The 268,685-nt window shown below is 46.0% G+C and overlaps 11 protein-coding genes, 1 long non-coding RNA gene and 108 other non-coding genes across 134 annotated transcripts in view; 113 read left to right on the top strand and 7 right to left on the bottom strand.

The window, feature by feature from the left end:
* dbn1 (drebrin 1) overlaps positions 1-71,354 on the bottom strand; it is an 87,416-nt gene extending 16,062 nt beyond the window's left edge. Inside the window, exons 1-5 of one of the 2 annotated variants that reach the window (XM_086227302.1) lie at positions 71,288-71,354; positions 71,100-71,180; positions 65,672-65,785; positions 3,911-3,966; positions 37-149 (exon numbers count right to left, since the gene is read on the bottom strand). In XM_086227302.1, coding sequence (XP_086083428.1) covers positions 37-149; positions 3,911-3,966; positions 65,672-65,785; positions 71,100-71,137 — 321 coding nt within the window. In that variant the 5' untranslated portion in view covers positions 71,138-71,180; positions 71,288-71,354. Of the gene's footprint in view, positions 1-36; positions 150-3,910; positions 3,967-65,671; positions 65,786-71,099; positions 71,181-71,266 lie in introns of both variants that reach the window. The other variant, XM_086227301.1, reaches the window with a different exon arrangement.
* A 5,502-nt stretch (positions 71,355-76,856) lies between these two features.
* Positions 76,857-104,520, bottom strand: LOC147248335 (uncharacterized). Of its 2 annotated transcripts, none has more exons than XM_086227298.1 (12): positions 104,183-104,520; positions 93,060-93,212; positions 89,899-90,006; positions 86,060-86,258; positions 85,073-85,303; positions 83,762-83,868; positions 83,404-83,551; positions 82,222-82,274; positions 79,816-79,913; positions 79,544-79,721; positions 79,169-79,369; positions 76,857-78,323 (listed from the first exon to the last, which is right to left on the bottom strand). In XM_086227298.1, exons 1-12 carry the CDS (start codon positions 104,201-104,203, stop codon positions 76,869-76,871), a joined length of 2,952 nt encoding a protein of 983 aa, XP_086083424.1. In that variant the 5' UTR covers positions 104,204-104,520; the 3' UTR covers positions 76,857-76,868. The 2 variants fall into 2 exon arrangements, with proteins under 2 accessions (XP_086083424.1, XP_086083426.1); XM_086227300.1 differs by having other exon boundaries at positions 79,169-79,366; positions 104,183-104,517.
* Positions 104,521-109,023: 4,503 nt separating this feature from the next.
* Positions 109,024-121,392, bottom strand: LOC147248334 (hexokinase-2-like). Its single transcript, XM_086225707.1, has 11 exons — positions 121,079-121,392; positions 118,933-119,049; positions 114,168-114,330; positions 113,899-114,047; positions 113,191-113,310; positions 112,853-112,948; positions 112,496-112,595; positions 110,959-111,142; positions 110,503-110,658; positions 109,990-110,223; positions 109,024-109,314 (listed from the first exon to the last, which is right to left on the bottom strand). The coding sequence occupies exons 2-11, from the start codon at positions 119,047-119,049 to the stop codon at positions 109,110-109,112; spliced, it is 1,524 nt and encodes a 507-aa protein (XP_086081833.1). The 5' UTR covers positions 121,079-121,392; the 3' UTR covers positions 109,024-109,109.
* A 1,823-nt stretch (positions 121,393-123,215) lies between these two features.
* Positions 123,216-136,884, bottom strand: uimc1 (ubiquitin interaction motif containing 1). Of its 3 annotated transcripts, none has more exons than XM_086179335.1 (23): positions 136,673-136,884; positions 136,329-136,418; positions 135,497-135,620; positions 135,250-135,334; positions 134,965-135,083; positions 134,362-134,542; positions 134,046-134,194; positions 133,032-133,787; positions 132,246-132,300; positions 132,014-132,120; positions 131,509-131,624; positions 130,505-130,742; positions 129,790-129,894; positions 129,181-129,236; positions 128,926-129,101; positions 128,653-128,714; positions 128,417-128,516; positions 128,003-128,314; positions 127,408-127,480; positions 127,216-127,315; positions 127,077-127,125; positions 125,816-125,849; positions 123,216-125,460 (listed from the first exon to the last, which is right to left on the bottom strand). In XM_086179335.1, exons 3-23 carry the CDS (start codon positions 135,596-135,598, stop codon positions 125,286-125,288), a joined length of 3,150 nt encoding a protein of 1,049 aa, XP_086035461.1. In that variant the 5' UTR covers positions 135,599-135,620; positions 136,329-136,418; positions 136,673-136,884; the 3' UTR covers positions 123,216-125,285. The 3 variants fall into 3 exon arrangements, with proteins under 3 accessions (XP_086035461.1, XP_086035460.1, XP_086035459.1); XM_086179334.1 differs by having other exon boundaries at positions 123,217-125,460; positions 128,003-128,320; positions 131,509-131,621; XM_086179333.1 differs by having other exon boundaries at positions 123,217-125,460; positions 128,003-128,320; positions 136,673-136,883.
* On the top strand, positions 136,822-215,219 carry LOC147248223 (rap1 GTPase-activating protein 2-like). Of its 7 annotated transcripts, XM_086179338.1 has the most exons (26): positions 136,822-136,880; positions 187,723-188,035; positions 193,924-193,959; positions 201,606-201,690; positions 202,567-202,602; positions 203,566-203,613; positions 204,442-204,474; positions 204,594-204,824; positions 205,138-205,241; positions 205,724-205,802; positions 205,916-205,969; positions 206,056-206,139; positions 206,298-206,398; positions 207,011-207,140; positions 207,386-207,541; positions 208,089-208,160; positions 208,628-208,714; positions 208,837-208,983; positions 209,306-209,410; positions 209,785-209,876; positions 210,033-210,137; positions 210,242-210,329; positions 211,163-211,187; positions 211,325-211,395; positions 211,478-211,511; positions 211,646-215,219. In XM_086179338.1, exons 2-25 carry the CDS (start codon positions 187,992-187,994, stop codon positions 211,487-211,489), a joined length of 2,025 nt encoding a protein of 674 aa, XP_086035464.1. In that variant the 5' UTR covers positions 136,822-136,880; positions 187,723-187,991; the 3' UTR covers positions 211,490-211,511; positions 211,646-215,219. The 7 variants fall into 7 exon arrangements, with proteins under 7 accessions (XP_086035464.1, XP_086035465.1, XP_086035469.1 ...); XM_086179339.1 differs by lacking the exon at positions 203,566-203,613 and having other exon boundaries at positions 211,163-211,229; XM_086179343.1 differs by lacking the exon at positions 187,723-188,035 and having other exon boundaries at positions 136,830-136,880; positions 211,163-211,229.
* Positions 137,523-137,610, top strand: trnay-gua (transfer RNA tyrosine (anticodon GUA)). The gene is given in 2 exon segments: positions 137,523-137,559; positions 137,575-137,610. It is a non-coding gene; the product is annotated as a tRNA-Tyr (tRNA).
* Positions 137,919-138,006, top strand: trnay-gua (transfer RNA tyrosine (anticodon GUA)). Its single transcript is given in 2 exon segments — positions 137,919-137,955; positions 137,971-138,006. It is a non-coding gene; the product is annotated as a tRNA-Tyr (tRNA).
* Positions 138,314-138,399, top strand: trnay-gua (transfer RNA tyrosine (anticodon GUA)). Its single transcript is given in 2 exon segments — positions 138,314-138,350; positions 138,366-138,399. It is a non-coding gene; the product is annotated as a tRNA-Tyr (tRNA).
* trnay-gua (transfer RNA tyrosine (anticodon GUA)) lies at positions 138,706-138,793 on the top strand. Its single transcript is given in 2 exon segments — positions 138,706-138,742; positions 138,758-138,793. It is a non-coding gene; the product is annotated as a tRNA-Tyr (tRNA).
* Positions 139,101-139,188, top strand: trnay-gua (transfer RNA tyrosine (anticodon GUA)). Its single transcript is given in 2 exon segments — positions 139,101-139,137; positions 139,153-139,188. It is a non-coding gene; the product is annotated as a tRNA-Tyr (tRNA).
* On the top strand, positions 139,891-139,978 carry trnay-gua (transfer RNA tyrosine (anticodon GUA)). The gene is given in 2 exon segments: positions 139,891-139,927; positions 139,943-139,978. It is a non-coding gene; the product is annotated as a tRNA-Tyr (tRNA).
* On the top strand, positions 140,287-140,374 carry trnay-gua (transfer RNA tyrosine (anticodon GUA)). Its single transcript is given in 2 exon segments — positions 140,287-140,323; positions 140,339-140,374. It is a non-coding gene; the product is annotated as a tRNA-Tyr (tRNA).
* On the top strand, positions 140,683-140,770 carry trnay-gua (transfer RNA tyrosine (anticodon GUA)). The gene is given in 2 exon segments: positions 140,683-140,719; positions 140,735-140,770. It is a non-coding gene; the product is annotated as a tRNA-Tyr (tRNA).
* Positions 141,078-141,165, top strand: trnay-gua (transfer RNA tyrosine (anticodon GUA)). Its single transcript is given in 2 exon segments — positions 141,078-141,114; positions 141,130-141,165. It is a non-coding gene; the product is annotated as a tRNA-Tyr (tRNA).
* Positions 141,473-141,560, top strand: trnay-gua (transfer RNA tyrosine (anticodon GUA)). The gene is given in 2 exon segments: positions 141,473-141,509; positions 141,525-141,560. It is a non-coding gene; the product is annotated as a tRNA-Tyr (tRNA).
* trnay-gua (transfer RNA tyrosine (anticodon GUA)) lies at positions 142,265-142,352 on the top strand. Its single transcript is given in 2 exon segments — positions 142,265-142,301; positions 142,317-142,352. It is a non-coding gene; the product is annotated as a tRNA-Tyr (tRNA).
* trnay-gua (transfer RNA tyrosine (anticodon GUA)) lies at positions 142,661-142,748 on the top strand. The gene is given in 2 exon segments: positions 142,661-142,697; positions 142,713-142,748. It is a non-coding gene; the product is annotated as a tRNA-Tyr (tRNA).
* On the top strand, positions 143,056-143,143 carry trnay-gua (transfer RNA tyrosine (anticodon GUA)). The gene is given in 2 exon segments: positions 143,056-143,092; positions 143,108-143,143. It is a non-coding gene; the product is annotated as a tRNA-Tyr (tRNA).
* On the top strand, positions 143,452-143,539 carry trnay-gua (transfer RNA tyrosine (anticodon GUA)). The gene is given in 2 exon segments: positions 143,452-143,488; positions 143,504-143,539. It is a non-coding gene; the product is annotated as a tRNA-Tyr (tRNA).
* On the top strand, positions 143,847-143,934 carry trnay-gua (transfer RNA tyrosine (anticodon GUA)). The gene is given in 2 exon segments: positions 143,847-143,883; positions 143,899-143,934. It is a non-coding gene; the product is annotated as a tRNA-Tyr (tRNA).
* On the top strand, positions 144,241-144,328 carry trnay-gua (transfer RNA tyrosine (anticodon GUA)). Its single transcript is given in 2 exon segments — positions 144,241-144,277; positions 144,293-144,328. It is a non-coding gene; the product is annotated as a tRNA-Tyr (tRNA).
* On the top strand, positions 144,636-144,723 carry trnay-gua (transfer RNA tyrosine (anticodon GUA)). Its single transcript is given in 2 exon segments — positions 144,636-144,672; positions 144,688-144,723. It is a non-coding gene; the product is annotated as a tRNA-Tyr (tRNA).
* On the top strand, positions 145,031-145,118 carry trnay-gua (transfer RNA tyrosine (anticodon GUA)). The gene is given in 2 exon segments: positions 145,031-145,067; positions 145,083-145,118. It is a non-coding gene; the product is annotated as a tRNA-Tyr (tRNA).
* trnay-gua (transfer RNA tyrosine (anticodon GUA)) lies at positions 145,425-145,512 on the top strand. Its single transcript is given in 2 exon segments — positions 145,425-145,461; positions 145,477-145,512. It is a non-coding gene; the product is annotated as a tRNA-Tyr (tRNA).
* Positions 145,820-145,907, top strand: trnay-gua (transfer RNA tyrosine (anticodon GUA)). Its single transcript is given in 2 exon segments — positions 145,820-145,856; positions 145,872-145,907. It is a non-coding gene; the product is annotated as a tRNA-Tyr (tRNA).
* On the top strand, positions 146,215-146,302 carry trnay-gua (transfer RNA tyrosine (anticodon GUA)). The gene is given in 2 exon segments: positions 146,215-146,251; positions 146,267-146,302. It is a non-coding gene; the product is annotated as a tRNA-Tyr (tRNA).
* trnay-gua (transfer RNA tyrosine (anticodon GUA)) lies at positions 146,610-146,697 on the top strand. Its single transcript is given in 2 exon segments — positions 146,610-146,646; positions 146,662-146,697. It is a non-coding gene; the product is annotated as a tRNA-Tyr (tRNA).
* Positions 147,006-147,093, top strand: trnay-gua (transfer RNA tyrosine (anticodon GUA)). The gene is given in 2 exon segments: positions 147,006-147,042; positions 147,058-147,093. It is a non-coding gene; the product is annotated as a tRNA-Tyr (tRNA).
* Positions 147,399-147,486, top strand: trnay-gua (transfer RNA tyrosine (anticodon GUA)). Its single transcript is given in 2 exon segments — positions 147,399-147,435; positions 147,451-147,486. It is a non-coding gene; the product is annotated as a tRNA-Tyr (tRNA).
* On the top strand, positions 148,189-148,276 carry trnay-gua (transfer RNA tyrosine (anticodon GUA)). Its single transcript is given in 2 exon segments — positions 148,189-148,225; positions 148,241-148,276. It is a non-coding gene; the product is annotated as a tRNA-Tyr (tRNA).
* trnay-gua (transfer RNA tyrosine (anticodon GUA)) lies at positions 148,584-148,671 on the top strand. Its single transcript is given in 2 exon segments — positions 148,584-148,620; positions 148,636-148,671. It is a non-coding gene; the product is annotated as a tRNA-Tyr (tRNA).
* Positions 148,979-149,066, top strand: trnay-gua (transfer RNA tyrosine (anticodon GUA)). The gene is given in 2 exon segments: positions 148,979-149,015; positions 149,031-149,066. It is a non-coding gene; the product is annotated as a tRNA-Tyr (tRNA).
* Positions 149,374-149,461, top strand: trnay-gua (transfer RNA tyrosine (anticodon GUA)). Its single transcript is given in 2 exon segments — positions 149,374-149,410; positions 149,426-149,461. It is a non-coding gene; the product is annotated as a tRNA-Tyr (tRNA).
* On the top strand, positions 149,769-149,856 carry trnay-gua (transfer RNA tyrosine (anticodon GUA)). The gene is given in 2 exon segments: positions 149,769-149,805; positions 149,821-149,856. It is a non-coding gene; the product is annotated as a tRNA-Tyr (tRNA).
* trnay-gua (transfer RNA tyrosine (anticodon GUA)) lies at positions 150,164-150,251 on the top strand. The gene is given in 2 exon segments: positions 150,164-150,200; positions 150,216-150,251. It is a non-coding gene; the product is annotated as a tRNA-Tyr (tRNA).
* trnay-gua (transfer RNA tyrosine (anticodon GUA)) lies at positions 150,559-150,646 on the top strand. The gene is given in 2 exon segments: positions 150,559-150,595; positions 150,611-150,646. It is a non-coding gene; the product is annotated as a tRNA-Tyr (tRNA).
* Positions 150,955-151,042, top strand: trnay-gua (transfer RNA tyrosine (anticodon GUA)). Its single transcript is given in 2 exon segments — positions 150,955-150,991; positions 151,007-151,042. It is a non-coding gene; the product is annotated as a tRNA-Tyr (tRNA).
* trnay-gua (transfer RNA tyrosine (anticodon GUA)) lies at positions 151,350-151,437 on the top strand. Its single transcript is given in 2 exon segments — positions 151,350-151,386; positions 151,402-151,437. It is a non-coding gene; the product is annotated as a tRNA-Tyr (tRNA).
* Positions 151,745-151,832, top strand: trnay-gua (transfer RNA tyrosine (anticodon GUA)). The gene is given in 2 exon segments: positions 151,745-151,781; positions 151,797-151,832. It is a non-coding gene; the product is annotated as a tRNA-Tyr (tRNA).
* trnay-gua (transfer RNA tyrosine (anticodon GUA)) lies at positions 152,141-152,228 on the top strand. The gene is given in 2 exon segments: positions 152,141-152,177; positions 152,193-152,228. It is a non-coding gene; the product is annotated as a tRNA-Tyr (tRNA).
* Positions 152,534-152,621, top strand: trnay-gua (transfer RNA tyrosine (anticodon GUA)). The gene is given in 2 exon segments: positions 152,534-152,570; positions 152,586-152,621. It is a non-coding gene; the product is annotated as a tRNA-Tyr (tRNA).
* On the top strand, positions 152,929-153,016 carry trnay-gua (transfer RNA tyrosine (anticodon GUA)). The gene is given in 2 exon segments: positions 152,929-152,965; positions 152,981-153,016. It is a non-coding gene; the product is annotated as a tRNA-Tyr (tRNA).
* trnay-gua (transfer RNA tyrosine (anticodon GUA)) lies at positions 153,324-153,411 on the top strand. The gene is given in 2 exon segments: positions 153,324-153,360; positions 153,376-153,411. It is a non-coding gene; the product is annotated as a tRNA-Tyr (tRNA).
* trnay-gua (transfer RNA tyrosine (anticodon GUA)) lies at positions 153,719-153,806 on the top strand. Its single transcript is given in 2 exon segments — positions 153,719-153,755; positions 153,771-153,806. It is a non-coding gene; the product is annotated as a tRNA-Tyr (tRNA).
* On the top strand, positions 154,509-154,596 carry trnay-gua (transfer RNA tyrosine (anticodon GUA)). Its single transcript is given in 2 exon segments — positions 154,509-154,545; positions 154,561-154,596. It is a non-coding gene; the product is annotated as a tRNA-Tyr (tRNA).
* Positions 154,905-154,992, top strand: trnay-gua (transfer RNA tyrosine (anticodon GUA)). The gene is given in 2 exon segments: positions 154,905-154,941; positions 154,957-154,992. It is a non-coding gene; the product is annotated as a tRNA-Tyr (tRNA).
* trnay-gua (transfer RNA tyrosine (anticodon GUA)) lies at positions 155,301-155,388 on the top strand. The gene is given in 2 exon segments: positions 155,301-155,337; positions 155,353-155,388. It is a non-coding gene; the product is annotated as a tRNA-Tyr (tRNA).
* trnay-gua (transfer RNA tyrosine (anticodon GUA)) lies at positions 155,697-155,784 on the top strand. Its single transcript is given in 2 exon segments — positions 155,697-155,733; positions 155,749-155,784. It is a non-coding gene; the product is annotated as a tRNA-Tyr (tRNA).
* On the top strand, positions 156,092-156,179 carry trnay-gua (transfer RNA tyrosine (anticodon GUA)). Its single transcript is given in 2 exon segments — positions 156,092-156,128; positions 156,144-156,179. It is a non-coding gene; the product is annotated as a tRNA-Tyr (tRNA).
* On the top strand, positions 156,488-156,575 carry trnay-gua (transfer RNA tyrosine (anticodon GUA)). Its single transcript is given in 2 exon segments — positions 156,488-156,524; positions 156,540-156,575. It is a non-coding gene; the product is annotated as a tRNA-Tyr (tRNA).
* trnay-gua (transfer RNA tyrosine (anticodon GUA)) lies at positions 156,883-156,970 on the top strand. Its single transcript is given in 2 exon segments — positions 156,883-156,919; positions 156,935-156,970. It is a non-coding gene; the product is annotated as a tRNA-Tyr (tRNA).
* trnay-gua (transfer RNA tyrosine (anticodon GUA)) lies at positions 157,674-157,761 on the top strand. Its single transcript is given in 2 exon segments — positions 157,674-157,710; positions 157,726-157,761. It is a non-coding gene; the product is annotated as a tRNA-Tyr (tRNA).
* Positions 158,070-158,157, top strand: trnay-gua (transfer RNA tyrosine (anticodon GUA)). Its single transcript is given in 2 exon segments — positions 158,070-158,106; positions 158,122-158,157. It is a non-coding gene; the product is annotated as a tRNA-Tyr (tRNA).
* On the top strand, positions 158,465-158,552 carry trnay-gua (transfer RNA tyrosine (anticodon GUA)). The gene is given in 2 exon segments: positions 158,465-158,501; positions 158,517-158,552. It is a non-coding gene; the product is annotated as a tRNA-Tyr (tRNA).
* trnay-gua (transfer RNA tyrosine (anticodon GUA)) lies at positions 159,256-159,343 on the top strand. The gene is given in 2 exon segments: positions 159,256-159,292; positions 159,308-159,343. It is a non-coding gene; the product is annotated as a tRNA-Tyr (tRNA).
* Positions 159,652-159,739, top strand: trnay-gua (transfer RNA tyrosine (anticodon GUA)). The gene is given in 2 exon segments: positions 159,652-159,688; positions 159,704-159,739. It is a non-coding gene; the product is annotated as a tRNA-Tyr (tRNA).
* On the top strand, positions 160,048-160,135 carry trnay-gua (transfer RNA tyrosine (anticodon GUA)). Its single transcript is given in 2 exon segments — positions 160,048-160,084; positions 160,100-160,135. It is a non-coding gene; the product is annotated as a tRNA-Tyr (tRNA).
* trnay-gua (transfer RNA tyrosine (anticodon GUA)) lies at positions 160,444-160,531 on the top strand. The gene is given in 2 exon segments: positions 160,444-160,480; positions 160,496-160,531. It is a non-coding gene; the product is annotated as a tRNA-Tyr (tRNA).
* On the top strand, positions 160,839-160,926 carry trnay-gua (transfer RNA tyrosine (anticodon GUA)). Its single transcript is given in 2 exon segments — positions 160,839-160,875; positions 160,891-160,926. It is a non-coding gene; the product is annotated as a tRNA-Tyr (tRNA).
* On the top strand, positions 161,235-161,322 carry trnay-gua (transfer RNA tyrosine (anticodon GUA)). The gene is given in 2 exon segments: positions 161,235-161,271; positions 161,287-161,322. It is a non-coding gene; the product is annotated as a tRNA-Tyr (tRNA).
* trnay-gua (transfer RNA tyrosine (anticodon GUA)) lies at positions 161,628-161,715 on the top strand. Its single transcript is given in 2 exon segments — positions 161,628-161,664; positions 161,680-161,715. It is a non-coding gene; the product is annotated as a tRNA-Tyr (tRNA).
* trnay-gua (transfer RNA tyrosine (anticodon GUA)) lies at positions 162,023-162,110 on the top strand. Its single transcript is given in 2 exon segments — positions 162,023-162,059; positions 162,075-162,110. It is a non-coding gene; the product is annotated as a tRNA-Tyr (tRNA).
* Positions 162,418-162,505, top strand: trnay-gua (transfer RNA tyrosine (anticodon GUA)). Its single transcript is given in 2 exon segments — positions 162,418-162,454; positions 162,470-162,505. It is a non-coding gene; the product is annotated as a tRNA-Tyr (tRNA).
* trnay-gua (transfer RNA tyrosine (anticodon GUA)) lies at positions 163,208-163,295 on the top strand. The gene is given in 2 exon segments: positions 163,208-163,244; positions 163,260-163,295. It is a non-coding gene; the product is annotated as a tRNA-Tyr (tRNA).
* Positions 163,604-163,691, top strand: trnay-gua (transfer RNA tyrosine (anticodon GUA)). The gene is given in 2 exon segments: positions 163,604-163,640; positions 163,656-163,691. It is a non-coding gene; the product is annotated as a tRNA-Tyr (tRNA).
* trnay-gua (transfer RNA tyrosine (anticodon GUA)) lies at positions 163,997-164,084 on the top strand. The gene is given in 2 exon segments: positions 163,997-164,033; positions 164,049-164,084. It is a non-coding gene; the product is annotated as a tRNA-Tyr (tRNA).
* Positions 164,392-164,479, top strand: trnay-gua (transfer RNA tyrosine (anticodon GUA)). Its single transcript is given in 2 exon segments — positions 164,392-164,428; positions 164,444-164,479. It is a non-coding gene; the product is annotated as a tRNA-Tyr (tRNA).
* trnay-gua (transfer RNA tyrosine (anticodon GUA)) lies at positions 165,183-165,270 on the top strand. Its single transcript is given in 2 exon segments — positions 165,183-165,219; positions 165,235-165,270. It is a non-coding gene; the product is annotated as a tRNA-Tyr (tRNA).
* Positions 165,579-165,666, top strand: trnay-gua (transfer RNA tyrosine (anticodon GUA)). Its single transcript is given in 2 exon segments — positions 165,579-165,615; positions 165,631-165,666. It is a non-coding gene; the product is annotated as a tRNA-Tyr (tRNA).
* Positions 165,975-166,062, top strand: trnay-gua (transfer RNA tyrosine (anticodon GUA)). Its single transcript is given in 2 exon segments — positions 165,975-166,011; positions 166,027-166,062. It is a non-coding gene; the product is annotated as a tRNA-Tyr (tRNA).
* trnay-gua (transfer RNA tyrosine (anticodon GUA)) lies at positions 166,371-166,458 on the top strand. The gene is given in 2 exon segments: positions 166,371-166,407; positions 166,423-166,458. It is a non-coding gene; the product is annotated as a tRNA-Tyr (tRNA).
* trnay-gua (transfer RNA tyrosine (anticodon GUA)) lies at positions 166,766-166,853 on the top strand. Its single transcript is given in 2 exon segments — positions 166,766-166,802; positions 166,818-166,853. It is a non-coding gene; the product is annotated as a tRNA-Tyr (tRNA).
* trnay-gua (transfer RNA tyrosine (anticodon GUA)) lies at positions 167,162-167,249 on the top strand. The gene is given in 2 exon segments: positions 167,162-167,198; positions 167,214-167,249. It is a non-coding gene; the product is annotated as a tRNA-Tyr (tRNA).
* trnay-gua (transfer RNA tyrosine (anticodon GUA)) lies at positions 167,557-167,644 on the top strand. The gene is given in 2 exon segments: positions 167,557-167,593; positions 167,609-167,644. It is a non-coding gene; the product is annotated as a tRNA-Tyr (tRNA).
* trnay-gua (transfer RNA tyrosine (anticodon GUA)) lies at positions 168,348-168,435 on the top strand. The gene is given in 2 exon segments: positions 168,348-168,384; positions 168,400-168,435. It is a non-coding gene; the product is annotated as a tRNA-Tyr (tRNA).
* On the top strand, positions 168,744-168,831 carry trnay-gua (transfer RNA tyrosine (anticodon GUA)). The gene is given in 2 exon segments: positions 168,744-168,780; positions 168,796-168,831. It is a non-coding gene; the product is annotated as a tRNA-Tyr (tRNA).
* trnay-gua (transfer RNA tyrosine (anticodon GUA)) lies at positions 169,139-169,226 on the top strand. The gene is given in 2 exon segments: positions 169,139-169,175; positions 169,191-169,226. It is a non-coding gene; the product is annotated as a tRNA-Tyr (tRNA).
* Positions 169,535-169,622, top strand: trnay-gua (transfer RNA tyrosine (anticodon GUA)). Its single transcript is given in 2 exon segments — positions 169,535-169,571; positions 169,587-169,622. It is a non-coding gene; the product is annotated as a tRNA-Tyr (tRNA).
* trnay-gua (transfer RNA tyrosine (anticodon GUA)) lies at positions 169,928-170,015 on the top strand. The gene is given in 2 exon segments: positions 169,928-169,964; positions 169,980-170,015. It is a non-coding gene; the product is annotated as a tRNA-Tyr (tRNA).
* trnay-gua (transfer RNA tyrosine (anticodon GUA)) lies at positions 170,323-170,410 on the top strand. The gene is given in 2 exon segments: positions 170,323-170,359; positions 170,375-170,410. It is a non-coding gene; the product is annotated as a tRNA-Tyr (tRNA).
* trnay-gua (transfer RNA tyrosine (anticodon GUA)) lies at positions 170,718-170,805 on the top strand. Its single transcript is given in 2 exon segments — positions 170,718-170,754; positions 170,770-170,805. It is a non-coding gene; the product is annotated as a tRNA-Tyr (tRNA).
* Positions 171,113-171,200, top strand: trnay-gua (transfer RNA tyrosine (anticodon GUA)). Its single transcript is given in 2 exon segments — positions 171,113-171,149; positions 171,165-171,200. It is a non-coding gene; the product is annotated as a tRNA-Tyr (tRNA).
* On the top strand, positions 171,904-171,991 carry trnay-gua (transfer RNA tyrosine (anticodon GUA)). The gene is given in 2 exon segments: positions 171,904-171,940; positions 171,956-171,991. It is a non-coding gene; the product is annotated as a tRNA-Tyr (tRNA).
* On the top strand, positions 172,300-172,387 carry trnay-gua (transfer RNA tyrosine (anticodon GUA)). The gene is given in 2 exon segments: positions 172,300-172,336; positions 172,352-172,387. It is a non-coding gene; the product is annotated as a tRNA-Tyr (tRNA).
* Positions 172,696-172,783, top strand: trnay-gua (transfer RNA tyrosine (anticodon GUA)). Its single transcript is given in 2 exon segments — positions 172,696-172,732; positions 172,748-172,783. It is a non-coding gene; the product is annotated as a tRNA-Tyr (tRNA).
* On the top strand, positions 173,092-173,179 carry trnay-gua (transfer RNA tyrosine (anticodon GUA)). Its single transcript is given in 2 exon segments — positions 173,092-173,128; positions 173,144-173,179. It is a non-coding gene; the product is annotated as a tRNA-Tyr (tRNA).
* trnay-gua (transfer RNA tyrosine (anticodon GUA)) lies at positions 173,487-173,574 on the top strand. The gene is given in 2 exon segments: positions 173,487-173,523; positions 173,539-173,574. It is a non-coding gene; the product is annotated as a tRNA-Tyr (tRNA).
* trnay-gua (transfer RNA tyrosine (anticodon GUA)) lies at positions 173,883-173,970 on the top strand. Its single transcript is given in 2 exon segments — positions 173,883-173,919; positions 173,935-173,970. It is a non-coding gene; the product is annotated as a tRNA-Tyr (tRNA).
* trnay-gua (transfer RNA tyrosine (anticodon GUA)) lies at positions 174,278-174,365 on the top strand. Its single transcript is given in 2 exon segments — positions 174,278-174,314; positions 174,330-174,365. It is a non-coding gene; the product is annotated as a tRNA-Tyr (tRNA).
* Positions 174,673-174,760, top strand: trnay-gua (transfer RNA tyrosine (anticodon GUA)). Its single transcript is given in 2 exon segments — positions 174,673-174,709; positions 174,725-174,760. It is a non-coding gene; the product is annotated as a tRNA-Tyr (tRNA).
* trnay-gua (transfer RNA tyrosine (anticodon GUA)) lies at positions 175,069-175,156 on the top strand. Its single transcript is given in 2 exon segments — positions 175,069-175,105; positions 175,121-175,156. It is a non-coding gene; the product is annotated as a tRNA-Tyr (tRNA).
* On the top strand, positions 175,465-175,552 carry trnay-gua (transfer RNA tyrosine (anticodon GUA)). The gene is given in 2 exon segments: positions 175,465-175,501; positions 175,517-175,552. It is a non-coding gene; the product is annotated as a tRNA-Tyr (tRNA).
* trnay-gua (transfer RNA tyrosine (anticodon GUA)) lies at positions 175,861-175,948 on the top strand. Its single transcript is given in 2 exon segments — positions 175,861-175,897; positions 175,913-175,948. It is a non-coding gene; the product is annotated as a tRNA-Tyr (tRNA).
* On the top strand, positions 176,257-176,344 carry trnay-gua (transfer RNA tyrosine (anticodon GUA)). The gene is given in 2 exon segments: positions 176,257-176,293; positions 176,309-176,344. It is a non-coding gene; the product is annotated as a tRNA-Tyr (tRNA).
* trnay-gua (transfer RNA tyrosine (anticodon GUA)) lies at positions 176,653-176,740 on the top strand. Its single transcript is given in 2 exon segments — positions 176,653-176,689; positions 176,705-176,740. It is a non-coding gene; the product is annotated as a tRNA-Tyr (tRNA).
* trnay-gua (transfer RNA tyrosine (anticodon GUA)) lies at positions 177,048-177,135 on the top strand. The gene is given in 2 exon segments: positions 177,048-177,084; positions 177,100-177,135. It is a non-coding gene; the product is annotated as a tRNA-Tyr (tRNA).
* Positions 177,443-177,530, top strand: trnay-gua (transfer RNA tyrosine (anticodon GUA)). Its single transcript is given in 2 exon segments — positions 177,443-177,479; positions 177,495-177,530. It is a non-coding gene; the product is annotated as a tRNA-Tyr (tRNA).
* On the top strand, positions 177,838-177,925 carry trnay-gua (transfer RNA tyrosine (anticodon GUA)). Its single transcript is given in 2 exon segments — positions 177,838-177,874; positions 177,890-177,925. It is a non-coding gene; the product is annotated as a tRNA-Tyr (tRNA).
* trnay-gua (transfer RNA tyrosine (anticodon GUA)) lies at positions 178,233-178,320 on the top strand. The gene is given in 2 exon segments: positions 178,233-178,269; positions 178,285-178,320. It is a non-coding gene; the product is annotated as a tRNA-Tyr (tRNA).
* On the top strand, positions 178,628-178,715 carry trnay-gua (transfer RNA tyrosine (anticodon GUA)). Its single transcript is given in 2 exon segments — positions 178,628-178,664; positions 178,680-178,715. It is a non-coding gene; the product is annotated as a tRNA-Tyr (tRNA).
* trnay-gua (transfer RNA tyrosine (anticodon GUA)) lies at positions 179,023-179,110 on the top strand. The gene is given in 2 exon segments: positions 179,023-179,059; positions 179,075-179,110. It is a non-coding gene; the product is annotated as a tRNA-Tyr (tRNA).
* Positions 179,418-179,505, top strand: trnay-gua (transfer RNA tyrosine (anticodon GUA)). Its single transcript is given in 2 exon segments — positions 179,418-179,454; positions 179,470-179,505. It is a non-coding gene; the product is annotated as a tRNA-Tyr (tRNA).
* Positions 179,814-179,901, top strand: trnay-gua (transfer RNA tyrosine (anticodon GUA)). Its single transcript is given in 2 exon segments — positions 179,814-179,850; positions 179,866-179,901. It is a non-coding gene; the product is annotated as a tRNA-Tyr (tRNA).
* trnay-gua (transfer RNA tyrosine (anticodon GUA)) lies at positions 180,209-180,296 on the top strand. Its single transcript is given in 2 exon segments — positions 180,209-180,245; positions 180,261-180,296. It is a non-coding gene; the product is annotated as a tRNA-Tyr (tRNA).
* Positions 180,604-180,691, top strand: trnay-gua (transfer RNA tyrosine (anticodon GUA)). The gene is given in 2 exon segments: positions 180,604-180,640; positions 180,656-180,691. It is a non-coding gene; the product is annotated as a tRNA-Tyr (tRNA).
* trnay-gua (transfer RNA tyrosine (anticodon GUA)) lies at positions 180,999-181,084 on the top strand. Its single transcript is given in 2 exon segments — positions 180,999-181,035; positions 181,051-181,084. It is a non-coding gene; the product is annotated as a tRNA-Tyr (tRNA).
* trnay-gua (transfer RNA tyrosine (anticodon GUA)) lies at positions 181,392-181,479 on the top strand. The gene is given in 2 exon segments: positions 181,392-181,428; positions 181,444-181,479. It is a non-coding gene; the product is annotated as a tRNA-Tyr (tRNA).
* trnay-gua (transfer RNA tyrosine (anticodon GUA)) lies at positions 181,788-181,875 on the top strand. Its single transcript is given in 2 exon segments — positions 181,788-181,824; positions 181,840-181,875. It is a non-coding gene; the product is annotated as a tRNA-Tyr (tRNA).
* On the top strand, positions 182,183-182,270 carry trnay-gua (transfer RNA tyrosine (anticodon GUA)). The gene is given in 2 exon segments: positions 182,183-182,219; positions 182,235-182,270. It is a non-coding gene; the product is annotated as a tRNA-Tyr (tRNA).
* On the top strand, positions 182,578-182,665 carry trnay-gua (transfer RNA tyrosine (anticodon GUA)). Its single transcript is given in 2 exon segments — positions 182,578-182,614; positions 182,630-182,665. It is a non-coding gene; the product is annotated as a tRNA-Tyr (tRNA).
* trnay-gua (transfer RNA tyrosine (anticodon GUA)) lies at positions 182,973-183,060 on the top strand. The gene is given in 2 exon segments: positions 182,973-183,009; positions 183,025-183,060. It is a non-coding gene; the product is annotated as a tRNA-Tyr (tRNA).
* trnay-gua (transfer RNA tyrosine (anticodon GUA)) lies at positions 183,369-183,456 on the top strand. Its single transcript is given in 2 exon segments — positions 183,369-183,405; positions 183,421-183,456. It is a non-coding gene; the product is annotated as a tRNA-Tyr (tRNA).
* trnac-gca (transfer RNA cysteine (anticodon GCA)) lies at positions 183,765-183,852 on the top strand. Its single transcript is given in 2 exon segments — positions 183,765-183,801; positions 183,817-183,852. It is a non-coding gene; the product is annotated as a tRNA-Cys (tRNA).
* On the top strand, positions 188,703-189,837 carry LOC147248224 (uncharacterized). Its single transcript, XR_015109277.1, has 3 exons — positions 188,703-189,129; positions 189,305-189,415; positions 189,491-189,837. It is a non-coding gene; the product is annotated as an uncharacterized LOC147248224 (long non-coding RNA).
* Positions 215,220-216,664: 1,445 nt separating the features above from the next.
* On the top strand, positions 216,665-225,268 carry ncbp3 (nuclear cap binding subunit 3). The gene is made up of 13 exons (XM_086179344.1): positions 216,665-216,898; positions 217,840-217,905; positions 218,093-218,198; positions 218,281-218,406; positions 218,713-218,841; positions 218,911-219,065; positions 219,173-219,281; positions 219,683-219,782; positions 220,145-220,254; positions 220,910-221,222; positions 221,640-221,788; positions 221,869-222,051; positions 222,598-225,268. Exons 1-13 carry the CDS (start codon positions 216,716-216,718, stop codon positions 222,924-222,926), a joined length of 2,058 nt encoding a protein of 685 aa, XP_086035470.1. The 5' UTR covers positions 216,665-216,715; the 3' UTR covers positions 222,927-225,268.
* Positions 225,269-225,890: 622 nt separating this feature from the next.
* Positions 225,891-239,424, top strand: pcf11 (PCF11 cleavage and polyadenylation factor subunit). 3 transcript variants are annotated; one of them, XM_086179324.1, is made up of 18 exons: positions 225,891-226,543; positions 228,807-228,932; positions 229,238-229,420; positions 230,749-230,976; positions 231,664-232,676; positions 233,170-233,341; positions 233,567-233,939; positions 234,067-234,210; positions 234,313-234,378; positions 234,667-235,967; positions 236,300-236,363; positions 236,494-236,619; positions 236,729-236,843; positions 237,062-237,245; positions 237,829-237,984; positions 238,412-238,504; positions 238,632-238,667; positions 238,747-239,424. In XM_086179324.1, exons 1-18 carry the CDS (start codon positions 226,301-226,303, stop codon positions 238,969-238,971), a joined length of 4,848 nt encoding a protein of 1,615 aa, XP_086035450.1. In that variant the 5' UTR covers positions 225,891-226,300; the 3' UTR covers positions 238,972-239,424. The 3 variants fall into 3 exon arrangements, with proteins under 3 accessions (XP_086035450.1, XP_086035452.1, XP_086035451.1); XM_086179326.1 differs by lacking the exon at positions 230,749-230,976; XM_086179325.1 differs by lacking the exon at positions 234,313-234,378 and having other exon boundaries at positions 238,747-239,423.
* Positions 239,362-243,264, bottom strand: ccdc90b (coiled-coil domain containing 90B). The gene is made up of 10 exons (XM_086179330.1): positions 242,830-243,264; positions 242,220-242,283; positions 241,805-241,924; positions 241,545-241,648; positions 241,373-241,474; positions 241,249-241,290; positions 241,107-241,178; positions 240,974-241,027; positions 240,524-240,638; positions 239,362-240,416 (listed from the first exon to the last, which is right to left on the bottom strand). Exons 1-10 carry the CDS (start codon positions 242,962-242,964, stop codon positions 240,361-240,363), a joined length of 864 nt encoding a protein of 287 aa, XP_086035456.1. The 5' UTR covers positions 242,965-243,264; the 3' UTR covers positions 239,362-240,360.
* A 68-nt stretch (positions 243,265-243,332) lies between these two features.
* On the top strand, positions 243,333-249,032 carry alg8 (ALG8 alpha-1,3-glucosyltransferase). The gene is made up of 13 exons (XM_086179327.1): positions 243,333-243,379; positions 243,647-243,725; positions 244,018-244,211; positions 244,447-244,556; positions 244,857-244,924; positions 245,167-245,293; positions 245,590-245,693; positions 245,778-245,898; positions 246,116-246,255; positions 246,442-246,581; positions 246,689-246,786; positions 247,044-247,116; positions 247,406-249,032. The coding sequence occupies exons 3-13, from the start codon at positions 244,108-244,110 to the stop codon at positions 247,629-247,631; spliced, it is 1,311 nt and encodes a 436-aa protein (XP_086035453.1). The 5' UTR covers positions 243,333-243,379; positions 243,647-243,725; positions 244,018-244,107; the 3' UTR covers positions 247,632-249,032.
* Positions 248,444-258,438, bottom strand: guca1d (guanylate cyclase activator 1d). Of its 2 annotated transcripts, XM_086179331.1 has the most exons (5): positions 258,350-258,438; positions 257,495-258,213; positions 253,318-253,467; positions 252,042-252,129; positions 248,444-250,725 (listed from the first exon to the last, which is right to left on the bottom strand). In XM_086179331.1, exons 2-5 carry the CDS (start codon positions 257,687-257,689, stop codon positions 250,601-250,603), a joined length of 558 nt encoding a protein of 185 aa, XP_086035457.1. In that variant the 5' UTR covers positions 257,690-258,213; positions 258,350-258,438; the 3' UTR covers positions 248,444-250,600. The 2 variants fall into 2 exon arrangements, with proteins under 2 accessions (XP_086035457.1, XP_086035458.1); XM_086179332.1 differs by lacking the exon at positions 258,350-258,438 and having other exon boundaries at positions 257,495-258,260.
* A 2,179-nt stretch (positions 258,439-260,617) lies between these two features.
* Positions 260,618-268,227, bottom strand: dub (duboraya). Of its 2 annotated transcripts, XM_086179328.1 has the most exons (7): positions 268,126-268,227; positions 264,639-264,728; positions 264,402-264,470; positions 264,225-264,293; positions 263,901-264,146; positions 263,041-263,463; positions 260,618-262,411 (listed from the first exon to the last, which is right to left on the bottom strand). In XM_086179328.1, the coding sequence occupies exons 1-7, from the start codon at positions 268,129-268,131 to the stop codon at positions 262,406-262,408; spliced, it is 909 nt and encodes a 302-aa protein (XP_086035454.1). In that variant the 5' UTR covers positions 268,132-268,227; the 3' UTR covers positions 260,618-262,405. The 2 variants fall into 2 exon arrangements, with proteins under 2 accessions (XP_086035454.1, XP_086035455.1); XM_086179329.1 differs by lacking the exons at positions 264,639-264,728; positions 268,126-268,227 and adding an exon at positions 264,557-264,622.
* Positions 268,228-268,685: the final 458 nt, after the last annotated feature.

Here is a 268,685-nt window from a genome sequence, read left to right as displayed (position 1 = left end):
CTGCCCTCTCGCCGCCACCCTCCCCTGGCTACTCACCCAGTTGATGAGGATGTATCGTGGCAGAGCGGCGGTGGCATCCTTCAGGCTGCAGAAGCCGTACATCACCCTTCCGCTGTCAAAGGTCAGCGTGATCTCGGCCAGGCCGCCCCCTGCAGCACACAGCAAGGCACCTGAGTATTACAGCGGCTCAGCCACGTCTGGCTTCTACGCGAAGGACGTGGTCAGTGTGTCAGGAACACACAGGCGTGCTTTAGGTCCACTGGCTGAATGAGACCCTGTTATTTCCCTGTAGCTGCAACACCCCATCAACAAGTATCCAAGTCTCCACATCCTCTCTACCCCACCCCTGCTGGTAATAGAGGACAAACAGCTCCTCTGGCTTATGGAGTCCAAACACATCGTGATGACACTGATGATACCAAGTTCATCATTGCAACTCTTCCTTCCTTGATGGCTGGTCCAGAACGCTGCTTGTTGACTAGACCTGGTAGCAGAGACCATGTCTCTCCTGGACGGGCTTCTCTGCATGGCTCCCTGTCAAATTCAGAATAGAATTTAAAATTCTCCCTCTACCATCAAAGTCCTCAACATTTAGGCTCCTTCATCCCTGACAGAGCTCCTCGTCCCTACTATCCTGCTGGAACCCTTCACACCCAGGATGCAGGGTTCCTGCTGGTTCCTAGAGTTCTAACAGTAGAATGGGAGCCAGAGCCTTCGGCTATCAGGCTCCCCTCCTGTGGAACCGTCTCCCAGTTTCAGTCCAGGACCCAGACCCCCTCTCTACCTTTAAGAGCAGACTAAAGACCTTCCTTGTTGATCAGGCTTATAGTCAGGACTGCTTAGGCTGGCCCTTAGATCTGCTGCTACCAGTGCATCATGGGATCTCCCATGATGCACTGGGCTTCTCTCTCCTCCTCCTGTCCTCAGACGTGTTACTAACTCCTCTTCTTCTCCCCTCATCCCAGATCCTGGTGCTGCTGGAGGAGGCTCCAGACCTGAAGAGGCTCCAGCTGCCACCTGTAGCTCCACCTGTTCACGTCCCCATCTGTCCATCAGTCTCTCCTCCTGTCTCTCCTTCTTTATCTCTGTCCCTCTCTTTCCTTCTGTCTCTCTGTCTTCCTCCATTCTCTGTCTTTGTCTCTGTCCATCAGTCTCTCCTCCTGTCTCTCCCTCTTTATCTCTGTCCCTCTCTTTCCTTCTGTCTCTCTGTCTTCCTCCATTCTCTGTCTTTGTCTCTGTCCATCAGTCTCTCCTCCTTTCTCTCCCTCTTTATCTCTGTCCCTCTCTTTCCTTCTGTCTCTCTGTCTTCCTCCATTCTCTGTCTCTGTCCTGCTCTCCTGCTCTCTCTCCGTCCCCACTGATCCTGGATCTGCTCCACCTTCCTGCCTGGTAAAGGAAAGTTCTGGTGGCTGCAGTTGCAGGATGTGCTTGCTGATGGAGAATTGTTGGGTGAAGGTTCATTGAAGGAGGGAGGTGCTGGACCTGCTCTACTTGGACAGAGTCAGGACAGAACTTCGGTTGGGATTTGGTGCCACACAAATAAAACTGACTTGACTTGACTTGATGGTGCTGATGAATCAGTGACAAACACAAATCAGAGGCCACTGAAACTCTGGCCTGGCAATATTTTGCTGCATGTCATATTTTAATAATATGTTAAGTAAATGCTTTTAATCTAATTCTGGATTTGATAATTGATTTGAGAGACAATCTCCAAAAATACCTGCAACCCTCCTGAGAGTCATGGAACTTTAACGACTGGGGATCACTGGGTTTTGACCATTTGAAGCTGTTAATCTGGTTCCTCAGGACTGCAGGAGGTTCCTGAATCCATCGTCAGCTGTGTTAGCAGTTAAGAGATGCTCCTGTCTGCAAATCCGCCCGTCAAGCATGAAAGTTACTTTAGAGAGGAATTCACAGGCAGAAGGGAGGGAAAAACAGCTTGCCTTTGGTTTCAGATGCCTCACATGTTTTGGGTATCAGAGAATTTGTACCTCCGCCAAGGTGACCTCATCCAAATCGAATGTTTAAAAAAAAAAAAAGCAATCCGCCCCAAAATTTGCAGGGTTCTTCACTGGCCCGTGTGACTCACCACCAAGCGGCGTCTAAGTCTCACAAAATGGTGGAGTTTGTATCCGCGGAGGCATTCAGTTCCCCCTAAAGTTTATAATCTGGATTAAAGTTTATTTCCTCTCTGTCGCTGCTGAAATATTCATATTTCTCTCAGGAAATGCCGCTGACGTCAAGAAAAATAAGACCACTTCACCGCGCGCGTCTTCTGCGTCCGTGATGCAGGCACACTTCAGTGGAGGAGCTCTCCTCATCTCATGTGCCCATTTTTACACTCGGCACTTCGGCGTCGATGATTACATTAGACTCACAGAATATCCCACAGTTCTCATCAAAAGCAAATCAAAGGAAAAACCTGGAGCTTCTTGAGGGCTTCATTATTCAAGATTAGATTTCACACATTCTTGACCAATCCGACGGCCTCAAAAGTCTCCATCTGTCTCGGTCTCTCCAAACTCACTGGACCCCAAATCTGTACATCTCTCTGGTTGTAGAAAATCAGAAAACAGATGGGAAATGGTGTGTTGGGCCTATTTCTAGAGGCGGAACAATACACCTGTCACTCAGCGCAACAATGCGGCTCATTGGTCATTAAGAACAGACAACACTTGGAGAAAACACCTGCAATTCTCTTCTCTTCTTCTATCTGATATGATTTATAGACAGTGGTTTAAAATCAGGACTGACATGAGGTCCCTCGAGTGGCTCCATGACCAGCAGGGGGCGGTGTTGTCTTGAGGCCAGTCTCAATGCCACAGAGCCTAGACTTTGCCGGCTGAGGCCGCCTTCTTCGTTTTTAAACCAGTGCTCAGCTACAAATAAACCAATATGATTGAAATTTGGCTGCATTGTGCCGTTACCAAGTTTCAGAACTCATGCTTGTGTGAAGCATCTCAATTTAAAACCCACACTCGGTGCTAAAGTCCTCAAGAGTGAGTGATTCAGTTTGGATGAGTGACCCAGTGAGAGGGAGAGAGAGCAGAGAACAATCGCAGCGAGAAAGTTTGAAAATCCTAAAGTAAAATCATCCGTGACAATTTGTGGGAGATGGAGACAAAATCTGGAAACAATTTGTGAACATTTCTCTCAAGTATTTTCACGAGATCGAATACGACCGAATATAGAAACGTCCCATAAATCCAACAGCACCTCATTTGGGCGCAAGAATCATACAAACAAAACACAACACACCTTCAAATGTGACCGGATTCGCCGGCGCTAGGAAGCTCAAAGTGCAGGTATAAAAGTGGGTGAGAGGAAGAAGGCCACTGTCTCAACGGGCGCAACGGATTCACTGCTTTCTGAGGTTTAAGGGGCTCTCGCAGACCCCAGGCCAGTGGAGGAATGCTGGGAAACACAACAGTGTGCCTCTGTACTGCATCGCTCTTACCTACTACATGATAAACATGATAAATGTGGCTGAAAGGAGGGTTGTGTCCCTGTGTGTGTTGCTAATTTATGTGCTCATACACACAATACCCACCACAAGACAAAGATATGATTGCGAGCTGGAGGAAAAAGGCTGCATGTGCGGGTCTGAATCCCACACGGAGGAGTCTCATTAAACTGCGATACAGCGCATCATTAACTGGAGTAATGATGAACGCGGCTCTCGTAAGGCTCAGCAACAATCAGGAGACAAAGAACACCGTCAACCCCCTCCAAAAAAAAAAAAAAAAGCAGCAGAAGAACCTGCAGAGCTCATCAGAATGACAACCGCACGTGAACATGACAATAGGCAGTCGAGTGAAAACTGAACCGCAGGACGCCACAATCAGGAGATGCACAGCAGAGATAAAGTTGTTGGGCGGAGAGAAAAGAGAGAAAAGCATGAACTTACCTCCTGAGGACGCCAGCGTCAAGTCATTACTCTCATCTTCGTATGTGTACAAGGCCCTGGCGGCGAGAGAGAGACAGAGAGAGAGTCAGTCAGCTCTTAACATCTTTCTTACAGGCCGGCACGATGGATTTATGACAGCAGGAAAACTGAGGCTGCGAGAAAAGTCACTTGAACACATTCCTCATCTTTCAGGAGGCTGAGAGCACGAGTCCAGTAACCATGTGAATCAATGGGAGATGTCTCAAACGCCAAACACGCCGATCAAACACGCCGATCAAACATGACAAGCTCCAGCTTCTCCGCTGTAGGAACCACAGCTGCTTCTGAGTTCAATACAACGCTTCTCAGCTGTCGGGCAAATCTAAGTCCATCCGTCCAACCCCGTTCTTGTTAGCGCGATGTCAAACCTTGAGCTAATTTTGTCAAATCTGCCCCAAATGTCCACCGGCACACACAAGAGTTTGGTGGTCAAAGGTCACGGTGGCAAGCACACGCCACCAAGGCACAGAGCCATGAGGTGGTATTGCTAGTTTCAGGACATTCTGATATTTATAGACATCGTTTGTAAAACTCTGCTGACAAAAATCATTGGACAGCACGTGAAGGTTTAGTTTATTAGTTTAGTTGATGGCGTAACATAATCGGAACCCTCACGGCCGCAGGAAGAAGACGAAGAAGAAGTCAGAACTGAACAAAACTAAACTCACGACTCGCATAAAAGACTCTGAAAACACATAATTCCTTTGGTTACCACACACACACACACATACACACACACACACACACACACACACACACACACACACGAGGCAAAAATTGGCGTCCTTTAATTCAGCTCTCCAGACGTATCCGTCCTCAGTACAAACCCTGATTCAGGATCTGGAAACGCCTTTTTTCCTGCGCTGATCTTAATTTAACGTAACAGCGAGACCAACGAGATAAAAGGCGAAACAATAAAAGCGGCGCCCCGATGTTAGAAACTGATCTCAGCGACCCGAGACTCTCGATTCGTCACAGTGGCGAAGCTGACGGATGATTTCACCCCGTATTTCTCCTGAAGGGGGAGGACGGGTCACAATCCCCAAATAATAATCTGACACAGCGCAAAAGAAAATATGAGCAAGAAGAGTTTCATCTGGACACACACACACACACACACACACATACACACACACACAAACACAGCATTAACGCATTATATAAATTTAATGACTTCCTCCCCTCTGACCCGTGAGGTTAAATCAAGGTGACAGAGATTACAGGACATTCCACATCTCAAGATTAAATCTGTCTGTCCTCCTTGGACGGCCCGGCAGTCGAGGGAATAAATTCAGCCTGGAGGTCTGCAGCCCAGTCAGGCTTTCATCCTGCAGCCCAGTCAGGCTTTCATCCTGCTCCATGCAAACTGAACTTTCCCACCCGTAAGCGACAGCAAACAAGATGAAGAAGACGCAAAGCCCGTTTACAGCTTCACGACACTTCAAACAATAGCGAAGCACTGCGGTGAGACGGGACGTGAGAAAGAGCAATGCCACGGCACATAAATTCTATTTTTGTACGAAACACGAGCTTAATTAGTTTCTATCCTCATACTTCCAGTGACCAGTACCGCTGCTCCAACACATGTAGCATCAAGTACAAGTACTACAGAGGAGTATTTGGGTCCAGGAACTGACGTCCTGGCCCTCGCTTGGACACTAAAACATTTATTTTGCTAAATTTTTTTGACAAGTGGTGGATTTTGTTCGTGTTCTTTCAACGACATTGAATCTATCTGGGGATGAATTTAAGGTCTTGGTGGTGTTTGTTCTCTCCTCTGATCAGCAGTTGCTGCAATGCATGATGGGATTGAGGTTGGAGAAATTACCCTTTAATCTATCAGGGTTTATACGGCAGATTATAAATGGGGGGTAACGCATTGTAGATTATTGAAGATTATCCACAAAAAAAGGAGCCTCACACAACTCTCATCACAGGTGAGTTCACACTCACGCACACATGCGAATGTGACACGTGTGTGTGTCTCTGCATGAGCTGCTCACGCCTCCAGGAGTCCACCCCCCCCCCCCCTTGCCAGGTAAACTCCAGGACTGCAGAAACGTCTGACGTCCCGAGGAGAACGCGGCGTTCTGCGTCCTGCTTAATGTGAGAAATTGAAATTTCCTGGATGAGAAAAGGACACATTCAAGTTTCCTAAATGACTTCACGCCTGCAGCTGCACGGACCGCTGCAGACCGTGTGCTTCTGTGTGTGTGTGTGTGTGTGTGTGTGTGTGTGTGTGTGTGTGTGTGTGTGTGTGTGTGTGGTGGAGTGGCGGTGGGGGGGATTACCAGTCTGTCCAGATGACCTCATACTGTTGCAGCCTGAAGCTTTTGTCTGGCCTCCATCTGACTTTCTGCAGACGTCATCTCTCCTCCCTCCATCCAGTCTGTTTCTGCAGAGTCACTCCATCTAAAATCTCTCTCCTTCTCTCTCCCTGCCAGATTATTTCTCTGATCCCAACATCAGCAGCATCTCTATCACTCCTCTTTATTCTATTGTCTTTATTCTTTGTGTTTCATCCTTCTACTTCCTGCCTTCATATCCAGTCTAGTTTTCTGCAGAGATGCAAACTGACTTCTGTCATTTCTTGATTTGGTCATTAAACTCCAATAAATATTGGAATAAAATCCGTCTGTGGTGAGAGGCGGACGCGTGTGTCAACATCAGAGCAGGAAATTCTGATCTCGGTCCAACTTACAATAACAGGATAAAACAGTACGTTCACTTTGGTCTTGTATTCCTCATAGTAATGCATATTTAATATTTCAGCATTGCACTTCCATGACATCATCAGACTCAGGATGGACTGTAAAAAAACAACAAAATAAAACGCCATTTTTATTCCTCAAGCATCGTTATTTAAGTGTGGTTTTCAAGGGTTTTCAAGGGTGACAGAGGATGTACAACACGTGTGACGAGTGAAGCATAAAAATCAACACACGCCAGGGGTCCTCACTGTCGCCTCACAGCAAGAAGGTTGTGGGTTCGAGCCCCAGCTGCAGCACAGGGTCTTTCTGTGTGAGTCTCCATGTTCTCCCTGTTCCTGCTGGGTTCTCTCTGGTACTCCAGCTTCCTCCACAGTCCAAAGACATCAAGAGGGACCAGGTTAATCCAGACTCTAAATTGACCGTAGGCGTGGCTGGGAGAGCCAATGGTTGTCTGTCTCTATGTGTTGGCCCTGCCATGGACTGGTGACCTGTCCAGGGGGAAGGCTGCTGGGATAGGCTCCACCCTCACCACCCTCAACAGGAGAAGAGGGAGAACATGGAGGGATGGATGGAACAGAGACTCAAACGCGCAACTGAATGAGCTCAAACTGTTCGTGACATCATCACGCTGACGCGCAGGAATCGTGCAGTAAAACGCTGAGTGGCGCAACCAAAAAAATGAATAAACAAATTAGCGGGCGGCAGCGGTCGTTGTGACTTGTTCATCATTTGTTACTAGCAGCGTGGGTCAGGTTTGTTCGGGCTGTAATTTCACTGCGTGCTGCTCTGTCCTCTAGGGGGCGTGCTGGCTTCATGGTTGTCGTGCGTTTCGGCCAATGACCCTGCTCACCTCAGGATGAACTGACACTTTGCTTTATCAGTAAAGCGGCGGGCAGGACGCCAGCACTCAGCTTGAAGACAAATACTAGACACACGCTGCACTGCTACGTTTAACGCTACTGCTAACTATACATCTCACACACACACACACACACACACACACTGCAGGCTGAGTTACTCCTTAAAGGAGTTCACTTCTGATAAACCACATTTGTGTTCAATAAACACGCAAAAAAATAATTACACGAGAGTCACGTGGGCCGCTAGGCTGCGATGGACTGCTGGAGATCCACTTGAATTACAAACAGAAGGAGAAACGTTCATTCATCACTGGCACTGATCTCACACAGCAGCCCACCTTCAAGAGATATCCTTCCAGAAGCCCCTGCCTCTCAGTCCTCACACACCAATCAGAGTACTACATCTACTACTACTACTGCTGCTTCCACTGTAATAATAGGAGCAGTATCACCAGAAACTAATACAAAGGCTGGTTCCTGGAGGCAGAAATGAGGCAGAGTGATTATAGACGACAAGACAAAGGTGGTACAAAAAAAAGGATGGGATGAGAGGGGATGAGAGATAAAGAGAGGAAGCATTTAGTATCGAGAGAGAGAAAGAGGGGGGGCTCTGCACTCTATAAATAATTCTCTTTAAAGCAGACAGCTGTTTATTATTCATATGAAGCCCTCGTGACCTAGAAACTGCTCAGTGTGTGAGAGCACAGCTGAGCGAGTGAGGGGGGGTGGGAGGAAGAGGAGAAGAGAGGAGAAGATGAAGATGATGTGTGTTGAAGAGGACTGAAACAAGTGTCAACACAGACAGGGCAAATGGAGACGCCAGACGGTGAAAGACAGAAAAGGTACTTGAAGCGGAAAAAGATGAAGAGACAGGAGAGGAGACGGAGAGACAGAAATGAGGAAGATGCGTCTCCTTGTTCGCATAAATGATCAGCAGACTCATCAGGTGAAGGTTCCACTGGGTTCCTTCAACGGTCACGTGCTGCGCTGAGCTCTCATTTCTGGTTCCTCTGTTTGCACTGATGTCAAACAACAGAGTGACCAGCCGGCCGAGTGACCAGCCGGCCGAGTGGCCGCGCTGCTCTCGGATCCTGTAACCCGGCAGCAGAGCCGAGCCACTGAGACGGCGAGCTCAACACCAGGATGAAGAAACTCTCTTGTCTCCGTCCCGACAACAGAGTTACCCGCCACATCACTTCACTTATGGGGTGTCACAGATCGGAACCAGACTGGACTCTGGAGTAGGACTGGGAAACAAAATTCATTCCAAAGTGGGAGTGAATTGATACCCAGACGTGGCGTTAGGTCGTGAAACACGTCGTTCTCACTGGTTATAACGACAAACTGCACCGCAAGAGAAAATTGAGGAGCGTCACATTACAGGTAAACATAGGATTTAGTTAGCAAACGATCAGTTAACAACACACACACACACACACACACACACACACACAAAATTAAATTTACTCTCTCACCTAAACGTTACTCTCATCGACATACTTGTTCAATCATTTTGGATTCAAAACGGAGAATGGATAAGAATCAGAATCAATAAGCAGAACTGGCATCAAGGTTCTGTTTTTGCTCACAAAGAAAAACAATGAACTCTCACTGAAACGCAAAAATGTTGTTTAATCTGTTTGCAAGCTAACACGCGCTAACTAGCAAACAGTAGCTAAGCGTGCTAAAGCCCCAGGCGCGCTGACTTCACACATCACCGGCCGACGTCTTGTGATGCAGCAACGTTATCATCACCACCCTGGTGTGTGTATCGCTTCTAGTTTCTAAGTCTGGTTCCTTTTCTTTCATTGCTCCTCACCTGTTTGCTGTCTCAGTTCTGTTTGTTTAGTCTGTTTTGGTTTTAAATGTAGTTTTTGTGTGTTTTTTTGCGTTAATAAACAGAGTTCCCCCGCGCTCTCCTCTCTATTTGGGTCCTCCTTCCTCCTCCTGGTGTGACACTTTGCCTATTTATGTCTAAGTCACGACTAGATCACAATAAGAAAAATTCAGGGTAAAAATCCTGCATGTGACTTGGTGTTTAAAGATGATTTTCACCTGCCAGTTTTAGATTTGTGTCCATAAAGGACTTGAAACTGTCGTCAGACAAAAATCCAACTGGTGAAGTCCTTCCTTGAAGCGGGGGGGGGGGGCTACCATGGCCAGTGTGCCAAGGATGTTCACCTTCTCAGAGCATTTGATCTAACCGCCATCTCCATAATGGCAACCAAATTAAAACCCTGAGAAATGTATTTGGATTATTTCTTCTAAAACAAGAAGAAAAACACTCTTTCCAGGAGGAAATCGGCTCTTATGGATGTTTCAGTCTGGCTGCACGTGGGAGAGATTCACAGCAACGCTGCAATTTAAAGTTCAATCAGGTTCGACGGAAAGGAGGCGGATCAGCAGACAACAGGCGGTCGTTGAAGTCAGCGGGGCGACAAGACGACTTCCAAAGCCTGAAACAAGCCGAGTATCAAGAAATGGATCCAAACTAAGAGGACAATCCCGCTCTGTCCCGTCTATCGACCAACCAAAGCTCCTGAGCCACCAGCCTGGTTGCTCTACTAACCTAATTCAAGGCAACGCAGCCTTCAGTAACTCAGACTCACCCGCAAATGTTCAAATTAAAGTGCAACAACAGAAGGGAGAGCGACAGGTCATCGTGGCTCCAAATCCACCTCAACCTTTGAATCATTATTTTGCTTCTCTGCCTTTGGCTCCGTCCTCCCGCTGTTTCCTCCCTCGGCCTTCAGGCCCTCTGAAGTCTCCCCTTCTCTCAGCAAACATCTTCCACACTGCTGCACTCGGTGACACGGCACAAAAACCCACATGAAACACACTTCGTCGTTTCATGCCGCCGCCTTTAAAGCAACAGCAGTGTCAACAGACAGTTATTTGAAGGTGGAGGCGGAGCATCGTTCTGGAAGGTTTGAAATCTCATGACTAAGACACAACAAAGAGATTCAAACATTGACGATTAACTTTTTTTTTAAATTCAATGAATGTGGAGCAAAAAAAGAGCACCACTGCTCAAATATCCCCGAAACCCCAGCTGAAAACGCCACAGAAATACTACTACTGCTACAACTACTACTACTACTACTACTAATAATGATTCTGTCAGATATGCACATGTTAAAAAGCAAAAATAAATTCATGGTTAAAAAAAAGATAGATAGTAAGAGAGTAAAAGACAAACGTGTGTCACAAGTTGGGAGCAAGGAGAAGTTCCAGCCCCAGAACCTTCAGATTTCTCTTGTTCTACCCTTCACCCCCCCCCCCCCCCCCATCTTTAGGATGAGCTTTGGTTAAAAAAAAAAAAAAGAGGAAAAAAAGAGGTTGGTCCCCATAGGCAGTGTCACCATGGCAACCGGGCCGCATCCCAGTCGTTATCGCTGCAACAGCAGTTTGTGGCCTGAGGGGAGCGATGATAGCAGCGGTGGAGAGCAGGAGGATGTAGGAGAGCTGAAGGGCAAAACACACACCAGGCGGACAGGAAATGCTACGTGTGTGTGTGTGTGTGTGTGTGTGTGTGTGTGTGTGTGTGTGTGTGTGTGTGTGTGTGTGTGTGTGTGTGTGAGAGAGAGTGTGTGTGTGTGTGTGCCTGTGCGTGTGTGATGTGCTGGGATTGTTCACTCAGTAAACAGCAGGGGTGTAAAGATACAAGGCACCGTCGTCATATTTCAAAACACATAAAAACACTGTCCCATGCTGAATGCAACGCTGCAACTTCTCATCAACAAGGGTTTGTTACGCTGGAGGCCTGACAGTTTTCAATAACTGCAAAAACCCAGTGGAAGAGCTGCACCGTTTCCTGGAGAGCAGGATGCACCTTCACCTCATTCTGAGTCGCCCGGTGAATATAAACACCACCCGGCTCATGTTTCTGGAGGCTCCACACAGTCTCCAGATGCTGCTGCTGTCAGCCAAGCCAGGGTTGGAGACCAGATATTTTCTGCTCTCTTGCCTTAATCGTACTGTTCAAGACACAATTCTTCCATGCCACAAAACAAATTACATTGGTAATTATCGATTCATCTTTTCATCTTCAGTGGAAGAGCAGTCGGTCGGCTTCAAGCTGAGTTCAGCTTGTTGGCACGTTGTGCATTCTGGAGTTACAAAGAAGCGATCCTGTCGTGAAGCACCCGGACTTTTTTTTTTAAAGTATTTTCAGGAGCTCAAGTATAGCCAATCTTTCTGGTGCAGTCTGAAATGGAACTGCTAAGAATAAAGAGGTAATAACACCATTATTCCCTGAGCCGCATGTGTCAATTTGTCAGGATAAATGCTACAAATCCATACGATCCAAGTCAAGTTCCTGTGTTTTGCTTGTCACCTGCTGATTAAAGAGGAGAGGATTAGCCCCCCAGCTAGCGACAACTATGTAATGGCATTAAATCTGCATAAAAGTTTCAGTAATTTCTGTGAACATTAAAAGACTTTTACATTCAACAGCTCTGAGCACGCAGGAATTGCATCAGTTGCCCTGACAACCTCATAAAAAGTGGCCTAATTTACCAAATGGCAGAGCTTAGAGAAGTACGTAAAGTACCACAGTGTCTGGAAAGAGAAAAGGCAGTAAGACTGGTGAGTAAGAGGTTGTGACCCCCCACCCCCACCCCCACCCCCACCCCCGAGGGCTCCAGCCTGGTGATAAAACATGGAAAACACCAACTCTACTTCCAGGCCTCTTGGAACCCGCGTCATCAGTCGGCTGATGCCATGAAGGCTGAAAGAAATCCTGCTCTGAGCCGCTGTCAGTCCTCCGACTGACTCGGGAGGATCAGGAGGGGCCAACCACCGAGGCTCATTTAGGGAAAAAAAAACAGGAGACAGGATCGAGCCAACAGCCAGCCATGAATCCACCAGAGCCAAAGAGACATGAGCAGATCCTGCAGGAATGAAAGAGAGGAGAAGAAAGGAGGATGTGAAGACATCATGAGGTCCCCTCGTCGGCCATCTTGTCTCCATCTGTCATGCGAGTAAATCACATTTTTTGTTAAAAATGCATTTTTGCCCCCCCTCATGCGGTTATAGAAGACCAGTGAAATGTTGTGTCATGAAACCAAAAAAGTGTGGTAAACTAAATAAGAGCATAAAATGAGGACAAAGCTTGTGTTCAAATATAGAAAGCTGTGAGATCAGCGCCGCTTTAAGAGTTCAAGAAGAAACCCGTGCGTTGCTCCTCAACCAGAATCCAATATTTATCCACTGGGTTCAAGAGTTTGGGCTCCAATGGCCGGAGAGGGAAAAGAACAGTGTGTGTGGTTAAAGAGCCACACAGGGACTGAAGATAAAGCCGACGAGCTGTGAGGACAGAGAGCATTGTGGGAGAACTGGGAGGTGACTGAGGATACTGGAAATGACTGGTATTCCTGCGGTCAGATCACGTCACGTGATTTACTGAGCATGAAACCTACGTGGTGACTTAATCCAAAAGAAATGAGGCAGACAAACACGAGGAAGCGGAGTTATGTTTCTGGGGGAGTGGCGGACCGCGAAGCAGCCGCGGCTCCCGCGGTGAAGTTAACAGACGAGTAAAACACGAGGGTGAGCGGTGACAAAAACCCAGGATGTGAAAACACCGGCGCCACCTTGAGGCTGTTGTGCTCGTCTCACCAGAAACTTGTGTGGACAACGTAGCGAACTGTGTGGCGTAGCCCGACCGGCCATTAGCAGCCCTGGATGCTTGGTTGAATCGTGGTTGTGACATAAAGAGACCACAAGGAGGAGGTCAGAACCTCTGATGACGTGTATTTGATGGGCTGGTGTTGATATTTTCTTGATTCTCACTCATGCCAACAGAAACCTCGATGCTCTTACACTGATACAGGAACCAAGTGTTCCGACCTCACCTGCAGATGTCGATGGCGTCAGCCTGCTGTAGGCTGCAGGGGGACGCCGTCCTGCCTGCTGCCCACCTGTATTACAGTCTAGCTAACTGATTATGGTCAGCAGAATATTGTAAATATGAAATCATCAGATCGTTTCCTAGAATAAAGGTTGTATCAAACCCCCAGTGTCCTCTACTGCAAACACGTCGCACGACAAAATACTAACAGAAAGAACGAAAAGATACGACTGAAGAGCAAACAAAGGAAAATGGAGCTGAACTGGTGAACGTCTTCGTAGTGGAATCCTGCACTGTTGGTTGCTCAGTTTCAGGGGGGCGGTACTGATTGTTTGCCCCGTCATCTTCTGCTGTGCTCTGATTGCTTCCATCACCTCTTTTCTGTCTGATCCATACTTCCTGCTTTAACTGGTTCAGGAGCTACAGTCTGGTACCTCCCAGAGACTAGCGGGAGGCTTCTCCCTGGGTTCGAGTCAACTGTTGCTGTGTCACAGTCTTAATCTGGATATCATTACCTCTCAAGCATCCTCCTCTCCTGCAGCAAGGCAGCATTCAGCGTCCTTTATCACAGCTTACTGGCATCTCAGACGTCACCTCTGTTGCAGATGTCACCCACGCGCCGCTCCTACACGCGCGCCACCAATAATCCATTCACCAGATGGGAAGTGCAGCTCTCTTGGCAAAGCAGCTGCTGCTGAGGCGAGCAAAACGCTGAGGAAGAGTTTCCATCAACACTCAAGAATTTGGTGAGCAAACCAGCCCTGACTGGCTCCATGTTTGGCAGTGGTTAGCCTGCAGTGTTGCGATCAGGGAAAAAAAAGCTGACTTGCATGTGATTGTCTGTCTGGAACAGCAATCAAGTGTTGCTGTTTTTTTTTTGTTTTTTTTGAAAAGGGCCAAGAGAACCTGAATAAACTGGTGATATCCTGGTCGAGGAGACGGCACATAAATGTCAAAGTAACTTATGGAGCACATTTAATGCAACAAACTCAAAATGTTCTAATGGGCAAATTTGTCCTTGCAGGCTGGAGGACTTGTTAAGCCCTCAATTTGGTCTTCCAGACAGTAAGATCCTTGTTCCTGACATATAATGTGCTCACTCAAAGATTGACTTCAGTTTAATATGACGTACACACAAAATTTCAGCAGCGAGCACCACCAGGCTTTGCTTCCTGTCTGGAAGACTAAACTGAGGGCAAAAAAAAATAAAAAATTTAGTGTTTCAGAACACATTTGTGCTTGAGAAAAAGGAGGCCAAATGCGCTTCAGGAGTAGAGTTGTGGATTCTGACCTGATACTGATCAACTCTGGGTTCTCTACTTGGCAACAGGAACATGATCACAACTAAAGTTGAAACTGAGAGGAGTCGTGACCTGCTAGCTGCCTGAACATTTTCAAACAACAGAGACGCTGACATGAAATCAGCAGCAATCAAACCCAAGTTACACACCACTAACGTACATAAAGTGCCAGTGGGGAAAAGGAAATTATCCTTGGTCCCTAAACAATAGGTTTCATTTCTGTTTTGGGCCCCAGGGTGAAAACAAGAGTTCCTAAAAGTGTCCTACTTTGACTTCCAAGAGACAGCAGAGACAGTACATTACAGAACATTAAAGGGGCAGCATAAAATTGATCGTCTATTTTGCTTTCACATGGAAAACATATTTACTCCTGTACTGGTGGCACAGTGACTCAGTAACTCCTCGGTGACTCCTGAACTTTAAACCTGAGAACGTACGATCGTCATCTACGTGCCAGCATCGGGCCGGAAATCTCTAAAAATGCTTCACAAAATAAATCTGGTTCTCAAAAAAAAAAAAAAAAAAAAAAAAAAAAAACAGAAAAGTCCAGACACAAGGATGTTTTGTTTGTCCTAGAAGTGCTGCCGAGGCCTCAGCGCCGGCTGCAGGTCTGTCACAGCAACTTAGTCAGCAGAATGAGGTTTGTGATCGGAGCCCCGAGGCCTTCCAGGGTTCCTGTGCACTCGCCCTAATCAGCTCTCAGGGGACAAGGGTGAGGCTTTAGGATGGAGTGGGTCGCTCTCTCAGGATGAGCGACAGCAGAGCTCTCTCTCTCTCTCTCTCCCTCTCTCTCTCTCACACACACACAGCAAGTGACAGAGGCATTGTTTCAGGGTTTCATAGCGTTCGCCCTCCTCATTCTCTTCTCGAAAACAAAAACTGAAAAACAGAGAGGAGCCTCGGGGAGGAGTAAAGATACCAGTCCATCATTCCAGAAATACCCCAGCGAGTTCAAATCTCCCCGTTTGAGGTTCTACTCAAGGTTGAGCACAGAGAGCGCTTCAATAAAATGGATTCAACATGTGCAGCAGTTTACAGGTCACACTGCTGAAAAGATGTTTGAGGTGAAGTCAAGTTGTTGACACTGGATAGAAATGAATGAAAAAACAGGTTTGAAGGATAAAACACATGAAGGAAAGATAATTCTCCTGCTGCAAATAAAAATATTTCATTTCCACAAACATCGACCTGCCTTGAAAGACGCCCCCGATAAAAGATTCTTCTGCTAAAAAACATGAAGTAAAAAAAACACTTTGTCCATAAATTATACAGCCTGATTACTGCGGACGGACCTTGTGAGTGTGGCGCTCCTCGTGGAGAATCATCGCTACACTCGTGAAAGTAGGCCAGTTCAGTAAAGTAGTAAAGTTATTGCCTTCTCAGACATGTAAAACTTCTCGTATGTTTCCCACCTCACAGTGGACGCGACGCCTCAGGGACACACCGAGGGAATTCCTTCAGACTTGACACAACGTTCCACTGGGACGCAAGGATGAAGACATTTTGGTGGTCAAAGGTCAAGGCCACTGTTACAGGGACATACAGTTGCACTGTGGTATGCTTGAGTATATTTTCCTTCTTTTGTATCAAACGTGGCAGATCACATGACCGTAACGTGAAGGAGTCCCTCACAGACGCTTTTGGATTCCTACGTGACTCTTGAGGTCACTTGGGGATCCATCTTGCCAGGCTACAAGCTTTTCCTTGGGGCTGGAATGCGGGCGTTTGGATCAATCTGTGCCCTCAGAGGAGCCAGCGGCAGTTCCCCGTGACAGCTACGGGCGTCGTTTACCACAAGAAGCAAAAGACAACAAAGAGGTTAGCATGGATGTTGCTAACGGCAGCATTTCTTCACTTAAAGATGAGCAGGGAACACCACTGATGGATTTTCTCTCTTTTTCGACTCGTTTGGCCTGACACCTTGCGACAGACAGATGGTCCATCCAACCACCTGCCAAGTATTTCTGAACAGGCCTGACTAAGGACGTCTTCCCTGATGGGTCCGTGTAACAACCCTCTGGCACGTCAAGTTCAGAATTATCAGCTCCCGTCAGCTTTGCGGAGCTTTTCCTCGTCTTTCAGCTGCTCCCTCTGTTCATGTCAATCCTCTCCCTCCGAACCTCGACAGAGAATATTTCATGCCACATTAACAGGCGTTCTCTTATCATCACAATGAGCGCAGTAAAACTCCTTGAATGTTTTCGATGGTGATGTTATCATTTGGCACTCGCGGGTCATTCCTGGTGTGACTCCTCGGGGAGGCCACAGCGGCTTTCAGGGCCTTTATTTGTGTGGCCGTTGGTGCACAATGGACTTCCTGTGGCTGTGAAACCGCCATCTTTCTCCTCTGCATCAATCAGATCTCAGCGCTGACCAACACGGCGTCCAGCACAATGTTGGGCAGTTGCCATGTGAGCAGTAGGGGAGTGTAAACAGGAGAGAAAATAGGGAATGTTTGGACGGGCGAGGGGATGTTTGACTGGGCCCTGATGGTCTGCACAGATAGTCCAAGCCTCGCAAAGCAAACTTGAAGCTTTTTCTATTCAGAGATGTTTTCTCTCTGCTGACAAATGAGCCTGAACCAAGTGGTTCTGCGTGCGCATTCCTGACCAACGTATGACGCCTGAGTTACAGCCTCATATTTCAAAGATGACATCACACATTCATTAGAGGAAGCGAGAGGTGGCAAAACCTCTTTGGACCTCCTCTGTTGCCTGCCTTCCCTATGACAATAAAAGTGGATCCCGATGGTGAGCCCACGGTCCGACCGCTCCTGATCCGCACTGCTGCAGCACAAGGTCAAAAATCATTCCTGACATTGCGGCTGAGATCTTTCGGACCTCCCTCTGTTCCATTGACATCACACATCACCCTCATATTAAAAACATCACACTGAGCAAACAACAACATTCACGTGGAACTGGTCGGATCAAATACCAGCAGCACCATTAACCACCCTCAGTGGTAAAACAGGCTGCAATGTGGCTGCCTTTAAGAGGTCAAAGTCTGGGGGGCGGAAAAAAATCAGTGTTTGGGTCAAAATGAGAGGGAGTTATTGGGATTGTTCCAGTATCGATTGAGCTATTTCACATGTGATGCACATCTACTTCTGTCCCTGCCTCCCACCCTCATGAACGCCCTGATGGGGGAGAGGGGGGATGCCACCACAGCTACGGTGTCGCTGGCACTCTCGGTCCAACCAGGCCGACCAGGATTTCCTTGTAGTCAGACGCTGATAATAACAACCTGCTGGAGTCCACCCGTGGAAGCAACCAGGTTCTTTAGTGGACAACAGACTCACGCTTGGTGGTCACGGCCTTGTTGCTCAACATCAGAAGAACTTCCAAACACACAGGAAAGCAGGACGCGAAAGTTGAGACCTTAAAGTGTCCTCGAAGGTCAAGGCAGTGGGATTTAGAGGCGGCGCGGCTGACTTTATCTGATCAATATGAGAACCTGACGGCCGGAGTCCGCAGGCTGGAAAATTCCAGTAAATTCCAGAAAAAAAAAACAGTTTGTTATGAATGCATTGTTGGACTTTTCAACAAAGCAAAATAGTTTGACAGCGGACTGAGAGTCTTTCTGATTTCCAGAGCCTTGCAGGCGACTGTTCTGATGCATTTCAGAATCAACATCCGGGTATTTTTTGCAGGCTAAATTATTTTATTTGGTTTGCACGCTGTAGACGGTGGATTTGGAACTGCTGGTGTAGTCGACCCCTGTGTTCATTCAGATGTGGGCCGGCTGTGGAGTCAAACACAGACGTCTTGTGTGTGCGTCTTCGAGGCCGGACTTACAACAAAACAAGAGCATTTCAAAGTTCTCCACACACAGAGACCCCTTGTGAGCCAGGATCCAGAAGTGTCTGATGGTGGGTCGGTGTAGGCGACCGGCCAGAGAAGCTTCTCACCACCTCACCCTCCTCCCTCGTCCCTCTCACTTCACAAACATCTCCACATCATTCCCTCCCTCTCCTTCTATCTCTCTCCATCTAATTTCCGGTGTGAATGGGAGGACGTATGGCCACATTCCAAAGTGACTCATACATCACACATGCACATAACACACACACACACACACACACACACACACACTCTCAGGCTGATGTTGAATTAGGACAGATGACATGAGGTTGACCACATGCACTGAAGTACAGAAAGAGTTTTAATACGTTGGAATCAGCGTATTTAACTCAACGATGTACCCAGAAAAACTGGATCAAGAGACTGGGAAATAACAGTTGGGACATTTCACTCTCCAGAATTTCCCCCCAAAATACAATTTCACCGAGTTAAACCGCTGAAACACATGGTTGTTGATGATGTGATGCTTCCTGGTTAACGCAGCAAACTTCTGGACTTTCCAACCTGAAAATGTGACCCATGTGAATCATTTAAATCTGCAAAAAAGGATATTTTGTTGGTATGAGCTGTGAAATGGAGAGGACCGGGGGGGTGATAGCATCAGCTCATGCTAGCTTTTACTGAGAAAGTCTCCATTTGTCCATCGTCCCCAGAGTCAGACAGGAGGACAGAGACCCACGCTACTTAGCTTAGCACAATGAATGGTGGTGGGTGGGAATTGTTAGCATACTTAGTTAAAATTCAGCCAAAAAACCCCACATTTTTCTGTGATGGTAAACACAAATGTTGCTCTGGTGCCTCATACTGCCTGAGATAAACGGGACATTCATGACATTGTTTTTTGTGTCGTGTTCATTTAGTTGGAATTTCTGTCTTCTTCTTTTTTATTCCCACAGGAGCAAAAAACGCGGCACTGACACGCCGTCGCGCTTTGTTTTCCGCGGGTGAGGAAATCACACAAATGGAGAAAAGAAACCAAATGCAAACTGACGCGATCATCAAGTCAGCACTTGAGTAATTATCCGTTCATCTGACTTGAGAACAACAAAACTGCTGCCCACTAGCGGATGAAATACCAGGTTAAAAATATAAGAAGTTTTACGATATCCGCCTTTGCTGAGTTGGTCGTGTTAACACTCTGAGAGCTCACAGGGACGTTTTTCCGTCGTAATTCCAGTTGTGGTCGTTACGTCTGCGACACGGCTGCTAACGTTCTCACAAGATCTCTGCACAATAATGAGGGTTTGACAAACTGCCTCCTCCTTCTGTAAAACCACCCAGTGCAATGAGGTCATGCTCCAGGGAGCAATTGGCAATTGCAACACACACACACACACACACACACACACACACGCACGCACACACACACACACACGCACACACACACACACACAGAGCGGGGACTTGCAGGCTGAAAAGACTCACTTACACACACACACACTTTCATAACCTACTGTAGACGTGATCTCAGCCCCAAACACAAAAGGCTGACACAAATCTTCTTTCTGGAGAGGAATATTGTGCAATTCTTCTCTGGAGACATTTTTCTGGCTGCGCTATCAATTTCTTAAGAGTTGTTATTGTTCCTCGTTGTTGACTTTGCCCACAACGTCAGTATGAATTCAGGTGACCACCACTCGGTTTGAGGTTCAGGCTGGCAACCCTGTGAGGACCAACTTGAGGTCAGTTTAAGAGAAGCGTCGGTGTCGGGTGCTGGTCTCAGATGTTTAGGGGCAGGGAATGCAGGGTTAGTCTTCAGGAAATTAATGAAAGTCTGTGTAAATACCCTAAAAGTTTGTGTGTATGTGTGTGTGTGTGTGTGTGTGTGTGTGTGTGTGTGTGTGTGTGTGTGTGTGTGTGTGTGTGTGTGTGCATTCCTGCTAGACTGACAGATTTGTGATATTCGCTGGAATGAAATGTCTGGTATTCTGTGGGAAATGTTGTGCGGGGAGTGACAAATGGAAATTTAAGAGCAAACAACTAAACGTTCTCCTGAGTGTGAGAGAGCGAAGACTTTGTCCAGACAAAGAAAAGCCCAAGTAAACACAAGCCTAGGAGTGTGTATTTTAGCAGGGCTGGTGTTTAAAGGGAGATCTGGGTTTTGTGTGTGTGTGTGTGTGTGTGTGTGTGTGTGTGTGTGTACGTACTCTAGTCCGTATTTAACCAGCAAAGTGAGGACATTTTAGCCAGTCCTCACAACTTCAAAGGGCCGTTTGCAGGTCAAGACTTGGTTTTAGGGTCGAGGTTAGAACCAGGTTCTGGTTAGGTTTAGGGTCTTGGTTAGAACCAGGTTCTGGTTAGGTTTAGGGTCTTGGTTAGAACCAGGTTCTGGTTAGGTTTAGGGTCTTGGTTAGAACCAGGTTCTGGTTAGGTTTAGGGTTGAGGTTAGGGTCAGGCAGTCAGTTGAGATGGTTAGGGTTAGGGTGAGGGGCTAGGGAATGTATTACATCCGTGAAAGTCCTCACAAAGATACAAGTAGAAGGGTGTGTGTGTGTGTGTGTGTGTGTGTGTGTGTGTGTGTGTGTGTGTGTGTGTGTGTGGTGCTAGCCATTAAATTTCACTTAAGGAAGTTGCTGAGGTCTGGAAACGCAGTAGTGTCATTAAAAAAAAGTTCCACAGTACAAATAGAGGTGGTCAGAGAGGTTGGACACAGTCGCGAACATTTTTAGTTGTTAAGACGACGTTCGACAACGTCAGTGTGTTATCACAGTCGGACTGAACGGGAAACGTGTTATTCTGACTGAAATTGTTCTGGGTTGATCTGTCCAAGACCGGCCCACATACCTGGACAATGCAGTTGGGGCTCTTTACCATTTTCTGCACGAGTCAGCAGAACAAGTAAGTCGATGGCAGCGTGTGGCACCAGCCTGCTGCTTCAAACTGAATTTTCCAGAGATGAATATCCGAACCCTTGACATCCTGAGATCTTGGCAGTCTACACATGTGGGTCTGGCCGTGTGTGTGAAGCTAGGGGCGTGGAATTCACCACCATACATGCATCTGTGTCTTGGAAATTTACCATCCCGGTCTATAATCCTTGCCACTTTTCACTGATGAGTGGAAATATTCTCCTCTAACGTCGGTGGTCTGTGAAACTCCCTAACGACCACCCCTGAAACTCCCTGACACCTCACGACGACTGTCGTTTGGAGAGGCCAGGTGAGTCTCGGGAGGGTCGTTTCCACCACAATAGCACTGACCACTCCCACATAGGTTTATAAGCTGGAGTTTCCACACTCTTCACTAGAACTGAAGAAGCCTCTCGGATGAGAGGTGAAACGTCTTCAAGATAAACTTACGTCCAGTTGACCAGATTTTACTTCGCTTCGATCTACGATGACCTGGATGAATGAGAACCTACACAGACATTCTCCTCTAACGAATTACACCGCAACTCCCTTTGCTCATGTCTCCTGCAGAGTCACAAGCATGAATAGCTGACGTGAGATTTGGCGTGATTCAAGATCTCTGCAACCACAGAATTCCTTTAAATAGTATGAAACATAGGTAGAACATTATGACTTATTAAAAAAAAATGTACATAGACCAGTCTGACCAGTCTGACCAGCTGCAGACTATTCAAAGTCCCCTGCGGCTCCATGGGCTGGCAGCTAGCATTCAGATCATTTATATATTTAGAGGTCTGTACATCATTTAAGTGCTACACTCTGCCTTTAAGACAAGTGCGGCGTCATACACCCATTCCTCTTGAATAGTCTGTACATTTTAGTCCACCGCTCGACTGCATCCACACATCGTGGTCAGCCGAGATCCGGATGAAATATCACCAAGGATTTTTCACGCGTTTCCTTCGCATAAATCAAGTTTTCCTCTTGTAACTGTGAGCAAGTGGACTGTAATCAGAGAGCAGCACTTTTCTGTGAGAGGCTCAGAAATCAGCAGCAGCAGCCGTCTAAAGTGAAGCTACATATGTGAGTCTGGAGAAGAAATGCAGCTGCTCTGCATGAGTGCATGGAAGATGAGTGTGTGTGTGTGTGTGTGTGTGTGTGTGTGTGTGTGTGTGTGTGTGTGTGGGAGGCAGCTACATATAGAAAAAGAGGAGGTGGAATGGGGGGGGGGGTTCTCATGGATAACAGTCTCACCTGTGATTTAACTTTTCCTCTTTTATGCATTCTGGAAGGTCTCAGACTTTCAGGATGAATGTGGCCTTTACTGTTCTAACTGTTAGCAAACCAGGCTATCTGAAGTGACCTTGGTCGTTGGTTGACCATGAAGCAATTCGGCGTTGTCTTCAAATGTTGAATCGGTCGACCGTCACTCATCCCGAACGTGTAAACACTCCCCCGGACTTTACTGCAGCATCCCAGCAGGGAGAATGAGGGATGCTGCAGGATCTGGAACTCTTTGGAATGTTTGGTTTGTGGTGTCATGAGCTGCCCTGAAGGTCTGTTTAGACTTGTCCAAAAAAGGTCAGTTCATCTGGGTTGCATTCCCTCCTCCACCTCTCATGTAGGACTGAAGGCAAACTACAGGCTAGAGTGACTCAGTAGTGCCTCTTGAGGTAAAAAGTGGCGTTGAGAGGCAGGACGGACGGGGGCTAGCCTGCTCGCATGCCAACCTAGCATGATTCATGAGATCACATGAGAAAAAGAGCCAAGAAAGCCACTGAAGGCTTTTCATGATTGAAGATCATCGAAGGGCTTTGGCATGAGTTCCTGTATGATCGATAGATGCATCATCTGATAAAAACTTATTAATTAATAAATACTTTTGATGTGCCACTTCTTTGGTTTTAGCTTCTCAAGCTTGTGAAACTGCTGGAAGTTTGAGTAACACATCCGTTTCTGGCTGCAGGTTCTCTCTGCTGCCTGGAAATTCCTCTCATTCACTTGGCCGTTCACAGTGCCGCTTACTGATGAAAACGGCACTTTTCGTACGAAGCTTCAAAACACTCTTGTATGTCTGTACAGAAAGGTCAAAGTCAAAACTGACCTTGTATGTTTGTACAGCCATACTGTACATTTCAAATGCGCAGGTTCAGTGAGACGCCAGGACCAGAAACAGTCACGCTACCAGTCTGCCTCTGCCCCTGCCTGTCCTGGCGAGACAGCAGACCAGCGGTAGCCCGTCAGCTCGCTGGGTTGGGTGACGTAAAGGCTGAAGAGCTGTGATTAACGGCCGGAGAACCGAGGCAGCGTGACATTCAGCCACACACTCTGTCAAGGAGACGTCCAGGGCCACCTGCTGCACCCACTCTCTAATTACCAAACTCAGCTGGGGGTTTGTCCATTCTGCCTAAAGGTGTCAATTTGTCCAATCATAATTCTATACAAAGTACATTTTCAGCCAAAAAAAACACTGACGTGAGCACTAATCATAGTGTTCATGTTGCAGAAATCGTCCACCGCTTCAAAAACGTCAATAATGACAATTTACAACCTTAAAAGTGTGAGACCAGACTTGTGTAACTGGCGATCCTCCCAGTGCCGTGTCCCTCCCAGAGGAGCCATCTGTGGTTTGTGATGCCATCCGGAAGCTTCCTGGAGAGTCTGAATCACCTATGCTGCAGGATCCAACTCCCAGCCTTCAGTAACTGCCTGTCCATTCATTACAAACCGATCAAACTGGGACAAAGTTCAAGAATAAACTGGTGTGACGTTGGATTCTGTCTTCTCGCTCACATGAACACAGTCATTATAAAAATACTATCATCTCACTGTATGTGGGGGACGTTGTTGCCGATCGGCAGAACCGGGACCAATCCTGGCTGAATTGATGGCTAAAATACCACATACTATAATAATAATAATATAATAATAATTAGTACATCGTTATTCTCATTTTCATTAAAAAACCCATTAAAATGATTATGCTGGGACTTCTGCAGGGATCTGTGTCACAGTTTTGGTGGAATCTGGCGTGAAGGCGGGATACTTGCAGCGATATTCATTCTAAGTGGTGCGTTTCCAGCCTTTAGGAAATACTGGGACTTCTTGCCACTGAAAATGGCAGGAGGTTGTGATTCAAAGTTTGATGAATTGTGCAGTTCTAATGCAGAGCTGTCTTACGCCGCGTCTCACAACATGAGCAGGTTGCTACCCAAACACAGCTAGCATAGCCTTAAAGAAAAAAAAAAAACAGTCATTCTCAAACAGACGGTGTAGGATCATCATCTTGTTCAGGATGATTCTAGCTTGCTTCGTTTTGCTGCTGACATCGTCCTGGCAACCAGCTGGTGAAAGCTGGAGGACAGCCTGTTTCAATTTATAGACAGACAGGAAAGCTTTTGCTCATGTGAAGAGAAAAACTGTGTTAGCGGAAGCTAAAAATGATATTTTATGTTCCATAAGCTTTGATATAAATCATTGAAGGATTCCTGCTGCATCCTCTGCCACAGTCCAAGCTTATTGATAGTAAAACGCTGCATGAGACAGCGAGAATGAGGGCTACCAAAGTGAAAGCATCCAGAGTAAACAGACACTTTCCAGGCAGACACTGAACCAACTGCTGAATTTTGTGTAAAATATGGCAGCAGCTTCTTCTGCATGAGAATACGAGCCAAAGGAAACACGGGCCCATAAGTAAAGGATGTTATCTTTTGATCTTTTTGCGAAACTATTAGGTTTGGATCAATGTAGCGATAGCGCTCTGGCAGTGTATGCCAGCTAATCCCAGCATGCAACAGTCTGAATCAAAACACAGCCATATTGGCAAGCTTCTGGTTGCTTGTTGCATTCGTAGAAGCTGACCGTGCTTGGTAGCTGTTGTGCACCCAGATGTCAGAGCAGAGGAGGAAATGCAAAGGGGAGAGAACTTCATGATGTTTTCCAAAAGATGCTGAAAGACAACAGAACTGGATTCCTGCCATAAAACCTGCTCAAAGTGAGCAGAAGGAAAAGGAGTGTCAGGAATCCACAGGAACTTCACATCAGGGTCAGAAATAAATGCTCCCTAACCTCAATAGCTTACATGACGCTGCCCGTTACGCTCACCAACCTGAAGGGACACTCCCCCTTCCAGTGCCATTTTGAGCCAGTCGTCTCAGAGCAAAGCCAGACTGCTTACATTTGTAGTCCTCCAAGCCTCTGTGCTAACCCTAGCATCCTGCTTTAAAAAGTTATAGGGAACTGAGCTGTAACGCAGATGAAAGTCCAGTCTGGAGTAAATACCACCCTCTCAGAATCTCCACATCCCAGCCCGGAACTTCAATGACTTGCCTGAGTCTTTAGTCAGTAAATCCATCATGATAGCCTTTGCCATTTATTCCAAATGAGTCGAGAGCAAAGGACATCGCTCATAAACTGAGGGGAGTGAATCGTTACGGGCCTGAAGAAGCCGCTGAGCTAGTAGCATCCCGCTGCTTCACTCAGACGGCTAGCACGCTAATGTCAGCTTTGTTTTTGCTCGCGCCGCGTCCACGGTCTCAGACCAACGGCTCGGATGGTCATAAAACTGATGATTGTCGCATTTATCGACTAAATTTCTGGTTTATTATGTGAAACGTTACCACGGCAAGCGTAAACCCCAGGGCCATGACGAGGGTCAGCAATGTTTAACTGATCAAGGATTTTAATATCGTTTTTAATATCTGTTGATGCTGATGTCAACACCCCCTGCCAACATGGCGGTGGGGTGGCGTGCTCCTGTGGTCAACGCTTTCAGCTGGAGGTCACAGGCTTTCAGCTGGAGGTCACAGACCTTCTAAAGCTGGACAACTTTCCCATGATGCTCTGCTTTCTTTTGCCTGCTCACTCATGGTACCTGCCTCCCACCTTTCTCCTGCATGCTCGCACCTCACACGGAGCCTGACGCATGAACACAGCAAGCAGCACATGAGCATCAGCAGCAAAAGCTTGAGAATGTGTGTGTTTGCCAATTTCCATGTTTCTATTTTGAACATTTGATGGCGCAGAACAGCAGACTTGGCACATTTCTGTCTGAGGATGTCAGGTCTGAATCGAGGGCTCCGGTTACCAAATCAGTGTCGAGATCATTCTAATAATGTGATTCCTCCTTTCCTCCGATGCACCACAGCGTTTCCGTGTCATTCTTGCACATTTGATTCGAACTGTTAGTTTCCATGAAGTGCTCAATACAAACCAGCCATTATTTCGATATTTTTCCATTATTTTGATGTGTTTATTGAAATAATTGATCAAAATCTAGGTTAAAAGGAACCAGACACAGCTCTGCTCTAACGTTATGGACCCAGACCATAATGGCGGTTGGTTTTTCTGATTGGATTTCCATGGCAACAAGGAAGCGATATGATTAGAGAGGAGTTAAAAAAAACAACTTCCCTTTCCTTCCTCAGATTATTTTTTTGTGAAGGATAAGACTCACTAATCGTCTCGTCTGTCACGCTCGGCTGAGGACGTCACCTCTGGAAACCTCCCTCTGTAATGTTTAGCAAACAGACCGATACATGTTAGTATTTTTAGCAGCAAATTAATCAGTTTTTAGTGGTCTAGTGTGTGTGTGTGTGTGTGTGTGTTGGGGCTGATGAAAGAACATGTCACCCATTGCAACGGGGACGCTCACTGGTGCGTTTAAATACTTTATAAATAATTAGAGTTTTGGGTGTTTTTGCTGTTGTTAACCATAAAATTTGAAGAAAAAACAAACCAAAAACACGAGACTTTACACAGCTCACGGTTGATTGAGGTATTTTTGAGGTCTTAACAAGGGTTCTTCTCGTGCGTCTCAGGATGGATGCGCGCCGGATGACGCTGTTGTGTCTTCTGACTGATTATTTGTGAGGACACAGACGGAAGCCGCTCTCCTCGCCGTCTTGAACAGTTGCAGTCGGCACAACGTAATTCCTCTCGTCAAGTGTAGGTCGGGTTCCACGCTCCTGTTCCCCCGCGATTGATTGGTTCTGTCAACACAGGCCTGCCTTTTAACTGGGTTAACTTTGTTCTCAGCTGGACGTAAACTGCTGCCGCCGCTGAGCGGAGGAGGAGGAACGGCAGCCGAGGACTTCCTGTCCACATCACCGGACGGAGACGCGCGGATTGGGGTGTGTTCAACTAATTCTGTTTCATTGAACACAGCAGGGTTCGTGATGAATACACTGTAAAAGACTGCTTTGCCTGCAACTTGACAAATTTATTCTATTGGGAAAGCTTGAAACTGTTTTCTGGTGATATTCTGTACTGAAACATTTATTCAGTGGCAGGAAGTTGATATGCATGGTATATTTGTTCACCTGTAATCAAACCCCTGAGACAGGAACACACCGAGGCCCCCCGTGGTTCCGCATTTATGTGGCACTGTTGTGGTCTAGCTGGACTTTGGGCACGTCGGTCCTCTCACACACACCACAGGCAGCGGTGAGGGTTGGCTGCCTGACACATTAGCAGTTGCTAATACACTTGAGTACACTTTGCACCCTGTCTGATAGTCAAAAGGCCTCTTAAGTCAAATGTTGTACTTTCACCAAATGTTCCTTTGAGGGAACATTCTTCAACCGGACCTGAAAGTGCAGAACTATCCTTGTCTTGCGCCTTCATTTTCTTTATGTGTACTGTCTGAATATCACTCCCTTTAAGAGCAGGAAAAGTACTGCACCACTGACTTTGGACTTGATTGTTGTTGGGAATTAATCGGGTTTACAAAGAGGAGCTGTAAGAAGATGATTCAATTATTCCGACTTCTCCTGTGTGAGGATTAGTTGTGTTTTTATATCATTGTTAATTTCCTATTTGGGCTTTACTTTTCGGCTCTGTGTAATTCAAGAGTGATGAATGGAATGAAAGCACTGGTCTGAACAGTTTGTTGGGTTCAATCAGTTTCTCCTCCACATCAGTCAGACGCCTCCAGCTGCACTTTACTGTGACATTCAGAGGCTCGCCGTCTCTGAGACATTGATTTTATAAAATGCGTCTCCCAGTGCTCCCAGCAGGGCTGGAGACTGGACCTTTAAGTACCAGCCCTGACAGGGATAACAGACGCTCCTGCTGCTCTGAAAACCACAGAACCTGAAAACGTCTTCAGGTCGATAGCGGCGAGCGGAGTTGCAGATGAATAAGCGAGCGCGGCGGGAGGGACGAGCACCGGAGCGTAGAGCGGCACGGCGATATCACAGACCATTAGTAACCAGAGTTCTACACCTCTGTGGATTAGAAGGTCAACCACTGGTCACACGTCACTCACAAACATCCCAGCATGCAACGGCAGCACTGATGTTAACAGACGAAGACACAAATTTCGACTGTGATGCAGATATCCTGCTGTAGAGACCTACAGGGGCGCCGCGCGGGGGGGGTGATTATACTTGTGTATTATCAATGATTGTGTGTATTTTCTTCTGATGAGTCCTGAACCTGCACGTTCAGCCGCCCAGCACAGACTCAGGCTGGTCCTCTTCTTGTGTTTGTCAGACCGGTTTAATTTGAGCGTCTCTAAACAAGCTGGTGGAGACCATCCCTTCGCCGCTGCCATGGTCGTACTGTTTACACCAGAAAGCAGCCGGCTGTCATGGCGCTCACAACAACACAGATCTCCAGCTGTGTTTTGAGCCATTATGAAATAACAACGTGATTTTCCTTTGGAGATCAGTGAGGGATTCTGATTCTAAACGGCTGCTGCTGCTGCTGGCTTGGAATGAAAGAATCCGGCGCCAACATGTAACCTGATTCATTAAAATGTGCTTCAATCTTCTTCATTTTTCTTTCTTTGAACTGAATCTTGGGCGGATTTGATTTCCTGAACTACAGAAAAGATTCACGCTGTTGACTACCGTGAGTTTGAGGTTGTGACAGGGAGGTGGTGGAGTGAGACCCGCTGGTCCTGAGCTCAAAGACGACTCATTCATCAACCAAAAGTTGGGCGTTTGTTTCAACCCTCTGACGCGACACATTTAGAACTTGTTCTGTTTTCGACGCAGAACCACACCTTGGAACGGGTGATGAACTGAGCGCAACCGAGGGCTGTTTCAGTGAGCGTGCGGACCGACAGTCATCACCTGAACACGCTAAATCTACAGCTGCAGTGGCATGAACGGTATCCAGGTGTCAGTCGCTGCCTCCACCTCTGCACACACATTTATCTCCTCCTTTTCCCCCAATCATTTTATTTTTCAGTGATGCATAAATACACACAAAACAGGACAGAGCACCAACACCAGACTGAAACATCGGCTGACACTTAAGACGACTGACGAGCAGAACAAAAACAAAACAACCACGACAAAGGCGGGACCCCCGGAGACACCACGACCGCTCCGAGGTGAGGCTTTACTTACATCTCACCTTTGCGAAACCTCTGAATACAGCGGGGCTCCGCACGCACACAGGAACCCGCTCATGTCCCCTCGGACAACACGCGAGTCTACCCGGTGGGAGAAGTTCCAGAAAACTATCGGCCTCGAAGCAGGTGGTGTGACATGGTCTAACCCAGGGGTGAGCAACCATGTGCCATGGAGGGCCGTGTGCATGCAGGTTTTCCTTCCAACCAAACACTTTAACAGGTGACTCCACTGATTAACACTCTAATCAGTGGAGTCACCTGTTAAAGTGTTTGGTTGGAAGGAAAACCTGCATGCACACGGCCCTCCATGGCACATGGTTGCTCACCCCTGGTCTAACCACTGCAGTAGTACACAGAACCGTGAGCAGTACCACAATACATGCAGGAGATCCTTATGTCTGTTTAATGCAGCTTGTAAAACACAGCAGATTCAACATGGGCCATAATTACTACAGCCACTAGATGGCATCTGTCCAACATGGATATCCACTCGCACTTAGGATTTATCCTCTTATTACTGTGTGTGTGTGTGTGTGTGTGTGTGTGTGTGTGTGTGAGTGAGAGTGGGAGTGTGTAGGTGGGTGGGTGTGTGGGGGGCATGCTGGAGGAAGCAGACTGGAACACTGATCTCCACCACCCACAGGCCAGTCAGACCAGTTTCATTTGACAGCTCAGACGCCATGAAAGATGTGAAATATTTGACACACAGGAAACTGGAATAAGAGCATAAAATGTAATTTGCGCAACTTTTGACATTAAACGGATTTAACTGACAAGATCAAGTCTGACATCACTATCGTCCAATCAGAAGCAGCAGCCTGAACCAGAACCATTAAGACCTCAAGAGATCAGAGCGCCTGAACATTCCTGAACATCTCCACACCCTCGTCTTTCACTGGAATTCAGAGAACTTCAAAGACTTCAAAGATGTAATTTTCATCTGAGAGCTGTAAAGCTCAGCTCAGCTCCACCCGGACGCACGCACGCACGCACACGCGCGCACACACACACACACACACACACACACACACACTGCAACCACTGTGGATTTTGTTGCGTTGCAATTAAGACAAAAATGTTTTTCTTACCTGATACGATCACACGGCAGAGAGGGAACATGGAAGAGAAGAGAAAGACAGATCGGTCAGTTTGATTCGTCCACACAAAAATTAAATAACGTTGTGACGTATTTAAGCGAGACAACAACAAAAAACCAGCGACTGACTCAACAAAATGTCTCAGATTTGAAGACTCGAGCTTTGCTTGACTAACTTTGTTAGAGACTTGACTTTGACTCGGTGTTAATGGCTTTAGACTTCAGAGAGATCATTTAAAAAGGGCTTCAGTGTCTCCCATTTATTTGTGCCCGCCACAGTACAACCCTCAACTAATTGATTTTCTAATTTTGGAGCTGCAAACACAACACACACTGGCTGTCCGTGTGTGTTTCAGGCCTCGGTGTCTGAAGTCAGGGCCTGAGGATACTCCATCGAAAAGTGATTTAATGAACATCAGCGAGTCATCAAACAGCATGTTTTTCAGACGTTGTGTTAAACTGTCCTGAATGATCTGGAGCTGCAGAACAAAGGAGGGATTGCGCTGCCACGCTGAGGTGGAAACACTCATCCTAGCGCCTCTGATTCGCCTTCCTTCTGTCCAGCAGCCAGGAAGCTTTATTGAGCTCCTCAGAATTAAAGCAGCAGCACCGACACTCCCCAGAAGGAAGTCTGGTAATGAGATGCGGCGAGGAAATGTAGGTGGATGGTTTAGTAACAGAGAGTTCTGCTGAGTGGGAGGATCTCAGAGACTACAATCCATGAGCCTTTTGATCGTTTGGTTTTGTTTCATAGACAATAACCCACATCGACCTGAGAGATGCTGAGAACCACGATCAGAAACTGTCTGCAGGACGACGTCCTCTGAAGGCTCTCTTCCTCAGGGGCCGCGGGGGCCTCCAGTCCCACCCCGGTGCAGCTCATCAGAAGATTCATCGACCCCTCGCATTTCGCCACGCCAACGACTTTCGTTACATCATCAAGGAGCACTAACGAACCACGTGGTACCATCCAACAACCCCACCAAGACATAATACCTGGGACCCTCCAGCTGCTGTCAATCAAACTTTGACACGCCCCCTCCAGCCAGCCCAGAGCGTTTTTTTTTTTAAAGGAGAAATTTAGCCCAAGCCTGAAAATACAGTGAGTTTTTCAGCTTCAGGATGAGTGGCTGACAACTGCTCCTTCATTGTTGGGTGAATTATTCCTTCAATATCACACCACCATCAACAGAACTGTTACCATAGTGTTCGGGGCTAAATGGGATTTAGCCAGATGAAAAGTACTGCGTCCTCAAAATGCATATCTGAAAAAGGCCATTCTGTATCCAGAGTACTTCAATATTAAAGTATTCTTCACACAACTGAGATAAAGGAGTATACGCTTGTATTTCTGACTCCGAATATTCCAGAATGTCCCCGGTGGAAGAGAGGAACAGGTTGTTCAAATCTCCCTTCAACCAGACTGTTTTTGTCATGACTGCAGTCCTCTGAATTAATTCTTGTCCAGGAGGACAAACATGCTCAGTTTCATGCTGCTCCTCATTAACAGCCTCGTCCTTTCACACCTCTGAGCTGCCATACGTGGACCGAATGTGCCAAAACAGACCGACTTGTTGCCAAGAGCCTTCAAAACAGCCCGTCGGAGCATTGTTACGCTGAGACCTGACGGGATTCATGGAGTTTCAGCAGAGATTCCTCTCATAGCAGGCCAAGTCCGCCACATCGGGTGGCGCTGATCAGGACTCCAGGCGTTGGAGACAAATTAACCTGTGCTGAAGGAAGGAAAGCCGGATTGCTTCCCCGGCGGGGATGGAGTACAGCAGCTCAGAGAGTCGGTGACCAGGAGAGAGGGAAGTGTGTCAAGATGTTTTTAGCTGGAGCACCGAGGCTGAGTCAGACAAACCTCGGCCCGCTGGGACGTCACGTCTGCATCTACCAGGACGGAGACACGAGGACAGCTTCGTCTCCTCCTGTTTTCTTATACTGTAGCTCTTATCGTCAACATCCAATGGCATAATAAGCGTACTAGAGGGTGTTATCAGACGGCGTGGCGCTGATCCATGCCAGGGCGCCACATGGGTTCCCAACATGCTGTTTTCCCTGCAGACAGACGGCCCGCTCTGTTCCCTCCAGAAGGCCAGATCCTGTTTGTTTTCTGTCTTTACGTCTGTAATTGTTGACAGTGAGGAAGAGGAAGTGCAGCAGCTGGCTGGAGTCCAGCCTGGTGAGCTTCAGCGCTGCCGTTTCATGCTCTGCTTGTTTGTAAGAGCTCACTAGGAGTCGATGGACACATGCACGCGCACGCACACACACACACACACACACTGAGAAATGCGTTGAACTGTAACCGACTTAGCCGTCTCCCACACTCGGTTAGGTGCTTGAGGCTGCTCTGCACGCTGACAGGAAGGTAGCCAGAAAAAATCATTCCAACATTCAAAGACAAGCTCTTTTTTTTGGACACATTATAGTTCAGATGTGATTACGTAACTTAGTAAATCAAAGAAAGTCTAAAATTCTCCGCTAAAGTCTGTCTTTCTATGCTAAAGAAGCTAAGCTAATGCAATAATAACTGACTACATACCACAAAACAACCAATGACACGTTTACTGTATATTTTCATGCATTTTGCATTCAAAATGTATATTTTTTTCTTTCTCAGATAACATGAGTTTGAATGATACTTGGAAAAATCCTTACATCCAATAATGTTGTTACGCAACACAAGCTTTATTATAGCAGCAACGCCCCGTAGTTACTGCCTAGCAACAGGAGACGACAGTTAACAACACTGCAAAAAGTATATGATTTCACACGATGATCAGTAACAGTCACCAGTTCTTCTGCTAGAGAGGAACCGAGAGACGACACAATCACATTTCCTCCCTCCCAGTCTTCCAGGAAGTGAACTGCCACTGACGTTTCTCCGAACAAACACGACATCCAAAGGTGCTCTTCAGTCCTCTCTCAACGTCGTGGCCGAAAAATGAAACACGTCAGCTCTGCCTCGAGAGCGATGGAAACGAGACAAGTACTCACAGAGACGCCGCCGACAAAGCGGTGACCTCTGCCGTCACACAGACGTCGGCATGGTGACCGTACAAAGCCAGTAAAGGAAGAGCCTCGCTGCCTGAATGATTCTGAATATACCATGTTTACATTACCAGGAGCTTAAATCTGAACGGCCTGCTGACCTTCATTTGGAAACTGAGGACAGATTACCTCACTTCCACTCAGGAAGTGAGGATATGTGAAGCACTGGGAGCACAATAGTGGGTACGGTGCTGTTTATGCATGGCTGTGGACCCGTGTACTGTTTTAAATCGGTCTCAGCAGTAACTGTAGTAAAAGTAACAGCAGGAGTACTCGTAACAGCAGTAGAAATGGCAGCAGTGGGTTTGACAGAAAGAAAGAAAGGAGGAACAATATTTTTTTGTTTCTTTTGCTGGATTATTCTGGGTCGGTACCTCAACAAGTTAAAAAAAAAATTTCTTTTCGAAAAGCAGCAGTCGTTTAAGTGGTAGAACTGGAAGCTGTGTTGTAGTGTTAGTACTTCAGTATTAGTGTCATCATCACAGCCTGCTGCAGGATGACGTTATAAACATTTTAGCGCCTCGTCATCATGACCATTAACTTTCTGCGTAGACGTCTGGTGACGGCTGGACTCAAGGCGTAAATAAAGAAGAAGCATAAAAGCGCCTCATCGCTGAGGCACATTTACACCATCGAGCAGCATCGCTCGCTTCCATGATCCACAGCTGGAGTGTTCAAAAGGGTTTGTGGAGGCGACGCCGTGCGAGGCACCGGTTAGTGAACAAGCATTCAAGGCTGTGTCTTTACACTCTGGACTGATTACAGAGGCCGCGGCAGACGACGTGACAATAAAAGTTCCCGAATCGCCGGGAATCGAAGACGTGAACTGAAAGGGGAGGTTTCCTCAAGAGGAGAATTAGTGGTGATACACAAACAGCTGGTTTGTGTAAGTTAATTTAAACAGTGCGCCTGATGTCACGCTGCAGAAACCAGGACATGACAGCCAAGCAGATGGAGGAGACAGACTCACCAGGGAGACAGTTCCTCCTGCAGACACTCAGATTTAAAAGTGGAGCGAGATTGATCACTTTTGGATGGCGAGTTTATCACTTTCCTGGTGTTTGATCCAGGAAAGAAGTGGGATCAAAGATTGAAGCAGACAAGATGGAAGTAATTCAAAACGTCATGTTCATGATTAAGTTTCTCTTTTAAAGCTTCACTATTGACGGCTCCAAATCAAACCCCGACACCAGATATTTCCGGCACGTCTGAAATAAATCTGCTCTTTGGATATTGAGCATCCCTAATTATTGTTCATGATTTGGTCCGGCCCTAAAACAACAAAGACACGCTCCTACACAAACCCAGCAGTCGTCATCACCAGCAGCTCAAAGGTGGATTCATGTTCTTGTAGTCAAACCAAAGCTATTAATAGCTGTGTGTGACCATCGCTGGGAGTTTAGCTCAGCCAGAACTGGAGTGGTTTTTAGGGGAAATAAAGAAACAACTGCATATTTCTTGCATTTGTTGAAGCTGAAAATAGTTGAGTTCAGCTCCTGTCTTATTTCCCTGATGTGTTTCGATGTGTTACATGTGATTACAGCGCGTAAGAGAGATAACATGATGACCCTTCCTCGCCCCACGGGAGGGAATTACCATCTCTTCAATGGTTTCATGAACGTATTAATAAGTAGAGCCACCCAGGACTGTCAAATGTAGTACAGTGAAACTCTGAATCATCGCGTTCTGTTCCTTCTCCGGTCGAGACCTAAGTAGAGTAACACTATGAAACCCGGTTGGCTCGTGTCTCCTTCACGTGTACAGAACATGTTCCATGTTCCAGCACACAGGACAACATGTGTCTCTATGGGGGTTGAGTGTGATGAGAGCGCGCGTTCATTGAGTCAGTGTGACACATTTGTGAATAACAGGCTTGAAATCAGAGCGGCTGTGTGGAACCGTCGAGGTCAAACTGATCTGAGACACGGATTTTTTTTAAGATAAATCACAACCGAGCGGTTGAGCGGGTCGACTGTCACCGCGACACCAAGACAACACAAGAAAAGAAGCCAGAGTTGAACTCTGACAGCAAGAGCAGCGGCGGCGGCGGCGGCGCATGACCACACCTTATCGCCGGGACCCTGGAGTGTCTTTGATGCTCACTGCTGCATAAACTCTACCACGTGCTTGTGTGTCTGCTACAGACCAGCAACGCTATGTAGGCCGCAAGAAGCCCTGAGGGGGAGCAACGGTCGCTATGACGTCACACCTCGCACACCTGATGTAAACAGCGCTGTCAGAGAAGGGAAGATGTGTGTTTTGAGACTTAAAACCGTCTTGGTGTGTTGTGACATCCGAGCCAGCTAGCAAGCAGCAACCTGAACGCTCAAAGTCCCGCTCACAACAAGAAACAATGACCCCTGAGCTAACGAGCTAGATGAGCTAACGAGCTAGAAGACCACGGCAAGTTTCCGCAGAGGTTCTGCTGACACTTCTTTCAGCGGTTAACTGGTACGTTCAGTGTGTTTATGGCGTTTGCTATCAAACAGGGTCGTTCTTGCACATTTGCCCTCCTGCTTTAGAACAAAAAAGATCAATGTACCAAACACGGTCTTTCATGGTTTCCCTTCATTTGGATCAGCGCCAGCCACGAAGCACAGGAGCGTCACGTAGCAGCCGGACGTCTCTCCTGCGCTGAAATGGCACGACAGACGGATGAACGTCTAGAATACCCGCACAACTGACGCCGGGCCTTTAATTACCATGAGCGCCATATCACAACGTATGTTAGCAACAACTAGCTTGCTAGCTGATAAAATAGCATCCACTGCAAGAAAACTACTGACTCCTTTTACTTTCGCACAGAAAAGAAAAGAGCTTTTGTAAAAGTTAGGGGGAAGATAGAATTTCCATCGCATCATCCACAGTCATAACTTGAAAAGTGAATGGTCGCGACGCGCCAGCTGACCGAGTTACTTGTGGTGTTCTGCAACTGTCCAGCAGAACCATCAGAGTTGGTGTTGCGTCAGCAGAAAAGCTACTGAGCAACAGTAAAGTGCAACAATTATCCTCTCTACCTCCAGTCCTCTCACATCAGATCGATAACTTTCACCGAACAGAGCGAACGTTATTAATGCCCGAGGCAACGCTGGAGCCGTTACAAAATCAAATGAAAGCATGGAGATAAACAATAAAGGGCAGCGGCAACGTCCTTGAAACAGAATCAGCTGGACGGAACAGGGACTGAAACATGTGGATCGTCTGTGCTGACTGGAAGGAAAATGTCCCCCCACAAATTAAGAAACCGCCAGACGAGTGAGATTACCAGACATCTTCAAAATAAACTGCGTTATCAGAGGTCCCCTGTCTGATAATCCCTCCGATCTGTGATTCCACTCTGATAATTACATTAATGGAGGGCCCTGCGCCTTTGGGGGACTCACAAACACAACCACAGCCTCTCTCCTGACACGCTGTTACACTTAGCTGTTTATTAACGCGTCTCATCCAGCAAATTACAAAACATTATCCCACTTATCGTTCGGGGGATCGAGCCATGCAGGAAGTGCTGAAGCGTCTGCTGCGGCCCGAATCCAGCCACTGAGTCACGACGTCTCAGACACTAAACTGCAGAGTCTTTCCTGGAAAAAGGTCTCTGTTCCTGATCAGCCACACGCCGCAATTTTGACACTTTTCCCCGAAATTACTTCTGGTTCCACCTCTAAATCACGTCCTTTAATTCAGTCCAGGATACTTTAGATTATTATTTTGCGCTGTAGGTGAACAGGATATAGATAGACCCCCCCCCCCCCCCAGCTGGTCCCAGTGACGGTCCTGTAGGCTTCGGGACACAACACTTCACTGTTTCCATTTAAATGTACAACAAGTTTGCGTGGATCCAAATTCTGAGCGCAGCTGAGAATCACAGGAGCCAACAAATGTCAGCCGAGTCAGCAGACACAAACGTTCTCTTCCACTGCTGGTTCAATAATGACTGCAATGTTGCACTGCGACTTCACGCACGATGGCAACCAACGACAGCGTAAATGATGCATCCAGGTTGAAGCTTTCAGGATTTCCAGTATTTTTTTTAATTTCTAATTTACTATGACTGCCATATCATCAGGTAAAATCCTTTTTTTTTTCTCACACCACAGATGAAACCTCAAGTGGTTTTTATTTAACGTTCTCACTGACGTGTTCCGTATGCTTCTCTGTCTCTCACACAGAACGCTGTTATAACCTGGCTTGGCACCTTTCGCTCTCAGTGGGCGTCCGACAGAAATAGACTGAAGTGTGGCAGCCCGCTGCAGCGCCGCTCTCTGTTCACCTGCCTGTCTCACTCGCTGTGTCACAATGGAGCTGTTAGCATTGATTTGCTGGAGTTCTGCGACGTTTGCTGCCTCAGTCAGGTGACAGCAGTTCCAACTCACGTGGCACCGAATGAGAGACGGCGAGCTGCAGGCTCGGGAGAAGTAAGAGCCTGAGCCGTGCTGATTGCAGGAAATGACTTCCCAGCGCAAGAGATGATGACGTGTGACAACTAGCGGTTCTTCATGCTTGGAGAGACGAGCTAATGGCCTTTTTAAAAGCCTTGTGATGAATCCAGTCGTTACTCAGTATGATTACCACAGCAATGTGATTTGTGCCCGACATTGTGTACAATCTTTACGTCTGCGTCATCTCCGTCACTCACACGCCTCCTTTGAAGGTCCAAACAGAGCGCCGTTACAGTTACGAGGCTTAAAAGCAAAGTGATCGATGGAGGTTTGTATCCCACCAGAAACTCATCACCTCTGAAACATAAAGCAGATCCAAACTGAAGCTGAACATAGAAACATTAGCCACTTTTCACTTAATCACCAAGCGACATTCACGGACCCTGGACCCTGGACCCTGGACGGAGGTGGCCGCTGGTTCACGTTCACAATCATCAGTTAATGAGAACTGGTTTATTTCGGAGTAAAGGGCTGCAGGAATCACTTATTTCTTGCAGGTCAGGTTATTTTTACATTGGATTTTGGGTTACAGCCCAAAAATAACCAAAAAACACAAATTTAGGAGACTTAATCATCTTCTCCAGCGAGATAATCTTCACAAATTGAAACCCCTTTTATGATTTTGTTGCTCAACAATAAGCAGATATGCTAATGATGACCACTAACCGGCTAACACTGCTCAGCCGGGAGGCTTTCCAGCTCCAGTTTACGTCCCCTGAGGTTCAACTTCTCATTCATAAAGTCCCTGCAAGTCGCTGGCAGGATTTTAACAGGATCGAATGCCTCATATTCAACAGTGATTAGAGAAAATCCAACAGCTTTGGCTCAAGGAGGACGAGCTTGTTAAAAGCATGGTGGCTCCATGGTTTCACTCACGTCAATTAAAAGGATTCAGGATCACATCCCGCCTTTCTTGGTCTCTCTGGATCTAATTTTCTGTTTTTAAAAGAAGATGATCCTGAGAAAAAGCCAAAAATAAAGAACATCCTCTTCTGTTCTGCTTCACCACATCCATTTTCAATTACAGGTACCATCCTGCAGGATTATTTCCAGTCTGCGGTGGATATCTATAGCCTCCTCTGAAGCATCTGTGACAGTCACTGCTGCTGCTCCTTTACCCTTTTCTATTATTTAAATTTACATTTAAAGGACTTCACAGCTCATATCCAGAATACTTCAGTACAACTGCAAAATCAACTCTGAGTGAGAAGCCGCCATTCAAACGGTTTGAACAGCAGAGTGGCAGGAAAATGACTCCGTTCCCATCAGAGTGGTTATGTGGGAGTGAGGACGAGCAGAAACAAGAGAGATTATTACAAATTACTGTTGGAAGTGACGGTGGATGATCCGACATCCTCGTCCTCCTCTCATTGGCAAAACCTGCAAATAAAACTTTCTCTTCATCTTCCCGTTCCTCAGCAGCTCCTGGTATCAGATTCTGGAGTCAATACTTGCAGCCTATTTTAGTCTCCTGATATCCAACACCAGAATTCTCAATTGTGCCTTCCTAAAAACCATCAAGGGCGTCTTGTGCTCGGAAGGTTTGGCAAGCTACAGGCTTTATATAAAAGAAAAACAATGTGCTATTCAACTCATCTTACTTTATCTGAGAGCTTTTACTTTGAAAATATCGACATTCTGGAGGTCATAATGAGATCAGGTAACAGTTTCATTCCAGAGTCAGAGTACAAAATGATGAATGACCTTTAAAATGCTGCAGATATCAATCAGTGTGTGTGTGTGTACGCTTGAGATCAGGCACAAACTGTACCAGAGTGCGGTACGCCTCATATTTTACATAATAGCATTTCCCCGTGTTACACTCCAGCTTCATGCTTTGCCAGAAAAACATAATCCCTCTTTGTGAAGAGGCAGTTTGTGGGCCAACAAGCCGAGGAGATGAAACCACCGTAAATGAAAGAGAGGAAGAGCAGCAGAGAGGAAGACCTCTGGGATTTTAAAAGTCACAGTTGGTTAACAGACATTTAAGATGCCAGAGTTTAAACTAACTTGCGTTTGTGGTTTTCTGATTTTTGGTTGTTTGAGTTTGGTTGTGTTTTATGTCTCATTGATAACGTTTCCAAGTGCAAACACACAGAAAACTGCATTAATGTACTGCGTCTACATTTACTTGCGGTATTAGAATCAAGCTGTGCATAAATTCTCTGGGGATACTTTAGCTTTCCTGAATGCTGATGAAAAAGCTGAGGCACTGAATGAAGCCCTTGTTTGGAGGTTATTGATCTGAATATTGAAGGTGCTGGTTCAACCCTATCAAACAAGAGTCGAGCGTACATCGTATGAGTGAGACGGCTGAAATCGTGAGGACGCCATCCACCACAGAAAAGACTGTGTGAGCAAGAGACCTCAACAGTGGCGCGTCCTTCCTCTCAAAACTCTTGGCTTGCAGGGAGAACTTGTCAAGTTTAATTAGGGCCCGTTGACGAGTTAGCGTGAGATAGTGACAGCTGATATGATCCGAGACCAGGAGGTTTGACATTTTAGTTGGCGAAAGGGACGACAGCATGGTAGGAAAAAATGAGAAGCTGCCCTTTGCTAAGAAGAATAAGAGAAGACACAGAGCAGATTTATTGATGTTGAAGCCGTTTAACAGCTCACCCTTAATTTACACCGATGCACGCAGCAAGAGGAATAAAGCAAGCGCTCAGAAACGAGCTAGATTTACACTGAAGTGAGAGATGCCCCCTAGTGGCCGCAGTAATTATGACTCAGGTCGCTGTGGGGGTCAAGCCTGCTTCTCCTCTGTCTCCTCAGCTTTTAGTTTCTCTGGACTGAGCGGTTGAAAGGCATCTTGGTCGTCTTCTAAACAGGATGGAAGACGGTTCCAAAGCTCCTGAGTAACAGTGCGCTCTCTCTTTCACTCACTCACTCTCTCACACACACACCCGTCTGCTTCACATCAAGATGCTGAGACATGGTGGACATTTAGTGTTGGTGTTGCTCGTCATTGAGGAGGTGACACGCTGAGAGACCTGCTGCAGTTCCCAATGAATACAGGAGGAGGCGCGCGGACGCGAGGGGGAGTTCACCGCCAGGCTGTCACACTCTCTTTGTCCATGTTTTCTCTTCAGTTCTGAGTTTTCACCGCAGATAGAAAACTATGCACCTGACCACAAACTGCAGACTGTGATTATGGATCAGAAATGCATACACAGAAGCAGATTAACATTATATTTAAGGTTTAAGGGGAAATATTAGAGGGTTTTTTTTGTCTCAGCTGGCTGGAGAGACATCCTGGGTGTGTGCGACAGCTAAACCACAGACTGGTTCTCACAGAACACCTGTCGACATGTGGGTTTAAATCCACAAATAAACTCACTGCAAGCAGACCAGGAGTCTTCAACAAAACGAACGCAAAACACAGTGGCAGCCCGTCTGTGAGCAGGGAAGCCAGCGAGAGCTGCTTGAATGCCGATTGCTCGATGAATTTGTGGACGAGATGACCGACAAGCTCTCACTGCCCTCGCGGTGCATGTAGTTGAGCCCGGTCAGCTCATCGTATGTGGGTGGGGGAAATATACTGTTTTCACCCACGTTTCATGTTAATATCAGGTGTCTACTGCAGCCCTGGGTCAGGGAATCCAGATTGAACCTGTTTCCACTGCAGACTAAAGCAAGATGGTGTCACAATCTCCATCAGCCTCTGGACTCAAAACCCAGCGCAATGGCAAGACACACTAGCGAGGATGCTAGCACCCACGAACACGAGCATCATTCGAGGTGTAGGGGAGCGCGGCTGACTGGCTGCACTGGAAAGGAGCGTTGGGGAGATTCAACAACTTCTTCATGAATGAAATTTGAAGTTGGGTGACTCACAAAATAGAGTAAAGGCTCAGATATCCTGCTCCCCGTCCCAAACACTAACGCACCGCTGCTCGACGCAGGAGGCGGAGGGAATTTTCTGCGAGCTCCAGCGAGGTCCTGCCACACCGCAAGTCTGTCTCGTACTGTAAATTACAGTTTCGTTCTTTGTGTTCACGGAGTGATTTGTAGCAACGTAATGTTTTCAGGCATAAGGAGAGAGCAGCAGCAGGGTTAGCTGTACCCCGCCGGCGCCCAGATGGTCTGAGAAGGATGTGTGAAGCTTGAAAGGAGACAGAAATACAGAGGAAGGATCTTGTCAGTCTCTTCCTTGTTCCCTGTAAGTGTTGAATGCATCAAAGAGCCGGCGGAGCCCCAGAAATAACGTAAAACTGCCACGTAATTCTGCCCACAAAAGAAAAACTCAATTAACCTGAAGTTAAATAAAAGATTTATACTAAATAAAATATTAAATGTGTTCAGGGACTGGAGGGGACGTGAAGTGGGGGGGGGGGGGGTTGTTTGGAACCGTAGATCTCTCCTCTCCTGGTTTGGACAGGATGTCTTTAACAAAGCTGTGTACATCAGGCTGCTATCAGGCTCAAATAGCTGAGGGGCTTCCAGCATCGGGAGCTGATTTATTGGAAGCAAACAGCCACAGAAAGCAGAACGCCAACTGTGAGGAGCTGCAGGCCTCCAAACATCTCCAGCACAGCATGCAGGAAGAAGAAAACTAACCTTCTGTTGTGGTTGAATTCTGCCATGCACATGAACACTTGATTGCCCTGCAGATGCAGTTCGTGTCCAGATTGGCATTCCTTCCTCTCAGGCTTCACGACTGAGCCTGGATCCCTCCGGTTCATATTAGAGGCTGTGACAGTCACAGCAGAGGCCACAAACAAGACAAAACGTCTGACATCAGTGGGGACGCGTGGATGAATCGCACAATATTTGCATTGTTAACTCATTAGCAGATGCAGCGGCCAGTTTTCAACTAAAAGAGGGTTTATGAAGCGGCGTTGATAAAGGGACGATGTCTGGTTTCCCTGGCGAGAAAAATGAGACAAGAAATGAAAAAACAACAACAACAAAAGATTTCAGCATCGACTGTCAGCAAAACTCCTCCTTCGAACAACAGTATCAGGATCAGCTATGTAGTAGTTCTTTGTAAAACCATAAAGAATGTGTGTACCATTATGACATCAATCAATGAAACAACGGACTGTTCCAGTGACGCTCGCCGCCGGTCCTGATTTGGATTTCAAATTACACTTTTCTCCTCCTTCAGCCTGTTTACCTCAACATGAGCCAAATACTACAGTACATTATTTACTACAGTAAATAATGTATAAAGTGACTCTCAACATGCTGGTACACTAAGTAGTACAGCTCAAGTTCAGGTAAGAATGAGTCCTGGGTAGAGGAAACGGGACCAGAGCATCTCTGGGGAAAACAAAGAGGAAAGGCTGCACTGCTTGTATCCAGGCAGAGGGAGAGGACCTGTGAGGAAACTACCCACAATGCCCCTGTGGACTCACATAAGTCGCCACCCTCCCTCCTTGTGAAACACACTTGTGCACACACTCCAATAAGGCAGAGTGCTTAACTCAGCAAAGCGCAGGCCAAGCTGCTATCACTGGTTCGTCTCCTGGCTCACTTGCTTGTTTTTCACTCTTTTCTCTCTCAGCTTCACTCCATCTGGGACTCCGGTGTCACCTGGTTCACCAGGCTGGTAATGGTCGTGAAGAGCACCAGAGGGAATCATCGGTGAGGGGTTTATTTGAACGAGATATTTCAGTTGATGTGTGTGTGTGTGTGTGGGGGGGGGGGGGGGGGTTTACTGGCTGTTGCCGTCCAACCACTGATGTTGGCAGGGACACAAAACAGAAAATGCAAATAAAACCCAAATTAGCCCAGGAACTGGAAGCTCCAGCTGAGTCACCACACTGATCCAAACATTGTGTCATTATATGCGATAACTGCCGTCCAGAGGTACGAAGACGAGATCGGAGTCAGACGTGTGTCTGGCAACTCTGCGTTTGGTGACTTGGATAAATTTGGTAAGTAAGGCGACACTACGGCTAAGACCTAGTGATTCAGACACAGCAATGACCCAGTTAGGACTTGGACATGATAGCAGTTGGTTGGACACAACTCAGGGTTAAGGTGTTATGGTGGACCTGCTAAGCTCAGGCAGTGAGTTTTAGCAGAACTGGATTCAGGGCCAAAACCGATCACTGCTATCTGGGTCGGGGATCTGTAACCCACTTGACGAGAGTCCTTACCACCTCTGACACCAACTTGGCCATTCCGTGTTGACCCCGTCGGCTTTGATGCGTCAGAGAGAGATGAGAGTCGAGGTTCTATGACCCAACCGCAAACCCAACCCCGCTGTTTATTTACGTAATCTACACAAACGTCCAAGCCGAGCATCAGAACCTCAAAGTTGCAGCTAATGCCAAACACCTGTTGTGGTTTTGTTGTTTTCCCGGCAGGGCTCTGTTTCTTCCAAGAACCTTCGCTGGAGAGATCCCTGCGGTATCGTGTCAGCTGGTATTAGCTCTGAAATGAAAGTTCTGGTCTGGCAATTACCGCTCGGAGCAGGAGAGTAGTTGATTCCTCCCTGATATTACCCACCCATCTTAAAACGCTGGGGGGAAAAAAAAAACTGGCTGCTAAGAGCAAAGCGGGAGTTTCTTCCAGTTCAGTTACAATGGAAACTTTTTTTCTCCGTGTCCAGACGTGTCCGCCCCGAAAGATGTTTTGCCCCTTAAAATAACAATAAAATAGACATCCAACCCTTCTTTTTGTTAAAAAAAAATCTGCCTGTCATCAGAAGTGACAGGGGGTCCAGAACATGAAGCTCCTCTCAGTTTCCTGTCAGAGCTGCAGCTTTCACCCCAGCTGGGACCAACCGTGTACATCCAAATCCTGCGCCGCAGACACGCTCCTGCCACCCAAATCCCCGTTTAATACCCGGACATGACAGACTAATGGAGGGGGGGTGGGGGGGACAGACAGTCCCCCCGAACACACCCAGGTTTTTAACATTCACTGGTCAGAAGCTAAACTGAGGACAGTTTAAAGTACATGACCACTAATAAAGACAGAAAACTCACCAGATTTTTTTCCCCCCTCCGTGACGGAGCCTGATTATTATATCTTTTAATCATTATATTGTGTATAGTCCACATTTGAGAATTAGTTTTTGTGTAAGGGCCTCTCAGTCTACTAAAGCAAAGGGGTCGTCACAGCAAGTTCTACAAAAATATGGCGGCGGTCAGCTGAATAGGTTTTAGCCGGCCGCTCTTCTTCTACAGTGAAATACCGGCCGCCAGTAAATGAGGTGTCACAGTGGGCTTCAAGTGTCACCTTTGTCCCCACTAACAATGCAATAAAGGCCACAAAAACTCGGACTCCTGTTTGTTTTCACAGACTCAAGATTCACAATGAGCCACTGACTGGAACTCAGCGCGATTCCACTTTGTGCCTCTAGAGGCGACAATGAGTCTCATCACTCCAAAGCGATGTTCTCTCACTCCTGCGGGGCCGGCGTTTTAACAACGTCACAAATAACAAGGCCATCCAGTCCAGGTGTTGCTATGGAAACCCAGACCCTGAGACCCCAGACCCCTTTGACCACCGGCTCCCAACTCAGTGCTGCACCTCCCCTTGGCGCCAGGGCTGCGCCCAGCAAACCAGAAAGCAGCTGTTGGGATAATCGTGTCACCATCGCACGTATGGGCGCACAGGGATGTCAAGCGTTTATCGTTACGAGTTAGAAATCTAGATCACCTTCTGCAGTGATGCGAGAGAAAGATGTGGAATTATTCAGTTTTTGTCCGGTGAACCCACAGACGTGTTTGTCTGAGCTGACCTTCCGGCAGCTGAAACCACTGAGGGAGACACGGAGCCTTCAAAGGCTCTTCACCATGGAGCCGACCATCAAACGCTGCCACAGCACCTCTCTCTCTCTCTCTCTCTCTCTCTCTCTCTCTCTCTGTCTCTCTCACACACACACACACTCACGGACGCACACATAAAAGCCTCCAGGTGCATTTGTGTGTGTGTACGTGACTGTACACACACACATGTTCAAACACAAATAGTATTTCCATTTCATCCAAGCTTTTGTGCGTTTTCCTCATCCACCTGAGGCCCAAATACTGAATCCCATTTCTCTTCACACTCACTGCCCTTCAGTCTCCAGGGATGGAAAGCTATCACCCCCCAGGCACAAAAAAGAACAACAGTGGAAAAGTGATTTTATCTGGTATCCAGGTTTGGTTTCATGTGGCGCTGCAGCAGCGATTTTTATCAACTGAACTGTAGATAATTTAGTCATCAAACATAGCTTGCTAGTGCTAATGCTATTTATTCTGATGCTACAGTCCAAAGATATTCAATTTATTGTAAAACAAAGCAAGAAAATGAGCAACTTCTCACATTTTTATTCTGAAACTGCAGATTTTCTGGCCTTTTCTGCTTAATCAACTCATCGCAGTTGGGGATTCATTTTCCGCCCTTCGACTAATCAATGAGCTGATTAATCGTTGCAGCTCTCGTTTCATGATCCTTGAAGTATGTGGAGCAAGAGACCAAATATCGACGATCCGTTACCAACACATTACAGAGTCTGGTGGACACTGCAGTTTGCAACTCAACTTGTTTTTCGCAGCAAAGACAAACAGGGATGAGGGCAGGCGGAGATTCAGGGGATCAGCTGTCTGGATGCACAAACAAATCAGGGCCACATTTCCTCTCCGGGAGACAGCGGACGCTAAATCAAGCAGATCCAGCGCTGGCAACGGACTGAAGGGCAAACCGACTCTTTTCGTGCCCCACATAAGAACCTCCTGACACCCGGAATTAAAGTTATTCATTTGTTTTGCCAAAATACCAGGAGGGGCATGATGCAGGACCTGGACTGGAATCACCAGAGGGTCCCTGGTTCAAGCCTTGGCCCCTTGCAGCATCCTTGAGCAAATTAGAGAGGCCCGTCTGGCTTCTGTTTAGCAGGCTGGCACCTTGCATGGCAGCCTCCACCATCAGTGGACTGGCATGTGTGTCTGTAAACCGCTTTGAGTGCCGTGAAGGTGGAACAGTGCTTTATAAATAGAGCTTCTCTAAAAAGTGCTCTGAGTGTTTAGCAGCAGCGTGAAGACACGGCTGGAGTGTCTCTGAGCAGAAATTAACAGGAAAAAAGAAATGTTCTCAGAAAAGGTTGTGTAACTTCTATCCATCTATTTTCTATACCACTTATCCATTAAGGGTTGCAAGGGGGTGGAGCCTATCCCAGCTGACATTGGGTGAGAGGCGGTGTTCACCCAGGACGGGTCACCAGTCCGTCGCAGGGCCATCAGGAGTTCAGTGTCTTGCTCAATATTCTTCAACTTATCACCAGGGGAAGTGGGGATCGAACCAGCGACCCTTCGATTGCTGGACGGCCCCTCTACCTCTGAGCCATGCTGCCCCTGGGCTGTGTAAGTTGATTCAAACGTTTCCTTACTATCGCCAGGGAAATACATCAAAATCTCTGTTATGAGGGGAAAAAAAGAAGCTTTGCAAAACTTAATGAAACCACTTGAACTGATGTGCGGCTCCCACGGACTCCATGACAACAGGGGAAATGAAAAGACAAATATGACAACATTGAAGAGTCATTTATGGACACGCAAGCAGCCAGCTGGTGTAGCAGCCAATCACACTGCCTGCCAACCTTTCCAATGTGGTTGGGCGTCCGAAAAGACACAGCAAGGGTGTGTGTCCTGGTCGGAGCACTCGCGTGTCCTCTGGCACTGATATGGACAAATTACAGTCTGATGAAGCTGTTTTGTTAAGTTCAGGAAAAGATTGTGGTTTGGATACAAATGGGCACAATCACCACCGAAAGCACAACAACAGCCGACTCCAGCTACACTCGCAACCTTGTACCCACTGTGACAGCATCTAAATATCCAGTAAAAAAAAAAAAAAACAAGAGAAAAACCAACATTAACAGCAACGAGCATTCAAACAGCTCCTCCCCCTTCCAACCAATCCGTCCAGCACTCCCTCCACCACCGTATACAGGTTTTTCACTCCTTTTATTGACGTGACCTCCTACTTCTCTGTGGTCATAATTACGTCGGCCACTAGCAATACCACAGGATTAGATGGAGCTACAAAAGGAACTATAACAACAACAAAAAAGCAGTGAGGCTGAATTCACCGACTTAAACTCCCTGCAACGTGATTCTTGAGCAGATTATTTTCAGCCGAAACAGTTTGAATGACTGGAGGTTTCTCCTGTGTGAAGACGATTGTGTCCTCGTGATCATCCTGTGCATCCATTTGAGGCAAGCCGGAGCGAACATCGGCGCTCTGACGGATGGCGGAGTGCTGACTCTTAATGGACGGTACTCCAAGTTGGATAAGACAAGCTGTGCTCAGCTGCCACACGCCTGCCGGGCTTATGGGGCTGGATGGAGAGAGACAGACAGACAAAGACATGACACTGACATGAACACTGAAAGTGAAGAGCCGCTGGATACTTCACTTTGTACACAGTCCTTTCAGAGTAATACTAGTGTGTATTAATACTTGCTGGTGCTGGGCTAGCAGAGCAGATGCTTTGCTATTGTTTTCTCTGGCCTTTTGCTTAAATCAGCTGCATATGTTGGTATTTCTTTTCATAAAAAAACTTAATCTATAACTGGAGTTTCCAGAATCAATCCTTTATTGTCATCGCTGTTAATTGAAGAAGTTCCTCACGACTGATTTCAGTTGCTGTGATACTGTCCACTGAGAGATTATTCTTGTGAACGGTTTGGTCAAGGAGTGGACAGGTGATGAATATTTCACGTACTGGTACACATCAAGTACGTGAGACTCTGAGCATCTTTTATTCTATTGGTTTAAAAGCAGCGACCATGACAGCGATGAGTTGATCTGTTCATAATCACTCAGAAAAAAAATAGATAAATTCATAAATCTATTTCAGCCTTTTTTAATATAGATTACAGTTATCTAATATTGCTCAATCCAGAAAGTCCCTGTGTACTGCGCCGCACTGTTAGATCAGAGTCAAAGAGTCTAAGAGTCAAAAATCATCTGTTACGACAGCTGGAAAAAAAGGCTTTTGTATTTTTAACAATGTTTTGTTGACGATTTATCGATCCAGGACATTCAAATCTGCGAATATTTTCCAACTTTGCAGAACTCTGTGGTAGGACGTCACTCTTTGACTACCTCCTTTTCTGCTGTGTTGAGTTCTTTTTTTCCTTCCTTTAAAGCTTCAGAAACACTGCTGATGTCTCCGGCTTCATGTTTTCTCTCCTGCACCTGCAAGCTTGTAAGTCTTTTATTTGCGCGACGCTCGTGCAGCGACCTTTGATGTAGGGAGGTTGGAGAGTCGCCTACATGTTGAGCTACTCATAACTGCTTCATAGATGGATGGATGGGTGGATGAATGGATGGGTGACACTGGGTTCACCGTCTATCCTGATCCAGACTGGGGGAATTAATACATTTAATAGTATTACCACATGTGGAGAGGATGAGGGGGATGTGGGAGCGGGAGAGATGAATATGCATGAGTCAAACCAGAAAGGAAGACGTTTGAGGCACAAAGAAAGGAGGGCAGATTGAACCACCGTGGAACTAAACGACGGCACGCTCTCCTTTCTAATCGCTGCCTCCGTCTTCTCCCTGTAACCCACATAGCTGAGCGAAGCTCTTGGCCTCAGCCCTCACACACACCGACAGCATACGATAAGAGAGCTGGCAGCAGAAAAAAAAGAGGCGTTCAATGCCATATTTAGGGGACTGGATTGTTTTCAGTTCAATAGAAACAACATTTGCTTTTTAGCGCCGCCTGCTAATCACTTAACTGCTACTGAAGCTTCCAGTGCCAACGTGTTCCACGCGTCCTCAGCTATAACCCGATCTTTCCCACTTGTGCTCAACGTGAATCAACGCACAATCATTCGTGTGCCACGTGACTTGAAGCTGACCTTTAGGTTCTTCACTAAAATGTCTGAACAACTGCACAGGAATTTATTCATGCAGCCAAAATATCATGACAGCCGACGAACGTGGGACCAGGTTTCACAAGTGCCACTCCCAGCTTGAAACTTAAGATGTAAGCAATTAGTTAGTAGGCAACACGCCTACTAACGAAGATGAGAAGGGACGAAGATGGAGCCTTGAGGGACGCCACAGGTCAGCTAAAGAGTGGCTCGCGTCTTGCAGCTGGGTTCCTAATGTAAAAAGGGAGCAGCAGCAGCGTCTCGTACGACAAAATACATTTGTTTCCATTCACACACATCCGACTAAATATGAAGTATCGGCCTACTGCCTCATATCCACTCCACATCAGAGCATCACCGCCCTCCTGCCTCTTTACTACAATGACCTACAAAAGAAATTTAAAACACAGTAAAGAGTATACTTGAGATAGCAGCAAAAATGAACTCATCGCAATCGATTCTCCTTTTCCTCCTGCAACTGGCTCACCTTCTGCTCTCATTTCAATCTCCACAACGGCCGCCTGTGAAACCCATTAAAACAGGTCTGCTTTTCTTTAAGAGAAAGCCTTTATAGGAAATATTGTGCACCTATGCAGAGGCTGTAAGCTGCTCCATATAAATCACTTGACATCTTCTGTAAATCCCTAAGCCCAGCCGTCATCCAGCAAACACATGATATGAGCAGACAGACAGAGGCCTCAGCAGAAGTAAACGTTTCAGTATTGGGGGATGGCAGCATAGATATGGGTTCGTTTTGGAGGCTTGTAGTGCATATTTCCACCTGGAGGTAATTCACAGACCTGTCAAGCAGTGGGAGGCGTCCTCTGCTAATATTTTGGAAGACAAAAAGAACAATTGGGAGCTGGAGCAAACCCTGGTGTAAAAGGGCAAAGCCGCAGCTGGCGAGCGAAAGCCGTCAAAGAGGGATGAAGTAGAAGATAAGAATGAAGTGAGAGGTGAAGAGTAAGAGATGAGCAGGGTCTATAAACATTCCCGGGCATTTCTGCGTGCCGTTCATCACACAGCAGAGCTGAGAAACGGGAAGCTGTGATCCACCAGTTTTACACGGCTGACACTGAATCACGTGGAGGCTGATCCCGACTGACAGACTGAGGAGGAGTCTGAGATGAATGGAGAGGAGCGGCGTGGGGGGGGGGGGGGGGCAGCACCGCACGGGAACCCTTTGGGTTTCTAGTAAACTCCAACACTGACACCTGTAACGCGCAGTGATCGCGCCGGCACTGACAGATGAAACTGCGAGACAAACTCAAACACAGGTCTTCATACCTGAAAGTCCACAAAGGTTCAAGTATTTGGTCGGCGGTTCGCATTTGTCCCGGTTCGTTTTGGTTCCACATGACAGATGAGCAACCCTTGAGTGACACGCCTGCGTCCTGCCGCCATCACCGAACTACACAAGACACTGGCTACCTGAACACAGACGGCAATACTCTGACATGGACCCGATGTCTGACCTCTCCCATGTCCTGACCTTGGCTGCACTATGGAGGTGTGTTGTAGTCTTGCTGCTGTGTGTCTTCAGCCATTCGTCAGACTTTGCTCTGTAGCGTGCTAACAGGAATATGATGGAATATCGAGTAGACGGATGTGCATCTGGCATCAGTGTGCTGGGGAAGGTTTCCATTTGAGCGAAGAAGAAAGGACGAACACCATCTTGTCTCCATGTGCTGCTGTGGCTCCATATGATTCTCTTCCACTTGTTTCTATGTAGTTTTTTGATGAGGGACTATAAGCAACCTGGGCTTCCTGAAATTGTTCCAAACCAACCCAAAATGTGTTTTTCACACAGCAAACCAACAGCCCCAAGCTTCAGTTGGACCTCAGTGGGCTGGTCCTCTCACAGCTGCTATCACAGTTCAGTCCAGAGATCCAGACCCCAGAGGGGAGGCGCGGAGACGCTCCTGAAGATCCTTTTAAAGGAAGAAGACTACAGGAATCTTTTCAGCCTGTGGATGGTTTGAATAATCATTGTAAAATGGAATCAACAATTCTGTCAGCAACTGCGGACCCTCACAGACTCCCCAGCTCCATGTGGTGACACAGAGACAAAGACACGGACCCGTAATTTCTTTTTTTTTTTTTTTATTCTAAGACAATAAATTCCTTTCAACTGCTCTTTCAGCCTCTCGTCGGCTGCAGCTGCAGACGGAACCGCAGGCTGAAGGAGCGTTTCCAGACAAAAGGAATCCAAGAGTCCCGCAGGACAGAGATCTGAACGTCGGGGAAGATACAGAGCATAAGCACAACCAGACAATCCCAGTCTAATCTTCACAGCCAGGGGTGAAAGGTTTTACAGACCCTCAATGAGAGCTTGGTGGAGAGATCTGGCTGATAAACCCACCGAACCACAGCCAGAGCTGCACCGTACTCAGAGGGACGACTGGGGTCCCAAGAGACGTGATGAGTGGAACACTTGAAAGAGGAAAAAAAAACTTGTCAATAAATCTGCAGGAAACTAATATTGGTGGGTTTGTTGGTTGCGCTCTATTGATAGTGGGAATAAAGAAATTAAATGCCTTGTTGTCACGCAATAACCTATTAATCCAGTATTTTGGATAAAGCTGCGGTTGAAGTTGTTCTTACAGGCTGATGATCGAGATTAATGCTCAGCGCCCCAGGGATGCAATCTGAGTCAAAATGTGTCCTTTTAATCTCCAAAATCAGAACACACACACAACACACACTCACAAATCGGTCTGTGCTGCACGACAAAGACGAGTGCGTTCACAAGCAGGGATACGCTGTTACGCTGAATAAACGCTACAGTTCCTCAAGACCAAGACCCAGCCCCGGGGGCCAGACGCACCTCTGACCTGCAGGGGAACCCTGGCAATGAACGCTCGTACACACAGAACACACGCTGATGCCTAAAAATTGCCTGCTGACAAAGAGAACAAGAACAAGAGTTATTTGAGTGTCTGCAAACAAAATTGGGCCTTTTGTTGAGCAAATCTATTCAAGGTTGATTAGCAGGAAATGACTCAGAGACGATTCTCTCTGCAGTTGGGGCGCCAATCTGAGGATTGACTTTCCTTCTGGATCGTTTCGAACCCTAATGACTGCTTCAGGCTGCTGGTGGTACGGCACATTAATGACAGAGACAAACTGGGAACACTGGGATGGGCACTGCAGTTATTGACGGACAGGAAAAGGGTCTCCAGTTCAAACGTAGACTCCTCAGTTTTTAACGCCTCCACGGCGGAGACTGAACGTCCTACTGAAACTCAACGATGAAGCGATTTTGGGGTCAAAGGTCGAGGTCGCTGTGACGTCGCAATGCAGAATCCCGTCAAAATTAACACAGATTCCACCAAAACCTTCTCATTTACTCTCTCTGGGCACTTCTGCGTAGCCTGACTCGCCCTGCAAGCGGCGGCGGCTGTCCAGAGATGCTGCTCTTACGCTCTCACAACAAAACACAGAACAAACACTCGCAGATGAGAGGGATGTCTCTCTCGCTCCCTCTGGTTCTGGGTCTTTGTTTCTCTCCCTCGCAGTCCCTGGCACTGTCAGAGTGACTCAGAGGTCCACAGAGGACAAACTCTGGCCAGTCTGCGTCCGTCCGTCCGTCCATTGTTTTAGAGCCAAACAGGGATGAGCTGTTGTCTTTGAAGCTTCTATGCGTTCAGTTTGCTATTTTGAGGGCAGCAGCAGACAGAGGAGAGCTGCAGCCGCGTCCGTGATGCGGCGGCAGCTCTTGATGCGGCTTGAGAAATAACAAGAAAGTGTGCAGAAACAGCTTCACGTGATCACGGCTGAAAAACCATCACAACATTCAGGGTTCAGGGTTTCAGGGTTAACGTGAACTTTCCGCTTTTGTTCCTCCAGTGTTGTGATTACAGCTGATGTTGGATGCGACGACTGATGTGTCAGTCCGCGTTTACTGGGCCTGATTATCCAATTAATCTGGAAAATGTCTAATCTATCAAGAAAGCAGTGAACATAAGTCAGCTACAATCTCCTGCGACTTCTTCGGTGCCGTGTTCAGCCAGACTAACGGACGCTGGGAATTCAGCTGGAAAGATTAACGTGAACTGGAGCTGCAAAATCTATCAATTGAAAGAAAATTAATCGCAAACGAATTCAATAACTGATTAATCATTTCAGTCTTTTTGGGGGGGTTGTATTTGATTTGGCGTCTGACACTTGAATTTGCCGCTTGTCGTCGTTTACGAAAGAAAATCAAGAGTCTTTGGTTTTTGGACGGTTGAACGGACGAAAGAAGCGATGGAACGCTTTTCCAGATTTTCTGGGGATTTTAATGGACTAAAGGATCTATGGTGAAAGTAATGGGCAGATTAATCAAAATAATGGATGGTTTCTGGGGTAAACGTGTTAATTGACTGCTTGAGAACATTTCGGCGTGTACATCAGTGACCAGGGATATACAGAACTGGACCAAACACATTTAAATACAAACCATCATCTGCGTGTATGTGTGAAAATATTTGAAGCAGAAAAAGTCAAGAGAACAGAAATGGCTTGTTGAGTTAAAAAACTGAAAAAGATCAACGGCTGCACATCCAAGCACGCTGAAGTCTCCAGCGAGCGCCAGGCTTTTCCAGCTCGCTTCAGCTTTTATTCGAAGGCGTCCTTGAGTCTGTCGAAGGGAAACTTTCACAATCGCTTCACTTCAACTACCTCAGTAAACGCTCGTATTCGCAGACTTCCTCCACCTCGCGAACTCGCCCTTCAGTGTTGAATCAGACGTGTAGATAATCTCTGGAGCGAGAAGATGACGGACACGCAGGCCGAAGCCTGGAACACACCGGAGGATCATCTGACAGACGCTGGCTTTGATTCACTGACCGCTGATATGGTTCACTTTGAAAAGAGAATGAATACTCAACCTTTCTAACTGTTGATGAAATATTTTCTCAACAGCGTGCCGATACACATCGGCACAGACCCGCTTCACGTTAGCATGCAGGTGCTAAACATGAGAGGTTTGAGTGACTCAGGTGGAATTAAGAGTGAATAGCTGTAATTTAAATGTGTGAAAGCAAAGCTAAAAATACCTGCTGAGGGACTCGGATTCAACCTCCCCCCTCCCCTCCTGCTCCTCCTGCTGCGGAGCTGCGAGGGCAGAGAGCAAATATTCAAGTCTCTGAAAACCTCGGTGTTAGACTGCGAGCTCCCTCTTGTACCGCGGCGCTCCCTCGTTGAACTCAAGCCCTTCCTGACATGCTGACACTCCGTCTGACGGCGCTTCATTCCACTTCCCCGACTCGACATTTTTAGGAAGTGGGCTTCAATGTACGAAAAGGACTAAACGTGTCATAACGGCAGATATTCCCGGTGCAAATGATTCCGTTGCGTTCTGTGAGGAAAGAGAAATTAATGACTTTTCTCTTCATCCCCAAAATGTCTGACGTCCGTTTACCCGCAAAGGTAAAACATCAAATCAACATATTAAAGAACATAAAGAGATTTTCCTGATGACACCGAAAGATGTACATTTTTTTAAGTACCTGTCAAATAAATTCAGTAAAACAAATATCAATTTAATCATATTAATTTCTTCAATAGAAGGATATTTTGTGTCTGATAGTGGAATGTTTGGGTTTCAGATGAACCTCCCGAATGTGACATTGGCCTCGTAACAGATTCAATAATTCAGAAGACGGTGCACGAATATTTTTTATGTCTCGTGGCTCTAAAATGGCATCCGCCACAGCGGGACATCCCGGGTACGCCATGTGTCCGTGTGCTGTCCCGATGTAACTTTCCTACCTCCTCGTAAACACACTTTTATCTTGTCAACACGGTGACATTAACTCATAAGCACCAAACACAAAGTGCAGCTATGACGACTGGGAGTGTCTCCAGTTTTGTAGAAATCCAGGCAAATGAATATTTGGCGAGATGCTAGCAGGCAGGAAAGCTATCAGAATTCCTCCTTAAGGAAACGTGGAAGCAGGGAACCATCAGTTGGTGAGACACCTGAACCCGCACCTGCTCCTGAGACCACATTCAACATGGAGGACAGTCCACACCCGGAGAGAACTGAGCCAACGTGGTCCAAGTACGAGGAAGAAGAGGAGCCGGCTCAACACAGGTCAGTAAATCCACTCTTTATCTCCTCTGAGCCACATTCCTTTGAAAACATCCAGCTGCTGAATATCTGAGCGCACAGCCGCCCGCCTTATTTGACCTGATATGATCTGAATAACAACTGTTTCTGAAAAGAGGAAAACAACAGAAAATCTGCTACCAGCTATAAAATCCTGGTAACATATCAATCCCCAGGCTTCATTAGAGTCCACGTTGGTTAATTAAAAACAAAAACCTCCTTTATTCACTGCCTCTGGAAGAATGAACCCCAAAAACTCATTAACACTTGTCATCGAGCATGTTGGGGGTCAGAAACGGCCCCAAGCAGCAGCAGTGGTGGCGGCGGCAGAAGCAGCGGTAGCAGCGGCAGAAGCTGCAGCAACGGCAGCAGCAACGGCAGCAGCAGCAGCAGCAGCGGCAGCAGCGGCAGAAGCAGCGGCAGCAACGGCAGCAGCGGCGGCGGCAGAAGCAGACACAGTGAACCAGCAGGGCCAGGAACACACCAGTTTGTTCTGCCACTCAAATCAGCCACCGGCGTGTTTGTTTTGTGCCTCCACATGATGAGAGGATGTTAATGAATCAATAATGAGCTTTAATAATTACATTTAGCTCAGACGCTCGTCCAAGCAGTAGCAGGGAGGGGGGAGGGAGCGAGGAAGGTGTCCACTTCTGTTTCTTCAACAGAATACGGAACCCTAAGCCTGGCTTCTGTTCACATTCAAGTAATTAAACCGTTTCTATTATTTTGTGTCACCTTCATCGATCAATGTTCATTCAGCAACGACAACATGAGCGCGTTTCCACCCGTAACAGCGATGGCAGCAGCTCCCTCCACCTCCCGCCGGACTTCTGGCCTATACCTGTTTGTCCGCGTCAGGCTGGTCGTTGCCGCGATGAGGCTGTTTGTCAGATATTCAACAGTCTTACATGGAACATGAAGAGCATTTGTAGGCTGATCTGACATCAGCAGTCTCTGGGATTAAGGTTGTAGTCATGCGTCTTGGACTGGATGTTTCACTGGTTTGCATCGTTGCATCTTTGCTGATGCGAGACCAGTTTTGTGCTGGTATATTCTCCACCAGCAGCACGTTACTGTCAGACTTCACTTGGTTGGCTCCTGAGAGGTCAAACCGTCTGATGACAGGTTAGAAGCTGAAGCTTTTCTTAACAAAGACGGAAGGAAAATGACAAATATCAGTATTCACAATCAGTGCAACCCTAAAATACACCGGTTTAATTCATCTTGTCCACGGGGAACCGAACCCACACATTCACGTCACCAAAACTACCCAAAGCAAACATTTCTTCCTCCACCAGTTTCCATCCAAGCAGATTCTGTTGGTTTTATTTGTTTCCAGAAATCCAACGTTTGGATTTCCGTCGTAATATCAAGGGGCCGACTGGGTTTTAGTTTGAGGTTCCTCAAAGCTTTGAAAACATTTTGAACACAGCCAGATGGTCCTTCCAAATACTGCATTTAAGGTTCCCTGGGAGCCGTTCCCTCGTTCTCCAAGTTAAAAGCTGCATCTGCTAAAGTCATACGCCATTAATGTTCATTTACGGCGGTTCCTACAGCTCTTTAGCGTGCAAGGCTAACAGCAGCCATTTGTCATTGTCACCACTGTAACATCTTCATGTGACGAGTCACTCTGGAAAATACCAGAAGTCTTGAAGTGTCACAGTATCCCTGCGAGGCCTGAGGCGCATCGGCTTTGGATCTGCCGCTTTCATCAGCGGTGCAGCAACTCTGCTCATTCCTCATCGCGACGCTGACCTCGGCCTGACACGCCGCCGTCCGAACCGCTATCTCACGTTTCTGTGAGATATTCACTGAAGGTCACGACCCCATTATGATGCTGCCGGCTGAGAGAGAGGAAGACGCCAGAGGTGAGGGAGGAAGAGGGAGGCAGGCGACTCTGAAAACTAATAATAAGACGGACGAGGGAACACGACACAGGTCTGGTCGTGGAGGAGTCCCGCTCCATCTGTGAGAGGCGGCGGCGTGGTGATATGACAACGACTCGCTGTAAATCCGACGGCTAACAAGCAACGTGCCGTTGTTTACTGTGTTTACCTCCTTCATTAAAACACATCAGCGCCTCATCGCCCAGCAAAGCCGCAGGAAACTTGTTAGTTTGGCCACTAACAGCATCATGTTCGAAAACCAGCTTCGAGAAATGAAAGCACATTCACTTCTGTTTCCACGGGCGCAAAACTGCGTGAAAGGTGCACGTGTCTGCAACAGACACGTCATTCAAGGAGGGAAACGCTAACGTGCAGCATCTAACACACACACACACACACACACTCCATAAATAAAACCGATTTCCTCTTAAATGTGCTGCAGCTTGTTTAGCGACAAATGTGTAAAAGTGGAGTGAAAAATAGAGCACAGAGGAGATGATGTCATCGTAGCAGATGTGCAGGGAGGGGAAGTTGGACCACTCGACTTGCTGCACTCGCAAAAACTCTCAACATCCCACACACAAACAAACAAGCAGACAGGAAGGAGAGAAAGATGGAGAGTGAAAGGTCAGAGGTCGAACCTGGAGCCGACTTCCTGTTGGTTTCCTGGCCTGCTGAGTGCAGTGATGAAGAATCCGTGACTCTGATGGTTGCTTTCAGGCCATTAATGAGTAGGTTCCTGTCTCCACGTCAAAGCTCACGTTCATCGTGAAAGGTGCTCGGGCTATAAGGAGTACTTCCGAGCACCCAAATACTTCCAGCAACTGTAAGTGTGTCTTAGAACTGACGGGAAGTTTTGTTCGGTCGCCTGTTACTGCGTCTGATCAGCACATTTCACACCGATAAAGTTGTTTTTTAGCAACCCGGAAATCCAACAGTTCTACTTCAATCAATCAATCAAGCTCGGGATGCTGGCTAACGAGCTCGTGTATGGTGGGGAAAAGGTATCACTACTGCAATATATTACAATCCTCTCTTTTGCAGTACCATGTCTGGTGGCAAATATTTATATTTCTAGGACCCCCCAGATATTTGATTTATGTAAAGGTTACACAGATATTTTGATATGTAAAAATAAACTGTCTTGCGATATAAAATTAGAGAATATGTGATTATACTGTTATTACATCATGGGTGCCATGATAGTATCCCAGAGTGAATTACTCTTTGTGTACTAATACACGTTGCAACGTCAAGCCAAAGGGCATCCAAACATATTTCCATCACCTCACATGAGCTTGTTAGCCCTCGTTTCTAATATTGAGGTTCTACATTCATTTCTGTGGTTCTAGTTTGTTCTGGGTGGAAATGTGAGCGTCTATCAGAAACATCACCACGTGTGTTGGAGGGAAGCCGCAGCCTCAGACTGATGGAGTGCGCCGGCTCCAGCGCTGCTCCTCTTACCACCATTTTCCTCTTTTGTCCTGCTGGCAGACACGACTCGCCAGGTAATGGCCTCCTCAAACAGCTGGAGGGGGTCAGAGGGTCATATGACAGCAGCCTCTGGCCAATCAGCAGCCACTAAACCTTCAGCATTCCTGAAGGTCTGCAGATTGTTTGATATCGGATAACCTTGATTGGCTCACTGCTCTTTTCACAGCGTCACCTTCACTGCAGTCTGACAGTCGAGGCTCTTTTCTCTTGGCTTCAGGCGGTGGGTGAAACAATAACACCAGGCTGTAAAGTCAACCGCGTCTTAAAGTATAATCCCAGTAAAACCTCTGATACTAAATACGCCGCACCGCCGTAATCAGACATCAAAGACAGGACGATCCGTCACTTCCAAGAGGTTCTACTTCTCCTCACCATCCATTACTGGCTCATTCATCTCGTTCCTGATAAAAGCAGAAGCTCAACAGTGTATAACAGTCCAGGCTTCATCTGATCAGATGCCCCAAGATGCTCACGGCAGCAAGGGAACACCGTGCAGCGCAGCGCTTAAACCAAGGTCAACAAGGTCAGCTTGAGGGCCAAAATGACCCCAAAAGAGACAGCCAGACAGCAAAGCCAGAGACAAGCAGCGGGCAGAGACACTGGAAGGAGACACAAACAAGCTTGAAATAATCCAGAATACAAAAACCTCTTTGGCCAAGCGTACGTCAGTCTGTCCAGCGCTGACGTCATGTAGTGTCTGAATAAACCTCAAAAAAATCGAACATTTGCCAGATGAAGACAGGGGGTTTTTACCAGAGGAGATTCAGATGCGCGCCGTCATTTAAAATGTATTCTTCAGTTGATCATGACAATGTTCCTGACGACGGCAGACGTCACCTTGGAAACACAGTTCCGCTGATTGACTCCTGAATTATGATGTCAGCTCACTCGTCAGTCACCAGCGGCAAACAGAGCGAAACGTACATTTTTGGTACTGGTGAGTACTAAAAAAAAAAAAAAAAAGGCACTGATACCAAATTGGTACCGGCACAAGCACAGATACTGGTTCTGATGTTCTGATGTGTTCTGATGTGCCCATCCATCAACTGTCCAGAAACCAAAAGAATAAAGGATTTAGTTTTGATTTTTAAAATGTAATTAATCAGTCAATTCACTGATTAAAAAAGAAAACAACTACTAAAATCATTACACCCGTAACTTTGTTTTGAGCCACGATCGCCCTGAGCGCTTTTACCCACGGCGTAAAGGAAACAACCGCTGATAAAAAAAAACTAAAGAACAGCCACTTTTGAAACCAAAATTACACAAGTTACTCATATAAAGGATTCATTTTCACGTAGCTTAGCAGTTAGCTCACGACATCGAGGACGACGCCCCTCCCACACACACACACACACACACACACACACACACACACACACACACACACACACACACTTAATCCTAAAAGCTGTGGATGTTTCAGGCAGACACTCTGAACCTGTTAAATGTCTGAGACTTGACCCCGACATGTCCGTGACTACACGACAACAAACTACATCTACAATATTTCTACATCAGAACTGATGAACCCTGAGACCCCATGGGAGACTCTCCTCGTTTTCTGCTGTTCAAACTAAATCGTTTCCTGTTAGAAGAGTGTATCATTACTGGGGCACAAGGGGGGTTGTGGGGGGGGGGGGGTGTTCCATGTTGTTTGGGGTCAGCCGTGGTTGGAAGTCTCCGCTTTTGTTCAGATCTCATCAAGTGTGAAAAACGGGGGCAGGCCTGAGGCCCTCGGTGCCGTCGCCCCGCTTCACCCAATCGTGCCACAAAATAATCAAACGCTTAAATTAAAAGGAAACGTGAAACTTTAGGTGGAATTTTGCGGCACCGCCTCACCCGAACGAGAACGCGTGTGTGCTCGTGTTCTAAGTTCAGTTCTGCCAAAGCCACTCGTTAAGAACCGACTGCCAGACGTCAGGGTGACGGCTTGAGGAGGCTCGGAGAGATTTGAGAGGAGAAAACGCATCATTGATCAGCAGTTAGTGTTCTTTAGTTGGTGTACTTCATTCTGGGTATCAAACTGTGTTTGTATCGATCAAAAAGTATTTCAGAGAAGGGCCTCAAGTCCTGATCTTGGCATCATCCTTCCAACACAAGATGACACATCGATCAATATCTTACATTTATTTAACACCGTAGAGAAAATTCACATCCCTCAATCTGAAATCAACAAAATTATATTTTATTTTTGTAGACAAAAACTGCATTGCCACTGAAAACTTTCAAACGCTAGTATGAGCATGTGCCGGTAACAGCTTATTCAATCATAAATGAAAGTAGTATACAGTACACCTTGTTACACAGGAGGCAGTATTAGTAGGAATTTTTGAACACACAGCGAGGTTTTATACAAATGATTCCAACGATTGCTCGATTATATTCATATTTACAGATTTTTTTTCTATGCCGTATTACACAGTTAATGAAATATCTTTAATAAGTACATTTAAGTAGTTGAAAAGTATCGCTCAACATATTCTGGTACAGGTAAGTACACACATGAATAGGCAAAAAGGACATTCGGAGTTCCACAGGGCTCCATTGTAGGACCTCTCTTAGTTCACGAGCACAGATTAGCAACGTCATCAAAATGCAGGGAACCACATCAGCCAGGAGGATTCCATCTCGTACTGCATGGACGAGCGCTGAACACATCAGCTGGATGTGTCAGGACTGCAGAACTGAAGTCACCGTCTGTGGAGCCACGAGGATCAATTATGGTCAGCTTCAATCTGAAATGTCACAAACCTCAAACCGAGAACGCCTCGTTGACGTCGTCATGGACTCAGGCCCTAATATCACTAGAGCCAAAGGGAGCTAAAGGAAGCTAAAGCTACATGACGTATGACTCTGCAGGATTGGTAAAACTTCTCGTTTATCGTCATGACACCACTTTAACAGCGTCCTTGGGTCTTTCTTGAAAAACCTTTTGAGCGAGAGGATCACGTCACTCCAGTTCTGAGGTTCTTGTCTGTCAATGAGTCAATTACAAAATGCTGCTGTTCTTTTGTCAAGAACTGGAGGGTTTAGGGCCAGAACCTAAATCTTTCATCTTCCACCGGCGCGACCGCACAGATGGTCAGGTCCGGATCTGCTTTCTGTCCCCAAAGTCAAACCGAAACACCAGATTTCAGTTTTTATGCTCCACATATGTGGAACAAACTCCCAAAGAACTGCTGGCCTGCAGCAACTCTCAGTTCTTCAAACTAAGACTCACAACTTTCCTGCTGCCTTTTATCCAAATCTATTTGAAGCCTTTGGTCACCAACTCACGCTGGACTACAACTTTTAACGTCTTGTTTAATTTGACAAATCTTATTTGTGTTCCTGTTTCCTGTTTAATTGTGTATGACTCCTCCGATACGTTTCCTCTTGGCTCCTATGTTTTATTCAAAGCGCTCTGCATTGCCTCGTCCATGAAATGTGTTATAATAAACCTGCCTCGGCTGTAAAAGAGCCCATAAATGTTACCGGTGTTGGAGAAATACAGATTGAAACATACATCAACAACTTTTTATAACTTCCATTTATAATCCAGGAATCATTAAATTAGATTTCTCACATTCTGCTGCCAGCAATTCCACTAAAATTTTCCCTGAATTTTTGTCATGTGACTGTCTGTTTCATTTGAGTCGATCATGGCTTCCCAGGTTTGTTATTTTAAAGAATCTGGTTCTTACAAATGTTTTATGTTCTGCAAAATCTGATGTGACGTGTCTATTTTGTTGGGAATTGAGTTAAATCCAGTGAGCAAAAGCTCTGAGTGAGCGACAGCTACGCCGATGCTCTTTCACAGGACACAGGGACCTCTTTTAGCACCAAAAACAACAAACAAACAAAAAACTTCAACTGGAACCAAAACTGTGTCGAAACAAAACACCCCAAAAAACATGGAACTAATACTGAAATCTCCCCAAAACCACAACACGTATGAACAGAAAGCAGAACCCCCGTGTGTCTCGAGTCAATCTGACCTCATTTGGACAAATGGCTGGCAACAGATGGCCGAGGTTCACATTTCATAGTTAAGATTGAGGCTCGAGTGTGTTTGGTTCCAAACGACTCAAAAGAGGATCTGCAACCTGAGCTAAAATATTGAGCAACATCCTGTGATTCGACGGCTGATATCAGCCACCGCTCACCAGCAGCAGACGACAGCTTTCAACCTGCTGCAGGAATCGTTCCTGACCCCATGCTTGTTTTTAAAGGTGGGCGACAACCGAACGTGGTCACCAGCGGATCTCTGTTTGCACTGCCGGCTGGTCGCCATCAAGGTCGGCAAGATTACAGTTTAACTTACAGTTGTGACGAAAGTCAAATATGACCTCTTCAAGCGGCCCTTTCCTGGCTCATTAGCTCCCAGGAGGAATAAATAATTCACTTTCTGCCACATGCAAACAGAAGGAGGAGGAGGCAGCAACCAGGAAACGAGAGGACGGTTGGGTGGCGCTCCTGAACCCTCACAGCACTGGTTTTTCTGGTGTAATTAATTCATCTGAGACATTGATAGAGGAGGGGGCACTCAGAGGCCTCGGCCAAGGCCGGCTGATCCCCCTTCTACAAGATGTTCACGCAGAGCTGAGACCATCCCAGCAGCCTGGACCGACCAGCAGAGGAGGCTTATTTTCTGGTTAAATCTTCACGTGATATTTCCTCTGAAATTAATGGAAAATCACTCGCAATGTTAACAAATGTGGAACAAACTCCTGGATCAGCGCTGAAATGTAATGGATTCTTCCTCGCCCCCCCCCCCCCCCCCCCACACACACACACGCCCCCGCCAAGCCTCAAGACAAGGGGTGAGGTAGTTTTGGGTGGAATCCTGTAAACAATCAGTAAATCAAACATGCTAAAGATGCTTTAAAACCTCCACAAATGTAATAAAATGCACTTTTGTGTGTGTGTGTGTGTGTGTGTGTGTATGTGTGTGTGTGTGTGTATGGCTACAAAATGTTACTGGTCTTTCCCTGACCCACATACGCCGCACCAGTCCACCAGGCTTCATGGAAACCAGCACGGTAGTCAACGACACTCCAAATACAGAACTTCTAATATCAAAATATCGAAATGCACGCGTTGGTTCTCTGCCGGCAGGAGAGCCTCAGTCGCTGCTGAGCTTTGACCAACAGATCAACCGCGATAAAGCAACAACTCAGGCACCATCCTGATCTCAGCAGCGTCATTTCACTGCTGGCTCCAAAAAAAAAAAAAAAACGCCGAAACCATTTCAGAGCGAGGAAAAGCCACAAAGGGGGAGGATGGACGCCCCCACCACTTCCACCACTCCCAGCTACCCACCCACCCCTGGCCTCCTCCTTCCTCCTCCACCGCCCTCTTTTGGGGATGCAGGGGCTCATCACTATCTCTGGACCGGGCTGCTTCTCTCTCTGTCTCTCTCTCTCTTTCTCTCTCTCTCTCTCTCTCACACACACACACACAAACACACACACACACACACACACACACGCACGCACGCACACACAGAGGCATGTAGGCATGGCATAAATGTCTGAAATTGCTTCCAGCTGGCTGCGAACCTGGTCCCGAGTGAGCAGAAACTGAGAGGAAACAAAGCGCTCCTCTTGCACAGTTATTTGTCCAGTGCGCACAGTGTTGCACAGCAGCGGCACATTGCTCCTGACTCCGCAGTGCTGCTCACTTCACGCAGCCACAGAGCTCCCCGCCCCCCCCCCCGCACGCACACACACGCGTGAGCACGCACGCACGCACGCACACACCCCTCATCACTTTTCTATCTGCTCAACATGAGGACAGAAAGCAGAATCTCAGCTGGAGGCGAACTGGTCTCAGCTCGCTCTCCGTGTTCTGTACTTTAGCACTGGTCCGGATGCTGCCGCCGCTCACGTCCCGACCTGCGCATCCTCCGCGTGCATCAACCCGAAACAACAAAAACCCCGAGAGGAGCAGAGAGCAGCCGACACCAGGATATAGAGGGGAGGAGGAGGAGAGGAGAGGAGAGGAGGGGAGGGGAAGGGAGGACGGCCGGGCCGGCCTCGGGACTCACCAGTCGGTGTCCGAGGTCTCGTCAATGACGTCCTGGTAGGCGGTCAGCAGGGCCAGTCTGTTCTTGCCGAGATTCACAGCCATGTTTCTGCCCCTGCAAGCATCCAGCCCGCTGCTGATGGAGAGAGACACGGAATGAGACGGCAGGAGGGAGGAGGAGGAGGAGGAGGAGGAGGCGGCTCTGACTGGTGGAGACAAAGAGACCATCCCGATGTCCGAGCGGTCCTAGCGCCGTCCCGTCGTAAACTGGACAACCTGCTGGGTCCTAGTGCCGCCACGTGTTCAACTCAATAAATCTCCCTCCTAGACTGGCCCCCAAAACTGCTTTGGTCCCTGAAAGGGAAAAGACTCGACCTGGGTTTGGAACCAGATCAAATGTTTACATGGATGTTTATCAAAAATAAGCTACTTTTGACAACATGATTCCAAATGCTAGATATCATTATTGCCCATCCATCCATTTTCTTCCGCTTATTCCTATTAAGGGTGGTGGGGGTGGAGCCTATCCCAGCAGCCTTCCCCCTGGATGGGTCACCAGTCCATGGCAGGGCCAACACATCGAGACAGACAACCATTGGCTCTCCCAGCCACGCCTACGGTCAATTTAGAGTCTGGATTAACCTGGTCCCTCTTGATGTCTTTGGACTGTGGAGGAAGCTGGAGTACCAGAGAGAACCCAGCAGGAACAGGGAGAACATGGAGACTCACCCAGAAAGACCCCGTGCTGCAGCCGGGGCTCCACCCACAACCTTCTTGGTGGGGGGCCACAGTGCTGACCACTGCACCACCGCGCCGCCCCATGTTAGACATTATTTTCACTTTTATCAAATAAAACCCCAATGTGAATGATAGCATTGTGATTTTTTGTGGGTCCCTGTTTTTAAAGAATGATGTCTGTAGTCGCCACGACACGTCTGCAGCATCCAGGTGTTTAATGAGCCTGTAACAGACGCTGAACCGTCACAGTGGGTCCTATTAGTGGTTGTGATTAGTTTTACAGCCCCAGTATGAAGAACTGGAGAAGAAATGAGTCATAACAACCACAAACAAGTCAGTCAGGAAGTTTTGAGTAGGTGTGTATTCTTTTTTTATGTGACATGCCACTTAGAAACAGCAGTGGCTCACAAGTGGCTGAAGGAGACACTGACACAAACATGTCAGCAAACACAGGCGGCTACTGGTGCAGCTAGCTCAGCTCCCACCGAGGGAACATGGAGGACGGTTGTGGGGGAAAGATTTGAGATGCGCACGATGGATAAAACCTTTTACGTTTAGATTTGAGCGCACCAGCGCCTTGTATTTTACTACGTGTACCAGCAGGGGGCGCTGCTGCTCAGCAAAACAATGCAATACCGCCAAAGAGGTCAAGAGTTCGAGGGGACTTTGGAGATGCCTTCAGCTGGATCGCAAGGAAAACATCTTTTTTTTTAAATAATTTTCATTGTGGCGCAAAAATCTGACAACCTACAGGGAACAACAAAAGTGAGACTTTGGTTGAATTGTGTCACTAAATTAAAAGTCCAGTAAGAGATTAACGAAGCCAAATTCTAATGACGTGACGGTGGAAGAATCCGCCCGCCAGGCCCTTTCATGAGGTTTCAAAAAAGACCTTTACGGACTGACAGTAGGTTGTTGGGGGTTTTTTTCTCGTCATTTCCTGGAAAAGTCGACATTTAGGAGGCTTCCCTCTGTCTGGCAGTGGTGGTTGGTTGCCACGGTAACCTGCCTGCCTCACAGTGTTGAGCCCCACATGGGCGGCCTGGGTGTTTTTCTCCCAGGCAGGGCTGGCGCTGAGCCCACATACCTTCCCTCTGCTTTCAGAGCTCAACACTGAGGCCGGAGGATAATGGAGGAGGGGCGGTGATGGCGGTGGGCGCTTTAATTGGCACAAACAGAGATGTTAAACAAGGTGAATTTGCTGAAATGCACTTTCAGTCTGCATAATTTCTCCTCCTATTCCCCGGCGTGTTCACCGCACCACTGCGGGTTTTTTTCCCCACCTTTATCTTTTCATCCGCATGTAAAGTTGGTCCTGCCTGCCCCTTGGTTTACAGTTGACCTTTTAGTTTTCACAGTCGTTATGAAGCACGACGTCGCAAGAACTGTTCAGGTTCACATTCTGCAAGAAACAATAAACACCAACCTGACGGGGACAAAAGGCATGTTTCCTTTTTTCTAAATTACTCTGAAATATTGATTTTGAATTACTTCGGGAGGATGGAGCGCTTTCTCCGCTGGAAACTGTATTTCTATGTACGTTACTGCCCGTCCTCCATCTTTCTAGCTCAGCCTGGTTTGGGCCTCATTCATGAAATGTTCCACCTCTTTAAACCTGTTGTTTCATGGGTTTGTTTTACCCTCATTTGGGTCTTACAGGCAGGAAGCAACGTCTGAATGCTGTTTGTAACTCGGGCCCTCACATCTATTGTGCATCTCTTGTAGCTGTCAATCACTCAGACTTTCACGAAAATAGATGGCGGGAGCAAGGAGTTACAAATACCCATCAGGCTTTGCTTCATGTCCGCAAGACTGAATTGAGGGTTTAAAAACATCCTTTAGTGTGTAACAACAAATTTGTGCATAAAACCATTTCATGAATGAAGTGCTTTGTAACTGACAGTTAGCTGCATACCAAATTACACCTGACTCAGTAATTTGCATGGCAGTGGCAGTAACTGAGCCTGGGAGTGACTAGGCTATGCCAGTGACTAGTTCAGGAATGCTACTGACCTGTATGGGAATGCCAGAGTCAAACCTGTGATTGTCAGTGATTAACCTGGTAAGGCCTGTGAGTAGCTGGCCAGGCCAGTGACTAGTCTGCAAATACCAGTGACTACTCTCCAGTGACGAGTCTGTGGATGCTAATGACTAGTATGGGAAAAGCTGTGATTAGCCTTGGAATGCCGATGTTGAACCTGGTCTGGTGCTCGTGAGGAGCCTGAGGATGCAAGTGACTAGCCAGGGGATGCTAGTTACTAATCTGGGGATGCAATTGACCAGCCAAGAGATGCTAATGACCACCCAGGGATGCTAGTCACTAATCTGGGGATTCTAGTGACTAGCCTGAGGATGCTAGTGACTATTCTGTGGATGCTAGTGACTCGTCTGGGGATGCTAGTGACTAGTTGGGGGTGCTGTTAACTAGCAGAGAGATGCTAGTGACTAGCTTGGGGATGCTAGTGACTCGTCGGGGGTGCTGGTCGCTAGCAGAGAGATGCTAGTAACTAGTCTGGGGAAGCTGATAATTAGCGTAGAAATGCTAGTGACTAGCCTGGGAATGCTCGTGAGTAGCCTGGGGATGCTAGTGACTAGTCAGGGGGTGCTAGTGACTAGTCAGGGGGTGCTGGTAGCTAGCAGAGAGATGCGATTAACTAGTCTGGGGAAGCTGGTAATTAGCGTAGAAATGCTAGTGACTAGCCTGGGGGAGTTCCAGCGGTTGGCTGGTGAGCAGGTGAACTCGCTGACTGGCTGAATTCATGGTGTAGCTGAGAAGGATGAGGAAGAAGTCCTGCTCATCTCTCGGCTACTCTCCCTTCCTCCCTCCCTCTTCCTGTATGCCTCATCAGATGATGCTAGCGTTATTACCTCAGCCTCTCCCAGTTCTCCAACCCACACATGAACACCAGCGCCCCCCCCCCTGCCCCCCCATGTGAAGTGTGTTAGTATTAATTAATTCCTGCCACCCTGCAGGTCCTCCCTGTTTCCTGTGCGCTTCTTTTGTGTGTCAGTGTGAAAGTGCCAGAGCACCGCAGAGTCATTTCCTGATTATTTCTCATGACGACAACAAGGGAAGTTTCTCAGAAAACATTCCAGAACTCAAACATCCCGTCAGTCGATGACGGGAGACGTTTCAGTCTTTTCTATCAAGTATAAAGCATCCGCACTCTAAATCCTCTGGTCTAAATGAGGTCCTGCGCTCAGCCGGGCCTGCAGAGTGAGCTGACACTCAACTGCCTTTTCTTAATGGAGGTTCTGAGTGGGCAAATTAGCCTGTCAGGGCTGAACGCCGGAGATTACACCGACTCGGCTTCTGGCTTTAGGAAGGAATAAATAACACTTAGAAAATCAGTGAGTTTAATCCACCAAACGACCACGACGTGCTGCTTGAAATCCTCAAGAATTAGGTCACAGCTCCTGCTAAAGAAGAGGTTACTCCTATTTTAGGTTTTTAAAAAAACAACAACAAAAAAACCCAACTTTTTTGCACACCTGTGCAGTTACACCGCGACCCCGAAGGTCAAGTTTTAACCAGCGACTGTTGGTCAGATTGTTGGTTAGTCGGTCAATAACCACGCAGTGCCATTATAGAAGGCAATACAGAAAAAAATCAGATTCAAACTCAAGAAATATTTGAGAAAGACAATAAAATTAGAAAACTCAGAACTGAGAAACAAGGGTTCCCCCAATATCACAGGCATGTCATACATTAAATACACCCAGATGTAGTAATTTGTAAATTATATTCCAGGGTTTTATATCTTGTGTATTATCATGTGAAATGTACATGGGAAAAATGCTGTGCATTTGCATGTAGGAATACTTTTGTTTGAACATGCATGTTACGTGATGCAGGGACGTGAAGTCCAGACTGCATCCACAATCCCGCAAATATCTGACACACTTCTTTTTGTTGCATTTTTGAGCCTTTAGTACTTTTATGAATTTTATGACTGGTTTATTTTCTTGTCTTCATCACTGGTTCTTTGCGTCTTGTGTTTAATAATGTGAATATTAAGTGGGACAGTTTCCTTATGATCCTTCAACTGAATCGTCTCCAGTAATCACAGTCGCAACACACCGCCCCATCACGTCATCGCGTCGCTGTGGTTCCTGAGATCTCTGGCTCCCTCTAGTGTCCAGTTTCGGGAATCACATGAAATTCAGACAAGTATCGTCACAGCTTGGCGTCTTAAATTGGTATTTTGTGATCAGTTTTTACTAACGTCATTATGACAGAATGTATATCAGTTGGTGTGAGATACTCAAGACTAAAATCACAATATTACTACAAATTTGTAGTTTTTTGTTTTTTTTTTTTGGAGTAATGGATTCATGAATGTGATCTTTCTAGTTTTTCTCATTCAATTTACCTTTGGAAAGCAAGCTAGTGTCCAACATTTCACAACACTTTGCTTGATTTCTCATGTTACTCTGGTAAAAACAACACTACATACTTTCTCATAACAAACGTCTCAATGACATCTTTTAGTGTCAAATCTGACTTTCAACACTCTTTCTAAATCTCATGAAATTACTGTTAAAAAAAAAAAACCAAACCTTAATTTTCAAATCCTATTTCCCTCATTAAAACTTATCTTTAAAGAAACCTTTTAAATCCTGCAAGTCTCCATTTTCCTCTCTTGGGTCTTTTAGGTGAACTTCTGAATCCATCGTGTCACATTTCCTGTCACACATGCCAAAATACTCACATTCTCATGTTACGGTACCGCTGCAAATAACAGGTCATTTTAGTTCCTCCTTCAAACACGCAGCAGTTTAATCAAACTTCTCTGAAAATACAGAAAACACAGAGGAGCGTTCAGGTATTACCAGATTACTTTTATTATAAATATACAGTGTTAAAATGGAATGGTACCTGACACTGCCAGCCGTTTACCGTTTGGAGAGAAAAGATTGGAGCTGGGGTTTGTGCTGCAGATCATCAGGAGGTGTCAGCTGACGGGAAAACACTACGCCGCCACTACGGCGGCGGCAGATGAGCGGTGGTACTGGGGAGCGTCCGTCCTCTTCAGTTTGTGTCCAAATATTCAGCACAGTTAGTAAAGAGGAGGAGAGGCCTTGGGGTTGATCCGGGTTCGTTTCATGAGTGTGAAAAGCGTCAAGAGACAAAACAGGAAAATGTGACTGCGACATTCATCGGTACTCAACATCCAACAGGTTAAAGGTGCCGCACGGAGCATTTTAAACCAGGAATGTGCCACTGGAAAACCACGGAATCGCCACTGAAGAGTTTTGGAGTGTTGCTGCTTGGGAGGGTTCTGTTCTCTGGGCTTTAAGGGACTGTGATTAGCAGCGGTCAAAATATTCAACATCCTGATATTTCTAGAGCCGCGCAAACCCGTCAACAGACCGCAAACCAACTATTTAGATTGAATCCATCCATCCATTGTCTTCCACGTATTCCTACATTAAGGGTCGCGGGGGTGGAGCCTATCCCAGCAGCCTTCCCCCTGGACAGGTCACCAGTCCATGGCAGGGCCAACACATAGAGACAGACAACCATTGGCTCTCCCAGCCACGCCTACGGTCAATTTAGAGTCTGGATTAACCTGGTCCCTCTTGATGTCTTTGGACTGTGGGACGAAGCTGGAGTACCAGAGAGAACCCAGCAGGAACAGGGAGAACATGGAGACTCACACAGAAAGACCCCGTGCTCCAGCCGGGGCTCCACCCACAACCTTCTTGCTGGGGGGCCACAGGGAGGACCACTGCTCCACCGTGCTGCCTTAGATTGAATCCTTTTCTTTAAAAAAATTTAAAAAAAGGGGGGGGGGTGTAAACCTGTTGGGTTGGTTTGTTTTCAAGAATGCTGTTGCAACTGTCAAGGATGAAATAATCAGGTTCCAGGTCCAGACATGGCGCCGCTCACGGCCCTCAAGAAGCAGCTGCTGCCAGTGGACTTCAGAACACTTTTCCCGTTTGGCGTCACATTTCAATCCAAATCAGGAGAAACTTTCCCTCCGCAGACGTGCGTTTCCCATCCAACAATTCCCGGATGTTACAAATGTCCCATGCAGCACCTTTAATTTGATCATTTATCTGCACAAATGTTGCTCACTCGATGAATACATTAAAGTTTGAGCGACTGGCCCAAATGGCTACCAGGGGTCTCCACGCTCCTGTTCCCCAGGTCCAGTTTTCTCCGACAGAGCTGAGCCAACGTCCCACTGTCGCTTTCTTTCCTCCCCCCTCGTGCAACCACGCGGGTTCGTGACAACATCACAGCACAACAGCTTCTTCAAGTCAATGTCATGAAGGCGAACGAGCAAATTTAACTCCAATTTTCACTCGGAAATATCAGGCACTTCAATTTAAGTACTTTCCATGAATGAGCAGTGCCGTTCAAGACCGATGCTGACGTAGTAGTGTGCAAAACACTGGATAGAACAAATCTGTTTGAACATGCATAACAAAATGTAAACATTTAAATCTTTAAAGAGAAAAAAATAACAAGAAACAGAAATTATTATAACCAAAGAAACCTTTACAAACTAAAGCTTAAATAACCAAAGAAGAAAAGAAACTATTCAACTCTCATACTGGTTTGACATACGCCGACCCTCCCGGGAGAAGGGACGCAGCAGGCGCCCGGCCCTCAGTGGCAAGTTGTCATCAACACAAAAGACTCGCAGGACAGAATCAAACATGGATGTTCTGAGCTAGGACAGGTCCGGAGGGGCGGCTGTCTGTGACCAGCGAGAGGGCGCCGCCGCGCTCACCGTCACCCTGCCGACTGACCTCGTCTGAAGGCAAAAGGTCTCCAACGTCACGTTCAGTGACGGCGTTAAAAACACCGGAGAACCAACAGAAGCTTGAACGCCTCTTGAATAAAACCGTGACTTCCAGTGAATCCGGATTTGCTGGAAATGTAAAACCACGTTCAAACCCATCATTGGCAATAAACCTCCTTGAGAAGAGAACTCGTCTTATTCCTAGAGTGTCCATTTGACGACGAGCAACGTCAACGTGCTTGAATATCCTGGTGTTTGCGAGGCAAACTCCCACCAATTAAAAAAAAATGTTCTGCCTTTATTTACAGAAACTTTTCCAGGCCAGTTTCTGATTCTTTGACTTTTCATGGTTAAAGTGTCTTCAACCTTCGTGTGTGTGTGTGTGTGTGTGTGTGAGTCACTGGCAGGAGACTGATCTTTGGAAATCAGAGATTTCATCAAAGTTGCTGCGTTTTGTCCAGCCTGGTGATGTGTGACAGCGTGAAAGTGGGTGGGGCTTGAACTTTTATGTTTGTTTTTTGTTTTCTTTTGGAGAGTTTCCATGTTTTACAGCAACAAAACTTCCTTTTGCCTTCAGACAGTCGGACGAACGAGCTGCTGCGAGGCAGGCGGCAGCCTCTCCAGCTCGGAAAGCCTTCACCTCAAAGAGTTTACAGACACAGCGAAGCTAAATAAGCATTTCTCCTGCTGTAATCACACGCGTGTGACACAGTAAATCTAACTGCAATGATGAGAAAAACTATAATTCAAGAGGTAATCAGGAAGTATGTTAACCTTTATCACTTTTCCCCTCGAGTATTAGAGAAAATGAAAAAATACTATGGAAATTAATATTTCTTACAGCAAACAAAATCACAATAATAACGAGTCTTGGGATCATAGTGGATCTATTCTACTGGCTGTAGTGTGTGGAGGTTTGGACTTGATTACATCTGCTTTGGTGCGTGTGCCCAGCGGGGATCTACTACGCCTCTACTCATGCATTCATTCACAAACAATTCATATCTGTCTTACATGATGTCGAGACTCAAACAAGAAAAAAAAAGAAGAAAAAAAAAAACTGCAAATCTCTCACTGACAAGTCATTAAATAGTCTGATTTAAGTCATTAATATATTTTCTTGCATTTTTCTACTTTTTCCTGACTTGTTGAGATGAAAATTTGCAGCTTTAACAAACAAAAACAACCCCCCAAAAAAAGAGACAAAAACACTATGGCAACGGCTAAATAACGAAGAATAATAAACAGCACCACTTAATTTCGGTGTCGTAGTTGATTCCACTACTAAAATAATAAAACATTGGCAGAAGGAACCAAAAAAAAAAAAAAAAAAAACACAAAAAAACATGGCAGATATAAATATGGAGAAACAGTAGGTGTGCAAATCTGGACCAACGTCTTTGACAGAGCAGAAACGAAAAGGCTGCGATTAAAGGGATACCTTGACATTTTTAACGCTACACGAGGTTTCTGCTGCTGGATGGGGTCTAGGTTTTGGTCGTGGCACTTGAGATGAGCAGAGGAAGCAGCAGGTGGATTCCTATCAGCACGATCTTTGGTGAGGTGGAGAGAATGTTGCTGTGCTGGATCAGCTGTTCTGCAGATGTGAGTGCGAGACCTCGTTTACAGCTGGTAGCAACGCGCGATCTGGAGACCTTCAGCCACGTTCCCACTGGCCAAAAACACGCCAACACTCGGGTTCTGTGTCCAATGGGAACGGCTTCAATCAGCGTTCTGTTCCTGCGGTAGACGCGGAGGAGCATCGGCTCACCTCACTGGTAAATGAACCCAACACAGTCAGAACATCGACATCTACTCGTGCTGAACAGCCTGGACTTAAAATGCTGCATTGGTTTTTCCTCTTTACTCCTGAGAACCACATTGACCACAATTCAACTCTAATTCTCCGCTTAACAGTTTCCAACGTTCTGAGACACAACTGTGTTCAAGCTGGGAACTGGGACAACAAAGTCTCACTTCCTGAAAACCTGTTCAGCCAACAGGAACACACACCTTGCTCTCTTTCTCACACACACACACACACACACACACACACACACACACACACACCAGAACTCTTTATAATGAGGTGCCTCCAGGAAACCTGCAGTACTTCTGTGACCTCATTGTCGCCCCTATCAGCCGCTAACGGGACCAAATGGAGCCCATTATTTCAACAGTTAGCACTCGTTAGCTAGCCAGAGAGTGAACATGATTCAAGCCACATGAAACTCCAACATGGCAAAGGCCAATTTTCAAAATAAAAGGCCCACATTAACACTGGGGAGAATTATCCGTGCAGGAAGCAGGTGAGCATCACCTCTCACGCCGCCATGGCGAGTGATATCGGACCTTCTCAAAGCTCTCAAAATGCTCACGCATTCCAAATGGATGTTCTTAGTAAAATAACTAAACTTCAGTTGTTCAATAAATAATTAAAAGTGTGTGTTTGTCTTTTTGCTAACAAAAAACAACAACCACAAAATCAATTAAGAGAATCTTTCAATTCCTGGGAAGCCGTAGGTCTGATCCTGTAACACCAGCTGGAAACGGGGTCCAAGTGTGCTTGTGTCGGGATGAACAACGTCCCCCCAAACAGAGGATGCAGGTGGAGAATATCAAACAAAAGAACCTGAGGTAGTCGGCATGTTTGGGCTACATGTTGGCGTATGACACACAGTCGGATCTCCTGTGTTAATGTCTATGTCTATCCTGAAAGCGGATGTGGATGAAGGCGTAATGCCACTGCAGGGCGAGCAGAAGAGCTCGGTGATCAACGGCAATCACTGTCTATAACTGAGTGATCAGACACTTCCTGATTTAACTAAAGTGTTTAAAACCTTGTCAAGTGTTGCAGGACAGTTATATTTTTCAAAGTCTTTCTGAGGAGTGAAGGAATACTACACAGGTCCAACATCAAGGTATCTCTTTAAGTGACTGTATTTAAGCCAGCGATGAAACTGATCGCAGGCCATTTAAGGCACGTATGTGTAAGAAAAAGGGAGTTTATATAATTTCAGCTAACGAGCAGGACTATAGAAACGCTTCACTTAACAAGCTATAATGTGAAGACTGAGGAGCTTCTCACTCGCAGCTCCAGAAAACATCTAAACACTTTATCAGAAAATAACTATTTCTCTACAGAAGTAGAGTACAATTTAAAAATGAAGCTACCAAACTACAGTACAGATGCTACTTAATGACGTCTTGATGCATAGCATCACCCATAGATGTAATATTGACTTGTCTTTTATTTGAAGCAATATGGGTCTTATTCAATATTTCACTGGAACATTGAATAATGGAGTTAATAGTGTTATGGAGGGTCATGGCAGTGTTTGTTGAACAGTCTCACTCCTGGTTCTGTTTTCACCTTCAACAGAAACAGATACCAACAGAAAATGAAGAGAAACTGGTTTGTGATTGTCTCTGTGTCGTCATTCCTGTGCAAAGTTCAATTAATGATGTGATCGGAAAACCACAAAAAAAACAGAAATGGAAAACAAAGAGAAGACGTGAGCTCTGATAGTCTCAAAGATGAAGAAAGAAGAATCCCTGCTCCGCGTGTTCAGGCTCCGACCTGAGCTGACTCAAGCACTGAAGCGCCCCACGGTGGACACAACTTACCAGCATCCAAAACCTGCTCGTACGACGGCTTTCTGATCCCCCACTGCTAAAACCAGGAGGTCTGCTAACGTGCATCAGTGTTTGAGGGTCCAGGTCTCTTCAGCTCTGCTGGGCCAGGACCAGAGCGGTGGGCTGGGGCAGAACTGGGCTCGGCAGCCCCTTAGAGGAGGCCTCCACATCACACTCCATTTTCTCCACACTGGCCATCTGATGCCCAACTAAATCCACAATTTGGCCAACAGAGGAGGTCACAGAGGTCGCGGCCTCCTCCGTTACATCCTCCTTTCCCATCTCAACATCTTCACCTTTAACAAATTCCATCTGTATGGTGGTAGACTCCACTCTGGTGGGGTCCTTCTGTGGTTGGCTCCCTCTCTCAGGTTCATGTTGCTCCACTTCTACCGCTTCCTCTTCCTCCTTTAGCTCTTTCTTCATCACTCCTCCCTCGACTCTGTCCATCGCAGTCCTCTGGGTTTCTGCCTCAGATCCTGAAGGAAGAAATTTCCCAAACCTCATTCCGGTCAGATCCTCCTCAATCTTCACCTGGAAAGGGGGCAACCCAAGCAGGAAGGCCCTGATCCTGCTTGGGGAGCTCAGATCTGCTGGTTCCTCCTGGTTCTTCATCTCCACATCTTGCCCCTCTGCTCCTCCCCCTGTAGAGCTGGAGCGGCCGCTCAGGCTGAAGTCCTCCAGTTGATCTGTGCAGCCGACTCTGGCTCGCTTGGTTAATGGCTGATCTATGTTCCCGTTAGTCGTTGCTCGACTCTGTTCTGGTCCATCTGTGCTGGATCGCTTAGCTGTGAAGCGTTTGCTAAGATTTAGGGGCAGGGCCTGTTCAGGGGGAGGGGTGATGGGAGAACACGGGGGCTTGGTGCTTAGGTCCTGGGACAGCGCCTCAGACAGTCGACGAGTGAAGGTCTGAAACTGAGACGAGCCCAAACGAGTCCTCATCAACTGCCGCACTTGAACACTGCAGTCCAGGTCCAAAGGCAGGACCCGAAGAGGGGGCAGAGGGTGCCGGCTCCTGGCGTCCCTACTGCTTCCTCTCTGGGTTGCCTCATCCAGGTGACACCCTGAGCACCGGTTGTGGTGCTGGAGGAGCGGGTGGGGATGAGACGGGAGCTGGTCCCCACTTGGATGAGGGGGATCTGGGCTTGTACGTTTGGGCTGGAGGGTGTATATGGTGGGATGGTGCTGGGTCGGGTCTTGGGGCGTCAGTGCTGGACTCTCCAGGCTTCTCTGGAAGCTCATGTGGTTCCTGAGCACATCTAAGGGACACATGCCTTTGATGGGGCTGAACCCGCCCAGAGATCCACCGACAAAGTGGCGGGGCAGAGCAGAGAGGAGCACGCCTGGAGCTGGAGTCGGAGTTGGAGTTGGAGCCGGAGCCGGAGCCGCAGACTCCCCCCAATCCTGTTTCTGCTCCTTTGGTTTGGGCTGGAAAGAGAGGAAGGGGGTGGACATGGGGGAGAGATCAGGGGTGAGGGGCATGTTGGCAGACAGGATGGCGGTCTGGATGGGCTGCAGGCACGGGGTCTGGACAGGCTGCGACACCTGGAGGACAGAAGAAGGGGGTCACGTTTATTTGTGTGGTTGTTACACGCAGCAGGTGAGTGACAGTTCTATGCTCTACTCACTAACTACAGCAGCGCTCTGTGATTTGGCCAGTTGGGACATTACACAGGACCAGGTCTCTGGAGTGGAGGCGTTAGCTGTCGCAACGATTTGTGTATTTTGACACAGGAGGAAGAACCCTGAGTTGTGGGAATTAACTAGACTGGTAGATACTTATGTGGCTGAACTGCCTGGAACATAGAACGCCACACTTTGTTACTAAAAGTAACATTTGCATGACTTATTTTCCTCCCCGTGGGCCTGTCTTGTGTTGTTGCATCAACTGGGTGCTTCTTGTCAACTTTGCTGTACAATCAGCTGTTCCAGCCTTTACCCTGGAGCCAGGTTCCACTCATTTGTGAGACATCCGTGGACGGCAGTTTATTTGGTCAAAGTGATTAATCAGTCCATCTCTGCTTGTATCCATTTCTCAGTTCTAGTAGTGGTGTTGGAACGGCAAGTGCACACAAGCTTATAAACTAACCTGAAAACATTCATGAAAACACTGATGTTCTCAAGTGATAGGTCATGGTTTATACCTGTGCATTTGCCTCCATGAATAGAACATTGTCTTGACTATTTAGAACACATGTATCCATCAGGCTCATCGCTGTGTGTGTAAAGATTCAGATTTTGTTTCCTGTGTTTTCATCGTGAGCATGGACGAGTGTGTTCTGCTGGAGGAACCAGTCACTGCTGCAGCTGTTGACTGTCTTATTCTGGTGTGGTCTGGGTATCGTTGGAGTGGAATAATGCACTTCTGTAAATTTAATAAGAGGTTGTACCCTGTGGGTGCTGCTGGGGATCGGTCCACCTCTGCCTCTGGCTGGAAGCAGAGGACTCAGGGACTCAGCTACTGTTTTGGCCTTGGCCTGCTGCTGAGCCTGCAGCTTCGCCTGAGCGATCAGCGTGGCCTTGTTGCGTTTGCCCGGCGGTCGACCTCGGCCTCTCTTCATCACCACGGTGCCGTCCGGGTTCACAATCTGCTAAGATAGAGGGAGTTGATGGGCAGTGCTCAGTTTGACATTTTGGCCCCATTCATTTAAATAAAAACATTGTTTATTTATATAAACAAGTCCCCTGATTTGACATCAGACATGAAAACAGATTAAAAAACAAAAACAAAAAACCCTTTAATTCTGGTTGTTTATGTTTCTTACAGTGCGGGGAAGAGGAGGAGGGGGCGTCAGCTTCTCCTTGGGTTTGGGTCCCGGTTTTCTGCCCCTCGCAAGTGGTTTCCTCCCCCGTATTCCTCTGGGCTTCGAAGGCATGGGGGAATCTGGGATTTTGGGTTCTGTTCCTCCAGCTCTTAGGTGTTCTTCATAAGGCAGCATCAGCCTGACACAGAGTTCAGCAGTCATCAATGTTCAGACCACTTTTAGAGTGAATCACTTGTTCGTATTACATGTGATGTTTCAGTGCTCAATCTCACCTCTCGTAGTGTCTCCTGGTGCAGGTGGCAGCACTGGTGCTGCCCGGACATCCTCCCAACTCGTTATAAACCACTTTCCAAAGGCGGTCTGAGGTCACCTGTGACAAACGCAAACACGATGAGTGTTCCAGTCCTGCTGGTAGAGGGCAAACAGCCATCCATCATGACTGTGAGTCGAACGGCCAATAAATTACATGTTGGTTTGGATTTGTTTGAATTACATTTTTTGGAGAAGAGTCGGCACCCCAGTTGAGTGCTGTGTGTGTGTGTGTGTGTGTGTGTGAGTGTGTATGGGAGAATGAGTTTGTGTGTGTGTGATGCGGGGCTGAAACACTTGCACAGTGAGTCAGTAGATTTACAAAGACGTTGTGTAAGGGTTCAGTACAAGGCTGTGTTCAGTACAGCGGCTGAACTGAGGAGGAGAACAGTGTTTGGTTGTAAACACCGTTGTGCCTGCTTGTTTATTGTAACGCAGCTTCTGCAGCGTGTGTGTTTGCTGCTGAGAAACAACAGAGATTTTTAATGAATCATCTTTTATTTCCTACAGTAGAAAAACAACTGAAAACTGGTCTGACAATCTTGTCCTCGAGATTTATTTGCCGTTATGCAAGATTTCATCTTTGTCTACAAGCTAAATGTTTGTACTTGTGTCTTGTGTGTGGGATGAATGCATGAATGCATGAATGAATCTTCAGCCTTGCTACAACACAAACTGAATCATCTCCACAACTATCTGCTGGGTTACTGGTGCATCAGTTTGATGTGAGCTCAGACAGTCCAGTGTTCATGAATCACACTGAATTTTCCTCTGGCGCCACCATGAGGTTGACATTTGTAACTGAGTGAAATATCTCAACCATTATTCAATGAATAGGCCCTTTTCATGGCAGCCATTTTGACATGTCAGTGCAGGGTAAACCGATGTAATTACTAACAGCTGGACCACATCTGCCATGACTGATACATGTAGTGGAAACAATGAGGAGAAGAAAACAAAACAACAGCCCATAAAGTTAGCTGCTAGCTTGCATAACGCTTCATGAATGAGGAGTATGGGTTTGTCAACCACTGGGCCGAGGCCCGTGGGTGGACCATGGACACTTATTTAAGATGAAGCTCGCCTTTTGAAAGTAACAAAATATGATCTTTTTCTTTTTTTTTTTAATGGGCCTCGTATAGCTGGTCAGTATAAACAGGGGAGTCCTGAGGAGAACGCTTGAACAGGGCAGTCAAAAACTTCACATCATCTCCATCTGTTTTTGATGCACACAAGCATCGTCAACTCTAGTGAAATTTAACCAGACGTGTTTGTATGTGTGTGTGCGCGCGTCTGCGTGTGTGTTTCTCAGTGCCAAAGCTGGAAAAGCACTGAATCAGACAGCAAATGTGGAGTCATCAGATTCCATTTATTTTCTATAGAAACACCAAGTCAAGGTGTCAGAGAGGTCAATGTATCTGAATTTGCAGGATCAAAAGTGGTCATTACTGCAAATGAGGTTTGGATACAAAAGCCAGATCATGTTATTAACCTGTCGAGTGCTGATCTCCTATTTTACTGTCCATTTCCTCCTCGTATCATTTTTGACACGGCTGCCATGCTGAAAAGTCGAGCGAAAATGAAACATTGTTTAGCAACACAGAACCTTATCGTGTCACAGCTAGCGGGAGTGATTAGTAATCCGATGGAAAAACACAAACCTCTCTGTGTCTCTAGCTTAAGGCCGGTGTCCACTGAAGACGTTTTCCCTGCAGACAGTGTGTCTTTTTAATTGTTTTCAATGGTAAGATTTTATGCTGTCACAAGTGCCAGCAGCTTGAAAAGGGGCGGAGCATGATGAGGGGCTGAGTGTGTTTTCTGGGCCGAGCGTTCAGCATCATTTGTGGTCACAAACAGTTTCCCCTTAAATAAGCTCAACTCTGGTTAAGAAGCAGCACTTGTCACTGCCACTTTTTACACAGACGTGACTGCTGAGGAGGGGCAGGACAATTACCAAGAAGACGAACCGTCACTTCTAACACATACGAGAGCTGAACAACAGCAACCTAAGACAGCAGCAGCCAGACGACGTTACCTCACCCACAGCCACACAATCCAGGGGGTGGTCGTCTCTCCCTCTGCTTTGGTCTTTATTTCACCCAGAGCACAGGTGAGAGAAAGTTCCTTATGCTGACATTTTTATTTCCGCTAACATTCTGTATCATATTAACCAAACGCTGCATCTCGAAGCGAGGGTTGTTTCAGGAGAGCACCTGGTGCTTTAGGCTGGAAAATAAAAGCTTTGGTGGACCCAGGGCCATAGGTCAGAGAAGGGTCCGTGTCCCTCCATTTGTGTGGCTGGGGTGGGACATGAGTATGTGCGGCTAAATGGCGCCTAAATAAAACTAAATGAAAATGAAGTGACTCACCTTTTCGTAGCCTCCGAGCCGTCTGACCACAGAGTACATGAGGAAGAGGTCAACTGAGGAGAGAGAGATGATGGACAAACCCAGCAGACCAGCAGAGTGGAACCAGATGGCAAATGCAAATATGAAAGGAGAGCAGATAGAAGTGCAAATCAGTTTGCAATTCACAATATATTTGTTCAGCCAGAGTGCATCATTTTCTTCTCTCTCCAGGTAAAAAAATCTAGTGAGATGGACTGCTGCTTTCCAAAACGCCCCTGAACCAGATCAGACGGAACACAACACACAACTCTGATCATGATTTCATCTGCCACATACTCACCTTTTCCCAATACACAGAAAACTCTGGCAGAAAATACAGTCAAATATGGTAAATATATCAGTGAGCTCAGGCAAAGCCATTAACAGGATGTGGAAACAAAATGGAATTGTGATGCCAAAGAGTTTAGAAAATGATTTTAACTGAGCAAAGTTGAGAACAAGTTCAAATGCTTGAAATAATAAATCCCTCTCCTCATCAATCCATCCATCGATTCATCTTCACTATCATGGAAAAGCTCAGATTTGACATTAAAATGCGTCTAAAAATGACCCAGTGTCCGAGTTGATTTATTCCTTGTTGTCCAACAAGTCCGTGGTCTCCATCGCTCCTTAAAGCAGGTAAATCATGGTTCCAGTTACAATGAAATCACTGATGAAGACGGTCAGTCTTCACTCCTACTCTCACCTACAGCCATCAAACATGGCTTTTCTTCAACTTCCCAAGATCAAACGTGGTCAGGATGTTCTAATATCAGCTTTTCATTCAAGGGTTTTCCAACTCTGAAGCAGCTGTGCATAGGTTCAGGCAGCTGACCGTCCTCTGCTGCAGCTGGGAAGAGACTGGGAGCCACCAAGGCCGTTGCACCAGTCTGAGTTCAGGCAGGGATCATAACACTGGAGCCTTTCAGAGACCAGGGCCAGCGGTCTGATGCCTTGTTGATCCATGCATGCATTTAAAAAAATTAAATGAGCTCAACCTTGGTTTCTGTGTGCCCTTGCAGGAGGAACAGTTGTGACTTGCATTGCTATGACCGTATTATTCATCTTAATATCACGTCTCCAGTCAGCTCACAGAGAGCGGGCGGCCATATTCACCCGTCAACACCAGTACACCAGAGAGGCTGAGATTAAGCTGTGACTCACTCTTCTTGAAACCGAGGTTGGGAACTTTGTGGATGGGTGAGCCGTGACGGTCCATGAAGGCGTAGAGCTGATCCAGGAACAGCTGCTCTTCAGGGTGGGGGAGCCAGCCGCCTTCACAGCCCACCTCCACACTGCCCATCACATTCTCCTGGAAGAACACGAGATACAATCACTCACAGCACTCACGTTCTCATTTGATTTATTCATGATGCTGCTGTTCTCATAGTTATTTCACGCTTGGCCAAGAGACAACAGCAACAAAGTAAAGTAACCGCCAACAAACATCAACCAAAATACAGATTCCCTCATTTGTTTTAATGTTAATTACTGACAGCTGATCCATTGTAAAGAATCAAACCTTCATCCTCTCGATCCAGGACTCGGACTGACTCGAGGTGGGAGAGTCTTTGCTGTCACGGCCTCTCCTCTTGCGAGGTCGTCCTCGAAGACTTAAAGATGGACATCCTACCGCAAAAACAGACACATACGGAAAAATTCAAAGAATGTGAGAACGTTTCTTGTTCATCAAACGATGAGATGTTTTCTACAAACAGGCAAAGTTATTTGATTTCAAAACAAGATTCTTGTGATTCATGTGGGAGTAATTACAGAGGACGCTCAACATAGGTTTTTGTATTTTTAAAGTTCAACTCCAAAATGGATAGAAGAGAAATTAGTCTGTAATTTGATGTCATTAGTCAGTTGTACACGAAGGCCTCTCTCTCGCAGAGACTTAGTCTTTCTCAGCCTGCTTGCCCCTGGCTGGTTGTTAGCGGGTGATGCAGTTCACGCTTAGTGGACTCTTGAGTCTTTGAGGAGGAGCGTCAGTGACATTCAGAAGTATGTAAAGAGATGTCACTTGATCCTTTCAGACCCTGATGTTCATTTCATTTCCCTGACCAAATGGCTCCGTGCTCTTCAGCTGTGATACTCTTCATCTCACCAATCACCTTTCAGTCGACTTCACGTCTTCCAGTCCTTTCCTGTACTCACTGATTTGCAGGCCAAAAGATTTCTCAGAACTGGTCTTTTTCAGCAGGCGGCAGCCCTTGACCAACTTAACAAACATTAAAATAACCATTTTTAGATGCACAGACGACAACAAAACATTTTTCAACCAAATTTTAGCTCACCAGTCACATTTCTATGCAGGACAGACGGAAAATGACTGGCTTGTCAAAGATCAGAACCGCTGGTGGTGCAGATTATATATTTTACATGTTGTTCCAACCAGCCAAGAAGCAAATGCTCTCTGGCTCTCTGATGGTTTGTCAAGACACAGAAGGGGCAGCAGATGAAGCAGCCTTTGCCCCTTTTGGTTTGGTCTGAAACGGATTATTAAACTGGTTGAAGCAGCACAAGGAGGTGTGTGGGATCACCTGGCAAACTGGAAGCCTTTTTAATATTCGTCCTCATAGATGTTTCTATGCATCTTTGAGAGAGAGAGAAAAAGGAGAAGCATAAATTGACCCCAGCCTTGAGAGCGACCTCTGTGCGTCTGCTGGAGCCGGATTGTTATCAACGGCAAAAACAAACTGTTGTGTCTGTTATGAGTTCATAACTGACGGCAGACGTGAAGCATTTGCATATGAACTCTCTCTAAGCCAGTGACGCCTCTGGTGGGCAAGTCTCTTGATGAGGACGGTGTTCTGGTTTCACTGTGACTCACTGAACTGCCAGGAGAAGCTGGCGCTGCTCTCCAGTGTCGGGTGGTTGAAGGTGTCCCTGCAGTACATCAGTCGGGTGTTGGGTGTTGCCTTGACACCGCCCAGGGCAAGCAGGTTGGCGTCCTGCAGCGCTGGCCCCCTTGCTCCATCCTGAATGCGTCTCTGTAGGGAGCGGAAGCGGCAGTACTGTGGGTAGCTGAGTACTTTGACGCTCTGACGCTCTGCCAGACCATCTGGGAGGAAAGAAGACAGAACAAAAACATGTTCTGCTGAGATTTTTTTATGAATATCAACTAGCCTGAACAGCATCTGCAGCTGGAGAGAACATGACCAGCAATCTTTTTAAAGATGAAACAGTCTTTTGCAGACACTGCTACATAAAGAATAGTCTCATTTACTGCATTTCCGTTTAATTTCACACAAACTATGGAAATGTTGCAAAAAAAAGACATGTGCAAATGTTTCCTGCAACTGATTTGGAGGGAAATATTTCCCACGGGAGCATGTAGGGAGCAAAACACAGCTTAGTCAGAGCTAATGGTAGTCGGGACAAAAACACACGTCAAACTTTTTTTTTTTTTTTAAATTAGTTTTTCCTAGTAATGCAAGCTCATTTATCCCCATATTTATCTGATGGATTCAAAGTACATACGTATCTTCAGCTCAAATTCCATCAGGCCATTCACGCTACATCACTGCTCCTACTTTAACATGTGCATGCTTTATTTCACTTCTTTCTTTGCTATTCTCTCAATAAATGTGAAGATACTATCAAAAGAAAAGTGATACTTCCAGCACAGATGTGTCACATCCAGAGCACAATGTCTCTCCCTTGTCTGTTAGGCTTTTAATGTGAAACATCTGCAGGAAATATGAGGTTCAAACAAACAAAGAAAACGAGAAACTGTTGACATAAATCTGTAAATGAAAACACTAGCTAATTCGAAGATAGTCTCTTGCAGTCACATGGGTGTTGTGGTGTTTCTTACTCTCAGTTCTGTCTTTAAGAGGCTCGCTGTCCGCCGGGGTGTTGCTGCCATCAACGCTCGGTGGAGGTTTGTGGAGTCCATTGGTGACACAAACTGGCAGCTTCAGGCTGTTGCTCCAACCTGTCGGCTCCGCACACGACCAGCGCACCAGGTCCTCCACCCGCACCACCATCTTTCTGGATACGGCAAGAACTTCATCCTAAACACAAATGGAGGTTCAATCAATAAACCCACTTCAGTTGACTGAGCCATTTTGAACTGGAGCGACCGATTTACAGTATTTTTAATGTATTAGTTACAGTATTTTGTACAGATCAGGCCTTTATTTCCCCACAAGTGAAAATTTGATGTAGAGTAGAGGTCAAAGCATTAGAATGTTAGCCACAGTGATTTGCTGTTTAGCAGTGCAGTCGACATTTAGAGGGAATTAGGCCCATTTATTGCACACGGAACAAAGGAAAATTGAATCCTACAGCTTTCCACCCAAGGGAACTTTTATCTCAGAACTTATTGGGAAAGAACTTCTGTTATAGCTGCAGCATGTCAATTATTTAGCTGGCTATCAGGTAAAAATTCTGCATGCTGGGAGGCTCCCATACCAGGAAATCAAACAAGTAACGAAAGGGGACACGTAGCTGATTACTTTATTTGAAAAATCTTTTGATGAGTCCATATCAGAAGTATTCGGTTTCTGCAGAAAGTAAAGTCGCTCTAGTTCAAGTTCAGTTCCCTGGAACTGGTAGCACTCAATGATTCAGTAAATGATCCCTTAATTATATGTGGGAAGGTTGAGAGGGAGGTTTGCCTGAAGTCAATGGCCATTTTGTGTGCTTACTGCAGATCTTTATATTTTTGATGTTTTTCAAACATTTTGGCTGCTCTCAACTTTCTAAATACAATGGAAAAAAGGAGGAAGAAAATAAATCTTTTGAAACTTATTGAACGATTGTGTTCAAACTTGAGCCTTGACTCCACTGAGGCTTGCTGCACCCAGCTGAACTGGGATTGGGTTCTGATTTGTCTCGTTGTGCTGTATGACAGAGACGAGTTAAGAGGAGGAACACAACCCCCACAACCCCCACCTCCCCTGGGCTGAAGCCAGTCGGGAGTTCCCACATTCCTGCTGCCACAGTAGCCAGGTGTGAGCTCGCTGACACAGAAAAAGCCAAAGTGGCTCTACAGTAGTTATGAACAGACATTTACAGCTCCTAAAGTCTTTTTCTCTCACGCAGACGTCTACATGATGCAGCTTAATGTTCAGAACAACTTGTGCTCACGCTTCCACCAACGTGTCTCAGGTGATCCAATCACAGGTGGACAGCTGTAAGTACCTGAATTCACACGAGCGGCAACATGTGATCAGATCTCACCTCCCCACCACACGCGAATACACAAGTACATTCATTTCAATTGCACTGATTAAATACGTTGTTGTTTTCAACCGGCAGTTGGCAGGGCACCAGGATTTCAATTTGAGATAGGCCCACTTTAATCTTGGCTGGGTCTTTTAATTACATAAGTTTCCAACAGTTACACTTGCAAAAATGCAGTTGGCACATAATGATTGTGTACTTCCAATCACACAGAGGACATCGGTTATCCTTCTCTGCAGTTCACACTGCTTAGTTGCCACAAGGGGCCCCGACCACCTTCAAATCAAATCTCACATGTCCTCTGTGTCCTGGAGTCATCCAGGACGTAAGTTGGTGTCAGGGTTTAAATGGTGCCATAAACTCCACCTGTGAACCAACATTTATTCCCAAGCTGTTGCTCCAGTCACTGTGCTACTGACGGCACATCAGCCCAGGTGAATGACAGCAGCTCTGCTGTGTATTCTCCACACTGACATTTCAAATGACGCACAGATGATGAATTGAAGACTACAGATTGAGTTAGCAGAGTGTTTGGTGCACACCGTAGCCCAATCACATGACCTACGCTGTGGATGAGTGTTTTTTTTTTATCTGCGGTGGTTAGGCTGTGTCATGCTGCAATTACACTGCTGAAGTGGTCCGGCTTCTATTCCACTGGAGGGATGCAGATAAATAAGCATGTGAACCGCAATTTTTTTGGTTCCACATGGAAACAAACATAATACTTGATTGTGTGTATCTGCTGAGTATTTGCGCGCGCGCGCACACACACACACACACACACACACACACACACACACACACACACACACACAGCTACAGTTTGCCAAACTGTTGCACTCCTATGGCTCAGACCAGAGGAGATGTCGGAGTTGTTGATGGTGTTGATGTCTCCCTCAACATGATGCCTAGTTGCATTTCCAAGGAGGCGCACGTGACGACACATCTCGATGCTGCAACGGAGGCTGTGGCGTTGATCTGACACTTAACTATAAACCAAGCTGAAGGCTATTTGAACACATCAGATGATGTTGCTATCTTGTGACATTTTATCTACCAAATGCACATTTTGTATAAAAAAAATCTCAGAAGACAGCAAAACTTCAACCAAGATAACAGAAAAAAAAGAGGAGAAAAATAACTTGTCCTCCCTGCAAAGTTTAGTTTAAGTTTCAAAGCTGCAGCTTAATTGCTCCTCTGTTATAATAACCTTAAAATGTGTTTTTTCAGACGTTCGACAGGACACACACACAAGCACCAATTCAACAAATTAGAGAACCACATAAGTGAGCCTACAGCCTGTTGCAGATACAGAGTAGAAGTACCGCCTATGCCAGCCAGTAAAGATGCACTTCAACTCAATGTCCTTAGTGTGAGCATCTGTTTGTGACAAATGTAACAAAATTCCCTAGAGGTATTCCTGAGATCGTGCCAGAAATGAAATTCCTCCATCCACAACTGTCACCAGTGCAGGGCCCTAGAAAAGCCGTTAGACAACATTAAAGAAACACACTTGGCAATGATTCCTGTAAAAATATTCAGAAGGTTCGTTTTTTTCCGACAGGAAATTTAAACCTCTTCATAGTGACATCAACAAATGAATATCAGAGTTCAAAATGTGGAAAATCTGGTTCCAGACAAGTCATAGGATTTAAATTTGGGTAATACATTAGTCTCACTCCCACAGGGGATTTTCATGTGAGGGCTGATCCGCAGCCTGCAAGTGCACCACGTTCATCATCCACATTAAGTACTTATATTCTCACTCTACTCGTGAAATCACTGAAATCAGTTTTGCTTGAAGTCTCATGAAGTGGGATCAGAATTAAAGATCATTAAATATCAGACCACAGGGAAGACACAGCAAATTGAGAACTATATTGTTGTTTGACACTTCAAAAAGAAAACGAGATGAAGACAACAAGTCAACAAGAATAGGCCTCCACGAAAGGTTAACTTATTTAGATTCTTGGAAAAACATGCATTAAAAAAAGAAACAGTGTTCCTGTCACAAGGTTATTAATAGATGGTCTCATGGCATTTCCAAGATTATATTAGGATGATGTTGCTTCCACCAGTCTACAGGAGTTACAGCAGGAATGATTTTCATGCTTTCAACATGCATTCCTATCTAATATAGCATAGGAGGAGCCTGTGCATATGTTCTTGTGAACAGACCCAGGGACAAGACTTATGATGTGGATTCTCCAAAACCCTCCTTTTTAAAAGATGTAGACTATAGTTTCATCTCAAAGATCAAATCTTAAAAGAATATCTTTCTGTTCTTGTAAGCTGCTGCCAACATCTTTTAGTTTCATTTTGAGTGAAGTGCAGGCCTTGGCCATGAAGGAAACAGTAAGTTACAACTAAACTAAACAAATGTAAAAAAAAATAACAAAACATGCTCAAATGAATGAAAGCAGGAATGAACAGAATGAGCCAGTTGCTTGGTGAACTTTGACCCACCTCTCCATGCTCCCTTGTCCGGCCCTTTGGCGTGTCTTCAGGAAGGAAGTAGAGTCTGGCACTGGCCAGCAGGTGGTGCTGTGTCTGCTCTTCCCACAGTAAGGTCACCTGCATGAAGAAGAAAGCACATCATTTAAACCTTCAGGCTTTTTAAACTGAATCTGTAATCCTGGATCAGTGTGGTAAACTTGAGGAGGGAGATACGCCGAACTAAAGCTCAAACAACACCCCAAGTAGTGAAGTACAGTGGTGAAATGCTACTGATCAAACATGCTCATATGGACATTGCTGGCATGACATCCAACATGTTTCACAAGAAGCTCCTGATGCTTCCTGCTTTGTGAACAGCCCAGCATGTCCCGGTGATACCGAGGTGATCAATCATTTGACAGCTGTGTAGTTCCGCTGCACCACTGACTTGTGAAGGAAGTGAGGATGTGACGACGACGGTACCAGAACCGTGTTGACAGTAACAGTAGGAATCAGACATCTTTTCTCACTGTCAGGAATGATCCTGGATCAGCTGCCCACAAATATCAGACCTACCTGAGAAAGGTGCTTTTGCCTTCATATTAAAAGCAGAAATGCTTTATCATCATCATCATCATTATTAATATTATAGTTTTGTCAAAGTGGACCACGAGAGGAACAGTAAGACCAAAAGCCAAGATGCTTACATCATCGATGACTCCATCCAAAAACAGAGCGTAGACCTGTACAATACCTGAGCCTTGACTCACCCAAATGGAACGCAGCCATCACAAACCATATTAATCACACCAGCACGTTTCCACTTCCACATTTCCGCAGAAAAAAGGATCTATGACAATTTCAACGTTCGTAGTTCCCAGTTCAGCATGTTCATGGCCTTAGCTCAGCACGCCAGGATTTGCTCATTAGAACTGAATGATGCTTGACACAGGAGTTAATACATCCAAATCAGGATGGAATCAAGAGGAAAAGTCAGGGGATCATGAGGATTCATCCTCTGATAACCGTGAACAGCTGTACAAAATTTCATGAACATCATTCCAGTAGTTGTTTCAGGGAGGACTCAAGGTGGTGGATTGACGCTGCACTAGACTGAAGGTCGCTGTGGTTAAGTCATCCAGGAAGCAGCAGAGTGGCGAAGGAATGGAGGTCCAAATCAGGGCAGATGCTCATTGGATTTCACCATCATTTGATCAACTCACGGAAGGAAAATGAAAATGCTGTGATGAGTAAAAATCTACTCAACCAACAGCACTGTGAGTTACCGGTTACAGGGGAGTGTGACTGGTGACTTTTTATTTAAGAGAGAAGAGAAAAACGGCTGTTCGATGGCTCTGGTTCTTATATTTGAGCAGCAGCAGTTGTTGTTAACCTTTAGTCATCATAAAATGAAACAGTTGCTATCATAACTATTATTGTAAGCCTCATAATCTTAATCAGTCAATACAAAACCATCAACCTAAATACAATGCAATCTCATTAACACATGGCCTTCCTATTTCAGAAGGCGACCTATATTTGCTAAATTTAGCTTAGCCATGGGATGTAGACTCAATAAAACATACTATCAGTCTTCCTCTATAGCTAATGTGAGCAGCTAGCAGAGCAGGAGCTCGACCCATTTATGCTTTTATGCCCAGACTGGTTCAGTTTGCAGATTCAGTTTGGGTCAGTCAACATTTTAAGGGTCACTACAACAAATTCAGCGGCGCTGTCATGGTTGGTGCTGCTCAGCCTGGGACAACTGCTGGATGACGGTTTCTGAGGGGCATTCTGAGGTCAGAGAAAAGACCCTGGTGATGTCACAATGTTGTAAATCAGGGACGTGTCAGATTAGAGTCAGGTCTCAGCAGAACGATGGCACGCTGCTGCATGTGGACCGTGTTGGAGTCTTTCTGGTGTCTCATACTTGAGACAAAGACAGTCTGAATATCTCTGCTGCCCGTCGCGTGCGCACTAATAAAACTGACGGATTAACCGTTCAGGACTTCTGATACGAGTACAGCAGCAAAAATATACAAAATAGTTCAGGATTCAACAAGTGATTATTTTCATTATCAAGCAAATATTTTTGTCCATGACAACAAATTGTGAAAAATGCTTGTTGTTATTTCCCACAGCCTGAGATGATGAAGATTACAAGATCTCTGTGACCAACAGTCTAAAACGCTTATTGTTCCGTATATTTTGTGTTATCACAAAAGCTGGAGCAAATGGAATGTTTGGCAGTTATGCCTGTTTTACTGACAACAGTTGATCAATCATCAAAAGTTCGTACTTGCAATTTTCTGTGACTAAATGGAGTGACTGTCTATCAGGAGGCGAGGTGTCCGTGTCCAGCCTGAGCAGCAGAAGCCACCTTCTCTCACCTACTGAAGTCGCCTTGGGAATGTGAAAGCCACAATATGTCTATGTTCTTCTTCTTCTTATTGTTAGCCATCATCATCATATCAGGAGTATTTTGTTCTAACTCAAGTAATCACTGCCGTGCACTTGCCTGCATGACTCGACTGGCATGTTTTCCCTGTGGCATCAGACCAGTCGGACCATGACTGAGTGACTCGGCTGACTGCAACTGCTCTCATCCACGATGGCAGCTCAACTTTCAGTAGAATAAAATACAATACTGCACAATACTGTGCTTGAGATAACGTTTGTATCACGATATGGCAATAATATAGTGCAGGAGAATGAATCTACAAGACCTAATACCCCTGAAAAAGCAGGAATACGTGTTCACATACAACACTGAGGTGATGGCCTCACGTCCAACACAGTACAGTCTGAGTTTATAACCTTCAACATACACACATACAACAGCTGCTGTTATGAAATATTGATATTTGGTGCCAGTGTATTGTACAATATTGTACCATCAGAAGTATTACAAGGTACTGCATTAGTAATGTTTTGTCCGGCCTCTATATTCTAGTCAGTCGAATAACTGACTACTGTCCTTTAGCCACAAATATTGTGCTGTGTGAAAAATTGCCGCAGTAGCAGCCAGAAGTTAAGTTCAATGATTACTGGGTGATAAATGACCAACATACAAGCTGGATTAAATCACTGGCTACAGCGGTAATGTCTGTCCTTAGAGAATAAATCTAAATGGGAGTTAAAGTGGAATCCATCAGAGGGATAAATGACATCCGCCTGAACAAGTGTCTCACCTCAGCAATGCACACGGGATCCTGCGGGCCACAGCGGATGAAGTAAAACTCCCCAAGCTTCCACACCTGAACGGGGCCATCAGGTTGAGTTCTGCTGCTCACCGACTTGTAGAAGGCATAGCTGCCTCGCTGGCAGGAGGGAGCACCCAGCCACTGGGAGAGGAGAGCACAGGAACTCAGATGAGAAAGAGTTAATTATCCCAGTGAAGCTCAGGAGACACCAATGGCATTTTCACTGGCATGGTTTGACATTTGCTAAGTTCTGAGGGTCGATCATCGTCGAGAATTTCTCCATAAAGCTCTTTTGGAGATGGCAATAATCTCTTTGGTGGACCTAAATCTCTGAAGGCAGAGTCAAATAAGCACAGGTTCCTGACAAAGTAGCATAAGCCAGCCTTAACACACGCGACGGTTATGTTAAGAAACCTCATGCACTTAAAGGACGGCTGCAAGACATCGTTCCTCCTGGTTTGAGGTTCAACGTCTGGTTCAAGTTTTAGAGATATTTGTCAGACCGACTGAGCTTTAGGACAAGCTGCTCATCTTGGGTTGGTCCAGCGGTTCTTGTCCTGAAACACGCATCTCTGTGTCTCCATCTCCACTCCAATCACCTTCAGCCACAAACTGAATTGCATGTTTAGAGACTGGATTGGGTGACCGAAAACTTTTAAGGGGAAAAAGTTACCAAGAAGCAACTGAAAAGGAAACATGAATGTTCCTGACAACATCCCCGGGAATTCCTTCTGGTGGATATAAGTTTCAAACAAACATTCCTGTTCATTTTTGTTTTACATATTTTACTTAATGGACTGTTGCATTATCAGCCAATGGAACACAAAGAAATATCACAGTTGTGCTGCTTGAAAACAGTGTGTGACTCTAGAAGTTGAAACAATCACAGCAACCACCAACTGAGACGTTTCACATCTGGAGAGGCGCACGACGGGTTTGCCCATCAAACTCCCAATTATATAATTTCTGAGGTTTGCAGGTGCTGGAGCGCAGAGACAATCACAAGAACTCGGTTACTTTGTTGCAAGATTAAAAAAAACAGAGCAAACAAAGTTAGGCTCGCCTGCGGACCATGGATGTAGGTTTTTTTTTTGGGAAATCTATCATTTACTAAGTTTACACTTGGTACTGTCAAGACAAACAAAAATATCAGAAACCCTGTTAAGTTGTGTGTACTGTTACAGAAAAGGTTTTCTGGAATAGAAATATGTCAAACTAAAGACAGCCACTGGAGAATTTGACATTTTCATTGGTTAAAAGAGAAAAATACCTCAAACAATGACTTTCTCATGTAAATGGCTGTGTATTCCTGACAGCATTTTCTCAAGTAGTTCTGGCCAAGAATATCGGCTGAATCCACTTCTCGCACCAACACCTCTAATGATAAAGTTGCACCATCTTGCAGAGAAGCAGCACCTTCACATGTAAGCAGGATATTGTAATATATTAAACAACCCAGAGAGGGAAATGTTAAAAATTAACTCCTCCACACGCAGCAGCCCTGATACCGGCTGTAAATACTGCATGGCCGTTTGGAAATCTGAAGAAAGCAATCCAGGTTCTCAGTCAGAGCGGCGGTGACGTCTGCTCTTACGAAATGACACTCACCATCATCAAAAATAATCAAAAGCAAACATTTTATTACAAAGGTTGGTACAGGAGAGGGATAAACCCAGGCAGTCTGGATCTTTACAGCGGAGTGCAGTATTCTTGTTACACTACTGCGATTGTAACATTCTAGTATATAATACATACTACAATCATTGAAGGGGCTGAACTACAAGGAACGACTCTGCTGTTAAAGTTTCACCTCCTGGGCAGCAAAGAGGCAAATACAGTGTTAAATTCCAAAAGCCGTCATGGGAGAATTGAGAATTGGATGCGTGATAATAATGTAGAGAAAACCAGTTTTAAATGTTTAGAGTTCTCCGCTGCTCTTCGAGTGGAACATTTTTTTTTCTTTTTTTTTTTACTTCTGCAACTTTGTGACATTTTAAAGATTTGAATTTCACAGGAGTCAGAGTGACGATGCTTCCATGCATCAGTGCTCGAAAAATGAACATTTGCTGTAAGTTCATCGCTATGAGTGATGCCAAACAAAATGCGCTTTGATATTTTTGGAGCCACAAATCAACGGCTCACTCCACTTATTACACCAAAGCAACATTCCTATGAAACTGCATGCCAATGCCATCGCATACATGGCTACAGAGCTCAGTAGGGACATCCCACTGTCAGAACAGTTACGGGTCCGGAAGTGAATTTTCCATTCAATTCCTACATTGATGTTTTGGTAAATTCTTCATCTATAGCATTTTACCGCAGGAACCAAGACAACCAGCGAGCAGAAGAATCGTGACCTTAAAGTATTTGACTCTCCACAAACAAATAACAGGATAATGGAGAAAAGGCCATGAGACTGTGAACCTTGGGTTTAAGGAACTACTCAGCCCATGAGGCTTTGCAAATGACACGTACAACCCAACGTTGTATCGAGTTGAACGCCAGGAAGCATGCTTCTGCACCCTGGTTCCTCTCAAACAGTCGCAGGAACCATGTGAAATTCAAAATGCTGTTCAGTTTACATCGGAGCCGTCGCTGTTCCACTGTGGGATTATGGGTGATGGAGTAATTCTCTGTGAGACTGTGAATAAAACTTTGTTTTTATGAAAAATAAAGCTGGTATCATTCAAACAACCTGCTGGCATTATTATGACATTACAGCCGATAGCGGAAACCTCTCCAGAGATATATGACTGGAACAGTCACCTCCAGAATCTCACTGTTGAGCTCTGCAACAAGAATTGATGACTAACAAAGGATCTAGAAGAAATCATCAAGTGGAAGAACTGACGCAGTTCCAGTGAGTGTTGGCATCGAACCACTTGGAGGGGCTTGGAGGCAACAGTTTCCTAACAGAGAGGCTGTGCTACAGCCTGGAGGCGTCAGAGTTGAAGACGGTGTTGAGTAGTCTGAGGTTTCAAACCAGTTGAGTTGGCTCCTCTTGCATGTTCCTCCTCACTGTGTTGAGCGTTTGTTTCGTTTCACCAATCATGAACCTAATTTCTCTCTGTTTCTGGATGTTTTCGTGGCAGCAACAGTAAATCAAGTGGGATCTGAAAGCCACCGCTGCAGCCGGAAGTCTGCACCTGCAGCTTTGATTTCAGTGTTTTGTAGGAGGGATGTGTGACCAGCCGCCGGCCTGTGACATCCAGAATAATTTGGAAAAAAAGAAGAGAAAAGTACAACATTACAGGAATGAACATCATAAACTGAGGCAGTTTTTCTTAATTCTCAGCCTTGGGAGGTCTGAGGACGTTTCAATAACCTGATACAGAATTCCTTTCCATTTTAACCAAAGAACAAATGAGGGATGGAGTTGCCATCTTGGATCCCGATCCCTACCCTCAGTCTGTTCATGCGCTCCACTGAGAAACATGACACAAAGAAATAGTAAAACGTACAATGACAATATTTACTGCTCTGGACCAATCAAGGTCTTTTTTACATTTAATTGAAAAGCTTTTGTTCACATCAACTCCACCTCACGTATACTTGGAAACACTTCTTGTTCAGTTTTTGGGTCTGAGGTTGAGCTCGTGAGGTTTAACTGACGCGCTTGAGCTGAAGGACTATTTGACACAATCACCTTGACACAGCGCCTCAGATCATCTCTGTCACTTGACTCAATTTCAGACGTGACGTGATTCTATCTTTGGATTTGCTCGTTTCCTTTAACATACAGGGCAGCTGAACAGACATCAGTTATTCTGAATTATCTATTATAGACGGTGAAATTTTGTGATTGACATTTTACAGGCTAATCTATAATATTTTCATCTCAAAAATAATGTGCAGATTAGTCCATAAGAAATTAATCAACAGTGTCAAACAGAGATTATTGTGAGCTTTTGTGACACATCAGATGTTTGTGACAGAAACTGTCAGCAGGAGAGCCTCTTTCCAAAGAGGGAAGATTCTTTAGGAGAAGTTGTTGTTGTTTTGATCCAACAAACTCACGGCTGTCCCCCTAAATCATGGCCCCCCTCGCGCCTCGAGCAACACCCATCAGTCTGAAATAAACCGATGCAAACACCATTTTTAAGTGAGAGTGCATATCAAAACACTTCAATGTAGAGAGGAAGCTTTTCAGACGTTTCTGTTTCGTCTCACATCACCGTCCACTTCCTATCCTAGATGTTGTAGCGGTTTGTTTTCTTCAGACTCTGCCGTGTCTCATCTGCGCCCAAAAAAACAAAAAGAAAAAACAAACATGAACTTTCTAGTGGCATCTTCTTGCCCTCGAAACTCTAAAATCTCATTAAGGTTGTCAACTCAGGTCTGCTGTGTGTCACAGACACTCGAGAGTCTTGCTAGTCTGGTTATAAACAAATGCGCCTCAATATTTCACTCTGACTGCAGACATATAAGTTGTGCCATGTCGCCTTCCTCACAGGCTGCTGATGTAAGCTGCACTTCCCTGTGCTAGAACGAGTGCAGAAGAGTGTAAAGCTACAATGAACTGTAACCAGTGACTACATTCTTCATTTATCTGATTACTTTCTCAATTAATTCAGCTTCATTGCATTTTAGACTTTGAAAATGGACCATCGGATACCACAAAAGCCCCAGCACTCAATTTTTCAATGCTCATTTGTGCAAAAATCCAACACAACAAATTCAACCATCAAAGAGTAGAAACAAGCAGATCAAATCACATCTGAGGAGGTGAAACCAAACATTTGTTCCTTAAAAAATGAGACAATTTTGCACCAGTCAATTAACTGTTCCTCCTCTTATTTGTTAAAAAAAAAACTTTTCCAACAGATTAAAATACACTATTGAAAAGATAACAAGACTGGCGGCTTCATAGTGGATTCAGTGAACATCATCAAAATAAATGATATTTTAATAAAAGACTTAATTTCTTCACGGCTCTGTTTTTAGCAAACAAACGAGGGAAATGGTGCCCACCTTGAGGACTAATTTAACTCCACATTTGGTTCTCACTTAGTAACTGGCAGAAGATGAGATGTAACACATTCTGGATGCACGGACACTTGGGTTTATTGTTGGTTTATCAGATCTATCACACCACATTGCTGTCGGGGAATATTAAAATCATGCTGTTTGAAGTTTCTCCTATAACTCCCCTGAGCCTCTGGGTTGCATCTATGATGATAACATCGAGTCACAGAGCACATATGTTGTTTTATGTACAACCCAGAATACAAGGTTATCCAGTTTTTACAACCCTGCTGAAAACACTGCTGCCATGGAAATGCTGCAGTTCTCAGATATTAAATCCATCACGCAGCCTCCTCTCCTGTGTGATCCTGTTTGGAGCTGCAGGCATGAAAAGACCGAATTACAACAGCGATACATGAAACCTAATATGCAGACCGACAGCTGCGTCATTCAAGCTGCAAATGACACCAAATATTAAACAGATATTTCTCACTGACTGGCATTCAAGCTGAAACAAGACAGTTATCCCAAACTGATCTCAATTTTACATTTTCAAGACCCAAGTGATTATTATTATTATTATTATTATTATTAGCATAAATGCGTCAGTTTCAAATCAATCTGCAACTATTTTTAAATATATGCTGATCGATGCAACACATGTTGGATTTAGCGCCACCACAGGGTGCTGCTGAGGTTAGCTACATTTAAATTTTGACGGATTAATAACAAATGATGATTACGATTTTTTTGAATAAAATCAAACAACTTTAAGCTCATTAAAAACTCTCCAAAACAAAAACCTCCAGTTCAGCCAGGAGCTGCTGAGACTCAGTGTCATGTCATCTTGATTTTACTTTTCCAACAACCCTTGAACACATCCTAAAGTTAAAACTGTGTCATTGCATAACTTCCCACCATTCAGATCCAGTCATATTTAGTATCTTCTCGGCATAAGGTGATTAACTCGGTCACATGACAACAATTATGTGAAAATTCCGCTTAACTACAGTACGAGGAAACATTGTGCCATTGACTTAGAGATGTTCAACAATGCTAACACTTCCTAGATTTATTCCAGGACTCGTTTTCTCAGCCGCTCTATCATGAGTCATTGTGTTATAACTGTGGTTTACTGATGAAAAAACATTCTGAGGTTTTATTATTTCCATTTGTGACATTTCTATAGTTACAAGACTTTACACTGCAGTAACAAAATGAGCACTCACCACGTAAACATGTAAACTGCTCCATTGATCATAATAGGATCTATTATTCCACCCAAGTCAGTGTTTCTAAAGTTCCCAGAACTCCGTGGAACCAAAGTGATCAAGTGCTGAGTTTTAGTCCACACCCCAAAAAGGTTCGATTAGATTTGATAAAACAAAAACAGAAAACTTTTACCATCATGGAGCCTGGAGGAGGGGAGGAGATCTGAGCCGATGACCAGGCCAACCCAGAACACAATTCACACTGTCTCCTGCATGTCTCGGGACATAATAGTGACCCCTCATGAAAATACAATGTGGGCATTACTTTGAAAATGTCTCCACACATGACCCTTGCCTCTAGTTGACTAATTGTTTCAGCTCTGCTAATAAGACATTCCTTTATTATATCAGAATGGAGTTAATTACAAGACAGTGAACTTTAACCGCGCCGAGGTCACATTCAAGTGTCTTCACATGAAATAACAGCCCTAGTGTGCAGCCTCGGGGTGTGGTTGCCTGTGCAGCTGCTATTCATTTTCTCAGGAAAGATTGTACTACAAAATTCAGCAAATAAATGCATATTGTGTATTTTCTCTTCTTCTTGCTCCAGTCTGTCTGTACACCAACCAGTCCCTCCTGTTATTCCTGTTGCTGCTGTGACGCCTCAACACTGCCTGTCCCCCTGCTGCCTAAATGCAGAATATTCTCAAATTCTCACTCCTGTGTTGATGATCCACAACCCCCACCCACCCCACCCTCTGCACACCCTCCCCCACACCATACCCATAACCCACCACAGGCAGCACCCCCCCCCCCGCCCTCCCCACACGCTATAGCTCTGCAGACCAGCTGCAGCAGGCCGAGGATCAATTTATAGGAAGATACTGAATAAATGTCACAGCAGAAAAACAAAATCAGAATCCACAGCAGCTCCACCGAGGCAAACTGCCTCATTCACACCTGGACGAGTTCAAAGAGCCTGCGCATAAGAGAACGCAGTGGTATAATATTTAATGACGTCACTGTGGAGAAGCACAGGCACACTTGAAGGCCCTGTGGGAACACTGTAGGACTCTAAAACACACTAATGAAAAACATCAAGTGAGACAAGCTCACTGTCTTTAACACTTTCTCTGTCCTTATATGTAGCGAATATTCGTCTTGCGGGAATATTGTGGCAATACAGCTTCTGTTAACACAGGCAAGGTCACTTTTGAATGTCAAAATATATCCCACTGGTGGAACTGAATTACAGAAGCAGAGGACAAAATAAAATACTTGTGGATCCATTGCAGCGCAATTTTAATGATACACTGCAAATAAACCACATTTAAAGTAACACGCACACAGCAGACTCATTGTACGCCATTTGTTTGAAGATTTAAAGAGCAATGTGAAGAGTAATATCCAGCAAATATCAACACCCACAGGCCTCATTTAGAGATGCTACAGGGTAAACCAATCATTTAATATTCCCTCTAAATTCAGTCATGAGCCCAAGAGCTTTCTTCCAAGTCCATATGAAAACGTCTTAGATACAGTTGTGTAACGTTTTACCAAGAAATATCTGGTTTAGTGAGAAAAAAACAAGGAGTAGATGAGTAACAGATGCGCTATAACACATTAAAAATGCAATATAAATAATTCCTGTTACATATATCTACAGGACTATTACACTAATACAACTGCTGAAAAATTCCATAAACTACTCGCTGAACACAGCAGTACTGCCTGAAATAAGTGAGAAAATATCCGTCTCCAAACTTAGCAGCTACACGACAATGACAAATTAGAAATAAGACAAGTTCAAGTGACGCACCAGCACGAATAACAGCATCAAGCCAGCTCACGCCTCTGCAGGCTGGAGCGAGTCGCAGTGACAACATTTCATTTGTAAAGTTAAGATTCCGTTTGGAGGATTATTGCTCATTAAGCTGTATAAGAAGGAACAAATATCAGCCAGTTAGCTACTGCAGGAGTATCACAGCAATTCCTAATCATAACACAGGAATACTTTACAAAATGGATGCCATCACAAAGCCTCGGTGGGGAGCAGCGCCTAGATTACTACAGGGATTATTTCACATAACTTCAGAAAAAAAACGTGAGGAGTGCTGCGAACCACCATTAGCCTTGAACCGGTTATTACAGTATTAAAGTCACCATTTTTTCACAGGCATGATGTTGGAAAAGTATTTCATATATTTAAAGAATGTACGTCTGGAAAAACAGGAACAACAAGAAAAGAATCCAAAATGTTATCCACTGTTTATACATCTAACAGCGTTCAAGTGGAATTCAACTGTGACAAAGACAAAGGCATCGCCAAACGAGGCCGTCTCAACTCCTCCAGTGAGTTTCACTCACTTCAGGATTGCCATGCACCTACAAACTGTAACACTTCAGGTCTTCAGCCTATAAACTTGGGATTTCTTTCTCAACTCATTCTTTGACCCATAAAGTCGATTATTAAGAGAATCAATCAGAAGTCAAAACCTGACGTCACAACCAACGAAACCCAAAGCCACCAAAACACAAATCCAGCAAAGACACAGACGTGAGAGGCTGGAGGCAAATCCTACCAGGCATTTCTGCTTTAATTCACTGGAATTTTTGTTAGCAGCTGATACACACCCACGATGACCAGAATATACGTGCATAACATGTACTTTACATCGCGTACATACTGAAACACACAAGCAGATACTGTGAAATTTAAAAAAAAAAAAAAAAAAAGTTTAAAAAAAAAGTTTTAAAAAAGTTTTTCTTTATTTCCAAAACATTTGGGAAAAGTCTATAAATCGTTTCTGGCAAAGAAGACGAGACTTGTCAGATGGTTACCAACATATTAGGGAATTACCAGGGAGACTCCACCGTCAGGGTGCGTCTGTGTTCCACCGATTTATCAGACGCTGCTGCCTGTTGAGGATCTCCTCAATTTAACATTTGCCATTGTGTTCCATGAGGGGAAGAGCGGGGCAGCGTATCAGACTAGATTATCTCGCCCTCACATAGCCGCTTATCAGTTTTCCTATCATCAATGGATCAATTCATCCTTTGAGGAAATGAATTTTACTCGTTTGTATATAAATTGACGGCGCATATTTCGGTTTCAGCAGCAGAGTGTATATTACACATATATTTAGTTAAATTATAGAGAAGTGAGATGATAAATACTAGTATCAGTGTATCACAAAACATACTATTATCCGTGATATGGATTTTGGAGACTTCCAGAGTCTTTCTACTTTTTTTTTTTCCTCTCTTTCTTCTTCTTTTTTTTTTTTTTTTTTTTTCTGGCTGTGGCCCTGAGGGAGGGCCAGCTGAAGCTGTGCTCCAGCCTAGCGGTGGAAATGAGGCAGAGCTGAGCAGGCAGGAAAATAAAAGCCACATAATATAATCTGAGAGGCAGCCCTGTGTCTAAAATGTGAGCCCATACACACACACACACACACACACACACACACACACACACACACACACACACACACACGAGTTTAAGATGGAAACCCTTAATCTGCACCCTGCCTACGTCAGTTCTCGTGATATTTCTGGGAATAATGCAGTGAGATTTTGTTATACAGTTTTTCAAGGGGAAGGAAGAGAAAGAGAGAGAGAGAGAGAGAGAGAGAGAGAGAGAAAACATCCGACGAATATTAATAATAAAATGTCTCCTGCTTTAGACTGTAAATAAATAAATAAAAAAATAAAAATCCAAACAAGCTGCAGTATTGACCTTGGTGATATCCTGTTATTCACAGGGGGAAAAAACAACAACTTACAAGTTCACCACAGGATATAAAAAAAAAACCTTTCAATGCAGCAAGAAATTAATATTTAAACGAAGATACTGCAAAAATATACAATCACCGAGGAGATATTAAATATTTCTACACATGAGGGATTCCAGTCAAAATAAATGACTTTTTTTTTTTTGTGTTTCGGCTACAATGCCCGAGCTATGTGTCCTCTGGATGTTTCCTGTTTTTTTTTTTGTTTTTTTTTTTAAGTGTGTGTGTGTGTGTGTGTGGGGGGGGGGGGGGGGGGGGCTGATCGCTGTTTCAAGTACAAAAAAAAAACAAAACCGAAAACTCCGTATTACCTCTTCAATATTAACATTCCTACTTAAACTGTAGCAATTACGGAGGAGACAAAATGTCGGGGGGTTGATAATAATATCAATATGCTTTCTGTTATAAGAGCAGCACCGCTGCTGCTGCTCCGCCTCGTCCCTGTCGACAAATATTTCAATCTTTAATATCAAATTAATTTGACGTCGGCGATCCGAAAAATGAAAAGATGTCGACGTCCGCCTCGCTGCTAGCTAGTTTCTGCCCCAAAACGGTGGACTAGCTTAAAAGTTTCCTGGTATTTTTAAGCAGGCAAACGGCCAGAAATTTTAATTTTATTTCGGCTAATGTGTCGTTAGTGTGGGTGGGGGTTGGTAGCCAAAGGAGAAGCTGGGACTGTCGACACGACACACAAAGAAATTAATCATTAACAACGGGGGCGAGAAATATCAGAAATATTAAACGGTGATTTAACGGTTGGGGCTCGGGTATCAGGAAAAACGAGGCGACCACTCGGTGCCGGAGCCGATTGTTTACTCTGAATAATACAAAAATATCAAGAGGTTTATTTATTTTTTATTTTCCTCCTCTGGGTAAAGAGGAGGGAGGAAAAAAAAAAGTTGAGCCTGGTTGAATAAAGTTGTAATTGCAGTCAGAGCAACTCTCGGTGCCTGGGCTTGGTTGATATGGGAAACAATCAATGCGAAAATGGCCAAACTAAATGAAATAAAACAAGAAATTCTGCTCCAGTTAAACAGCGACACGCAGTTAATTTATCCCCCACCACGTCAACAGGTAAGAAACACCGCCGGGTATCGGTGGTAGAAATCGACATTTATGAAGAAATTACACCAGCTTTTACCTGTATTGCATTGTGCTCCATTGCAGTCCTGCATTCCCTCTCTGAGGCCCCTCTCCGGTTACACCGCCGGGACTCGCCGTCACACAAACAAACGCACCACGGAGGGAAAATGCCTGATTTTTTAGTGGAAATGGGACAGGATCTAGGTGTGGCCAAAGTTTGCCAACTTAATGTTAATGATGAGGAAGATTTCTGCCTTTAGATGAACTGCGACGCATTGCTCAAAAAAAAAAAAAATCCAACGCGATTACTAAAAAAATATATTGATTTTGTTAATATAAATATATAGATATGTTTATATATATATAATTTTTTTAACCAAATTATTCGAGTACTCTCATGAAACGGCAACGGGAAATGGCTTAAAAAAATTCCTCTTACATTGAGAAATCAAAATAGTTGAGCTGATCCCAGAGCTGTGAGGGAGTGTGTACGTATGTGTGTGTGTGTGTGTATGTGTGTGTGTGTGTGTGCGTTTAAGGCGCATGCGCGGAGCTGAACGCATGGCGATGGTCTCCAGTGGTCGTAAACCTCATAGCGGAGCCTTGAAACAGACGGGACTGAAAATATCAGACATTATGGCTGTAGTGAGGCAAATATGATATTAGCAACCCCAATAAAAGGCTCCGATCCATTTATTATTATTATTATTATTATTATTATTATTATTATTATTATTATTATTATTATTGTTGTTGTTGTTGTTAGTAAACCTGCTTTTTAATTGTCGTTTTTGGTTAAAATACAGCGGAGAGACACACATCAGCGTGCAGTGACAGCATCCAAACACTGGGTCTAAAAATATGCAGTCTGTTGCTGCCATATTCACGTAATAATACAGGCCACAGGCAGATACCTCCGTTTAAATGCGTACCATTTAATGATGCCATCTGAACAGCTCCTCTGTGTACAGTATGTATGAACACACCTCATTAAAACAAAAGAAAACAAAAGCGTTTGGAATGATGCAGCATGCAGGATTATTTGTCTTCATTCAAGCAGAAGCTGCATTGTAAAAAAAAAAAAAAGGGGAGGGGTGGCTGGTTTATCATGCAGATGTCTCTCCTTTTTTGGGTGGAAGGAATTGAATTTAAGTGGAATATTATCTGTCAATATCAGCTGCATTGTCTGTGTTTGCCCATGTACACCGTCCTCATCGAACAAGTTATATATCCATCTATCTCTCTCTGTTTATAGATATAAAGATATGTCTGTATTTAGATGGAAATGTCTGCAGTTTATTAAAAAAAGATCAACTTGTAAATGTAAAAAAAAAAAAGGATTAAAAATAAGTTGTACTCCGCTGAATACCAGCATGTCCTTGTTTGTACGAGAGTGGAGTTATAGAAAAAGATGCAGCGCAAACGTTTTGGTTGATTGGCCTGGTAAACACAGGCACCGACTGATTATCTGACTTAACACTAATTAGCTTGATTGAGAATTGGATTAACAAGCAAAGAAGTACTTTAAAGGTACAGTTTGTATGAATTTCAATTTATACTTTGCACTCCAAGCCAAAAGGGGGCAGTAAATGTGCAGAAAGTTGAGATGTCCATCCTTATTTTGGAGACAGAAACCAAACTTCCAGCTCTCTCCTCGTGATCGCATGATTTAAATCCCACAACTGGACAACTATCACCTCTTCACCCTGAGCGAGTGTGGACAAGTTTCAGATCCCAAACCTGAGAAGTTGTGTGTCTCATTCAAGCCACCAAGCCACTGATTTCATAAGGGAGGTGAGGAGCTGCAATCTCAGACTCTACCACTAGATGGCACTAGATCCTGGAAGTGTGAATGAGGAGGCACATGTATTTTGGTCCAAGGCATAAACGAAAGAGTCCCTCAGGTTGTTTTGTGACATGAGATGTTACACTTGGATGTACTTCATTGGTGCTTTGTGTATCCGTGTGTGTGTGTGTGGGGGGGGGGGGGGGTCCATCTTTTTTCACATTAAAGGCCCAGAATGTAGTTAATATACACGTCTCCTTCACTGACAATTCTACAACTCTACATTTTCATTTAGCAGATACTTTTGCCCAAAGCGACATAGGACACAAGCAAGAATTTAGATGGGGTGGGGGGGGGGGGGGCGGACCTTAGTAAGTACAACAAAGTACTACAAGTTAGTGCAGTGGAAGGTTCAAGTATGAATTACACAGGATCAGGATTAGCTTCCCAACCAGGTGTTGGCTCACAAATCCTACTTGTAAGTACACGTTTACATGCTGATAAACAGAAGAAGGGGGGAAAAAAAACAACAACTTCCTGCCTCAGCAGAGGAACATGAAAAAAAAAAACGTCATTCTGAAAAATGAAGCTCACGCACAGGAAGAAAGGAACAGGAATCAAAACTAGTGTTTGAGCGTTTAGAGTCTTTCATAACTAAATGACTGATGTCCCAGAAGTAGCAGCGGAACAGCAGTACTTGAAGTACAAACTAAAGTCTCAAATCCTTTTTCAATCCAGCTACCTCCTGAGTCCACAGGGTAACAATGTCAAACTGGGCGGGGTTTAATCTGTTGCGTTACCGTACGCAGTATTTGCTGCATCACTGTTTTCCGACACTTTGGTGAATGGTTGTTGTGTCTGATTAACACCTGAATCAGACCCTCCTCCCATCTGGAGATTCAGGTTACGACAGGCTGATGAGATGGAAGTGTTGCGTTAGTGTTTGCCTCCTGGTTCCTCTCACAGTTCAGCGCTTCCTCATCTTCAGGGGTCAACAGCTCCCGTTTTGAAGCAGCATTTGACACCTTTTTTTTTTTTTTTCTCAATGCAACCAGAAGTGACCATATTTGGATGAGACGAAGCAGCAGGCGAGGGGTGAAGTTTGGGTCTGAATGGGAAGTAGACAGTCGCCGTGGTAGCGACATGTCAATCATGACGTAACGCGACCTTTTCTAGAGCTCCTGCTCACGTGAGAAAGACCCCAAATTTGTTGGTGCCATTCTGCTCTGTTCTAATAGTGTCACAGCGTCTCCACTCACCAGAACACAGGCAAGAATCAAGACCGCAATGAGAACAACCAGGTTCTATGAGACGATGTGAAAATGGACTTTTTCATTACTGACCCCATCATAGCCTCACATTACCTGTCAATGGAATTTTATAGTACAAATGAAGGCTGTAATATTTTGGTAACGCATATTATTTGAACACATACTCCCAATTATATTTTTAGATTAATATTGTGCTTAAGAGGAGCATTTCTGGAGCAAAAAGCAAGCTTAAATATAAACGTGTTTCATGGCACCTCAGAGGGTTCACACGCGCCCCCCCCCCCCCCCATGGGCCCCGGTCCAGTGGTTCAGAAACGCCGGCCTCCAGGTCAGATTAAGGTGAAGCTCATAATTCATCTGCAGCTTCAGCGTCTGATCCAAAACAGACATTTCTCACCTGAAATCAGACACAAAATAGATCTCAGGAGGTGGGAAAGAGAGGCAAGAGGAGTTCATTGTTGCCGGAGATTCTGGATTCTTCTACGTCTTCACCTGAATGACAGCACACATTTCCAGGTCTCTTTGGTGGAACTGATGCAAAAAAAACAACAACAAAAAAACAACCCACACACATGAAACACAACAAGGAGCCGCAAAGACTGAATCTGTACAACCTACATCTCTTTAACTGCGATGTGGCTCTAAAGGCATGAAATTCCTTTGTTGTGAAAGTAGAAATATGAGCGTAAACGATGAAGTGGGAGGGTGCAGCAGTGGACCGTCACAACAGTTTAATCATTGGAACACAACAAAGTCTCCCATTTCACCCACGTTTTCTTTCAATATGAAAATAACAAGCGCTCAATTCTGCTTTTTAGTCCACGGGGGAGATAAAAACGTATCGCTACCATCAGTGCAGACACACAGACCAACGCATGATGCAAATTGTGGCGTTAAAATGAAAGGCGGTGTTCATCCGGAGTGATTAGGAGCCTGTTGGCTGGAAAACGTGATCCCATCACACACACGGACTCTGCTGCACACATTTACACATATATGAGCTGCAGTTCCTGCCTGGAACCTGTAGGGGGAGGATGCACGTGTCTGTGGAAGTTTGTACTAAGCTGAACTTAACCCTCCCCAAAAGAGGCTCCAGCACGACATTCACGCAGGCTCTGACTCAGAGTCTCAGATCAGGTTCATGAACACGGATAGCGACGCCGTCTCCACTCTCAGGACCTCCGCCGGCTTCCTCCTGTCACTGTGGCACATTTCTAAGGTCAAAGTCATAAAGAACTGGGACCGTTGGGGGTGAGACGCTACTACGATGCATTCAGGCTCACACTTCCATGTCTGGAAGAAACCAGCAGGCCAAGAAGAGAATTCCCTCTTCATTGTTACAAAAACAAAATAACTTAAAGCAAAAAAAAGTTCTGGTCCATACGAAGCCCTGGAGTGACCGTGAGAGGGGATTTTAGTAAATATTGTTTTTGGTTTTTTAGATGAATTTGTGGCCACATGATAGAACATGTGAATTTGAGGCCAGAAAAATAGAACTTGTTCCCTCAACTTCGTTTGAATTCTGAGGACATGACATGGAACTTCTTCTGTCAGTTTAATTCACTTGAGCCAATCGGAGCCCGATGATGTCACTCGTTCCCAGGCTTTGAACGATGCGCGGGATGATCCGACACTCGGCTTCCACTCACTCTCGATCTGATGTCATATGAAGTTTGGAAGCAACAAACATCTGGTCAAGTTATTTTTTTTTTAAACAAATTATTCTTTTATTGAATAAGTTGCGATTTGAGAAAAATGAGTATTTTTCATGTAAATGAGTACAATCCAGTGTACCTCTGTATCTTCTATCCATTCTCACACCAGCAACAGAGAGAAAATGTGTTGAAAATGTAAAAACAGACACTTTTATTTGCCTTGGACTCATTAAACCACGAGCTCTCCGTCTGTCACCTGCGCCCAGCCTCCTCTTAAACATAGCCATCGTCGTCCTCCTCCTCTTCTTCGTCCTCCTCCCCGTCACTGTCCTCTAACAGTCTGGACTGGAGGGCCAGCCGCTGCGCCACAGCTGTTACCATGGCAGCACCTTTACCGCTGCCATCCTCCGAGAGGAGAAAGGTGATGTCACACTGGGGGGCGAGGCGGCGCACCGTGTCCTGGAGCTCCTCGCTGAAACTACAGGAGGAGGGAGGACAGAGGGATGAACGCCGCAGCTTCCTGCTACCATGAATTCTAAATGCAGCATCATACGAAAGGAAGTTGGTGGTTTACGGGGTCGTCTCATCAGTTCGATCTGTGCTAACGTGCAGACGCCAGCGGCGAGAAGTTGTCAGATCTCCTCTAATATGTGCAAATCAACAAAACCCCCAGACATGGCGTGAACCACACGAGACTGACCACACAGTTTTACGTGTTTCCCTATTTTCCGTCATGTGATAAAACCCCAGATTAAACGTACGATTAATATCCGCATTAAGTTTGAAATAATGAGGTAAAATGATAGGAAGTAACACAGAACTAAACACTCAGTCGGCACTTTAGTTCCATGAATGTCCTCAATATGGTCGCCTGCCTCTTGGCAGGCCTCCTGAAGCTGTCCAATCAGAAGGAGGTACGTTTTCAGGAAGGCCCGGAGCTGAGGGGTGGATTAAAGGGCTGGTGACGGATAAATAGGATTCATGGAAGTTATTATCAGAACTTCTGGCTCTGTGTTTGGTTCACGTCCCCAACAACGATTAGCAAGAATTGACATGAACCTCCTGTAACGTCAGAGTTGGACTTCGATGGACATTTATCGATGATTCACATCCCAGCGGGTGAAATGTGTCTTGAACTAAACGTGTGTCTTACTTGGGGTGTTTTCTGTACACCGTCCCGTCAATGCCCACGGTGGTTTTCAAGTGTTCAAGCCCCCGGCTGGCACGGATACGGTTGACGATGGTTGCCAAGCCGGCAGCGCAGAGCCGGGCGGACCGTGACGAGATGGTGTCGCATACTAGACGCACCACACGCACGTCAATCAAATCCCACGTTAAACCCAGTTTAGTCAGGATCTTCTGACCGTTTTCCAGCCCGCCGTCCTCCCTGAACCAGAGACACAGACACACAAACGTCACAAATCTGCACTGCAAAGATAAATTGTTTGTACTTGTAGGAGGCTACCACTGGGGGCGCCAGAGTAGTTGTTTAAAGGTCCACTTGTATCAGTAGCTTGACATGAGGCATTGATTTCCCTCACATTTTGTCCTTTATTCGGACTCATCTTTGCCATGGTGCTTTAAACCAACTGTTGATTCCATTCTGATGTCACATTACACGACTTATGACGTCTAAATTGATCAGTTTACACAGAAAGAAACTGACTCTTCGATGTCGGAGATGTATTTGGTCTCAAAGGCGCCCGGAGTCAGCAGCACGTCTGACGCTTGACCCTTGAACAGCAGCTTGTCCTCCGTCAGCTTCACCAGCAGCAGGCGGACAATTTCTCCCAGATACATGCCGCTGATCATCTTCTCGAACCTGCAGCAACGAACGCAGAGGACTCTCACATTAAAAAACAAAACAAAACAATACATTCATAGAATTCTGATTTTTCAAAATAACATGAGCGTCTTGACACTGACGTTTGGAGTTCAGACTCAAACGTCTCTTCATTAAATCTGACGCCGACGTTCCCCCTGAATTGCTATGAACACAATAAATCCCCTTCAGACATTTAAAAAACACGGCTTGGAATAAAGTTTGTGTCTAATTTACAAGAATGATCACATGACAAAGTCATCTGGTTCGTCCTATTAGCTCAATGATGGTCAGACGTACGTGTGGACGCCGGGGTTGATGGACGTCCTGTCCACCTCCACGTCAAACTCCGTCTGGATGTCAGCCAGGGAGCCGTCGTCTCCGAAGCCGCCCCACTCGGTGTTGATGCACATGCGCCCGTCCTCGCCCTCCACGCGCTTCACGTTCTTCATCTCCTCCATGTAGCAGGCGTTGGTTCCCGTACCTGCAGGGGGACACAGCAGCTCATCAGCGCTCGGACCTCGTCAATCACTCTTAAAAACGAAGTCCTCCAGGAAGGACACGCATCAGCGTGTCTAACCTTTAATCCTTAGAATCAGAAGAACTCAGCAAATTCACATTTTGCGCGTTAACGAGAAGTTTGAAACTCCAGAAAGACAGAAGGAAAGAAACGCCAGATCACATGATTTTTTCTTGAAGCATCGCTCAACTTTCCCAGGGAATCCAGATCTTGTTTCGCTGATCTTCTGTGTTAAGAGACGAGCTGCAGCCCAACACCACGGGTGAGGGTCCGGTGATGCGCCTCCGGTGGTCTGGGACAACCAGAGACATTTCTACGGGGGGGGCGAGCGGCGGCCAGGCGCTGCCGTCGGCTCCTTCATCTCCGCGTCGCTTGCTCGTCTACGGCGGCGGTGTCATGTTTTCCAGAGGGAGGCTTCCTGCTCCGTTTCCCTGCAGTTCGCAAGCTAATTATGGCGGATCTCGTCGCTCCAACACGACCCTCATGCTGATGGAGCGAGGACCACGCTTCTGGCTAAAGTATGTCAAAGTACTAACAGGTATTGTAATACTGTACCAAGAGTACAGATAACCTCTGTCTTTTGATTATCAAACACGTAAGAGTTTGAACTGTGATTTGTGGACACGTTTTTGTTTTTTTGTTTTTTTGTTTTTTGATAGAAAGCGAACGTCTGTTCATGAGAATCGAGATGAACAAGCAGAGATTCTCTCCGGGGATCCTCACCCGAGCACATGCGTCCTCAAAGAAGATCAAATACCAGGGCTTTTCCAAAACTCTCCAGGGCCTGGAAATGGCTGCATATGAACGACTGCTCGTTTTCAGCTCCTTATTGATTCCCATCGTTGTGTGCTGAAGCTTCTACTGCCACTAGAGGGCATCAGATACTTGATGACGATGACAGGATGGTTTTTGTCACCGGTTTTCAAATTAAAAGAAATAAAACTCTAAAAAAAAAAAAAAAAAAGAAAAGCTGCAGACACGACCTGCTCTGCACCAGTAAGCAAACACAGTTAGCACCTAGCAGGTGAGCACCCACGATGTGGAGCCGGAGGTGGGGATGCTGGACCGAGTCCAGCAGGGGGTCGGAAACACGACACTCAGCAACCATCCCTCCCCTCGTTTCGATCAGTAACTGCTGGAAATGGACACTTGCCACCGCCTGTTCGCAGCTTCAATCACAGGCGAGCGTGGAGCGACGGCTTTGCTGGCACTTCCCCACGAAGAGCGACTCTCCCGTCTGCAGCAGTGAGTTCCTCGGGCTGTCACTCACCGGATTTTAAGTGCTGCTGTTCCAGGTTTATCTAACGGCGTACGTACCGATGATCATGCCGATCTCACAGCTCTGGTCCCTGTAGCCGCAGCTCATCATTGTGCCCACCGTGTCGTTCACCATGGCAACCGAGCCTATATCATAGTCCTGAGGACACAGAGGACAGGTGTGTTTATGTCCTCACCGCTTTTACTCTCTGACAAACAAAGACATCCTTTGAGGTCCACGCCACAGATGAGACGACAGAGAGAGAGAGAGAGAGAGAGCTGGCGTTTATAACCTCGACGAACTCCAACTCCCAGGTCTCACCTGGTCTTCACGTTCGCAACTAAAGCTGCACTTCGGTGATCGCGTGCCGGTTATTTAGCGTCGAGTCTGGATAAAAACCAGCGTTTCCGACTCACCCCTCTCCTGTGAATCGCCTCTTTCAGCAACTTCACCACGTCTCTTCCCTCCACTCCGGAACAGTTGAAGCCTTTGGTCCAGCGGATCAGGATGCTCTGTTGGGGGGGGGGGGGGGGGGGACATTCCCACTCAGGTTCCCTCAGTCTCATATGTGGAGTGAATTTCTTTTAATTGTGACTTTAACAAACTCTCTAATAAAAAAGCTCTTTAAAAATGAATGACAGCTGAATTTGTAAGCAAGCCAACAAAAGAAAAAAAGAAACACTCCTCTCTATTTCGTGTGTGTGTGTGTGTGTGTGTGTGTGTGTGTGTGTGTGTGTGTGTGTGAGAGAGAGACCTTGTCTATTTCTTTCTGTTCGCAGGGGAAGGAGAAAGTGAAGCCCAGAGGAAGCGTTTGTCCCTTCAGAGTCTGAGAGTCGAGGAAATCACTGAGACAAGCAGCAATGTGGTCGAACAACTACACACACACACACACACACACACACACACACACACACACACACACACACACACAATTAACTTCAAGGTCTTTCACATCTCATGTACAGGAGCCGTCTGACGCTTTTTACCATCCCCGATCAAAGTGAACAGAAACATGGTCAACATTTCAAGATAAAGGTTCAGTGATACTTTTACAGTGAGAGCCAATCAGAAATGCTCTTACTTGCCTCAGGAGCTGCAGAGGCGTGGCTTTGTGTGACTGACAGCAGCTGGGTGGGCCAATTGACAAAAAGCTGGTGAACCTCTCGTAGCTCAACATTGAAAAGTGTCGTCCCATCAAACTGATTCGCTTCATTTAATGAAGGCCTGACTTTCACATCTACGGCTGACGAACCACGTGTTCATCTCTCGGTTCATTCCTCACCTGACAATCACGCCGGACTCAGAGGGGACCTTTTACCGAACTTTCCTCTTCTCTTTGACTAAAACTGTCCTGCCCATCTGCCCCTGCCATCCTTTCTGCGAGTTCACAACTCTGGGTGGCGCTGTTGTCACATGAATTAAAGCATTTTCTTCCAGACATTTCGAGCGACAGTTGCTCCACCTGCTCTCCGCTGCCCAGCATGATTTCTTGCGGGATGGCACAGATCTGACTGTCCATCTTCACAACTTTCTGCGCCTCCTCCACCACCCGCACATGAAGCACCCGGAAGTTTGTCCCACCGAGATCCAAAGCCAGGAAGTCGCCCTTCTCTGCCGGGAGGAACAGTTGATGCCTCAATCGTCAATCTATCATCCGCCATGTTTCTATTCACACAAATGTTCACACCTGTATTGCTGGCAGGTAGATTAAAAATGAATGGCTGGTGTTACCTGTCCCGTCCGGCGTGGCCCTGACGAAGGTGGGCAGCATCTTGACAGCCGCCCTGTGGTGCGTGTGTTTCCCCAGACCTCGATTGAAATCCCTCCTCAGTCGAGAGGAGACCTGCTGCAGCGTCTCCAGAGACAAGGTGAAACGCTTCTGGTAGGACTGCACCTGCAGAGAGAGGCGCAAGAGTCGGGAGTCGTGATCATGATGGTCACCGACTCATACGTCCGTGTGAAGACAGGATCGGAATTTTAAGACAAGTATCTGCAATTGTTTTGAGATAGAATAAAAACTGAATCATGCCGCAGAGCAAACTGGGCATTAAAATCTGTAAATGAACATTACAGTAAGTGATAGTTATTATTTTGATGCAGATTTCACGTCATAAACCTCTGGAAAACAAAACTTTGACATAATTTAACCACCAGATGGCAGCATTTCCTCAAAATGCAAATCTTGCACAGAGATTTTTCTCTAAAAGGGACTAAACGGCCAGAAACACGGTGCAGTTTGCTTCCTGTTTAAAGGGCGATTATTTGAAAAGGACGCGAATATTTAAGGTGTGTTGGTCATCAAAGCCTCAAGCAAATGGTCAATATTTCAGAAGTCGACGTCGCAGATCCGCACAGAGCAGCTTCGTGCGTGTTCCTACTTGAAAAATCCAAACCCCCACAAACACAAAGGCAGTGAGATGTAACACCGGTCACAATTTCATTCTCCCCTTGTGGTCTCAGAATTATGTGAATCATTTCCTTCTTTTGAAGGTGAACATCCTTTCTGGAAAATAAAATGGAGTTTTCTGGCAGCGCTGGGAGAGTTTCACCACAGTAAAAGTTGCAGTACAAAAGAACACCCTGCATCAAATGTCCTCCATTGCACATCCTCCAAGATTTAAAAGTTAATTTTGACAGCATCAGTACGTCACAAGTGTTTCCATCTTCTACTAATTGTCAGCGGTTCGTTTTGTCCCGTCTACACCTTTGAAGTGCAGGTTTTTAATTCAGCACCAAGCTTCCCTTAAAACCCAGGAATATTAAACAGTTCAAGGTTGCGTCAACGTTCACATCCGCAAACACAGCGAGAGGACTTGAGGTAATGCTGGAGTCCAGTCCCTCCAACCAGCTTCTGTGTCTTTTTGACTAAAAAAAACCATCTGTTTAAATGTGACTGACTGAAAACAAGAGTGAGAAAATAAATGGAGGAGTAAAACTTAAGTGAATAAAAACTCCAGACGGTAGGATGAAGTTCCTGTTGTGTACATTTCTGCTTCAGAGGAATATTCTACAGGAAAGCGCCCGGCCGGCTACCGTCCTCTGGAGATGGCAGCAACAATCCACATTTTGTCTTCCTGTTTTCCCCTCAAACGTTGAAACGCAGTTTTGAAAAGCTGAAACAAACCTGGGAACAGAAACTGAGCACAGATCAGCGTTGCAGGATTTGAGTGTGATGGCAACCGCAGAGCAACGTCTTCATGTTCCAGTTTTCTAGGAAAGTTTACTGAGTTCTGACTGACCGAGCACACAGAAGCTGGATCGGTACAAGAAGGAGAGACTCATTTCAGATCAAACGGTGCAGCTTGAGCAGTTTAGTTTTTAGACATAAAATGTCATCACTTGGCGGTGCGGCGAGAACGCAGCGGCCTTGACGCTGTCGAATCTGGTCACTCCATCCTTGATTCCTCGTGGGAGTTTGCGCCAAAGTTGAAGAAACTCTCCCAAGACATTCCTGAGATATCAGGCTCAGGAGAACAGGACGGACTGACACCGAGGACATGAGGACGGATCAGACGGACAGTTGAGCTGCTCAGCCCTGCTGCAAGCAACAAGAACGCCAGCTTCCTCAGCGTGTGCTAAGACTGAAACGCTCGATTGAAGCTATTAGTCAATTTTACCATACTGTTTAAGCAGCGGAGCAAGTATCACATGAACCGGAACAGCCATATTTGGTCGAGACGGCTGAGCTAGAGGACAGCTTTTGATTTATACTTCAACTGGACCACAAACAACTAAATGCTGCATCTGAATGAAAATAGCAGCTGCGAGCAAACGCGTGAGAGAACAGCAGAGTCATGTTTCCAGGTGTTTCTGCAGAGTTGTGCAGCTGCAGAAGTCGCCACCTGCTGGTTATTAGGGAGGACGCAGGCGCCTCCACATCGGCCTCCTGTCTGAGTGAATCTCTGTCAATGCTCAGTCGATAAGAGTGAAGCTCCTGCGCTCGTGTGCGGTCGCCAGCGGTGGGAAGTTTATCGTTAGCTTGTTCAGCTAACCAACCTCACTGAGCAGCTTTTGTGACCGAGCTGCAAACACGCAGCCAACAAATGTACAGAGTCAAAGCAGCGCTTCCACTCACAAACCCACCTGCCACAGTGTGAACACACAAAGTCACTGACTGAAGCAGAGAAGTGCCTGGGCTGTGAGGAGAGCTTCAGCCACAGGATGTCTTCTCCCAGTAGAGCCGCCTATATAATAGGCCTCAGTTACTGGTTTAGAGTTCGTCACAGTTGCTGGATTAGACTATCTACTCGCTTTTTACACACACACACACACACACACACACACACACACACACACACACACACACACACACACACACACACACACACACACACACACACACACACACACACACCTGGTAATCAAACCATGGAGCTGGGCGTGTTTGTCTCTGTTTGTTCGGTTTTCCACATTCAGATTGCGACATGCACTCTGGATCAAACAGGAACAGTTCCATCAGGCTTTGTTTCCCCTGGAAGTATTTTCTCGCCCTCATACATGTCTGGCGCTGTAAAAATACTTCAAGCGAGCTCCAACACTACCAAGTATCTCAGGCAGAGCAGAGCAGCGGAGGACAACATCGCGCCGCATGAGTTAAACATCAAATTAGCAGCTCAGGCTAACAGAACAAACTGCGAATGCTAACGCAATCATTTGCAATCACGCACATTTTTTATCGCTGAATGAGTTTTTCATTCATCCTTTTCACTTTTTCTCATTTGTTTTATTTGGGGTTTTTTTGGCTTTAATTCTTACAAGTCTTCTTGTCAGCATTGTCTCAAAATTTTTGGCCTTTTTGTATCCAACATTTTCTGCATTTTGGTTGTTTGTGTCTTTTTTTTCCAAACAAAATGAGCCGTGTACTTCTACCCTGGAGGTAATTATGACTGCCCAAGGAGGTTTTCTGCAGTGTGTGTGTGTGTGTGTGTGTGTGTGTGTGTGTGTGTGTGTGTGTGTGTGTGTGTGTGTGTGTGTGTTAGCAGGATAATGCAGCAAAATCTATAAACTCGGTGGAGGGCAAAACATGAGCCAAGGAGGATGCAAACACAGAAATAATTGCTTCTTCTTTTAAACTGGGTTTGGCAGAGACAGAGCCCTCCATTATTATCATCATTATTATCATTGTTAATAATAATAATTATCATTATTATTATTGTTCTTAAAGTGAAACTGACATGAGGGGCAAACATGCATCTCACCACTCTTTGTTTCCAGACTCTGTTTTGAATGAGTTGCAGTAGTTTTCCAGCCGCAGGTCGGGTCAAGCCTCATCTCGCTCCCTCGCTCGTCCTCCTGTTAGCCCCTCCCTCCCTGCCTGCCTCTTTCCTGTCCCTACACGCTCGTTCCTGACTTCATTCCTGCTTTGTGACTGGCGGTTTCATGCATATCAGACTGTTGCAATTCACCTCTGACAACCTCAGAATCAGTGAGGCCAACCCAGACCCAATCAACAGGAACGGGACACCGTGGCAGTGAACATACGCCGGGACGAGATCACGTCTCAGCCTCACCGGGACACCTTTCTGCGTCTCAGACTGAACTAAGTGCATGAACATGTGGCGGGGGGTGTGAAGACGGCGAGTGCTGGTGCAGGCGGATGACACGACAATTCTGCGTGACCCACAAACTGCTGTGAAAGTATGACAACATCAATGAAGTGAAGTGACACAGTGACTGTACCCCCCCCCCCGGTCGTCAGCGATTTCCCAACCAGAGAATTTTCCCAGCAGCTCCAACTTCCTAAAACACAGTTGCTCCCATTCATTATGTGTGACTACAATTCAAGGTTTCACACAGTCACACGAGTGTGTCAGCACTTTCTGCCTCTCTGTCCCTGGATGTACTGTGAGCCACTCTCAGCTCAGTGCAGAAGAGGAACATGTGACTTCAAATGGGAATCGAACACGTGTCCTGCTGCAAAGACAGATATTTGACCCAAACGGCCTGTTGACGGACTCCTGCTCCATACTGATGTCACCATTCATCTGCTGGCTCTGCTCTGGTGCTGGGGCATCTCATGGCGTGAGACAACACGTTTTGACAAGCTGGGAGAGTCCTGATACGATGTGAGGTCAGGACCCGTCGGAGCTCAGGGTTTTCACCGTTTGAGAACTCATTTAAAAGGAACAAACCAAGTTTTTTGGTGGAAAAATGAAATGAAAATTGTAAACTGCTGCAACTCGTTCAGAAAGAAGCGGAGAAACAAAGAGTGGTGCATGTTTGCCCTTCATGTCAGAAAAATGCTTAATGTCGATCTTCTTCAGAGCGAGATGAGAAGACGGATGCCTTCTCTCCTCCGTGCTGCATCAGGCGTGGCCGCTAGTTAGCTTAGCGCAATGAGTGGCAGTAGATGGGAAGTGTTAGCACAGAATCAGATACATACAGTAACTGTAAATATCTGGCCGGGTGCAGGTTGCTGTGGCTCGGAAGCTCCGTTAAAACAAAAAGCCCCGTTGTTGACGAGAGGAACGTGACAGTAACCACAGGTGTCACGTACCTTACTGAGCGTGTCCGGAGGAATCCCATCCAGGTGTAGCACCGTGCCGTCCTCGCTCATCTTTGCCCTTTTAGAAACCTGGGTGATGTTGCCGTTTGCTTCTGCGTTGTTGCTCATCTGGACAGAGGAGATTAAAAGAGTCGGCCTGGAGAAAGTCAGATGTAAACGACCGGTTTCCTCACCATGAGAAGCTCAAATGAGAGCAAACGGAAAAGATAATAAAACTCAAAGTTGAGAGTTTGACCAGAGGTTGACATCTAGGCTGGCCACCCATAGGCTGACTGGAATGACTCAGCAGTCCGTAAATACATGAGACCATGAATGAAAACATGCTAGCTAGCTAATACGGCACGTTCATCAGGTAATAATGTTGCTGGCGTTGACGTTCACTTGTAGTCAGTCCTCAGAGGAAGGACAAACATTGTTGCCATTGATAAAATGATGTCGATGCCGCAATACTGTCCAAATTCTACATTGTGAAAGTAACAGAAATAAAACGGTGTTGAGCCACAGGCTAATAGGCTACAGGCTAATTGACAACAAGCTATCAGGCTACAGGCTAACTAGCTGAGATAGCTGTGGTTTGAAGTGGAGGACTCGATCTACAACATTTTTCTCTCTCAGCAGATTTACAAGCCTCCCCATTTGGCTCCATTTGGCTCCATTTGGCCCCAACAACTTTAACAACTGTGGTTTGTTGCTACGCGTGAAAGAACTGTTCTTCAGTGGTCACTTGAATAAACTGTCAAACATTCAGCAGGAAGATGGTGAAGAAATTGAAGCATTTAGCAGTTAGATAGCTGGATTGTTTTGTTTTGTTTTGAAACTCCGGAGCCGTTGGAAACAAACCAGAGCTGAAACCTGCAACGCTGATCAGGAGGGTGGATGGAGACGGTGCTCCAGACTCAGAACCAGTTACATTTACGCTCCATAACCATGACAAATAAAAGAGGCCCAACTATGACCTTCCAATTCCAGACTGTTACCATGGCATTGACACGGGGGGCGGGACATTTCCAGAACACAATATATTACCAGATAATATCAATATTTATATCGTTACCAGAACAGACAAGAAAACAGATGTGTGTGTGTGTGTGTGTGTGTGTGTGTGAGATCGCGAGAGAGAGGGAGGACATGGCCTTCTGTTGTACATTGTTTCATCATATTCTGTGAATCTGAAACAACAATGCACCAAAATGACCCTTCCAGACCCAGAAACACCTCAGTGAAACATGAAGTGAACACTCACTGTATCTCATATACAGATATTTCTGTTTTGTTTGTTTTTTTAATTCTGCAGTTGCAAACACCTGAGTTGGTCCCTGCTGACGGAGGCAGCACCGCTCGCTGGTGTTGTACCTCAGGAATCACTGATGCTTCAGATATCATAGCGGCCATGTTCAATTGTCAGGACGATCTTGTTGATGAGTCTCAGATGCTTTTCTCTCCCGGAGAACTCGTTTCATTTGGTGACTGGGGATGCTAATTAACGGGATGGCCTACAAAAACTCATCATGACCGCGAGAGTGCACTCAGTCCTGGAGTGAACGCAGGGGTGGATGTCAGTGTCACTGCCTCTCTGTTGCACAACTCTTCCTGCTTGCCTCATCAAAGCTCCTCACTGTAGCTGAGACACACACACTCCCCACTCAGATATCATCTGATCACTTGAGAACATTTTCATGACTAAAACAAGCTCAAGTATGAAGATGAGCAGGTTGAAACTCCGCCCTGAGAAAACTTCACCCCCCCAAAACCAAACTCAACCCAGGATGCAGGTTGTTTGCAGCCACACCCGCCGGAGTCACACCTGAACGTGTGGAAATGAGAGAAAACGCACTAGAAACCATGTGTGTCTTTACATTACCAGTTTTATCTCCTCAGATCAAACTTATAACTTGTGAAGAAAACTTCTTGAGAACGGCTGACTAGAGAGAGAGTGTCACTAGAGTGTCACCTGATCCAAGTCTGGCACCGGAGGCTCCGCGGAGCTTTGCGCGGCAGCTGGAGTCACAGGACAGCAGTGCAGAGTGACGATGGACATTTAACAGATTAAGAGCCAAGAGGAAAACCCCAAACATCAGCAGGTTCCGGGGTTCCTCACGGGCTGTCCTGAAAGCTGTAAAAAAATTAAGTTACTCACCTTTGCGTCCTGCGCCTGTCGGACTCTCAGCAGTCAACTTCCTCTCAGGAGGAGCGTGTGCGTGTGTGTGTGACAGCTCAGTCCGCGACGACGTTTACACCCACTTCATGCAAAGACGGGAAGACTGATGTGGAAACGTGGGGAGACGAGCTCTGTTCAAAAAGACGCGGAGGATGATGTGTGCGTCACGTTTACGCGCGGCGGAACCAACCGAGTTTACAAACAAACAAACAAACAAAACAAAACAAAAAACACTAAATTACTGAAGTCGGTTCTAATTTCTAATTTCTCGCGGCCATTGGAGACACCGGCGGCGGTGACGTTCGACGGAGAATCTGCGCGTAAAACCATGACTTCGCTCTCAAGTTGCCAGGATCACGAAAACTACACGCCTTTATTCTTGCCGCCTGAACATCACATTCACTGACAGGTTGTTGACACCTAAAAATTTCCACCTTTTACTTATGAGTCACGTTTTCTAAACCTTTTAATCTTTGTTAATAATCAGATGGATAGCATTTATTTTTTAAAGTTCTTTTTTGCATTAATAATGTGTCAAAATGGTTACACGGTTACTTTCCTTCCCTCTCATCAAGATACAACAGTAAAATGTGAACCTGTCTTCCTTCAAACATGAACGGCACCGCTCTGGAGCTTTCACCATCTTACTCGGGTGGATGAAAACACTGTTCTGTGATTGGCTCGAACTAGCTGTGACGTCACGAAGGCTGCCATATGGTTTAAAATCTTCAAATCAATTTTCCTCTTGAGTTTCACACACAAACTGCAGGTTTACTGAGCGTGAAGGAACTATTCAGCACAAGATGGGATTCATGACGGTGGCTTTACAACCTTCGCCACTGGATCACATGATCAAGCGTGTTTTAAGAACTTTATTTAACTCATCGCTAACTCGCTTTTCTGTGTCCTGACTCTTTCACTCAGACACATTAGAAATATGCATTTCTGTCATTTCTGGAGTCGACTTTTCTGCAGGTTGCCAACTCCTCCATGTGTGGTCCAGGAGGACAAACACTGAGAGAAAAGGAAATATTCTGAAAGCTTGTTTCCATCTATCGATGTCGTTTGCGGGTGGCGCCCATTCTCCAGAGAGAGTCCAGTCTGGCCAAGTCTGCTTTGAAGTTCTCTGTAAATGTGCAAATACTGGAGACGCTGGAACACAAAGAAGGTGTCCGTCCTTGACAATGAATGAAACAAGTTGATTCGAGTGTCAGTTTTTTTTTGTAACGTGCTCTGTTCTCGTTGGTGTAACGGAATATTGTGACAGAATGTTACAAAAGACCTTGCAGCGTTGCTTCAAAGCCTCACAGGAAACCTCATGGCTTTCGTTTGGCAGGAAAAACAAAAAGAGGGAGAGGCTTTCTTTTGGGACAGAAGAGATAAAAGGGAAGTTCGGTGTTTTATCTGTTGCAAAATATGAATCGCTTCCATCTTTAACCTGGAACGTGTTAAAAGTCAAACCGCAAAATTTCCATCTAAAGTGCTGACGCCTGACCGTTCATCGGAGCAAAAGTTGAAACTGGGGGGAAAAAAGCACACGAAATAGTTTCTCCAGTTGCAACTTTCAGAAAATAATTCTACACGTTTGGTTTACGGCGAATTTATTTTGGTCGTGAAAAAAAACTGCTCACACCAAAGTAATCGTGCCTGATTTACTAGTAAACTTGTCTGCGTTTCCTTCAAACAGTTCTCTCAAGGTGCTGCGTTCAAAGACCCTCACACGGTCGTTGACATGACACCTCGGGTAGCTGTCTGAATTTTGAAGCGCTGACGTGCAGCGAACAAGAAGTTAAAACAAGACCGCAAACATTGTCACACCAAAACCAAAAGAAGCGACGAGGTGGTTCATCTGTGGCGTGATGTAGCTTTGTATTTCCATCGACTGCGTTTACGCTTCATCAAGCGTAAAAGTGTGAAGGTTATCGGGCTCCAAGTGCGAGCCTTCATCAGATTTTGTTTGTCACGCAGACACTTTAGGAAATGATGGAAGCTACAGGGAACCCAAAGTCACCAAAGTTAACGGGCCTGTGGGTACCAGTCGCTACTCAGAGCATCGGCGTGTTGGCTGTCATCCCAACAAAAGATCACTCGCACTAGCTAGCTAGCTCGCTAACAGAACAGTTGAGACTGGGATGTTAAAGACAAAACTCAAATTTGTGTAGGACAGTGGAGACAGAATTTGGCTTTTTAAAGTTTTGGAAACAATTTAGGCAGTATACAAACATTCAGTTAACAGTTTATTACACTGTGTTTTAACATGATGCTCATTTCCTGCTCACACAGCCGCCTCCTCCCACTCTTCACTACATTATTAAACACATTTGTCAATAACTGCAATACAGTAAATTATAAACTACTAACAGACTATAATTGTAATTTATTACAACCATTTGCCAACAGTGTATATTTTGCGTGTATTGCTACATAAGGTCACTTGAAAGTGTTAACCGTCACTCAAAGATCAGACAGAACATTTTTCCTTGAAGGTGACGCCAAGCCACCTTGTTGCTGCCCCCCCCCCCCCCGAAAAAAAAAGAAAAGAAAAGAAAAGGGCAACATTTTCAGTATGGTGGCTGTTTAAGGACATTTCAGACTTCTTATGTAACTCAGCTTTGAAAAGAATATTATTGCTGCATGCATTAGCATGCTAACCCGGCTACACACTAGTATGCCAAGGTGTGTGTTGTTGACAAACAACATGATTAAAAAAAAATCGAATCGAACACTGAGCTTTTCTGATAATCGTACTGAACTGCCATTTTTGGTTCACTCAATCATTCAGTCTGACAGCAGGCTGTCACTTCAGTCTGCCAGTAAGAATAAACTCTTAACACTGAGATGTGTGCAGCACGTTTGTTTCTGGAATCATCTGACACTTAGCAAGCAGTCTTCTGCGTGAGCTAACTGCTGCAGTATTACAACGCTACCTTTAGCGGTGAAATGCTAGCATTTGTACAGCTAGCATGGCAAAATTCCAATTTTAGAATTCATGTTAGTGAAGCGCGCTGTTGTTTAGCCATTAATGCAAGCATGCTAACAATTTCTCACATGACCAAGCATCATGGTAGCAACTAGAAGTGCCTCCATTAGTAAGAATTTTTTTGAAATTGGCATGTTGTGTTAGCAGTATCATCAAAGCAGACCTCATTTTTTTAGTAGTATTCCATCTCTGAAGGAACGCTTCGCCCAAAAAGTGTATTTTGGATATTTTATTTTCAAGTACAATTCGCTGTGTTGGATCAAGATGTTTTTTCAATGATACATCACTTATTTATGACTCCAGACATGGGACAGAACCAGCCATGAATAATTAGCTTGAAGCTGATGAGGACCGACAGCTAACAACAGCCAAAACTGTCAAAAAATGTCCGTTAATAAACTCTCGAGCACATTATCGAGTTTAATCCATCTTTATCCAGCTGTTGGTGAGCCAGGAACACTTCGATTTGAGCCCAACAGATGTGAATTTTGCCAGACTGCACCTGAGAGCACGTAAACACACATTTATACGCAGTTTTGTTGTTGTTAGCTGTCAGTCTTCATTAGCTTCAAGCTAATTATGTGGCTGGCCCTTTCTGCATTCAGAAGTCACAAAGAAAGAGAAAATAAAAACCATCTCAGTGAATTCAAGATACCTTTTTGCGAGTACTTCTAAGGCAGAATATACATTTTGGGTGAAGTAATAATCTAAAGGTATTGGAAAGAGCAAAATGTTGAACTGAAAACTATCAAAATCAAAAAGATCAGTTGGGATCAGATCAGATATCCCAGTCTGGACTACAAGTGCTGGATTTACAGGAAGGTAACAGCCCTGCAAGGTGCCTACAGCCAATCAATTCAGTTTAAGGTTCAAAGCGGGTAATGAGAATTCCTGTTTCTGCGCGTTTAAACTCAGAAAGTTTAACAGTGAAATCTAATCAGACGAACATTAAATAAAAAAAAGGGAAAGTCTCAAAACAGGAAGAGGTAGCCTTAAACACAGTCAACGGAACCATAAATACACAACATGAGTCGTAACCAGGTTTCCCCTGCACTTTAACTCCACATGAAAGTATGAACATTCAAGTTTGTGTTTGTTAACCTGCATAAATATTCAAAATATGACATCAGGAGGAAAGTGGTATAAAGTTCAGAACCCGCCGCTCTTTTTGTAAGGCTCTGATAATTTTGTCGGTACCTTCACCCTTCACCTTCGTCTTTGGCTCGGCTTCTTGGTTCGCTGCTGTCGTTTAAAGTCGATAAGGCAGCCGGCGGCCTCTGAGATGGGAGTGAACGATCTGATGGGTGAGCTGCTGATCTTCAAACGGGAAACTCCTTCCTCCTCTTCCTCATCCTCATCGTCCCGCAGATCAATGACATCACTGAAAGTGAGCAAACGCACGAACACATAAAAAAACAACTAGAAATTCACTCACAAATGAAACACTGCCACTTGCTCTTCGCAGTATTTATTACTGTATTTTCACTGTCACAAAAATAGATTAAAAAAACACGGTATTTCCTTCAACTTTATCTGTGGTTTTCAAGCTTTAAAGGGTTAAACAGATTTACTGCCATCACAAATGTCATGGCGGCGTTTGATTCCCTCTGTAGTGAAAGGTGGAGGAGGGTCAAAGGTTTGAGGCCCACCGTGATGGCCTGCATTTGTCAAATCGTGCACCAGAGAAACAAACTGGTGACCACATCAAGACGTGAGAGTGTGCTGAGACGTCTTACTCTGGCTGGAACTTGGAGCCCGACGGCCCGGCTTCTGTCAACACAGAATCACCAACACATCAGTCAAAAACCAAAAACCAGGCGCCTGCAAAAATCCTAGCTTACAGCCTCGGAGCGATATATTAGTAGTGGTAGTAGCAGTCATGGTAGTAGTAGTAATGGTAGTAGTAGTAATGGTAGTAGCAGTAATGGTAGTCGTAGTAATGGTAGTAGCAGTAATGGTAGTCGTAGTAGCAGCATCACTTTGCCTCCACCTGACTGCAGAGATCAAGTCTCTTCTGTCATGGAAATAAAATATGAGATGCTAACTTTGCTGTTATGGACGATAACTGATATTTACGGGTGTTGAATTTTAAAAACCAGCTTATAAATGATATTCACATTTTGTGTATCTTGAAAAACATTGGGACTTTAAAAAAGCAACATTATTATTTACTTCCTAAATACCTGGAATGCTAATAACTCACATATTCACAACACTGGTTTGTCTGCTGATGCAGATATGAAAGCTGATAAAAGCAACACCAATTATCATCATTAGTAGTAGTATTACTACAACAAGTATTATCACTAAGGCCTTTTGTAGTAGTATTACTACAACAAGTATTATCACTAAGGCCTTTTGTAGTAGTATTACTACAACAAGTATTATCACTACCGCCTTTTGAAAACATATTTGAATTGAAAACAAGATTAAAAAAAGATTTAAATGAGTTACAGAACATCAGTCATTTTTCCCGGCACATTTCTGAACGTCACTACAGGATAAACAAAAGTGTCATTCATGGTCTTATTAAATAAATGTGACCTTAACTCAATGTGTCAGCTACACCTGCATGTACTTTGCCAGGAGGAATAAAATAGGAAGCCAAAAGTCAGCATGAGCGATGAACGGAGACCTAAATGTGAAACCAAGGAGCCTTTGAGACGGTTTGTTCCAGAGACAAGGAGCGTAAAAACAGGGGGCTGCTTTTCTGTTTGGTTTGGATCTGAGGCCGGAAATCAAACCTGTCACAGATGTTCAGAGACACCTGGAGACATCAGAACGAACACAGCAGATCAGAACGAACGCAGCGGATCAGAACGAACGCAGTGGATCAGAACAAACGCAGCGGATCAGAACGAACGCAGTGGATCAGAACAAACGCAGCGGATCACAACGAACACAGCGGATCACAACGAACGCAGCGGATCAGAACGACTGCAGCGGATCAAAACAGCGTTTCTGCTCGGAACCGTTCTCTTCTTTGCCAATGCTTACCTGAATCTCTGCTCTCGGTTCGCTCCAGAGCCGACACCAGAGTTCCTCTCTGGAAGGACACAAATATAGAAAGATGGGACACAAATTCAGAATGAAAGTTTGCTTGTTTCATTGCTATTCTGGGTGTAGTGACGCTAACCGCTGAGGTCTTTAACGTCTGCTGGATGCAGGTCTCCGTGTGTCTGCTGTAGTCTCTCAGAGGAACGCTTTTCTGACAGATATAACATTTCTCTTGGATTCTGTGGGGGGGGGGGGGGGGGGGACAAACAGAGAAAAATAAAATATCAGTTTGTCAGAGAACAGAACAGCGTGGCAGGTGAAACCTTCTCACCTGCCATCGTTGGAGGCGCTGCTGGTCTCTTCAGCTGCTCTCCTCGCTCTCTTCCTGTGAGGCTTCAAAGACACTGAAGCGGAGAAGGAGGCGTCACTTCAAACCAGCACACACAAGCACGCCTGGAAGAGAAGCAGCAGCAGGACCTGCTACCTGATGGGAAACTAAGTCCACGGAATCTCACCGGTGCTCAATCGAACCAACACTGACTTTCTACTCTGTGTTCAGCTGCTGGTTCTTCACACTGAACATCAGACTCGAGTGTTTGGATTAATTATAGACAAAAAATGCATTAAAAAAAAATGTATGCATGAGTGGATTTGTCTTTTGATAGTTGTGATTTATGATTGTGATTCGTTTAGATGAATTACAAAACATGCTATTGAATTATTATATTAATCACTTGACAGCCCTGAAAGAAGGAGTAGAGCAAAGCCATATTTGGAGGAAATTAGGAGGAAATAAAAGCAAGCAGAAAATTCCCTTCATGTTTGCACACATTTAAGTAGAACATGTGATTCCTCTGAATGTTAAAACTGAACCTGAGCAGTTTGCAGCTCTGTTTAGTAGCTGAGGAGAATAAAGGGATGTTAACCTTGGTAACATTTGGCTGCAGGCCTGTGCTCGTCCACGACGGCCACCTCTCCGTCACAATAGGCAGCGTGCAACTCGATCTCAGCGACCGGGAACGCTCCCTGACAGATGGGACACTCCACTTTGGTTTCAGGGCTCTGAGGGACGGTGACTGGATCCAGCTCAGGAGAGGACGACCTTTGGAGGCTGCTCTCCTTGATCTCCTCCACATCTGGACAGCCCGTGTCCTCCTCCACCTTCTCCACTGTTGAAACACTTTGTCCTCCAACGTTGCAGCTGCGAGGGTTCACGTCTCCCTTCACCTCTCCGTCCACTGCAACTGTAAAGGGTCACAAACTTTCATTTTGAAAGGATTTTCATTTAAAACAACAGCAGTCAAAGGTTTCCTGGGGTATATATTAGAAGTAGGACCTACCGTCCACCTCCATCTCCTCCTCCTCCTCCGGTGGCTCGTCAACAGCTGGATCCTCGTCTGGGACAGTCAACCGCACCTCAGGCTGCTCTGGGCTTTCAGGCTGCAGATGTAGAGAAAACCAAACATGATAAGGAGACGATGCCCCGGGATTCTTCTCCAGTTGGACCAACTTCCAAACTGGAGAAGGCATTGTGAGTGAGGAGGAAACTCACTCCAGATCTACTGGTTCCCCTCACCTCAGCTTCACGGGAGACGGCCATCTTGAGGCCCTGCATACTGTCGTCACTAAGTTGGGTCTCTGCCATCAGAAACAGGGGAAAGCACATCGAGTCTCAAAAGAAAGGCTGTCAGAGTTAAACTGGACACCACTCTGTCATGGATCGAAGAAGATTTACCTCTTCAAACAAGCAGAAACTCAATTTGAGGTGCGCACGCACACAAACACACAGATTTGGATGATTAAGGTGGAGGCTTTAAATTATCAACGGATCTTAAAAGTTCTTCAGTACCTGGACAAACCTCACAGTCGTCCACCTGAACCTCCTCTACACTTTCCCTCTCTCCTTCGTTCTCCTTCCTCTCCCCCGCCCCCTCCTCCTCCTCATTCTTCTTTTCCTCGTCGGTCTCAGCTGGAGGGCTTTCAGCATCTTCACTGAGCTTTTTGCTTCTCAGTTTTTGGTCGCGCCTGAACATAGAAATTAAAAGTCCAAATGAGGACAGAGAGCAAAAGAACCGCGATCAAAGGTTCCACTGGCAGGTTTTACCTCGGAGAAACGAGCTCTTGAGACGATTCAGCAGGCGATCTGGGTGAAGACGGTTTCTAGGAAGCATTTAATAAAGATGGTTACACAGCTTACGATGTATCAAATTATTCACAAGCACAAATGGTTTGGTTGCATGATCGTCTTCAGTCAAGGACCCTGGCGTACAGCAGCTAGACTCTTCTGTTTTAGCTCATACCAGGAATGAATGTGTTTGACCTTCTATGAGGGGAAAACCTTCATCTTTGTGACTTAACATGCTGCGAGATGCTACGACGGAAAGAACCACAGGAGACGGTGGAAACGATGCTTGTTTCTTCTGTATTCGCGGTCTGTGCTGACTGGACAGGAGCACGAGCCCAAAGACCACTTTCAGGTTCAGCATTGATGAGAAGAAGTTGAAGTTCAACCCAAAAGTATCAGGTATTTGAGTCAAATGTGTTGCCAGCCACTGACTCATGAGATTGTTCATTGTTGGTTAATTGAATTAAGTGCTGTTTTCCTCCACCCTCCTACACACTCATCTCAGTTTTGTCATTTCTATCAATCTTCAGTCACACAACATAAAAATCCTCATTAAACACGTGGCTGGACAGACAGCTGGTGTGGTACCTCCGGCTGCGGCAGGATGGCCTCCCCCCACTCAGCCTTCCTCAGCAGACTCCTCTGAGCCTGCTTCAGACTCTTCTCGTACACCTCCATCTGGGCCAGGATCACCTGACCCGCGGGACAAAAACATGAACGCATCGATGAGTTTAACTCAAACCAAATACATATTTGCTCAAACCATAAAATCCAAGAAGAGAAAATCAGGTACGAAACCTCAGTCATCAGTCTCACTGCAGGCTGGAAACTTACCCTCCGTCATTCACTGAATCTGAGAGTCAAACAGCTTTTCAGTTTTCATTCTAAATTACGAACGCTTAAAAAAAAAATTTTTTTTATTATTACTTGAGCTTTAAGCTCAAAATGAACTTCAGACAAGGTCACTCAGTAGATTGTTTTCAAAGTAAAATACTGCAGTATTCTGCATTCTAAGCATTTCCCTGTCGCTGAGAGTTGATAGTATTACGGCAGTTTGAGGACAGGAAGCGTTCTACAGTCGCTGATGACATTTAGTAATCAGATTAAACCCTTTCGACAAGATCGAGGGTGTGGAGGCGAACAAGAAAATGCAGCTTTAGTCCTCAAGGAGATAAAATTCAAAAGAGCATTTTAAGGAATAATAATTGAGCATAAAACGAGAATAAAGGCTTTGATACTGAAGTAGATCAACAACTGATCCACAGAGGGCTTGGATGAAGAGCTGATCACCAGGTTTGAACACCTGTGTGTAGGAGTCTGCGTCCACGCCTCGAGGACAGAAGGGAACCCCCCAGAAGTAGTGAACCGTGCCAGCAGGTGGCGCTGACTCCCGGCTCGCCGTGTCCTGCTTGCTGATTGGCTGTGGTTCTTCCTCTGTGGCGGGAAAAGGTTCTAGGCAGATGGATGTGGAGGAGGAAGCAGGTCCGAGTGACATGAGCTTGTTGGAGCTGCTGTCCTCTTTAGAGCAGCGACTATTCAGGCTGGAAACACAGAGATGACCTCATTCAACGGGAGGTCAAGAACGTCGGATCTGACACTTAAACAAAATAATAGTAACAATCAGAGGTGTGGTCTTTGTGGTTGTTTGGCAAGTAAATAACAATCCTAATACCAGTATTGTGAGGTGGAGTAACCAGAGTTAAGGAATACTGCCGCCTGCTGTATGGGAGTGTGAAACAGTCACTAAGTCATTCACTCAATCAAACAGCACATTTATTATCAACTACTGACAGTCAGACTTGTAAGGATCATGGAAGCAGACACCTCACTCTCCTCCAGGCCCAGACAGAAACGTCTGTCCGCTATGTTCACCAGCTAGTCGCTAACCGTGTCTGAGAGACTCGACCGCAACAGTCGAGCTGAAGCTGGACTGCAGGGAACACTGAAACTTGTAATTAACCTCGGTAAAGTCGAGGGAAGCCGAGTCACAGACTCTTCTCTGTAGCGGCGGAGGGGTGAGTTGACATGTTACGATTTAGAAGAAAAAGCTTTAAGAGTTCGGAAGAACATTAGAAAAAAAACATAATAGGGTCTTCGCCTGAAGTTCCTTCAGGCTCAGGCCCTAATAAAGATGGGCGCGGAACCCATTTGCTGTCAGAGGAGCCGGTACACCGGTGTTGTTCCACTCTGTCGAAGTGAGTGATCAAACTAAGTCGCTTCTGAGCTGAAGAGACTGTTGGTCAGTAAGTCAGCAGAGCAAATTTCTCTCAGTCTCAGTGACTCGTGGTGGACTCGTAGTTGTTATACCTGCGGTTTGGCTCTTTGGCAGCAGCTGCAGTCCCATGGTTGCGGGAGGCCGCCTGGCTGTCTGCCTGGTGAACAGGTTTCTCCTCAGGGAAGACGGGGCTGGGCGAGCCCACCTGCTGCGAGAGACGGAAGAAGAGGAAGATGCCGTGAAACAGACCTCAACCCAAACACGACGTCTGAACACGTCTTCTATTTGTTCCAGGACCTTTTTCTCCACGCATCTGTCTTCCAAATCTTTGTGCCTGAGGGTGTGCAAATATTTTTCCTCATTTTTCACTTTTCAATGTATGAAATGACAGCATGTGATATGTGAGGCGCTGCTTGTGCTGATGACCCCTCAGGTGAATATCAGGAGAGAGTGCTTTTATTTCAGCACCATTTCCAGCTGTGTGAAAATCCATATTTGTCGCTCTAGTATTTCTGACAGCAGGACACACGCGTGGCAGCAGATCAGTCCAAGTGCAGGGAAGCTTTGTGTGAGGAGGGTGAGAGAGAGCCCCTGTACCGTCACATCTTCATCATTGTCAGACCAGTGCAGCGTCATGTCGCTGGTCAGCTCCATTTCTGACGAGTTCACGTCTTTGGAAACCTCATTCAGCACGTCTGCGTCATCTACAACCAGGAAGCACAGAACAGAACGCAGACGCTTACTCTCGAGTCCTGCAGATGTGCAAAGTGAAGACCTGACAGCTGGTGATGACTTCTGACCTCGATGAATGTGGGATTGTGGACTGTACCTGATTTCAGTGTCACAGTGGCTTTGTTAAACCTGCCATCTTGACTCTGATCCACCTGCATTTAAAAGCAGAACAACAAGAAACATAAGGAAATGACACGTACAGATGTCGTCATCCTGCTCCAATATCTGGTGCCATGTTTCTATCACGATCATTGTAACGATGCTTTCTAACTTTTATTATTTATCTGACATTTTTCCCCAGAACAGCAGAAACCGGAAGACGCTTAGTATGAAAGAAGTAATACTGCTGAGTCATGATTGCTGTGTGCGTAGAGCGAGGAGGGTGTGGCTGTTCGGCCTGACTCGCCTGACTCTACGATCAAACATTTACCGCTCAGGACAAACACCGACGACAAGAACAAGCAACTTCCATAGTTGGTTGGTTGGTTACCATGGTAACAAGTACCATCCAATCAGGAAATGATATGATTGGTTGCATGAAAAAAGAAAAGCTTGTTAACCCAGCAAAACAATGCCGAGTGTTACGCTGCAACACATTCGCTGCGGAAACATACAGAAAATCAACGTCGTCCATGTTGTTGATTACTGTCATCAGGAATGATGCTGTTTCATTTGAGCTCATCATTTATTATCCCTTCCTTTAATTACAACTCAACTCGACCTTTGATTTCATCAGTAACTCCTTCTCCTCCATCTGGTGCAATGGTGAACTTAGTCATGGTTTTATGTTGCTGTTGTGTGAAAATCTCAGTGAAATAGAAGTTACAATATAAGATAAAACATGAAGGTCACGTGAGCCCAGAAGCACTTTGCTGGTACTGACCCGCCTCAGGCACTGGTCCCAGCTTTCCTCACTGGAGCAGGACGATCTCTGACATGAACGGCTCAGCCCATTCCTGTCAGGGTGAATCTTTTCTCGCCGTAACGTCCTGCCAAACACTGGGCTTTTAGTCCGGCCGTGACTCTCCTCAGTCTGTCTGTCCTGTCCTCTACCGGTCTCCAAGAATACAGGACTTGTGGGGAATGCTGAGCTCTCTGAGGGGTTCAGGTTCTGGGGAAGACCAGGGCTTCTCGGGAATACCGGGCTCTTGGGCTGACAGGATGTGGGCATCAGAGACGAGGTCAGACTCTCCTGAGGAGAGAACATGAACCCTGAGTTTTCACTGGTTGGGCTACAGACTCCAACTGGTGGTTTGCAGGCACTTGTGGACCTCTCCTGCTGAGTGTCCCGTCCAAACACTGGACTTTTAAAGCAGTCCGGACTCAGCTGGAGGACTGCATTGTCTCCCTGATCAGTCTCTGAGAAGAGAGGGCTTCTGGGACATGCCGCGCCGCTCTCAGACAAAGGGAAGTTGCTGGGGCTTTTGGGAAATGTCGGGCTCTTGGGTTGAACACTGGGTTGACTCTTATGAGTGGAGGTACAACAGTCCTGAGAGCACGGAGCAAACCCTGAGATCCTGCAGGTGTCCAGCAGGTCCCTGCTCAGACGAGGGATGTGACCCTCGGCTGCGCAGCCTGTCAGAGAGAAGACGGGGGATTTACGCAGCTCACAGTCCTCAATCTGAGTGGAGTCGCAGCTCTAATTTGGATCAAGACACAAACACAAACATATGTCAACATAAAATGGACATTTTTTGCTTTTAGTTTTGGTTCATCAGTGCGTTGTGTCATCATTCTGTCTCAGCAGTTACATGAATTCATTCTCAGTGCAGCGAAACCGAAAGCCGCCAACAACAATATCATGTGTTACAGCCGATTGGCTCAACCTGCGATCCGGCCTTCACTGAAGCAGTTGAAAACACAAACCAATAATCAACAGGCCGATCAGATATTGTACCTGAGGTGAGTCTAGGAGAACAGGGAGCGACTCGGAGGTGGGAGGCGAAGGCTGAGAGCAGATTCTTTGAGTCCGGGAGTCTGGCACCTCCAGCAGAGGGCTGCTTTCCTTCCTTTTCCGCTTTTTATTCCTGATATTATTCTCATCTCCTGTAAGTACAACACAGCTCATAGCTACATTCAGCAGATCATTTCAGTAATTTGTGTCCTTTGTCTTTCAACCACTGGGCCACTTTCTTTTATTTTACCCTCCTGAGAGGAGCCTGTTGAGAGGAGGTCAGTCAAACATTTCCTCTGTGCTGCCTTTAGGGAATCACCTTGGCTCATGTTCCTCTCCGACGTGCTGCCGTCCTGTGACGCCCCCTGATTGATGACGGACGCTGTCTTCCTGTTTGAGTATGAAAGTTTCCGTCGAGAGTTTAGCCTGAGCGAAGCCCCTCCCTCAGCCAGCAGGCTCTGACTGGTGGAGGACAGACACGGTTGTGTCTGGTTGACCATCTGGTGAGAGGAATTGTACAAGGCTGCTCAATAAAGGGAAGAGAGGAGGAGCGCACACCAGAATTGCCGTGAGAGCAGCTAACGCAAAGAACACTTTGTACACTCGTAGTCACAACACAAAGAAACCAGTGTGATGGTGTGACGTCAGTGACTCCTAACAAAAGAAATTGGTTTCTTTGCTTCACAGCTACAAGTGTAATCAACCAAATATGAACTCCGGATGACAAAACAAATAACTACGCTCCTGAAACTTTCCTGAAAAATAACTCTCTCTGCTAAACTCCAGAAAATAAACCTAAACCCCACCATGACGAGGGAGGTGTCACACTGGCGTTGTTTCAGTTTGGAAGGAACCCGAGAATAGACAGACGCGTATACTTCCCTCACAACCCCGAGAAAACAAAGGAGAACTTGGTCCTCACGCTCTCTTGGATGGCTTTCATCATGGCTTCTTCCTCTTGCTGCCTTCTGCGCGCACTGACGCTGGCTTCTTGTTCGCTCAGACGCAGAGCCAAGTCCATCATCTCCTCCTCCGTCATTTCTGAGGGCAACATCACAAAGAGTGAGACTAAATGAACATGGTTTTAAACTTATTGTTGCACACTGACAAACAACCCAGATGATGAACAGCTTTGAACAACAACAACAAAAAATTATGAATATGAAGGCAGAGTCTGTAGGCAACATTGAAATAACGTGTGCAGTACCTTTGGGTTTGGTTTTCTCATTTCTCTCCCTCCTGCGTTTTTCTCTCGCTGTTGATGGAACCAGAAGCGACACTGAGAACTCCTCCTGCAACAACAATGATTATGAAGGATTATTTTGAATACACACATCCTATCCAGCACTGTCATTCTTCTCAACCATCATCTGATCTCAGCTCTGCTCAGCAACCACACACACACACACACACACACACACACACACACACACACACACACACACACACGCTACCTTGTCTTCTCTGTCATCGGGAATTTGGTCCACTTGTGTGTCTTCGTCCATCTGTTGGCTTTCATAGGGAACATCCTTGCTTCTGAGTTTCCTGTGAGACATCGTGACCGGCTGCTGCGTAGCTCTGAACAGGCACACAAATCAAGGTGTTGCATTGCAGTGTATGAGTGAATTTAAGCGTCTTATCCGCGTTGAACGCATGCTGGATATGCAGTGGAACTCCCAACTCTCCCATTTCTATTATGTAACCATTTTGAAAGAGGCTGCATTTAGCTTATAGCTGAGATATTGAAAGAACTGTTTCTTTTTTAATTCATTCTAACTTAACTTCCACAAAAACTGTCAAGATAAATCAGCCAGGAACACCAGCTGCTTGAAAATGAAGAGGCTGTTAAAAAAAGACCAAACCACTTAAAACGAGTTCGCATATTGAAGATAGTTTGGTTTTCTTAAACAAAACATTTGCAGAGTATTGCTTGAAGAAAAAGCAAAACACTAAATGAAGGGGACTTTTTTCAAACTAATCAAACACAACTGTGAGGTGAAACTTGAAAGTTTTAACAATGGGACAGACGAGACGTGAGGATTTGATATTTTTAATCTCATCTCGCTTCGTTTGAGCTGATCTTGACAGGCCGACTTGAATTGCATTTTCTGGATTTACTTGTGCGTCTGTGTCTGTTTTTGCACCGATTTTTGGTGTCGTATAGTGAGAAGCACCTTCTAATGTGACGTCAAACCATTAATGTCCTGACTGAATCACATCTGTACTGGGACGATTTCAGAACCCCAGGGGTTCCAGATTTCACTTCAACATCTCCATCAGCTGTACCTGATAAGGACCGACCTCCTCTTGCTCTCATCTGTCCGGGTGGGGATAAACTAACGGCACTGTTTGAAGCTTTGAAGACCCCAGGCATCACTAAGAGACAGATCAAATAGATTCAGTGATTTGAAATGAAAGAATTACGACATTATTAGCTAGCTTCATGAACGCAGGAACATCGCTCTACATAAAAACAACCCTCCCAGGAATGACAACAGAGAGGGACTTCCGGTTTCAACGGCCGGTAAAACCTGTGCCTAAAATACCAACCAGCCATTCACCGGTTTAACAGCACAGAAACTACAATACCAAACCAAAAAACGAAATATTTTCTGATTCGAAACACTCACAGGGGAGTTTTCCTCACTTTCGCGGCGCCATGTTTATTTCTGATCACACAGTCACGTGATTAAAACGTCAGCGCGTCGCTGTCCTTCTTCTTCTTCTACTTCATCATGGGCTTGTTTTCTTCTTCTTCTGCTGCTGCTATTGCTGCTTCGTCGCGGAACCAAGGGACACTGTTGCACACCAACCGTTGGCAGGACCGAAGCGTTACAGGTCAAACTGACGTTCATTCGTTCGATGTCAGCGCCTCTCGCACAACGAAATGTACAATGAATTTAATCCAGTTGAATTTGTCGTTCAGTCAAACAGGAACTCTTCCCTCATTGGGTTTCTGGGTGAATTAGCATGGCGGTGATAAATTTACGAATATACATGTCAAGATTTGTGTTCATTTGGCATCCGGCTATTTAATTTCATCACAGGCTATGCTGCATGTCACGTGTCTACAGATACTCTTTTGAATTGAAATTGTAGCAAAACTGTGCAACAAGTAACTAGAATTTTTTTTTTTTACTGTCTTCTGTCTGTTTTGATTTTGGAAAAAAAAAAACATTTCATACAGTGAATCCTGCACCACAACGACACATGAATAATTACTGAAGGTGTGATTCCCTTCGTGAGTTGAGGCAGTAGAGTCAATCTCATGTCAATCTGGAACCCACCAGTCTGTGATGGTTTATTGTGCATTGAGAGGTCATGTGTTTTAAAGCGGGTATTGTCGGACCAAATCTTGGTTTTCTGGCACATTTTCCCATGTTCATTTGACAATTTCGACAAAAAAAACGCCAAAACTCAAAGTTGGACGTAAAATCAAACAGCAATGCAACAGCTGAATTAGTTCAACTGCTGTGTTTCCCTTCGATAGCTCAGTTGGTAGAGCGGAGGACTGTAGGTGTTAGTACCAGGAATCCTTAGGTCGCTGGTTCAACTCCGGCTCGAAGGAGGTGTTTTGCGCGAGTACCCTCTTCCCTCTGTGCGTGTATCAGGTCAAGGTCAGGCTCCTCCATGTCCCATGAAGCAATGAGATGTATCAAGGTCTGTGTCAATCTGGAAGCCACCAGTCTGTGATGGTTTATTGTGTATTGAGAGGTCATGTGTTTTAAAGCGGGTATTGTCGTACCAAATCTTGGTTTTCTGGCACATTTTCCCATGTTCATTTGACAATTTCGACAAAAAAAACGCCAAAACTCAAAGTTGGACGTAAAATCAAACAGCAATGCAACAGCTGAATTAGTTCAACTGCTGTGTTTCCCTTCGATAGCTCAGTTGGTAGAGCGGAGGACTGTAGGTGTTAGTACCAGGAATCCTTAGGTCGCTGGTTCAACTCCGGCTCGAAGGAGGTGTTTTGCGCGAGTACCCTCTTCCCTCTGTGCGTGTATCAGGTCAAGGTCAGGCTCCTCCATGTCCCATGAAGCAATGAGATGTATCAAGGTCTGTGTCAATCTGGAACCCACCAGTCTGTGATGGTTTATTGTGTATTGAGAGGTCATGTGTTTTAAAGCGGTATTGTTGGACCAAATCTTGGTTTTCTGGCACATTTTCCCATGTTCATTTGACAATTTCGACAAAAAAAATGCCAAAACTCAAAGTTGGACGTAAAATCAAACAGCAATGCAACAGCTGAATTAGTTCAACTGCTGTGTTTCCCTTCGATAGCTCAGTTGGTAGAGCGGAGGACTGTAGGTGTTAGTACCAGGAATCCTTAGGGCTGGTTCAACTCCGGCTCGAAGGAGGTGTTTTGCGCGAGTACCCTCTTCCCTCTGTGCGTGTATCAGGTCAAGGTCAGGCTCCTCCATATCCCATGAAGCAATGAGATGTATCAAGGTCTGTGTCAATCTGGAACCCACCAGTCTGTGATGGTTTATTGTGCATTGAGAGGTCATGTGTTTTAAAGCGGTATTGTTGGACCAAATCTTGGTTTTCTGGCACATTTTCCCATGTTCATTTGACAATTTCGACAAAAAAACGCCAAAACTCAAAATTGGACGTAAAATGAAGCAGCAATGCAACAGCTGAATTAGTTCAACTGCTGTGTTTCCCTTCGATAGCTCAGTTGGTAGAGCGGAGGACTGTAGGTGTTAGTACCAGGAATCCTTAGGTCGCTGGTTCAACTCCGGCTCGAAGGAGGTGTTTTGCGCGAGTACCCTCTTCCCTCTGTGCGTGTATCAGGTCAAGGTCAGGCTCCTCCATGTCCCATGAAGCAATGAGATGTATCAAGGTCTGTGTCAATCTGGAACCCACCAGTCTGTGATGGTTTATTGTGTATTGAGAGGTCATGTGTTTTAAACGGGTATTGTTGGACCAAATCTTGGTTTTCTGGCACATTTTCCCATGTTCATTTGACAATTTCGACAAAAAAAACGCCAAAACTCAAAGTTGGACGTTAAATGAAGCAGCAATGCAACAGCTGAATTAGTTCAACTGCTGTGTTTCCCTTCGATAGCTCAGTTGGTAGAGCGGAGGACTGTAGGTGTTAGTACCAGGAATCCTTAGGTCGCTGGTTCAACTCCGGCTCGAAGGAGGTGTTTTGCCATAGTACCCTCTTCCCTCTGTGCGTGTATCAGGTCAAGGTCAGGCTCCTCCATGTCCCATGAAGCAATGAGATGTATCAAGGTCTGTGTCAATCTGGAACCCACCAGTCTGTGATGGTTTATTGTGCATTGAGAGGTCATGTGTTTTAAAGCGGGTATTGTTGGACCAAATCTTGGTTTTCTGGCACATTTTCCCTTGTTCATTTGACAATTTCGACAAAAAAACGCCAAAACTCAAAATTGGACGTTAAATGAAGCAGCAATGCAACAGCTGAATTAGTTCAACTGCTGTGTTTCACTTCGATAGCTCAGTTGGTAGAGAGGAGGACTGTAGGTGTTAGTACCAGGAATCCTTAGGTCGCTGTTTCAACTCCGGCTCGAAGGAGGTGTTTTGCCATAGTACCCTCTTCCCTCTGTGCGTGTATCAGGTCAAGGTCAGGCTCCTCCATGTCCCATGAAGCAATGAGATGTATCAAGGTCTGTGTCAATCTGGAACCCACCAGTCTGTGATGGTTTATTGTGCATTGAGAGGTCATGTGTTTTAAAGCGGGTATTGTTGGACCAAATCTTGGTTTTCTGGCACATTTTCCCTTGTTCATTTGACAATTTCGACAAAAAAACGCCAAAACTCAAAATTGGACGTTAAATGAAGCAGCAATGCAACAGCTGAATTAGTTCAACTGCTGTGTTTCCCTTTGATAGCTCAGTTGGTAGAGCGGAGGACTGTAGGTGTTAGTACCAGAAATCCTTAGGTCGCTGGTTCAACTCCGGCTCGAAGGAGGTGTTTTGCCATAGTACCCTCTTCCCTCTGTGCGTGTATCAGGTCAAGGTCAGGCTCCTCCATGTCCCATGAAGCAATGAGATGTATCAAGGTCTGTGTCAATCTGGAACCCACCAGTCTGTGATGGTTAATTGTGTATTGAGAGGTCATGTGTTTTAAACGGGTATTGTTGGACCAAATCTTGGTTTTCTGGCACATTTTCCCATGTTCATTTGACAATTTCGACAAAAAAAAACGCCAAAACTCAAAGTTGGACGTAAAATCAAACAGCAATGCAACAGCTGAATTAGTTCAACTGCTGTGTTTCCCTTCGATAGCTCAGTTGGTAGAGCGGAGGACTGTAGGTGTTAGTACCAGGAATCCTTAGGTCGCTGGTTCAACTCCGGCTCGAAGGAGGTGTTTTGCGCCAGTACCCTCTTCCCTCTGTGCGTGTATCAGGTCAAGGTCAGGCTCCTCCATGTCCCATGAAGCAATGAGATGTATCAAGGTCTGTGTCAATCTGGAACCCACCAGTCTGTGATGGTTTATTGTGCATTGAGAGGTCATGTGTTTTAAAGCGGGTATTGTCGGACCAAATCTTGGTTTTCTGGCACATTTTCCCATGTTCATTTGACAATTTCGACAAAAAAAACGCCAAAACTCAAAGTTGGACGTAAAATCAAACAGCAATGCAACAGCTGAATTAGTTCCACTGCTGTGTTTCCCTTCGATAGCTCAGTTGGTAGAGCGGAGGACTGTAGGTGTTAGTACCAGGAATCCTTAGGTCGCTGGTTCAACTCCGGCTCAAAGGAGGTGTTTTGCGCGAGTACCCTCTTCCCTCTGTGCGTGTATCAGGTCAAGGTCAGGCTCCTCCATGTCCCATGAAGCAATGAGATGTATCAAGGTCTGTGTCAATCTGGAACCCACCAGTCTGTGATGGTTTATTGTGCATTGAGAGGTCATGTGTTTTAAAGCGGTATTGTTGGACCAAATCTTGGTTTTCTGGCACATTTTCCCATGTTCATTTGACAATTTCGACAAAAAAAACGCCAAAACTCAAAGTTGGACGTTAAATGAAGCAGCAATGCAACAGCTGAATTAGTTCAACTTCTGTGTTTCCCTTCGATAGCTCAGTTGGTAGAGCGGAGGACTGTAGGTGTTAGTACCAGGAATCCTTAGGTCGCTGGTTCAACTCCGGCTCGAAGGAGGTGTTTTGCGCCAGTACCCTCTTCCCTCTGTGCGTGTATCAGGTCAAGGTCAGGCTCCTCCATGTCCCATGAAGCAATGAGATGTATCAAGGTCTGTGTCAATCTGGAACCCACCAGTCTGTGATGGTTAATTGTGTATTGAGAGGTCATGTGTTTTAAAGCGGAATTGTTGGACTAAATCTTGGTTTTCTGGCACATTTTCCCATGTTCATTTGACAATTTCGACAAAAAAAACGCCAGAACTCAAAGTTGGACGTAAAATCCAACAGCAATGCAACAGCTGAATTAGTTCCACTGCTGTGTTTCCCTTCGATAGCTCAGTTGGTAGAGCGGAGGACTGTAGGTGTTAGTACCAGGAATCCTTAGGTCGCTGGTTCAACTCCGGCTCGAAGGAGGTGTTTTGCGCGAGTACCCTCTTCCCTCTGTGCGTGTATCAGGTCAAGGTCAGGCTCCTCCATGTCCCATGAAGCAATGAGATGTATCAAGGTCTGTGTCAATCTGGAACCCACCAGTCTGTGATGGTTTATTGTGTATTGCGAGGTCATGTGTTTTAAACGGGTATTGTTGGACCAAATCTTGGTTTTCTGGCACATTTTCCCATGTTCATTTGACAATTTCGACAAAAAAAACGCCAAAACTCAAAGTTGGACGTTAAATGAAGCAGCAATGCAACAGCTGAATTAGTTCAACTGCTGTGTTTCCCTTCGATAGCTCAGTTGGTAGCGTGGAGGACTGTAGGTGTTAGTACCAGGAATCCTTAGGTCGCTGGTTCAACTCTGGCTCAAAGGAGGTGTTTTGCCATAGTACCCTCTTCCCTCTGTGCGTGTATCAGGTCAAGGTCAGGCTCCTCCATGTCCCATGAAGCAATGAGATGTATCAAGGTCTGTGTCAATCTGGAACCCACCAGTCTGTGATGGTTTATTGTGCATTGAGAGGTCATGTGTTTTAAAGCGGGTATTGTTGGACCAAATCTTGGTTTTCTGGCACATTTTCCCTTGTTCATTTGACAATTTCGACAAAAAAAAACGCCAAAACTCAAAGTTGGACGTAAAATCAAACAGCAATGCAACAGCTGAATTAGTTCAACTGCTGTGTTTCCCTTCGATAGCTCAGTTGGTAGAGCGGAGGACTGTAGGTGTTAGTACCAGGAATCCTTAGGTCGCTGGTTCAACTCCGGCTCGAAGGAGGTGTTTTGCCATAGTACCCTCTTCCCTCTGTGCGTGTATCAGGTCAAGGTCAGGCTCCTCCATGTCCCATGAAGCAATGAGATGTATCAAGGTCTGTGTCAATCTGGAACCCACCAGTCTGTGATGGTTTATTGTGCATTGAGAGGTCATGTGTTTTAAAGCGGGTATTGTCGGACCAAATCTTGGTTTTCTGGCACATTTTCCCATGTTCATTTGACAATTTCGACAAAAAAAACGCCAAAACTCAAAGTTGGACGTAAAATCAAACAGCAATGCAACAGCTGAATTAGTTCCACTGCTGTGTTTCCCTTCGATAGCTCAGTTGGTAGAGCGGAGGACTGTAGGTGTTAGTACCAGGAATCCTTAGGTCGCTGGTTCAACACCGGCTCAAAGGAGGTGTTTTGCGCGAGTACCCTCTTCCCTCTGTGCGTGTATCAGGTCAAGGTCAGGCTCCTCCATGTCCCATGAAGCAATGAGATGTATCAAGGTCTGTGTCAATCTGGAACCCACCAGTCTGTGATGGTTTATTGTGCATTGAGAGGTCATGTGTTTTAAAGCGGTATTGTTGGACCAAATCTTGGTTTTCTGGCACATTTTCCCATGTTCATTTGACAATTTCGACAAAAAAAACGCCAAAACTCAAAGTTGGACGTTAAATGAAGCAGCAATGCAACAGCTGAATTAGTTCAACTTCTGTGTTTCCCTTCGATAGCTCAGTTGGTAGAGCGGAGGACTGTAGGTGTTAGTACCAGGAATCCTTAGGTCGCTGGTTCAACTCCGGCTCGAAGGAGGTGTTTTGCGCCAGTACCCTCTTCCCTCTGTGCGTGTATCAGGTCAAGGTCAGGCTCCTCCATGTCCCATGAAGCAATGAGATGTATCAAGGTCTGTGTCAATCTGGAACCCACCAGTCTGTGATGGTTTATTGTGCATTGAGAGGTCATGTGTTTTAAACGGGTATTGTTGGACCAAATCTTGGTTTTCTGGCACATTTTCCCATGTTCATTTGACAATTTCGACAAAAAAAAACGCCAAAACTCAAAGTTGGACGTAAAATCAAACAGCAATGCAACAGCTGAATTAGTTCAACTGCTGTGTTTCCCTTCGATAGCTCAGTTGGTAGAGAGGAGGACTGTAGGTGTTAGTACCAGGAATCCTTAGGTCGCTGGTTCAACTCCGGCTCGAAGGAGGTGTTTTGCCATAGTACCCTCTTCCCTCTGTGCGTGTATCAGGTCAAGGTCAGGCTCCTCCATGTCCCATGAAGCAATGAGATGTATCAAGGTCTGTGTCAATCTGGAACCCACCAGTCTGTTATGGTTTATTGTGCATTGAGAGGTCATGTGTTTTAAAGCGGGTATTGTTGGACCAAATCTTGGTTTTCTGACACATTTTCCCATGTTCATTTGACAATTTCGACAAAAAAACGCCAAAACTCAAAATTGGACGTTAAATGAAGCAGCAATGCAACAGCTGAATTAGTTCAACTGCTGTGTTTCCCTTTGATAGCTCAGTTGGTAGAGTGGAGGACTGTAGGTGTTAGTACCAGAAATCCTTAGGTCGCTGGTTCAACTCCGGCTCGAAGGAGGTGTTTTGCCATAGTACCCTCTTCCCTCTGTGCGTGTATCAGGTCAAGGTCAGGCTCCTCCATGTCCCATGAAGCAATGAGATGTATCAAGGTCTGTGTCAATCTGGAACCCACCAGTCTGTGATGGTTTATTGTGTATTGAGAGGTCATGTGTTTTAAACGGGTATTGTTGGACCAAATCTTGGTTTTCTGGCACATTTTCCCATGTTCATTTGACAATTTCGACAAAAAAACGCCAAAACTCAAAGTTGGACGTAAAATCAAACAGCAATGCAACAGCTGAATTAGTTCAACTGCTGTGTTTCCCTTCGATAGCTCAGTTGGTAGAGCGGAGGACTGTAGGTGTTAGTACCAGGAATCCTTAGGTCGCTGGTTCAACTCCGGCTCGAAGGAGGTGTTTTGCGCGAGTACCCTCTTCCCTCTGTGCGTGTATCAGGTCAAGGTCAGGCTCCTCCATGTCCCATGAAGCAATGAGATGTATCAAGGTCTGTGTCAATCTGGAACCCACCAGTCTGTGATGGTTTATTGTGTATTGAGAGGTCATGTGTTTTAAAGCGGTATTGTTGGACCAAATCTTGGTTTTCTGGCACATTTTCCCATGTTCATTTGACAATTTCGACAAAAAAAATTCCAAAACTCAAAGTTGGACGTAAAATCAAACAGCAATGCAACAGCTGAATTAGTTCAACTGCTGTGTTTCCCTTCGATAGCTCAGTTGGTAGAGCGGAGGACTGTAGGTATTAGTACCAGGAATCCTTAGGTCGCTGGTTCAACTCCGGCTCGAAGGAGGTGTTTTGCCATATTACCCTCTTCCCTCTTTGCGTGTATCAGGTCAAGGTCAGGCTCCTCCATGTCCCATGAAGCAATGAGATGTATCAAGGTCTGTGTCAATCTGGAACCCACCAGTCTGTGATGGTTTATTGTGCATTGAGAGGTCATGTGTTTTAAAGCGGGTATTGTTGGACCAAATCTTGGTTTTCTGACACATTTTCCCTTGTTCATTTGACAATTTCGACAAAAAAACGCCAAAACTCAAAATTGGACGTTAAATGAAGCAGCAATGCAACAGCTGAATTAGTTCAACTGCTGTGTTTCCCTTTGATAGCTCAGTTGGTAGAGTGGAGGACTGTAGGTGTTAGTACCAGAAATCCTTAGGTCGCTGGTTCAACTCCGGCTCGAAGGAGGTGTTTTGCCATAGTACCCTCTTCCCTCTGTGCGTGTATCAGGTCAAGGTCAGGCTCCTCCATGTCCCATGAAGCAATGAGATGTATCAAGGTCTGTGTCAATCTGGAACCCACCAGTCTGTGATGGTTTATTGTGTATTGAGAGGTCATGTGTTTTAAACGGGTATTGTTGGACCAAATCTTGGTTTTCTGGCACATTTTCCCATGTTCATTTGACAATTTCGACAAAAAAACGCCAAAACTCAAAGTTGGACGTAAAATCAAACAGCAATGCAACAGCTGAATTAGTTCAACTGCTGTGTTTCCCTTCGATAGCTCAGTTGGTAGAGCGGAGTACTGTAGGTGTTAGTACCAGGAATCCTTAGGTCGCTGGTTCAACTCCGGCTCGAAGGAGGTGTTTTGCCATAGTACCCTCTTCCCTCTGTGCGTGTATCAGGTCAAGGTCAGGCTCCTCCATGTCCCATGAAGCAATGAGATGTATCAAGGTCTGTGTCAATCTGGAACCCACCAGTCTGTGATGGTTTATTGTGTATTGAGAGGTCATGTGTTTTAAACGGGTATTGTTGGACCAAATCTTGGTTTTCTGGCACATTTTCCCATGTTCATTTGACAATTTCGACAAAAAAAACGCCAAAACTCAAAGTTGGACGTAAAATCAAACAGCAATGCAACAGCTGAATTAGTTCAACTGCTGTGTTTCCCTTCGATAGCTCAGTTGGTAGAGCGGAGGACTGTAGGTGTTAGTACCAGGAATCCTTAGGTCGCTGGTTCAACTCCGGCTCGAAGGAGGTGTTTTGCCATAGTACCCTCTTCCCTCTGTGCGTGTATCAGGTCAAGGTCAGGCTCCTCCATGTCCCATGAAGCAATGAGATGTATCAAGGTCTGTGTCAATCTGGAACCCACCAGTCTGTGATGGTTTATTGTGTATTGAGAGGTCATGTGTTTTAAAGCGGTATTGTTGGACCAAATCTTGGTTTTCTGGCACATTTTCCCATGTTCATTTGACAATTTCGACAAAAAAAATGCCAAAACTCAAAGTTGGACGTAAAATCAAACAGCAATGCAACAGCTGAATTAGTTCAACTGCTGTGTTTCCCTTCGATAGCTCAGTTGGTAGAGCGGAGGACTGTAGGTATTAGTACCAGGAATCCTTAGGTCGCTGGTTCAACTCCGGCTCGAAGGAGGTGTTTTGCGCGAGTACCCTCTTCCTTCTGTGCGTGTATCAGGTCAAGGTCAGGCTCCTCCATATCCCATGAAGCAATGAGATGTATCAAGGTCTGTGTCAATCTGGAACCCACCAGTCTGTGATGGTTTTTTGTGCATTGAGAGGTCATGTGTTTTAAAGCGGTATTGTTGGACCAAATCTTGGTTTTCTGGCACATTTTCCCATGTTCATTTGACAATTTCGACAAAAAAAACGCCAAAACTCAAAGTTGGACGTTAAATGAAGCAGCAATGCAACAGCTGAATTAGTTCAACTGCTGTGTTTCCCTTCGATAGCTCAGTTGGTAGAGCGGAGGACTGTAGGTGTTAGTACCAGGAATCCTTAGGTCGCTGGTTCAACTCCGGCTCGAAGGAGGTGTTTTGCCATATTACCCTCTTCCCTCTGTGCGTGTATCAGGTCAAGGTCAGGCTCCTCCATGTCCCATGAAGCAATGAGATGTATCAAGGTCTGTGTCAATCTGGAACCCACCAGTCTGTGATGGTTTATTGTGTATTGAGAGGTCATGTGTTTTAAAGCGGGTATTGTTGGACCAAATCTTGGTTTTCTGGCACATTTTCCCATGTTCATTTGACAATTTCGACAAAAAAAACGCCAAAACTCAAAGTTGGACGTTAAATGAAGCAGCAATGCAACAGCTGAATTAGTTCAACTGCTGTGTTTCCCTTCGATAGCTCAGTTGATAGAGCGGAGGACTGTAGGTGTTAATACCAGGAATCCTTAGGTCGCTGGTTCAACTCCGGCTCGAAGGATTTTTTGCGCCAGTACCCTCTTCCCTCTGTGCGTGTATCAGGTCAAGGTCAGGCTCCTCCATGTCCCATGAAGCAATGAGATGTATCAAGGTCTGTGTCAATCTGGAACCCACCAGTCTGTGATGGTTAATTGTGTATTGAGAGGTCATGTGTTTTAAAGCGGAATTGTTGGACTAAATCTTGGTTTTCTGGCACATTTTCCCATGTTCATTTGACAATTTCGACAAAAAAAACGCCAAAACTCAAAGTTGGACGTTAAATGAAGCAGCAATGCAACAGCTGAATTAGTTCAACTTCTGTGTTTCCCTTCGATAGCTCAGTTGGTAGAGCGGAGGACTGTAGGTGTTAGTACCAGGAATCCTTAGGTCGCTGGTTCAACTCCGGCTCGAAGGAGGTGTTTTGCCATATTACCCTCTTCCCTCTGTGCGTGTATCAGGTCAAGGTCAGGCTCCTCCATGTCCCATGAAGCAATGAGATGTATCAAGGTCTGTGTCAATCTGGAACCCACCAGTCTGTGATGGTTTATTGTGCATTGAGAGGTCATGTGTTTTAAAGCGGGTATTGTCGGACCAAATCTTGGTTTTCTGGCACATTTTCCCATGTTCATTTGACAATTTCGACAAAAAAACGCCAAAACTCAAAGTTGGACGTAAAATCAAACAGCAATGCAACAGCTGAATTAGTTCAACTGCTGTGTTTCTCTTCGATAGCTCAGTTTGTACAGCGGAGGTCTGTAGGTGTTAGTACCAGAAATCCTTAGGTTGCTGGTTCAACTCCGGCTCGAAGGAGGTGTTTTGCCATAGTACCCTCTTACCTCTGTGCGTGTATCAGGTCAAGGTCAGGCTCCTCCATGTCCCATGAAGCAATGAGATGTATCAAGGTCTGTGTCAATCTGGAACCCACCAGTCTGTGATGGTTTATTGTGCATTGAGAGGTCATGTGTTTTAAACGGGTATTGTTGGACCAAATCTTGGTTTTCTGGCACATTTTCCCATGTTCATTTGACAATTTCGACAAAAAAAACGCCAAAACTCAAAGTTGGACGTAAAATCAAACAGCAATGCAACAGCTGAATTAGTTCAACTGCTGTGTTTCCCTTCGATAGCTCAGTTGGTAGAGAGGAGGACTGTAGGTGTTAGTACCAGGAATCCTTAGGTCGCTGGTTCAACTCCGGCTCGAAGGAGGTGTTTTGCCATAGTACCCTCTTCCCTCTGTGCGTGTATCAGGTCAAGGTCAGGCTCCTCCATGTCCCATGAAGCAATGAGATGTATCAAGGTCTGTGTCAATCTGGAACCCACCAGTCTGTGATGGTTTATTGTGCATTGAGAGGTCATGTGTTTTAAAGCGGGTATTGTTGGACCAAATCTTGGTTTTCTGGCACATTTTCCCTTGTTCATTTGACAATTTCGACAAAAAAACGCCAAAACTCAAAGTTGGACGTTAAATGAAGCAGCAATGCAACAGCTGAATTAGTTCAACTGCTGTGTTTCCCTTTGATAGCTCAGTTGGTAGAGCGGAGGACTGTAGGTGTTAGTACCAGGAATCCTTAGGTCGCTGGTTCAACTCCGGCTCGAAGGAGGTGTTTTGCGCCAGGACCCTCTTCCCTCTGTGCGTGTATCAGGTCAAGGTCAGGCTCCTCCATGTCCCATGAAGCAATGAGATGTATCAAGGTCTGTGTCAATCTGGAACCCACCAGTCTGTGATGGTTTATTGTGTATTGAGAGGTCATGTGTTTTAAAGCGGAATTGTTGGACTAAATCTTGGTTTTCTGGCACATTTTCCCATGTTCATTTGACAATTTCGACAAAAAAAACGCCAAAACTCAAAATTGGACGTTAAATGAAGCAGCAATGCAACAGCTGAATTAGTTCAACTGCTGTGTTTCCCTTCGATAGCTCAGTTGGTAGAGCGGAGGACTGTAGGTGTTAGTACCAGGAATCCTTAGGTCGCTGGTTCAACTCCGGCTCGAAGGAGGTGTTTTGCGCCAGTACCCTCTTCCCTCTGTGCGTGTATCAGGTCAAGGTCAGGCTCCTCCATGTCCCATGAAGCAATGAGATGTATCAAGGTCTGTGTCAATCTGGAACCCACCAGTCTGTGATGGTTTATTGTGCATTGAGAGGTCATGTGTTTTAAAGCGGTATTGTTGGACCAAATCTTGGTTTTCTGGCACATTTTCCCATGTTCATTTGACAATTTCGACAAAAAAAACGCCAAAACTCAAAGTTGGACGTAAAATCAAACAGCAATGCAACAGCTGAATTAGTTCAACTGCTGTGTTTCCCTTCGATAGCTCAGTTGGTAGAGCGGAGGACTGTAGGTGTTAGTACCAGGAATCCTTAGGTCGCTGGTTCAACTCCGGCTCGAAGGAGGTGTTTTGCGCGAGTACCCTCTTCCCTCTGTGCGTGTATCAGGTCAAGGTCAGGTTCCTCCATGTCCCATGAAGCAATGAGATGTATCAAGGTCTGTGTCAATCTGGAACCCACCAGTCTGTGATGGTTTATTGTGTATTGAGAGGTCATGTGTTTTAAAGCGGGTATTGTCGGACCAAATCTTGGTTTTCTGGCACATTTTCCCATGTTCATTTGACAATTTCGACAAAAAAACGCCAAAACTCAAAGTTGGACGTAAAATCAAACAGCAATGCAACAGCTGAATTAGTTCAGCTGCTGTGTTTCCCTTCGATAGCTCAGTTGGTAGAGAGGAGGACTGTAGGTGTTAGTACCAGGAATCCTTAGGTCGCTGGTTCAACTCCGGCTCGAAGGAGGTGTTTTGCCATAGTACCCTCTTCCCTCTGTGCGTGTATCAGGTCAAGGTCAGGCTCCTCCATGTCCCATGAAGCAATGAGATGTATCAAGGTCTGTGTCAATCTGGAACCCACCAGTCTGTGATGGTTTATTGTGCATTGAGAGGTCATGTGTTTTAAAGCGGGTATTGTTGGACCAAATCTTGGTTTTCTGGCACATTTTCCCTTGTTCATTTGACAATTTCGACAAAAAAACGCCAAAACTCAAAATTGGACGTTAAATGAAGCAGCAATGCAACAGCTGAATTAGTTCAACTGCTGTGTTTCCCTTTGATAGCTCAGTTGGTAGAGCGGAGGACTGTAGGTGTTAGTACCAGAAATCCTTAGGTCGCTGGTTCAACTCCGGCTCGAAGGAGGTGTTTTGCCATAGTACCCTCTTCCCTCTGTGCGTGTATCAGGTCAAGGTCAGGCTCCTCCATGTCCCATGAAGCAATGAGATGTATCAAGGTCTGTGTCAATCTGGAACCCACCAGTCTGTGATGGTTAATTGTGTATTGAGAGGTCATGTGTTTTAAAGCGGAATTGTTGGACTAAATCTTGGTTTTCTGGCACATTTTCCCATGTTCATTTGACAATTTCGACAAAAAAAACGCCAAAACTCAAAGTTGGACGTTAAATGAAGCAGCAATGCAACAGCTGAATTAGTTCAACTGCTGTGTTTTCCTTCGATAGCTCAGTTGGTAGAGCGGAGGACTGTAGGTGTTAGTACCAGGAATCCTTAGGTCGCTGGTTCAACTCCGGCTCGAAGGAGGTGTTTTGCGCCAGTACCCTCTTCCCTCTGTGCGTGTATCAGGTCAAGGTCAGGCTCCTCCATGTCCCATGAAGCAATGAGATGTATCAAGGTCTGTGTCAATCTGGAACCCACCAGTCTGTGATGGTTTATTGTGCATTGAGAGGTCATGTGTTTTAAAGCGGGTATTGTCGGACCAAATCTTGGTTTTCTGGCACATTTTCCCATGTTCATTTGACAATTTCGACAAAAAAAACGCCAAAACTCAAAGTTGGACGTAAAATCAAACAGCAATGCAACAGCTGAATTAGTTCCACTGCTGTGTTTCCCTTCGATAGCTCAGTTGGTAGAGAGGAGGACTGTAGGTGTTAGTACCAGGAATCCTTAGGTCGCTGGTTCAACTCCGGCTCGAAGGAGGTGTTTTGCGCGAGTACCCTCTTCCCTCTGTGCGTGTATCAGGTCAAGGTCAGGCTCCTCCATGTCCCATGAAGCAATGAGATGTATCAAGGTCTGTGTCAATCTGGAACCCACCAGTCTGTGATGGTTTATTGTGCATTGAGAGGTCATGTGTTTTAAAGCGGTATTGTTGGACCAAATCTTGGTTTTCTGGCACATTTTCCCATGTTCATTTGACAATTTCGACAAAAAAAACGCCAAAACTCAAAGTTGGACGTTAAATGAAGCAGCAATGCAACAGCTGAATTAGTTCAACTTCTGTGTTTCCCTTTGATAGCTCAGTTGGTAGAGCGGAGGACTGTAGGTGTTAGTACCAGGAATCCTTAGGTCGCTGGTTCAACTCCGGCTTGAAGGAGGTGTTTTGCGCCAGTACCCTCTTCCCTCTGTGCGTGTATCAGGTCAAGGTCAGGCTCCTCCATGTCCCATGAAGCAATGAGATGTATTAAGGTCTGTGTCAATCTGGAACCCACCAGTCTGTGATGGTTAATTGTGTATTGAGAGGTCATGTGTTTTAAAGCGGAATTGTTGGACTAAATCTTGGTTTTCTGGCACATTTTCCCATGTTCATTTGACAATTTCGACAAAAAAAACGCCAAAACTCAAAGTTGGACGTTAAATGAAGCAGCAATGCAACAGCTGAATTAGTTCAACTGCTGTGTTTCCCTTCGATAGCTCAGTTGGTAGAGCGGAGGACTGTAGGTGTTAGTACCAGGAATCCTTAGGTCGCTGGTTCAACTCCGGCTCGAAGGAGGTGTTTTGCCATATTACCCTCTTCCCTCTGTGCGTGTATCAGGTCAAGGTCAGGCTCCTCCATGTCCCATGAAGCAATGAGATGTATCAAGGTCTGTGTCAATCTGGAACCCACCAGTCTGTGATGGTTTATTGTGTATTGAGAGGTCATGTGTTTTAAAGCGGGTATTGTTGGACCAAATCTTGGTTTTCTGGCACATTTTCCCATGTTCATTTGACAATTTCGACAAAAAAAACGCCAAAACTCAAAGTTGGACGTTAAATGAAGCAGCAATGCAACAGCTGAATTAGTTCAACTGCTGTGTTTCCCTTCGATAGCTCAGTTGATAGAGCGGAGGACTGTAGGTGTTAATACCAGGAATCCTTAGGTCGCTGGTTCAACTCCGGCTCGAAGGATTTTTTGCGCCAGTACCCTCTTCCCTCTGTGCGTGTATCAGGTCAAGGTCAGGCTCCTCCATGTCCCATGAAGCAATGAGATGTATCAAGGTCTGTGTCAATCTGGAACCCACCAGTCTGTGATGGTTAATTGTGTATTGAGAGGTCATGTATTTTAAAGCGGAATTGTTGGACTAAATCTTGGTTTTCTGGCACATTTTCCCATGTTCATTTGACAATTTCGACAAAAAAAACGCCAAAACTCAAAGTTGGACGTTAAATGAAGCAGCAATGCAACAGCTGAATTAGTTCAACTGCTGTGTTTCCCTTCGATAGCTCAGTTGGTAGAGCGGAGGACTGTAGGTGTTAGTACCAGGAATCCTTAGGTCGCTGGTTCAACTCCGGCTCGAAGGAGGTGTTTTGCCATATTACCCTCTTCCCTCTGTGCGTGTATCAGGTCAAGGTCAGGCTCCTCCATGTCCCATGAAGCAATGAGATGTATCAAGGTCTGTGTCAATCTGGAACCCACCAGTCTGTGATGGTTTATTGTGCATTGAGAGGTCATGTGTTTTAAACGGGTATTGTTGGACCAAATCTTGGTTTTCTGGCACATTTTCCCATGTTCATTTGACAATTTCGACAAAAAAAACGCCAGAACTCAAAGTTGGACGTAAAATCCAACAGCAATGCAACAGCTGAATTAGTTCAACTGCTGTGTTTCCCTTCGATAGCTCAGTTGGTAGAGCGGAGGACTGTAGGTGTTAGTACCAGGAATCCTTAGGTCGCTGGTTCAACTCCGGCTCGAAGGAGGTGTTTTGCGCGAGTACCCTCTTCCCTCTGTGCGTGTATCAGGTCAAGGTCAGGCTCCTCCATGTCCCATGAAGCAATGAGATGTATCAAGGTCTGTGTCAATCTGGAACCCACCAGTCTGTGATGGTTTATTGTGTATTGCGAGGTCATGTGTTTTAAACGGGTATTGTTGGACCAAATCTTGGTTTTCTGGCACATTTTCCCATGTTCATTTGACAATTTTGACAAAAAAAACGCCAAAACTCAAAGTTGGACGTTAAATGAAGCAGCAATGCAACAGCTGAATTAGTTCAACTGCTGTGTTTCCCTTCGATAGCTCAGTTGGTAGAGCGGAGGACTGTAGGTGTTAGTACCAGGAATCCTTAGGTCGCTGGTTCAACTCCGGCTCGAAGGAGGTGTTTTGCGCCAGTACCCTCTTCCCTCTGTGCGTGTATCAGGTCAAGGTCAGGCTCCTCCATGTCCCATGAAGCAATGAGATGTATCAAGGTCTGTGTCAATCTGGAACCCACCAGTCTGTGATGGTTTATTGTGTATTGAGAGGTCATGTGTTTTAAAGCGGAATTGTTGGACTAAATCTTGGTTTTCTGGCACATTTTCCCATGTTCATTTGACAATTTCGACAAAAAAAACGCCAAAACTCAAAATTGGACGTTAAATGAAGCAGCAATGCAACAGCTGAATTAGTTCAACTGCTGTGTTTCCCTTCGATAGCTCAGTTGGTAGAGCGGAGGACTGTAGGTGTTAGTACCAGGAATCCTTAGGTCGCTGGTTCAACTCCGGCTCGAAGGAGGTGTTTTGCGCGAGTACCCTCTTCCCTCTGTGCGTGTATCAGGTCAAGGTCAGGTTCCTCCATGTCCCATGAAGCAATGAGATGTATCAAGGTCTGTGTCAATCTGGAACCCACCAGTCTGTGATGGTTTATTGTGCATTGAGAGGTCATGTGTTTTAAACGGGTATTGTCGGACCAAATCTTGGTTTTCTGGCACATTTTCCCATGTTCATTTGACAATTTCGACAAAAAAACGCCAAAACTCAAAGTTGGACGTAAAATCAAACAGCAATGCAACAGCTGAATTAGTTCAACTGCTGTGTTTCTCTTCGATAGCTCAGTTTGTACAGCGGAGGTCTGTAGGTGTTAGTACCAGAAATCCTTAGGTTGCTGGTTCAACTCCGGCTCGAAGGAGGTGTTTTGCCATAGTACCCTCTTACCTCTGTGCGTGTATCAGGTCAAGGTCAGGCTCCTCCATGTCCCATGAAGCAATGAGATGTATCAAGGTCTGTGTCAATCTGGAACCCACCAGTCTGTGATGGTTTATTGTGCATTGAGAGGTCATGTGTTTTAAACGGGTATTGTTGGACCAAATCTTGGTTTTCTGGCACATTTTCCCATGTTCATTTGACAATTTCGACAAAAAAAAACGCCAAAACTCAAAGTTGGACGTAAAATCAAACAGCAATGCAACAGCTGAATTAGTTCAACTGCTGTGTTTCCCTTCGATAGCTCAGTTGGTAGAGAGGAGGACTGTAGGTGTTAGTACCAGGAATCCTTAGGTCGCTGGTTCAACTCCGGCTCGAAGGAGGTGTTTTGCCATAGTACCCTCTTCCCTCTGTGCGTGTATCAGGTCAAGGTCAGGCTCCTCCATGTCCCATGAAGCAATGAGATGTATCAAGGTCTGTGTCAATCTGGAACCCACCAGTCTGTTATGGTTTATTGTGCATTGAGAGGTCATGTGTTTTAAAGCGGGTATTGTTGGACCAAATCTTGGTTTTCTGGCACATTTTCCCTTGTTCATTTGACAATTTCGACAAAAAAACGCCAAAAATTCAAAATTGGACGTTAAATGAAGCAGCAATGCAACAGCTGAATTAATTCAACTGCTGTGTTTCCCTTTGATAGCTCAGTTGGTAGAGCAGAGGACTGTAGGTGTTAGTACCAGAAATCCTTAGGTCGCTGGTTCAACTCCGGCTCGAAGGAGGTGTTTTGCCATAGTACCCTCTTCCCTCTGTGCGTGTATCAGGTCAAGGTCAGGCTCCTCCATGTCCCATGAAGCAATGAGATGTATCAAGGTCTGTGTCAATCTGGAACCCACCAGTCTGTGATGGTTTATTGTGTATTGAGAGGTCATGTGTTTTAAACGGGTATTGTTGGACCAAATCTTGGTTTTCTGGCACATTTTCCCATGTTCATTTGACAATTTCGACAAAAAAAAACGCCAAAACTCAAAGTTGGACGTAAAATCAAACAGCAATGCAACAGCTGAATTAGTTCAACTGCTGTGTTTCCCTTCGATAGCTCAGTTGGTAGAGCGGAGGACTGTAGGTGTTATTACCAGGAATCCTTAGGTCGCTGGTTCAACTCCGGCTCGAAGGAGGTGTTTTGCGCCAGTACCCTCTTCCCTCTGTGCGTGTATCAGGTCAAGGTCAGGCTCCTCCATGTCCCATGAAGCAATGAGATGTATCAAGGTCTGTGTCAATCTGGAACCCACCAGTCTGTGATGGTTTATTGTGCATTGAGAGGTCATGTGTTTTAAAGCGGGTATTGTCGGACCAAATCTTGGTTTTCTGGCACATTTTCCCATGTTCATTTGACAATTTCGACAAAAAAAACGCCAAAACTCAAAGTTGGACGTAAAATCAAACAGCAATGCAACAGCTGAATTAGTTCAACTGCTGTGTTTCCCTTCGATAGCTCAGTTGGTAGAGCGGAGGACTGTAGGTGTTAGTACCAGGAATCCTTAGGTCGCTGGTTCAACTCCGGCTCGAAGGAGGTGTTTTGCGCGAGTACCCTCTTCCCTCTGTGCGTGTATCAGGTCAAGGTCAGGCTCCTCCATGTCCCATGAAGCAATGAGATGTATCAAGGTCTGTGTCAATCTGGAACCCACCAGTCTGTGATGGTTAATTGTGTATTGAGAGGTCATGTGTTTTAAAGCGGAATTGTTGGACTAAATCTTGGTTTTCTGGCACATTTTCCCATGTTCATTTGACAATTTCGACAAAAAAAACGCCAAAACTCAAAGTTGGACGTTAAATGAAGCAGCAATGCAACAGCTGAATTAGTTCAACTGCTGTGTTTCCCTTCGATAGCTCAGTTGGTAGAGCGGAGGACTGTAGGTGTTAGTACCAGGAATCCTTAGGTCGCTGGTTCAACTCCGGCTCGAAGGAGGTGTTTTGCCATATTACCCTCTTCCCTCTGTGCGTGTATCAGGTCAAGGTCAGGCTCCTCCATGTCCCATGAAGCAATGAGATGTATCAAGGTCTGTGTCAATCTGGAACCCACCAGTCTGTGATGGTTTATTGTGTATTGAGAGGTCATGTGTTTTAAAGCGGGTATTGTTGGACCAAATCTTGGTTTTCTGGCACATTTTCCCATGTTCATTTGACAATTTCGACAAAAAAAACGCCAAAACTCAAAGTTGGACGTTAAATGAAGCAGCAATGCAACAGCTGAATTAGTTCAACTGCTGTGTTTCCCTTCGATAGCTCAGTTGATAGAGCGGAGGACTGTAGGTGTTAATACCAGGAATCCTTAGGTCGCTGGTTCAACTTCGGCTCGAAGGAGGTGTTTTGCGCCAGTACCCTCTTCCCTCTGTGCGTGTATCAGGTCAAGGTCAGGCTCCTCCATGTCCCATGCAGCAATGAGATGTATCAAGGTCTGTGTCAATCTGGAACCCACCAGTCTGTGATGGTTAATTGTGTATTGAGAGGTCATGTGTTTTAAAGCGGAATTGTTGGACCAAATCTTGGTTTTCTGGCACATTTTCCCATGTTCATTTGACAATTTCGACAAAAAAAACGCCAGAACTCAAAGTTGGACGTAAAATCCAACAGCAATGCAACAGCTGAATTAGTTCAACTGCTGTGTTTACCTTCGATAGCTCAGTTGGTAGAGCGGAGGACTGTAGGTGTTAGTACCAGGAATCCTTAGGTCGCTGGTTCAACTCCGGCTCGAAGGAGGTATTTTGCGCGAGTACCCTCTTCCCTCTGTGCGTGTATCAGGTCAAGGTCAGGCTCCTCCATGTCCCATGAAGCAATGAGATGTATCAAGGTCTGTGTCAATCTGGAACCCACCAGTCTGTGATGGTTTATTGTGTATTGAGAGGTCATGTGTTTTAAAGCGGGTATTGTCGGACCAAATCTTGGTTTTCTGGCACATTTTCCCATGTTCATTTGACAATTTCGACAAAAAAACGCCAAAACTCAAAGTTGGACGTAAAATCAAACAGCAATGCAACAGCTGAATTAGTTCGACTGCTGTGTTTCTCTTCGATAGCTCAGTTTGTACAGCGGAGGTCTGTAGGTGTTAGTACCAGAAATCCTTAGGTTGCTGGTTCAACTCCGGCTCGAAGGAGGTGTTTTGCCATAGTACCCTCTTACCTCTGTGCGTGTATCAGGTCAAGGTCAGGCTCCTCCATGTCCCATGAAGCAATGAGATGTATCAAGGTCTGTGTCAATCTGGAACCCACCAGTCTGTGATGGTTTATTGTGCATTGAGAGGTCATGTGTTTTAAACGGGTATTGTTGGACCAAATCTTGGTTTTCTGGCACATTTTCCCATGTTCATTTGACAATTTCGACAAAAAAAAACGCCAAAACTCAAAGTTGGACGTAAAATCAAACAGCAATGCAACAGCTGAATTAGTTCAACTGCTGTGTTTCCCTTCGATAGCTCAGTTGGTAGAGAGGAGGACTGTAGGTGTTAGTACCAGGAATCCTTAGGTCGCTGGTTCAACTCCGGCTCGAAGGAGGTGTTTTGCCATAGTACCCTCTTCCCTCTGTGCGTGTATCAGGTCAAGGTCAGGCTCCTCCATGTCCCATGAAGCAATGAGATGTATCAAGGTCTGTGTCAATCTGGAACCCACCAGTCTGTGATGGTTTATTGTGCATTGAGAGGTCATGTGTTTTAAAGCGGGTATTGTTGGACCAAATCTTGGTTTTCTGGCACATTTTCCCTTGTTCATTTGACAATTTCGACAAAAAAACGCCAAAAATTCAAAATTGGACGTTAAATGAAGCAGCAATGCAACAGCTGAATTAATTCAACTGCTGTGTTTCCCTTTGATAGCTCAGTTGGTAGAGCGGAGGACTGTAGGTGTTAGTACCAGAAATCCTTAGGTCGCTGGTTCAACTCCGGCTCGAAGGAGGTGTTTTGCCATAGTACCCTCTTCCCTCTGTGCGTGTATCAGGTCAAGGTCAGGCTCCTCCATGTCCCATGCAGCAATGAGATGTATCAAGGTCTGTGTCAATCTGGAACCCACCAGTCTGTGATGGTTAATTGTGTATTGAGAGGTCATGTGTTTTAAAGCGGAATTGTTGGACCAAATCTTGGTTTTCTGGCACATTTTCCCATGTTCATTTGACAATTTCGACAAAAAAAACGCCAGAACTCAAAGTTGGACGTAAAATCCAACAGCAATGCAACAGCTGAATTAGTTCAACTGCTGTGTTTACCTTCGATAGCTCAGTTGGTAGAGCGGAGGACTGTAGGTGTTAGTACCAGGAATCCTTAGGTCGCTGGTTCAACTCCGGCTCGAAGGAGGTATTTTGCGCGAGTACCCTCTTCCCTCTGTGCGTGTATCAGGTCAAGGTCAGGCTCCTCCATGTCCCATGAAGCAATGAGATGTATCAAGGTCTGTGTCAATCTGGAACCCACCAGTCTGTGATGGTTTATTGTGTATTGAGAGGTCATGTGTTTTAAAGCGGGTATTGTCGGACCAAATCTTGGTTTTCTGGCACATTTTCCCATGTTCATTTGACAATTTCGACAAAAAAACGCCAAAACTCAAAGTTGGACGTAAAATCAAACAGCAATGCAACAGCTGAATTAGTTCAACTGCTGTGTTTCTCTTCGATAGCTCAGTTTGTACAGCGGAGGTCTGTAGGTGTTAGTACCAGAAATCCTTAGGTTGCTGGTTCAACTCCGGCTCGAAGGAGGTGTTTTGCCATAGTACCCTCTTACCTCTGTGCGTGTATCAGGTCAAGGTCAGGCTCCTCCATGTCCCATGAAGCAATGAGATGTATCAAGGTCTGTGTCAATCTGGAACCCACCAGTCTGTGATGGTTTATTGTGCATTGAGAGGTCATGTGTTTTAAACGGGTATTGTTGGACCAAATCTTGGTTTTCTGGCACATTTTCCCATGTTCATTTGACAATTTCGACAAAAAAAAACGCCAAAACTCAAAGTTGGACGTAAAATCAAACAGCAATGCAACAGCTGAATTAGTTCAACTGCTGTGTTTCCCTTCGATAGCTCAGTTGGTAGAGAGGAGGACTGTAGGTGTTAGTACCAGGAATCCTTAGGTCGCTGGTTCAACTCCGGCTCGAAGGAGGTGTTTTGCCATAGTACCCTCTTCCCTCTGTGCGTGTATCAGGTCAAGGTCAGGCTCCTCCATGTCCCATGAAGCAATGAGATGTATCAAGGTCTGTGTCAATCTGGAACCCACCAGTCTGTGATGGTTTATTGTGCATTGAGAGGTCATGTGTTTTAAAGCGGGTATTGTTGGACCAAATCTTGGTTTTCTGGCACATTTTCCCTTGTTCATTTGACAATTTCGACAAAAAAACGCCAAAAATTCAAAATTGGACGTTAAATGAAGCAGCAATGCAACAGCTGAATTAATTCAACTGCTGTGTTTCCCTTTGATAGCTCAGTTGGTAGAGCGGAGGACTGTAGGTGTTAGTACCAGAAATCCTTAGGTCGCTGGTTCAACTCCGGCTCGAAGGAGGTGTTTTGCCATAGTACCCTCTTCCCTCTGTGCGTGTATCAGGTCAAGGTCAGGCTCCTCCATGTCCCATGAAGCAATGAGATGTATCAAGGTCTGTGTCAATGTGGAACCCACCAGTCTGTGATGGTTTATTGTGTATTGAGAGGTCATGTGTTTTAAACGGGTATTGTTGGACCAAATCTTGGTTTTCTGGCACATTTTCCCATGTTCATTTGACAATTTCGACAAAAAAAAACGCCAAAACTCAAAGTTGGACGTAAAATCAAACAGCAATGCAACAGCTGAATTAGTTCAACTGCTGTGTTTCCCTTCGATAGCTCAGTTGGTAGAGCGGAGGACTGTAGGTGTTATTACCAGGAATCCTTAGGTCGCTGGTTCAACTCCGGCTCGAAGGAGGTGTTTTGCGCCAGTACCCTCTTCCCTCTGTGCGTGTATCAGGTCAAGGTCAGGCTCCTCCATGTCCCATGAAGCAATGAGATGTATCAAGGTCTGTGTCAATCTGGAACCCACCAGTCTGTGATGGTTTATTGTGCATTGAGAGGTCATGTGTTTTAAAGCGGGTATTGTCGGACCAAATCTTGGTTTTCTGGCACATTTTCCCATGTTCATTTGACAATTTCGACAAAAAAAACGCCAAAACTCAAAGTTGGACGTAAAATCAAACAGCAATGCAACAGCTGAATTAGTTCAACTGCTGTGTTTCCCTTCGATAGCTCAGTTGGTAGAGCGGAGGACTGTAGGTGTTAGTACCAGGAATCCTTAGGTCGCTGGTTCAACTCCGGCTCGAAGGAGGTGTTTTGCGCGAGTACCCTCTTCCCTCTGTGCGTGTATCAGGTCAAGGTCAGGCTCCTCCATGTCCCATGAAGCAATGAGATGTATCAAGGTCTGTGTCAATCTGGAACCCACCAGTCTGTGATGGTTAATTGTGTATTGAGAGGTCATGTGTTTTAAAGCGGAATTGTTGGACTAAATCTTGGTTTTCTGGCACATTTTCCCATGTTCATTTGACAATTCCGACAAAAAAAACGCCAAAACTCAAAGTTGGACGTTAAATGAAGCAGCAATGCAACAGCTGAATTAGTTCAACTGCTGTGTTTCCCTTCGATAGCTCAGTTGGTAGAGCGGAGGACTGTAGGTGTTAGTACCAGGAATCCTTAGGTCGCTGGTTCAACTCCGGCTCGAAGGAGGTGTTTTGCCATATTACCCTCTTCCCTCTGTGCGTGTATCAGGTCAAGGTCAGGCTCCTCCATGTCCCATGAAGCAATGAGATGTATCAAGGTCTGTGTCAATCTGGAACCCACCAGTCTGTGATGGTTTATTGTGTATTGAGAGGTCATGTGTTTTAAAGCGGGTATTGTTGGACCAAATCTTGGTTTTCTGGCACATTTTCCCATGTTCATTTGACAATTTCGACAAAAAAAACGCCAAAACTCAAAGTTGGACGTTAAATGAAGCAGCAATGCAACAGCTGAATTAGTTCAACTGCTGTGTTTCCCTTCGATAGCTCAGTTGATAGAGCGGAGGACTGTAGGTGTTAATACCAGGAATCCTTAGGTCGCTGGTTCAACTCCGGCTCGAAGGATTTTTTGCGCCAGTACCCTCTTCCCTCTGTGCGTGTATCAGGTCAAGGTCAGGCTCCTCCATGTCCCATGAAGCAATGAGATGTATCAAGGTCTGTGTCAATCTGGAACCCACCAGTCTGTGATGGTTAATTGTGTATTGAGAGGTCATGTATTTTAAAGCGGAATTGTTGGACTAAATCTTGGTTTTCTGGCACATTTTCCCATGTTCATTTGACAATTTCGACAAAAAAAACGCCAAAACTCAAAGTTGGACGTTAAATGAAGCAGCAATGCAACAGCTGAATTAGTTCAACTGCTGTGTTTCCCTTCGATAGCTCAGTTGGTAGAGCGGAGGACTGTAGGTGTTAGTACCAGGAATCCTTAGGTCGCTGGTTCAACTCCGGCTCGAAGGAGGTGTTTTGCCATATTACCCTCTTCCCTCTGTGCGTGTATCAGGTCAAGGTCAGGCTCCTCCATGTCCCATGAAGCAATGAGATGTATCAAGGTCTGTGTCAATCTGGAACCCACCAGTCTGTGATGGTTTATTGTGCATTGAGAGGTCATGTGTTTTAAACGGGTATTGTTGGACCAAATCTTGGTTTTCTGGCACATTTTCCCATGTTCATTTGACAATTTCGACAAAAAAAACGCCAGAACTCAAAGTTGGACGTAAAATCCAACAGCAATGCAACAGCTGAATTAGTTCAACTGCTGTGTTTCCCTTCGATAGCTCAGTTGGTAGAGCGGAGGACTGTAGGTGTTAGTACCAGGAATCCTTAGGTCGCTGGTTCAACTCCGGCTCGAAGGAGGTGTTTTGCGCGAGTACCCTCTTCCCTCTGTGCGTGTATCAGGTCAAGGTCAGGCTCCTCCATGTCCCATGAAGCAATGAGATGTATCAAGGTCTGTGTCAATCTGGAACCCACCAGTCTGTGATGGTTTATTGTGTATTGCGAGGTCATGTGTTTTAAACGGGTATTGTTGGACCAAATCTTGGTTTTCTGGCACATTTTCCCATGTTCATTTGACAATTTTGACAAAAAAAACGCCAAAACTCAAAGTTGGACGTTAAATGAAGCAGCAATGCAACAGCTGAATTAGTTCAACTGCTGTGTTTCCCTTCGATAGCTCAGTTGGTAGAGCGGAGGACTGTAGGTGTTAGTACCAGGAATCCTTAGGTCGCTGGTTCAACTCCGGCTCGAAGGAGGTGTTTTGCGTGAGTACCCTCTTCCCTCTGTGCGTGTATCAGGTCAAGGTCAGGTTCCTCCATGTCCCATGAAGCAATGAGATGTATCAAGGTCTGTGTCAATCTGGAACCCACCAGTCTGTGATGGTTTATTGTGTATTGAGAGGTCATGTGTTTTAAAGCGGGTATTGTCGGACCAAATCTTGGTTTTCTGGCACATTTTCCCATGTTCATTTGACAATTTCGACAAAAAAACGCCAAAACTCAAAGTTGGACGTAAAATCAAACAGCAATGCAACAGCTGAATTAGTTCAACTGCTGTGTTTCTCTTCGATAGCTCAGTTTGTACAGCGGAGGTCTGTAGGTGTTAGTACCAGAAATCCTTAGGTTGCTGGTTCAACTCCGGCTCGAAGGAGGTGTTTTGCCATAGTACCCTCTTACCTCTGTGCGTGTATCAGGTCAAGGTCAGGCTCCTCCATGTCCCATGAAGCAATGAGATGTATCAAGGTCTGTGTCAATCTGGAACCCACCAGTCTGTGATGGTTTATTGTGCATTGAGAGGTCATGTGTTTTAAACGGGTATTGTTGGACCAAATCTTGGTTTTCTGGCACATTTTCCCATGTTCATTTGACAATTCCGACAAAAAAAACGCCAAAACTCAAAGTTGGACGTTAAATGAAGCAGCAATGCAACAGCTGAATTAGTTCAACTGCTGTGTTTCCCTTCGATAGCTCAGTTGGTAGAGCGGAGGACTGTAGGTGTTAGTACCAGGAATCCTTAGGTCGCTGGTTCAACTCCGGCTCGAAGGAGGTGTTTTGCCATATTACCCTCTTCCCTCTGTGCGTGTATCAGGTCAAGGTCAGGCTCCTCCATGTCCCATGAAGCAATGAGATGTATCAAGGTCTGTGTCAATCTGGAACCCACCAGTCTGTGATGGTTTATTGTGTATTGAGAGGTCATGTGTTTTAAAGCGGGTATTGTTGGACCAAATCTTGGTTTTCTGGCACATTTTCCCATGTTCATTTGACAATTTCGACAAAAAAAACGCCAAAACTCAAAGTTGGACGTTAAATGAAGCAGCAATGCAACAGCTGAATTAGTTCAACTGCTGTGTTTCCCTTCGATAGCTCAGTTGATAGAGCGGAGGACTGTAGGTGTTAATACCAGGAATCCTTAGGTCGCTGGTTCAACTCCGGCTCGAAGGATTTTTTGCGCCAGTACCCTCTTCCCTCTGTGCGTGTATCAGGTCAAGGTCAGGCTCCTCCATGTCCCATGAAGCAATGAGATGTATCAAGGTCTGTGTCAATCTGGAACCCACCAGTCTGTGATGGTTAATTGTGTATTGAGAGGTCATGTATTTTAAAGCGGAATTGTTGGACTAAATCTTGGTTTTCTGGCACATTTTCCCATGTTCATTTGACAATTTCGACAAAAAAAACGCCAAAACTCAAAGTTGGACGTTAAATGAAGCAGCAATGCAACAGCTGAATTAGTTCAACTGCTGTGTTTCCCTTCGATAGCTCAGTTGGTAGAGCGGAGGACTGTAGGTGTTAGTACCAGGAATCCTTAGGTCGCTGGTTCAACTCCGGCTCGAAGGAGGTGTTTTGCGCCAGTACCCTCTTCCCTCTGTGCGTGTATCAGGTCAAGGTCAGGCTCCTCCATGTCCCATGAAGCAATGAGATGTATCAAGGTCTGTGTCAATCTGGAACCCACCAGTCTGTGATGGTTTATTGTGTATTGAGAGGTCATGTGTTTTAAAGCGGAATTGTTGGACTAAATCTTGGTTTTCTGGCACATTTTCCCATGTTCATTTGACAATTTCGACAAAAAAAACGCCAAAACTCAAAATTGGACGTTAAATGAAGCAGCAATGCAACAGCTGAATTAGTTCAACTGCTGTGTTTCCCTTCGATAGCTCAGTTGGTAGAGCGGAGGACTGTAGGTGTTAGTACCAGGAATCCTTAGGTCGCTGGTTCAACTCCGGCTCGAAGGAGGTGTTTTGCGCGAGTACCCTCTTCCCTCTGTGCGTGTATCAGGTCAAGGTCAGGTTCCTCCATGTCCCATGAAGCAATGAGATGTATCAAGGTCTGTGTCAATCTGGAACCCACCAGTCTGTGATGGTTTATTGTGTATTGAGAGGTCATGTGTTTTAAAGCGGGTATTGTCGGACCAAATCTTGGTTTTCTGGCACATTTTCCCATGTTCATTTGACAATTTCGACAAAAAAACGCCAAAACTCAAAGTTGGACGTAAAATCAAACAGCAATGCAACAGCTGAATTAGTTCAACTGCTGTGTTTCTCTTCGATAGCTCAGTTTGTACAGCGGAGGTCTGTAGGTGTTAGTACCAGAAATCCTTAGGTTGCTGGTTCAACTCCGGCTCGAAGGAGGTGTTTTGCCATAGTACCCTCTTACCTCTGTGCGTGTATCAGGTCAAGGTCAGGCTCCTCCATGTCCCATGAAGCAATGAGATGTATCAAGGTCTGTGTCAATCTGGAACCCACCAGTCTGTGATGGTTTATTGTGCATTGAGAGGTCATGTGTTTTAAACGGGTATTGTTGGACCAAATCTTGGTTTTCTGGCACATTTTCCCATGTTCATTTGACAATTTCGACAAAAAAAAACGCCAAAACTCAAAGTTGGACGTAAAATCAAACAGCAATGCAACAGCTGAATTAGTTCAACTGCTGTGTTTCCCTTCGATAGCTCAGTTGGTAGAGAGGAGGACTGTAGGTGTTAGTACCAGGAATCCTTAGGTCGCTGGTTCAACTCCGGCTCGAAGGAGGTGTTTTGCCATAGTACCCTCTTCCCTCTGTGCGTGTATCAGGTCAAGGTCAGGCTCCTCCATGTCCCATGAAGCAATGAGATGTATCAAGGTCTGTGTCAATCTGGAACCCACCAGTTTGTGATGGTTTATTGTGCATTGAGAGGTCATGTGTTTTAAAGCGGGTATTGTTGGACCAAATCTTGGTTTTCTGGCACATTTTCCCTTGTTCATTTGACAATTTCGACAAAAAAACGCCAAAAATTCAAAATTGGACGTTAAATGAAGCAGCAATGCAACAGCTGAATTAATTCAACTGCTGTGTTTCCCTTTGATAGCTCAGTTGGTAGAGCGGAGGACTGTAGGTGTTAGTACCAGAAATCCTTAGGTCGCTGGTTCAACTCCGGCTCGAAGGAGGTGTTTTGCCATAGTACCCTCTTCCCTCTGTGCGTGTATCAGGTCAAGGTCAGGCTCCTCCATGTCCCATGAAGCAATGAGATGTATCAAGGTCTGTGTCAATCTGGAACCCACCAGTCTGTGATGGTTTATTGTGTATTGAGAGGTCATGTGTTTTAAACGGGTATTGTTGGACCAAATCTTGGTTTTCTGGCACATTTTCCCATGTTCATTTGACAATTTCGACAAAAAAAAACGCCAAAACTCAAAGTTGGACGTAAAATCAAACAGCAATGCAACAGCTGAATTAGTTCAACTGCTGTGTTTCCCTTCGATAGCTCAGTTGGTAGAGCGGAGGACTGTAGGTGTTATTACCAGGAATCCTTAGGTCGCTGGTTCAACTCCGGCTCGAAGGAGGTGTTTTGCGCCAGTACCCTCTTCCCTCTGTGCGTGTATCAGGTCAAGGTCAGGCTCCTCCATGTCCCATGAAGCAATGAGATGTATCAAGGTCTGTGTCAATCTGGAACCCACCAGTCTGTGATGGTTTATTGTGCATTGAGAGGTCATGTGTTTTAAAGCGGGTATTGTCGGACCAAATCTTGGTTTTCTGGCACATTTTCCCATGTTCATTTGACAATTTCGACAAAAAAAACGCCAAAACTCAAAGTTGGACGTAAAATCAAACAGCAATGCAACAGCTGAATTAGTTCAACTGCTGTGTTTCCCTTCGATAGCTCAGTTGGTAGAGCGGAGGACTGTAGGTGTTAGTACCAGGAATCCTTAGGTCGCTGGTTCAACTCCGGCTCGAAGGAGGTGTTTTGCGCGAGTACCCTCTTCCCTCTGTGCGTGTATCAGGTCAAGGTCAGGCTCCTCCATGTCCCATGAAGCAATGAGATGTATCAAGGTCTGTGTCAATCTGGAACCCACCAGTCTGTGATGGTTAATTGTGTATTGAGAGGTCATGTGTTTTAAAGCGGAATTGTTGGACTAAATCTTGGTTTTCTGGCACATTTTCCCATGTTCATTTGACAATTTCGACAAAAAAAACGCCAAAACTCAAAGTTGGACGTTAAATGAAGCAGCAATGCAACAGCTGAATTAGTTCAACTGCTGTGTTTCCCTTCGATAGCTCAGTTGGTAGAGCGGAGGACTGTAGGTGTTAGTACCAGGAATCCTTAGGTCGCTGGTTCAACTCCGGCTCGAAGGAGGTGTTTTGCCATATTACCCTCTTCCCTCTGTGCGTGTATCAGGTCAAGGTCAGGCTCCTCCATGTCCCATGAAGCAATGAGATGTATCAAGGTCTGTGTCAATCTGGAACCCACCAGTCTGTGATGGTTTATTGTGTATTGAGAGGTCATGTGTTTTAAAGCGGGTATTGTTGGACCAAATCTTGGTTTTCTGGCACATTTTCCCATGTTCATTTGACAATTTCGACAAAAAAAACGCCAAAACTCAAAGTTGGACGTTAAATGAAGCAGCAATGCAACAGCTGAATTAGTTCAACTGCTGTGTTTCCCTTCGATAGCTCAGTTGATAGAGCGGAGGACTGTAGGTGTTAATACCAGGAATCCTTAGGTCGCTGGTTCAACTTCGGCTCGAAGGAGGTGTTTTGCGCCAGTACCCTCTTCCCTCTGTGCGTGTATCAGGTCAAGGTCAGGCTCCTCCATGTCCCATGCAGCAATGAGATGTATCAAGGTCTGTGTCAATCTGGAACCCACCAGTCTGTGATGGTTAATTGTGTATTGAGAGGTCATGTGTTTTAAAGCGGAATTGTTGGACCAAATCTTGGTTTTCTGGCACATTTTCCCATGTTCATTTGACAATTTCGACAAAAAAAACGCCAGAACTCAAAGTTGGACGTAAAATCCAACAGCAATGCAACAGCTGAATTAGTTCAACTGCTGTGTTTACCTTCGATAGCTCAGTTGGTAGAGCGGAGGACTGTAGGTGTTAGTACCAGGAATCCTTAGGTCGCTGGTTCAACTCCGGCTCGAAGGAGGTATTTTGCGCGAGTACCCTCTTCCCTCTGTGCGTGTATCAGGTCAAGGTCAGGCTCCTCCATGTCCCATGAAGCAATGAGATGTATCAAGGTCTGTGTCAATCTGGAACCCACCAGTCTGTGATGGTTTATTGTGTATTGAGAGGTCATGTGTTTTAAAGCGGGTATTGTCGGACCAAATCTTGGTTTTCTGGCACATTTTCCCATGTTCATTTGACAATTTCGACAAAAAAACGCCAAAACTCAAAGTTGGACGTAAAATCAAACAGCAATGCAACAGCTGAATTAGTTCAACTGCTGTGTTTCTCTTCGATAGCTCAGTTTGTACAGCGGAGGTCTGTAGGTGTTAGTACCAGAAATCCTTAGGTTGCTGGTTCAACTCCGGCTCGAAGGAGGTGTTTTGCCATAGTACCCTCTTACCTCTGTGCGTGTATCAGGTCAAGGTCAGGCTCCTCCATGTCCCATGAAGCAATGAGATGTATCAAGGTCTGTGTCAATGTGGAACCCACCAGTCTGTGATGGTTTATTGTGTATTGAGAGGTCATGTGTTTTAAACGGGTATTGTTGGACCAAATCTTGGTTTTCTGGCACATTTTCCCATGTTCATTTGACAATTTCGACAAAAAAAAACGCCAAAACTCAAAGTTGGACGTAAAATCAAACAGCAATGCAACAGCTGAATTAGTTCAACTGCTGTGTTTCCCTTCGATAGCTCAGTTGGTAGAGCGGAGGACTGTAGGTGTTATTACCAGGAATCCTTAGGTCGCTGGTTCAACTCCGGCTCGAAGGAGGTGTTTTGCGCCAGTACCCTCTTCCCTCTGTGCGTGTATCAGGTCAAGGTCAGGCTCCTCCATGTCCCATGAAGCAATGAGATGTATCAAGGTCTGTGTCAATCTGGAACCCACCAGTCTGTGATGGTTTATTGTGCATTGAGAGGTCATGTGTTTTAAAGCGGGTATTGTCGGACCAAATCTTGGTTTTCTGGCACATTTTCCCATGTTCATTTGACAATTTCGACAAAAAAAACGCCAAAACTCAAAGTTGGACGTAAAATCAAACAGCAATGCAACAGCTGAATTAGTTCAACTGCTGTGTTTCCCTTCGATAGCTCAGTTGGTAGAGCGGAGGACTGTAGGTGTTAGTACCAGGAATCCTTAGGTCGCTGGTTCAACTCCGGCTCGAAGGAGGTGTTTTGCGCGAGTACCCTCTTCCCTCTGTGCGTGTATCAGGTCAAGGTCAGGCTCCTCCATGTCCCATGAAGCAATGAGATGTATCAAGGTCTGTGTCAATCTGGAACCCACCAGTCTGTGATGGTTAATTGTGTATTGAGAGGTCATGTGTTTTAAAGCGGAATTGTTGGACTAAATCTTGGTTTTCTGGCACATTTTCCCATGTTCATTTGACAATTCCGACAAAAAAAACGCCAAAACTCAAAGTTGGACGTTAAATGAAGCAGCAATGCAACAGCTGAATTAGTTCAACTGCTGTGTTTCCCTTCGATAGCTCAGTTGGTAGAGCGGAGGACTGTAGGTGTTAGTACCAGGAATCCTTAGGTCGCTGGTTCAACTCCGGCTCGAAGGAGGTGTTTTGCCATATTACCCTCTTCCCTCTGTGCGTGTATCAGGTCAAGGTCAGGCTCCTCCATGTCCCATGAAGCAATGAGATGTATCAAGGTCTGTGTCAATCTGGAACCCACCAGTCTGTGATGGTTTATTGTGTATTGAGAGGTCATGTGTTTTAAAGCGGGTATTGTTGGACCAAATCTTGGTTTTCTGGCACATTTTCCCATGTTCATTTGACAATTTCGACAAAAAAAACGCCAAAACTCAAAGTTGGACGTTAAATGAAGCAGCAATGCAACAGCTGAATTAGTTCAACTGCTGTGTTTCCCTTCGATAGCTCAGTTGATAGAGCGGAGGACTGTAGGTGTTAATACCAGGAATCCTTAGGTCGCTGGTTCAACTCCGGCTCGAAGGATTTTTTGCGCCAGTACCCTCTTCCCTCTGTGCGTGTATCAGGTCAAGGTCAGGCTCCTCCATGTCCCATGAAGCAATGAGATGTATCAAGGTCTGTGTCAATCTGGAACCCACCAGTCTGTGATGGTTAATTGTGTATTGAGAGGTCATGTATTTTAAAGCGGAATTGTTGGACTAAATCTTGGTTTTCTGGCACATTTTCCCATGTTCATTTGACAATTTCGACAAAAAAAACGCCAAAACTCAAAGTTGGACGTTAAATGAAGCAGCAATGCAACAGCTGAATTAGTTCAACTGCTGTGTTTCCCTTCGATAGCTCAGTTGGTAGAGCGGAGGACTGTAGGTGTTAGTACCAGGAATCCTTAGGTCGCTGGTTCAACTCCGGCTCGAAGGAGGTGTTTTGCCATATTACCCTCTTCCCTCTGTGCGTGTATCAGGTCAAGGTCAGGCTCCTCCATGTCCCATGAAGCAATGAGATGTATCAAGGTCTGTGTCAATCTGGAACCCACCAGTCTGTGATGGTTTATTGTGCATTGAGAGGTCATGTGTTTTAAACGGGTATTGTTGGACCAAATCTTGGTTTTCTGGCACATTTTCCCATGTTCATTTGACAATTTCGACAAAAAAAACGCCAGAACTCAAAGTTGGACGTAAAATCCAACAGCAATGCAACAGCTGAATTAGTTCAACTGCTGTGTTTCCCTTCGATAGCTCAGTTGGTAGAGCGGAGGACTGTAGGTGTTAGTACCAGGAATCCTTAGGTCGCTGGTTCAACTCCGGCTCGAAGGAGGTGTTTTGCGCGAGTACCCTCTTCCCTCTGTGCGTGTATCAGGTCAAGGTCAGGCTCCTCCATGTCCCATGAAGCAATGAGATGTATCAAGGTCTGTGTCAATCTGGAACCCACCAGTCTGTGATGGTTAATTGTGTATTGAGAGGTCATGTATTTTAAAGCGGAATTGTTGGACTAAATCTTGGTTTTCTGGCACATTTTCCCATGTTCATTTGACAATTTCGACAAAAAAAACGCCAAAACTCAAAGTTGGACGTTAAATGAAGCAGCAATGCAACAGCTGAATTAGTTCAACTGCTGTGTTTCCCTTCGATAGCTCAGTTGGTAGAGCGGAGGACTGTAGGTGTTAGTACCAGGAATCCTTAGGTCGCTGGTTCAACTCCGGCTCGAAGGAGGTGTTTTGCGCCAGTACCCTCTTCCCTCTGTGCGTGTATCAGGTCAAGGTCAGGCTCCTCCATGTCCCATGAAGCAATGAGATGTATCAAGGTCTGTGTCAATCTGGAACCCACCAGTCTGTGATGGTTTATTGTGTATTGAGAGGTCATGTGTTTTAAAGCGGAATTGTTGGACTAAATCTTGGTTTTCTGGCACATTTTCCCATGTTCATTTGACAATTTCGACAAAAAAAACGCCAAAACTCAAAATTGGACGTTAAATGAAGCAGCAATGCAACAGCTGAATTAGTTCAACTGCTGTGTTTCCCTTCGATAGCTCAGTTGGTAGAGCGGAGGACTGTAGGTGTTAGTACCAGGAATCCTTAGGTCGCTGGTTCAACTCCGGCTCGAAGGAGGTGTTTTGCGCGAGTACCCTCTTCCCTCTGTGCGTGTATCAGGTCAAGGTCAGGTTCCTCCATGTCCCATGAAGCAATGAGATGTATCAAGGTCTGTGTCAATCTGGAACCCACCAGTCTGTGATGGTTTATTGTGTATTGAGAGGTCATGTGTTTTAAAGCGGGTATTGTCGGACCAAATCTTGGTTTTCTGGCACATTTTCCCATGTTCATTTGACAATTTCGACAAAAAAACGCCAAAACTCAAAGTTGGACGTAAAATCAAACAGCAATGCAACAGCTGAATTAGTTCAACTGCTGTGTTTCTCTTCGATAGCTCAGTTTGTACAGCGGAGGTCTGTAGGTGTTAGTACCAGAAATCCTTAGGTTGCTGGTTCAACTCCGGCTCGAAGGAGGTGTTTTGCCATAGTACCCTCTTACCTCTGTGCGTGTATCAGGTCAAGGTCAGGCTCCTCCATGTCCCATGAAGCAATGAGATGTATCAAGGTCTGTGTCAATCTGGAACCCACCAGTCTGTGATGGTTTATTGTGCATTGAGAGGTCATGTGTTTTAAACGGGTATTGTTGGACCAAATCTTGGTTTTCTGGCACATTTTCCCATGTTCATTTGACAATTTCGACAAAAAAAAACGCCAAAACTCAAAGTTGGACGTAAAATCAAACAGCAATGCAACAGCTGAATTAGTTCAACTGCTGTGTTTCCCTTCGATAGCTCAGTTGGTAGAGAGGAGGACTGTAGGTGTTAGTACCAGGAATCCTTAGGTCGCTGGTTCAACTCCGGCTCGAAGGAGGTGTTTTGCCATAGTACCCTCTTCCCTCTGTGCGTGTATCAGGTCAAGGTCAGGCTCCTCCATGTCCCATGAAGCAATGAGATGTATCAAGGTCTGTGTCAATCTGGAACCCACCAGTCTGTGATGGTTTATTGTGCATTGAGAGGTCATGTGTTTTAAAGCGGGTATTGTTGGACCAAATCTTGGTTTTCTGGCACATTTTCCCTTGTTCATTTGACAATTTCGACAAAAAAACGCCAAAAATTCAAAATTGGACGTTAAATGAAGCAGCAATGCAACAGCTGAATTAATTCAACTGCTGTGTTTCCCTTTGATAGCTCAGTTGGTAGAGCGGAGGACTGTAGGTGTTAGTACCAGAAATCCTTAGGTCGCTGGTTCAACTCCGGCTCGAAGGAGGTGTTTTGCCATAGTACCCTCTTCCCTCTGTGCGTGTATCAGGTCAAGGTCAGGCTCCTCCATGTCCCATGAAGCAATGAGATGTATCAAGGTCTGTGTCAATCTGGAACCCACCAGTCTGTGATGGTTTATTGTGTATTGAGAGGTCATGTGTTTTAAACGGGTATTGTTGGACCAAATCTTGGTTTTCTGGCACATTTTCCCATGTTCATTTGACAATTTCGACAAAAAAAAACGCCAAAACTCAAAGTTGGACGTAAAATCAAACAGCAATGCAACAGCTGAATTAGTTCAACTGCTGTGTTTCCCTTCGATAGCTCAGTTGGTAGAGCGGAGGACTGTAGGTGTTATTACCAGGAATCCTTAGGTCGCTGGTTCAACTCCGGCTCGAAGGAGGTGTTTTGCGCCAGTACCCTCTTCCCTCTGTGCGTGTATCAGGTCAAGGTCAGGCTCCTCCATGTCCCATGAAGCAATGAGATGTATCAAGGTCTGTGTCAATCTGGAACCCACCAGTCTGTGATGGTTTATTGTGCATTGAGAGGTCATGTGTTTTAAAGCGGGTATTGTCGGACCAAATCTTGGTTTTCTGGCACATTTTCCCATGTTCATTTGACAATTTCGACAAAAAAAACGCCAAAACTCAAAGTTGGACGTAAAATCAAACAGCAATGCAACAGCTGAATTAGTTCAACTGCTGTGTTTCCCTTCGATAGCTCAGTTGGTAGAGCGGAGGACTGTAGGTGTTAGTACCAGGAATCCTTAGGTCGCTGGTTCAACTCCGGCTCGAAGGAGGTGTTTTGCGCGAGTACCCTCTTCCCTCTGTGCGTGTATCAGGTCAAGGTCAGGCTCCTCCATGTCCCATGAAGCAATGAGATGTATCAAGGTCTGTGTCAATCTGGAACCCACCAGTCTGTGATGGTTAATTGTGTATTGAGAGGTCATGTGTTTTAAAGCGGAATTGTTGGACTAAATCTTGGTTTTCTGGCACATTTTCCCATGTTCATTTGACAATTTCGACAAAAAAAACGCCAAAACTCAAAGTTGGACGTTAAATGAAGCAGCAATGCAACAGCTGAATTAGTTCAACTGCTGTGTTTCCCTTCGATAGCTCAGTTGGTAGAGCGGAGGACTGTAGGTGTTAGTACCAGGAATCCTTAGGTCGCTGGTTCAACTCCGGCTCGAAGGAGGTGTTTTGCCATATTACCCTCTTCCCTCTGTGCGTGTATCAGGTCAAGGTCAGGCTCCTCCATGTCCCATGAAGCAATGAGATGTATCAAGGTCTGTGTCAATCTGGAACCCACCAGTCTGTGATGGTTTATTGTGTATTGAGAGGTCATGTGTTTTAAAGCGGGTATTGTTGGACCAAATCTTGGTTTTCTGGCACATTTTCCCATGTTCATTTGACAATTTCGACAAAAAAAACGCCAAAACTCAAAGTTGGACGTTAAATGAAGCAGCAATGCAACAGCTGAATTAGTTCAACTGCTGTGTTTCCCTTCGATAGCTCAGTTGATAGAGCGGAGGACTGTAGGTGTTAATACCAGGAATCCTTAGGTCGCTGGTTCAACTTCGGCTCGAAGGAGGTGTTTTGCGCCAGTACCCTCTTCCCTCTGTGCGTGTATCAGGTCAAGGTCAGGCTCCTCCATGTCCCATGCAGCAATGAGATGTATCAAGGTCTGTGTCAATCTGGAACCCACCAGTCTGTGATGGTTAATTGTGTATTGAGAGGTCATGTGTTTTAAAGCGGAATTGTTGGACCAAATCTTGGTTTTCTGGCACATTTTCCCATGTTCATTTGACAATTTCGACAAAAAAAACGCCAGAACTCAAAGTTGGACGTAAAATCCAACAGCAATGCAACAGCTGAATTAGTTCAACTGCTGTGTTTACCTTCGATAGCTCAGTTGGTAGAGCGGAGGACTGTAGGTGTTAGTACCAGGAATCCTTAGGTCGCTGGTTCAACTCCGGCTCGAAGGAGGTATTTTGCGCGAGTACCCTCTTCCCTCTGTGCGTGTATCAGGTCAAGGTCAGGCTCCTCCATGTCCCATGAAGCAATGAGATGTATCAAGGTCTGTGTCAATCTGGAACCCACCAGTCTGTGATGGTTTATTGTGTATTGAGAGGTCATGTGTTTTAAAGCGGGTATTGTCGGACCAAATCTTGGTTTTCTGGCACATTTTCCCATGTTCATTTGACAATTTCGACAAAAAAACGCCAAAACTCAAAGTTGGACGTAAAATCAAACAGCAATGCAACAGCTGAATTAGTTCAACTGCTGTGTTTCCCTTCGATAGCTCAGTTGGTAGAGAGGAGGACTGTAGGTGTTAGTACCAGGAATCCTTAGGTCGCTGGTTCAACTCCGGCTCGAAGGAGGTGTTTTGCCATAGTACCCTCTTCCCTCTGTGCGTGTATCAGGTCAAGGTCAGGCTCCTCCATGTCCCATGAAGCAATGAGATGTATCAAGGTCTGTGTCAATCTGGAACCCACCAGTCTGTGATGGTTTATTGTGCATTGAGAGGTCATGTGTTTTAAAGCGGGTATTGTTGGACCAAATCTTGGTTTTCTGGCACATTTTCCCTTGTTCATTTGACAATTTCGACAAAAAAACGCCAAAAATTCAAAATTGGACGTTAAATGAAGCAGCAATGCAACAGCTGAATTAATTCAACTGCTGTGTTTCCCTTTGATAGCTCAGTTGGTAGAGCGGAGGACTGTAGGTGTTAGTACCAGAAATCCTTAGGTCGTTGGTTCAACTCCGGCTCGAAGGAGGTGTTTTGCCATAGTACCCTCTTCCCTCTGTGCGTGTATCAGGTCAAGGTCAGGCTCCTCCATGTCCCATGAAGCAATGAGATGTATCAAGGTCTGTGTCAATGTGGAACCCACCAGTCTGTGATGGTTTATTGTGTATTGAGAGGTCATGTGTTTTAAACGGGTATTGTTGGACCAAATCTTGGTTTTCTGGCACATTTTCCCATGTTCATTTGACAATTTCGACAAAAAAAAACGCCAAAACTCAAAGTTGGACGTAAAATCAAACAGCAATGCAACAGCTGAATTAGTTCAACTGCTGTGTTTCCCTTCGATAGCTCAGTTGGTAGAGCGGAGGACTGTAGGTGTTATTACCAGGAATCCTTAGGTCGCTGGTTCAACTCCGGCTCGAAGGAGGTGTTTTGCGCCAGTACCCTCTTCCCTCTGTGCGTGTATCAGGTCAAGGTCAGGCTCCTCCATGTCCCATGAAGCAATGAGATGTATCAAGGTCTGTGTCAATCTAGAACCCACCAGTCTGTGATGGTTTATTGTGCATTGAGAGGTCATGTGTTTTAAAGCGGGTATTGTCGGACCAAATCTTGGTTTTCTGGCACATTTTCCCATGTTCATTTGACAATTTCGACAAAAAAAACGCCAAAACTCAAAGTTGGACGTAAAATCAAACAGCAATGCAACAGCTGAATTAGTTCAACTGCTGTGTTTCCCTTCGATAGCTCAGTTGGTAGAGCGGAGGACTGTAGGTGTTAGTACCAGGAATCCTTAGGTCGCTGGTTCAACTCCGGCTCGAAGGAGGTGTTTTGCGCGAGTACCCTCTTCCCTCTGTGCGTGTATCAGGTCAAGGTCAGGCTCCTCCATGTCCCATGAAGCAATGAGATGTATCAAGGTCTGTGTCAATCTGGAACCCACCAGTCTGTGATGGTTTATTGTGCATTGAGAGGTCATGTGTTTTAAAGCGGGTATTGTTGGACCAAATCTTGGTTTTCTGGCACATTTTCCCATGTTCATTTGACAATTTCGACAAAAAAAACGCCAAAACTCAAAGTTGGACGTTAAATGAAGCAGCAATGCAACAGCTGAATTAGTTCAACTGCTGTGTTTCCCTTCGATAGCTCAGTTGGTAGAGCGGAGGACTGTAGGTGTTAGTACCAGGAATCCTTAGGTCGCTGGTTCAACTCCGGCTCGAAGGAGGTGTTTTGCCATATTACCCTCTTCCCTCTGTGCGTGTATCAGGTCAAGGTCAGGCTCCTCCATGTCCCATGAAGCAATGAGATGTATCAAGGTCTGTGTCAATCTGGAACCCACCAGTCTGTGATGGTTTATTGTGTATTGAGAGGTCATGTGTTTTAAAGCGGGTATTGTTGGACCAAATCTTGGTTTTCTGGCACATTTTCCCATGTTCATTTGACAATTTCGACAAAAAAAACGCCAAAACTCAAAGTTGGACGTTAAATGAAGCAGCAATGCAACAGCTGAATTAGTTCAACTGCTGTGTTTCCCTTCGATAGCTCAGTTGATAGAGCGGAGGACTGTAGGTGTTAATACCAGGAATCCTTAGGTCGCTGGTTCAACTTCGGCTCGAAGGAGGTGTTTTGCGCCAGTACCCTCTTCCCTCTGTGCGTGTATCAGGTCAAGGTCAGGCTCCTCCATGTCCCATGAAGCAATGAGATGTATCAAGGTCTGTGTCAATCTGGAACCCACCAGTCTGTGATGGTTAATTGTGTATTGAGAGGTCATGTGTTTTAAAGCGGAATTGTTGGACCAAATCTTGGTTTTCTGGCACATTTTCCCATGTTCATTTGACAATTTCGACAAAAAAAACGCCAGAACTCAAAGTTGGACGTAAAATCCAACAGCAATGCAACAGCTGAATTAGTTCCACTGCTGTGTTTACCTTCGATAGCTCAGTTGGTAGAGCGGAGGACTGTAGGTGTTAGTACCAGGAATCCTTAGGTCGCTGGTTCAACTCCGGCTCGAAGGAGGTATTTTGCGCGAGTACCCTCTTCCCTCTGTGCGTGTATCAGGTCAAGGTCAGGCTCCTCCATGTCCCATGAAGCAATGAGATGTATCAAGGTCTGTGTCAATCTGGAACCCACCAGTCTGTGATGGTTTATTGTGTATTGCGAGGTCATGTGTTTTAAACGGGTATTGTTGGACCAAATCTTGGTTTTCTGGCACATTTTCCCATGTTCATTTGACAATTTCGACAAAAAAAACGCCAAAACTCAAAGTTGGACGTTAAATGAAGCAGCAATGCAACAGCTGAATTAGTTCAACTGCTGTGTTTCCCTTCGATAGCTCAGTTGGTAGAGCGGAGGACTGTAGGTGTTAGTACCAGGAATCCTTAGGTCGCTGGTTCAACTCCGGCTCGAAGGAGGTGTTTTGCGCCAGTACCCTCTTCCCTCTGTGCGTGTATCAGGTCAAGGTCAGGCTCCTCCATGTCCCATGAAGCAATGAGATGTATCAAGGTCTGTGTCAATCTGGAACCCACCAGTCTGTGATGGTTTATTGTGTATTGAGAGGTCATGTGTTTTAAAGCGGAATTGTTGGACTAAATCTTGGTTTTCTGGCACATTTTCCCATGTTCATTTGACAATTTCGACAAAAAAAACGCCAAAACTCAAAGTTGGACGTTAAATGAAGCAGCAATGCAACAGCTGAATTAGTTCAACTGCTGTGTTTCCCTTCGATAGCTCAGTTGGTAGAGCGGAGGACTGTAGGTGTTAGTACCAGGAATCCTTAGGTCGCTGGTTCAACTCCGGCTCGAAGGAGGTGTTTTGCGCGAGTACCCTCTTCCCTCTGTGCGTGTATCAGGTCAAGGTCAGGCTCCTCCATGTCCCATGAAGCAATGAGATGTATCAAGGTCTGTGTCAATCTGGAACCCACCAGTCTGTGATGGTTTAGTGTGTATTGAGAGGTCATGTGTTTTAAAGCGGTATTGTTGGACCAAATCTTGGTTTTCTGGCACATTTTCCCATGTTCATTTGACAATTTCGACAAAAAAAACGCCAAAACTCAAAGTTGGACGTTAAATGAAGCAGCACTGCAACAGCTGAATTAGTTCCACTGCTGTGTTTCCCTTCGATAGCTCAGTTGGTAGAGCGGAGGACTGTAGGTGTTAGTACCAGAAATCCTTAGGTCGCTGGTTCAACTCCGGCTCGAAGGAGGTGTTTTGCCATATTACCCTCTTCCCTCTTTGCGTGTATCAGGTCAAGGTCAGGCTCCTCCATGTCCCATGAAGCAATGAGATGTATCAAGGTCTGTGTCAATCTGGAACCCACCAGTCTGTGATGGTTTATTGTGTATTGAGAGGTCATGTGTTTTAAACGGGTATTGTTGGACCAAATCTTGGTTTTCTGGCACATTTTCCCATGTTCATTTGACAATTTCGACAAAAAAAACGCCAAAACTCAAAGTTGGACGTAAAATGAAGCAGCAATGCAACAGCTGAATTAATTCAACTGCTGTGTTTCCCTTCGATAGCTCAGTTGGTAGAGCGGAGGACTGTAGGTGTTAGTACCAGGAATCCTTAGGTCGCTGGTTCAACTCCGGCTCGAAGGAGGTGTTTTGCGCGAGTACCCTCTTCCCTCTGTGCGTGTATCAGGTCAAGGTCAGGCTCCTCCATGTCCCATGAAGCAATGAGATGTATCAAGGTCTGTGTCAATCTGGAACCCACCAGTCTGTGATGGTCTATTGTGTATTGAGAGGTCATGTGTTTTAAACGGGTATTGTTGGACCAAATCTTGGTTTTCTGGCACATTTTCCCATGTTCATTTGACAATTTCGACAAAAAAAACGCCAAAACTCAAAGTTGGACGTTAAATGAAGCAGCAATGCAACAGCTGAATTAGTTCAGCTGCTGTGTTTCCCTTCGATAGCTCCGTTGGTAGAGCGGAGGACTGTAGGTGTTAGTACCAGGAATCCTTAGGTCGCTGGTTCAACTCCGGCTCGAAGGAGGTTTTTTGCCATATTACCCTCTTCCCTCTGTGCGTGTATCAGGTCAAGGTCAGGCTCCTCCATGTCCCATGAAGCAATGAGATGTATCAAGGTCTGTGTCAATCTGGAACCCACCAGTCTGTGATGGTTTATTGTGTATTGAGAGGTCATGTGTTTTAAACGGGTATTGTTGGACCAAATCTTGGTTTTCTGGCACATTTTCCCATGTTCATTTGACAATTTCGACAAAAAAAACGCCAAAACTCAAAGTTGGACGTAAAATCAAACAGCAATGCAACAGCTGAATTAGTTCAACTGCTGTGTTTCCCTTCGATATCTCAGTTGGTAGAGCGGAGGACTGTAGGTCTTAGTACCAGGAATCCTTTGGTCGCTGGTTCAACTCCGGCTCGAAGGAGGTGTTTTGCGCGAGTACCCTCTTCCCTCTGTGCGTGTATCAGGTCAAGGTCAGGCTCCGTCATGTCCCATGACGCAATGAGATGTATCAAGGTCTGTGTCAATCTGGAACCCACCAGTCTGTGATGGTTTATTGTGCATTGAGAGGTCATGTGTTTTAAAGCGGGTATTGTTGGACCAAATCTTGGTTTTCTGGCACATTTTCCCATGATCATTTGACAATTTCGACAAAAAAAACGCCAAAACTCAAAGTTGGACGTTAAATGAAGCAGCAATGCAACAGCTGAATTAGTTCAACTGCTGTGTTTCCCTTCGATAGCTCAGATGGTAGAGCGGAGGACTGTAGGTGTTAGTACCAGGAATCCTTAGGTCGCTGGTTCAACTCCGGCTCGAAGGAGGTGTTTTGCCATATTACCCTCTTCCCTCTTTGCGTGTATCAGGTCAAGGTCAGGCTCCTCCATGTCCCATGAAGCAATGAGATGTATCAAGGTCTGTGTCAATCTGGAACCCACCAGTCTGTGATGGTTTATTGTGTATTGAGAGGTCATGTGTTTTAAAGCGGAATTGTTGGACTAAATCTTGGTTTTCTGTCACATTTTCCCATGTTCATTTGACAATTTCGACAAAAAAAACGCCAAAACTCAAAGTTGGACGTTAAATGAAGCAGCAATGCAACAGCTGAATTAGTTCAACTGCTGTGTTTCCCTTCGATAGCTCAGTTGGTAGAGTGGAGGACTGTAGGTGTTAGTACCAGGAATCCTTAGGTCGCTGGTTCAACTCCGGCTCGAAGGAGGTGTTTTGCGCGAGTACCCTCTTCCCTCTGTGCGTGTATCAGGTCAAGGTCAGGCTCCTCCATGTCCCATGAAGCAATGAGATGTATCAAGGTCTGTGTCAATCTGGAACCCACCAGTCTGTGATGGTTTAGTGTGTATTGAGAGGTCATGTGTTTTAAAGCGGTATTGTTGGACCAAATCTTGGTTTTCTGGCACATTTTCCCATGTTCATTTGACAATTTCGACAAAAAAAACGCCAAAACTCAAAGTTGGACGTTAAATGAAGCAGCACTGCAACAGCTGAATTAGTTCCACTGCTGTGTTTCCCTTCGATAGCTCACTTGGTAGAGCGGAGGACTGTAGGTGTTAGTACCAGAAATCCTTAGGTCGCTGGTTCAACTCCGGCTCGAAGGAGGTGTTTTGCCATATTACCCTCTTCCCTCTTTGCGTGTATCAGGTCAAGGTCAGGCTCCTCCATGTCCCATGAAGCAATGAGATGTATCAAGGTCTGTGTCAATCTGGAACCCACCAGTCTGTGATGGTTTATTGTGTATTGAGAGGTCATGTGTTTTAAACGGGTATTGTTGGACCAAATCTTGGTTTTCTGGCACATTTTCCCATGTTCATTTGACAATTTCGACAAAAAAAACGCCAAAACTCAAAGTTGGACGTAAAATGAAGCAGCAATGCAACAGCTGAATTCGTTCAACTGCTGTGTTTCCCTTCGATAGCTCAGTTGGTAGAGCGGAGGACTGTAGGTGTTAGTACCAGGAATCCTTAGGGCTGGTTCAACTCCGGCTCGAAGGAGGTGTTTTGCCATAGTACCCTCTTCCCTCTGTGCGTGTATCAGGTCAAGGTCAGGCTCCTCCATGTCCCATGAAGCAATGAGATGTATCAAGGTCTGTGTCAATCTGGAACCCACCAGTCTGTGATGGTCTATTGTGTATTGAGAGGTCATGTGTTTTAAACGGGTATTGTTGGACCAAATCTTGGTTTTCTGGCACATTTTCCCATGTTCATTTGACAATTTCGACAAAAAAAACGCCAAAACTCAAAGTTGGACGTTAAATGAAGCAGCAATGCAACAGCTGAATTAGTTCAGCTGCTGTGTTTCCCTTCGATAGCTCAGTTGGTAGAGCGGAGGACTGTAGGTGTTAGTACCAGGAATCCTTAGGTCGCTGGTTCAACTCCGGCTCGAAGGAGGTTTTTTGCCATATTACCCTCTTCCCTCTGTGCGTGTATCAGGTCAAGGTCAGGCTCCTCCATGTCCCATGAAGCAATGAGATGTATCAAGGTCTGTGTCAATCTGGAACCCACCAGTCTGTGATGGTTAATTGTGTATTGAGAGGTCATGTGTTTTAAAGCGGGTATTGTTGGACTAAATCTTGGTTTTCTGGCACATTTTCCCATGTTCATTTGACAATTTCGACAAAAAAAACGCCAAAACTCAAAGTTGGACGTAAAATGAAGCAGCAATGCAACAGCTGAATTAGTTCAACTGCGGTGTTTCCCTTCGATAGCTCAGTTGGTAGAGCGGAGGACTGTAGGTGTTAGTACCAGGAATCCTTAGGTCGCTGGTTCAACTCTGGCTCGAAGGAGGTGTTTTGCCATATTACCCTCTTCCCTCTGTGCGTGTATCAGGTCAAGGTCAGGCTCCTCCATGTCCCATGAAGCAATGAGATGTATCAAGGTCTGTGTCAATCTGGAACCCACCAGTCTGTGATGGTTTATTGTGTATTGCGAGGTCATGTGTTTTAAACGGGTATTGTTGGACCAAATCTTGGTTTTCTGGCACATTTTCCCATGTTCATTTGACAATTTCGACAAAAAAAACGCCAAAACTCAAAGTTGGACGTTAAATGAAGCAGCAATGCAACAGCTGAATTAGTTCAACTGCTGTGTTTCCCTTCGATAGCTCAGTTGGTAGAGCGGAGGACTGTAGGTGTTAGTACCAGGAATCCTTAGGTCGCTGGTTCAACTCCGGCTCGAAGGAGGTGTTTTGCCATATTACCCTCTTCCCTCTGTGCGTGTATCAGGTCAAGGTCAGGCTCCTCCATGTCCCATGAAGCAATGAGATGTATCAAGGTCTGTGTCAATCTGGAACCCACCAGTCTGTGATGGTTTATTGTGTATTGAGAGGTCATGTGTTTTAAACGGGTATTGTTGGACCAAATCTTGGTTTTCTGGCACATTTTCCCATGTTCATTTGACAATTTCGACAAAAAAAACGCCAAAACTCAAAGTTGGACGTTAAATGAAGCAGCAATGCAACAGCTGAATTAGTTCAACTGCTGTGTTTCCCTTCGATAGCTCAGTTGGTAGAGTGGAGGACTGTAGGTGTTAGTACCAGGAATCCTTAGGTCGCTGGTTCAACTCCGGCTCGAAGGAGGTGTTTTGCGCGAGTTCCCTCTTCCCTCTGTGCGTGTATCAGGTCAAGGTCAGGCTCCTCCATGTCCCATGAAGCAATGAGATGTATCAAGGTCTGTGTCAATCTGGAACCCACCAGTCTGTGATGGTTTATTGTGTATTGAGAGGTCATGTGTTTTAAACGGGTATTGTTGGACCAAATCTTGGTTTTCTGGCACATTTTCCCATGTTCATTTGACAATTTCGACAAAAAAAACGCCAAAACTCAAAGTTGGACGTAAAATCAAACAGCAATGCAACAGTTGAATTAGTTCATCTGCTGTGTTTCCCTTCGATAGCTCAGTTGGTAGAGCGGAGGACTGTAGGTGTTAGTACCAGGAATCCTTAGGTCGCTGGTTCAACTCCGGCTCGAAGGAGGTGTTTTGCGCGAGTACCCTCTTCCCTCTGTGCGTGTATCAGGTCAAGGTCAGGCTCCTCCATGTCCCATGAAGCAATGAGATGTATCAAGGTCTGTGTCAATCTGGAACCCACCAGTCTGTGATGGTTTGTTGTGTATTGAGAGGTCACGTGTTTTAAAGCGGGTATTGTTGGACCAAATCTTGGTTTTCTGGCACATTTTCCCATGTTCATTTGACAATTTCGACAAAAAAAACGCCAAAACTCAAAGTTGGACGTTAAATGAAGCAGCAATGCAACAGCTGAATTAGTTCACCTGCTGTGTTTCCCTTCGATAGCTCAGTTGGTAGAGCGGAGGACTGTAGGTGTTAGTACCAGGAATCCTTAGGTCGCTGGTTCAACTCCGGCTCGAAGGAGGTGTTTTGCGCGAGTACCCTCTTCCCTCTGTGCGTGTATCAGGTCAAGGTCAGGCTCCTCCATGTCCCATGAAGCAATGAGATGTATCAAGGTCTGTGTCAATCTGGAACCCACCAGTCTGTGATGGTTTATTGTGCATTGAGAGGTCATGTGTTTTAAAGCAGTATTGTTGGACCAAATCTTGGTTTTCTGGCACATTTTCCCATGTTTATTTTCAAATTTTGACCAAAAAAAATCCAAAAACTCAAAGTTGGACGTAAAATTAAGCAGCAATCCAACAGTTGAATTAATTCATTTATTGTGTTTCCCTTCGATGGCTCAGTTGGTAGAGCGGAGGACTGCAGGTGTTCGTACCAGGAATCCTCAGGTCGCTGGTTGAACTCCGGCTCAAAGGACGTGTTTTTTACCCTTTTTCAGTCAAGACAGAATTCTTCCATTTTTGAATGTTCCAGGCTTTCCATCTTTCTCTTCAGCAAGTGTTACTTCCTTACGTCGCTTTTTGTTTTTTTTCATACGAAGTCATCGTCCCCCCCAAAGCAGTGAAGGGAAGGGAAACATTTTCATCTTCATCTTCATCAGAATTCTCGCTGACTCATTAATTTTTAATCTTTTGTGTTGGTGGGATAAACAGAAATATGAGGCGTCCAGTATGGTTGTTCCAAAACAGCACCTGAGTGATGTCAGAAGGCTCATTGCCTTTTATAGCTCTTTTCTTTTGCCCATTTGTAAAACAGCATGTTTTTTTTTTTGTTGACAAGTTTCCATGTCCTGAAGCCATCGTTTGTCTTTCCGTCATCAGTTTTTATGAATAATTACAGCTTTATGAAATCATTTTTGGTTCAGTTTAAAAGCTGAATTAGGTTTGGAAGATTGCTCAGGTTCAGTGGAGGTTTGCTGCTCGCTTCACTTTGTGTCTGTAATGAAGCCTGCAGCCTCTCGGGGACGCTCACAGCACTCACTGTGTATTATGTGTCTTCGGTGAAGGAGGGAGGACTTGATCAGCCTCCACTGCTGGTGTGTAATGAGATTTCAGTTCACACTTCGGTCTCTTAATCCCGTTTTCATTGTTCTTTTACTAGTAATTGGATGCAAATGTATTCTGCTGCTGGGGGGTTGAACAGAAAACACACACATACACAATGGCGTTTTTTATTTAAATCTCTTTCACGCTTTGTTTAAATCACTTTTTAAACAAATGTTATTCCCTTTTTCTTAGTTTTGTTATCACATTTGAAGATATATAGGTTTTATTTTTCGGTTGCAGTTTTTCTTTTCCCAGGTCTTTCACTCAGCGCACTGGAAGGAGGATATTTTCCCATTTTATGTTTTGATTTATCCGTTGATGTATGATCCAGCAGACCATCCATCCACTCATCTATTGATCTCTCCATCCATCCAGCAGCTCCAGCAGAGGAACGCAGAACCCTACCCACATGATGGGGATCTTAGTCCTCCCAGTCCAGTGTGTAATACAATCTGTCCGCCTGGTCCTCTGTCTGACCGGCTGCCTTTGTGATAGCGCCACCTAGTGGCAATAGGAGATTACTTTTTTTTAACAGTTCATGTCCTCCTGGTGGGTTGACCAGATCTGCCTCAGAAGTGCTCAGAAACAGAAGAACTTGGTGATGGGTTCCTGTGTAGAGTTTTGTCAAAAGGTGTTACTGTGGTGAGGTGGACATGTTTGATATTTGTCCATAGAACAAGAAACTATAGTAACTGCATCCATGGTCGTAATAACTGGATCCATATCGTAGTAACTGGATCCATTGTTGTAATAACTGGATCCATGGTCGCAATAACTGGATCCATGGTCGTAATAACTGGATCCAGGGTCGTAATAACTGGATCCATGGTCGTAGTAACTGGATCCATATCGTAGTAACTGGATCCATGGTTGTAATAACTGGATCCATGGTCGTAATAACTGGATCCATATCGTAGTAACTGGATCCATTGTTGTAATAACTGGATCCATGGTCGTAATAACTGGATCCATGGTCGTAATAACTGGATCCATGGTCGTAATAACTGGATCCTTGGTCGTAGTAACTGGATCCATGGTCGTAATAACTGAATCCAGGGTCGTAATAACTGGATCCATGGTTGTAGTAACTGGATCCATGGTTGTTATAACTGGATCCATTGTCGTAATAACTGGATCCATGGTCGTAATAACTGGATCCATGGTCGTAATAACTGGATCCATGGTCGTAATAACTGGATCCATAGTTGTAATAATTGGATCCATGGTCGTAATAACTGGATCCATGGTCGTAATAACTGGATCCATAGTTGTAATAATTGGATCCATGGTCGTAATAACTGGATCCATGGTCGTAATAATTGGATCCATGGTCGTAATAATTGGATCCATGGTCGTAATAACTGGAACCATAGTTGTAATAATTGGATCCATGGTCGTAATAATTGGATCCATGGTCGTAATAATTGGATCCATGGTCGTAATAACTGGATCCATGGTCGTAATAACTGGATCCATAGTTGTAATAATTGGATCCATGGTCGTAATAACTGGATCCATGGTCGTAATAACTGGATCCATGGTCGTAATAACTGGATCCATAGTTGTAATAATTGGATCCATGGTCGTAATAACTGGATCCATGGTCGTAATAACTGGATCCATAGTTGTAATAATTGGATCCATGGTCGTAATAACTGGATCCATAGTCGTAATAATTGGATCCATGGTCGTAATAATTGGATCCATGGTCGTAATAACTGGAACCATAGTTGTAATAATTGGATCCATGGTTGTAATAATTGGATCCATGGTCGTAATAATTGGATCCATGGTCGTAATAACTGGATCCATGGTCGTAATAACTGGATCCATAGTTGTAATAATTGGATCCATGGTCGTAATAATTGGATCCATGGTTGTAGTAACTGGATCCATGGTCGTAATAACTGGATCCATGGTCGTAATAACTGGATCCATAATTGTAATAATTGGATCCATGGTCGTAATAATTGGATCCATGGTCGTAATAATTGGATCCATGGTCGTAATAACTGGAACCATGGTCGTAATAATTGGATCCATGTTCGTAATAACTGGATCCATAGTTGTAATAATTGGATCCATGGTCGTAATAATTGGATCCATGGTCGTAATAATTGGATCCATGGTTGTAATAATTGGATCCATGGTCGTAATAATTGGATCCATGGTCGTAATAACTGGATCCATGGTCGTAATAACTGGATCCATAGTTGTAATAATTGGATCCATGGTCGTAATAATTGGATCCATGGTTGTAGTAACTGGATCCATGGTCGTAATAACTGGATCCATGGTCGTAATAACTGGATCCATAATTGTAATAATTGGATCCATGGTCGTAATAATTGGATCCATGGTCGTAATAATTGGATCCATGGTCGTAATAACTGGAACCATGGTCGTAATAATTGGATCCATGTTCGTAATAACTGGATCCATAGTTGTAATAATTGGATCCATGGTCGTAATAATTGGATCCATGGTCGTAATAATTGGATCCATGGTCGTAATAATTGGATCCATGGTCGTAATAATTGGATCCATGGTCGTAATAACTGGAACCATGGTCAAATCTTTGTCAGACTTCACTTGTTTGATGAGAGTCCTGGCCTGAAGACGTCTCCAAGCTGAATTTAAGTCATAGCGCCACCTTTTGCTCACAGGAAGAAAGCCTGACAGAACAAACATCTTCCTAACACTGTGGTGTCTTTATGTTCTGTTGAGCAAAGTCATTGATGCTAAGTGTGCATTCTCGTGGAAACAGGAAGACGGCTTGTTCTGACAGGCAATCAGGTTCTTCATCAGCAATTAAAAGATGGACCACGATCGTGTTTCTAAAGACGCTAAGATCGCCTGTTGACATTAAATGGGAATTGAAGAATTCAATCCGGGCGCATATTTTCTGCTACGCAACATAGAACCGACTTCTTTCGCTGAATATCTTGCAACAGTCACTGTGCACTTTACCCATCACACGTTTAATACCCAAAATATCATCATCATCATCATCACCATCGTCATCACCATCACCACCTCAACAAGGCAGCTAGAACGCCGGGACATTGTTACGTAATATAGTTGACTCTGTTCGTCCATTTATTTCCATTTATTATGTATGATAAGTTTTCAGACTGACAGCATCTCCACCAGCGTTTCTGCTTCGTCAGGGCGGGTCGAGGGAGAAGGAGAGAGAGAGAGAGGAAACACCATGTACTCTCTTTGTGTCTCTCTCCCTCAGCTTCGTGCAATGAATCGAAGTGAAAGAGAGAAACATTAACGGCGAAAGGATGAAGAGTGAGAGAGGGGCGTGTAGCGGAGGGTGTCTGGCAGAGTATTTATAGCTGGAGGCATGAGGAGATAGAACGGCAGTGAAGACGAGAGTGACGGAGGTGCAGCCAGAGAGAGAGAGAGAGAGAGAGCGAGAGAGAGAGAGAAAGAAAGAGAGAGAAATCCAGACACAATAAGAGAAAGAGGACAAAGAGGAGGAGAGACAAGCACGGCGACGCCATGCTGAGGAGGAAGAGGAGTGTGTCCTTTGGAGGCTTTGGCTGGTGAGTGTGTATGTGTGTGCGTGTGTTTTGTTCTCTGATAAACGAGCGGATGAGCTCATCACTTCTCTGACTCACACACACTTTCAGGGTCTTTGAGTTCATTTCCAGTCCGAGTTGCACTCCTGTGACATCACAGTGACATCACCGTTGCATCAGTTCTCAGAGCTCTTCGGTTGAAATGTGATGTGGTGATTAAATCTAGATCAGGAACTCCGGAGTCCAGATTCAGAAACAACAACGGATCACTTTGCTGTTAAACGTTTGTAAAGGGAGTTCAGACGTTTATGCTGACTTGTGACACAATACGAGCAGTGTAAACAACGTCCTGATGCTTCAGTTGTCCGTCTTATTAAGGTAGTCAGACATTTCTGCATCGCATCTGATACATTTATTTACCCGATTCAATTTTTTTTTCTGTAAATGACAACCAAATGTCGGAAAAGATGACATATTTATTTATTTTATCTTAGTTATCTCTGTATTCATCTGAGAAAATGCTATTTTTGAATGTGAAAGTCTAAAAATGCAAAAAAAAAAAATCTTGTGTGTTATAACAATTCAGACACAAATTTGAAAAGAGAAGAAAAAAATCTTGATCCTTTTGTGCTCTGTGTTTTCTTTCACTAAAAAAAGGAATGAAGTGAACATCAAGTCAGAAGTTGTTTAACCATCAAGAACTGATGTTTCTGGGGAAGATTAAAAACCTCAGCGGAGCACAGCAACTTTTAGGAAGTTCTTCTTCTTCCTGTCCACTAGTTAGCTTAGCACGATGAATGGTAGTGGATGGGAAGTGTTAGCACAGCTCCATCTTGGCCTGCGTTAATCTAACAAGAGCTGTGTATAACACTTTTTAATTATATTAATTTTTCAAATGAAGAGACATTGTAGTGGTAGAATCAGACACGTAGCCGGAACTACTTTCCTGACTGGGCGCAGTGATTTGACGCAGCACCTCCAAAGCTCCATTGGAACTTGGGTCAACAGAACCAAACGTTTGCTGAGGACTAGAAGAGAGACTGCTGCTACCGATCATGAGGAGGAGGAGGAGGAGGATTCCTGCTGGACACACCAGCATCCTGGACCTGAGCTAGCTGGTGCTAACACTTCCCAGCCACTACCATTCATTGAGCTAAGCTAACTAGCATGGGTCTCAGCTCCCCAGAGAAGGGTCTCAGTCCTCTTGTCTGTCTCTGGAGATGACGGTCAATAAGAGACTTTTCCTGAAAGCTGTGGTGTTCTTTTTTAGTGACTTTGTTTTCCTTACTGCAGTTAAAGTTGGAGATGGGGAAAGTTAAAACGTGACCTATTTCAAATGGAGTTTGGATGGAAACTCGCCAGCTGCAGTAGATCAGTCAGTGGGAGCCACTTTTCCTCTCCACGGTCTGTCTTTGTTTACAGCCGATTGACCCGCAACCTGCAAACAGGTGGTTAATAAACAATGCTCTGTTTTCTCAGGAGTTTCAAAGGCTGTGCTACCTGACGGCCCGCTGCAACCTCACATATAATTCCACAAATCAACAGCACAAGCAGCGACTCTGGTGCAGGGGCTCGGTTCTCTCTCAGGGGACTATATTTCTTTTCCTCATTAGGAATGAGATGATGGATTCCACTGTCATGGGGGTATCGGCACTAGATGATTAGCCCAGCCTAGCATAAAGCCTGGCTGCGGGTTCCACAAAGGAACCAGTAGACATCAGGAGGTAAAATGCTCGATTGTGGGTTAACGTTTCAATAGAACACCACTGTTGAGGACATCAAGTCGACACACTGCGAGTTTTTGTGTAATTTAAACACCGTTAATAGACTATAAATGAGTGAGCAGATATGTTATGAGCCTCTGCCTCCTCTGAATTTTATTGTTTGGGCACCAAAGATATTTCACCAAAAAGAGAGATCATTTAGTATTCATTACTTTATTCCCCTGGATTTGTTGAACTCTTCCTCCTTCCACATCCCCCCATGTTCTTCTGCAAATTCTCCCTCCCCCATATCTATTTTCCTTTTATCCATTGTTAGCTCTGTCTACACGCCCTTTTTTAATTTCAGACTTACTTCTCATCTGCCACGCTTCCTTCTGTACTCCCCTTCTTCCCTTCCATACCTCCCTTTTTTTTTTTAGCTTCCCTATTCCTTTCAGGCAGTGTATTTTTCTTTTTCTTTTCTTACATACAACTATAGGCTTCCTTTCATATCTCCTTCTCGTCCCTGTATGTCCGTCCATACCTCTTACCTTCTTTAATCCCACACCTCCTTATTTCCTTTTCCTGCGTAGCTCCTCTTCACAACCCTTCATCTTCCCTTTTCCCTCCAGAAAAGCAATACATCTTTTCATAAGTCCCTCGAGACGCATGTGTTATACCTTTAATGTTCCCTTTAACACATCTTCACTTCATGTTGTTGGTTTTCCTCAGAATCTTATTTTAATAATTACCTTCTTATTTCCTATTGTGCTCTCAGATTAAGTTGAATAAATCTTAGCATTCTTTTTCCTTTAATCTCTTTATCTCTTTCCAGCATTTCAAGTATTTCACACCTTCCAAACCTTGCCCCCCCCCCCATACACCCTCCTCCCCTGCCATCATTCCAACACTCGAGCAGTAACCCCTCCCAGTTTACCTCGTGTCATTTCCTCAACACTCCGTCTTTCCGGCGCTTGATAGACTTGCGTGGTTGAATAATTCAGGAGCAGCTGCAGGAACCGGAGCTCCGTCTCACCTCCACTCATCCCTCCTTCAGCTCTCTTTCATTCCTCCAGTTGCATTTGATCAGCAGCTCTGCCTTTTATCTGCTTTTTAGTGAATGTTTACGTCCAATTTATCTCTTTAAGAGTATTCATGGTTTTCACTTTAATCCCATGACATTTACATTCGAGGTTTGTCTCAGACTGGTGCATCACAAATCGGTGGTGGACCCTGGTTGGTGGCTGGTAATCAATTTACCACGGGAATCACGTATGCGCTTCAGTCAGCCCCAGACGGGTTTGGCCTTCCTCATGTTTCATAGGTTCCACTGCCGTGATAAACCTAGAGGGAGGTGTCGTCATGAAAGGTGCGAGGAGGAGGTAAACGTTGTCCTGTTTCAGCTCTCATAACAAAAGCAACCAGTGGTAAGGGGCAGTGCACAATCCCAGTACTTGTGTCAAAGTGTAATTATTCCTAGTCATGCCAAGTGGAAGTATTCCAGTCAAAAGTTCACTTGAATAATTGACTAACCTTGAGGGACAATTCAGAACCAGACCTGGATCTGGTGATGTCATACTGGCCGAGATTTGTGCTGCCTGAGTCCTGAGTTCTGTCCAAGTACATAAAGTGTGATTGTACCAGCTTAAACCAAGTTTAAGTGATTCTTCAACCCAAAAAGGGTTATCTTACCTCTCAGGTACTCACAAATGTGTGTATTGAGCTCAGAAAGATGTTTTTTCTCCTCTGCATCACTTCTTTGCGACTGCAGAAAGGACAAAGAGACAGCCATGTGCACGTAGCTTGAAGCCAATGAGGAATGAGGGCGAATGACAGCAAAACTGTCCAAAAACATGGGTTTACCATCTCTCAAGTGCATCGGTTATGAGCCACGTCGTTTTTGAACTCTTGGATTTTAGATTAAAACAAACCAATTGAAACAGAACTCTTCAGGTTCGTGGCTACCATGGGGAAGTGCTATCAGCATTCGGTTGAGGCCACGTGCTTGCACATGATCAGTGTTGTGCGCGTACATTACTGAGCCTACAGCTGGATAAAGAAGGTTCCATTAGCTTCATGCTAAACATGCGTGGCTCTTCCTGCACTATGGTGAGTAAAGAAGTACACAGGGGGGAAAAAAACACGTTCAGGAGCTCAAGACACCTATTAATGTGTACTTGGATGGCAGGAAACACTTCCTGAGCAATGACCAAAGTTTGGGCTGTGGACGTTGCTGGCAGATAACTGAGATGGGATGTCGTCATCTGGTAACCAGTTATCATATACCAGCATCTGGTGGGTTACGAGGTCACATCCCAGCCAGCGTGTTCAGCCTTGGACTGCTGATGTGCCAAGAATGAAATCCTCCTCCGACCTGATTGGTCAGCAGTAGATTAGAATCCATGGTCAGTCAGATGTGGTAGTAACACGCGTCCTGAGTGACCTGGAGACATGTGGAGACGCATTGTAATGATCGGTGTGTTCAAATTTAGAGCTGCTCAGGACACGTGTGGAAACGTGTGTGTGTGTGTGTGTGTGTGTGTGTGTGTGTGTGTGTGTGTGCAGATTTAGCTGCATTAATGTCTTATTTATGACCTGTGGGAGCTGAGTTTCCAGAGTCATCACACAAGCTTTTAACATTCTCCCTCCCTTTCCACTTCTAACCCCCCCCCCCCCCCCCCCCATCGCCCGGTCTTTATTACTCCCTCTCCTCGCCGCTCACTCAGCTTGTCTCACTGGATATTCTTGTCTGTTCTTGTTCGTACTGACTGATTTAGTTAAGGCACTACATCCATGACTGGCCGCTTCATCAGGAGACTTTGGAGGCTGATTTGTGGGCTTGAGGGAGCCCAAGATCCCAGAATGTATTGCACACCAGCAGGCAGCAGCATTTCTGTTGTTTTCATGTGATAGAATCTCAGATCTCTCCTGGTCTCAGTGATTAAATCTTCAGAGAGAAAAAAACCACTCACACCATGTATCTATCATTTCTTTGGATTAAGGGTGGAAAAAAAAGAATACATGAAACGCTACAGGATGTTTCTGTCAGGTTGTTTTCTCACCAAAAAGTCAGGCAAAGCGAGCTGCCTCTCGTCTTCTCTCCTCCATGTTTCTGTGCAAACACAAACGTCAACCGGAGGTGTTAATGTTTACAATCACGTTTAATATCCAACCTTCAAGCTCAGTTTCTTCTCTACAGGTTTCTGTTGCAACACCGACATTGAAGAGAGGTTGAAATCAAAATAATATTTTATATCTAATATGTTGGATTTTGGCAGTAACTTGCCGAACTCGGATCCCCCATCCATCTTTACGATTTTAAATTTACAATTTATGCGAACCAACTTACTGTCTGGCGTCATGTGATTATTCCCTCCGCCATGGAGGTCGTGTTTTTGGTGGTGTTCATCTGTCGGCGGGATTGCGTGAAACCATGAGGGTACAAACGAAGAACCCATGAACTTTGGGTCCGATGAGTCACAGCGCCACCTGGTGGTGATAGGAAATGACCTGTTCTACACGTCACCCTCCTTATGGGTCCACCGGATCGACTCAAGTGTGGTCAGCGTCACCGCCTCAAGAATGTGGTAATGGGTGACAGCGAAGACTGTGAGTTTGTGTTAAACTGCATTATTTATCCAAAGAACAGGAAACCGTCGTAACTGAACTCAACATGGTCTGGTCTTTTCCAGCCTGAAGAAATCTACAAGCTGAATTGAAGTCATAGCGCCACCTAGTGGTTCCAGGAAGTGATATTTGCACGTGACGTGTGTGGAGCTGCAGGGCTTTGCCAGCCGCTGCTGGGAGCTTCCCCAGCTTCAGTCTGTCACGTGTATATGGCATGAATGTGAACGTTGTCTGTTGCAAAGCTTTTGATCATCTTTGAATTTTTTAAACATTTTGTAGAGGAGACGTTTGATCCTGAAACTAAAGTCTGCTCTAATAACAGCAACATGTCTCCTGATGTCGGCTGCGGCGTCTTACGGCTGCTGGAGCTCTGCACTGTGATTAAATGGTGCTGCAGCACTTCAACAAATAGGCTTTTTATTGTCGTGAACCTCGGAGATCACACCTCCCGCTCACCCACGGTCACTAAGGTTAATAGAGTATGCAGAGGTCGATCTACTTGCCACCTCAGCCATGTCTTAATGCACTTCCTGTAATAGGAGTGTGCACGCGCAATAACAACATGTCTCTTTCTCTCTGCAGGATTGACAAGTCAACGGTCAGCGCTCTGAGAGCTCGGTGAGTGATGCTGTCAGTCACATGACACATTATTCTGAGGCAGCAGACAGAATCACATATTCATCCTCGGATCTGATTAAAACTCAGGCACGCTGGAGGCGCTGGAGAACCAAAGTTGAGGGTTTTGAATCAAATTAATGGTTGGTGAGAACGCCCAGAACCTATTTGCTAACGATGGGAAAGGCCTATGATTGAGGTGACTCAACTGGACATTGGATCCACTGGATAGTTGAATCCGGCATGAGGATAGTGTGTGTGTGTGTGTGTGTGTGTGTGTGTGTGTGTGTGTGTGTGTGTGTGTGTGTGTGTGTGTGCTGCTATCCTCCCTCCAGTACATTGATAGGTATTGATATTGATTTGTCATGTCTGAGTGCGGAGCATCAAGCACACAACCCTTAAATACTGGTTTCCTGAATGGAGTCTGGTACAGAGATACAGTCCTCATGTTGAAACGTTTTACTCTGAGTCAGTGATGCGATCAATCTAATTACTGAGTATCAACACTTGGCCGGATGTTTCCATTGATTTCTCAGGAAATGTTTCATGCACCCTGGTGGTTTTCACATTTGCTACATTCACGGGTCGTGTTCCCCCCTGGAAATCTGCAGAAACATAAGGAGGATAGAAACCTGCTCACGGTCGTTAACACCACACTGTTTATATCCTGTTAAAAATGACGCAGAGGTTATCTGGAAGGATACGATGCCACGAAGGTGCATTCATTTTCACTGCAACTTCACTTCACGCCATCACTGTGCTCAACTATAAATCAGCAGGTTTGCTTCTCCTCCTCTCGCTGTGTTCTCTCAATATTCCCGCGTTGCTCCATCTGCCTCCCTCTCTCTCTCTCTGAGCGATTAAGGCGCCATAATCCCAATGGCGTTAGAGAGAGGAGAGAGAGAGAGAGAGAGAGAGAGAGAGAGAGGAGGAGGAGGGCTGATATCAGACGGAGATGCTCAGTAACCGACGGCAACGCAACAATGCCACACGACCACTGGTGAGTCTGGCATTTCCCTCTGTGTGTGCGTGTGTGTGCGTGCGCGCATGCGTGTGGTCTGCAGTGTTTCGTGCATTTGAAAGTAATTTTGGTGATATGGGAGAGGACGATGCGTTCAGGTGTTCATTGTAATGTTTGATAAACGTGACTCTCATATTTGTGTGAAATGAACCACACAGTCCGTAAGAACTTAAACTAGTTCATCCGTGAGGCCGATTCACCTGCAGGCTTGGTTTTTTGCTTTTTTGTTGATCCTGCAGCACCGTGTTAGCTCACGTTTCCATTATCACACAAATCTTTTAAGCATATATGTGTGTGTGTGTGTGTTTGTGTGTGTGTGTGTGTGTGTGTGTGTGTGTGTGTGTGCGTGCATGTTATCCTTCTGTCTAGAAACACAAGCCAGCATCATCTTCCCTCCTGCTGCTACTCTTGTTGTTTATGATGCGGTTGTTCTGTGTGTGTGTGTGTGTGTGTGTGTGTGTGTGTGTGTGTGTGTGTGTGTGTGTGTGTGTGTGTGTGTGTGTGTGCGGAGGATGTACCTGCAGGTGGAAAAGATTCACAAAAGTTGTATTTTTGTTAGCTGCTGTACGTGGCTGCTTGTCTTCCTTAAAAATAGAAAAAACAGATTGGAGGAAAATGTGATGTAACGTCTTTTCTCCTTCGGCGCATTTACACGTCGATGTGGTGCCTGTCCGTTTAAAACTGGACCTTTAAAGAACACCTTAGACTGAGTGAAATCGTGGTTTTCCAAGACGGACTAACACACCTTGACAATATGGTTGACGATTGATTTTCTCCAGCAAGTTTATGTGCCAATTGCCTCAAACTGGCCTGGTATTCTGCACGTGCTCTGTTTGTCCTGGTGCGGCTGTAAAGGAGGCAAACTGCCACCGAGTGTTGCAGAGTTGGACGTACTTGTGTTAGTTAGTTAGTAAATTGACTATCGTGTACTGGGGCAATGACAGTTGTCTCCACAAATGGCTGTGGCTGAGATAGCAACTTCAAACCCACTGGTGAAATATCTCTTTTCTTCTGATGATGACATATTTTCTTGTTATCCTTGTAAAAAAAAAAAAAAATTCTCGTGAATCAGTGACTGAGATTTTGTAGCTGTGTCGTATTCTCACCGCACATCCCTGTGATGGGGCCTGCCGTGCGCCTGGTTAGCGCCCCAGGATGAGAGGATCCTCAGTGTTTTCGGACACATTATTAAAGTTAGAGGGCACTTTTCAAACTCAACGCCAACAGAGTGACGTTAAAACATCACGCCGAAGCACTCAGGTGGAATTTGTGGCATTGAGAGTTTAAGATCTTCAGATATGCGTCCATGAGTAGGAGTGATTGTTGAGCTCTGACAGCTCGTCGTGCTCACGGCGATGGCGCTCATCATGAACTGCATCTGACTGGACATCAAATTACATTGAGCCTCAGTTTTCTGTCAAATCAACTTGTTTGTGATGAGATGTGTTGCATTGTGGGAATGACCTGAAGGACTGATATCAGTGTATCATGTAAATGTGTGTGTATGTGTGTGTGTGTGTGTGTTTGATGACATCAGCTGTGACACGCAGCTGTCAGCGGCGTTAATGAGCCAGCTGAGTGTCGGGTTAAAAGTGAACTGTTTCTGTTTTGAAATGATGCTTTCTGACACACACACGCACACACACACGCACACACACACACACACACGCACGCACGCACACACACACACACCCCTAAAACAGAAGAGATGGCAATGATTTTCATCTTTTTGACTGTTTAGGTTTTTTAACTCTGAGTTACATGTTTTAACTTTACTACCATGAACGGTGGACGCCAGCCTGCTGTACCTCACACTCACTGACTTCATAGGAAATACAGACAGGGAATGTCCGCGTCTCCTCGCTGTATGAGAACATGAAGCCAGTCCTGCATCCCAGCTGCCTTGCCCTGGTGACATCATTTGGAATCAAGGTCAGACAAGTCATTGGGGGGGCACAGCTGTGGTGTCAGGGTCCTGCCCATTGGTCCGTTTTCTGCCTGTTTTTGATGAACGATACTTCCCTCAGAACAGCTGTCAATCAAGATGTAACACCATTTTTTTTTTTATAAAATCAAAAAAATATCAGAAAACGATCATTTGAACGCAACACTGTGATATGAAATACTTCAAATAACAGAATCCATTTTGTGTTTTTGTTCTTCGTTTCCACCTGCAAGGGGGCGGGATTAGTGACAGGTGTTATTGAGCATTTTGGCCAGTGGGGAAGCTGCTCTGGGCTTCAAACAGCTTCATGTTTTGATGAGTCCTCACTCTGAACAGAACATAAACCCAGATCCAACTTGAACCAAGTTCCAACCTTCAAACTGACCTTGAAGTTGACAAGGACCTCACTAGTTTGGTCTAAGGTCTGACTGGTCCTCAGAAATCCATCCATCCATTGTCTTCCGCTTATTCCTATTGGGGTGGAGCCTATCCCAACGTCAACGGGCGAGAGGCGGGGTTCACCCTGGACAGGTCGCCAGTCCATTGCAGGGCCAACATAGAGAGACAAACAACCATTCACACTCACAGCCATACCTACGGTCAATTTAGAGCATCAATCAGCCTCGTCCACAATTGCATGTCTTTGGATGGTAGGAAGAAGCTGGAGTACCAGAGAGAACCCACGGGCACGGGGAGAACATGGAGACTCCACACAGAAAGATCCCGTGCCCGAGCTGGGACTCAAACCCAGAACCTTCTTGCTCTGAGAGGACAGTGCTGACCACTGCACCACCGTGCAGCCCTCAGAGATACAGCTGAATGACAAATGGCCCCTTGCTGAGTGACCTTTTCCATCCCTGCGGGTTGCTTGTCATCTCCTTCTTGTCTCCATGACCTTTTTCTTGGTTCCTTGCAGTTTTAATGGGTCTGTGTGTGTCTGGCACCAACACATCGACGGACGACTGAGGACAGAGAGATCAGGGGTTTTTTTGCCTCCGAGATGAAGATTATGTCCCGAGATTTAAACCTCCTCTGTCAGAGGCTGAACTTGTTATCAGCATGACCCTGTCGTGTGTGTATGGAGCTTGTCTTCATGGCCTTTGGAGCTTTGTCATGTGGTCATTTGTGGTGGCTTTTGAGAGGATTGTACGTGTGTGGTGTTACTCTCTGGTGTGGGCGTGTAACACGATTTTGAATTTTGTCTGAATTCTTAAAAGAAAACGCTGCATGAACCATATTCCCAGTGGAGATCTTGTTTGGCCCTGACAAACATGGGCGGCTTTTGTGGAAGATGTCGACCTTTTCCACACGTTTCTCCAGCACTCAGACAGAAGGACAATATTAAAGTGATCCTTGACCCAAGAAGTGTGTTCAGTCTTTCAAGTACTCACATGCTCTCAGAGATTGTTTTTCCACTCCTGCATCACTTCTTTGTGCCTCCAGACTGAAGAAAGAAGCAGCCATTTATATTTAGCTTGAGGCTAATCGAGACTGACGGCTGAAAACAAATAAAACTGTCCAAAAACGACATTTTACAAATCCCTCAGTGCCTCGTCCGGTATAATCCGTGTCTTCTTTATCCAGGCTTATGCTCAGTATCCAACAAAGACTTGATTAAAGATGAGGACTAACTAGAAAACTCCCGGTTTGGTGCTTGTTCACAGTCCTGCAGAGGACGACCAGCTGGTGCATTCAGCTGAACCAAACCCACTCGCGCTCACCCGCTTGAATTTGGGGTGATCTAACGCTTTAAAGCTTTTCAGTGACTCAATGTAACCAGCCTGCGTGAGGAATTAAGGAACCACTGAAATATCTGAGTTATGCTTTTGTGTTTAAGTCACTCGAACATCCAAAACCCAAACTGCTGCCCTGCTTACTCTCCCTTTCCATCTCTTGCTCTCTTGTTTTCTCCCCGGTTATTTTTACGTCTGCCCTCACACCATCACACAAGGTCATTAACCTCCCCGCTCGGCCGCCGGCCCTCTGGCTGTTCCACTTTTATCTTTTTTCACCGAAAATGTCACTTTAGTGCACTTGAATTCATGAGGGACACTGGAGGGAGAGCAGAGGAACGAAGGGGATGCATTTTAATAAAACACAAGAAAGACACTGTTCTTGTTTTTTAGTCACTGGGTTTACATGCACAGTTATCGTTGCTATAGTTACAGCTCGATTAGGTCATTTCTGGGATGACTGTCGTCCTCGTGTACATTAACTGGGAAGAACTGGTTCATTTAGGTCAGTTTGTCCTCTGCAACGCAAGGCGGCAGTCAGACTTTCTCCCAGTCCACCTTTTGTTTCTTAAACTAAACAAGTTAACCTGTCGAGAGGTGAACTTGGACTTAAAGACTGTCAGAGAAAAGTAGAACTCCTTCAAGAATAAGACCTTTTTTTTAGGGAAAGTCTTTTATTGTCCATTTTCCCCAGAGTCAGATAGGAAGAAAGAGAGCCCTCTCTCCAGAGCTGAAACCCACGCTAGTTAGCTTAGCAGTGCTATGTATAACATCCATTGTGAACTAACAATTTAGAAAGAGGAGACTCTGTAATAGTAGAATCAGATGAACAGAAACAGAACTGCTTTCCTGACTGGGCGCAGTGATTTGACGCAGCACCTCCAAAGCTCCATTGGAACTTGGGCCGAAATCAAATGTTTGTTGAGGACTAGAGGAGCGACTGCTGCGACTGATCATGGCTGACTTTGTAAAGGAGGATGAGGAGGATTACTGGTGGACTCCTGAACCTGATACTCGAGTTGATACTGAGTTTAGACATCCGACTAAACCTGGATAGATGTATGTGTGTGTGTGTGTGTGTGTGTGTGTGTGTGTGTGTTTGTGTGTGTGTGTGCGCACGCGCACGCGAATAATCTTGTGTGTCCCTGACAGATTGGGCCGCTATGTTTTGAGACACACTCATCACTCCACTGTGACAAATATGATGATGATGTGTGGCTCTTAGATTAATCTCGACACACACACACATACACGTGCACACACACAACCGTATACACACGCACACAAAAATAAACACATACACGTGTGCACACGCAACCGTATACACACACACACATGTACACACACACACGGTGCAGGAGTTGGATTATATTGCTTTGTTGCCATTTTATGCGTCTTAAAAACGTGGGTTGCCAATAAGTGTCTAAAAGATACTTCAGAGCTTGTGGAGGGCAATAAAGGTTGGAGGAACCATGGAGATGATCACTTCCTGTTGGTGGAGGAACCATGGAGATGATCACTTCCTGTTGGTGGAGGAACCATGAAGATGATCACTTCCTGTTGGTGGAGGAACCATGGAGATGATCACTTCGTGTTGGTGGAGGAACCGTAGAGATGATCACTTCCTGTTGGTGGAGGAACCGTAGAGATGATCGCTTCCTGTTGGTGGAGGAACCGTGGAGATGATCGCTTCCTGTTGGTGGAGGAACCGTAGAGATGATCGCTTCCTGTTGGTGGAGGAACCGTAGAGATGATCGCTACCTGTTGGTGGAGGAACCGTGGAGATGATCGCTTCCTGTTGGTGGAGGAACCGTGGAGATGATCGCTTCCTGTTGGTGGAGGAACCGTGGAGATGATCGCTTCCTGTTGGTGGAGGAACCGTGAAGATGATCACTTCCTGTTGGTGGAGGAACCGTGAAGATGATCGCTTCCTGTTGGTGGAGGAACCGTGGAGATGATCGCTTCCTGTTGGTGGAGGAACCGTGGAGATGATCGCTTCCTGTTGGTGGAGGAACCGCAGAGATGATCGCTTCCTGTTGGTGGAGGAACCGTAGAGATGATCGCTTCCTGTTGGTGGAGGAACCGTGGAGATGATCACTTCCTGTTGGTGGAGGAACCGTGGAGATGATCGCTTCCTGTTGGTGGAGGAACCGTGGAGATGATCGCTTCCTGTTGGTGGAGGAACCGTGGAGATGATCGCTTCCTGTTGGTGGAGGAACCGTGGAGATGATCGCTTCCTGTTGGTGGAGGAACCGTGGAGATGATCGCTTCCTGTTGGTGGAGGAACCGTGGAGATGATCGCTTCCTGTTGGTGGAGGAACCGTGGAGATGATCGCTTCCTGTTGGTGGAGGAACCGTGGAGATGATCGCTTCCTGTTGGTGGAGGAACTGTGGAGATGATCGCTTCCTGTTGGTGGAGGAACTGTGGAGATGATCACTTCCTGTTGGTGGAGGAACTGTGGAGATGATCACTTTCTGTTGGACTACAAACGTACCTCATCCCTGATGTGCTGGTCCACTCTACGTGAGACTGGTGAAGAAGTGACGACTTTGGCAATAAAGGGAGTCAAAACTGAAACACTGTACTAGTAACTAGTAACACGAGTACCTGCTACTTTCCAGCACTGCCACCGGCTGACCGAACTGCAAACACGTCACATGAGTCCCAAACTGTTTTGACCCTCAGCTGAGAGGTGGACTCATGAGATCTCCTGACAATCTGTGAGGCGGTGTCAGAGAAGAGTGGACAAATGAGACATTCCTTCCTGTCCGGCTTTAACTTGCAAGTGACTTGCTATTGCGCTCGTGGTACAAAGTGATACTACAACACGAGACGGGGAGGTACTACAGGCTGCAGTCGTGTCACCGGGTCAGAACCAGCCAGATTCACGCTGTCCACCTTCATCTGTTCAGAAACCCATGATTGATTCTTGGTTGTTTGTCTTCCCAGCAAACAGGAGCTCCTGGCTGTCTCCAATGGCCCTGACGCTGAGTGCCCGCCCTCGCCCCCCCGCACCGCACCTCCCACCATGAAGGTAAAATGCGTACCCCCCCCCTCAAAAAAAAGTATTTCTAATTTCTTAGTTCATACTTTTCCACAACTTGATTTATTTACTGTCATTAAATCACAGTCAATGATGTCCTAGACTCAGGTAGATGGCAGTGGCAGCCTGAAGGTTAGAGAAGCACGCCATGGTGACCGGAGAGCCGCTGGTTCAATCCCCAGCACCTGCAGGAATAAATCCCCCTCCCTTCGTTGGCGCCACTCGATTGTCTGTCACATAGTGAGACAAAATTGGCTTTGCAAGTAAAGTAAGCACATCAAATAAAGACAAAAGAATCCCTCAGGACTCCAAGAAATCCAGAAATAATCAGTGTTGTGTGCAAAAGTGCAGTTTAAAAAAGTAGTACAAATCTGCATATCCTTATTTGGAAATTTGCTATCGGAATAAAAGAGTTCCTGTGCGAGGGACATTTGGCTGAAGGTGCGCAGAAGCGGCCGACTGGTGGGAGGATCTGGAAGAAACGGTTGTTCTACTGCCTCCAGGTGTGAATGTGATCCTGCAGAAAGAGAGCAAACAAAGTTCACCTCACAGTTTCCTGCGAATACATAAAAGCACAGAATAAAATGTGGGACTTGCAAGGAGAGCCGGCAGCAGCAGAAGCAGCTCCTCTCCTCTCCAGGTGAGCTTCAGAGTGATTAAGAATATAGATGAAGTAGAAAGAGAAGAATTGTACGTTACACCGCGGCATCAGAACGCTTTTGTTCCCACACTGGCTTTGATTTGAAACTCCATCCAGATTTGTTTTCTGAACCTGATTTTAACCCTTAAATAATCACAGACGAGCCCAAACGATGTGTTCAAGCGAAGCAGCACTGACTCTTGTCTCTCGTCTGTCTCTGTCTCCAGTCGGCTCATTTCTTTGACATGATGGACAAGATGGAGGTAAGGACTTCATTATTCACACCCGCTGTCGTGAAGGGATGTTTTTCAGAGGGTACAAACAAATAATACAGACTATGAATCATGCAGCTCTGATGGATTCATTGATGAAGTGATGAACTCGACCGTGGAAATGTCTCAGTGAATGTGTGATGTTCCTGTCGTTCTTGTAAATGCTGAGCCGGTGAGGCTGGAATCATCTCCCCGTGACCCTCAGAACCCAAGTTTCTGGCTCGTCCTGTCACACGTTCACTGACCGGTCGCCGTGTTACGTGTCAGAGAAATATTTTAGAAAAGAAAAAAAGAGAAATCGTCTATTATAGAAAAATATTTGTGGATTTGAAATCTTGCATGCAGCAACAATCCAACGTCAGAAGGACGTCACCGAGTCGAAGCTGAACTCAAAATCATTTAACTCAACGTTTTCTTGACATCAAACTCCAGCACTTCAGCAAAATATCAATGTGCAAAGACAAGAAAGTCTTTCTGGACGTTAACATGGTGACGTTTGAGGGGCAAAGTACCAGGTTGGTCACGTCCGTGGTGAAACATCACGATGCACCATGTCCCGGGGGGTGGAGGTGAGCTCGCTCCGACAGCAACCTCCAGTTGTCTCACTCACCCCAGAAGACGCCGGCAAAAGGGACTCACATCCCTGCCAGGTCAACGTGCAACAACCCAGCAGAAGGGCGGCGTTTAAATTAGGATGCTCTGATGGCGGAGAGCTCAGTGGGGGTGGCTGTCCGCCGTCAACCACAGCACCAACTTACGCTGTCGTCGAGAGTCTTGGTCTAGTCGACTCCGTCCTTCATCAGCACCTTCGTGGCAGCTGGTCGGGTCTCTGAAGCCTCCCAATCATCCAGCACGAGTGTTAAAACCTTAACAAGCCCATCAGCTGTTACTCAGAAACCTGAACCTCGGGGAGGAGACGCGCTGAGGGATTTAACGCTGTCGTCTGTGATGCAGCAGGTGCCAGAAGCTGCTGAGATGAAGACCATCCCTCAGAGACAGAAGGCACGTCTGTCCATCTGTCCGTCCTCATGTCCATCACCATTCACGCCGTGAAGCAGCATCTCAGGATTTTAGTTTTTCATCACCAATGACGACAGTGTACTTCTAAGTCATTTTCTGGAGCTTTTAAACAAACGCATGTAATAGAAGGAGGTCATGGCTTTAGAACATCCGCAAGCACTGATAAATAGGATTCAAACTAATCAGAAACGGCTCTCATAGAGAATCTTTTTATTCAGAAAAGCTCGTGTTATTGAACGACATAGACAACCTGGAGCGGAGAGAAACAGAGTTTATCTGTGCAAGTAATGAGCTTAAGAACAGTTCCAGCGTACTTGAAGACACGAGACTATAAAGTGTCAGACACTGAAGTACATTAAAATATGACGTGATAAAATCCACTTTGCTTCACTGGACAACTGTTGAGAATCAGACTGACCTTCGGTCCAGAACCACCCAGCTGGGTTTTAAGGAGTACAAATGCTGTGTGTACTTAGCTGCTTTCATGTTCATGACCATCACCGTCGTGTGTGTGTGCTCATTTATTCTAGTGTGTGTGTGTGTGTGTGTGTGTGCTCATTTATTCGAGTGTGTGTGTGTGCTCATTTATTCGAGTGTGTGTGTGTGTGTGTGTGTGTAAGACAACGTTTATTTTAACGTGTGTGTGTGTGTGCACGTTTATATTATGAAGTATGTGCCTGCATGTATATTCTGACACGTGTGTGTGTGTGTGCGTGCGTGCGTGCGTGCGCATGTTTATTCGGATGTGTGTGTGTGTGTGTGTGTGTTTTTTTCTGATGTGTGTGTGACGGCTGTGTCTCCCTCCAACAGGACGACTACATTCCTTATCCGAGGATTGATGAGGTGAGAACGTTTCCTCATGTCACCTCACATGAAGTCTTTGATGGGAGGCATCCCGTACACATCTCAACTGTGTGTGTGTGTGTGTGTGTGTGTGTGCGTGCGTGTGTGCGTGTGTGCAGGTGTTAGAGAGGGGGGGTCCCTACCCTCAGGTCATCCTGCCTGAATTTGGGGGTTACTGGATCGAGGACCCTGAGGCTCCTCCTCCCACCTCGGTGGAGACCAGGGAGGAGGAAGAAGAGGATGAGGAGCACAGAGGAGGAGCTCAGGACACACCTGCAGGGGATTATGGGTACCACCTGGACGACGTCAATGAGGCTGCGCGAGCGTACAGGAAGCACTTCTTGGGCAAGGTGAGAATTTAGAAACCTTCATCCCACCTCTTTTTGGCTGACAGGTCTTCCTTCTCCCCCACCTGAGTAAACCTTCCTGCTCTGTTCTTCTGTTAATGTTCTTTTGCCAAATACCAACACTGTCCTCCTCGTCAGTCCTCGCGGTGACTCATCACCAGGTTCTGAAGGTGTTGGTTGGTTCTGTTGGATCTGACTAAAACATTATAAAAGAAAAGCTCAGAGTTGTTCAATTCACAGTAGCAGTGTGACCTTTGACCCCCCTCCCTCGCTCTCTCTCTCTCTCTCTTTCTCTCTCGCTCTCTCTCTCTCTCAGGAACATTTAAACTTCTCTTGCTCAGCCAGCAGTGTGGGAAACCTGCTCGTGTCAGTGAGACATGAAGAGGAGCAGCAGCAGGAGCGCCTCCACGTCATCATCAGGTACCCGCCCCCGCAAGCCCTCAACAGGAACCTGCTGCAGGGTCTAACGGCCAGCAGGGGGCGAGTGCACCCGTCAATGAGCCAACCTCTTTCATCATTAACGATCTTAGCTGATGGTCTCTGTTCGTCCTTAGTCTTCCTCACTGTGGCAGGTAGTTAAGTTTGAGCATTTTGGTCCCAGTCAGCAAAAAACAGAGTGTAAGGCAGTTGTTGTTTTTTTAAAAGGGTTGTCATGGAAATATTCAGTGACTGTGACCAGAAAATATTGAGAACAGGATGTCTCTTGCTTCTCATGAGTGCTGCTTGTTAACTTGATATGAACGTCAATATTCCAGTTTTTCAAGGTCATGACATCAGATCAATTGACGAAGAACAAAACTGTATTTACTTTGTTTATTTCACCCCAATGACACATTTAATGTTGCGTTTGTCTCTCTGTCTCATTCACTTTTCACGGTGATGGATTTCGTCTGTCCCTTCAGATCTCGAGTGAAGAGCATCTATCACCGACTGTCTCTGACCGAACTGCCAGACATCCCCAGTGTACCAGAGCTAGCTAAGGTACACACATGCGCGCGCGCACACACACACACACACACACACACACACACACACACACACGCTGAACTGAAGAATACAGTGTTTTGCTACTTTGTCTGTCTCTCGTCTTGCAGTTGCTGTGTGAGGAAGCAGCAGGTTTACGTTTCAGTCCCGTCCTCTACCCGAAGGTGAGCTCAAACAACCTCCACACAAACGACAACATCTTCATTTTTCTGCTGGATGTCAGAATTTTATTATTTTTTTCTGTCTCTAGGCGTCTCAGCTGATCATCAACTACGACGAGCACGAAATGAACAACACCTTCAAGTTTGGAGTCATCTTCCAGCGATTTGGACAGGTATCATGTCAGCGAGGAGACATTTGTGTTGTTCATTCATTTATTTGTCTATGCGAAACGAACCTGCTTTTATGTTTATCAAAGGTCTAGTTTCAATTGGACAAACACAACAAATCAGTTACTAACATTCCCTGTGATGGCGTCTTTGTCTCCATCAGGTGTCGGAGGAGGAGCTGTTCAGGAACAACGAGGAGACGCCAGCCTTCGTCGAGTTCCTGCAGCTGCTGGGAGACACGGTGGAGCTGCAGGACTTCAAAGGGTCAGTGCTTCTTTAGAAACACAGCTTTGATGTTCAAGTTTGAATCCTTTCTCTGTGCCTCGCGCTCGTGCCTGCGGCGGGGGGGGGGGGCACATACATTTATATGACATACTGACATTCAATTGACCTTCACCTGAGTGAGAATAAACAATCATCGGATTACGACGTGGAGAGTTTGTCCCACCTGCCGCCGGGTGGCGCTCATTTAACATGTGGCAGCGCTCGTGCTTCTACCTGGAGGTGGTCAGGATGGCGTTGAAAGGAGGGTGAAATACGACCCTTTCTGCTTTCTGTAACACCAAAGTCGTATTTGCCTTTTCATCCTTGATAAACTGTTCAAGATTTTTTTTTTTTTTTATATTTCAAAGAACTTTATCCCACATTGCGGAAAAATTACAACCTCCAAAAACAGAACATTTCAAGGTCATCAGACACGTTTAGAGTGTTTTACTCTCCCGTCTCTCAGAAGAACAGTCAGATCACAAGAAGAAATCTGTCTCTTTGCCACCAGAAAATTCAGGATATCAATGATTCTTTTAACTAAAATGACCTTTCACTGGTGTGTCAGTGTCGTCCAAGGATGTCCAGAGGTACTGACTCTGTCTCCCCCAGGTTTCGGGGGGGTCTGGATGTGTCCCATGGTCAGACTGGTTCTCAGTCTGTCTACACGGTCCACAGACAGCAAGAGATCATGTTCCACGTCTCCACCAAACTTCCCTTCACTGAGGGAGACGCACAGCAGGTTGGTATGGTCTCATTATTGGGTTGGGTTATTCCCAGACCCCTGACCCAACCTTCCAACTGGTAAATGGTAGAAATTGACCTCTTTGTTCAACTGGAATGCTCCAAAAGAGGAATCCTGGAATCCCCCAGGAAACCACAGTAGTGGCAGCTTGATCGCTGCCTACTGTGAACACTCAGAAGTGTCAAATACAACCATGAAAACCAGGATGAAGTCATCAGTTTAAAGATCCGATTCTTCTCCAGCTCCAGAGAAAACGCCACATAGGAAACGACATTGTCGCAGTGGTGTTCCAGGAGGTGGCTACGCCCTTCGTCCCCGATATGATCGCCTCCAACTTCCTCCACGCCTTCGTCATCGTGCAGGCGGAGGAACCGTGTTCCGTCAACACTTCCTATAAGGTACCCAGTGTTTCGACATTTTCCCGTTTCCTTATCACTGTTCTGTGTGTAGCGACGTCGCTAAGATGTGTCAGCTTGAAAGGTTCGTGCAAGTGGGAATTTGCTTTGATTACAAGAGGCAACACATTAAAAACATTCCTCTGTCACACTTAAAGGAGCACAACAACTTCTTTTGGGAACGTTTGTTAGGGAATGTCCATCACACCGACAGCCACAAAAGAAGATGGAGACTCTTCGCCTGGGAGCTGAGGCCCAATGAATGGTAGTGGGTGGAAAGTGCTAGCATAGCTCTGCCTTTTCCTGCATTAATACAACAAAGGTCGTTTATAACATTCATTGTGAAACGGTGTAAAATGAGTCATTGTAGTTTTGAATCATAAACATTGTTAGTTCAACTTTCCCGACTGGTGACTGGACTCCATGATTTAACGCAGCACCTCAAGAAAGAGCCAGTGCATTTGTTGTAGGAAACCTGGTAGAAAAGAGAGAAGGAATGTAGAAGCTTGTGGATGTGGTGATGCCAGGAACCCATGTGTGTGATTGACAGGTGTCTGTCACAGCACGGGAAGATGTACCTCATTTTGGCCCACCCCTCCCGAACCCAGCCGTCTTCAAGAAGGTGAGACGTCAATGTAAAGAGTCAGGTGACCTACTGATCATGTTCACACGTGCACTTGTTCCTGCAATGCTGGCATTTCTGTCCCTGTGGGGCACAACTGGTTCAGCACCAGCTAACCCTTCTGGTGCTATTAAAACACCGACACCATGGTTAGATTTCCAGCCGTACCGGCAGTGTTGTTCAAATATCTTTGCAATAAATATCAGGTTGCCACCAGAAACATCAGCCACATTAGCAGCACCACAATGTTGAATTTTTATGATAATATTTGAAATAACTATCATATTAAATGTCCGGACTCCCACTTTCATGTTTTCCAGAGACTAGATTGTTTTAACTTTGACTTCCTGCCTTCCACGGTCTGCTCAGCATCAACACGCTAGCATGGCGGTGGACTGGTGTCTTACGTTGGTGAAGAACTTCATCTGACTGCAGAAATACATCTGAATCTGTCATCTATTCTTCAGGGTCCAGAGTTCAGGGAGTTTCTTCTCACAAAACTCATCAACGCAGAGCTGGCGTGCTACAAGAGCGACCGTTTTGCCAGACTTGAGGTAAAACTTACGTACCAAAAAACCAAAACAAAACATCTGTGAGCCTTATCTGCACGTCTGCTGGTTTGCAGCTCCATGATTGGATTTTCTTTTTTTTGGGGGGGGGGGTTTCATGTGTTTAGGAGCGAACGCGAGCTGCCCTGCTGGACTCGCTCCACGACGAGCTACAGAGACGCTCGCAGACCATGCTGGGACTGACGTCAGGTCTGGAGGAGGAGGGACGGGCTGAGAACGGACACGCCCATGGAGGTCTGCTGGAGTCAATCAAGGTGAGTACACATGGGGGTCATTCTACAAACAACAACAAAAATCATCGTGGTCGAGGGTCGTACCACCGTGGCCAAACCAAAGGTCACTGGTAGACGATACATCTCTGGATTAGAAATCATCGTCATCATCATCATCATGTGAATCACCCATTTAGCTACCTGGCATCATTCACTCCCATTTACTTTTCACATTATCCCACTCCCTGTCGCTAGAGGGCGCTATGATTTGACCCTTCCATCAAAGGCTCCGTCACCTACAGTGGAAAAAGTGAAGTGGGGGCGATCAACTGAACAAAGTCCTCTCTCTCTCTCTTTCTCTTAGAGGGCAATGCGAGGGCGAAGTGTCTCCATGGAGACCATGTCAAGGGGTGGGGCAGGTCTGCCCACCAGTCTGAGTGGGGGGGGTCTGGCTCACATCAGCGCTGAGGTAAGCAGAGGTCAGAGGATGAAGAGAGCGCCGCAGGAAGTCCCAAAAACTAGAAATAAGTTCTCGTTGATCATGGCCCCGCTCCCTTGTCTCAAGTCTGGAGTCTGGGTCACACCTCATACCTGAGATGCTAATTTACCGTTGCACTTCAAGTATTTTGTAGTTGTAGACTCCAATTCCTGTCACCACCAGGAATGACATCACCTTCATTCTGTCGTTCGTTAAGTTGACAGCAGATTGAATTTTAAGGAGAGGATTCATTGTTATATTGATGTGTGAAAACCTGACGCTTCCGTATTTCTCGTGAGCTCCGTCAGGATCAGGGTCTTTGCTGGTTTAGTAGCAGCTGATGTGTTTTGTGTGTTGGACGCCAGTATAATGTGAAATCTCCAGTGAAGAGACGATCTGGCATCTTCCCCCGCCTGCTGAGCGTGGACAGCCAAACGGAGAAACACAGTCAGAGAAGGTAACTCCTCCCCCTTGACCGCATGCTTCTGTCCAGAATTATGCGTGTTCCCTTTCCGTACGTCTCCCCCAGTGAGCAGAGCAGTTGCCAGGTGTATTCAGGTCCAGCTTCGGTGGTAACCAGTTAGTAATGGACTCTGTATCGTGAACTTGTCAGTCTCTTCGGGGAACAGAGGAGCTTCGACAGCTGCCAGCCAGCTCAGGAGGTGAGGTCAGAGGTGCCGTCCAATCCCAGCTCTCCGGAGGCAGGACAGCGGGACAGGTGTGTGTGTGTGTGTGTGTGTGTGTGTGTGTGTGTGTGTGTGTGTGTAATCTGCATCGAAAAAAAAAAAAAACCCAACAACTTTTAAATACTCTTTTTTTCAGGATTCACATGAAAAAGGAAAGCAGTAAAATCTCCAGATCAACATCCAGCACGTGCACCTTCAGCCTTCCTGCTGATGACGCTCATATGGTGAGAGATCACATGACATCACTGTTTCAAGATGAACGCGCTGTCACTGTAGTCTGTCACCAAAGTGGACGGCGTGCCCGACTTGCGGGGATCCCACGGTGGATAATTGAAGGATTTGTGGGGACTCTAAAGGAAGCCTCTAGCTGGGCTTGTGGGGACTCTGAGGGAAGAGATTCATCTGATGAGTGGGGACCTCAGAGGACGTTCTCACTCTGACTTGTGGGGACACTAAAGGAGATTATGAACCACGCTTGTGGGGGCATGGGAGTAACTGATTCACCTGACTTGTGGGGACACTAAAGGAGATTATGAACCACGCTTGTGGGGGCATGGGAGTAACTGATTCACCTGACTTGTGGGGACACTAAAGGAGATTATGAACCACGCTTGTGGGGGCATTGGAGTAACTGATTCACCTGACTTGTGGGGATTTGAAGTAGATAATGCATGAGAGTTGGGAAGGCCCTCAAGTGATTCAGGCAGCAGACCTGTGGGGAACCTAAAGTAGCTGACACGCATGACTCAGAGGGACCCAAAAGGAAGCGATGAACTGGATTTGTGGGGATCCTAAAGGGAAGATGCGCCTCATGGCAGAGGGCGTTTCTATTGGCAGATGGATCTGGGGATCCTCTACTCCCCTGTGTTAATGACCATATTTGTGTCGTCTCTGCGCGTCACCACCATTTCACACCTGTTTTCCGGGGTACATAAACAATGAAACATGAAAAGGAGAACGACTAAATCAATTATGTGATTAAATGTGGGACCGATGGGGAAAAGATGATGTCATCTTTGATGAGTGACCTTCTGAAGAGTGTCGTCTCTGTCTGTAGCTCGTCCACGCTGTGGCGGGGGAAGGTCAGAGTTCAAGTCCCCTCCTTGTCTGTCGCAGCCCCACAGGTTCATTTTAGCAACACATTGAGAAATACAACAAGATGATTCATGACGAACGAATCTCTGCGCTGATCCTGGTTTTTTCCCTTCTCTGCTTTCAGAAATGAAAAATAAAAACTCTCCCAGATCCAACCTCAAGTTCCGTTTTGACAAGTTGAGCCACTCTGCAGCCGTAAGTCCGTGTTCTTGTCCGAGCGCTCAAACTAAAGCTCGCTGATGGGCAGATGTAATGTTTTGCTCGTCTGTGTCATCAGCAGGGACACTAGACAGCGAGGACGGCAGAGGAAGGTCTGTGACGTGATGCCTGAACGCCGCTTTTTTTATTTACATTGATTCAATGTCATTCAGGGCTGTCACACTCACCTGGACGGAGGCGGAAGAGTGGTTTCCTCATTCTGTCCTGTCCACTTTTGACATTACAGAGCAGCCAAGAGGAGGTCCAGACAAACATCGGTTTCCACACTGAGGAGGAAGAGGACACCATTCTGAAGATCTCTCTCTCTCTCTCACACACACACACACACACGCACGCACGCACGCACGCACGCACGCACGCACGCACGCACACACACACACACACACACACACATACGTGCAGCAGCTGAGTGACCATGGATGTGTCTTGTGAATCTTAGGTTGATCCATTCACATCATGTAAAGACGTCACATTATGAGTTTACAAGTCGTGGTTTGTCCTTCGTCGTCTGTGAAAAGCGTTATTTAACGACTTCTGTGTCTGGCGGGGAAAAATGGCCTCGGTGACGTCACAGTGGCGTCATCGAGGCTGTCGGCTTGGGCTTAGAGACGAGAGATTTTAGAAGAAGTCTGATGAAAAGCGGAGGTGTGCATTTGAAAAGACGGGTCTGTGTACGACAGAGGGAGGCTCTGATTAAGGACACCATCCAGCTGCATTGTGGGAAATGTAGGATCCAGGTTTCTGGAGTCCTTGGGTCGGTGTAGTTCAACCTCTGCTGCCCATTTTTGTTTCTTAATCTGACTTTTGTGAGTCTATACAGAAGTGCAGTACCAAATAACAAGCGTTCTACTTTTAAAATCATATTAAACCTGGCCAATAATAATAATTCTGACATTGATAAGTATCGGTCTGAATTCTTTAGATAGTAAGTACAAGTTCAGAAATGATGTCAGCAAAATGTTATTATCAAAAGTAAAAGTGCTCACATCATATTGGTCTTATATATGTAGGACTTTGACTTGAACACGTGAGCAGCGTTGTAATGTAAGCACTCAATACTGCTGAGTCGTCTCGTCCAGGATTGTTGTCATAAATACAGCAGAGCAGAACGTTGCTATGATGGTTGACATGGTTCTTCTATCACTTTTTCATTCACCATCAAAGTTTATATGTGCAACTTTTTGTCCGGATTGGCCCTAAACGCCTCAGAGGAGTTCATATTGCTCAGTTGTGCGTAAAATCGCCACCTAGTGGACGATTAGCACCAGATTTGAAGTTTTCGTGTGGTTGCGCGTCAGCCAACGAGCCCAGTGGAGAGTCTGAGGGAGGCCATGATCAGTCGAGCTTTAAATCATCTTATATGTAACATGATGAGCCACGAACACTTGAACCTGCTTCACACTCGCAATAATACGTGTTTTAACTTGTTGAGTTAAATTAGTTAAATGTTTATTAGTGATACTCATATTAGAGGCAGAGCTGGAGGCGGATGTCAGTGTAAAGGCATAATGTCCTCATTGTCCGTCGGCCCCAGAGACAGACAGGAGCTAGGGAGCTGAGACCGAGGCTAGGTAGCTTAGCACGATGAATGCTAGTGGCTGGGAAGTGTTAGCGTCAGCTAGCTCAGGTCCAGGTTGCTGCAGAAATCCTCCTCCTCCTCATGATTATTAGCAGAGCAGTCGCTCTTCTAGTCCTCAACAAAGGTTTGGCTCTGTTGACCCAAGTTCCACACTGTTTTAACTACTTAATTACTTCAACACTGGACTTAAAACCAAACAAAATATTAATGTCTTAACAATTAACATGTCACGCTTTTTTGAGTTGACACAACACCCGACCAACAACACAGCTGCCCCAGCTGCTGTCGGTATGTACGTCAAACATCCTGACGTCATTCCCATCACAAACTGCACTCAACCAAATAAAAATGTTTAGATGATGTCACAACCATATGTAAAAATTAAACTCACGTGTGTACAAAAACTAAACCGAGCTAAGCAACAGATGTGGCGGAGGCTTGACTGGAGGAGGAAGAGATTCCCCACGACTAAGACTGCCTCCCACACAGACACAGGTACTGCAATTCAGGAGGGAGGCGTCGACATCACGGCGCCGATGGCCTGCCGGGTGGCAGCTCGTCCGCCTCTGGAGAGAAAATCAGACCAGCCTGGAATGTGTTTGTAGATACTGGTGCGTGTGGAAGGCCAGTCAGCTGCTGAGTTGTAAAACTGTGATTGAATGTTGAATTCTGCTGATGTCAGATCAATCAGGGATTATTAGCAGATTATGAGCAGAACTAGAGGCGGCTGTTCACTGAAAACAGGGACTGTAATTCACTGAATTTTCACAGTAGATGATAGAATAAATGATGTCACTTGTCGTTGTCGTCATGTGACCGTCACAGAGCAACACGTCATCGCCTTCGTCAGGTTTGCAGTGAACATTCCCCTTCACGCCGCTCTGGATCTGATTGTACTGGAAATGTACCTATGTTTGATTGTTCACTCACATCATCACCGAATGTTCACCACGTCGTCAGGTCCACCTGTGCGGTGCGACAGCTCCGCCTCCGCAGAGATCCCCGTCATTTCTGAGCGACACCGTTCTTCCTGGAGTTTGTTAGTCTGTCAGAAGGATGACACCAAAATTATGAAGCCGACTTTCACCAACTTTAGTGAAGGGGGGCGTAGTCTGGGCCGTTGAAGGACCCTTAAAATTTGGGAGCAGATCTTTGTAACACGGTGAAAAATATCATTTTTAGTATTTGGTTTGGCTGAAGTCTCTTTAGCGGAGGGAGCTTCTCTGCAGGAGTGTCCTTCAATGGTTACTGAGGTTGTAATTTACTTCATCTCAACCTCAGGATGCACCGTGAGCGATGTTTCGACACTAAAATATTGATATTGTGTTTGCAGGTCGGTGCAGGAATGATTCTGCAATCCACTCAATGAACCAGGCCTGTTGTAAACACATCTCAAGATATTTCAAAGTTTTGTTCTGTGCTAAAATATCAGTAAATTCCATTCTGGTAAATTTTGGAGCTTTTTACGCGTCTTGCCAACACAGCTAAAGCTGGACGACCTGGCTACTTCCTGTTCGCTCTCCGCCAATGAATATGGATCCATCATTTAACCGTGCGCTCCCTCACACTTTCCGAAGAACTTGTGATTCACTCGGTGTGAATGAAATTGCCAGTCGGCGTTCAGGCCCCGTTCACAACCTTGCTGACCAGACTAACAAAGGCTCGGGTGCCGTAGCGACGGCCGGTGGGCCGCTAACGTGCCAGCAGCTGTGCTGAAAGGGCTCACTGTGCTGTAAAACAATGAAACCTGCAAAAACCAGAAGCTCAACTGCCGTTTGATGCAAAAACCAAGAGAAGTGACAGAAATGTTGCTAATTTTGCACTAAAATGATGTTGAACATGTATATGAATGTTATAAACGTCGTCCGGACCAGAACCCATCAGATCATCTTTGCACTGAAAGCACAAAGTGTTTCTTTTCTGATCTGATCCTCGTCTTCTCAATCTGATTTCTGGCGAAATATTTTTCTTGGTAATAATTTAACCGAGCTTTTGAGCACTTATTTTGAAAAGGGACGATGAGATGTAGCATAAACGCAGAGATGTTCCTGCGTCTGGATGGGAAACTGAGAACTTTTCTGCAGACTTTTGTACTTCCTTTCTCCGATTTCAGAAATGTTTGAATTGTGTTTGTTTCTCCGCCCTGTTTATTCTCCTGCTGATGAACCCAAAAGACACTGTAAAAAAAAAAAAAGAGAGATCAACAAACTTCAATAAAATTGTCAGTTATATTACTGATTTCTTCTGTCTGGTCCAGAAATAATTTAGTTTCCAACGGTACATTTGTTTGAGGGGCGGGGCCACGGCTCTGACGTCACAAACCTCTCTGGCTGTTTCTCCACGGACACAAAGCCTCCATAGTTCCTGTTGTTACAGCTGCTCCACTGTAGGTTTGAGTCACAAGATTTATCTAACAGTGTTGCCATGACAACCAGAGTCAGAATTCTGATGGGATGTCGATGCCAACAATTCACCATTTTCAGTCCATGAGTTAGAATATCCTCAGAGATCAGCGGCAACCCTCCTCCTCCTACTCATCCCCTCTTCCTACTCCTCCTCCTCTTCATCCTCTCCTCCTCCTCCCGTCCTCCACCTTCTGTTCCGCACGGCCACTGCCAAGGACAAGGACAACCTGCTGAGGTGACCTCACTGGCCGCCTGGGATCTAATTTAAAGCTCCGTCCACACATTCACGAGGACAGAGAGGAGCTCTCATGGTTCCTCCAGCTTAAAGAACGCATCACCTTATTGGGCCCTGAGAGCGCCGCCTGCTCGGCTCCCTCGCTGCAGATCTCGAACACAACACGCCTTTTATGTTAAGCAACCTCCAGATAAATGCATCAGATGGAGGATGAGTGCCTCTCCAGTACCGTCACATCCTCCTGGTGGCGCTATTGTTGACTCTCAGTTCTCTTCTGATAATTTAGATTTAGTTTCAATCGGATGATTAATCCTTTCATCTACTTGAGACGCGTTCAGATCAGTACATCCAAACTCATTGGATTCATCCAAACTCATTGGATTCATCCGAACGGTTCCAACTGTACATTTCGTCTTGCTCAGTTCAGAATTCATGAAGGACATCGGAAGCTTCCCCCCTGAAACCACCCTCTTATTGTCAAGGCATTAAAGAAATTATTAGCAGCTCTACAGTCAGAAATGGTGCCTCCTCCATCTCTCGATGAGAACTGTTTAAATTTGAATAAAGAACATTTTTCTGTAGTTTGGCAAAACTATCTAAACAATTACACAAGAATCCCCAACATGCTGAAGGAAGTAAGTGAGATAGGAATCACACCTCTTCCCCAAAATCTGGATGAGAGGAAATGTAGTTCTTTACAAGAGGAGCTGAAGATGATTTATGGTGAAAAAGCAGAGGGCGACGTCCAAGGTGCCTGGAGAACCAAAGAAAACTTGAAGTGCCAATAGCGTCTCGTTTTGTAGCTTCATCAGAGTTATGGACCGAGGAAGAGGGGAGTTTATAAGATCGAGTCCAAGTTGGAATGGAATGAATGTAATTTCTTCAGAAGTATTGTTTCTTTTCTTTCTCTGCCCACAAAAAAGGGAGCTTTTGAAAAAAAAACACCTCAACGTACCGCCTCCCCTCCAGGAGGTGGCGGTAGTGCGCACATACACGCTCGGTTTGCAAACTCCGTGAAGCTCGAGGAAGAAGACTTGCGGAAGTAAGCGCGGTTGTTAGCAACTAGCTAGCAGCGCCATGGCGGCAGTGCGCAGCTTACGGGTGTCGGTGAAATCGGACAGCGGCACGGACCGCTCGGAATCCGAGTCGGACTCCGAGTCAGACAGGGATGCCCGGGAAGCCGAACCAATGGAGGTGGAGGAGGGAGAGCTGGAGGCGGAGGACATCTCCGTTAACCGCTCCCTGAAGGAGCTACTGCCGGTAAGGCCTTGTCAGACTGCGGACAGGCGTCTGCTGCGTCCCGCCAGAGCCGCGGGAAGTGTCGGCGTGTGGTAAGGTCGACTCCCGGCTCCCTCCGCGAAGCCCAGGGCGGGGGTTGACTGTTCACCCCAGGCTACCTGCTCTCAGCACCGCGTAGCCTAACCGGGTCCTTCCGAGGGGCGGATATCGGATTCGATGTTTCGGTCACTTGTTGCTGTTCGCGTCTTCACGTGTTTTTACAGCCGAACTCTCCTCGGGACGGTCCGTGATTTCAGGCAGGCAGGAAAACGAAGTGCTTGGAAAATAATAAGACACTACTGATTAATTAATCAAACACACAATTCATAACGTAGTTGTTAAACAGAGCTTCCGTCTGTTGCTGATATTCTGTCCATTAATCCAAGGTGACGCAACGGTTGGTAAACAAACCACACACACAAAAGTAGTCACGCTTTCATTCATTCATCTTTCTCCTCACTCCCTCATCCTCGTGACTTCAGCTGCTCAGTGTCTGTTTTAGTGACTCTTCACTGTCAAAGCACAACAGACAAACTGGTGAACAATGGATTCAACTTTTATTGGAGTCTCAGCGTCCTGGTTTGGTGGCTAAACCTCAGAGGGGATGTGAGGGGAAGAAAACCTGAAGACTGGACGAAGTTCTGTGGCGCTGCAGAGATTTCCCAGCATGCCGATGGTGTTCAGTCGACAAAACAAAACCACACTGGAATTTGCTGCTTTTGTGTGTGTGTGTGTGTGTGTGTGTGTGTGTGTGTGTGGGTTTTTTTGACAATAGAAGAACTGGAGTGTTTGCAGGCAAAAGTTGAGGTGTATCATTAAACTGTAGACGATCCTGCCTCGTTTATCGTTGTCACAACTAGAATTTTTCTTCTTGGGCTCAGAAATCCAGTCACCCCCTCATCTGAAGGTGTTTTGTTTTGCAGGACACGAGCCGGCGCTACGAGAACAAAGCCGGAGCGTTTATCACCGGGATTGATGTCAACTCAAAGGTACGATGCTGACACACACACACACACACACACTCTCGATCTTTTGTATGCTCCTCTGGCGGTGCTTCGCCGCCATCGATGCACTGGCGTCCATCAGGACCCCCCTCCCCCCCGCCAATGTGGTCACTGACATCAGAACTCGGCTCCCTTCTGAGAGTCGTGAGTTAAGAGTGTGTCTTTCTGTCAGGAGGCAATCGAGCGGAAAGAGAAACGAGCCAGGCGTTTCCACTTCCACAGCGAGGTGAGCACCACTCAGAGGAACGTTTTCTTGGACAAAGACGCCATGAGGAAAGGTAAGATTCCGCCTGGCGGCCACCTGGTGTCTGAGTGGTCCGGACCGTCGTTTTACTGACTGATTCTTCACTCAACCTGCAGCGATCCCCAAACTGCGGCAGGAGGCGATTCACATGATGGGTGTGGATGACATGAGCACCCAGGATGTCTTTGGGTACTTTAAGGAATATCCTCCCGCGCACATCGAGTGGATCGATGACACGTCCTGTGAGTTCAACACACGCGGAAACAACGCGTTTAGCTCCAGGATGTTGGATGGGAGACGTCCCTCTTGACGCGATTCAGCTCTCATTGCAGACGCGTTCCTGTTGGACTCCTGCTGTCCAGCTGTAGCCAATCAGGAGACACCTTCTGTGCTTCACTCTGATTTTATAACTGAAAAATGCCCTCAAGACGTGATTCAGGTTTTAATGACCTCGTAAAAGATTTATTACATCATTTCCTGGTTGTCTGTCACATGAAAACCCAGTTCCAAATGAATTCCCTGCTGAACACCACCTGATCGTTTCCCAGGTAACGTAGTTTGGCTGGATGACGACACATCCATCCGAGCGCTCATCAACACCAGTCGGATGCCAGACATGGAGGCGAGTGCCACGGAGGAGACGCACGCCGCAGACCAGCTTGACGAGCAGAGCAAAAGTCAGTCAGCACAAGTACCTGCAGGTGCCAGTCAAAGGAAACGTCTGACTTCAGGTTTCTGCCTCGCAGGTCGTCGGGGTCGGGGGTCCGAAGACGAGGACGATGAAGAAGAGGGTGAGGTGGAAGAGGAGGAGGATGAGGCTGTTAAGAAGGGCATCAAGGAGGTTGAGGAAAAGGGGAGCAACGTGGAGGCGGAGCAGAAGACGCAGGGGGAGTCTGTTCAGGTACCCACGGATCCACATCTGATCTGATCCTGGAAAGAGCTCCGCCCATCAGGAGCTGCTTGTGGACTCATAGTGTTTCTGTCTGTCTGTCTGTGTCTGTGTGTCAGATGGACGACCTCTCACGGGCAGAGAGAGAATCTCTGCTGAGAAACGACCTGCGTCCAGCCATCAAACCCTTCAAAGGAAACAAACTCTTCTTGCGCTTTGCCACACAAGGTGATACATACACACACACACACACACACACACACACACACACACACACACACACACACACACACACACACCCTTGCCAGTTTACCTGTTTTTCTTCTCTCCTGTTAGACAGCAGACATATTTCAACAGTACCTGAGTATTTTCATTTTTCTCTTCCTGTATTAAACGACTCATTTGATGACTCATCCTGCACTCGCTTGTGCTCCAGTTTGTGTCCCAATGAAAATTCCCATCGATTGAGAAGTGCAACCTGTCCCTCCGTCACCTGAGGACTTTGTTTGAAACACGTAAATGTGTGGAAGCATTCTGACATGATCCCTCTCAGGTTACTGGAGCAGCTATGGAAACGCCCTCATGATGTCATGACTGATGACAGATTCTGCTCCTGTGTTTACTTCCAGAGGATAAGAAGGAGTTGGGCGCCGCTCGCCGCAGCCGCTACTACATGAAGTACGGAAACCCAAACTACGGCGGCATGAAGGGGATCCTCAGCAACTCCTGGTGGGACAAACCTTCTGAAGCCCTCATTTACTGGCTGATCCCATTTCCTGTTGTTTGTTTTAAAGGATGATAGGCTAACAGGAAGTTAGCTTGGCAGGGATTAGCTTTGATGATGGTTGAAGTTAAAATGCAATGGTTAGCAGTACAAAGCTAACGTTAGCTTGTGAAGGAACTTCAGCACAGTCACATGACTGCAATGTCAGTCCAACGAAGCTGAAACAGCTTCAATGGGGCCGACGTCCATGTTGTGGCCACAAGGTCGTTATTGGGCGTGTCTGAATGTGATGACATCGTTCTCCACTGGGGCGTCCACTGGGTTTGTGCTCTTGCTCTGCTACCCTCTCACTCCGCTGTGTCTCCAGGAAGAGGCGCTATCACAACAGACGGATCCAGCGAGACGTCATCAAGAGCAAGAAGCCTCTGATCGGAGACAGCATGGGACACACGCCACCGTACACACACCGACACTCCGGTAAAAATACACAGTAGAAGTGTCACTGGCCGGTCAGACGGGCTTTTAATTTGTAGGATCGAGGCTCTCAGGAAGTAGGGTGGATATTCATGTCGATGCTTCCTGTGATGCACTCCAGTCTTCGTCCTTGTCCTGGACATTGAAGACCGGCCGTCGGCTGCGGCGCGCTGCCGTTCTGCCAGGAAATGATGATTGCGACGTTGATGAGCTTCAGGTGCTCAGGCCGGTCCTCTGGGACAGAGCTGGATGGTTTACGTCGACAGGCCTCGTTTGATTCCCTTCTCAGGAATTTTCTTTTCTGTCCGTTGAGTGACGTCCTGATGTGGCGTGGAGCCTTTAGGAAGCTGGAGAACCTGCGGTCAGACACGTTTGGGGGGTTTGGTGATGTGGATACGTTAGTCGCCCTGCGGTGTTGGGATGATGTCAGCTGCTATGTAGTTGAATGCTCAGCAAACGTTTGCAGCGGCGCTCAAAAAGCCTCCGTTCAAACCGATTGTTGAAACTGGAAGTTGATCAGGTCTCATGAAGCGGTCGCTCTTCTCTCCGTCGTCTCTCGTGGTTGATATTTGTTTACATGTTTATTTATTTTCACACAAGTTGAATGAGTCAAAACAAACATAATGTGCTAGTTTTGACCGACTGCCTCTCCCCGCAGCCGACCTGGTCAACCTGCCAGAGGAGCCCATCAAGGAGGAGGAGGAGGAAGAGGAGGAGGAGGACGGGGACGAGGACATGGACTCGGACGACAGGGTGGTGGAATATAAGGAGCGAGGTGACAGAGCCGCCGCTTCACGGTCGCTGGGCACGGGGCTTCACGCCCGGGTGGAGCGCTCGCCGTCTCCTTGGTCTGAGTCAGATGAGATGGATTACGACCTGGAGCTGAAGATGATTTCCACGCCATCGCCTAAGAAGAGCAAGAAGATGACCATGTACGCTGACGAGTTGGAGGGACACCTGAAGAGCATCCGGTCAGCGCAGCACGCCGTCGTGTCATCCTACTTGTGTTTTAGTCTTGGTTTTAAATCTGTAACCGAAAATAAAAAATACGCCAAACAGCAAAGATGCCATCAGATCCTGCTGAAGCTCGGTGACGGTTGGGACGATGCAGGATGCTACGTGACGCCCGCCGGAGTGATCAGACTGTCATTATTATTATTATTATTATTATTATCATTGTTGTTGTTGTTTATTATTATTGTTGTTATAGTTCTTTGACAGTAAGGTATTGAATCAGCTGAATTTGCATGAGCAGATCATGAAACGTGGAAATATTTTGTGCTTCTAAGACGGCGCTCACGTCTAATTATTCTTTTACTTTGATGAACGCGAGCATCATGGCTGCCCAGCGGCGATTCACTGACGCGGTGTTCTGTCCTCCGGAGCAGGAACCGGATCGGTGAGTCGGGATCACAAAGCAGGACCAAATCCACGACACCCAGCAAGATGATGGACGTGCGGCAGCTGCTGGAGGAGAAGAGACAAGGACTGTCTCAGCACAGACAGCCCCCCCAGGTGGCCAGCAGCGGCAAGACAGGTGAGTTGTCAGAGGTCATCCACGAGACCTGATATTTGATGAAAACCCAACTGAACTAACAAATGCTTTTCTGCCTGTAGATGTACGGCAGCGTCTGGGGAAGAGGCGTTATTCCCCAGACAGGCGGCGCTCTCCCTCCCCCCCCTCCCCCAGAGAGACGCCAGCAGCCAGAGAACCAGTCAAAGATGTGCACCGCAGACTGGGTGTGGCCAGTCAGGACAACAGAGGCCTGTTCTCCAATTCATCCAAAGACAGAAAGACAAGTGAGCAACACGTCATCTTCAGTGTTGTAACAAACGTTAGTTACGTGACAACCGTCCCTGCACTGGAATCCTCAGTATTTCGTGAAGGAAAGTGAATTTCAGACTTCAGGCTCTTGTACACAAAGATTCCACAGTATCGGCGCAAACGCCAGGCATTGTTTACGTTTACGCAGTCGAATGGTCGCAGCGCTCCAGTGTGTGAATCTGTGGAACATTGGTGAATGTGTTACACTGACACTGGTTCGCCGCTGTCACCCTCTCCCCTGTGGCCTCCCTGTGCTGTGATGCAGATGGCGAGCTGTAACTGTGACACAATCTTCTTACCAAAGAGGCTTTTTTCATTTCCATCGTCGTGTGTAGGAGCAAGAAGCTGCCCGGCGACCTAATCCAGCTGTCACGGTCCCGCGGCGAGGCAGTTTACATCTCACTTGTTCCGTGTTAATTCACCACTGACCAGCCGCCAGCCTCGGCCGCTCTTTGTTTTTGTTCAGTGAGCGTTTTGTTTGTTTCACGTTGTTGTTGATGTGTGTCTTTAACCGTCTCCAGGCGGCCTGTGGAGCCGACTTGGCTCGGCTGATGATGACAACAGCGCCAGATGTCCCGACCGCCCATCGAGCAGCCAGTCGTCCGGCCTGTTCTCCCCATCGCGGCGCAGCAGCAGCAGCAGCAAAAGAGGAGGTGACAAAGAGGGAGGCGAGGAGGAAGAGGAGGAGGAGGAGGAGGAGGATGACTCGACGCTGCAGAAGATGTGGGGCGCCATGATCAAACAGAAGCAGGAACGTCTCACCCACAAAATGAAGAAGAGCCGGCTGGACAACCTGCCATCTCTGCAGATCGAGATCAGCCGCGACACCAGCGACGACTCAGACGCCTGAAACCGACGCAGCAGCTCAGTGAGACACTTGACGTGACGCACATCCCAGTGCCACTGTAACGCCACCCGCCATGTTGTGTTTATCTGCTCCGTGGATGGATGACTAGCGGATCTAGCAGGCACATTCCGGGGCCCAGATGAATCCCACCAGTATGTTTTCTGTTCCTGACTCATTCCCTCGAAAGTTTAAAGGTTATTCTTTGATTCTTGTAGAGCTCCAAATGTTGGATCAATATGTTAATTTATAGAAAATTGATCTCATTTGGCTCATTAATATGCCTTTTTCATTGCAGCCATTTTGGTTTGTTACAGCTGGTTAAAAGCACAGTTCCATTTAGTGTGCAACAGCCTCGTCACTGAGCCCGTCACCTCAACGGTAAGGGGCCTTATTAAATCGGAATCACCTGCAGTGATGCATCAAAATTGGCCTGTAAACATAAAAAATAAAACATTTTTATGGTTTCGGCTTATCAAACATGAAGATTTGATGTTTTACTCTCGCCAAACACAAAAGAAAATTGAATCTCTGGAAAGTTAAAACTGCTTTATTCACTATTTATGAGGGTTTCATAAGAAACAAGGACATGCTAACTTCCTTAGCATGAGCTGAAATGCTGCATCATTTACCTGTCGGAGCTCCAGGCACATTGTGAAACGGCGGGATTTGTTTCGGGATTCATGACATCACCCAGCGCCACTTGAGGCTCTTGGTTTTTTTTAAAGCCCCCCCCCCCCCCCCCCCATCAGCATCTGGATGCTGATGCCGAAATAATGATATCATGATACACATTTAATAAAAGTATAAGTTCCCATTTTTGTCTGGTTTGTCCAGAGTTCAGTCCAGCGACAGCAAATTTGACACAGATTTCTTGTCTGAAATCCCAAGTTCCACTCGTGTTGCCTTTAAGACTCCAGTTTGCTTCTTGTCTGCTGACTGTGATGATTGGGAGTCTGAGCCCCAGTGGCTTCATCTCACCATCCATCCATGCTCCAGTTGATGAATCGCATCACGCAGAAGGTCCTGATCATCCATCGTCCCCAGAGACGGACAAGAAGACAGACATCCTACTGTAGGGAGCTGAGACCCAGGCTAGTTAGCTTAGCACAGTGGATGTTAATGGACGGGAAGTGTTAGCATCAACTAGATCAGGCTCAGGATGTTGGTGTAAACCAGTAAACCTCTGCATCCTCTTATAAAGTTGGCCATGATTTCTTGCAGCAGTCCCTCTTCTCGTCGGCAACAAACGTTGATAACCCAAGTAATCACAGTGTTTTGGAGGTGCCACGTCAAATCACTACACCCAGTCAGGAAAGTAGTTCCGGCTATGTGTCGGATTCTAGCACTATAATGTCTCTTTTTTAAGTTGTTTCATAACTACTGTAGTTTTAATGCAGGCAAAACAGACCTATGCTAACACTTCCCATCCGTTACCATTCATTGTGCTTAGCTAACTAGCGTGGGACTCTTATCCTCTTGGCTGTCTCTGGGGACGACTGACGATGCGTTGGCGTGTTCCTTTACCAGCCTCAGGGTGAAATGGAGCTCCGTGGCCCTGAAACCTGAGAGCATTCGTTCCAGTTTTTTCAAAACTACTTTGTACATCATCATCAATCAATCATTCAATCCTTCCTACGTCACCGTGGAGACATCGTACATGCCGGGCCTTGATGTTGCAGTTTTGTCCATGTCTTTTGTCTCCTCCTGTGACATCACAAGAATTGAAGCATCAACCTTGGTGGTCATGTCAACGTCTTCTCCACCTGTTGACTACAAAGAAAACTTGTCCTCCTCTGCTTTGATCGTCTGTGGACGGGGGTCATGGGTCAACACCCCACAAACGATGGAATGCTTGTACATTTCATCTGCCTACTTTTGGTGTGGGTGGAGCTGTGAGGGTTGGTGATGGCGTCCTCCCTGTGGACGGTGGATTGATGGACATAAATCGAGAGTTCGAGACTCTACCTCCACCTTGGTTTCCAGAGCCGTCTCTGTGTGGCTGAAGCCAGCCGCTCACACAAACTCTTACATGTGTGGAAGTGAAGCAGAAAGAATGTGACTTGCGCGTCTGAGAGGTTTATTTTCAGATTTAATGTGGGACGTTTTCTTACTTTTTTAAAGTCATCTTGTGTTTATTATTGAGCAGCGTCTGTCTACAGCCGTAAACACTATTCATCGATAACATTCTCTCACACACACACACACACACACACACACACACACACACACACACACACACCAGGCTCTCGTGTTTATCAGTGTTGTTTAACCCTCAAGTCCAGACTGGTGACATCACTGTTGGTCATGAATCATTAAAATGTTGGTTGTTTTATATTACCCCTCCTTGATGTCAGACTGTCATTCATTGTGCCACCAATACTCAAAAAAAAAATCAAGATTCCAATTTTTTGCTGATGGACCAACTTAGATTTCCACTCACAGCGACGTACAGATCCCTGAAGTGAGGACCTGCCTGTGTTGTCCTGGGCTGCTTGGAGGTTTCAAAGTAACATTTTTCTGTGTTTGGAAAAAAAAAAGCTTTTAATCACACTTTTGTTTCCTCATCATAGGGGAGCCCAAGTTTTAAGTCTCTTAAGTCATCACTAATATTGAGATACATGGACACCAACACACAATCAGTCATTATTTTAATCTTATACTGAAAAGTTTAATTGGTTTACAACCTGAGTATCATTGAATAGTTTGGTGCTATGCTTCAAAGATTGTCAGCTGACTCTAGAAATGGAGCATGTAGAACAGTTAGGAGCGGCTGCACTTCCCCATTGAAGGTATTGGAACTGTTCGCGCGATATCACTAACAACAAATTGACTGAACTATGGTGACATGGAACAGTGACAACATGTCTTCGGAATCTAATCAAGCGTGAACCAGGGCGCCTACGCAAGAGACATTTTTTGTCATATATATAAGTATCTGCACCTTGGTTTAACTAGTAGCTAGTAGATTAGATACAGGAGTAATGTGTCCAGATTACCATTAAAACCTACATTTGAACGTCACACTCGATCTTATGGGTTAAGGTTTAGCCTCGCGTGATGTTGAGTAATCCTCTTCAGGCCGTCTCGGGTTATGTAAGACTGAGCTCCTTCTGATTGGCTGGTTCATGTGACTGTTATCCAAATGAGCCAATGGAAAGATAAATCCCGGTTCGAGCGGCACGAGTCGAGCCAATGGCAGCGCGCTGACGTAAATGAAGATATAAAGCATAACCCGTGACGTGTGAGGCATCCACCAACGGTCGCCATCTTGTCGTTGAGGACGGACAAGGAACGGTGACTGACGGAGGCCGGGATAAAGTCTTAAATTCGGCGTGATTTTCACCGAGTCGGGACAGACCAGTCTGCCACATGAGTTCATGGACTGCCTGCTAATTAACGGTTACGGTAATGATAAGTTCGGCTTAGCTTTGCCCAAGTCACTCGGCTCAAAGATGGACGACAGCGCGGCGAGGGAAGACGCCTGCCGAGAGTACCAGTCCTCGCTGGAAGACCTGACGTTCAACAGCAAGCCGCACATCAACATGCTGACCATTCTGGCCGAGGAAAACATCAACTTCGCCCGGGATATCGTCGCAATTATTGAAGCACAAATAAGCAAGGTTTTTATAAATATAGAATACTTTCAATTTCCGATTGTTGGTGTCGTTGTACGTAGCGGGCTGCTAGCGAAACATGGCGGCCAACGGTTGTGTTCCACGACATGTCACAGAGCCACGTTATATTTAGTTATTGTTCTGGCTAGCATAGTAGCGCTGCCTTCATCGGTTCCTTTTATTAAATTTAACACAGCGTATTATACCTCATATGTTTAGTTCATGCTTCCAAATGAGAATTTTTTTCTCGATCGGTACGCGTCGAAGCGCCTCACGGATTGGAAAACAGCTGAACTCATGTGCCCTCGAGCTTACGTGAAAGTCCACCGTAACTTCATGTTTTTTTCCTAACTATCAAGTGTAAAAGTTGAGGTTCAGTTCGTTCAAAAACGACAGTTTAACACGGTCCGATACATGTTGGTGATGCGAATTGTTTCCTGGTTCAGAGGTGCCATTGATAGCGCAACCAGCTACGAGCCATTACACAGGAAGTCCATAGTTAAGGATGGTTAGTGTGAACAATGGAGGCATGCTAACAAATTAGGTTGCTTATTAGAAATATTTTAAAACCTAGTATTTCATCTTTAAATCAGAGATAGGGGGTCTCTGGTTAAGCATTGTGCTCGTAAGTCAATAAGTTGCTCTAGAGTTTCGTTTATAACCACAAGTTCTAAAACAACACCGACGAGTATGAGACGTTGTTTTTTTTGTTTACTAATCTTTATAATCATATTAAAGCTTCCACCACTTCAGGCTGTACAATTAATAAGAATGTATTCAGAACAGCGTTACAGCCTTTGCTTTTGCTAAAGGTGGGAAAGTACAGTTTTAGTTTTAATATTCTGTTAAAATCCCATTTCAAACACTGGGATGCAGCAGATGCTTTGTGCTAAGACATCTTCTCCAGACTTGAAAAACATTTTTGTTTCATGCAGGTCTGTGCTAAGATCAACTGCTGGGTTGTCAGGTAAAATGTGAATGACTAGCATTCAGACCTACTTGAGGACAAAGCAGATGCCTGGGTGTTGAGTCAGACCAGCAACTGCCTGTGATTGGCGCTCAGGGTCAGTGCCAGTTGGGAAAGTTACGGTGGATTTTGACTCGCGTCGTTCTCATCAGTGTTGAGGTTCTTGGGCCAGTGGCCACTTCATTATTGCAGCTCACAATTAAACCCTCCGCTGATTGAGGCCGTCCATGTTTACGTTGTTATTTTCAGTCCTCTTTGGTAAATATTGTCTGACAGCAGCTGTTAAGTAGGAGGCATGGCCTCTGCGGCGCCCCCTCCAGCCTCTACAGAAATGCATTGCAGTCAGCAGTTTGCGCTGGTCACCTCTGTGGTCATTGTTTACATAGAAGCGCCTGGCGGAACAGTCTGACCAGACAAGGAAGTTGATCTCTGCATTCATTCTCTAGTAAATCTGGAATTACTGAAATGTGTCTTGAATGGTTAAAATGTTATAATAAAAAATGTGAAATGTGCTTTTTGTCATTTTTTATTTCCCAGTGTAATTCATTGGTATGACTCTGGTTTACATTTACTGACACGGCAGAGGCCGTTTGTTCAAACATCAGCTGACGCTGCAGCTCAAGTGTGTAGATGTCTCTGGCAGTTTGCAGCTGCTCTTAACTAAATGCAGACAAATAACAAGCCATTTTTCTTCTCCCCGTGGGTAATCGTTTTTTTTTTTTTTTCAACTACAGAAGGGGAAACCTCTTTGTGAGGGATAAAACTTGAGTGAATAAAACTGTTCGGGTTGAAGAGTTGAAATGTGTCGCCAGGGTAAAGTACAGAGAGTGGTTTCAGGAGACGCCCTCTCTGGAGGTAAAAGGATTCTCAAGACCCAGCTCCGCCTTTTCCCCCCTCGGTGCATCGGGACATTTTTTATTCATTTGGAGGATGCGTTCATGTCACCCTGAACTGATCCATGGCTGTTGAACATGACCGTTTTTCTCCCCATGACAAGTTTTTTTTTGTCTTGTGTTTTTTCCTGAAGGTGCGAACTCGTGGATTCTGTTGGGATTTTATTCAAGAGTGAAGAAACCTCATGTGAAATTGATTTTTTTTCTTGTTTTTATTGATGTGCCACCTTTGTTCCCCTGGCACAGGCTTAATTTTTTTTCTTGTTTTTCCTGCAGTAGGCAGTGAGGGGGAAGGAGAGGACACCAGCTCCCATTTAAACCTGTCAAATTGTGTTTTTGAACATTTGTTCTGAAATGTTGCTTTAACCCCTGTTGTGTTCTAAACTTGTTGAGTTCTCTATTGCTCCAGGCCCCAGCTACCGAGAAGCTTCCAGTTTTGTACTTAGTGGATTCCATAGTGAAGAATGTTGGAGGAGAGTACCTTGCAGTGTTTGCTAAAAACCTAATCACTTCATTTATTTGTGTCTTTGAAAAGGTACAGTTCTCTTTGCTGCCATTTAGCTTTGTTAAGAATTAATCACTCAGACTCATAGCTACTTCTCTCCTGTTGTTGCTTGCTTCATGTGTAGTCTCCTGCACTCTGCCCTGGTAACAGCTAGCTAATAAAATTGACGGCTGGTTTATTGCCACGCTTTGTGATAATCACACAAATGTGCTTTGATTTGTAATGAGCTTTAATTTCCATGAGTGCACATTTTGAAAGATTTTGCAGTGCAGTGCATTGAAGTGTTGTCAGTTTGTCTTGGGAGCTGTGGACCAAGTCCTGTCCTCTGTTTGTAGGTGGACGAAAATACTAGAAAGAGTCTGTTCAAGTTACGATCGACGTGGGACGAAGTGTTTCCTTTGAAGAAACTGTATGCATTGGATGTCCGGGTCAACTCTGTAGACCCGGCATGGCCCATCAAGCCTCTGCCACCCACCGTCAACGCCAGCATCCACGTCAACCCCAAGTTTTTAAAACAGGTGTGTATGTGCTGCAAACACAGTCAGATTTCTTTCTCGCTTTACTTTGAACCACAAAGTCCAAAAAGTAAGATTGACTACCTTGAATGACATGAATGTAAAATACTTCACTGATACGATCATGTTATACTTGACATTAAAATTTTGAACCACTGCTTGACCTAAACATTTGATACACTCCTTTCTTTCATCTGCAGCTGGTTAACAAGCTGTTGTGTTGTATGTTTGTGAGCAGCTAACAGGAACTTTTTACTATGATAGTTAAAATCCCATTGAATGACTCTGGTACTCCTGACAACAGAGAAATTACCAAACTACTGTAAAACAGTCTTGCCTCGGAGCGAAGTCGGTCATTTTCTGGGCGTGCGTTGCTCCTTTAGCATTTTTACTGCCTGTGGAATCACTTTATCTCGTGTAAATGAAAAGTTACGAGTTTGTAGGAATAAATGTAGGGAGAACCCAAATTCTGTAAGTATTAATAAAAGGAAAAGGTCAAAACATCCGTTTGCAATTTTGGGAAGAAACAAACTACTGACATGGTTCCAACCTCTGTCGACTCCATTTAGAGTGGCATTTGTTTTAAATATAGAAGAAAAAATCTCTGTATGGGCTATAGCTACCAGTTGTCTAGCACAAAACGCCAGATGTCAGTGGAAACGTGCTCCAGACGGCCAAATCCCACCTTTGATAATACAGACAACGGCTGCTTACACAATGTGATGATTTCATTCATCCTTGTTATGATCTTGTTGGCTTTCTCACTGTCTTGATGTACTTTCTCTGTATTTTTCATTGTTTCTCTAAGTGTGGGCTGGCTCACTGTCTTCACCTGTGTCCATGTGTGGTTTTTCTGGTGGCCTATCCAATGGGTAGATTTGAACACAACTGTGTCCTGTCTGTCAAGCAAAACGCCCAATTTGCAGACGTAACAAGTGGTTGCTGCACCGTTTCCGTCTGAAATATTTCCAAACAGCAAACATTTTCGCTGCCGCGATGTATCAGCTTCATGTTAGTCCTGCAGTACTTGCTACTATTACTCCCTCACCTGCCATAAATTGTGTAGGGTTTAGGGCATTGTTTTTGTTAGTAGTTCACCGTTGCACACGCTCCACAATGTCTGATAACATAACACTAGCCCCTTGTTCCCTGTGGCAATCTTTGTACCTCTGGATGACTGGAAAATATGCGCTTGCCGTATTTTTACTGTAGTTTTAAGTTTTTCCATTTTGAATTAGCTGATCGGCCCCGATTTCCGACCCTGTGATTGGATCAGAATATCCCTATTAATTATGTAAAAGTTAACATGACGGTCATCCAATCATTTTCAGTCTGAAGAGGCACCCTCTCCACGGCCCGCTCCTTTTCAGCCAGCGGCTCCGGCTCCAACTCCGGCTGCGGCTCCAGCTCCAGCTCCTGCAAGCGCCCCCGCTGTCAGTCAGTCCAGCCTCACACAGGAGCAGCTGATCCGGCAGCAGCTGCTCGCCAAACAGAAGCAGCTTCTGGAGCTTCAGCAGAAGAAAATTGAGCTGGAACTGGAACAGACCAAAGCCCAGCTGGTAAGACAAACTCTTACCCCAAATGTCCATTGGGCACGGCTGTGTCGCGCTCCGGCCGCGATTCCTGTCAGGTCCATGTTGCGTTTTGCGTATAGGGTTTTGTTGACTTGCCTTATATCCTGCTGATTTGGTCAATGCCTCTTTGTTCATGTGTTTCTATCACATGAACAAAGAGGATGTGGTTATATTGTGCCTTTTTCTGTCCATTTTTGCAATCTTGAATTTTCACTGTTCTATTTTGCAAATGGACCAGCTTCACTATTCTATATGTGTTGGGACTTCCTGTCTGAGTTGATCTCCTTTTGTATAAATGGATGCACCTTGCAGACCCACCTTGTATTTCTCATGAATGGTGTGTTTCTGGGACAAGCCTGAAAATGCTGTGGTGCTTCTGATGGGACCAAAGTGTTGTATACAGTGGCCCACTCAACTCTGGCTCCCTCAACGCGGCCATAATGCAATGCAGACACCTCTGGTAGAAATGACGGGCTCAGTGATGACCCTTCCCCAGGGAGCAGACACCCATGCTAGTTAGTGTAGCACAATGAATAGTCGTTGGTGGGAAGTGTTGGCATGTGGTGGAAAAGAGGCTCAAGGGAACTTGAAGTGCCATGTCCTGTTCTCTCAAACTCTCTTGATGGCTGTCATTGTTAATCCGTGTTTACCATACAAAATTCTGTCCTGCAGGCAGGTGGATTTCCGATAATACCGCCCACTACAGGTGCGACTCCAGCAGCGCCAACTACTGCGCCAAAGCCAGCCAGCCAACCTGCTCCTGTGGTTCGACCATGGATCCCTCCTCAGACTCAGACTGACATAAAAACTTCTACCAGAGATCCCCGTCTGAATCGCCCTGGCCCGCCAGCTCCTCCCCCTCCCAAAGAACAGCCTGCTGTGAGAAAAAGCAGCTCCCCCACATCAGGAAGCCCTGGTGTAACACCTGAGAAGAGACCTTTGGAGAAACCAGCCAGGCCAGACAAGCCCAGGACCCCAAGGAAAGAAGTAATAGAAGAGAAGTCCAAGTCTCCTTCTCCAATGGCAAAAAGCACCCAGAGCAAAAGCAAACATGCTGAGGTTGAGAGCCAGAAACCAGTGGACAACTTGAAGAAAGACCCCCGGCTGAGGAAACGTACCCTGGACAAGAGCAGTGAGGCTAAAGAAGATGAGTCAAAGGAGAAGAAAAGAAGCAGTGACAAGAGGGAGCGAGAAGAGTCTGCACGAGGAGCCGAGGTGCTGAGGTCCAACAAAGGGAAGGTGCTTAATGGCTCAGTGACCAAACATGACCGCAGCGAGTCTGTGGAGAAGGCAGAGTTCAAGGTTGGTGGAAATGCCCGGACCCATGCCAGGAAACGCACACGTTCTCGATCCAGGTCACGCTCCCCCGCTAGCTCTCCGAAGAGAAAAGAAAGGAGGTCGCCCAAAAGCAGAACCAGGAGTAGTTCGCCATCTCCATCACCGTCTCACAAACTGGAGAAGCCCAGGAGGGTCAGAGTCGATGAGCCCCAACATGGCAAGCCAGGCCGGGAGGACAGGGGCACACTCAAAAAGAACCAGTCGGATAGCAGGAGGTCAAAGAGGCCAGCAGAGGACCGACACTCTGAGTCAAGAGAGTCCCACTCTCCACGCAGCCATGACGCAGGCAGCAAGGAGCCAAAGGAGGCGCCTCACCGCTGGAGGAGTGGCTGGGAGGAAAACAAACAGTGAGTCCTGATATTTCAGGAAGACACACTTGATGTTCTCTCCTTTTTTCTGTAATTGTCATTGAATTTAAGTCCCCTTTTAGATGGGGATACTGCTAGTTGGTGTGTTGGTTTGTCATGCAGAAAGGAAAACAAGTCATACAGTAACAAGTTGGTGGATGTTTGTCCATCAATAAATGATTCCTCCCTGGTTCCTTGACCACCAAATGTAGTAATCAATCTGTAACTCACAATGATATTGAATATAAACTCACTGATAAGTCAGGACCTTTGTGACCTGGAATTGGAGCTGCTACAGTCGTTAAGGTTGTAATTCTTCATTAGTTGCTGCACTGAAATGATGGCTGAGTCTGTTATTTCACAGCTTTGAGCGACTTAAAGATTTTTGACTTGAACTTCGATCAACATTTCTGCATTCGTCATTTTTCTTTTTTCTGCACGAACACACAGTCTAGTCAAGTACCAATTTAAAGCCAAATTTGTTCCTCTTCAGTCAGAAGCAAGCAGATTCCCACACCAAGACTGGGCCTCAGAGACATAAACCCTACAACACGCCGACACGCCCCACCACACCTCGAACCCCAAAACATCGCCTCAGCGTGGATGCCAACCTGCAGATACCTGAAGTCCTCAACTCTGCATCCAAGAAGGACCTGCTCCGAAGGGTACGCTGACCTGCAGAAAATAACCGCTATTTTGTCCCACAGAAATGAAAAAGAATATTTCAGATTTAATGTAAAATATTTGTAAATGGTTTGAGGTCCACAAACCTTTTTTTGAAGAAGACGACGACGCACCAAAAATGTTGGTTACAAGCTGGAAAAGTAGAGGAAAGTCTAGAGTATCGTTATTTGTTGATGTAAATTTCTGTTTTGTCTGACTTCCTGCAGGCCAGTAAGCGTCTAGAGAGTGGAGAGATTTCACAGGAGGACTTTCTGAATGTGGCGCACCAGATCAAACATTTTTTCCAGTACCAGAAGGAGAAGCAGCAGCACTCTGAGAGCTGGGATGACTCCAGCACCTTCACTGCCAAGAAACAGCCTCTGTTGGCCACTCCTCACGGGGACATGGATGAGGCAGAGCTGACGTACTATGAGCACAAGGCCAAGCTGAGAAAGACGCAGGTCACCCACCGAACGGCTGGAGAGGGGTGGGAGGGCCAGGAGAACATGGAAGAGGGTGAAGAAACGAGGCAAGGCGATAAGACGGGTGCAGGGCGCCCACCGTCACGTAAATACAACCGAGCACCACGGGAGCGGCCAGGTGAGCGAGCTCAGATCTGTCAGCTATTTTGGGGGCAGGGGACTCTTGATCAGAGGGTTCTCTGGGCCGCTTTGTATCACGAAGGTCAACTAAGTGGGTCACTGATATTTGTTAAATTCCGTCATAGGTGAGAGGCGCAGTAAGGAACGCGATGAGCCGCGGCCTCCATCCGGCCCCATGATAGAGGAATACAACCACGGAAAGGAGTTCCCCACACTCAAATCTCTACCTGGCCTTCGCTTCAGGAGGAGGGCTGACCCCCGAGAGTCCAGTAAGTCCACAGGTCTTAATGTACTTGTGATAAATGACATAATTGACTTCAGCTGATCCCTGCAGACCAATGTTGCCTGTCATCTTTTATCTTTATCCACAGAGAGGTCAGAGGTCAGGTTCTGGAGCTGCGGAGTGTCAGGGTCTCGATCAGTGATACTTCAGCAGGGTTAGAGACTCTTCTAAAGAGTTTACACATTTAATTAGAGCTCTGCATAAATGATGCATCAGTAGAATCCAGTTATATAACTACAGTCTCAGTGATCATGGGAGTCGTAGTCCGTTAGGGAGAAGAAGAGTCTAGGATGTCCACGTCCTCTGTAGTTTTGTGTAACTGTAGGTTTCTACCTTGTAGAATAACTTAGTGACATAAGCTCATGTTGACGCAGTTAAACTAGACCAGTGATCCAGTTTGAAGTCCCGTCAGAACGTCTCCTCATGGTTCACATGTTTGTAGGTGAGCGAGAGTGGAACTCGCCGCTAACGGAACGCCAGCGTTTGGACCGTGAGGAGCAGAAAAGTGGCTACGACGCTCCACGGCGGTATGGCCCACATCCTGAATCCAGACACCCTGACCCACGAAGGCCTGACGGACCCCCTTCCTCCAGCACTGTGGTCCACCGGAACTGTCCGAGCCCAGCTGGCCTGGATGCACCTGTTCCCATGTTTGAGCGTGAACGCTTGTCACCGCTCCACCAAAAAGACTCGGCAGACATGAGTCCTATTCCACGCTTCGAGAGCCCCAATAGCGAGCACTCGGATGACGGGCCTCTCAATCTGGACGGTTCCTCTGTTCCCCTTCCCCCCAAATCCATCCTGAAAGCCCTGCCCCGAGGAGGACCTCTGACCAATGTCCGACAGCACAGTGACTCCCCAGGACACACACCTCCACATGATGGAGGCCACCTCTCCTCACGATATGATGGGCCTGTACAAGCAGGCCCATCCAGATCACACCCTCCAGGCTGGTTTGAAGGTGGTGGCTCTGGCCACTATGATGACTCATCCCGGTTTGATGGTCCTCCCAACCAGGGTCCTGGCAGGTTTGATGGGGGACCACCTCACCACAACATCCCAGAGAGGTTTGATGGTCCAATGAGAGGTGGCGACTGTATGGGGCGGTTTGATGGTCCGCCCCACCAACAAGGGCATTCGAGGTTTGATGGTCCCATCAGCCAGCAGGCACCCGCCATGTTTGATGGACAGGGGCCTGGGCCAGGACACTTTGAGGGCCCGATGCAGCCCTTTGACGCACAGCTGCACTATGACACCAACATGGCGTCTGGTTCTGGACCAATGGGCTTTCAGCAGTCACGGCCCATGCACTTTGACAATCCTCCAAACCAGATGGCCCCATTACGGCTTGAAGGTCCTGGTCCAATGCGTTTTGAGAACCCCGTCCAGCCAGGTTCCAGGTTTGACATGCCCCTCCCTGGTGGGCCCCCTCACTATGACTGCCCCCCTGGGCAGCAGGGCCCTCCCAGATTTGCTCAACACAACCTGCAGCCCCCCATGAGGCCCATGGCCCCAACCGTCTACGACAACACCCTTGCCCCTCAGCAAAACTTTGGTTTGGCCCCCCAGCGTTTCCAAGAGCCTATGAACCCTCAGTTCCACACAGAGCCGCTTCCGTTCCAATCACAGGCCAACGTGCAGCCAGCTGCAGGCTTCAACATGCAGCCTGTGCCCCAGTTCAACCAGCCGGCCCCCGCCCCCTTCTACAACCCTGCTGCTCCTGCCATCAACATGCAGCAGTCGGTGAGACGCGCACACACACACACACACACACACACATACACACACACGAACACAGTGTTTCTGTGCTGTCTGGTGCAGAAAATGAATAAGACCAGACAGCACAGTTTCACTGAGTGCTCTCCTTCCCAGCATGGCTGAACAACCACAGAGCAAACAGTTTGTCTTTGAGTGACTCATTACCTTTTATCTTCAGAAGTCTTCACATTCACCTGTCAGACAAGTTGAGATTAACGAGTTAATAACCACATTCAGCTCGCCTGAATCCTTTTTGATTACGAAACAAAATTGTGTGCTTGTTTAGTTTTTTTTTTTAAACTGTTTGTGTTTTTCAGGTGACCATGATGAACCTCAACCAGCCCTTCCTGCCTCAGACCCCAGTGCCTTTCAGACCACAAGGTAACGTCATCCTCCTCAACTCATGCCGCCGTCTGTTGAAGAGCTTCAGCTTCGGCTCGTCGCATGAACAGGCTCAGTTTAAACATTAAGTCTTTCTAATTGGTGACTGGTTGTCGTCGTGTCCTCACAGCGCCACAAGTCGGCCTCCCAGAAAACCACTTCGGTCAGGTTGACGTCAATGACCTGCTGACCAAACTCATCTCCACCGGTATCATCAAACCCTCGGTGCCGGATGCTGCCCTGCCCACCAGCAGTGGTCAGTCAACGTCTTTAGTGCTTGTGAACCTGAATGTTAAAGTTTTTAAACACTGAAGCACTAATGTGTGTGTGTGTGTGTGTGTGTGTGTGTGCGCGCGCGCGTGCAGAACCTTGTTCGACTACAGCACCTCCTGCTGTGGAAGAAGAGGAAGAGGAGGAGCAGGAGGTGGAGGAGGACAACTTCCCCGACCTGACCAGTTTCAAGATTGACGACTTGAAACAGTGAGTTCTGACCACAACTTCTAAGTGACGCGTCATTTACTACACAAAACAAAAATCTCTTAAACTCATAAGTGGTGACAATTGTTGGCTGCTCTCTTGTCTGGGTTCAAAGGTCACGGTGGCGATGTCCACCTGGCTATGTTTCAAACGCCTCCTGTTGGTTTAGCATCCAGCATGTGAACATCGGCCAACTGGTGTTTGTTTGTCTCCCGTCTCAGACGCTACGAGAGCGTGGTTACGAAGCTGTATTCAGGAAACCAGTGCTGCCTGTGTAGCATGAGGTTCACCACCGCTCAGACCGACATGTACGCCGACCACCTGGACTGGCACTTCCGACAGAACCACGCCGGCAAGGTTGCCAGCAAAAAGGTCACACACCGCCGCTGGTACTACTGCCTCACGGTGAGAACCCACGCCTACACACCCGCCCTTTTTGTTTATTCTGTGTTGTTTGCTGTGGTTGTCAAACAGCCCTTCCAGTACTTCGAGCAAACAATGTGACAAACGAAATGAAAAGAAGTGGCACAATTGAAACCTACAGAGCCAAGTCTGCCTCAGCAGGATGCTGAGGAAACGTGAATCATGACTCCTAGTGAAGGACAGCTTCTGAGTGTTGGTGGATACAAACTGGCAGACGTCATTGTGTTCACAGCGTCACTTCATGCAGGCACAACTGTTGAGTTTGGTATTTGAGATCAGGAGGCTTGAGCCTCTTCATGAACCATCATCATTGAGGCCTTAAGTGAGTGCCAGCAGGAAGTGACCGTGTCAGGGGGGAGGTTTGGTTTTTTTTAGTCCAACAGGAAAGATCAATAGGATTGTTACTTTGGATTCTGGATTACTTAATCAGAAAATCAGCTCTGGTGAACATAAGTTGATGAGCGTGATTGGTATAAAAATGTTTTCTAGATAGAAGAGTTTATGGGATACAAACCAAACCGATGAATACATTGTGTGTGTGTGTGTGTGTGTGTGTGTGTATTAGGACTGGATAGAGTTTGAGGAGATCGCGGACCTGGAGGAGCGAGCAAAGAGTCAGTTCTTTGAGAAGGAGAATGAGGAGGAGGTTCAGAAGAACCAGGCGGCTGCCAAAGAGAAGGAGTTTCAAAGTGTTAAGGCCACCAAGGACCAAGTGGGGGAGGTGAGATTCTGCTGAAACTTTCAGCCCCATTTTTTTTTCTCTAAGTCAAATCACTGGGACCGGTTGAGAAAGTAGTTCCAATGATGTGTCTGATTGTAAAATTAGTCTCCATTTTATAGAATTTCATAACTGTTTTACATAACCCTTGTTACAGTAATGCAGGGAAAGATGGGGCTATGCTAACACTTACCAACCACTACATTTCACTGTGCTAAGCTAACTAGCGTGAGGCTGAGCCCTCCAGAAGGGTCTCTACCCTCTTGTCTGTCTCTGGGGACGAGTGACACGAGAAGTTCCTTTAAAGGTGGTGTCACATCATCCTCCTGACAGGAAGCTTTCCCACGTCTCCAGTGTTTGGTGGTTCGTTCCTTTGCTGGTCAGAAAGGAGTCAAGTAACCCTGACCACCCTCTCGTGTTTTCCCTGCAGTCTTGTGAAATCTGTCAGGAGCCCTTTGAGACGTACTGGGTGGAGGAGGAGGAGGACTGGTTCCTGAAAAACGCTGTCAGGGTCGACGACAAGGTGCGTCCACAAAAAAAACCTTTTTTAAAAGTCACTTCTTGGGATGAGACGTTTGATGGTGGCGCATCATCAGCGGGGAGAATCCCAGCAGCGCTAACTGACGTGTTTTCTCTCTCTCTCCCCACAGAACTTCCATCCTTCCTGCTTTGAAGACTATAAAAATGTAAGTGTCCTGAATAAAAGTTGTTGTTGATGTCGTGGGATGGCTCTCAGGTGTCTGACCCGCCGCTCTGTCTCCTCAGACGTCGTCATACCTCGATGTCACACCGTCGCCCAACAAGCTGCTCACCGAACATCCGCTGAGCGCCTTCGTGAAGACCGAAGAGGAGGAGGAGGAGGAGGAGGAAGCTTCCTGCGCCGTGGCCGTGGTCAAGCAGGAAGCTGAACCTGAGGCCACAGAGCCTCAGGAAGTGAAGAAAGAGGAGGAACTTTCAACTGATGTGCAATCGGATGAGAAGAGTGTGTGAGTGGCCGCGCGGCTGCACTTTTTCTTTGTTTTGAAGGAAAAAGTCTTGAGTTGGTCGGCGCCATAACATGAATACATTTTGGTATTTGATGCGCCAAAGTGTTTCTGCTGCTGTGAAATTTGTTTCCTTTTTTGGCTCCCAATTGTAAATGATTTAATTTATAAATTAAAGTATTTTTGGTATCTCTGGTGTACCACTGATTGAATCTGTAAATATTCCTCTTTGACCACATCGGATGCTTCGAGTAGGAGTTGAGTTGTTTGTAGCAGCGTTCAAGGTAAGCATCATCTGATTGGATGACGGAGAGCTCCGCCTACTCGCCATGAAGATGCTGACGATGTTTCACTTTGGTGTCGATCCCCAATAAAAGTCTGAAACTTGTTTGTGTTTGTGTGATTGTTGCTCAGTTTATTTCATTGTTCAGGTCTTAAAGCTCAATAAAGGTTTGTGGAGTCAAAGTTCGCCTCGTGGTTTTATTTCCTCACAATCAGGAAGTGATTTGTCACCTCACGCTGCTGTCGAGTCCATAAAAGCCACCGATGTCACTTCCTGTGTCACATCGGTTTAACTGCTGGCACTTTGAAAGGAGAAGATGTGAAAAACTTGGATAGATTTTAATCCAGAAAATCTCAACATGTTAAAACATTAACAAATCTTGAATTGTGATGTTTGGTTGAAGATTTGTCTCAAAATTGATTTTCTTTGATTGAAAAAAAAATTAAAAGATCTGAAAACTATAAACCACAAGTACAGAAAGTAGATGAACAGGAACTTAAAAAACAAACAGACAAATCAAATGCATGTGTTGGGCGGCCCGGTGGTGCAGTGGTCCTCCCTGTGGCCCCCCAGCAAGAAGGTTGTGGGTGGAGCCCCGGCCGCAGCACGGGGTCTTTCTGGGTGAGTCTCCATGTTCTCCCTGTTCCTGCTGGGTTCTCTCTGGACTGTGGAGGAAGCTGGAGTACCAAAGACATCAAGAGGGACCAGGTTAATCCAGACTCTAAATTGACCGTAGGTGTGGCTGTGAGAGCCAATGGTTGTCTGTCTCTATGTGTTGGCCCTGCCATGGACTGGTGACCCGTCCAGGGGGAACCCCGCCTCTCACCTGAAGGCTGCTAGGATAGGCTCCACCCCCCACAACCCTGAAGAGGATGAGTGGTGGATGTGTTGTGTTATGTGTTAGTTATAACCACAGGTCAGCTCACCAGCCACCAAGTCAACATTCCTCATTAAATGATCCTGAATAATTGTTTAACCTGCAGGTCCATTTTTGAAATGAAAAATATTGTTTTATCAATTATTAAACTGGGTGAAGTCAGATGTCTCGGCCCTCCTCATCTTGTTGAATTAACGTCAGGACTTGATCGTGTGGAGCAGGAAGACGCGGACGCTTCACCTCCACAGCCAGTAGACTCCCAGAGTGATGGCGAGGCAGGAGAACACGGTCGCTGCAGAAGAACGCACAAAACGCTGAGGCTTCCCGAGTGGTGAAGCTGAAATTTAAAACAGCAAAAACAAGTCCTGACATATTCAGGACGCGTGACCTCAGCCGTACCTGCCAGGTAGCGGACCGTCTCCAGTTTGAGTGACTCAAGGATGGTTTTGAGCGAAGCCACCCGCAGGTCGATCTTCTTATTGATCTCCATGTTGTTGTGTTCGAGGATTACTTTCTGTCCACGGGAGACAGGAGTGACATCATCGTGATCTCAATTAAAAAATCAATCAGTGCACCAAAAAAGAGGCCGTCCGGCCCTCTGTGGTTGGTGTCTCTGTCGTAGTTCTTTTCCGTTTGGCACGCCTTTGTAGTCCTTTGAGTCTCGGCACTCCACTGGAGTCTCTTTTGAGTCCATGTGGGTCACTTGAGTCTCTTTGAAGTCAATTGAGTCCATTTCTAGTTACTTGACTCTGTTTGAAGTCGTCTGCCATCTTCTCAAAATTGTGTGGTGTCTCTTTGTTGTCGTCTGTTGTCAGGGGTTCAGGGCAGAGTTTGATCGTTTGTATTTACCTTCTGATGGAAGTCGGTGCTGGCCTCCATCAGCTTCCTCGCCTGTTCAGTGAACTGAAATGCACGTCAAGAAATGGGATAATAGACACACATACACACACACACAAACAAACACACACACACACACACACACCATGTCGGAGATCCTGCTGCTCTCCAAGTTGATGTCCAGTTTGGTCTCAGCTCGAACCTTCTGACTCTCCTCCTGAAAACAAACACAAACACATGTCAGAAACCGACATGGCAGCGCTCGTGGTCACGTGTCAGATTCTCACCGTCAGCCGGTTGTGCAGCTGCTCCAGCTCCCTCTTCATCTTCTACACACACACACACACACACACACACAGACGTCAGCTGAATCCTCAAACATTGACATCGCTCAAGCCGTCGCTGTCGTACCGTGTTCTCTGATCGAAGGTTGGCGAACTCGCTCTTCTCCAGGATCACCATGTCCTTCCTGATGGCGTCCAGGTGAGCCATCACCTGCTGCATGGCGATTTCCTGAAACAAGAGCTCGCATCAAAGTCCTCAAAGAGCCTGCAGGGCTTCAGGCGTCCCGCCGGTGACCTACCTGGTGAGATTTGGTCACCATGTCCTTGTAGACGATGTCCATGTTGGCAGTCGTCAGAGTCACCAGAGCCGCGACAATGAGCTCCGCCTGCTGCTTCTTGAAACCTGGAAACACTTCAGGTATCAGCATGGCAGCTGGCCACACCCACAACACTTCCGCCTGAGTGAATACTGCATCCTGATTGGCTGTCGGCTGTTATGAACAGAATATCATGATGGTATCTTTTTTTATGGGCAAAGTATTATGGGATGTCTCCTCACCGCTGCTCTCCAGCTCCTTCACCATGGTGTGGGAGTCAAAGGTGAGCTTCCGATGCTCCAGGGGCGTCAGGTCGACTTTCCTCTGGTCAAAGTTGGACACAGTTACGCCCCCGTGGAAATCTGACACACACACACACATACATACACGCACGTACACGCACACACACATTGACGAGTTTCTTAAATTTGATGGGATTTTAATCTCAGATATGTTCCACGATGACCACAGATTATTCAAGACCTAATGTGCCTTTACTTAGTTTAGCAGTGGCGAGTTGGGCTCAGTCCTCCTGACCCGTGAGATTCACGAACCAGTCACATACGGAACTCGCCTCACCGAACACATACATACGTTACCACCTGAGGTTTGACCGACCTGAACCAGAACTCACTCGATCCCGGGGTGTAAACTCACCTCTGCGGGTCGCGACCCGGAACAGGCTCCTGAGGGCGCTCATCCCGGAACCTGCTGTGTGTGTCTGGATAAAAAAAGTCACAACCGAAGACCCCAGTTAGACAGGACCGACATGTCAGAGCCAACACGCAAACACAAACACACAAACACACACACACACACACACACACACACACACACACACACACACACACACACACACACACACACAAGCAAGATCGTCCCGTGCTGTCTTCACGTGCCTGCCAGACTTGAGTCCTGCTGGACTCGCGAATTTAAGCAGAAGTACGGTTTTTTCCCTCGGATTTTTTTTTGTATGAAAAACTCAGTTTGGTGTGAAAGTGCTCGTTGGACGTGTGGTTTGTGAATCCGCTGCTCGGCTGACGGACTCAATATTATTAACGAGGCGAACGTCAAGACCTCTAAATAATCGTTTCACGTCTTGGCGAGAGGCGCGAGACGTGAAGATATAAATAAATAAATAAATAAATAAATAAATAAATAAAAGTTAAAATTAATCTCGTATGGACGTGTAACATGTTGGGTTTTTTGCCTCAAAGTAAAACAAAAGCAGTTTTTATTTCCCTTTTCCAAACTTCTTTCAACACACCGTCAGCACCGGCCTTGTCAATAAAGTTTTATTCAGCCACGGAGAGCTCGTCGTCATGGCGGCGCCCGTGTCGGCCGGCGGGAGCTGGTTTCCAGCGCTTGCTCTGGGAGTTTCCCTTCTTAAAAGTCTGTTCATCGACGCCTAGTGAGTAGAGACGCGATGGCGTAGACTCGCAGCAGTAGGCGGCAAGGTTCCAGGTCGCTAGTTTCATCTGAGACGCGACCGTTTCAAGTCCGAGGCGAGTCTTGTTAGCATCCAGCTAACGGCTGCCACAAGCTGGATAGAAACGTCATCTTCCCCATTGAACGTTAATGTTGAAAGAGGTGATGTCACCCGATCCCTTTGTAGAAGATTTCCTTCACGCACGATAGATTTCGGTTTTGCTCATGTGAATTTAACGTGACGTGTATTTAAACTCCGGGTTGTTCCACTAAATCGCCTCGAGGTGGCGCTGTTCGTCGGTTGAACTCTCGGCCGCGAGCTTGCGTCATTGCTATTCGTGCCAGTTTGAAGGCCTTGATCCAGAGGAACGTTTGAAGTGGTTTTGCTTGTAACTTTTGATGTTTTTCTTTTTCTCATGGTATTGTTGGCTGTCGCCCTCCGCTCCATCTATCGGAGCTCGCCAGCCCGTCATCGTATCATTATTATTAATTACCTTTATTTAGAACTGAATGTGTTCAGTTAAATAAAACTGTTACGTAATAAATGTCTACACTGATGCACCGCACCAGATTGTAGCTGCAAGCTAATTAGCATCGACAGCCCCTTGGGGCTCATGTTCCAGTCTTCCACTCACTCCACTCCCTCTGTCTGTCAGTCACTCCACAGACTTCGAGGTGCACAGGAACTGGTTGGCCATCACGCACAGTCTGCCGGTGTCCAGGTGGTACCACGAGGTCAGTATGATCTCGTCAGCCTCGGGTGAGCTGACTGAATCAAACTGGACCTTTCGGGGTGGTTTGTCCTCGCTGTAGCCACCTTGTCACGTACAAATGGAACTGTTCACATTTTAGAAATGACATGTTTGACTCCATGTGGTTGTGATTGTAACTTAAACACATCTGGTGATTTTCTATGTCAGGCAGTAATTTGATAAAACTTGACTGCAAGGGGGGGGGGGGCCAGGTAGGACGTCTCCGTGTCCCTGAGGAGAAGCCCCTGATGTGGTTTTCTCTGCCGTCCCTGCAGAACACATCCGAGTGGACTCTGGACTACCCGCCGCTGTTCGCCTGGTTTGAGTTCGGTCTTTCCCAGGCAGCGCGGCACTTTGATGACAAGATGCTGCTGGTGGAGAACTTGAACTACTGCAGTCCGTCCACCGTCCTCTTCCAGAGGCTGTCGGTCGTCTTCACGGACGTGCTCTTCATCTACGCTGCTAGAGAGTGAGTCAGGATGCCTGCTGGCAGACCTCGTCGAACCAGCTGGAACGTCCCGTAAAACAAAACTTCCCTCACTGAGGAGGAGGCGGTTGTTTCTGTCAGCAGGGTCAGCAAAAAGCCCCAGGACACAAGTGGGGTTTTTCCACCTTGACGTCCTTGTGGGTCGAACGCTCTGACTTTGATGGAATGTTCCTGGTAGACGGCTTCTGATTGGCCGACTGGCTCTATCGTCCTCCAGGTGCTGCAGGTGTGTTCAGGACCCAAAAGGCTCCCGGGACATCCTGAACCGGCCGTCCTTTGTCCTGGCTGTGCTCCTGCTCTGGAACTTTGGCCTCCTCATCGTTGACCGTATCCTTCACGTGGCGTCCCGGCAGAGTCATCGCCACACAAGCACTCGCCATCACGCTGGTTCCCTCACTCACGGGTCCTCCTGACTGACCCGCCAGCGGCTCCTCTGATCCATTCTTGTGTTTCAGAGAATGTTTCTGTTTCCGTCAATTAGCCTCAACCTCCATGTTTATAAGTACAAAACAAAACTTTGCTCCAGTGAAATGGAAAATGCAGTGAATGCTCCATTGTTGTCGTCTGATGATGATGATGATGATGATGATGATGATGATGATGACTCCTCCTTGACGTCGTCCTCAGATATTCATTTCCAGTATAACGGCTTCTTGTTTGGTTTCCTCCTGCTGTCGGTAGCGAAACACCTGCAGGTGACAACCCCTTGATGACATCATCAGAACCGTCCAGGGAAAAAAAAGCATTTCAAAGTTGATTTTCTTGATGTTTAACAGACCTGTAGAAATGCTGGTCATGATGTCATCACTGCGGCATCTGCTGATTAATCGACGTTGATTGATTACACACGTGAACTTGGTTGTTTAACAGTGAGTCAGGTACACACACCTGATGCAAGAGTGTGTTACCGCAATAATGATCTGTGTCTGTTGAACAGTCCCAGCACCTGCAGGGGGCGCTGCTGTTTGCTATCCTGCTCAACCTGAAGCACATCTACCTGTACGTGGCTCCGGCCTACGGCATCTACCTCCTGAGGAGCTACTGCTTCACCCAAGACAACAAAGGCAAAAAACACACACACACACACAGAGCTCAGTAGCTCCACGTTCACTGTTTGACGACAAAAATACCTCATCCCTGACATGCTAACTTCCCCTTGGACTACAAATACTGAGTTTTCCTCATGAAAATGTTGATTTTCCTGTTGCTAGGACAACAGTGTGGAGGAGTAGTAAACAATCAAGAGGCACAAACAAATCCCAACCAAACAACCATGAAACCATAGCAACCACCTCCCAGCTAGCTTGTAGCAGCACAGCTACCACAGACGTATCAGCAACAACTGTGCTTTCCTGTGCAGACGGCTCCTTCAGATGGAGGAGCTTCAGTCCGCTCCGACTGCTGGCGCTGGGCAGCATCGTGGTCTCGGTCTTCGCTCTGTCCTTCGGCCCGTTCATCGCCATGGTGAGTGATGTCATTGATCCTCACTCTTTTGTTCATGTGAATCCAGAGGTACTGAGGTTGTCTGTTTTGCGTTGCGCTCCCCAGGGTCAGCTCCCTCAGGTCCTCTCCCGTCTCTTCCCCTTTAAACGGGGCCTTTGTCACGCCTACTGGGCCCCAAACGTCTGGGCCCTCTACAACATCCTGGACAAAAGCCTGGCGGTGCTCGGTGAGAAGACAGCGCTGCTTGCGCCAACCTGTCCAGCGGGAAACACGTGTGATGTAGTGTGACGGTCCAGTGAGGGCAGAAGCTGTTTTACGAGTGTCGCCTGCCTGTTGTTTTTGTATCGCTGAGTTCTATCAAGTCCTTCGTTTCCAGCTGGAAGCGTTTACATATTCGCAGAATTTCTGTTCTCAGTAATCACGTTGTTGATGATGTGACTCAGGCGTTCGTCTGAAGCTGCTGCAGGAGGCGGAGCTTCCCCGGGCCTCCATGACGGGCGGGTTGGTTCAAGAGTTCCAGCACTCGGTCCTCCCCTCCATCTCGCCCTCACTCACGCTTGTCTGCACTCTGCTGTCCATCCTGGTGAGTCAGCGGAGCGTTTGGCGCCTGAGCTGTCAGGGAGGTGGGGGGACAAACCCAGAGCTAAAAGAGAGAGAATGACGATGTTTCTGTAACTGTTGGATGTGGAAATAATTCGCTAAGGAACGATGGCGTTGACACAAGTATGAGGTGTCTCTCCTGACTGTCCTCTGCTCTGCGTCTCTCCAGCCAGCGGTGGCGTCCATCTGGTGGCGTCCTAGCGGTGCTCGTGGTTTCCTGCGCTGTCTGCTGCTCTGCGCTCTGGGCTCCTTCATGTTCGGCTGGCACGTCCATGAGAAGGCCGTCCTCATCGCCATCCTGCCACTCAGGTCTCAGACACTCCTTGAATGCTGAAATCTCGATGGACTGTGCGAGGTTACAGACTCCAACTGGGCCGACGCCGTCCGAACATTCCTGTGTTGTTTTCTTGCTGCAGCATTCTGGCGGTTGAGAGCAGAGAGGATGCTGGGATCTTCCTGCTTCTGACCACTACGGGACATTACTCGCTGTTCCCGCTGCTCTTCACGCCGGCGGGTAAGGAAACTAGAAGCTGGACGAGCAGAGGAGAGCGTGGTTGTTCTGAAAGCTCAGCCGTGACTTTCATCATTTGAGTCCATCGTCATTTTTTTGTTTTGTTTTTGGTCGTAGTTTCATAAAGTTTTTCTCAGCAAAATGATACATTATTGAATTTCATTTGTGTTTAAGTGCTTGTGAAAGAAATGTGACCAACTCCCAGATCGCACCTTACCTGTCGAGCGCCAGCGTAGATTAATAAATGTGTGGTTTTTCAGAGCTGCCCATCAAAGTGGCGCTGATGCTGATGTTCACCATCTTTTCCTTCACCGCTCTCAGGAAACTCCACAGGTGAGTCAAAACCGTCCGTCGCCACAGAACCACGAACGAGTTCGATAGAAGTTTGAAGTCATAAAATCCCCTCTCTGTGCGTTTTTGTCAGGATCCATCCTGACGTGACATGTAATGAACTTGTACATCATTAGAATTTCTCCTGCCGGGAAGTAAAATAAAGTGATGCATGTTTTTAGGTTAAATTGTCTTAATGGGTTTTCAGATGTTTTTACATCCAGAATCTGAAATTTCAGACTCCAGCCCCCACAATGCTTTGCAGTCTTCTGAGTCCGTTCTGTCTCCTCAGTGGGCAGCGAGCTCTTCTCCATCCTCTGGAAGTCAGCTACCTGTTGGGCCTGGTGGCTGTGGCGATTGCCTGTGAGCTCATCTTTCCTTTGTCGCCGTGGCAACAGAAGCTACCCTTCCTCCCTCTGCTGGTGACTTCGGTGTACTGTTCGCTGGGTGTCTGCTACTCTTTCCTGCGTCTGTACGTCAGTTTGCTGAGGCAGGACAAGAAGCCTAAGCAGCCCTGAGACTCCATCCATCCTGCACCTGAGGAGCCGCAGGTTTGATTCCCAGCACGCTGCCATCTCTCCTGCACCTGCGCACAGCAGCCTCACAGCCAGCGACACGTCACTGACCCGCGTTCAGTGAGCAAATCAAATAGGGATGTTTGTTTGTTGAGCTGCTGATGAGTCGATGCAGATCAACATTCCAGGATGTAAAGGTGAACTACCTGTCCCAGAGTATTTATAGTTGGATACAAATTAGAGATGAAAAGATGCTCTAAGGTTAGCGTAGCAGCAGCTAACCACCGCCGCTGCAGTGACCGCTAATGTTACCCACGCTGTACTTCAGGCGTCAGATGGCGATCAGAAGGTCTGTGGCGTTGAAGACTTTGAAGTGAATCATGGATAATTGATCATTTGACATTTAACCATTAAAATGTCACTGCACACAAAATTCATCAAAAAATATCTACAACTTTACCGATGCAACGCTTCCTTTCTTTGGTGGGCAGGAGAGGAAGGAGACGTCCACCGGTGCCAGCTCGGCATTCCATGATATTTTATGTTGTTGAACAAAACCTTGAAATGCCTTCAGCTCGTGTGAACCGCAGACTTTACTGTAGGTCATTGAACTGGACGTGAGGGAACCGCACGTTCAACGAGAACTTGTTTGTGTTTTGGGAACCCTGTTTTTCACCTCCAAGGAACGCGAGAGCAGTGAGTCACAGGGAGCCATCAGGCTTCACTTCCTGTCCATAAAACGGTTTCAGGATTGATGTCCAGACTTGTTTGCTTCAAACTGATGTGAAAATGACATCAAGTGAACATTTGTTCAAAAACTTTATTGATAAGGCAACACAAAACATGATTTGTTGAAATGAACTCATTTTCACTCTCAAATCTATTGCACACTAACTGTTAGCCTCCATGCTAACACGCACAGCTATCTGTTAGCAGCTTTAAGGACAAAATGGCCTCCTTTTTTCCCCCCGCAACTTGGACTCAAAGTTTTCGTCGTTTTTTTCCCCATCATCCTGGTTTTATCTCACACATCATTGTAGAAATATTAAAAGGTTCATTACAAGTCATTCGAATCATCCTTTAAATCCAAAAGAGGAGACCAGCCACACAAAACTAAGTGCTCATCGCCAGCTAAAGCTGTAAAACACCACATGAAACAATGCTGACGTGCTTCCACACGTTATTGCTGCTTTGCTTTTTTGTTTCTGAAATGAAATGAAGGAAACACAGTGAGAGGAAAAGCTGCAGCCCTTCAAAATAAAACCAAACATGCAACCATGTGACTTGTAAAATTAAATGTGAATTGCTGATGTTTGTTTGTTTTTAATTGTCATTATTTTGTTGTTGTTGTAACGCAAACACACGAAAGATCTGTTTGTCATCATCTTGGTTTGAGGAAATCTAGAAATTGTGTCAGTGACGAACCGGAGGGTTTTCCAGAGAAGTTGTAAAAACAATTGTTCGCCATTTTTGTAGTTTATCCTCAACAGAGGTTTTTCATGCTGGCTGTGCCGGTTCTGTCTTGATGTCACAGCTACAGTTTTACTGTCATAACCGTGACACAAGCGTGCGGCTTAAATGGGACAGAGAGAAAAAAAACTGTGAATCAGCATCTCTGTTGTTTCACTCCAAGCAGATCGATATGTGAGGGTGTGTTTGTACCAAACTGAAATCAGCACGTGTGTCAGGAAAGTGGAGTTCAGTCGTTTGTCCACCAAGTGAAGCAACAAGGTTATTTTTTTTAGGTCGGAACCTTCCTGACCTTCTCATTTTTTACATTTTTCTTTTTTTTAATTTACTTAAGGGAAATGCATCCAAAGGTAAACTGTGAGTATGGACGCTTGGGTGGGGTTTGGTCATCGGCTCTGTGCCCAGCAGGTTGCATGAAGAGCTGAGAGTGGCTGCACATGCAGGTGGGTGATTCTCTGTTTGATATCTGGAAAATCAAAGTAGCCAATAGACTCACAGTTGGACATTAGCAGAGTTAGCCTGTTAGCCGTGAGTGCTTATTTGTCTTGTTTGAGAAGAGTTAGCCTGGGCTTGTCTGTGGAGCTCAGGGTAAACCAGCTCAATGCTAGCTTCCCTGCTGCTTTGCCTGAGGTTAGTTTATTTATCCCAGGCTAGCCAGTATGACACGAGTTAGCCTGTTCAACCCAGTTTGGCATGAGTTGGCTCACTCGCCCTGGTGAGTCTGGCACCAGAGGAGCTACCAGGCTGTGTTTGTCTGCCCCTTCACACTGGTGGCTGCCACCACGGAGTTAGAGATGATTAATCAGTGACCAGGGTGTGCGTGGAAGCCGAGTGTTCTCCTCTGCGATGACTGAAGCTGTTACGGTGTTAAGAGGATCAGAGGTTAACGCCAGCTTACTGGAGAACGGACTCCCAGTGTGCACTGCTCTCTGACGCTGGAATTGGCGCATAAATATCGGTTAAACATCAGAACTCTTCTGTTTTCATCACAGTCGAGCGACGGGAGAGATTTCCCTGAACCGTGGGAATGTTTCACTAAATCCCCCTAAAAGAGATTTTAAAGCAAGACTGTAGAACTTCTTCACGTTGATGAGAAACGTCATGATGTCACTGAACTGGGTCAATGATGTCGGCAAGACATCAGCAAGTAAATCACTCAGCTCATGTGTGCTAACATTAGCCACAGAAAGCTACTGGTCAGACCAGACCAAGAGAGCCTGTAGAGACCTTTTGAGGATTCATTCGGGGGTTTTTCCTGGCTGCGTCCCTCCAGGTTCACACCTTTGGACAAAAGGGGGAGGAGTTGTAGAGATGGTGGATGATTAGTGGGCTGGATCAGGAGTCGGTTCCACTTGCAGCCCGCAGTCGTCCCCCGCTGCCTCACTCTGATGTCAGGTGACTCCCTGGGAGCGGAGCAAGTCTGTTCTCTGTTTTGGATGATGATCGGGGGGTTGGTTTTGTTTTTGGGCTTCAGTCAGTCTTTGTTTCTTGTTCCGGTGCTCTCATCGCCCCAGACCCTCCACGATGATGACTAACACCGGCGTCAGGTCCATCAGGTTCTTCAGCATGTCCATGATGTCCTCGTGGTCTTTTGCACCCTCGATGAACTCCTCCAGGGTCATCTCACCTAAGGGGTCAGAGGTCGAGAGACAGTTGAGGGGCTGTCATGGTGCATTTCTCAGGTTTAGTGCCCGTCAAGCTCTCTAGGTTCTGCACAGTTAAGGGGATGTCACGGTTCCTCAGCCTTTACACCATGAACACGCTGGTGATAATCAGGGGAACCTCACTTTAGCTCCACACCATTCGCCCAGAACATTAACAGAACCTGTATTAATGTTGCAGAAGCCTTTTGGGAACTTACCTACAATTTTGGTTCTACTGTTTGCAGAACCAAGAGCACTATTACAGAAACTTCCTCCAGGACACAGAGAGGACAACGTCCTAAAATATTCCCCACAAGAACAGCTGGAATGTTCTGTAAAAGTCCTGCAACTAAATTAAAGAACGGTACACACTGACGGAAATGATTTGGGAAGGTGACCAGACGACGGCCTCACACGGGTGGAGACGTTCCTGTAACGTTGTTGGAACCTGGCATCAGCGGTCGGCCATTTTCTCTTGGTTCTAAATCTCTATCCAGGGTTCTTTCAGGGCCTCATTGATAAATGTCACACAGAAGAAGAAACACATCGCTTTCAAAGCCAAACGTTGGGTTTCATGACAGTCACTGAGAGGAAAATCTGCAGTTCCCCACGGTAGCTGGGACTCGTGTGTACGAACGTTTAGTTTCAGTCGGTGTAAAAGCTTAGTTGGATTTTCACCATCGCGCCCTTGTAGTGAAGTGTTCCATAAACACCCCCCAACTCAAAATGATATGTAGAACATTGAATTATTGACCAAAGTTCCCTCCAGCAGGTCGGTGGTTCTACTGCCCCAGGAGCAGAGGCGGGCGCCTGTGTTCCCAGGCTGTGGCGGACGCGCCGTGGCCGTAGCTGTGCAGCTTTTATCGTTGAAAGTGGGCGTGTTGAGGGCCAGACATGAGACCTGGGATTTATAAAGGGAGACAGGTGTAGGACGCGCACGCACTGTTGTAAACTGATCACGTGTCATTACAAGGGCGTTCCTGTGGTATTCACGTCTATAGCAACCAGACTGATGGCATCACACCGTAACAACATGACGTCAAGAAATCAGTGGCGTCCGAGGGAGGGTCATAGTTGTGAGAAGTCACTGGCTATATTTACAGATTTTGATATAAGTAGTGTGTGTGTGTGTGTGTGTGTGTGTGTTTGTGCCGCAGTGTTGCATCGTGTTGGTGTGGACTGTGAGAAGCCACGGGTACTCAGCTGTACCTGTAAGAGTGACTCAGAAATCAAGATGGTGGCAGTTTTCAGGGGTAGAACCATCAAGACTAATATTATGGCAGTGTCTGCTGCTCTTTACCTTCGCCCTTCACGTCGATCCTCTCAAATATGAGCGTGACGATCTCCTCGGGGTCAATGTCTCTGTTGCGTGTGATATCCTGGATGGCCTGCAGAGGGAGACGCACAGGAAGTGATGACAGCGGTCTGATGTCAGCTGCAGCGCCTGAATAACCTGTCAAACTGTCAAAGAAACGGCAGACGTCCTGAACCTCTGCTCATGATGAGCACGGATACGAGTGTCGCTGGTGGGAACCGGCACATGACTCTCTGGTTCTGGATGCACGAGAGACAGAAACTTTGTCTGATTAAAATTTGTGCCCCCCCTTTGTTTTCTGGGTGAGACGATGGTCCAGGGTCGCAGCCGAGGGGCTGGCGCTCCCCTGCAGACTGGGCTGGAGTCATTCGTCCCACTTTCAGCAGCTTCCTGACGGCTGATAGATTGAGCTCGTTCAGCAGATTAACACTGGTCTAATTTCAGAGCTAATCCAGAGCGGGAGCGGCAGGCAACTCTCTCCTTTACAGCAGCTTCAACTTTTCATTTAGCGAATGTTACCGCAGCACCACGCAGCAGGTGGACTCTGCTGAGACCAGACAGCCATGCGCCCGTGTGCCCGTACACACTTGTGAAAATAAACCTTATCTGGGGAAATTCTGCTGCCACCAGAGCGAAGTACTGCCAGTGTGATGGAAACGAACAGGCTCCTGTAAGTCAGTGGGAAATGTTCTCCAAAATAAGGAGAACTTTCAATTTTGACTCGGTGTCTTAACGTCAAACTTAAAATATCTGGTTGTTGTCAGGGACCAGAGAGAGAAATCTGCCCTCCTGTAACCATCGTCTGCACTTTGTCCTTTGGGACAAACCTAACAAACCCTGAATGAATACAGAAACGCAGTCAGGTTGCTTTATGGGTAATGTAGGCGCCAGGGTGATGCAAAGACGATGGGTCTCATTCATGAAATGTTCTTATGTGCAAATTTCTCTTAGCACAGTCACATGACTTCAGCGTCACCCTCACTAAGCTTCAGGCTTCTTCTTTTCACCCTGCTGAACTTTATGACCTCCACGACCTCTGTAGGCTCCATTCAACTCTCGTTAGCGGCCCTCGATTTCAGCTTCATAAACGCTTCAAGATACACCAGGATGGGTTCTGGTTTTTTATGACATGTTGAAGAAATGTTGTCACTGTTAGTTTCCATTGTAGATTTGAAGAATTGGACGATCGTTCTGCTTCCTGTTGCATTCCGTCCACATTCCAACCCAATCAGAACTCTTAGTGTTCCATGTGCACAGTTACCGAGAAGATGGTTTCCAGTTCCTCTTTGTCGATCTTTCCGTTTCCGTCCTGGTCGAAGAGTTTGAAGTACCACTTCAGCTTCTGGTTGATTTCCCCCTTCAGCATCAGACTGATGGCGGCGATGTACTCCACAAAGTCGATGTAACCGTCCTGCCGACAGAGGAGAGGACGAGTTGGATCTCATGGGGTTGATTTACAGTTTTAAAGCCATGTTCAGAATTGAAAACCTCCTTCCTTCTTTGGCTTTATTCATTCAGTAAAAATCAATTTTATTCAAGAAAGAAGTTGTCAAGTTTTCATTTTCTGCTCTGTGTAAACTGATAATCGGAGGTTGTACACGGTTAAGGTCCCGTCTAGTTTTGTCATTCGTCTAAAATAGATCATGGTTGAAAAATATGTAAATCATAGATTATGTTCTTTGAATATGTCAAATACTTAAATTATTTTATCATAATTTGATCAGGCTGTGTCAAGAGGTAACAGCCAGCAGCACTGGCTCCCCGCCCTCCCTCTAGTTTGGATTTTGGCCCCTCTGATGTCGACCAGTGAGCTTCATGAGGGGCGTGGCTTCAATATATAAAGGTCAATGAACTGTGAAATGTCCTGGATGTGTCCATGTAAGTGCCTGACACTTACACCCAAAATAAATACGACTGGAAATTGAAATCAGTCAAAGCGGTAGCACCAGTTCAAACATGTGCGGAGGCCATTGAAGCCCAGACACACGCCGATCCTGTTCCTGTAAAACCGAAACGTCACCGTCCAAACATTTGGTGAGTCGACACGAATAACTCTGGTGTCTGCGAATGTTTGAAAACTGAAAACATCTTGCTGCAGTAACAGCTTCATACCCCTGTGAGAACCAGCGCCTGGGTAGAGCACAGCTGAGCTAAATGCTAACAGGCTGACGGTGAGGGTACAACTAGCATGTTAGCCACTGCTGCGTGTTGGTTGAGCATGATAGTGGGCAGTGTTGCTCATTCTCTCTGAACAAAGTACAGCTGAGGCTTCAGTTCTGCAAATATCTGCTCTTAAACAACTTTGTGATATGAAGGTGCATCCAGCAGCTTTCCCAAGAGACGGCGAGATGGCGGCGCTAGAGGGGAACATCCCAGAACCATCTGACTCGGAGGCGCTTACCCTCTGGTCGGTAGCCATGTCTGAACTGGGTTTTTCGGCATTTCATCAAATACATGTTGAGATACATTAGAAACATTGTGACCTGCTGGTGACACCAGAGCCCAGTTCAGCGGGGGGCCTCTAACACTTCCCCTGGAGACCCTGAATGTCCGTCCAGTTGTTCTGATGTTTCACTAAAATGACAAATTATATTATTCCGGTGGCGCAGGAACATCTCCAGCTCGTGTAGGCTCAGACCTTAGTTCAAGGGACCCGCACATTGTCTCACACATTTAATAGGAACCTCAGTGACCTGCAGTCCTCTCAGCCCACTGTCCCAGACCCCACTGCTGCTGTCAGATGTTAATGTGACACGTTGCTGCCACACCACAGCCACAGCGTTGCGGCAACACGGCAAAATCAAGAATGCACAATCGGCAAGTTCTGTGCTAGTGTCTCCCTTCCAGACCCCGGTGACCTCCCGCTGTCCTTCTCTGATGAGCCGCTGAGCTGCCAGAACATCTCAACTTCACCATCGCAGACTCTGAATCCACTTAATTCCTGGAAACTCACAGCGGGGCTGATAGCTCTGCATGCTAACCCTGTAAGCCAATTAGAAAGCGAGCCGATGGAGCTTCTGCGGTTTCACGCTGGTCGACACTTTCCATCTCTGCCGAAGAACAATTGAGATGTTCATGGCAGAAAATCCCATGAAATGTGTTGATGTTACGTTGTAGCGCTCGCTGTTATCAGGTGTGACGTCCGTGTGGCACTTTAGAGGAATTACAGCTGCTGTTTTGCGTGGGGTTTTATGAAGGATGAACGATATGCTACCTCTGATAGCTGGTAGAAGCTGAGGTGATGTCGATGTCGTCAGCTCAAACACGATACCTCAGGTTTGCACTGAGAATACAAACATTTTGATTTTTAAAAGCTTCCTTCTCTTGATTTCCAAAGCTTCCAACTCAGATATTTACTGTTAAAACTTAAACATTGGCCCGGTTCTGCTCGTCAGACTGATCCGTGTGCTCAGATCCGGGTCTGCTGGCTCGGGTGGCGTGCGGGTATTAAGGTGCAGGTTTCATGTTTTGGGCCTCAACTGCAGTTGTTTTAGTGGTTCACTTGTATTTGCTTCTCTAATTCAAGTCAGTTTAACCTGATTCTTGATAATAATGATATTTATAATGAGCTAAAAATTATTAATAATAATTCTAATAATATTTTAATATGATTATTATATAATATAATAATATTATATTAATAATAAATTCTAATTCTAATGGAATAACATCGGAATATTTTGGAATAAGCTGTATTAAAACGAGCCCTCATATCTCACTGACATGTTACACTGATATTGAGCACGATGAGATGTTTCAGCTGGAAATCTGACAAACACCGACGTTTTTGCAGTTAATTCCATTCCTTTATCTGACATGGGGGCGAATTAAAGGTCCAAGAAGCCCATATTTTGGTTAAAACTCCCCCAACAAAGGAGGTCAAACACAGCTGAGCTGGAGTGAACGACATAAACAGACACTTGAGTCTCATTTTGGTCCCTAACCCTTCACGTAAGTCACAGATATGAAAATTAATACAACTTTAGGTTTCCTGTCTAAGTCTAAGCCTAGGTTTTGTTGCTGAGCCCTGGATTTTGAACCTCTTGGTTTTGCCTTCGTGGTCCCACGTCACCCACGGCTGGAAGTCATCAACCCTCCACATGGAGACGGGGAGCAGTTCTGCAGTTATGAAGTAGCGCTGAATAAACTGCTGCGGTCCAACAGGCATCAGAGGTTCTTGCTCCAGGAACAAAGCTGATTCATGATTATTAACTAATTTATCACCGACAGCCACCATTTCCCCAAAGATCGGCTTACTGAGTCACCACAAATAAATTTGCTTTCATTTAAAGTTGGGGTGAAATAGGGGGTCAAGCGCTAGCTGACCCAGGTAGCGTGGAGGGGGCAGACTCGGCTCACCAGGGACCTCAGAGACCACGATCGAGGTCCGAGGCCAGTTTGGCGACGAGGAATAATGTTACTGTGCTCGGAGGTTGTTCTTGTCTCCTGGCACCCATTGGCGGTGTCACCTCATAGGGTCGCTAACATTAGCAGCTGTTAGCTAGCTGAGCTGCTACAACCAGCAACATTATTTGACCTTGGTTCCGAACTTCCTGTTATCAAACTGGCCCCCGTAGGGCTCGGAGGTTCTGTTCAGTCCTGGTTCGTTGGTTTCTCCTGCTTAGCTGATACAGCTAGCAGCAGTTAGCCGCCAGCTCACAGCTTCCAGGATGGTTTTGGCAAAGCAGCTGGAGGACGTCAGAGAGAAACATTTCCACCGCCAAATATCATCTAGTTTGACCCGAATAATTAAGATAAGCTTCTGCTCAGTACTCCAGTACTTGAAGCCCCGCTCCCAAAAACACCCCAGCAGGATTCGGACAGGAAGTCTTGGCTCTGTGCTGATTAGCAGATCTCAGGATCTTGTGGGTGAATTAGCTGGCGCATGTTGAAGTATGATTATTGTGTTTTTACGGGGGGGGGGGACAACAACTGCATTGTGCTATCATTTGTGCAGTTTTGTTGTTGTTTTTTGGCCAAGACTTTTGACTTGGTGAACCATGTGACCCGGGACCTGCAGCAAAATGAAATGGAGAGTTTTCACCCAGACTTAAAGGTTTATATCGACAGCGCGTCTTTGAGCCATGCACACACACACACACGCGCGCATTCCACAGCTGATGTCTGGCTAATGGATGCGGTTAAAACCTTAATATACAGCAAAGGCCTCACTTATATTTCAGGTTATTTGCCAGGTATTATGGCTCTTGAAGCCCGCTGACTCATAATCAATTCGGACAATAAGTATTCTAAAGAGTTCATTGTCTTTCGGGTGCATCAGAAACTGTGCATCCACCCGACGGTGCGCCCTGCTCCTCCACCCGTGAGATACACGAGGTGAGAACTGGCTTTTTGAACACATCAGTGTTGATGTTGGAAAGAAAGATTCATGTGTAATACCCTCACAAGGGACCTGAATGAGAGTTTGAGCGTCTCACCCCGTCCATATCGAAGGTGAAGAACACCTGGTCCACGTAGCTGTTGGCATTCTCGTTCATGCCCTTCAGGCCCAGGATGGCCTTCAGCTCGAACAGTGTGATGAGGCCTGACGGCGACTCCCGCATGAACTTATTGTACCAGTGATGCATGTCCTCCGCCAGGATGTCGTCCAGGTTAGAACCGTGGTTACCCATGGGTGCTGTCCAGCTAAACGGCCCCTGACGAGGGTGGCGGGCCTCTTTTGTTTCACGATGAGTGAATGTGGGTTATGAGAGAGTTTGCAGTGTTTCCTTGGCCTCTTAACGAGGAGAGAAAACAAAAAAAAAGTCACAGTTTTATCACGTCAGAAAAAAAACGCACAAGGCTGAACGTGATCTGTGTCTCTGCCTTAACAGGATCAGAAGAAGAACAAACGTTCAAGTGGCTTGGAATCCTTATCAGACCATTTTAAGAGGAAGAAGAAAATCTTACAGACAGAAGAAGGAGAGAAACGAGGAACAGGCAGCAGGAGGATCGATAGAGGAGTAAAAAAAAATCCCTTTGTTGCTTTTACAGGGGCAGAAGAGGAAAGAATGCAGCAGGAGCTTGATGAAGGAGAGGAAAATATTTTCTTAGCAGGAGATGAAGAAAAATGCCAAAAAGGCTAGGGCTCCGCGGTGGCGAGGCCAGCAGACTTCATCAGGATGGTGGAGCCGGCGACATCCAGGCGTCAGTGACTCTGCAGAGAGCAAAGCTCAGGTCTCTCTAACCCTCTTAGATCATGGAGGAAGAATAAAGGATGCTCTTAAAATAACTCCCTAATGGGATCAGGCCGCTGTGCTGCAGGTTTCTTTCTATAGGCCAAGAGGCTTTACCTGCCACTTCAGGTGAGGGGGTGCCGCCACCCAGGCATTGTGGTTATGTAACTGCTTCACCTGGTTGTCCTGGTTCAGATGGCGAGGTTCTCCGATGTGACACCAGTGTTGGACACGAAGAAACGTGGTCCCACAATACGTGACAGGGAGTTGCTTTGCTCCGTTTGTCTGTCCAGGCCTCACAGCTGCGGGAGTGGAGAATTCTGGGTAAATTCTGTCTCCCTGTAGAGCTGCTGGACATAAACAGAAAACCTATCAATCTCAAGAGGTCAGAGGTCATGGAATCATTCAACAGATGTGAGAAGAAAAACTTCCCAAAGTGACAAAGACACAATGGAAACAACAGATGGTCTTCCTCTTGTCGGGGAGCTATGCTAGCTGTTTGTCCATGCTAAGCTAGGCGAAGCACATTTCTCTTTCTGTCCCCTTTAAATGAATTCATGTGTTCCTGCAGGTCATTTTTTTAAATTCTTGTCCTAATTTTTGGGCTGCACGGTGGTGCGGTGATTAGCAGTGTCCTCTCACAGCGAGAAGGTTCTGGGTTCGAGTCTCGGCTCAGACATGGGATCTTTCTGTGTGAGTCTGCATGTTCTCCCTGTGCCTGTGTGGGCTCTCTCTGGTACTCCGACTTCGTCCCACAGTCCAAAGACATGCAATTGGGGACGAGGCGAATTGGATACTCACCCGTTAAAGTGTTTGGTTGGAAGGAAAACCTGCATACACACGGCCCTCCATGGCACATGATTGCCCACCCCTGCTCTAAATTGACCGTAGGTATGGCTGTGAGTGTGAATGGTTGTTTGTCTCTCTATGTTGGTCCTGCAATGGACTGGCGACCTGTCCAGGGTGAACCCCACCTCTCACCCCTAGCCACTGGGATAGGCTCCACCCCCCCTGCAACCCTTAATAGGAACAAGTGGAAGAAAATGAATGGATGTCCTAATTTTTGAAACGCCTCAGCGTCCACATCCGCGCCCTTGGCAGACTCTCGCTGACATAAACAACCTAATTGGTGAAGCCAAAAATCTAAAAGCAGCAATGCCCCAACACCAAAGTGGCAGCTTTACCAAGAAAGAATGCAGCAGCGTGTTTATCCGATCAGAGCTGATCAGCTTTTATTAGACTCCAATCAGACGCCGCATTTAGAAGTTTCTACAAGGTTGTAACTGCCCCTTTGACTCGTCTGAATCCAATTTAAATTACTTTGTCTCCTATCTTGATCTTTTTCAACTCGCACAAATTCAAGTGGCCCACAAAACAGCTGCATTCGCTGAGGAGAAGAAATGTGCTCGCAGAAAACTTTCTAATCGAACAAAAACGTAGCTCGCGTCAACTCTTGAGCCCAGACGTCCAGCAGACAAGTCGCTCATATTCATGTCACTGTAGGTCAAACCGGCCTAAGCTTGCCTCCTGCTAGTGGGCAGACTCAGATTCTGCGGTCAATGGAACCGCACTGGGGTTCACTTGGAAATGGACCGGAACCACTGGGGTGAGGCGGTCTTGTTTCTGCTCTAAGCGTCTCTGCTTCACGCATCATCAAAGTGGTGTCGATTAGTGAAGATGATCTTGATGCACTAAATCTGTAAGTCTGCAAGAACACAGGTGTTACTCTGGTTATGGTTTCAAACCAGGTAACAGTCGGCTGAGGTAATTCTCCCAGCATGCCTCTGGGGTTGATCTCCCCCCCACACAGTGAGGCTGGATGTGAGTGTCAGAGGATCAAACAGATTTGCTAGAATAAGACACAGCGAGCAGCGGCCAGGTTCCCTCCCTCTGTCTGGTCCAGGTACCGGTTCAGTAGTGGAACTGTGCCAGTGGGGAAAATCCTCTCAGCATCTCTGAGTTTCTCCAGGAATTCAACACTTGTCCTCAGATGAACTCCAGTTTGTCCAGTCCCAGTTCCACCAACTCTCCTGAGGTTCCTCTTCTGCAAATAAATATACAACATGACCGCACCTCTAAAGTGAAGTCCAAACATGTGCAGATTGCCCCTTGTTGGCTGGTTCTGGTATCGGTACCAAGTCATGCCACTCCTGGTTCACTCAATATTTTTGCTACATTCGAGACAACTTGGAAGTCTGGGAAAAAGGGATTTAGAAACCTAGAAATCACAGGAGTGCTGCCTTGTTAATGTTTACTCTGTGATGAGTGAGGCGTTACTGCGTCTGGTTATTGCGGTTTAACGGGGATTTGGCGCTCACTCTCTGAGGGAACCCACCCCTTGTTACCACGGCACACAAACACACAGGACAGTACAGCTCCCTCCGATTCGTTGGAGTAGCAAAAATATGCGTTTTAATATCAGTTTCACACATCAAGGCACGACCACATTAATACAGGAAGGAACAGAAGGAAGTGAAAGCTCTTGCTCACAGCTCATTTCACCCCGGAACCATCAAAATGGGGAGGAAATGAACAACAAAAAAAAAACTTAGTAGATAGTTTTGTAACTGGCCACATGGTGGCGCTTTAACAGCCATTTTGACTGTTTCATCAAGTTCCAGCCTCTGCTGTAGCTGGTGTGTGTTGTGTTTGAGAGTTTAGTGACTCTCTGCTGAATATTAACCAATTAATCTCAAGTAATGTTAAGAATGTGTTTACAAGCAAATGTGGCTGATCACTGCTCAACATTTATAAAGTGGACCCCCCCATCACCGCACACACACACGCACACGCACACACACACACACACACACACACGCACGCACGCACGCACACACTTACAAAACTACATAAAACAAGCAGCAGCTACATTTGGTACCTGCTACATAAATCATTTTAGGAGCTACAGCGTGTTACACCTGTTTGGCCACGCCCACAATCAAGATAGGAAACAACAGTTTCACAAACAAATCAGCAAGTGGACGAGACTTGGATGAAATACGTCCAGAAAAAAACAAACCAAAAAACATGACAAGGTTGTGATGTAACTGGGCGTGTCCTAAATCAATATCACCGTCACCAGCATTTGACTTCCACTCATTCACCACCACATGGTGGCGCCATTGTTGCGGGTTCTGAATATGTGAATCAGTCCATTTGGAACATGCAGTTCTTAGAGTTTCACAGAAACTCTTCATGTTCTCTTATTCCCAAGAGAGAACCGTTGAGTCGACAAGATCATTTTTCTAAAAGTCACGCGGCAGGTAAAAATCAGGAAAGAAGATAGAGATGCTTTTCTAGGGAGCTGAGACGCAGGCTAGTTAGCTAAGCACAATGAATGATAGTGGCTGGGAAGTGTTAGCATCAACTACATCTGGTTCAGGACAGTGGTGTGTCCAGCAGGAATCCTCCTCATCTTTCCCAGCCAGGAAAATAGTTCCGGCTACATTTCTGATTGTAGAATTACAGTGTCATTTTAGATTCTTTTTTTCAGAAGAATTGCTAATTTCAAACGAGGCAAAGACAGAGCTATGCTAACACTTCCCACCCACTGTTATTCGCTGTGCTAAGCTAACTAGCGTGGGTCTCAGCTCCCTAGAGAAGGGTCTCTGTCCTCTTGTCTGACTCTGGCGACAATGGACATAAAGGGACTTTCCCTGAAGGACGTTATGTTGCATTAACGCGACGAATACTTGAGCGTTGCTAACGGTTTCGTAGCTACACGCGTGTAAGACTAGCTATCTGTAATTACTGAAACATTAAAGATTTAAGCAGATGTCGTCTGCATAGAGTTGTCTTTGTGTTTTTTAATTAAACATTATTAACCTTTAACGCTTCAGGCAGACAAACAACAAGCGTCAGGGATGGCGCCGTCAGCCGCGTCAGGTGGTGAACACTTTTGATATGAGGAAATCATTACGATGAAAAAACACACATTCTTAAAGGAGGAAGTAAATTCATGGGCAAGTGAAGGATTGAACTACGCCAGTGATTGTTTACAAGACAAAAGTCCTCATCTCGGCCTCACATTGTCTCATCAGACGTGAGAGAAACCTCGGTGACGGCGGCGGCTCTCAGGAGTCCAGACTTTCACGCTGGAGTTTCCTGGTTTCGCAGGGTTTCCCGCCCGGCGTCCCGTCATGGCTCTGATTCAGCCGGACGTTTGACTCCTCATCAACTCTGTGGGACAAAGACAACACGAATCACTGAGCAGTTCAAAATCCTGATTAGCTTTAACTTCCCCTCAGATGGCAGTTTTCCATCACGTGGGCTCAGATGTCCTCCTGTCCTCTACCAAACTGAGCAAACGGCTTGGCAGAGCAGACTTGGGTTTGATCGACATGGACGATGCACTCGCCGGTTTGTAAAGGGAAGCTTTTGGACAGATTAGCTTTTAGCAGTCAGTCGCTATTAGCTTGCAGCGATAAGTAACCTACAGGAGGAACCTGTGCACGAATTCAAGACGTCTGCCGTCGAGAGTTTGATGCACATACGATGATAATAGAGTGAAATATTATTTTATCATCACTGCTGCAATCTGAAGTCCAATAAATCCTCAAATAATGTGGATGAGTTGTCCTGCAGATGTCCTGATGATGATGTCACACGCTAATGTTTCCTGTCCAGACTCCAAATATTTATTTATGGCAACTTTTAATTTGAAAGAACGCACTTTGGATTAAACACCACAGCTTCATTATTCCTTCATGGACCCTCAGAAATCCAAAATAGCTGCTGATCCTTTGTGTTTGTCACTCAAGGATGAGTTGAGGTTTCGGGGATTGAGGATGACCTGAATTTCCACTCACATCACTCTTTTGGTCTTCTTTGCTGTTCATCTGATCTTCTTGTTTCCCTCCGGAGCTTCCCTCCTGGACTTCATCCTCTGTCTTTTCCTCCTCTCCTCCCTTCTGGCTCTCCCCATCCTCCTCTTCCTCCTCCTTCTTCTCCTTGTCTTCTCCTTGCAGCTCCATGCCACTCTCCGTCTCATCTTCTCGATGGGATCCATTGTTGTCTGCCTCCCTGTCCTCCAGCTCTGTTTGACCTCCATCACAGAAAACTCCTCCTCCTTCTCCTCCTCCTGCCCCTACTTGCTCTGTCGCCATGTCATCTGGCTCATCCTTGATTCCTGAATCTTCACCCTCATTGGCTCCACCCACTTCTTCTCCACCGCTGGACTTCCTGTGGCGGCGGGATGGAGGGCGTCGCCGGATGGAGTGGCGAGCTCTACCCTGGAGAGGAACCAGTCAGACCAAAGAGAGGAAAGTGAGATCACCATCCTCACACCCCTCCAAGCACTGAGGCTCATCGTCACTTATCAATGAAACTCCTTGTAGCCAGTTAACCTTGGCAGCTTAAGCTTAAATGTCTTCTGTGTGTATCACAAGTTTTAAGGTCTGAAATATAAAACTTGCCAGTTTTATAATGTCAGTTTAAATTCCATTTATTTCCATTTGCAAACCTGTGGGAATACAGATATTCAGAGGAAAAAACGAACTGAAGCTGACCATGCAGTCTCTAATCTTGGCGTCTGACTGACAGCTGGAGGGGCGAGCCAGTGTTTGATTGACAGCAGCTGGAAGTGTGTGCCAGTGTTTGATTGACAGCAGCTGGCGGTGTCAGTGTTTGATTGACAGCAGCTGGTGGTGTGTGTCTGAGTTTGATTGACCTTGTTGATGCATGGCAGGATGGATCCCTCTGCCGTAGTGGGAGGGTCTTCAAAGGAGGTGGGTCCCTCCTCCTCAGTCAGCGGCGTGATGACGACGGGGCTGGTAGGGGTTGACGTGGATGAGGTAGTAACCGTGGTTTCTGGGCCAGAACTGGGGGAGGGCACGGTGAAGGAGGGGGGCAGCAGCCTAAAGCCAGGGCTCTTGGGAGAAGGCAGCAGCGCCGTGGGGGACAGAGCGAGGTTGGCCTATGAGAGAGAGGGTGATGATGTCAGACTGGTGATGTCAGGGCAATGATATCAGACGAGCAGGGCACCTGGACTCACCTGAAGCTTCTCAATAAGAGCAGAGTTCCTCTTGGCTTTGGTAGGTAGAGGAGAGGTGACACCTGGAGGCTACACACACACACACACACACACACACACACACAGTCATCAGTGAATCTCAGTCCCACAGAACCGTATTTAGACATCAGGCTGGTGGTTTCCTGTAAACTCCCTCACCTCCTGGTGGTCTTCCTGCGGTTTGGGCAGGTGGAGCGAGCGAGGAGGCCGCCGTCTGACCGGCTTATCCTGAAAAAACAAGTGTTCATGTTCATGATGATCAGAGCAAACATGTATGTTCTCACTAACATTCTGATGTGCCCCTTCCACGGCACCGTGTTCATCATGTCTGAGATGTCAGAGTGGGGCGTGTCTATAGCCTGGCATCGTTGAAACACTGGGTGTTGATGAGCTCACTGTTTCGTTCCCGCTGGCGTTGTGTGGACAAACGGAATCTTTGAACCTTCCTGCAAGTTCAGCCACAGAGGGGCGGGATGGAGCCTCCTCCTGAGGATGGAAGGAAGGAAGGAAGGAAGGAAAGATGGGTAAACCTGCGATACTGGACAATTGATTTAACCTTCCATTCCATCGAGGAATTCCAGAGAAAATGTCAACTCAACATGGGACGAACAGACAGAAAACCTGAAAAAAAAAAATCCCTTGGACCAACAGCGTTCACTGGTATGAAGGCATAAAACCCACCAGCGCTGCCGCTCAGGTGCAGGCCCGCTGGACTAAAACCAGTCAGAATTCAAGTCCCGTCAACCTCCAGAGTTAAAAAGACTCAGACGGTGTTGAGTTAAAACCCCTGAGAAGCTGATTTGTAGATTTCCTGATGGTCTTTGAAGGTGTAATGTGTTTCTCTCAGTCAAGAGGACCAGATCTAAAGTTAGAAGTAACGACGTATTTGCAGGAACCAGATTCTGTAAAAAAAAAAAAAAAAATCTGATTTGGCTATAATGGACTCAGCTGATCAGTCACATGACCAAAATTCAGGTGACTTGTTTGTAAACTGCAGGATATGAAAATAACCACACACGTTTTTAGAGAAAGTCTCTTATTGTCCATCGTCCCCTGAGACAGAAAAGAAGGTAGAGACTGTTCTCTAGGAAACAGAGACCCACGCTAGTTAGCTTAGCACAATGAATGGTGGTGGGTGGGAAGTGTTAGCATAGCTACATCTGTGCTTGCATGGATATGGCAAAGGTTGTTGTATGACTTTCTCCATGAAACGATAATTTAGAATGATGAGACTTTGCTACCAGCAGGTTTGATCTGAAAGACTTCCATCAGCCATCACAACCCCAAATAGCTCAAAAGAGATACACACACACACACACACACACACACACACACACACACACACACACACACACACACACACACACAGCTGTTGACGTGCAGTTGATCCACGTCCATTACAGCGGAAGGTCTCACATTGCTGACATTCAACAGATAATGAAGTCACATTGCTCGGAGGACACACACACACACACACACACACATACACACACACACACACGTTCACAAAGAACTTAGTATCTTTGTGAGGACACTTTTTCATAACAACCTTTCACTCAAACGTAAACCATTGCGACACAGAGGGACACCCCCCCCCCTCATGAGGTCCCCACAAACATAGAGAAACAAGTGTGCAGTGTGAGGTTGACACATGTCGTGATGACAACAACAACCGTTAAACTGCCCGCTTCCTCTGAGAGAGTGTGTGTGTGTGTGTGTGTGTGTGTTCACTCCTGCTGCTTTCATTGTGAAAATATCCGCTGTTGGAACACTAAATCATAACTGCTGCCCTAACTAGGAGGTGCGGAGGACTAAAACTGCCACAATCATGAATCTCAATAGAAGAATATATAAAATAATAAAGAAACTAAAAGAATGTGACAAAAAATGTGACTGTGAAAACAAAGTAGTTGAACTTGAGGGAGCTTTTATTTACTTATTCACATAATCAAACTGAGTGACTCCTTGATTTTGTAAGAAGGCAAACGACAGCAACTGAAAAGCGCCTTGCACAGGACGCTCTGTTCTGCTCGTGCAGCGTCGTTAGCTAATCGCTGGCATGTGATGTTTGTGACTCAGTCGTAGAACCACTGTTACATGTTATAAAAAAGTAAATATGCATATTTGTTGCACCTCAGGCATCACCTGGGAATTCCTAAGTGTTAGCAGCTAACCATTAGCTTAGGAGGTTTGAGTTAATACACATTTTTACAGCAATTGCTAACTGCAAATAGGTTTTTTAAAAACAAACCTACCTAATGAAACCCTGTGTCTCAGTCTTCGTGCTAATCTAAGAAAAATGTTCCCTGCGACCAGTCTCCATGCTAAGCTAGGGTAAGTGTTCCCTGCGACCAGTCTCCGTGCTAAGCTAGGGTAAGTGTTCCCTGCTACCTGTCCTCATGCTAAGCTAGGGTAAGTGTTCCCTGCTACCTGTCCTCATGCTAAGCTAGGGTAAGTGTTCCCTGCTACCAGTCTCCATGCTAAGCTAGGGTAAGTGTTCCCTGCGACCAGTCTCCATGCTAAGCTAGGGTAAGTGTTCCCTGCTACCTGTCCTCATGCTAAGCTAGGGTAAGTGTTCCCTGCTACCTGTCCTCATGCTAAGCTAGGGTAAGTGTTCCCTGCTACCAGTCTCCGTGCTAAGCTAGGGTAAGTGTTCCCTGCTACCAGTCTCCGTGCTAAGCTAGGGTAAGTGTTCCCTGCGACCAGTCTCCATGCTAAGCTAGGGTAAGTGTTCCCTGCTACCTGTCCTCATGCTAAGCTAGGGTAAGTGTTTCCTGCTACCTGTCCTCATGCTAAGCTAGGGTAAGTGTTCCCTGCTACCTGTCCTCATGCTAAGCTAGGGTAAGTGTTCCATGCTACCAGTCTCCATGCTAAGCTAGGGTAAGTGTTCCCTGCTACCTGTCCTCATGCTAAGCTAGGGTAAGTGTTCCCTGCTACATGTCCTCATGCTAAGCTAGGGTAAGTGTTCCCTGCTACCTGTCCTCATGCTAAGCTAGGGTAAGTGCTCCATGCTACCAGTCTCCATGCTAAGCTAGGTAGGTGTTCCCTGCCACCAGTCCTCATGCTAAGCTAGGGTAAGTGTTCCCTGCTACCTGTCCTCATGCTAAGCTAGGGTAAGTGTTCCCTGCCACCAGTCCTCATGCTAAGCTAGGGTAAGTGTTCTCTGCCACCAGTCTCCATGCTAAGCTCCAGTAAGTGTTCCCTGCCACCAGTCCTCATGCTAAGCTAAGTGTCCCCTGCTACCAGGCTTCTCTGCAACACGCAAAGTTTAAATCTTATAAGTGAAGGGAATTTTGAATTGAAACGGCAGGGATGTTTGAGGAACGTCCTCAAAAGGGACCCACTCACTGAAATGAGACACGTTGAATTGCTGTTGATGAGTTCAGACTCTTGGCTCAGATGAAGATTAAACGTGGACTCTCAGAGATTGAAATATAATCTGAAACACCCAACGTTTCCCCAGCAGGCCGATCTACTCATGGAAACGCTGAATGTTACGAAGAACACATTGTGGAGCCAGAAAATTAAACGGTTGAGTAGATATTTGGCTTAAATTCTGTTTGTTCTCATATCTGATCTTTGAAAAAAGCAGGAAGAACTAATAAATACAGTTGTGATTAAAGGCATTTAAACGTTTAATAGCCTGAGGACACAAGAAACACGATCAAAATGCAGTTTGATCATAAATCAGTATCATAAATACCACATCATCAATGCGAAGAAAGAATATCTGAAGCCAAATTAAAACGCCGTTGATGGGCAGCAGCAATAAACATTATCGGCTCTGTGTTTGACCCTCGGATTCCAACTTTGCTCTAACAAAAGACAATCAGGTGAGCAGCAGCAGCAGCAGCACATTAGAGGAAAGTTAGAGGAGAGTTACCTCCATCCTGCTGGTCGTCTCTCTCCGCCTGCTTTATGTCGAGTATGTGTGAAAGAGCGAGCGACGGCCTGCAGGTTAAATATAGAACCAGAGTCACTACAGACGCATCGCAGCTCATGTTCAGTCACATGTTTATCATTTCTCACTTTATGGGTCTTCATGTCGATTCATTCAACCTCATCCAGCAACTTAATTATGATATCACAAAAAAAAGGAATTCCACTGCATTTGCTTCCCTGCAGGTTTCAACACAAAAGTAGATTAAGGAAGAAAACTCTGAGTTTTCATTCACATGTTGCAGAGGTTTCAAGGGATTTTCCTCCATATCTGCAAAAGTAAAAGTATTTAGAAAAAAGTATTCAGAAATAAGATGTGTGTGTGTGTAAATAACATTTTCAGTTTGCTTCTTAATATCAGCATAGCTAGTTTGAACTGTTTTACATCCAGTTAGAGTTAAACTATTTTATATACTGTTAACTAGTTTATCGAAACAACTATTTTATATACGTTAACTAGCTTATCTAAACAACTATTTTGTACTGTTAACTAGTCTATATAAA

Source organism: Aulostomus chinensis, chromosome 15 (assembly GCF_037954235.1).
Source record: "Aulostomus chinensis isolate RoL2024-O1b breed Wild chromosome 15, RoL_Achi_v1.0, whole genome shotgun sequence".
NCBI lineage: Eukaryota > Metazoa > Chordata > Actinopteri > Syngnathiformes > Aulostomidae > Aulostomus > Aulostomus chinensis.
The sequence above is the reverse complement of the archived record's forward strand: the minus strand, read 5'-3'. Positions and strand labels throughout refer to the sequence as shown.

Bases quoted from the DNA above. Each gene is read 5' to 3' on its own strand.
- LOC147248335 (XM_086227298.1), bottom strand. From the start codon at position 104,203: ATGGAGCACAATGCAATACAG. The intron at 86,259-89,898 runs GTGGGTCAAAGT...ATTTGTGTTTAG, and splicing joins GGACAAGGGAGCATGGAGAG to GATGAAGTTCTTGCCGTATC. The intron at 79,370-79,543 runs GTAAGAAACATA...CCTCTATCTTAG, and splicing joins CTCCTCCTCTTCCCCGCACT to CAGATTGTGAACCCGGACGG.
- LOC147248334 (XM_086225707.1), bottom strand. From the start codon at position 119,049: ATGAGCAACAACGCAGAAGCAAACGGCAACATCACCCAGGTTTCTAAA. The intron at 114,048-114,167 runs GTAACACCAGCC...TCCTCCCGGCAG, and splicing joins GGCCACGCCGGACGGGACAG to AGAAGGGCGACTTCCTGGCT. The intron at 112,596-112,852 runs GTGAGTCGGAAA...CTGTGTCCTCAG, and splicing joins AGGCGATTCACAGGAGAGGG to GACTATGATATAGGCTCGGT.
- uimc1 (XM_086179333.1), bottom strand. From the start codon at position 135,598: ATGTCTCACAGGAAACTCAGAAGCAAGGATGTTCCCTATGAAAGCCAA. The intron at 129,237-129,789 runs GTACCACACCAG...AATGCTTCCTAG, and splicing joins CCATCCTGCCGCAGCCGGAG to AAACCGTCTTCACCCAGATC. The intron at 128,715-128,925 runs GTACTGAAGAAC...TTCTGATGGCAG, and splicing joins CGACTGTGAGGTTTGTCCAG to AGACCCAACTTAGTGACGAC.
- LOC147248223 (XM_086179337.1), top strand. From the start codon at position 187,992: ATGCTGAGGAGGAAGAGGAGTGTGTCCTTTGGAGGCTTTGGCTG. The intron at 201,691-202,566 runs GTAAAATGCGTA...CTCTGTCTCCAG, and splicing joins CCGCACCTCCCACCATGAAG to TCGGCTCATTTCTTTGACAT. The intron at 204,475-204,593 runs GTGAGAACGTTT...GCGTGTGTGCAG, and splicing joins CTTATCCGAGGATTGATGAG to GTGTTAGAGAGGGGGGGTCC.
- ncbp3 (XM_086179344.1), top strand. From the start codon at position 216,716: ATGGCGGCAGTGCGCAGCTTACGGGTGTCGGTGAAATCGGACAGCGGC. The intron at 219,282-219,682 runs GTGATACATACA...GTTTACTTCCAG, and splicing joins CTTGCGCTTTGCCACACAAG to AGGATAAGAAGGAGTTGGGC. The intron at 219,783-220,144 runs GTGGGACAAACC...CTGTGTCTCCAG, and splicing joins GGGATCCTCAGCAACTCCTG to GAAGAGGCGCTATCACAACA.
- pcf11 (XM_086179324.1), top strand. From the start codon at position 226,301: ATGGACTGCCTGCTAATTAACGGTTACGGTAATGATAAGTTCGGCTTA. The intron at 233,342-233,566 runs GTACGCTGACCT...GACTTCCTGCAG, and splicing joins AGAAGGACCTGCTCCGAAGG to GCCAGTAAGCGTCTAGAGAG. The intron at 238,505-238,631 runs GTGCGTCCACAA...CTCTCCCCACAG, and splicing joins CTGTCAGGGTCGACGACAAG to AACTTCCATCCTTCCTGCTT.
- ccdc90b (XM_086179330.1), bottom strand. From the start codon at position 242,964: ATGAACAGACTTTTAAGAAGGGAAACTCCCAGAGCAAGCGCTGGAAAC. The intron at 241,649-241,804 runs GTGAGGAGACAT...AAGTGTTTCCAG, and splicing joins GAAGGAGCTGGAGAGCAGCG to GTTTCAAGAAGCAGCAGGCG. The intron at 241,291-241,372 runs GTACGACAGCGA...GTGTGTGTGTAG, and splicing joins ACCTTCGATCAGAGAACACG to AAGATGAAGAGGGAGCTGGA.
- alg8 (XM_086179327.1), top strand. From the start codon at position 244,108: ATGCTGCTGGTGGAGAACTTGAACTACTGCAGTCCGTCCACCGTCCTC. The intron at 245,899-246,115 runs GTGAGAAGACAG...GATGTGACTCAG, and splicing joins CAAAAGCCTGGCGGTGCTCG to GCGTTCGTCTGAAGCTGCTG. The intron at 246,256-246,441 runs GTGAGTCAGCGG...GCGTCTCTCCAG, and splicing joins GCACTCTGCTGTCCATCCTG to CCAGCGGTGGCGTCCATCTG.
- guca1d (XM_086179331.1), bottom strand. From the start codon at position 257,689: ATGGGTAACCACGGTTCTAACCTGGACGACATCCTGGCGGAGGACATG. The intron at 252,130-253,317 runs GTAACTGTGCAC...CTCCCTCTGCAG, and splicing joins AACTGGAAACCATCTTCTCG to GCCATCCAGGATATCACACG. The intron at 250,726-252,041 runs GTAAAGAGCAGC...CTGACCCCTTAG, and splicing joins GATCGACGTGAAGGGCGAAG to GTGAGATGACCCTGGAGGAG.
- dub (XM_086179328.1), bottom strand. The intron at 264,294-264,401 runs GTGAGGGAGTTT...GTGTGTGTGTAG, and splicing joins CGCAGGAAGACCACCAGGAG to CCTCCAGGTGTCACCTCTCC. The intron at 264,147-264,224 runs GTGAGTCCAGGT...TCTCTCTCATAG, and splicing joins CTCTTATTGAGAAGCTTCAG to GCCAACCTCGCTCTGTCCCC.